The following is a 288,358-nucleotide window of genomic DNA, read 5'->3' as shown; positions in this document are numbered from 1 at the left end:
GGCTCCCATTTTGATCCCACTGCCTGATGCAATCAATGTGTAGCACATTGCAGGTATAATCAGGTATTGTTGTATGTACAATGGAAAAAATGAGTTACTATTAGATAAATCAACCTATTCATTGGCTATTGTTCTGGACATTTCTATGGTAAATAGTAAAGTCTACCCAGAAGAAACCACTAAGTTGAAGATACCAGGAGAGAATATTTGACCACATCTTGGAAGCAAAGATTTTTTTGTTAATCTCTGAAAACCAAAAGACAATTTTCACCCTGCCAAAAACTCACAAAAGTTTGTAGGTTGTTCAGACCTGTGTGGCTTATCAAGACCATTGTATGGGATTTGGGGAAGGTTCATCGGTGTGATTTGGATATATATGAAGGAGGGAAGGGGGAAATGTGAGAGGAGGCAGATTCCTGTCTTGAGATAACTTACATGTTGCTGCAAAAATAAGACATATATTTTGAACAATAAGAGTAAACTCTAAGTCTGGAGCCAATTTGAGCTCAAGAGTGGGGAGTGATACGAGTCGATGCTTCTCCTAGCTCCTCTCCTGTCTGACTCTGTCTCTCTCTCTATTTAAAAAGAAAGTCAAAATGGAAGGTCTGAGACTGGTTCAATGTGGGATAATGGAAAAGGAATGAAAATTTCCCTCCAGAGTCCCAGTTATGTGAACAAATGATCTGTATAATTTGGATTGAAGCCTCAGTTGTTTTTTCCCATCTGTACAGAGGGGTTAATAATGCATACTCTGCTTACTTGTTAGACTGCTTTGTAAATCAAGCAAGCTCATCTATGTGGATGCATTTTGTAGGTGGGAAAGTGCTGAGTAAGTGATAGTTAATATGGCTGGACCTTGAAGGATAGATTTTGTTGTTAAGATTGGCAAAAAGATAAAAGTAGAGTGTCCCACAGAAATGACTGGCATAATCTATGAAGTATAAAGGTAAAAAAGTTACGCGGAAGAGTGAAAATTCTGGCCTAATTGAAGCATTCAGTATAGTACATGTTATAGGGGATATATTGTGCTAAAACATTTTTGTCATTTATCTAAAATTCAAATGTAATTGTATGTCCTATATTTTTATTTTCTAAATCTGGCAAACCTACCAAGGTTTCCCCATTTCTGCTGTCAAAGTCCAGGTCATGTCTCAAAGGCCAATTGCTGTTTATTCTATTGTTTTTTTTGTTTCTCCTGGTTATGCAAGATGGGGGAAGAACTGCATCGTTTAGTGTTTAAAAGTATAGGCTCTGGAATCAAATGTCCAGGATTTCTAGTATATTTCTCTGGTTGACCATGTGTGAGATATGAGGTTTTTAAAAATCTGTCTGGGCCCCAGTTTTTTCTTGTATAACAAAACTACTTACTCTATGGGCTTTAATGATTCAATAAACTTTACACACAGTACTTGGCATCCTTTCCCTGAACAGTTTTCAGCCATAACATTTTGAGTACATACAATATGGAAGGCACCCAATATACAGAAATAAAAAGGCATGGGCCCTTCTCTCAAGAAGCTTACAATCCAACAATCCAGAAGTAGATAGAAGTCTACACAATTAAAACAAAACTAAGTTCATCCAGTCCCATGTCTTTCCAGGCATCTAACTGCTAATGATTAGAAATCTTGTATTTTCTTTCACCTACTCTTCTGTATTTTATACCTTACTGTCTCCTGGACCACCTGCATAGCCCACAGACACATCAACCTCAGTAAGTCCAAAGTGGAACCCCTTTTTGTCCTTCTGTACTCTCTGCCTTAGTGAACTACACCACCCAGTCCTACAAATCACTTAGTGTTTTCTTGCCTCCAAAATTGGAGAAACAGACAGGTGGATACAGAGAATCACAATTTACTAGAGTCAAGACCTCTATGTAGTCAGTGCCAGAGGAGGAACACCTAACTTGCCATTGATGAGTTGCTGCAGGCTCAATATGCACAAGTCTGAGAGATAAAACCTCTAGGGGGACCCAGTCATAGAAAGGCCCCCACCTTTTTGTCCATTTTTCTTCCAGGAGCTGAATTAGCTTCTCACATTGAATATTCAGAGAAAAATCTCCGTGTGTTTCCAGCCACGGGAGGGAAAAAGGAGCCATTCTGAAACACACCAGAGCATTCTGTTCTTCCTAACATTAGGATTTTCAGAGTCAGACCAGCCTGAAGGAAGGAAAATACCCAACTCCAGCCTGCTCTAGCCATCCTGTCTCACTTAAGGGGGGGACTGAGCAGCACGTGTAAATTCATAGTCTAGAGATACAGGCTCATTAAAAGACTGAAACCTAAATCATAAGACAATAGGATGTTTCCCCTCCCCCGCACTATACCATCACATTACTAAGGCCTGTTTACAATAGTTCCTTTTATCTAGTACATCATATCTGGTCATGGTTTACAAACATTAAAAGGCATACTAAGAACCAAAAATATATATAGTTTGTTAAGACAGAGCAAGCAGGCATCAAAACTAGACTTAGAAATGACAGAGATGTTGGAATTACCAGACTGGGAATTTAAAACACTTATGATTTACCGTATTTACCCATGTATAAGACACACCTTAATTTTGGCGCCCAAAATTTGAAAAAAAAATGTATTACATAAAGTTATTGAACTCAAGTTTTATTCATGATAAAATTTATACAACTGCTCACTGTCAAAACTTCCATCCATTAGCTTGTGTCTGATGACGAATCTCTGTCTTCAACAATGAGTGCAAAAACAAGCATGAAAAAGTGGAAAATGCAAATAAAAAACCCCTACAACCACTGTATAAGATGCACCCAAAATTTTCGAAAAACAGTGCATCTTATACATGGGGAAATATGGTACATAGTAAAGGCTCTACTGGGTAAAGTAGACAGCATGCCAGAACAGATATATAATGTAAACAGAGACACAGAAATTCTAAGAAAGAATCAAAAAGAGCATATACATGAGTATCACATGCATATATGACCATTTTTTCTTTTTACTTATCTGTATTATTTTCTTCAGAAAGTGTGTTTATGTAATAAATATATATACACTAGTAACTAAATAGTAGTAAGAAATATTTTTTTTACTTTAAAAATTTAGGTTGTTGTTAATTGAAGCTACAGTATCTTAGATAAAATATCTTAGTCAAATGTCAGGGATTTCATGTGATTCAATGTAAAAGGTAACCTTCCTTGGCTGCTGGAAGCAAAGCATGGACATTCAGCTTATTTGGTGAGCAGACAGCATCTTTATTCCTCAGTCTTCATTGCCTTTCTACTCCCTCACTTTATCTCCTACTTCCAAAGATAATTTAAAACAACCTCCAATTCACAGAACTCCTGTTTAAAAGTGTCGTATTGATTGCTTGTGTGCTTTATGTTCCCATCTCAATTGCCCTGCAGTTAAGATTTAGGCAGCATCATGCCTCATAAATCTAGAAGTAAAACAGGAGGCTAAATGCCTACGGTTCCAGGAATTCATTCACACACATACACACACACACCCACACCTGAAACTAAGTTACCACTCCAAGAATTATGACACAGAGAAGATTTCAATGCAGCAAGGAAAGTTTTAAGATTTTAGAAATATATAACTTTAAACATTTAATAGGTATGACCTCCAACCCCATGATTCTAGTGGAATGGATGTAATTCCATACAAGAGTCCTGCACATTCATCAGCTGAGAGAGCTCCCCATGAAATGAGGCAGTGCCCAGTAGTGCCAACAACAGATCAAAGCAGAAGAGGAAAGCAGGGGGTCATTCTTGGAACAGAGATTAGTGTATCTGTTAGGGATGCTATTAGTAATAGAATACCCAACTAACATTAGCTGAAACAAATATAGCTATTTATTTTTTCTGATAACAATAAATTTGAGATAGGTGATTGCTAGTATTGGCCCAGCATCAATGAATTCCTTTTCATTTTAGTCTGCTCTGCTCAGCTTGTTGGCATTTTGTTCTTACACTTGTCATGTCATGGGTATAGCATAGCCATGTAGCTTCTTATGCATACAAAATGTCTGGCACATAGTAGGTCCTCACAAATGTTAGTTAGAGACTTTCTCTGTCCAGTTTATAGTCTTTAGTGTAGGGCATTAAAAAGTAAGAAAAGGCCCTGGCCGGTTGGCTCAGCGGTAGAGCGTCGGCCTAGCATGCGGAGGACCCGGGTTCGATTCCAGCCAGGGCACACAGGAGAAGTGCCCATTTGCTTCTCCACCCCTCCGCCGCGCTTTCCTCTCTGTCTCTCTCTTCCCCTCCCGCAGCCAAGGCTCCATTGGAGCAAAGATGGCCCGGGCGCTGGGGATGGCTCTGTGGCCTCTGCCTCAGGCGCTAGAGTGGCTCTGGTCGCAACATGGCGACACCCAGGATGGGCAGAGCATCGCCCCCTGGTGGGCAGAGCGTCGCCCCATGGTGGGCGTGCCGGGTGGATCCCGGTCGGGCGCATGCGGGAGTCTGTCTGACTGTCTCTCCCTGTTTCCAGCTTCAGAAAAATGAAAAAAAAAAAAAAAGTAAGAAAAGATCCACTTTCTCTTTGTTCACTCAGCAAGTATACTTCCCCAAAATGAGAATTTGACTGGAGTGGACCGAGTGGGCAGATGTCCTACCAGGCCCCCTCAGATGCAGAAGACTTTTTGCTACATGGTCCAATCGACCATGGCTGAGATATCAGAGTTGGGCTCACTGCAAAGGCATTGCCTGGGATGCCAGAGTTTATACAGAGGACAGCTGAGCTTAGCAAGTAGCAATGTACACGTGACCCTGATATCTAAGTCTTTAGATGTTTCTCCTGCAATTATGCCAAGTGGAGTGAGGTGCATTAGTGGAAAGATCATTCACAAGAAAGACAGGAATAATAAGTTCCTAGCATTACTAAATCATATGTGAAGTTGTCTGTTTTTCCCTTCACTCAACAGATATTTTTTTTGAACACTCACCATGTGTCCAGCACTGTTCCAGGTGCTTGGGATATAACAGTGTTTTTAACAGACAAACGCTCATCTTCTGTATTCAAAATACACACACAAACAGCAATCCTTTCTCCTCCCTCCTCTGCCTGTTCTCTTCTTCAGGAGACTGCCGCTTGTGGACTTCATGCCAGGATTGCCTTGCTCTGTAGCTTCTGGTAGAGTTTGGACAATGGGAGATACAACAGAAGATTGGAAGCTGAGAGGTGAGAGAAATCGGGGTATTTCTTTCCCTCATTCCCAGGGCTTTGGCCCATGGATTCTGGTCATAGCTGCATCCCTCCAATGAACTCCTACTAGCTAACACTTCCTCCGTGGCCCCAGCTCTTATTGGAGCCTGAACACTTACCTCTCTTCTTGCTCCTAGAGTCCTAAGTGTGGTAACATCTTCCTATCACTGTTGGTCTATGGGTCCTTTGACAGTCTTTATTATTTAATTCTTCTCATTCTGTAAGCATTCTCCTAATTCAAGTCTCTGGAACTATCGGAATCGCAATCTGTTTCTGCTAGGATCTTGACTCAAGACTGGCTACATAACTTGTGAGGCCCAGTGCAAAGTGAAAGTAAGGAACTTATTTAAAAAGCAGGAAAATAGTGTTTTAAAAGGTACTAAAATATAAAACTTTTTTCTTTAAAAAATTTTATTGTTTATAAAATATATATAATAGGAGTAATAGTGATACATGAGTAATAAATAACATAAACTTACATATTGAAAAGCAATATTTCTGGTGTGAAAATTGTGTATATTATGATAAGTAATTTATTAATGTTATTGCTTGATTGATCATAAGATTTATTTCTGGGTCACTTTTCTGCATATTAATTTATGTCATCAAAATTTATACTTTTAACAATTTCATTTCAAGAAATAAAATTGAAAAAATATCAATCACTCTTGTCAAATGCAAGATTGCAAGTATGTTTGACAATTTTTAATTCTGAGAGTCTTCCTGCTGATGCAGCTATGACTGAGCTGCTAAAAATATTTTATAAGCTGTAACAACATTGGGATAAATTTCAGGCAAATTATATTGAAATATAAATTTTATTACATTTAGACCTGATGATTCTCACAAAACCACTTTTCTAAAATTATTTAACCCTTCTTAAAAATGAGTTCTGTGTAATTCTACATTTAATTTTAAATGTAAATTTACCCAATGGTACAGTATTTTGTTTCTCTTGACTTTATTTAACTTATGGAGTTTGTATAAGAAACTGAAAGTAACTTCATGATTTGTATATGATTCAAAATGCCTGTTCATGCATTTTTATTATTGTATCTTCATTAAGAGAAAAAATAATTTTAAAATCATTGTGTTTGTTAATAGTTGGTTCATTGGAAGCTTCATATAAAAATGGTATTCTTTCTGTTATATGCAACAATCTTTATATTTAATGTCTATTTCTAAGGTTGTAAATATTTACTTTGACATACTGCAGCAGTTTTCAAAACTCTGAAGAATTATAATAACCCCCTAATATGCTTTATTACAATTTCAATATATATGATATGTATTTATTTTGTAATTATTTGCTGACAAAGCTATTGTCAGAGCATCAGCAATTTCTGTCCTGGTGCTTAGGCTGGAAAGTCAGTATTTGTATAAAGCTTTAAGCCCAGGGATAGATGGGCAAGCCAGCCTCCTGCCAGGTGTTCTGAAATGGCTCCCCAACTCAGAATCACTCCTCTCTCCTACAATCATGGCCCCAGCTGCTTTGCTGCCAATGTTGTTGTCACCACCACCAATCTGAGTCTCACCCTGGGCTTATACACTGCCTCAGGGACAAAAGCTTCCTGGACTGCCCTATGGTGTGCTCTTGCACATCAAACGGCAAGGACAACTGTGCACGTGGGCACTGCTGTTGGACCACAATTGAACACGTGTGCTATTGTCCAGTGTATCTTTTCTGCTCATCCTCTGCTCTGTGCACCCTCCACTGTCACATTGGACTTTGCTTACAGCACACAAGTTCAAAGATATAAGTATTACGAATATCAAGGCAGCAACACCAGGGAATTAAATTAAACCCAGAGACCTTCTGTGTATGGGGCCCTGTTCTATACAGCTCAGGTCACACTTCCTCAAAGCTAGTCCTGATCTCACATGTACAGTTCATGAAATTTATATTCTAGGAGAAGACACCAAAGATGAACAGATAAACAAGAAAATGTATATGAAAGTGCCTGGTAGTGACAATGAAGTATTATAGAAAATAAAGCAGGACAAGGAAACAGTGTCAGGGGATGAGGTGGATCAACTAGCTAGAGTGTTCGAGTGAGGCCTCTCCACTGACAATTGAGGAAAGACAGGAAAAATTCTTGTCTGAGAGAGTGGATCTCAGTAACAACTGGGGGCAGAGCCTTCCCCGAGGAGAGCAGAGCAGATGCCCAGTCCCTGGGAAGGCAGCGGGCTCAGAGAGTTCAGGCAGAAGCAAGAGAACCAGTGTGTCAGGAGGACAGCAAGCAGGGATGAGAGTAGTAGGAAGTGAGGTTAGTAGAGGTCAATGGGGCCTGAGTGAACTTTGGATTTTATTGTACGTGTGTGGGAAGCCGATGGAGAGCTGATTGCTGGGACCAGGCAGGATCAGGAGGTGGGTGGAAAATAGGAATGCATTAAGTTCTTCCCTGCAACCTCACTGATGCCACTCTCTTCCTCTCTCATTACCTCATTTATTGTCTCCTTCATAACAGTATTCTCCTAGGTATTCAAAGCCTTCTTCCCATCCCACCCCCCTCCCAGGGCCCTCATTTATACTGTTGTTTTTCCCTGGATGCTCTCTGACTACTTGTGTCATGGTGGACTCCTTCTTACCCTTCTGGTCTCAGCTTAAACATCACCTCTTCTAGTGGCTGACACCCTATTCCATGTATCTCCCATGATTCTGTCTGAGCTCTTTTCAAGTTTCTTTCATGACATTGACTTATATCTGCATTATCTATTTACTTACTTGACTATAATTTGCAATTTCTATTTATTTGCTTACTTACTTCTGTTCTCTTTCCCCAACTAAAATGTGAAATCTATGAGGGCAGGGCCTATGTCTTCTTGCCCCCACTCTTAGGAAATAGCCTTCTCATAGTGCCTGGTAAACGTTAGCAATGAATGGCCATTTGCCAAATGGCCCGAAACTCTCTCCCGAATTTACTGCCATAGTTTTCATCCTGTGGCTGACAAATCTGCACTTCTCCCTGAAATTATAAAATTTCGTTTTCAAATTGTCATCTTATAAGTGTATATTCAGCTTTCAAGTCTTAGCTGTATTTTTACCTTCCCTGAAAGAAGGCGTGCATGTTATACATACCCACAAATACACCTACACACTTTACCTGTCTACCAGTTGTTTCTTTCTGTTTCCAACACACTTCCTGTTTCCAACATACTTTGTCCCTACGTGTCAAAGGACCCATCACGTTGTATCATACTGTGTTATCATTATCTTTTTATATCTTTGTCTCCCATTAATGCTATAAGCCCCATGCTGGCCAAGAGTAAATCCAGCTCACTTTGGCAAACCCTGCTTCTAGCATTGTCCTAGTACAGGGAGGTGACCCATATATGTTTGGGGAATGAACATAGATGCATCTTAAAACTTCTTTATGCCTGGGCTGCTTCTGTAATCAGAGCAAACATTACTTACACTATATTAGAATAGCGTTGCATAGTTTTATGATTTTTAAAAGAAAATTTAAATGCACTAACACACACTCTTGTACGTTTAGACTTAGTCTTCATTTTGATATCCCATCATGCCCATTCCCCAATTGTGAAAGAGCCTGGTATACATTTGCAAAGCCTCAGGCCCAAAGAGAGGAAGTGCTGATTCACAATGATAGCATGTTGACTCTAAGGTGTCATTATTAACTAGAATTTATTGCTAGACAAACCTGGAGTGGAATGAGAGAAGCCAGAAATGGAAGGAGGATCCACTTGATGTCAGTTCTGACACTAGACAGCCTAGTAATTTTTCTATTATAGGTGCACACAGTGAGGCAGGCCAATCTCTAATTGACTACGCAGTAATTATCCTTAGGCTAGCAGCCAAAACCTAATGCTGACTCTGCCCCAGCCTGGAAGATGCAGCCGGAGCCAGTGCATGACAAGGAGGGCTTATTAAATTCGTCAGAGCTTAAGGCTGTTGCTCAGAAACTGGGCAGTTCAGAGACAGATTTGCAGCTTGCTTTAACCCTTTACACTCTGATTCTCCTGCCATAAGCACAAGACTTGGTGATCCTCTAGACTAGCAAAATCCTCTTCCCAATTTCTCTCTGCCTCCCACTTAAAGTACACACAAAAACACACGCAGTATGTAAGTCACTTGAAATACAGCTTACTTTAACCTCAGGACAGCTCAGAGAGGTAGACATTGCAATCTCTATTTTACAAATCAGGACATTGGCCTTCACTAGGTTAAATAATTTGCATAACAAAGGGGACTTATCAAGGATTCAAGCTCCTGTTTGTCGATAAATGCGTGCTGGTATATGTACAAAATCATTCAAGAGTGGCTAAGAGCAAAAATTTGTCTGAAAGCAGATATTTTTGTATAAGTGTATCTTACCTGAAAAAAAAAAATCTCCTTGGTTTTGTAACTTAAATATTTTAAGTGTAAAATTAAAAACTTAGAGACATAAACACAAAAATACGGGTTTGAGGGATCTTAAAGATGATCTATATCATCACCCTCATAGGAAAGACGAGCATAAGACAGTCACAAACCCACTATGGTCCATCTAACGCTAACCCAACATTCCTAACTTCCCGTTTGTTAAGCTCTGGATGGAAATGCCTCAGATGGAAATTGCCCTGTTGGAAACCCCTTTTTCCAGGTCCCAGCTGTGATCATAGCCTGAGTCTGACCTGGGCATGGTTTTCTTGTTTGTTCCCTTTTCTTATTAAACACCTCAGCACCTAGCACAAGGACAACCTCCTCTCTCCCAGCCGCTCCACTCCCCCCGCCCCCGCCCAGATGCGCTTACATTCCGCCACACCAGATTATGAACCAGACCTCCAAGTTTGCAGGTTCCTTCCAAGTGAAACACTGACATACCACCAGAACTTGTGATGCGAGCATATTTCATGCCCCTGGGGGACAAAGGCCAGAGTTCTAGAAGTTCCATGAGAAGCTACCAGGTCTTTGTAAGCCCCCAAAAGTCAAGTCAGACCCTTATTATTGTTTTAAGACATATCAAAGGAGTTGGATGTACAACCAGTCAGGACAAATGTACGTTTCTTGCTCAAATAAAATATATTTTATGAGATCCCCAGGGTCACCTCTTTGGCCAGTGGCCTGGAAACTGAGCTTCAAATTCTGTATAGTGGGGTCTAATATGCAGACCTTGCTCCCAGAGGCCCAGTCAACCCCAAAGGGAATAAGCCTGTGTGTAACCCTGAGCCCAGCTCAGCCTCCTCTCACAGAGCATGGAAAGGAGGGATCCCGGGGGAAGGGTCACAGAAAACAGATGCCAGAACCCATTCCAAGAGTCTGTTTTCCATCAAGCAGAGAAGACGGAACATGTTTATCAGCTCACAAGCAAAATGATTGCTGACTCCTTCAGAATCAGCTCAAATTCTACCTCCTCTATGATTTGTTCGTTAAATCCGGAAGCAATATACATCTCTGCCTCTTCTGTTTGCTCCTCTAGGACTCTTTTTAAACAAATGAGTGTATATGGCTCTATGGCTCTCTCTTTATACATCTTTTATGACACAATGTAAGTTAATTACCAGCCACAAATTGTTATTCGCAATCACTCCTGAATGGTTTGGTATACATATATCAGCATGCATATATCAACAAATGAGAGTTAGAGTCCTGGCTAAGCCCCTTCCTTATGCAGGTTTTTAAGCATAGTGGAGGCCCAGTAAGTGAAGATTACAATACCTCCTTCCCTGAGCTGTACTGAGGTGTAAGTACAATGATGCCTATAAAGTGATTTGCATTATATTATATTTGATACACAGTGATGTGCTCAGTGAATGTTTTGCTCTCAAGCCAGTCTCTCTCTTTATACAGGTATGTCAGCCGTACATAGAAATTCTTGCAGCCAGAAGCATTTCAGAAGTCAGATTTTTCATATTCATAACACCTGCATTGAGTCTGAGGCAGCCCGTCATAAGTGTAACATATTAATATTCTTTCAGTGAGTTGCTGAATACATGGCATATGTTTAAATAATTGACAGAAAGTGTATAAACTGTTTCAAATCAGTTGGGTCAAGTTTGCTGTCAAACAAGAGTTGTAAGCTTTTGAAAAACCTTCTGTTTCAGAGTCCACTGGACTTTAACACTATGGCTAAGGGATTGTGAAACAACATTATGATTATTTATAAAGGCATTGAGTCCCCACTAGATATTAAAGACAGGTTCATGGCCCTGGCCAGTTAGCTCAGTTGGTTAAGATATCATCCTAAACAACCAAAAAGCCCTTCAATAGAAGACTGGATAAAGAAGTTGTGGCACATATACACTATGGAATACTACTCAGCCATAAGAAATGATGACATCAGATCATTTACAGCAAAATGGTGGGATCTTGATAACATTATAAGGAGTGAAATAAGTAAATCAGAAAAAAACAAGAACTACATGATTCCATACATTGGTGGAACATAAAAATGAGACTAAGAGACATGGACAAGAGTGTGGTGGTTACCAGGGGTGGGGGGAGGGAGGACAGGGGGAGAGTTAGGGGGAGGGGGAGGGGCACAGAGAACTAGATAGAGGGTGGCGAAGGACAATCTGACTTTGGGCGAGGGGTATGCAACATAATTTAATGACAAAATAACCTAGACATGTTTTCTTTGAATATATGTACCCTGATTTATTAATGTCATCCCATTACCATTAATAAAAATTTATTAAAAAAAAAAAAAAAAAAAAAGATATCATCCTAAAATAACAAGGTTGTGGATTTGATCCCCAGTCAAGGCATACACGGGAAGCAACCAAAAAATGCATCACTAAGTGGAACAACAAATGCTTTCCTTCCCCCTCCTCTCTCTCTCCCTTCATTTCTCTGTCTATTTCTCTTTTAAAAATTAAAAGTTAAGTTCTGGCTGCATAGCTCTCGAACATCTACTTAGAGTGCTGAGATTGCCGAATACCCAGTCAGGGCACATTCAAGAGCAGCTGGATGTTCCTGTCTCTCCCTGCCTCTCGCTCTCAAAAAAAAAAAAAGAAAAGGTTTAGCATTTGTTTTCCTCATTACCTACCTTGTAGCAGAAACTCAATAGCCCTTTTTGAGTGACTAAGTGAAGAAAAGGATGTTCTCCTTAAGAAAGGCGATAACATTATGCTGAAATAAGTAAATCAGAAACAACTAAGAACTATATGATTCTATACATAGGTGGGACATAAAAATGAGACTTAGAGACATGGACAAGAGTGTGGTGGTTACTGTGGGGGTGGAGGGGGAGGAGAGAGAGGAGAGGGAGTGGGTGTGGGGAGGGGAGGGGCACAGAGAAAACCAGATAGAAGGTGACCGAGGACAATTTGACTTTGGATGATGGGTATGCAACATAACCGAATGTCAAAATAACCTGGAGATGTTTTCTCTGAACATTATGTACCCTGATTTATCAATGTCACTCCATTAAAATTTTTTTTTTAAAAAAGCAAGATTGGTCTGGCATGTTGGTTCAGTTGGCCAGCGTGTGGAAGTCCCAGGTTTGATTCCTGGTCAGGGCACACAGGAGAAGTGACCATCTGCTTCTCCATCCCTCTCCTCCCTCTTTCTCTCCTCTCTCTTTCTCTTTTCTACTCACAGCAATGGCTCAAATGGTTTGAGAAACTTGGCTCTGGGCACTGAGGATGGCCCCATGGCCTCACCTCAGGGGCTAAAAATGGCTCAATTGCTGAGCAATGGAACAACAGCCCCAGATGGGCAGAGCATTGCCCGATAGGGGGTTGGTTTGCTGATTGGAACCTGGTTGAGGTACATGCGGAAGTCTGTTTCTGCTTCCCCACCTCTCACTTAATAATAAAAATAAATAAATAAAAAATAAGGCAAGAGTGGCTCTTTTTCTCTATCACTTACAGATAGAATTAGTCCTTGTTCTTCCTCTGTGTTTCACCTCCTACGTACAGACATTTGATTAGACACTGAAGAGGGGGTGGAGATACATCATCGAAGGAAGTCTAAACTCAAGAGCAAGTATACCTCTGGCCTTTTCTTCCTTATGGTTATACAAATTATTCTACCTTAGAAAGAAATATGATTGAATATTTTCTAAAAATATTTCACTCTAAGAATTATTCTGGCACTAGAAAAACATCAGTAACTTTTAATTGTAATATAAATGATCTTAAAGACATAGTTTAAAATTTTAAATTGTCTTGTATCCAAAAGAACTGACATGTTATGATTCCAGTTTACCAAAATGTATCAAAAATTATTTGCTTACATTTGATGTCAACTAAGCAAGAGCCACAAAAAGAATGGCAACATATGTGTGTGTAACACAGTATTGAGTACCTTTAAATGCTGGGAAGATGCAGGACAACTCAGAGAAGTTGAAAGTTTGGGAGAGTACTAGAATGATCTGTGAAAGAAGTTCTTGAGGAGACCAAGTCTTGAACACAAGATGCAGGATGGATTGACCGTAATTAGGATGAAGAAAGTATTTTCCATGAACTTGGAAATGAAAGAGGCTAGAATAAGTGGGAGTGTGAATCAATTTATAGGTGGTGGTGTCTGGAAGATAATGAAGTATCAATCTAGAGTTTGTATTTTCTTAGTGAAATAGAGCACAGGGTTATCTACTGAGCGTCCAGGGTAACAGACTGGGGTGGAGGCGGGGAGACTTGAGCAGAGTGAAGTTGGTGAGGTCAATGTGGGAGTGTGGCAGAAAGCTCACTCGAGATACACAGGGTGGCTTGCTATTGAGGGTTCTATGGACTACAGTGGCTTTAATTTTGTAATTATAGCAATTCCCAAAGCTCTGTGGGCTTCTCCAGCAGTGTCTAGCACCTCAGGTATAAAAGAAGAAAAGGTATATAGTTGGTTGACTTGAGTGGGTAGGGAGACATTGTTCTGTGACTATAATAGAAGTATCACAGGAAAAAGGAGTTGAGTACATCCGCAAGGGAAAGTTGAAGTTATCTACCATGTAGTTTCATCTTAGGTGTGATAATATGAACACATAAAAGAGATTTAACCTTTTCCCCTAGGTCTGCTCTTCCATAAAGTGATATCACGCAATGGTTAAGAGCACAGACTCTGAAAATTGACATTATGCATTCAAAACCCACTTACTTCTGGCTTGGTGATCTTGAGGAAGTTACCTTACTTTTCTCTAACTCTTCTTTCTCATTTATAAAAAGGCTAATAGCATGTACCTCACTGGGTAGCTATGAGGATTGAATGAGTTAATATACTTTACTGGAATTGACATAAAATAAGGTCTACTTAAGCATTACCTATTATTATTTCTCTAGAAGTCTCTATTCTAGTAACTTCACCTCCATCTACCCGGAAGTTCATCATAGCAACCTGGCATTCATTGTTGACAGCATCCTCACTTCCCATACACAATTCATCTCAAAGCACTATTCTATCTCCAAAATAGACTTTAAACTCCACATCTTCTCTATTTCTATGTTTGTTATTTTGGTCTAAAGCAGAGTCATCTCTACTGGAACCATGGCACTTCCTCCTGACTTATTCCCCATCTACTTTCCTGAAGCTCTACAATCCATTTTTCACATGACAGTTTGTCATGATTTTTTATCCTCAGCAGAAATGCATTGTTTCAGCCCCCAGCCCCCAGTCTATGATATTTTATTATGATAGCCCTAACCGGTTTATACATCTGGTCATAGTTGGGAGTCAGTGAAGTTAATTCTTATTACTTGTTTTATATTAATAAATTTAGGAAATAGTGCTCTTTAGTGGGACTGCATTTGGGAGAAAAGATGATATAAGAAACCCGAGTTCTACTTTTGGCTCTGAATCCCTGGCAGTGCCATCTTGGCAAGACATCATGTTATTTGTGCTTTCCAATTTTTTTATTGATGTTTTCTTTCCTCTAGTTAACAACGGTAGATTGCACACAGATGGCTTTCCCAATCCCTCAGCCCCCATAAAAAAGACAATAAAGTGTTTATCTTTGAAAGGTAGAAAGCCACAAGAACATAGAATGGGAAAGGAAAAGAAAGCAACAAAATGTTGCAAGCTAGAAAGCAAAAGGATGAAGGACAACTGACTCAGCGGGCTTTAAAACATTGAACACTGATTTGCCCATGGTGAGTCCAGAAGCAATCACAGAGCTGCAGAATGACTCTAGAATTGACAAAACCAGGGATCCATGGAAGTGTGTGTGTGTGAGAGAGAGAGTGAGAGAGAGAGAGAGAGAGAGAGAGAGAGAGAGAGAGAGGAGACCGGTTGAAAGTCTATTTACAATACAGTTAGACCCTTATACCCCTTCTCTTGTATCTCAGCTTCCCCTTCCCCAGAAGCAGAAGACAAAAACTGACTCTGGAGACAGTGTGACTCTAGATTAGGGGCCATCTAGATGAACGGCAGGAATAATTAACTGAAAAACAGTGGAATTTAATGAACATCCACATATCGAATTGTGAGACACCCCTCCACCCTACTCACCTCCTCCCTACAGTCTGGCCACTGAACTTAGAGTCTTCACAAGGGAAACTGGAAAAGCCTTCATTGACTAATCTGCCCACTCCAAGAGAAAAGACATGTAGCTACTGACTTTGCTAATTCTGACCTGCCTACCATGAAGCCCATCCACTAGCCTTGCTCATGCCCCTCTAAGCCATATGGCTTTTTTAGTATCTTGTTATTAAGTATGTGCTGACAGCCCAGGGTTGACTTGAAGATACTTGAAGAGAGTCTCTAACCTGAATGTCTAATGAAGACCAAAACAAATACCAAAAAGAGGGGAAGGGGCAAGGGAATTTGTAGAAAAAAGAAACAATGTGAGGAGAAATGTATAAAAGAGAAAAAGACCATGAATATATTTGTTGAGAAAGGAGACTATATTGTGGCCACAAAATAAGAACAGGTTTTACAAAAAGTATTCATAAAAAAAGCACTGTAAATCTAAAAATAAAATAACAAAGATGAAAAGGAAAGTTGGGAAAGATCAAACAAAAAAAATGTGTACAAGAAAAGTGCATATCTTATGGCTGAACTGGTCCTTTTTTTAAAACTCAGTGAGAGGAGGGGAAGCAGAGAGACAGATGTACCCCAACCTGGATCCATCCAGCAAGCCCACTAGGGGGCAATGCTCTGCCCATGTGGGCATTGCTTCATTGCTCAACAACCCAGCTCTTATTAGCACCTGAGGTGGAGGCTATGGAGCCATCCCCAGCACCTGGGGCCAACTTTAGTGGAACCATTTGGGCCATGGCTGCAGGAGGGGAAGAAAGAGAGAGAAAGAGAGAAGCAAGAGGATGAGGGATGGAGAAGCAGGTGGGTGCTTCTCCTATGTGCCCTAACTGGGAATAGAACCCAGAACATCCACACACTAGACCAATCCTCTACCATTAAGCCAATTGGCCAGGGCCAAATTGGTCATTTTGATGTCACCAGATACTATGTTATAAATATTTTAAGATGGAGAAAGCAGAGTTTATATTTTTCAGGACAGTAATAAAAGAACTGAATTCTCATTTGCCATAGCAGGAAGCCAAAACATAATCCCTAAACTAGAGGAGTAGTAACTAAGAACTTTGTTGAGAAATGTGGAGATAAATAACCAAAGAAACTGCTACAAGTGTTCAAAGCAGAAAGTAGTCTTTGGGTCATAGGAATGATTTGATGGAGTGGGCAAGGATGACAGGCTAACTTATTTACCTTTAATAAGCTTTGTAGAAATACTTCCGAAACCATGTACTTATAAGTTTTTAATTGAAATTAACTTTTTAAAAGACTAAAAAGATGTACAGTGTCTGGCACAGAACAGATTATTTATTTAACATTATCATTAGTTTTCTATTCTTACTTCATGATTCATCCTTATTATTCTAAGTCTCCGAATGTTGTTTATAACATTTCAGGAAGAATTCTTTTTTCTTTTTTTTTTTCAAAAATAACCCTTTTTCTGCCTACCAGCAAAGACACTTATCAGGAAGTTTTCAAGTTGTGATTTGCAGTGAGAATGAACTCGGTTTCCTGCCCTCTTTGTCACCAACCCACTTCCATCCCACTGCTGATGGAACCAAGTGCAGGTTATGTTCAACTCCATCAGCTTAGCAAAGGTCTGGATGAGCTAAGTCTGGTCAGGGAAGGTAGGAAAGTCACTGGTCTTACTCATATGAACCGAATGGACCATCTGGAACTTCAAAATTGATGAATAAGAAACAGAAGCGGGCACCCGAACAGCCCAGTTTCCAGTCAGGTGGAGAGTTAACAATTCTGATGCTTCACAGACATACAATTAATTTGCTTCTGTGGTCCTTCTAAGTGGCAACTCATCAACACCTCAAGGCTGATGGCTGGCATTTTACATTCTAATTGAATGTACATTAGTGTAATGAAATGTGTGCTATGGCTGCTTCTCTGGAAAAGCTGCCCTAGTTAGTGAGCCTCCCTGGGGAAAAGAGGGAAATTTCCTGGCAGAAGCAAGGAATAGCCACAAACTGCTATTAAACACCTTAGTTTTAACTTTTCCAAATGTTGGCCATTCGTACTATCTTGTAACATTATAAAATGTTGGAAGGACATATTTATTGTTCTCACTTAGCAAATGAAGAAAACTAAAGTACAGATATGATTTCCCCATATAGTCTCACAGATCAATAAGTATGAGTCAGGGAATCCATCTTGATTCCAGATCTTTTTAAAAAAAAATTTTATTGAATTTGTTGGCATACCACTGGTTAATAAAATTATAGTGCTTTCAAGTGTACAATTCTATAATACAGTATCTGTATGTTGTACTGTGTGTTTACCATGCAAAGTCAAGTCTCCCTCTGTCATGATTTATCCCCACTTTACACTCTTCTATCCCCTAACCCCTTCACTCTGAGAATCACCATATTGTTGTGTGTGTTTATGAGTTCTTGTGTTTGTGGGGGGCGGTGGCTTAATCCCTTCACCTTTTCGCTGAGCCCCCCAACCCATGCCCCTCTGACAGCTGTCAGTCTGCTCTGTGTCTATGAATCTGTTTATCTGTTTCTATTTTGTTTGTTAGTTTATTTTGTTCATTAGATCCCACATAAATCCTATGGTATTTGTCTTTCTCTGACTGGTTTATTTCACTTAGCATAATACTTTCCAGGTCTATCCATGCTGTTGCTAAAGGTAAGATTTTTTTCTTTTTTTACAGTTGAGTATTCCATTTTGTGAATGTACCACAGCTTTTTTATTCCTCATCTACTGATGGGCACTTGGGCTGCTTCCAAATTTTGGCTATTGTAAATAATACTGCATGAACATAGGGATGTTTCAAATCAGTGTTTTGGGTTTCTTTGGATATATTCCCAGAAGTGCAATCACTGGGTCATAAGGCAGTTTCATTTTTAATTTTTGAGGAAGCTCCATACTGTTTGTTTTCCACAGTGGCTGCAACAGTCTATATTACTATTAACAAGTGCATGAGGGTTCCCTTTTCTCCACGTCCTCACCTATACTTGTTTGTTGATTGATGGTAGCCATTCTGACAGGTTTGAGGTGATATCTCATTGTGGTTTAAATTTGTATTTCTTATATAATTAGTGATATTGATAATCTTTCCATATGTCTATTGACCATCTGTATATCCTCTTTATAGAAGTGTTTATTCAGTCCCATTATTTTATTTTATTGATTGATTTTAGAGAAAGAGGGAAGGGGAGAAGGAGAGAAAGAGAGAGAGAAACATTGATCTGGGCTGGGGCACCTAGCATGGGGTTGAGACTCCATACTCCTCAGGGAGAATTTTTGCAGCTGAGATATCCCTCCAGAATCTCAGCCACTGCCCATGGGAGCAAAGCCAGCCCTTTTCAAAGCTCCACCTTTTCGGCAAGTCTTGATGTGGCTCCTTCTATAAATCCTTGGTTATAAGACTTCTGTTCAGCTAGTCTCTAATAGGTTATTTAGGTTAATTGTTTATATTTTAGTTGTAATTTTAGTTTGGTCTTGAAAGGAGGTGAGTGTACCTTCCACCTACTTTGTAGCAATCTTGGATGTTGATTCCAAATCTTGAGTTGTTTTCTCTCCTATACCGGGTAATTCTATTACATATGATTATTTCCACATGGCTCTAACCCAGAGGTTTAAAGCAGCACAGAGGAATATAAAGATAGTATGACATACTAAGACCCCATAAAAGAGGGCATTAGTATACTGCTCACAAAAACTAGGGGATATTTCAAAATGAATATGAAGCGATAAAAAAAGAAGCATTTGATTTTTTTTATTAAACAAGAACATCAGAAAAGCAAACAACAAGTCAAAGAAAGTTGTTCGATTATGCAAATGAGATAAAAACCAACTTTTATTTTATTGGTGAAAATGCACTATACAAAAGGCTGAAAGTACTGCTTCCAAATTTTGGAAAGTACTGGAGTATCTGCACGGTCCCTGATCCCCTAATTTTTGTGCAGTGTAGTAGGGAATAAATATGGCCAATGGCCTAAAGCAATTTAAAAATATTTGGGAGGATTGGCTCCTGAGCAGGCTAATGGTAAGAGCCAAGAGAACATGTACTTCTCTAGTGAGACACCCTGGTACTAGGAATGGAAATGCAGAGATGGGCGTTGCAAGGGCCGTCACAGGCAGCAGAGTGTCTTTTATCACAGGGCACAAATCAAGGACAGTTGGGCAGAGGAAAGAAATTGGCTTCATCTCTCATGATAGCATTCATGAAATGGTAGTAACTGATAAGGATTCTGAGGCAGAGGCAAGGTTTAGTAAGAAAGAGTGCCATGATCAATTCCCAGAGTCTGCCAAGGGCTCAAGAGGGTTTTGAAAGCTGTAGCAAGTCTTCGTCATCCCGGACAAGAGTCTCTATCAGACATTCTCTCCAGGATGACAAGGTTGTCCTTTGAGCCATGTTGTTAGAAAAGGTACAAAGGTCCCATCAGTCAGATAGTCAAGAGGTTCCTAACAACTACCCTGGGCAGTCCATCTTGGATATCCTCTTGAATCAGTAATGATACTTTATAAAAATATACATGTTTGGGCTTCATCTCTATTAGTCTCATTCTGTGGATGTGCAGTGGGGCCCAGAATATTTTTTAAAAACTCCGAAGTATATTTTCATGTACATTCAGTATCAAGAAAAATGTGTAGCCTATTTTGCGTAGGGTACGATCATATCTCCTTTGTGTGTGTGTGTGAAGAGGGCAATGTTTTGCTACCTCTTCTTGACTCCATTGACAAGGGAGGGAATCATGCCCTCGGGCTCTGAGGGCATACAAACACACAAACGCGGACACTAGACAGAAGAGATCTGCAATAGTTCCCCTTTATCCATAGTTTTGTTTTTTGTCATTTTACCTATGGTCAACTGTGGTCCAAAATTATTAGGTGGAAAAGTTCGAAAATAAACAATTCATAAGTTTTAACTAGTGTTCTGTTATAAGTGGTGTGATGAAATTTCGAGCTCCTGCTCCCTCCCACACTGAATGTAAGTCATTCCGTTGTCCAGCGTTGCCATGCTGAGTGCTGCTCCCGCCCTTTCAGTCAGTCAGTCATTCCGTTGTCCAGCGTTGCCATGCTGAGTGCTGCTCCCGCCCTTTCAGTCAGTCAGTCATTCCGGTGCCCGGCGTTGCCATGCTGAGTGCTGCTCCCGCCCTTTCAGTCAGTCAGTCATTCCGGTGCCCGGCGTTGCCATGCTGAGTGATGCTCCCGCCCTTTCAGTCAGTCAGTAGCATCTTGGTTATCAGATCCACTGTCACGGTATCACAGTGCTTGTGTTCAAGGAAACCTTATGTTACTTAATGGCCCCAAAGTGTGGGAGGTGACACTTTTGGATATGACACTTAAGGTGTTTCCTTTAAGTGAAAAAATTACAACTTCATGCAGAAATTTAAAAAAAAAATTATGTGCTGAGGTAACTAATATCTAAGGTAAAGCCAAATCTTCTCTCTGTGAAATTGTAACAAAGGAAAAATAAATTTTTATTTAGTTTTACTGTCATACCTCAAACTGCTAACCTTATGACCACAGTGCATGATAAGTCCTTAGTGAAGATGGAAAAGGCATTAAATATCTGGGTGGAAGACATAACTGTCATGGCCTAGAGTCCTCCGGAAGCATCAACAGGTCAATAGCAGCCTAAGGCTACATCAGAATGCCTGTGCCATTCACTTCACTTCATCCCATCACATAGGTATTTTATCATTTCACATCATCACAGAAGAAGGCTGAGATAGTACAGTAAGGTATTTTGAGATAGAGAGACCACATTCGTATAACTTTTATTATAATATATTCTTATACTTTTCCTATTTTATTAGTAATTGTTGTTAATCTTTTACTGTGCCTAATATAAAAATCAACTTTATCACAGGTATGTATGTATGGGAGAAAACATAGTATATGTAGTGTTTGGTACTATCCTTAGTTTCAGGGATGACTGCTGTGGATAAGGGGACTACTGCATTAGACACATAAACACCCAGCCCACGGACGGCAGCACTGACACCAAGCAGGAGCACATTGAAGTTGCAAGCAGGAGAGCAGAGTGAATCAGCAGGATCTGTAGGAGGCAGGTTTTGTTGTAACAAGAGGGTGAGGTGACCTGTTTCCTGTGGGAGGATGTGAATGGACTATTTAAATAATTCCGTGGGCTGTCAGGAAACTGAAACTCATTATGTTGAGGACTTAACAGGGGACAGCTGATTCTTTTGACCAGAGAAACTTTCCTGCTGTGTGGGAGGCATAGCTGCCAAGAGTAGTGGTGCTCACAGTTAGGACTTTGGGACCGTGATACATTCAAAGGGTTCAAAGCAGCACATGAAATTCTCAACCTTCCAATACAGGCTGGGGTGCAGGCGCAGATGGTGGGAAGGGGTCAATGAAAGTGAGCAAGACAGAAATAGTCCCCACGATTCTAACAGAGAATAAGGAAGGGAAATGGTAGGACATAGGAGTCAGGTTCTGTGGAAGCACATAAGTAGGGCATCTATGCTAACAATTTGGTTTTAGTTTCTGAGGGAATAAGGCTAGAGGAAGTAACATTTAACCAGAAATGTAAGGTTAAGAGGAGCTGGTAACATGTAGGTCTTTCTGACTCCTTAGCCCAAACTTCTCTCTCCACTGTACCAGAATACCTGCTCCTTCATGGTGTATCATGTTTATTAGCACAATGCTTTGCATGTGGTACAGACTCAATAGATACATTTTTTGGCAAGAATTTATTTCTTAGAGCACACTTAAAAGTATGTGGTAAGGCCCAACAAAAGATAAGACAAGCAATATTCATATTTGTCAGATTGAGAAAATAAAGGTTTTCTTTTTTTTTTTAAACTGAGTACCTTCTGTGTATTTGCAGTTATTCTGCTAGGCACTGGGATACAAGGAACAGACATGGTCTCTGGCTCATCAAGTTTATATTGCACTGGGGACACAAACAAAAAAAAAGTGTCAAATGATGAGACTTGCTCATCTAAAGGAAATGAGCAAGCACAGATATAGTGCCACTGTGGCACTGTTGGGGAAGCAGACCTGTCTCCAGCAATTGGGATCCACGACCCCATTCCAGCCATTGCCACTGGATTGGAAGAAAGTGGGAGTAAGGAATCCAAAACGTTACCTACGTTTCTGGTTTGAGTATATAAATTGATAGTGATGCCAATCTTTGGAGATGCAAAAAACTGTGGAAGAGTGGGGTTTGGCAAGTAGCAATCAAGGTGTCTTAGTCCATCCAAAAATTGGCAACTTGCTGGAAGTCACAGAACTAGGCAGCGACAGAGCTTGAATTACAATCGATCTTGTGATGCCATTATATTTGTCAATAAATTATTATAAATCATCATGGTTTAATTTTGGCAGAGAGGAAAATAAATTTATTATGATTAACAGGCAATTACATTCAATTGCAATCAGGCCTTTGCTCTTTTGGAAATAAACCTAAGAAAAATAAGGAAAGAAAATAGGGAGAGGACGGACAGATCAGCCACTAAGTGCGCACTTGCTGACCAATGTTTTTATGCATGACACTGCTAGGTACTTAGGAGAGGCCAATATTTATAAGACATGGCTCCTGCCTTCAAAAAGCTTATACTATAATTCAGCAGTTTGCAAATAAATATGCACCAAGGGATATTCACGTGTATTACAGAAGAAGATGGTTCCATGGGGAATCAGTTAAACAAAGATGGGCAGAGTTCTACGTTGCAGGGTTTCTCAGAGACATTAGTCAACTAACATACCTGGTGAGACCTCAGAGGGGAGAAATATGGCTTACACTACTTTCTAAGTATATTTGACCAAATAATTTTTACTTGGCAGATCTTTGTCTTATAACATTATAACATACTTGTGTTTCATAAAACAGCCATTTGAAAAAAAAATTCTATAGTTGGGAATATACCACATTTTTTTTATCCAGTCATTCATCGATGGACATTTAGGTTGTTTCCATGTCTTGATTATTATAAATAAAGTGCAGCGAACATGAATGTGGAGATATCTAGATATCTTTTCAAGTTAGTGTTTTCTTTGTTTGTTTGTTTGCCTAAGTACCCAGAAGTGGAATTGCTGGATCATAAGGTAGTTCTATTTTTAATTTTTGGAGGAACCTCCATACTGTTTTCCATAGTGGCTGCACCAATTTACATGCCCACCAACAGTGCACAAAAGTTCCCTTTTCTCCACATCCTTGCTAGGCACTGAATTTCGAATTTCACTAGAGTATCTGGAACTCAACAGTCTAAAGAGACCACAGGTAAGGAATTCCCTCAAATAAGTTCAACCGTCGCAGGTTCTAATGGAAACTAAGTCACATCTGTTAGAAAGGCAGTGACATGGGGACAATGGCTTTCCTCCCATCAGGCCCTTATCCTTCTTGCTGTCCTCCATTCTGCCAGCTTCCAGGTTATAGATGAAAAAACTGAGGCATAGTAGCTTTTTAAAATGTGTCTAAAGTCACACAATTAGTAAAAAGTGGAGCCGGGCTGCAAATCCAGGTCTGTGGAATTCAGCTCACTCTCATTGTTCATTTTGCCAAGACTAAATGTGTACGAGGGCAAAGGCCAGCAAGGGGAGCAGAGAAAGTATGAGGCCTCCCTCCACCCCCGCCTCATCCTCACCTCCGTGAAGGTTTGTTGAGTCCTGGCCAGAACTGTGGGAGAAAGTGTATCTGACATCTCAGCAAGTGTACCTTGACCTGGGGAAAGCCCCGTCTCTCTCTGGTAGAGAGGTTTCAGGCAGCATTCCAGGGAACAGTCACCAAGACACAGAGGCCACCCTAAATGTCATGCTTAATTACAATAGCAAACGTGCACAGAATGCTTACTATGAGCTGGGCACTGACCTAAGTGCTTTCCATGTATTAACCTGTACAATCCTTTAACAATTCTGCAAGGGAGTAGTAGTACTATCATTATCCCCATGACTACAGATGGGAAAACTGAGGTACAGAAAGAATAGTGAACCGACTGCTCAGGCAGTAGATCATGGATCCAGGTTGCGAACTGTGATCATCTGTCCCCAAACCCCTGCTCTCCTCATGCTGCCTCTCCATGAGGAGCACACCCTCTGAACTTACACTGATAGGTTCATATTCTGGCTCTGCCTGAAACTTCAAGCATGTTACTTAAGTTCTCTGGACTTGTTTGCTCAACCACAATAAAGAAGTACTTCCAAAATTGGTTGGGGCAATAATGACATAAAGCATATGAGGCACCTGGCATGATGCCTGATACATGATAAGTATGCAATAAATGCTGGTGGATTTTGCCACTGGATAGATTTAAGCACTCAGTAAACCCCTTAACTGATGGCTTCACCCATGGTGTATAGATCCAGCCCACATGCCCATCCATGACGTGGAGAGTGGCTGCACGGGGAGGCAGGAGGCATCAGGGATGGGAAGGGGATACAATGGTGCAAGTGAGAGGGAAGCTTCCACTTGGGGTTCTGAAGCTTGAAGCTGAAAAGCTACCAGAGGATGAAAGAGGGCAGCAGACCCCACCTCGAAGCTTCTTCATAAACCAAGAGGGGGGTACTTGATTTATAAGGGAGGGAAGGAGAGAGAAACCAGGCTGAGTTTGCAGTGGGGCAAAGCTAGCTGCTTTCATAACACCCATTGCTGTTGGCTCTCTGGATAATCCTGGCTCTTCCCTCCCTGGCTGATTCCTTCCAGAGCTTGGAACTGCATATAATGAGGCCACTTTCTACACACACCCTCGCGGTTGGCAATGGTCAGGAACAGGCTGCTCTGAGCCGGTTCCCCCTGACCGTCAGGTCACTGACCTTGGAAATCTCTCCAGGCTCAACCTTTGCTCTCCCTAGATGTTTCTACCTCTAGAAGTCTCAGACACCTGTAATTATTGAAGGGAACCCACAGATGGCCTGGAGGGATGTGCAGGTCTGTGGTCTGTCCACATCTGCCCCCAGACAGGAACTTCACGAGAGAGAACATTTCCTGGAATGTCAGAGATTGGGAAACAGGTATCCAAACTCACAGAATTGGGGGTTGAGCCCAGTGAAAACCTATAACAGTGTTATAATAACAGCTAGTGTGCTAACAGTTAGCTGAGCACCAGATGCAGGGCTTTATCTGCACCGTTTCTCTTAAGCCTCATTAGCATCCCACAAAGCAGTTATGATTAGGACTTCCATTTTGAGGACAATGAGAGAAGGTAGGGAAGTGAATCTCTGACTCCCGGTTCACACAAAGAGAGTTGAGGGCAGACCTAGGATGCAAACATAGGTCCAATCAAGTCCTGAGCCCTTGTTCTCAGACCCTGACTGTGCACTAAATTCCCAGGGCCGGCCTCTGTACTCTGTTCCCACGTCTCAGTCCTGCTGTGGCCATTAACCGAGTACCAGAGCTTGCCACTTGAATCAACTATACACTCGCAGTAAAATTGTCGGTGCTTTTTAAAATCAGAAGCAAATACAAAAACAGAATACTTCCAAAGGTTAATTAATTCAACTCAACCTGACAAATACTTTTAGAGTATCAACTCAGTGACAGACACAGGTTTAAATGCTATGGGAAATGTGAGGAATGGGACGGGGTGGGGGGAGAGGCTAGAAAGAGGAAATAAAATGGGGAAACGCTCGGTCCCAGTGATCAGAACTGGACCTAAACAAGTTTTTTTTAAATGACCTAGCTAGAAAAAAATAAAAGTGAATAAAAATATTGTCCAACATGAGCACAAGCCAGGCTGATATTTCACTGGGCTCAAGTATCAGCGACACATACACACCCTAGTCTCCGGCTCTGCTCCACCTCACCATGGTAACCACCAGAGCCCTCATCTGTCAGATGGTTTTTTTATATCTTCTGTGTGTAGCCAGAAAAAAAGAATATGTGGCTTGGATGATGACTGAAGGACCTTCACTGTCTCAGCAGCCCAGAGACCCTAAATGTGTCTCTTAAAATGAGTCTGCTTATAAGCAGCACATATTGAGAAGCCCTACTGTGTATGAGAAGATAGATGTCTGAAACAGGTGCGACCAAACCCCAACCGTTCCGGCCTGCAGGGCAGCCCTGAGATGGTTTATTTGTTCGCTTGGGCTGCCATGAAAAGGTACCACTCACTGATAGCTTAAAGAGCTATTTATTTTGTCACAGTTCTGTAGGCTGGAAGTCTCCTCTTTCTCTCTCTTTGGCTTTCAGATGTCCACATTCTTGTTACATCCTCACACGGTCCTCCCTTTGGCATGCATCCCTGGTGCCTCTCTGTGTGTCCGGATTTCCTCTTCTTATGAGGACACACATCAGATTGAGGACAGCCTATTGGCCTCATTTTAACTTATTCACCCTTTCAAGACTGTTGGGCAGATAAAATGTATTATGCTAACTTTGTTAAAGAGGCCGTCGCCCAGGTGATATTAATGTGTGTTGAGAATCCTTGTAGCCTGGGGCTTGGTTTTGGGATTAAGCCTTTCCTACCCTTTTTGATGTGGGGTGGTACAATCCAATCATGCCTCAGAAAGTGACTTTGTATTAGAGACTTCCCTATTTTGTATATTGGATTAAGGGTTTGGATTTCTACACTATAAAATGGGGATGAAGCGGGAGCTTGCGCTCTTGGTTCCTGAGGTTAGCATGAGAGAGTAGAGAGAGTAGAGCCAGCAGCGGAAGGAGGCCACTTAGAGGAGGCCAGGAAAAGCAGCCAAGATGGCGGAGTGCTGGGTGAGATGCCAGTTTGTACAGTTTGTATCTGGAATAAGGAAGGAGATGGGGAACTGAGGAGAATAAGGCTGGTGAGCTAGAAACCTTTGATTCTAGGAAACTCGGATAAGTCAGTGGCTTTGTGAGCACTGAATGTGATTGGGTTTTGGAGCCCAGTGTATATTTTTTACTTGCCCGCCGGGTGCAAGCTAGGATTAAAGATGAAGGCCCATCAGTTCTTGGCTCCGTTGTTTCTTTACCGACTGTCCGAATCCAATGCGAACCTGCATGGGCCGGGCTGCTGTGATGGTGGCCCTGGCTGTGGCTCCTGGCTTTACAAAGACCCTGTCTCCAAATACAGTCACATTCTGAGATACAGGTGGTTGGGCTTCAGCATACAAATTTGGGGGAAGTGGACACAATTCAGCCATAACAAGGGACATTGCTCTAATGATTGATTTCTATTCCGTCAGTTATTCCTCATGAAGACCCGAGGGTTAAGTACTGTTATTATTATTCTGTGTTGAACAAACTGTTGTTCAGAGAGTTTAAGTCACTAACTCTAAGGTTCTATAGCTAGCAAGGGGTCGTGCTAATTTTCATGTAGTTCAGATGTTTAAAATGGGTCTTACTGGGTTCAAGTCAAGGTATCAACAGGCTGCATTCCTTTCTGGAGGTTCTAGGAAAGAATGTTGCCAGGAACTATATTTTTTATCTTTGTAATCTCAGTGCCTAGGGCAGTGCTTGCATATTGTAGGAGCTCAATAAATTAAGTAAATAAACAAATATTAAAAGATAAATGCATAAAGCAGGCAAAGAAAAAGAAACTTAGGTTCTTCCTAGTTCTACCACTATTCTATTATGGGAGCTCGAGGAATTTATCTCACTTCTCCCGAGTTCATCTTTTTCATCTGCATTGTGAAGGTATTTGTCTAATCTTTGATATCTATATCAATTTTAACAGAGTATGATTCTCAGCCCTGGTACCAGCTGCTCTTGCTTTGTTTTGATTTTTGTTTTCCTATTTCACAAAGGCTCCAGTTTCCTGCAACTCCAGGGAGCCTAATCCTTATCACTTGTCAGTCATGTCAATCACCACATTGCCTCATCCATTCCACACTTTCTCGTCTTTCCCAGATTTCTGCTTGGCTTGTACTCAAGCCATTACCTCTGCCTTCCTCCCCAAGCCTTTTTCATCATCAGAGCCTCAAAGCAATTTTCTTCCTTTGTGAACCTACTCCCAGACACTACAAGCCCTGGAGCTCTCTTCTGTCTTGGCATCCTTCACCAATCACTGATCACTGTAGGGTTCAGAGAAAAAAGCTTTAGTCTCATGGCCTCAGGAATAAAGGGACAAAGGGGTTATTCATTCTTTTAACAAATATTTGGTGAGCATCTCCTGTTTTCCTGTATTCTACCAGTTGCTGGGGTACAATAATGAGCAAAACACACATAATCCCTGCCCTGAAGGGAATCCATATGTCTATATTCTGGATAACAAAAACGCCAGAGAAGGGGCCATCTCAACATCACATAGTAAGAGGGTGGGGAAGATAGGAGAGAAGAGTATAAAGGAGCAATAAGAAACTTTTGGGTGGAGCCCTGGCCGGTTGGCTCAGCGGTAGAGCGTCAGCCTGGCGTGCGGAGGACCCGGGTTCAATTCCTGGCCAGGGCACACAGGAGAAGTGCCCATTTGCTTCTCCACCCCTCCCCCTCTCCTTCCTCTCTGTCTCTCTCTTCCCCTCCCGCAGCCAAGGCTCCATTGGAGCAAAGATGGCCCGGGTGCTGGGGATGGCTCCTTGGCCTCTGCCCCAGGCGCTAGAGTGGCTCTGGTCGCAACATGGCGATGCCCAGGATGGGCAGAGCATCGCCCCCTGGTGGGCGTGCCGGGTGGATCCCGGTTGGGCGCATGCGGGAGTCTGTCTGACTGTCTCTCCCTGTTTCCAGCTTCAGAAAAATGCAAAAAAAAAAAAAAAAAGAAAAAAGAAAAAAAATTAAAAAAAAAAAAAAGAAAGAAAGAAACTTTTGGGAGTGATGATACATCGGTATCCTGATCATGGTAAAGATTTTCTGAGTGCATACATATGTCAAAACTCATCAAACTATACACTTAAAGTACCTACAATTTATTGTATATCAAGTATACCTCAATAAAGCTGTTTAAGAAATTAAGTTGTTGGCCCTGGCCAATTGGCTTAGTGGTAGAGCCTCCGCCTGGCATGTGGATGTCCTGGGTTTGATTTCCGGTCAGGGCACATAGGAGAAGCAACCATCTGCTTCTCCATCCCTCCCTCTCCCCTTTTCTCTTCTCTCTTCATCTCCCACAGCCATGGCTCAAATGGTTCAAGCAAGTTGGCCCTGTGTGCTGAAGATGGCTACATAGCCTCCCCCAGATGCTAAAATAGCTTAGTTGCTGAGCAACAGAGCAGTAGAGCAGTGGCCCCAGATGGGCAGAACATCGCCAGGTAGGGGGTTTGCCAGGTGAATCCCAGTTGGGGCATATGCAGGAGTCTGTCTCTCTGCCTCCCTGCCTCTCACTTAATAATAATAATAATAATAATAATAATAATAATAAAAGAAATTAAGTTGTCTTGACAAAAATGAGAAATTTGGTGTGTGTGTGTGTGGTGTGTGTGTGTGTGGTGTGTGTGTGTGTGTGTGTGTGTGTGTGTGTGTGTGTGTGTGAAGATGAGGAGAATAAAAGTGGTAGGAGACTTTTTTAAAAAGAGGGAAGAAGTATAGACCTGTTAGATGTTTGTCGTCTTACATATCAGAGCTTAGAAACTGTTCAGGCCCACACTCTCAGTTTCCACTGGGGAGGCTGGAGCTCAGAGGGTTATGATGGTTTTTCTGAGGGCCCACAGCATTTTTCTGGTCATTAATATACGAATAGCAACTACCATCATTTAGACAACCACTGAGAACCATGCCCTGTAAGAGGTGCTTAAAGTCCATTATCTCTCCCATCTTCATAATTCCCCTCCTAAGTAGTCATCATTACCCCCATTTATGAGGAGGGAGAAAACAGGCTCTGTTAAATACCTTTCTGAAACCCTCATCACTAGAAAATTGAACAGCTGTAATTTCAATCCAGGTCAGTCTGAGTCCAAAGACAACGTATTTTTCATTTTGCTAACACCTACCATTAATAATTACCCACAAAGCATTTTGATTTCAAATATAAGGCAAAATTATTAGAGAGATTTTATATTAGAAAACACAGGGCCTTGAAAATAATTTGAAACTAGATAGTAGTGATGGCTATACAACACTCTGAATGTACTAAATGCCACCGAATTGTATATTTTAAAATGGTTGGCTTTATGTAATGTGAATTTCACCTCCATAAATAAATGAATAAATAAATAAATATTTAACTTTGGTTAAGATAAAACACAGAACTTTCTTCATCATTTAACTTAATAAAATGGAGTTATTTCTAGCCCAATATTTTAATGGAACTATTCATTTGAAAGCCCTCTGGAAAAAAATTTAAGCTGCAGAATAATGATATGTGATAAGTGAGAGCACATTAACGGTGCAGAAGATATGGCAGAAAACAGTCTCAATGTAGTCAGGGGCCTGTGTGGAGTAGAGTGGGCCGGAAGTGTACCCACCATATATCCTGGGTGAGCCTCTTTGCTTCTCGAAAGTTCAGTTTTCTGAAAATAAGGGTAGTACAACCTGCCCTGCTTACCTTATTATGAGACTGAAATAAGAGATTCAGCCAGAAGCTTTTTGTAGATCTAAAAAGCTAGACAAAATTGAGGCATTATTATTATCGTTCGGAACAGTGTAATTTAAGGAAGAGCGCCCCTCTGCTGTGCCGCCGCTGGTGAGGAGCGGACACGGTGTTCGCAAAGCATCTAATGAGGTAGTCGTGAGTCTGGGCAGGCTCTGTGACTCATGTGGCCATTAGATTATGGCATAAGTAATACCAGGCCTGTTCCTGGGTTTAACACTTAAAACCCCAGAAGCTTCTAATTCCTGTCTCTTCCTGTCATTCTTGGAGAAGCCAGTTACCATGGAAAAAGTCTGACTATCCTGACCTGGCTATGTGGAAGCCTGCACTAACTAGCCACACAGAGAGGCTTCTGGAGAGAGACAGGGATGCTGTTCCAGCCACCTAAATCCAAACACCAGATATGTGAGTACAGAAACTATCTTGGACATCAGTAGATGCAATGTGGAGAAAATCCAAGGAATCCAGTAGAAAGTCAGGACGAAGGCCCCAGATATACGGCCCCAGTTAGAGCTATCTGAGCTCTCTCCAGTTCTTGGGGTCACCCTCGCTGAGACCCCAGTCACTGAGATACAGAGATGAGCCAGTCCTACTGTGCCCTGCCTAAATCCTTACCCACAGAATTGTAAACATAATAAATTGGTGGTGGTTTTTATTCCGCTGCCTTTTAGGGTACTTGTTATTGCAGCAATAGATAACAGAAACACCAAGGGAGAGGAAAGATCGTGGGCCGTGGAATAAGGCTGAATTTGATTCCAAGTTCCCCTACTGGACGCCTTAATTGGCGTCTCTGAGCCTCAGCAGCCTCCTCTCTCCAGAGGAAACAATCCCACCTACATTGCGGGGGATCGGCAGGAATATACAAACTGTACGCAGACTTGCAGGCATGGATTAGCACTTTATAAACAGTGCCTGGAATAGTTGTTTTAATTCTTGTGAAGCTTTCAGTCCTCATACCTAAGAAAAACGAAAACATTTGGGGAAACATTTCAACAATTAAATTTTTGTTTAATTCAGCAGAATCCAAATAAGCTACCAGATTGCTTTTCTAATCAGAATCCCTTCCCTGGGAAAAGAAGATTCTTTTCCTTGGATATGTCACCTCCCATACTGCAAGCCCCCTTTCCAATTGTCCATGTTTTGTTTTCCTTTGAACCTGGAGCTCTGTCTGTGTTGGTTATCCAGAGGCTCAATGCCACAAAAGACTTCCAGAGTTAGGAACTGTAGGTCAAAATTGTGTGGGGCTTAGTCGTTCTGACCTTTCTAGCTGGTTAAACTACTGGCTGAGAGTCTGGCAGAAGTCACGAGTTTATGATTTGCAGCCAACTTTAGACGAGGCACCCTCAGGCAATCAATTCCTGCTCTGCCGCTATCAGTTCTGGCTGGGCTCTATCTGGATCTTTGGCGGCGATGTGAATCCCAAATATCCCCCTCATTCTCTGGCTCTCGTCTTTCATTTGCTTTCTCCTACCATAGCCACTGTCGGCAGGCGGACGGGGGAGGGAGGGGGGCTTGAGCTGACAGGTCCCCCTCCCCAAGGCTATTTAATTTCCTGTCCCTCCAAATCCAGGCAGCCTTTCTTAGAACCTGTTTAGAAAGACTGATTTATCAGTTGCAAAGACCAACAGCGGGACTGCAGGGGATCATGAGCAGCCGGGCTGGAAATTAGAAACATGGCTTCTTTATAAATGTTTCAATTAACTAGACAATTTTCCTCCCTTCCTTTTTCTCCTTCCCGTAACAAAGTACACATGGGGAAAAGATGATGGGCTGCGAGACTAGTGAGAGCGAGAGAGATAGTCCTCCTCCGGCCCCAGGCCCCGTGTGCCTCCGCCACGTGAGACCCCTGGATCGTCCGACCCGCCACCCCCTTCGATAAAAGGTGTCATAGTTGGCCCCTCTCCTGTGAGACAGCAGCCAGAGCGCTGCAGTCCTGACATTTATTTTCCCATCTTCCTGTAAACACAGTAACCCCTTAATTAGTGCCCAGCCATCTCTGACGTCAGACAGCAGCCCTCCTGTGGGCAGCAATCCACTTATCACCAGCTAAAACCGGTCTGGCTTCCAGGAGCAATTAATTGGTGCCCCCAGACGGTTTTCTCTGTCTGGAAAGAAAGAGCCAGAAGGGAGTCCTCGCAGTGAAAAGAGGGAAAGTGCTCACACCAACATATCCGAGCTAATTTTCTCAGGAGTTCACACAGCTCTGATAGTAGCCGAGAGACCCATGCAGAGTTGCTGTGGGCACCTCTTCCCTCGCTATCTTCTGAACGAGAACACACATTTACGGAACCAGGGGCTTTAGAAATCCTAATTATCTGCGCCTACTCTAATCCCTGTTTCCTAGAGAAAGAAACTAAAGCTCAGTGAAAGTTTTAATCACGTAGCTTGTGTTTACTTCAGTACAAAAACTACCATAAAACAATCCCCACAAACTGAGTGGTTGAAAACAACAGGTATTATTCTCTCACAGTTTCAGAAGCTAGAAGTTTGAAATCAAGCTGTCAGGAGTGCTGTGCTCTCCATGAAGGCTGTAGGGCAAAGTCAGTAAATAGATAGCAGGTGTTATTGGTGCCCCATCTAGGTCTGCGTGCCCCTACCACCTCAGTGCACTCCAACGAGACTTCCCACCGCCATCACCTGTTTCTTTCCTACTGCTGGAGCCTTCGTTGCTACCCAGGAGGCAGGCCAGGGAATGAACACTCCCGGGGGGTAACTGTGGGGTGTCAGTGTTTAAATATCCCTGCTCTCTTATCCCATGAGCGGAATGGCTTTGAGCTGCATGCTTTACATTGCTCCCAGAAGTTCCCAAGCCTCATAAAGCTCCTGTTGTCCACAGTGATGGGTGGCTTGATAAAGTGTCCTTTTGTGGCCATGCAACCTCTCTTACACTTCCTTCCCTTCCTCTTGCCTGCAATCCTTCTTTGCCTCCCTAAAACCTGGCACCCAAATTCCTGTCTCCGAGTTGGCTTCTGGGGAACTTCAAACTCATAAAAAAATAAAGCTGTTATTATTAAAATGATACACATCCTATTGGTAAGACTCCATAATTGTTAAAAAACAAAACAAAACACACAACCCCCCCCCCCCCAAAAAAAAGAGACTTAATTATATTGAGCTGAAATCTGCCTCTATGTGTGTTTCAACTACTGGTCTTGATCTTGCCACCTGAGCAATATGAATTGCTTTCCTTTCTGTTTCTGCTCCAGAGATCTCCCATCAGCCAACCATCTTGCCTTGACCTTGCCATTAAGTCTTTTATTCTCCCTTGTTAAATTTCCTATGTTGCACCCTCATTCTTTTACTATAAGTCTTCTGGACTATTGCCCCCTAGTTCTGTAAGAACCAGATCTATCACCTTTTGGGGCAACACTCTTCACCCTGTTCCCAGGGATTTTATTTGCTTTGTTTATGCTTCAATCATTATCCAGACCTACTTTTGTAATTTTACTATTTTAATTAAAAGAAAGACTGAGAGAGGAGGAAGGGAAGAGGGGAAGGAGGAAGCAATCAGAACAAGTGGCTCATCTTTTTAAGGCTGCTTCCTAGTTCTTAAGATTTACCCAGCTCTTCATCCGGCATTAGAGAGCAGAGAGCATGCCCCAGGGATCACACATATCTGAGTCCAGTCTCTCAATATATACTAAGTACTCAATGTGTGCTAGGTTCCGGGAGCTGAGAAAGGAAGCTGCAGTTCCTGACACTCGGGAGCTCCTTGCTAACGGAGCTTGCTTGGCATCTCTTTCCTCTGATGATACTGGCACCCTAATATTTCCTTGGAAGAATTTTCTCTTCCCTACCTTTACTCAATGTCCTTTGGAGGGAGTTAACTACTAGGATTCATCAATCAAAACACATCATTTTCTTTTGGCTACAGAATTAGGTCAGGGATGGACACAGGACCCAAGCTGTGTCAGAGAGCACTTGACCCGAGGTTCCTGCCAACCAAGTAATTTTGAACCTTTCTCTTTCCACTGGGGTTGTTGAGCTGGTAAGTATAAGCTACTTGTGGTTCTCCTTTAATCTTGATGGTGAAATCGATCTAATCATGAAGCTAATACAGAGGAAGGCAGAGCTGCAAGTTGAAGAGAGAAAGACAGAAGATACCCAGTGATTTCACAATCAATACTGTTTGAGCACCAAAATGCAGCCATGATTAAAATAAGCTGCCCTTGGTCTTTCCAGTTATAAAAACCAATAACCTCTTTTTTATTTTATTTTATTATTATTTTTTTTTTTGCTTAAGCAAATTTGAATTGTGTTTTTATCACTTGCAGCTAAGAGATTTGATGAACACACAGTTGAGCCAACACATTTATTATGTGATATTTGCTATTGATTCAATGAATATTCATTGAGCAGCTACTCTGAATGCACTTTAATTTTCCATATATCCCCTGACCTAAATATTACAGACAGTTAACTTGCCACATGGACTGAGAGACCAGGGAATAGTTCTGCAGGGAGGTGGCACTTGAGCTCAATCTGAAGGACAAGTAGGAGTTTGGATGCAGTGGGGAAACAAGTTCCAGGCAGATGAACCAGCATGCACTAAGGCGCAGATGTGAGAAAGAGCCAAGCACATTTGATGAAGTGTGATTAGTACAGATGATTGGAGAAGAACCGCATCACTTCTCGGAGTTTTAGTTTCCTCATCTGCTAAAGGGCTAACTTAGAGAAGTACTTTAAGAATTAAATGTTAAACATATATAAAGCACTTAATATAATCTGATATAGCCAATATTCCAAAAATGTTAGTTTCTTTTCTGTGTGCTTATATTTTATACATTTCATTATCTGTTCTAGAACTGTCCTGAAAATTTATGTTAGGATCATAGAACTAAGTAAATGACTTCAGAGAGAAAGTTGGAATCCACAAGAACAAATGAAGAGAACCAGAAGTGATCAATAAGGAAGCTAATATAACAAAAGATACAAATATATACTTCTTTTTCTTTCTTCTCTCACTTTCTTTAAAAGATGTAAATTTATATAAAGACATAATTATATAAATGTGTTGTTGGGTTTATAGCATTTGTAGGTATAATATGTAGAGACATAATAGCCACAAAAATGTAGAAAAAGAAATAGAACTACATAGAAGTAACATATCTCACTAGAATTAAGTTAGTATATAAAAGATTATTAAAGAAATGTAAATGTTTTACTACATTAAGCACTGTATGTCTGGTACATAGTAAGGGCTCAGTAAATAGTAACTGAATAAATGGGTAAACCTTACTGACTACCAGCAAATTTGCTAATAGCAAATCACACAAAAATTAGGCATGGAGGTACGAGGAGACAACATATCTTCTACTAGAATGAGCACTCAAAGGCCTAGTTTAAATATCCTGTCACTGATATGGGGGAGGAAAAATAATTTTCCCTCTACCTTTCTCTTTTTAACTTATTGATTTTCAGAGAAAGAGAAAGGGAAAGAGACAGAGAAAGAGAAAGAGAGAAATCAAAACATTGATTTGTTGTTCCAATTATTAATGCTGTCATTGGTTGATTCTTGTATGTGCCCTGGCCAAGGATCAAACCCACAACTTTCACATGTTGAGACATTGCACCAACCAACTGAGCTACTCAACCAGGGCCTCTCTTTACCTTGCTGAGTTCTTTGCTGAGATGCCTGTAATAAAAGATAGATTAACAAGAGAAGCCAAACATAAGTGCACTGACAAGTATATATCATGTATATCTCTCATGTACACATAGAAGATACCCAGGGGAAAATGAATAACTCTCTGAGGTGGCCTAGAACCCTGGTTTAAATGCCATCAAAAGAAATAAAGGTATAGGGGAAGCCAGCTATTGGGAGGTTATCAAGAAAAGCAGGATTTGTTGTGTCTGTACCTTCTCCATTGATAAAGGTCTACAGAGAAATTAAGCTTTGCCTTTCCTAGTATAGAGGGGTGAGGGACACCTTTGTGAATGTATGTCCCACTTTTAGGCAAACAGGTAAAAAGCAAAGAGTTTTTCTTGTATCTGCTTCTTCTCAATTGCCTTCAACTCAAAATGATCATCATACCAAAGTGGCATATTTCAGGCTGGCATCTTCTGTAACCTTTACCTGCTAACCATGTGTTGTTGTGCAAGTAACTTTATTTCTTTGAGTCTCAATTTCCTCAGTATAAAATATCTCTAAAGTTCTTCCCAGGGATCAAATGATACGAGGGAGTACTTGAATTTAGTTATTCGGTATAATGCCACTTGAAGTGAAACAGGCATAATTAGAGAAGGACAGAGAGCTAGACAGAAACTTTCCAAGACATTCTTAAGGAGACTTCTGAGCACTTTGAAGGACTTTGCAAGTGATGGCACCACTATTATCCTGTCTTCATTTCCTTGGAACACTTATGGTTCTTTTTCTTAACTATAAGTATGTCATTAGAGTATCGTTATCCCATCATTTGTAATTAGGGCCATTTTTGCACTCATGACAAGTCTGGAGAGAGAGAATTTCGTGATATAATTAGGTAAGAGACAGAAAAGGAGATGGTTAAAGGAGAGGTATGTGTTTGTGTGAGGAGGTGGCTGGTGGTGAAGCCAGCTGGAGTGTAAGCAGTGAACAGCAGGAAAAACAGAGAAGTCATGTTCTTCATGAAGGGGAAGAAAGGAATTGGTGGAGAAGAAATGGTGGATAGACCAGTTCTTCATGCTGTGCATTCAAAGGCAATATCCACCCAGAGCAATGTGAGGGAAAAGAGAATCATTTACCTTTCTGAGAGAGGAGAGATCTATTACACTTTTGCTGTTTAAAAATGAAAACAAAAACCTTTTCTTAACAGAATACATTTTCTATTTACTCAATGCCTCAATTCTTTTTTTTTTTTTTTTTTTTTTTTTTTTTTTTTTTTTTTTTTTTTTACAGAGGCAGAGATAGATAGGGACAGACAGACAGGAATGGAGAGAGATGAGAAGCATCAATCATCAGTTTCTCGTTGCACGTTGCGACTTCTTAGTTGTTCATTGATTGCTTTCTCACATGTGCCTTGACCGTGGGCCTTCAGCAGACCGAGTAACCCCCTGCTGGAGCCAGCAACCTTGAGTCCAAGCTGGTGAGCTCTTTGCTCAAGCCAGATGAGCCCACGCTCAAGCTGGTGATCTCGGGGTCTCGAACCTGGGTCCTTCCGCATCTCAGTCCGACGCTCTATCCACTGCACCACCACCTGGTCAGGCCAATGCCTCAATTCTTATGCAGTTTTGATGTTTTTATCATATACAACTTTCTTTATATCCTGACAATGAAGCTGGTAGCCAGCTCTGTGCTAGTTCCCTCTGGGGAGAAATCGGGCAGGACTAAAGGCAAAGCAAAACCATCCTGAAAACCTCTCCCTAGGATAGTCAGTTTGTCATGGAGAATCAAGAATAAAGAAGCTCATCCCTAGACCAGATAGAGACAGTCTAGCCTCAATGGAAGAAGACGATTGGAGCAGAGAAGTCTGCAGACCATAGAATGAAGGGAAACACAGACAGTGTGTCAGAGCCACAGGGAAGAAGGCACCTCTCTGTGCTTCCTGGGTCGCCACAAGAGGTGAGGACTTACAAAGTGATACATGCCTTCTGTACCCTAGACAGTCTCCACAAAACCCCTGTGTCCCAAGTATGTGATGGAAGATTGTCACTGAAATCTGAAGGGGTTGACAAAATTCCAGTGGCTCTTTGTAGGGACAAGACAGCATTCCATGCTCCCCAGCCTTCATTAAACATACATATCTTGGTGCTTGTTTATGGTTGAACTGTGCCCCCTAAAAAGATACACTGAAGTTTGAATCCTCATACCTATGCATTTGACCTTATTTGGAAATAGTTTTTGCAGATGCAATCAACTTAAAATGAGGTTATACTGAATAACAGTGGGCTTTAATCCAGTATGGCTGGTGTCCTCGTAAGGAAAAAAGAGACAGATGCAGAGGGAAGATGGCCATGTGAAGACAGAGGTGGAAACTGAGTCACACTGTCACAAGCTAAAGAACACCTGGGGCTACCCACCGCTGGGAGAAACAAAGAAGGAGCCTGCCCAGGAATTTCAGAGGGAGTATAGCCCTGCCAAGATCTTGATTTTGGACTTCTGGTCTCCAGACTGGGAGTGAATCAATTTCTATTGTTTTAAGCCACCCAGTTTGTGGCCTTTTGTTAAGGTGGCGCTAAAAAACTAATACAGCACCCTGAAAGATCTTGGAACTGTGATACAATCCAAGAGAAGAAACTCTGTAAGGATAAATAAAATATTTTTAGAATTAAATTTGAAATTCTCCCTCTAGACAACAGAGAAGAAGAACTTTCCCCTTTCTGTTCAATTTAACATTTTCTTTAGAAAACTTGATATTATAAATGCTTTCCCAGTCCTTTTGATAGGTATGCAACTTTTTTTTTAAGCTAAACAAACCAGTTGTCAGTTTTGTATCTCAAGAATGCCTTCCCTGGAGTCCTCAGAGTTCTCTCTTATACATGTGAACTTCAAGGAAGCGGCTATCTCTTTGGAAACTTCAGCCTACCACTTGGTTTCTTAATAAAAGTTCTTACTTTTCATAATGATAAAAGTTTTATATTTCCTTTGATAAAGACATGTATGCAATAGACTTTACAAATGATGGTACCATTATTATCATGTCTTCATTTTCCCAGAACACTTATGGCTGTCTCTTTCCTAGCTCTCAAGTATGTTGTTAGAGTATCGTTATGCCCATCACTTGTAATTAGGGCTATTTCTGCACTCATGACAAGTCTAAAGAGAGAGGAAATATAAAAATGTGAGATTTCTTTCTCTTTTGCCAATTTTCTTAGCTGATTGCCTGTGATCTGCATCAAAGTATGGTTTAATGCTTAGAATTCACCTGGTTGGCAGGAGATTTTATATTTATTTTCTTTGACAACTGCATGAAAGACTGGGGTTAAGTTTAACCAGTCAGGCTGAATTGGGTCATGTAGGCAGACATTAAGTTGAGTTATTAAGAAGTTATTCCATATGTCATCAATTCTAACAGGCATCATTTTTCACATTTTAATACATTTTAACACCTTTGAAATTAGGGTGCATATTATCGATGGCATATCAGAGTTTAGTTGACAACACTTCTTTTTACCCGTGCATAAATTAATTGTTTGTCATTGGAGACAATGAAAGATGGTATTCCTCACAGACCCAGGGTTATAAACTAAGTTTTGTTCTTGCTACATTTGGAAAGAACACTAGTGTGCCAAATGCTCTGGGTTTGAATTTCACTTATTAACTGCTTTATATTACTATAGCCATTAAGCTTTTCTTAGCATTTAGTGTTTGAATTACATATTTTTTCCACTCTTATACTCTTTAGAAAAACTAATCATATTATTTTCATGCTTAGAAATTCCAATGATTTCCCACTGTCAACTGACTGTCTAAATCCCTCAGTGTTGTATGAAAGACTTTGTTATCTGACTGTAGTCTTCCTAGAGTCCTCTTCCCTCAGTGCTTTGTCGTCGGAATCTTTGACATCCTTGTGTGATGAGGTAATGTCATACTGAGTGGAAAACTAAGAAAAAAAGAGGATCTAGGAAACGTTTTCTAGCTCCAGTGAGGCCATGAACTATTATTACACTTAGTTAAAAAAAAACACTTTATTTTTTTGCTCTCAACTTCATCACATAAAGAAGGTCGTAATAAACATATTACATTAATGTATACATCACACATCACTGGTACGCATCAACTGTAGTATTCTGTGATTCTAGCAGAATCAAGTTTAGTTTTTCAAGTCACTCACCAACATGATGTTCATTGGCTGCATGTTCAAAGATAAAAAAAAATTTAAAAAGTGTTCTTCCCTTTCTACTCCTCTGAAACTTGCAGAAACTTATTCCTATGAAAAGAAACCCATGAGATCATGACCAGTTGGTCCCTCTCAGGGTCTCTCCAATCTTTGAACTTCCCTCCATCCTCTGCCCCCTCCCTGTTTCTTTAATGTCTAAGCTAAAGTTAGCTGGAAGGTCGTCAAGACACTGGTCATAAGTTTTGCTCCATGGAACTAACTCTGAGTATCTTTCTTGACTGAATTCCTTCATCTGAAAATATAGGGCTAACTTTCAGATTGGCCTGAAGAAGTGCATTTGGCCAGTATGTTTCTCCTGTGAGTCTGATTCCTGCCTCAGTCCTACATCACAAATGATGGCTACGGTGTGATAAATCTTGTGATTGCTGGTTTTCAACTGAAGATTGCCTTTATGTAGTTTGGTCTCTTGGTTTCCCTGAAGAACAAATGTTGAATGAGCATGGTACCTGAAACTAGACTATTCATTTACCCATCAAGTACCTAGTGTGCACCAGACATTGTACTACATACTAGGGATGCAAAGATAAATAAATCAGGTTCCTACTGTCACAGTCTTCCCAAGTGCAGGAAATCTTCAGGTTGTCCATGTCATATAAACCCAGGGAACACATTCATATTGTGGATATGTGAATAATAATCACTCCCACTGTGCCTCTGTCAACCAAAAAACAAAACAAAAATGATGCAACACAGTGGCCCTACTTGACACATCTCTCTGCTCTCACAACATCCAACTCATTTTGAAAAGGAACTTCAGGTAAACCAAACATAAGATTATCTTTAATTTGAGAAAAGCTAAATAACAAGAAACTATTAAAAAGGTCTTATAAGATTTCCAGTCTCATAGATTTTGGCTTTAAATAAGTCAAAAGTCAAAGAAGGCTGCAAGGGTAGTTCCTCCTTGAACACATTCCTCTTTTGTTTAATTTAGAAGAGTGTCAACAATTCTAATGGTTTCGGATGCCCCACGGATTGACATTTCCCCAATAATGTTCCATGAAACACAGATAAAAGAGTTATTTGATGAAAGGATTTTGAAGTTAAAACTAAGTCTGGGAAACGTGAGGTCAAATAGGTTTCTTTATTGCAGAGTCTGGAGACACAAATGTGTTAGAGAAGGAACGAGGGTCTCAGAGAAGGAATAGCGTGTGGAAACAGATCAAGCCCAGTCTTCCGTTACAGACACTGTAGAAAATCTTCTTGCAGATGATTCTTTGATCTTGGCCTGTCCATACACATTATCTGTGGGGGTATAATATGTGGCAATAAGTAAAACTGGTTCCTCAGGGGAAACATATACTTAAATTTTATGATATTCTGTAGCACTGACTTTCTTTTTTTCTTGAATTTATTGGGGTGACACTGGTTAACATAATTGTACAGTGTGTCACTGACTTTCAAAGAATAAGAGTAAGCCCAGACATTGAGCTCTGGCAAGGATGGAGTGTGCCTCCTCAGTGTTCAGGGCAATACTGGCTCAACTTGGTATTCAGGAAGGGTTTGCTGAAATTAACATAATGTGCAGGTTTGCATATACATTGTTGGTTTCACATGGGTATATATATGGGTTTAAGTGTGTGAGCAACTGTATTCACTTAATTTATCATAAACATTTTGTTTCCCACTAGTAATTCTAACACTGTATGCATTAAAAACTTTTTATCATCAGCACAGAGAACATAGTACATTTTGGTTCTAATTTCCTCTGAAAGCCAATAACACTGTAATCAGGAGAAAATCAGCTCTGCTCCTGCAGCTGAGAGCCACTTACAGGTGACCTTTTCAGCATGGAAATTGTTACCCTCTTAGCTATTCCTGCCCAGAAACTTCCCAGCACCAGGAAATAGAGTGGCAACAAATGTTCTTCTTGTACCCTGGCTGATTGTGGAATAGCACAGAGCAGCCCCAGAAGCAAATACATATTACTTTTCTTTATGCTTTTGAAAGAAAAACTTAACAGCCATGACCTGCTGTGAGTCAAAATTTCCTCCAGATGATATTCTTTTCCTTCTGGATTTTAGATAATTCCCATATTCTAAGGAGAAAGAAAGGAAGGGCCTCCGACAGAGAGCTCTGCCAGTCTTCCTGATTCTCCCTTATTGTGTGCCAACAACACGTTCAGCATGATAAGTATTTTGAGGAGCTATTTTTCTTTTCTAAAGCTTCAATGCTATTGTAATCCGAAAGAAGAGCCATGCCCCCAAGGGAGTGCATTTGGAGAGAGGCTTAGTATAAGGATGCATGTATTGATTTTTACCTGCCATCCCCTGCGCCCTGCAAGGACCTTGAACTCTCAAAGAAACGGTGCCTTTGTTACCTCTATCTTTGTACTGAAAACTCTCTGTTGACAGGGCTGAGCTAGTTGGAGAAAGAGGAGCTGTTTTTTGTTTTTGTTTAAATTTTCTTACTTCTAAAAAAGAAATTTAATATACCCAGAGTAAGATAATTCAATAATTTCAACACTTTGTCAGGTTGTTTCTTGTTTCTCCACTTCCTTCTCTTATTGAAGTAGTTTAAAGCAAATCTCACACAGCATGTCATTTCATGCCTTTATACTTGAATGTATATCTCTAAAAAAATGATTATAACCACAATATTACTATCTCAGTCAAAACTCATAGTGGATTATTATATTTGTAATATCAGGATGTTTTCAATTCCCCAATAGTCGTTTTTATGGGGGTTTTTTCAAATAGGAATCTAAAAAAGGGTTACATATTTCATTTAGTTGTATATCTCTTAAGCTTCTTTTAGTCTAAAACATTACCCTCTTCCATATTTTTTCATGCCAGGAAAAGGGAAGCTTTAATATCCATGGAAGAGACCACTAATTACCAATATTATTTCTCTCCTTCAAAGGAATGAAATTTTAAGTTGTATCCATGACTACCCAATATAAAGAACAAATATCCCAGTCGCCCTCATAGTTAGTCATGGCCATGTGTGCAAAAGGAACCGTGAATTTTGCAAGTTCCAGGTTGTATCCTTCAAAGATAAAGGCATGTTCTCCCCTTACTCATTCTTCTTTCCACCCTGGATCATGCAAACAGGACAGCACCCCAGGATAGAGGGCCACAGGACAGAAGGTATCCGGGCCTCTGCTGATTTTGTGGAGCAGAATTGCTCTTCCAGCTCAGTCTGTTACATGAGAGATGCATATCTACTTCCTTCAAACCACTGTTACTTTGGGATTTTGTCACATGCAGCTACACATTCATGCTTACAAATTTAATATCTATATTTCACATGTCTTCAATCTAATTTTCTCTTCCTCTGCCTTTGGGAAGGCATTTCATTTCAGTAATTCTGGGTTTCTTCAATTATTAAAAGGAATAGTATCAATACCTATCTAGCATTGTGGTAAGAATTAATTCATGCATGTATTCAGCCAACCGAATATATATATATAGTACCATGTGTCAGTTAATGTACTCTGTGCTGACTTAGGGTATATAATGTTGAATAAGACAGTTTTCTTCACAAGCTACCAAGGGAGACAACTATTAAACAGATAATCACCTTGCAGTGCAATAATTTTTACAATAAGAAGTCAGTGTGCTGTGAAACATGTGTGAGGAGCATCCAGCCCTGCCCGAGTGGGGCAGCATGGAGGAGTTCCAGGTGGGAGAGGGGGCATCTGAGGCAGAATTAGATCAAAGGAGCTCTGATGTTCAATCAAGAACTCATACACTGTCAGGAGTTTATACGCCACTGGGAGCTATGTTGTCTTTCCTGCTTTCCTCACTTTGTAATGTATGTTGGTGTCCTGCTTTGTATGAGGCACTGTGCTAAAAGTCACACATACAGCAATGACTAAACTGTGGTTTGTGTTCTGTTTGGGGGTATACACAATCTGGTGAGGGGGACAGACATTAAGAGATAAATTATAAAACACAATGGAAAGTACTTCAATGGGACCCTGAATGCATCGGTAGAAAAACAGAGCAAAGATAATAATAATAATAGTAATTAACTCTTACTGAGCTCTCCCCATGAGCTCATCACTATGCTAAACACTTCATACACATATATGATTTTTAATGGTGATTACAAAACCACAGAGTTTAAGCCAGGCATTTCAAAATGCTCTGCTTACATTAATTATTGACCAATGTCTTATTTAGTTCGGGCTGCTATAACAAAATATCATAGAGTAGGTGGCTTAAACATCAATTTATTTCTCACAGTTCTGGAGACTGGGAAGTCCAAGGTCCAGGCACCTGCAGGCAGCTACAGTCTCACGTTATCCTCACATAACGAAGAAAAAGAGAGCTCATGCCTCTTCCTCTTTTTAAAAAGATATTTATCCAATCATGAAGGCCCCACACTCATGACCTAATCAAACCTTACTTTCCAATGGCCCCACCTCCTAATATTATCACTCTGGGGCCAGGGTCACAAACATTCAGTTTGCAGCACCCAAGCACACATAGCTATTTTCTGGTGGTGCTTGTATTTGAGCTCAAATCGGATTCCCAAGCCCATGTGACTTCTTTCTATCTTGCTTCTTTCTCTAAAATTCATACACTTTTCCCAAAGTATATTAGGGGAAGCATCTTACATCTAACACATGTCAAAAATATTTTTTTTTATCCCCAGGTTCTGTGCTTTGATAGGTAATAAAAAACAGAAGCGAGAAACCATCAATCATGAAGGAACACAATAAGGAAGTTTTGAAGGGGACCAGGATGGGGAGAGGAACTAAGTGACCTAAGGAGCTATGGATGAGAGATAACTCCGGGCTGCTGCCTTTCTGTTTGCCTGCAGGGTTAGTTTCCTATTGCTGTTACATCAAATGACCACAAGCTTAGTGGCTAAAAATATCACAAATGTCTGATAGTTTTGGAGATTTAAAGTCTGAAAAGAGTCTTACAGAACTAAAACCAAGATGTTGGCAGGGTTGTGTTCCTTCTGGAAACCCCAGGAGAGAATTCATTTCCTTGACTTTTTCATTTTCAGAAGGCTGTCTATATTCATTGGCAAATGGCCCCTTTCTTAATCTCCAAAATGCAACACTTCAACCTCTGTTTCTATATTACGTCTTCTTTTTCTCACTAGGATCCCCCTACCTCCCTCTTCTCAGGACTCTTGTGATTACATTGGACCTACCCAGATAATCCAGTATAATCCTCCCAAATCAAAACCCTTAATCATATCTGCAAAGTGTCTTTTTCCATGTAAACAACGTATTCATAGTTTCCCCATGGATTGAGGCATGGACATTTCTTGGAGTGGGGGGAGCATTATTCACCCTACCACATGTACTAATGGTTGTCCATTAGTGAATAGTTGAACTAGGAGGGAAAGTACCATGGATTATTAAAACAAGTTGCTATTCTAAGTATTTAAAAACTTTTATAAGAGGCCTGACTTGTAGTGACGCAGTGGATAAAGCGTTGACCTGGGAATGCTGAGGTTGCCGGTTCAAAACCCTGGGCTTGCCTGGTCAAGGCACATATGGGAGTTGAAGCTTCTGGCTCCTCCCCCCCTTCTCTCTCTCTCTCTCTCTCTCTCTCTCTCTCTCTCCCCTCTAAAATGAATAAATAAATAAAAATAATTTAAAAAAAACTTTTACAAGAAGAAATTGGGAGTGTAAAATTGATAAACTAGTTGAATAATGTTCTTTATTTAGTAAAGTATACAATATGTATGGAGTAGCCAGTTGGAGTTGACGATTATTGCTTTGAACAAGGAACATCTCCAGACATAAGATACCTGCCTCTTATTGTGTTAATGTTTGGAAATTTAAAAGCAGAGCATGGATTATGTTCATGATTTACTTTTCTGTGCAAGATGTGACAGAAGCCATAAAACATCACTACTGTCAAGCATAGGACTTGAATTCTCTCTCTACCCCTTATAGCAAAAGCCATGTTAAGCAAGCACAATATACTTTCTCATCTGGAGAAATGAAACAATAATAACTTCCTTGTAGGGTTGGTTAGAATTTAAACAGAGATGGAGGATGGTACATTAAAACACATTGTAATGTCTAATTAGGCTAACAATGGCTGTGCCACTATTCACAGGTACTGGTACATACTTCTTCCATATTCACAGGAGAATTTCCTTTCCCCACTCCCTTGAAGTTGGAAGGAGCCATATAACTTGCATTGGCCAATTGAATATGACTGAAGACTCTACAGCTATACTTCCATTGCAGTGGTGATTGTGGAAACAAGTCTTGGCATCAAGTAAGTGCCACAAACTCGAAATGCCTGAAATTCTGAATGTGTGTGTAAAGGACAATTGCACTGAAAAGCAGCCCAGACCCAAACGAGAATGGAAATGAACCAGAAATAGACACTTATTTAAAGACACTAGAATTCTGGGGATTTTGATTTTGTAGAATTAAACAAGCTTAATCTGACTAATATACTATTACTGAGATGAACCTTTAAAGGTGGGAGAGGCTGCCTCAAACAGATTTTGATGATAAACTGCTTCAGAGCTTTAAGACTTTCAGGCTAAATATACTGCTCACAAAAATTAGGGAATATTTTGTAGCTTCATATTCATTTTGAAATATACCCTAATTTTTTGTGAGCAGTATATATACTGTATCAATATTCATAGTGATAGTAATATTGGTGCTTATTGTACTCATGGCACCATATCAAGCACTTTAGATTATTTGCACATTTCCATATTGTTCATGTCCGTGTCTGTAGGGCCAAAGAACAGTGTAAAAACACAGAACAGGCACTTATTCAATAATAAATATTTGCTGAATTAGTACATTTTTGTTTTCTATTAAATGAAGGGATTTTAGCATTAGATTTAAAAAAAACCCTGAAATTGTAATAGATAGAAGTTAATGTCAAAGAATAAAGTAACTCGCTTTATATAGGACTTCAATCATTTTTCAAATTTATCCCTTTTATATTAATTGTTGTAATCAACCAATGGATTAAATGTTTGCTGTGACTATAACTGCTTCCATCTTTAATGGTTTTTCTAGGTTTTTAAAGACTGTTATAACGGGGGAAGATGAACAAGCAAAAGATGACAGGCGTCATTAGAGGGCTGAGTAGAATTCCTTTTTTATTTTTAATTGAGAAACATTTCCTAATTTCAAAAGAGCATGTATGGTTATCTGTCTAGTTTAAACAGTAATAAGGAAACACACATGCCATGTGCCCCCTCAGAGCTTCACAGAAACCCCAGCATCTCTGAAGTCATCCATGCGTCCCACCCCGATGGACTTCCCCTTCTCCAAGCAGAGGTGGCACCCTCCAGAACTTTGTATTAATTATTTCCTTTTTCTCTTAAATTTATACTTCTTAAATGTGTACTGTGTCCCTAAAAATATTTTTTGCATATTTTTAAACTTTATATCATACTTTATATCATACTGGATATATTCTTCTGAGTCGTTTTATGCTTTAAAATGTGTTTTGGAGCTTCATCCATATTTATATGTACGGCTGTCATTCAGTCTCTTTCATTACTGTAAAATATATTTTATGACTTTTCAGGAAAACTTTACCCATTCAGATTGTGATAAATGTGGGCATTTCCTTGTTTATATCTGTAGTGAACAATTGTGCTATGCATATTCTAGTACATGTGCAAGAGTTTCTCTAGTCTAGATACTGCTTCAGTTAGGCTTGGTTCCAGCCATGAGTGATAGAAACAAAAAGTAGTCTACGGCCATACCACCCTGAACGCGCCCGATCTCGTCTGATCTCGGAAGCTAAGCAGGGTTGGGCCTGGTTAGTACTTGGAAGGGAGAAACAAAAAGTACCAGTGGGTTAAACCAGATAAAAATGTATGTCTTACCGAAATGAGGTCTGGATGGATGTGGTTCACAGCTAACACAGTAGCTCTGCTATTCTAAGTCCCCAGAGACCCAGGTTCCTTCTGGCTCCCAGTTCTGCCATTGCTAGGGTGTGGCTCCCATCCTCACAGTCCAAGAGAATGGTATTCTATTCAGTCAGCATAATAAAGGAAGAATTAAAAAGTAAGTATAAAGCACACACATCACCTGTCTATTAAGAAACTTTCTCGGGAAATGCTGCACATTATTTCTACTTATATCCCATTGGCCAGAAATTATGTGGCCACCCCCAGCTGCAACAGAGGGTGAAAAATAAAGTCTTTATTCTTAGCAGTCATATGACCAGCTAGAAATTCTATTTCTATGAAGGACAAAGAGAAGGGATATTGGGAAAGAACTGGAAGGTTCCAATATAAGAACATACCTAGAAGTAAAATCATTGGTGACAGGGTGTGCATATATTCATTTGCGCAAGGCAATGTAAAATCATTCTCCAAAGTGTTTATATCAAAAGGTAGAATTTGAACATATTCATTCATTAAACAAGTATCTATTGAACATGTACTATGTGCCAGCAGTGTTCTAAGAGTAGGGCTATCACAGTAAAGACAACAAATATATAAATAAATAGATACCTGTAATAATTGGGAGAGTAAGGTGAGCAACAGTGAAATGGAGTAGCACATAGAGATTTGGCAGAACTAGGTCTTCATGGTCAAGGAAGACCACTCTCCAACACCCTGAAGGAATAAAGCTTAAAGTGCATGAGAGGACTAAATCCAGGACCTTTTGTGTCTTCCCTTGGCACATAAGAACAAACTTGTCTTTTCTAACAAGTGTCCTTCATCAAAAGAACTGCAGGTGATGTTACTGATAAGTATTCAAATAATGATTACTCTGATGAAGACCTCTAACCTGGAGTACAGTAGAGCTAGAAGTTCAGAGTCCAGGCCTTAATGTACCATCTATCCATCAAGAACATTACATGTGCAAAGCATTGTACTGACTAAATGGGGAATTAAAAATGCACAGAACAAGAGTGCAAAGGCTAACTCACAGTCTCATAAAGATAGCGCAGTTTCACGGCCATTAAGGGTGCTATAGGGAAACAGGTAACCTGCCGCCATGTGCAAGGGTGGGGTATGCATGCCAGGAAGCAAACCTCAGGTGCAGGTGCTTATATTTAATTTTCCCAAAATATGCTGAGAAGGCTTCCTCTGACAGAGCAAACCAAATGGAAGACTTTTTCTTTGCTACTGTAGTTTTAATCCTACTACCATGAATACAGCTCCCCTTGCCTAGAAAAATCATATATGAACAACACAACTTGAACATTATATAGACACATTCCCTCTCCCTCGTGCAATGGTGTATAATCTAAATGGTATTGTAAAAACACACGTTGTAGCATAGTAAATTCTATTTATACACCCTTATTTCCTAGACCTGACTAATCCTTGAATGGGAAGCCTCACTTAATATAATTCAACATCCCCATTACTCTGTCCCTATCACACTATTTGATCACTTATTGCCAATTAAACTTTTGCCTGAATGGTCAAGTAACAGTATGGTGCCAATCTACTCACACCTGGCTTCAACTTGAAGCCTTGTCCTAATTAGGCATCAGCTTCAGGCAGCTGAGTGAACAACCAACAGCAGCAGGGAAGCCAAAACAAAGAAAGCAGCTACTATACAATCAATGAACACCAAAGGTGAGTAAAAAAAGCATGCCCTGCTTGAAACAACAAAGTGGACTCTACAGGGTGCCTATTGTTGAAGAGCAAAAAGAGTTTAATGGGGTATCAACTCTACACAGAACTAACAATATAAAGTGTTGTGGTGTCAATGAACTATATGGAGACCAAATGAAATGTTCCAAGGGGCCAAGGGGAGGCAACAGCCCCAGATAGCAGATCCAAGAACTGAGGCCCTGTCCCCTGCCTTACTCAGATATTTATTAGCCAGTACAAATAAGTCAAGGAAGCAGACAGCAGAAGTTTTCAGGGGGTAAAGTAAATGACAGGGAACATGCTGACTTCTAATCTCTGTTCTGAGAGCCTAAACATTTCTATTATTGAATCTTATCCAGCTGTTTTGCTGTTTCCAGCAAGCACTGTTTCTAGTACAGGGTCAGAGAGGCCCCTTGACTCTTGTCTGCTCAGGGCTTTTGCCCTAGGGCACCTTGCTGTCTCTGACTGTTTTCCTAACTCTGCATGTCTTCATAGCATAATCCTACAATAAAGTAAAACATGAAACGAAGTAGGTTCTATGCTACCCAGTGACAAATGGCACTTGCTGCTTCTGGAACCCCCAAAAGATGCCCGTGCAAGCTCCACAGCTGGGAGCATCTATTACACTGAACCAGACTATCTGCTGCATTGCATCTCCCCCTCCCTCCCCCACTTCCCCATACACTCCATCTTAGAAGCAATCTTGGCACAAAGCAATCTTGGTTATATTACATACTTTTATTACCTTAAAATCTAAAGACATTGAGTCAGGAAACAGAGTAAAACGTTTGTCGAGCCCCCTTCCCCAGGTTGCCAAGTCTCTGGTCTTCCAAGTGCCCTTCACTTTACTTATGAGATATAGGCCTAGCCTACAGTTAAACTCCTAATTTTTAGTTTTTCTGGGTCCAGCAGACATTACATTGTCAGAAACACATCCTCAACCGAATGCTATTGTTGGAACCTAGGCATTCTGACTACCTGTGGACTTCAGTGAGAGGAAATTGAGACTTTCTTAACTATTGATCATTGTTTGTGTCCTGCGTTTGTCCCGCATCCATCTCTACTGAGAATATCCATCAGCACCCCACAAAAAGGGAGGATCACTTCCTATCTCTCCTGGACGACTTCACAATTCACCACTTCCAGGTCTTCATTTCCTGCCAACTCACAAAACCCCTGTATTGTAGGAGCCAACAGCTAATGCATTGGATAGAATTAGGCATTTAACAATTATGTGTTAAAATTATAGACGTGCATTGGGCTTGTTTGAAGTCCTACTGAGAATGATTTAATAATTCCATCTAAAGTGCGGGGGAAGGCCTCCAAGAGAAGGTGGCATTTAAGCCACATCCTGGAGAATGGAGTCAGTTCTGTTAGGCAGAAAAAGTGAGCCAAGGCATCAGGCTGAGAGGACAGCATGAGTAAAGGCATATTCAGGAACACGGAAATTTGGTGGCAGCACAGATGTTATGAGGTTGATGAGAGATAAGACTGAAGAGTGGGCTGGAGTTAGATCATGGAGAGTCTGGAATGCCAGGTTAGGAGTTTGGATTTGACTCAGTAAACAGTTGGAAGATACTAAAAAATTTTGTGGAAAACACTTTATCTGTTCTTTGGCAAAGCAGAGAGACACACCTGGAGGCTAGTAAAGGCTATTGCAGCACCCAAGTAGAAAAGAGTAATAGAAATAAGTGGAGGAAACCAGATTAGCAAGTCATGGAGAAGCTAGGACTGGGCTGCTGATTTAATCATTCTAAATTGAGGTGGTTTGTATAACTTAATGATAACGAGAAAAGTCATGGGTCTGCGCATGGTTTTATCCAGGGGCAGAAAGAGAACTAGGCTTAATGGATATATATATATATATATAGACATGGAAACACAATTAAAATTGATGTATAGTTAAATCCCATGAGTCATGCAGTTTGAACATGCTGGTTACCTCAGGATCTTTCTTATGTATTCACCAGGAAACACAGTGTTATTCCCTAAGAGCTGGTGAGTGTCCTTAGTACATAGGAAGAACTTCATTTATGTATTCATCAAATATTATTGATCACTTACTGTATGCTAAGTACTCTGTATGTAATAAACACAATGCAGTCCTTTCCCTCAAGTTATTTATAATTTGGGTGATACAGGGAGTCTCACAAAATAAGTAATCCCAATGGAGGGGGTAGCAGTTATGATGGGGCGAGCACAGGGTGCCGACAAAACATATAGGAGGCAGCTAACTAAATCCTGAAAGAATTAAGAAGCATTGGCCAGAAAAAGCTGGAGGACAGTGAAGGGAAAGATACTCAAGTCAAGAATAACAATCTGAATAAGAGCTTTAAAGTGTGTGTTTAAAGGAAACAAGTCACTTGTGTGGTGCAGGATGAGAAAGAGGCGAGGATGGTGGGCACAATGAACAATGCTGTGTCCAGACCATGCAGCCTCCCAAACCATCATGCGTGGTGAGGGCTTGGGACTAGGGCAGTGGGAGCCACTGAGACCTTTTAATCCAGGAAGTGACAATGATGTGTTTTAGAAAGTTCACTCTGGCTGCATGGAGAATGATGGATCAGAGAAGGGTGAGGCGAAGCTGCAGCCTGAGGATCTCCGTTCATTGTGCGACTATTCCTGTCCAGTGCGTCCTTCCTTCCACCTGTGGAAATCCGCCTTGTCCATCAAGATTCAGCTCCTGGGACATCTTCTCTGTGTCTGCCAGTCAATCACAGTTCATTTCTTCTTCTTTGGCATTTCTACCATCCAGTTGCTCATACCTCTATATGCAACTTTGCCTTAATAAGGCCAGTTCTATAACATCTCTTGGTATACTGAAATCAGGAGAACACTCTTTGTAAATTGTAAAGAGATGTACAAATGTTTGAGGTGTGATGACAGTAGCACTGAGGTTATTTGTCTTCCCAGCTGGACCAAAAGATCCCTGAAAACTCTGATGGTGAACTAACTCTCCCAAGGCCATACAGATCAGCTTGTGCAACAATTCATTTAAAGTGATCTTTCGTCCTGAAGAGGCACAGAGATACACTCTATGAGGTAAGACTTTGGAGCCAGACAGTCCGAGTTTTAATCTCAGCACTGACTAGCTGTGTATTCGGTGTAGAGCTCATTTTACCTCTCTAAGCTTTAGTTTCTGTATCTGTAAGTAGAAATAAAAATAACTTAATCCACAAGGTTGTTGTGAGAATCAGGAGTAACATAGAGAAAGTGCTTGGCATGGTACCTGATACAAAATAGGCCCTGGGTAGTGTACTCATGCTGGTGAAACCAAGCCCCAATTTAGGAAAAGAAACTCTGAAGAAACTAATGATGAACAAGAAAAGCTGCAATGAAAGATCATTTTGCCCAGATAAAATTCAATGAACAAGTTTTGGAAAGACAGACAAGTTCGTCCTGCTTATAGTGTATTCAAACAGAATTTTTATGATGATGGAAAAATCCTAAATGTGCACTCACCAATGTGTAGTGACTAGCTATGTGTGGCTCTTCAGTACTGTACTTGGGATGTGGCTAATAGGAATTTTTAACTTTATTTAATTTTAATTAATTGCAATTTAAATACTGACCCATATCTATAAGTCTGTTTCTGTTCTGCTTGTTCATTTATTTTGTTTTTTAGATTCAATTGTTGATAAATATGTACTTATTATCATTTTTCTTCTGAAGCTGGAAACGGGGAGACCGTCAGACAGACTCCCACATGCACCCAACCGGGATCCACCAGGCATGCCCACCAGGAGGCGATGCTCTGCCCATCCCGGGCGACGCTCTGTTGTGACCAGAGCCATTCTAGCGCCTGAGGCAGAGGCCATGGAGCCATCCCCAGCACCCGGGCCATCTTTGCTCCAATGGAGCCTCGGCTACGGGAGGGGAAGAGAGAAACAGAGAGGAAAGAGAGGGGGAGGGGTGGAGAAGCAGATGGGCGCTTCTCCTGTGTGCCCTGGCCGGGAATCGAACCTGGGACTTCCGCACGCCAGGCCGATGCTCTACCACTGAGCCAACTGGCCAGGGCCTGTACTTATTATCATTTTATTGTTCACATTTTTTATCCTTCTTCATCTTCTTTTCCTTCTTCTTCTTCTTCTTCTTCTTCTTCTTCTTCTTCTTCTTCTTCTTCTTCTTCTTCCTCTTCCTCTTCCTCCTCCTCTGCCTCCTCCTCCTCCTCCTCCTCTTCTTCTTCTTCTTCTTCTTCTTTTTCTTCTCCTTCTCCTTCTTCTTAAAGAATACCCTTTAAACCTGACCAGACCATAGTGTAATGGATAGAGCATCAGTCTGGGGATGCTGAAGACCCAGGTTAGAAACCCTGAGGTCACTGGCTTGAGTGTGGGCTAATTCGGCTTGAGCGTGGGATCATAGATGTGACCCCATGGTCTCTGGCTTGAGCCCAAATGTCACTGGCTTGAAGCCCAAGGTCACCAGCTTGAGCAAGGGGTTACTGGCTTGGCTAGAGTCCCCCACCCCCATTAAGGCACATATGAGAAAGCAATCATTCCACAACTGAGTTGAAGCTTCTCATCTCTCTCCTTTCCTGTTTGTCTCTCTCTCATGTGTGCATGTGCACGAGGAAAAAAAAAGAACTCCCTTTTAACGTTTCGTATAATACTGATCTGGTGGTAGTAACTAGAACGTTTTGATGGTTGCCAGATGGGAGAGAGGTCAAGGGGTTGGGTGAAAAAGGTGAAAGGATTAAGAAGCACAGATTGGTTGTTAAAATATAGTCACAGTGATGTCAAGTACAGCATAGGGAATATAGTCAATAATATTCTAATAAGTATGTATTATGTCAGATGGCTATAAGACTTATTAATATCACCATGTTGTACACCTGAAACTAACATAATATAGAATGTCAACTGTAATTGAAAATAAAAAAATTATAAATAATAACCCATAACTTGTGGCTACGATATCGGACAGTGTAGGTAGATGCTATGTGCTGGGCTAGCTCTCTAAGTGTATGGTGGGGGGAGGGAAGAGCTTAAGCAGAATGTGCAGGGAAGGAAGGATGGACAGGGAGATCTGTTTTCAAAGCTGTCAAGGATTTAGTTAGTCAGTGTCCAACAGTCATAAAAAGTTATAAGAAGGAAGGGCTAAGTGGCCAGGCAGCGAGGTAATAGAGGCTAAGGAAGCAGATGCCACACCCTAACATGTGGACAGAGATGATCATTATGATGTACAAGGAAGGGAGAGCCAGCCCCAGGATCCTGTGCCTCATGCAGGCCCGATCTAGACACACTTATGATGTCCTTGCAAATGAATCACATCAGTAGGTTGGACAGTTTGATGTGTCAGGGTCTTCTGATCTTGTTTCGTGACCTTTGGTTGAAACCTAGATTTTACTCCAAAGGCAATGCAGTTCTGGAGAGCAGTGAGCAACATCAGAGACTGCAGGGGAAGGATGAAGTGCTAGCGTAGCACTCTGAATTCCAGAAAAGGAGCCCCTGCTCTGAGTTAGTGCCGCTCACGATATCACACATGAATTTCACTGCGCAACAAGAGAGGAGAGGGGCACTGAATGGCTGATTTGGTCTCCTGTTCCTTCTCCTGCCTTCAGCTGGACAGCTATTATAGTGCAAGTCACCATGGAGACAGTCCCAGATAAGATTGCCTTCTTCATTCTTTGTAAAACCATCGAACAAGCCAGAGGAGGAAGGAGGCTGATCCCACACTGACTGAACATGTAGAGGAGGGAGAAGCCAGTCAGAGACCAAGAGGGAAGATGAGAAAGAGAGGGAGAGAACAGACCCCATGAGGTAGTAGTTTCAGTTTGGTGGTACCTGAAACATCTAAAAATTCAGGGGAATCAAGAGAACGGAAGTCTATGGAATCTATACCCACCTCCTCTTCTCATTTTTCTTCCTGGATGACATAACCAAAAAACTAAACTTGCACATAAAAGTTTAGCTCAATTCAACTAGTGTTTCTTGAATATCATTTATTAGCCAGGCCCTGAGGGGACATGTTTAATTAGGCAAAATCCCAGCCTTCTAGGAAGGAGTCAGGAGGAGTTGACCACTCTCAGAAAGGAGTAGACAAAACACAGCAGGAGTAAAGAGGGAGGGATGCCAATAGGTATTCAGAGAACCCTGCAAAGAAGACAGGGGCTGCAGCTGTGCCTGGAAGATAAGAAAAATACCCACAAATTTAAAGAAAATAAATCAGAAACATTCTTAGAAGAGAGATTAAGTGAATAAAGACCCAGAGGCATGGAGATGTAGTTAGTGACAAGGAATAAAATAATGCAGGGTGGCTGTGTTGTAGGTGAGGACAGTGTATGAGCAGAAAAGGGAATGGTGGGGAATGGAGCAGGAAACACTGATTATGGGAAGATGCAGAAGGCAAATTAGATACCATGCCCAGTTCCTCAGACATCCGGGGAAAGGTGGGCAGTGAGAGGGAGCAGTGAAGCTTTATGTGCAAAGGAGGAACATGTTCATTTACATTTTCTTTCAACAAACCCTACTAAGGACAAATATTCATAAAGATGAAAAGACCCAGATCCTTGTTCAATTCTCAGGGTATAAAAGATAAAAATCCAGGCTTTTTAGAGAACATTCGGGCAGCAACGCATGCAGAGGTCAGAGTGGGATATGGAAGGCCGACTTCAGCAAGGAGATGAGTGGGAGCAGCGGACAATGAAGACCTCGCCAGCAGAGCAGTGACAGCGACAGGAGGGAGACACCGCTCGGTCGCAGATACTGAGCTGGTCAAGTCCCCAGGACTCAGGATGGGGGTTCAGGGAAGGGAGTAAAAGGAGAGGCCACATAAGGAAAAAGGAGATGCACAAAGGGAAGTTCTCAATCTGAGGGAAATGGAAGGATCGGCTCCCTTTTCTCTCCTATTTACCCAGTGAAGTGAATTGATAAAAATACTAAATTGAATCCCAGGACAACCATCTGCATGTAGTCAATATTCATCACCACCCTAGGGAAGATCATCAGTCATTTTATCTACCTGTTCCCATAGCCCCGGATCTAGATGCATGAGTGTATGTGTGTACACACACTTGTGCAACAGGCACATGTGTGACACAGATATACCTAAACTGTTACTTGTGTTCTCTTGCTAACTATTCTTAAGTTGCTGTTAACTAGGGGCATCATTCTGCATCCCCTCCTAAATCAGTCCTCCTGAGGCAGCTCAGGATTACCGATCCTAGGTGCTATGTCACTGAAAATCAAGCTAAGCTCCGGTTTGGGTTTCCAAATTTACCCAGTGAAAGCTGAAGAAAGAGGGCACCAGCAAATCAGAAGAACACTAAAACAGTTAAAAACCAGTTGTTTGAACTTGGTATTCTATGGTTCCAATAAATAAATAAATGTCTGGATACTATCAAGAAAGTGAAAAGACAATCCACAGAATGGGAGAAAATATTGACAGAACATATTATCTAATAAAGATCTAGTATTGAGAATGTATAAAGAACTCTCGTAAGATAAATAATCTGATTTAAATATAAGCAAAGGATTCAATAGACATTTCTCCAAAAAAGATAGATAAATAATCACATAAGAAAACATAATCAATGTCACTAATGATTGGGGAGATGCAAATCCAAACTACACTGAAATACCTTTTGCACTTACTGTCATTGCTATAATGAAAAGACCATGGACAAAAACCAGTGTTGGTGAAGATGTGGAAAAATCAAAATCCTCATACATTGCTGATGGGAATGTAAAATGATGCAGCTACTTCTGGAAAGCAGTTTGGCAGTGCATTAAAAAATTAAACATAGAGTTACCATATGACCAAGAAATCTACTCCTGGGTATATACCAACATAATTAAAAATAGATGTTAACATAAAAACTTATACTTGAGTGTTCATAGAAATATGATTTAGAATATTTAAGAAGTGGAAACAATCCAAATGTTTGTTAACTGATGAAAGGATAAAAAAGGTGGTATATCCATTCAATGGAGTATTATTCACAAAAAGGAATACAGTATTGATACATTCTATACCACGAGATGAACCTTGAAAATACGCTAAAATAAGCCAAACACAAAAAGCCACATATTGCATGATTCTGTTTATACAAAATGTCAAAAATAAGTGAATCCATAGAGACAGAAATGAGACTGTTGGTGGCCAGGGTCTGGAGGCAGGGAGTGGAATGGAGAGTGACTGCTAATGGGTATGAGGTTTCTGTTTGGTGTGGTGAAAATCTTCTGAAACTAGGTAGGTAGTGGTTATAGTTCTACAAACTTGTGAAGATACTTAAACTCACTGAGTTGTACACTTTAAAAGAGTGATTTTATGTTATATGAATTATACTGTAATTTTAAAAATTCAGTTGACTTACTGGTCTTCTGGTCAAGGTGTTCTTTTGAGGATAATGTGTCTTTCTCTCAAGCTGATTTTAATTCAGACCATGATGTACCCAGGAGTCTGTGTCTTTTAACTTAAACTGTTTTGAATTCATTGGTTTTTTCAAATTTGAGAATTAGTTTTTCATACATTCTGGAGCCATTATTCAAAAATTGCCCCTCTTCCATTATCTCTCTTTTCTCTTTTGCAGCTCCAGTTAGAGTCATGATAGATCTTTTCACTCTCTTTTCCTTACCTTTTAACTTACTTTTATATTTTTAATTCCTTTATCTTTATTTCCTCAATACTGGTTGGTTTCCTTAGATCCAGGTATGTCTTGAGCTATACCTAATTATCTGTTCAATCATAAATTAAGTGTCTAATTTAATATATTATGACCACTCAGGTAATTGGGAACTCAATTTAAATGAGGCCATATTGCACTTATAAATGCTCGTGTAGGTATGTCCTCCCTCTAATAAGCATCTAAGCTAAAAATAGGCAGTTTTCCTCTCCATGCCACATCAGGAAACAGGTGAATATTTTTATGTTTGTTTATGAGCTAAAACTTCCTGGCAAAATACAGTATAAATGAATAGCAGATACCATTTAAAGATAGTGTATGACCCTGGAGAGAGTGGCAAGTTTATCTCCCCTAAAGTTATTTCTCTACATTTCAAAGTGTTGTAAAAACCTAGGGAGCTTCCCTCCTCTTTCCAGAGATGTGTTCATTCATATCAGCGAGCAGATCTTTCTGTCCATCTCTGCAGAGGGGAAGCCGGCTGCTGTGCAGCAGTTCTTATGTGAACTCTCAGATGCCTGGTGTCAGGGGTCCCCTCCTGCAGGACAGACTCCCTCTGTACATGCAAGGTGAACACCTGCCCTTTTCACATCACCAGAGGGAAAACAGAACCTGGGGAACCAGTCTGTTATTGCTTTGATCTTTGATCCAGAAACCTGGTATTGGCTATCAAGATAGCACAACTATAAATATTAGATATAAAAACTCATCATTCTCTGAGTGGGCAAGAGGTAAGAGGCTTATTTATTTTGTGGTCATCCTTATAATAGAAGTGTAGAAGTTTAAAGTCCCAGCTCTGTACATGGGCTCTCCTATTACACTCACCAGTTTGGGCTCTTTCTCTTTTCCCCTTGCCCTGTGAGGTTGTGAAAGAGAACGCAAGATCACCAGTTTGGTGTATGCCTTTATGGTAAAAACTATTTCACACCTAACGTTCAAGTTTGTGTTCCTGATATCACTTTGTTTTTTGTTATCATATTTATTTTTTATTTTAAAATTATATTTGTTAGGCTGAGATGGATTAATAAAATTATGTAAGTTTCAGATGTACAATTCTACACTGCATCATCTGTGTACAGTATTGTGTGTTCGCTACCCCAAGTCCAGGGTCCTTCCAACACTATGTATCTCCCCTCTACCCTCTTCTACCTCCCCCACTCTCCTTACCCTTTGGGAGCCACCATATACATGTCTGTATCTATGAATTTTGTTTTAATGTCTGCTTAATCCCTTCACCTTTTTCAACCAGTCCCTCCAACCCCCCTCCCCTCTGACAGTTTTCTGTATAAACAACTGTGAAACTACTTTGCCCATACCTGTTATAGTTGAAGTACTATAAACCATAGATAGTTTATTAATTTTAGCAGTATACACTCATGAAACCATCACTATACTCAACATAGTGAATATATTCACCAGCCCCAACGATTCTTCCTGCCCTTTGGACCACGCCCCTGCCTCTGCCCTGCAGGCAGCCACTTTCCATCACTAGCCCACCACTGTCCCTGCGGACCTATTTCCTATCGCTGTGGGTGCACATGCCTTTTCTAGAGTTGTATAGAAATTAAATCACGCAGTATGCACTCTCTTTCGCCTGGCTCCTTTCACTCAGCATAATGGTGTTGGAATTAATCCATTTTGGGTTTTTGTTACTTTTTTTTACTTTGGTTTTGGATGTAAGCCTTCTCCACTTCGTTTCCAGCTCATATTTGCACTTAATTTAAAAAATATTTTACCCAGATTTTTCCATTATTTTTCATAGGAAAGTCAATCAGAGATTCTAGTTTGCCATATTTCCAGAAACAAATATTTCATCTTAACGTCCTGCCAAAATGTGTCTGCTGAGACTTTTGACAGCCATTGTTGGGGAGTGAGTGGGTCACGCATGGCAGATCCACTCCAGGATCCCTAGATTCCTAAAAATGTCATTTCTTCTGCTACATTATACCAATATATTTCTGGCATTTCAGCTTCATCTAGGTAGCTGGAGGCTACCTAAAAAAGGACTTTATTCAGAGAGCTACAGGGTAGTCTGAGGCAGGTTTTAGCTTCCTCCCAAATCTCCATCTGCCCTTTACACTTTGATATGAACAACTGGGGTAAATGCAGTTTGCCATGTATCCTTTCCCTTCCAATTTGATTACACCTCACAATTTCCTCCTACATTGACACTCTAAATTACATTTGTATGTAGGGGAAAGTTATGAGGCCATTTAACAAAAAAATCAATGTGAATTTTGTCAGCAGACAGGATCCAGGACACTAAACAAGCTAAGGCCATTAGAGGAGGGTTCAGAAATGCCCAAAGGCAATGGCTACCTTCATGGCAATAGACTGGCTATATATAGGGCAATTCCTAAGGGATGACAGTCCTAAAATTTATCCCATGCATTATAACAGGGGTGCCCAAACTTTTTACACAGGGGGCCAGTTCACTGTCCCTCAGACTGTTGGAGGGCCAGACTATAAAAAAACTATGAACAAATCCCTATGCACACTGCATATATCTTATTTTAAAGTAAAAAACCAAAATGGGAACAAATACAATATTTAAAATAAAGAACAAGTAAATTTAAATCAACAAACTGACCAGTATTTCAATGGGAACTATGGGCCTGCTTTTGGCTAATGAGATGGTCAATGTCCAGTTCCATGTTTGTCACTGCTAGCCGTAACAAGTGATATGATATGCTTCTGGAGCCGTGACGCATCCGTCCCCGCGTCACTGGAAGAAGTACTGTACGTGAGCAAGCGCTTTGCAGCGCCACCACATACAGTACTCCAGGAGCACAGGATGTGGATGCATCCTGTGCTCCTCTCACTGACCACCAATGAAAGAGGTGCCCCTTCCGGAAGTATGGTGGGGGGCCGGATTAATGGCCTCAGGGGGCCGTAGTTTGAGGACCCCTGCATTATACCATTACTATCTCCCAACATGTTTAAGCAGATAAAATTAGATTAAAATGAAGCCTAGGACAACTTAAAGGTGGGAAAAGAAGTCAAAAGGCATCTTATGTCAAACTGTCTTCCACTATTTGTGTTTGCCACAGAACCCAGCCCAGGTCCTAGCATACAGTGAGCGCTTAATAAAAACATATTAATTTGGGTGAGCTATTAGGGATAAATGCTTCAAGAACTGAAAAGCCCCTCCTTCACAGCTGCAGTATAGACTCGGCAAATACATGCTTGCTAAGTATTTGCCAAGTTTAATCCATACTTAAAAAAAATAATTTCATTATTCAGCCTGGGCTAGACAAGGAGAAATTGTCAATGTGAGTATTTTGGAGAGAATGAACATGGTGTCAGAAAAAATATAAGGGTTTAAATATAAGCTCTGTCACTTATTTATTATATATATTTGTGTTTGTTTTGTTTTATTGAGTAAAAGAGGGGCCAGGACAGACAGACAGGAGGGAGAAAGATGAGAAGCATCAACTCATAGTTGTGGCACCTTAGTTGTTCATTGATTGCTTTCTCATGTATGCCTTGACTGGGGGGCTACAGCAGAGCGAGTGACCCCTTGCTCCAGCCAGCGACCTTGGGCTCAAACCAGCAATTATAGGGTCATGTCTATGATCTCACGCTCAAGCCAGCAACCCCATGCTCAAGTTGGTGAGCCCACACTCAAGCCAGAGACCTGGAGGTTTCAAATTTGGGTCCTCAGTGTGCCAGGCCAATGCTCTATTCACAGTGAATAGAGCATTGGTCAGGCAGACATGTCACTTTAGAAGGAGGAAAGATGTGTCTCTCTGTCTCTTCATCTTAAAATGGGGAAAAAAGCAAACCTGCCCTGCTTTTCTTATTACCTTATCAATTGTTACAATCCAACACTGAGAGCATAGAGACGGGCTTTCTTTGAAAGGTGAGTTAATACTGGTAACTCAGCCTAAAGAACAATTATTATTTTGTTGTTGATAATAATACCAGCAACTTAACCTACTCTTCCATTTGAATGGGTGCTGTAGCACAGGAAATCCAAGCAGGAAAATCGATTTATTGCTTTTTTAAGCAACTACAGGGCACATTTATGAGGTTTGTTTGGGTCATGGCCTTGCTTCCTTCTCTCCAACCTTAGGATAGACTGAAAAAGACCTCAAATTAAATGAGAAAAAAAAATAATTAAATGGGAACCATGTGGGTCAGGCACTTCAAAGGAGAGTTTGCATGAGTTAGACCATGAAAGGCATGGTTCCTTTGGTGCCAAGGGTTATTCTAACCCCCAGTAAGATGTAGGACCATGGGCTATTTAGGGTCAGGAAGCTCCAAACAGAGGCAACCACCTCATCCTGACTCATGAAGGTGATTTTCTACTCAACAGTCTTCTCCCATCCTCCTGGCTTACATTTTGTTCTGGTGTTTAATCTTCCCCTTGAATGACTCGGAAATAAAATCCTGATTAGTTCAAGTCAGGCTTGGTGGTTCCATTTTCCTCTCAACAGATATTTATTGAGCTCCTACTCTGTGTCAGACATGCTCTAGGTTCTGGGGAGTTGGCAGTAAACAAAACACACTCCCATCGCCCAGTCTAGAGGGTAGATCGATGACAAATAAATAAAATAGCATAATGTTTTGTCATGTGGAAAGAAGAGCTTTAAACAATAATAAAGCAGAATGAAGGTTCAGAAAGAGTCACAGAGGGTACTGGTGTAGATAGCATGGTCAGGGTCAAGAAGGACTTTCTGAGGTTACATTTTAGCAGAAACTTAAATACAGGTGAAAAATAATGATAAACACAGTACTGAAAACACCTTTGAATAGGTACACCTTCTATTTAAGCTTTTTAGTAATAGGAGTCTTTCAGTATTCTGAATGGTGTGGTGTAGGAGTAGGCAGGCTCCACAGGCTACCATTACAACCACAGGACCAGCAGTAGAACCACAGCCAGACATCAACAATTTCTGGTCTCCCATTGCTTCATGTGTCACTGGAGTGCTTTGTTTATGTTCATCTGCTCTCTTACTATACCCAAACCAGCTGTGCAGTGTTACACATCTTTAGAGAAATGACAGTATACATGAATAAAGAGTTTATTATTTCAAATGCCTTTTAAGTAAAGGAAAAACATCCTAAAGACAGCCTTCACAGACACTACTTCCAGATGCATAGGGAAAGCCAGTTCACAATCCTTATCATCTCCAAGATGGCGTTTTTGTAATTCATCTGACCAACCCCTGATGGGTTGGGTTCAGAGCAGTGACGTGACTTCGTCCTGTGCAGGGAGATGTGAGCAGAGGTTTGCTGGAAGTATCCTGGTCATGTTTTTCTTGGTCCTAAAAAGAGACACCTATCTGAAAAGGCCACATACTATATGATTCCAATCAGCACATTCTGGAAAAAACAAAACTATGCAGACAGTAAAAAGATAAGTAGTTGCCAGGGGTTAGAGGGAAGTCAGAGATTAGTACGTGGAACACAGAGAATTTTTAGGGCAGGGAAACTATTCTGGATTCTGTATGTATGGTGGATACATATCATTACATATTTGTCAAAACCCACAGAATGTACAATACCAAGAGGGAATTTTAGTGTAAACTATGGACTTTGGGTGATAACAATGTGACAATGTAGAGTCATCAGTTGTAACACATGTACCCATCTGGTTAGGATGTTCATAGTCAGGGAGGGGTGTGTGTTGAGGAAGGAGCTATATGGGAACTCTGCTTAATTTTGCTGTAAACCTAAAACTACTCTAAGAAAAAATGTAGTCCTTTGAGAGGAGAGGGAGGGAGAGGAAACCATCCCTGCTTCTCCATTAAGCCTTGCCATGGTAACAAGCTATCTTGTAAAACATAAGGGCAGCCAGATGAGGATAAATGAATAGGAAGTTATAAAAAACTTGAGGTTGTTGAATATCTTAATTAACCAACTCTAGTACCACCCCAAACTTCCCTATAGTTTATACCTGTTGACTTGGGACTTTCTATAATATACAACCAAAAGCATACTAATTAATGCAAAGTTATCTCGGTGATCAATTCACCCTGGTTTGCCCAGAACTCCCCTGGTGTTAGCACTGCAAATCCTTGGGACCCTCTCAGTCCCAGGCATCGGAGAACAGTTAGTCACCTAGTCACCACTTTATAGACGTTACTGAGCAAAGGTCATCATGTCTTCTCTGTTATTAAATTTAAAGGACACTTTTTAAACACTCTCTTATTCAAGGTTTCTGAATTTTGACACTGTTCCCCACTCCCTCCTAGCTCCTATGACTACTCTGATTCTCCTTCTGCATACTGGCTATTCCTTTTCAGAGGCTCCTCTTTTTCCTTCCTTCCTTTAAATGTTATTTGCCTAAAGTTGAGTCCTCAGTCGGCTTTACTTCTACTAACCCTCACAGTCTCCCAGGGTGATCTCATTCACTGTCTGACTTTACTTCCCATCTCTATGACAGCAATTCACCTATCTTTCTCTTAGAACAGGGGTCAAGAACCTTTTTGGCTGAGAGAGCCATGAACACCACATATTTTAAAATGTAATTCCATGAGAGCCATACAACGACCCGTGTATGTTACACATTATCCAATAAAAATTTGATGTTGTCCCGGAGGACAGCTGTGATTGGCTCCAGCCACCCGCAACCATGAACATGAGCGGTAGGAAATGAATGGATTGTAATGCATGAGAATGTTTTATATTTTTAACGTTATTATTTTTTTTTATTAAAGATTTGTCTGTGAGCCAGATGCAGCCATCAAAAGAGCCACATCTGGCTTGCAAGCCATAGGTTCCCAACCCCTATTTTAGAACCTCGCACAAGCCCCAAACCCCTGTAGTTAACTCTCTGGAAGCCTCAAATCAAGACTGGTATGTGGAAGCTATGTACTCTCTCCATTCCAGACTCTGTGCAGCATGCCAGACAACTAAGAAAATGAGAACTCTAACTGATTTGTACACAATGGGGAGCTCTCTGCTTTAATTTAAAAACAAACAAACAAACAAACAAGCAAATAAAATCGTCCCTTTCTTCCTTTCCACCCAACGAGTGGCATCAAAGTTTGTGGCCAAAGCATCCACATGGATGAGCCACCCCCCACTCTGGCCTCTCAGTTCCTATGACACTTTCTTCACACCACTCCAGGCACCTGTTCCATGGTATTTCCTGCTCCCTGTCATCACCAGAAAATTATACAAGTTACCAGAAAAGAAACCATATTTTTGAATTTCTTTTCTTGAAAGAGGACTCCAAAATTGTATAAGCTTCAGGCCCCACAAAACCAAGCCTACCTCTGCCAGGTGTTGTGTATTTTGAATACTACCTACCCCTGGCTGTCATCCAAGCTGCTGGGCATTGCTGTGTAATGTACATATCACACCGATCCATGGCTAGTATGATCTGGTCCCTGCCCATGTCCCCACCTGTATCTGTTCATCTGCCATGGTCCACTTCACTCTACCCTCAGTCACACTGGTCCTCTACGCCCCTGATCATGCTAAGTGTGTCCTCCTTCTGTCCTTTACACAATCATGCTCTCTGCTTGAAATGCTCCCCTCTCATTTACTTATCAGGCCTCCACTCCTGACCATCCTTACCAAAGTAAGTACCCTGCCTATCAATCTTCTTCTAGCTCTTCCTTCAGAACACTGCAAAATTAGATTATATCATGTTTTTCTTAATTTGCTTTTTGTCCATATCCTCCCTGCAACTATATTCTCCACAAGCACAAGGATGGGATCTATTTGATCACGGTTGGGTCCCCAGCATCTACCATGGAAGTATTTTTAATTAATCGTTATGAATGATACAGCCTGGAGCTGTTGGAGTCTACAGCTGAAGGAAAAAACTGTTGTGACCAGTAAAGTTACAGAGGGTCCTTTCTGTGAGAAGTCACCCATCAGACTTCTCTAAGTTCCTTCTGTGGCCAAGATTTGAGCCATTCTCCCAGGCACATGGCCTTTTGCAGGCTGGTTTCTGCAGAACCTGAAATGTTTCCAGAGCCTCTGCACACAAGCAGGACAGTTTCCTTATCTCAGCTCCTACAACTGTCCTCTGTATTAGGGGGGATAGATAGCTCAGGGAAAAGTATATTCCCTGCATGACCACCGCGGGGTATAAGTTGGAGACTATTGAGCATAGCGTGCAAAATTATATATACAAATATCATGCATATTCATGAGAGTGATAATTATATGAAATTTATGTTCTGATTTCCTGGAGCTGGAAATATGGTAACTTTAATCAATGATTTCCTGAGGGAGGTAATGCTGACAACTTGCCGGGGATGTGAGGGAGGCCAGGTGTGTTTGTGAAGAAGCTGCTCTTACAGGGCAGCTGCTCTTTATTCCCACTATCAGTTACTATTAACAAACATCTCTTGAATGCCTTTTGTGAGCAGGGCAGTGTGTTAGGCACTACTGCCTGCCTTTCCCGCCTACTTGCCTACCCACATCATTCCCATTGGTACAACATACATTTCAAAACACTTTGAAATGAATTGATGTGCATCAGCTCACGCAATCCACTAACTAACTGTAAGCGAGAGAGAAGAGATATTAATATGCCCCTTTCATAGATGAGGAAACTGAGGGCATTCAGAAGCAACAGGCACTGCAAGAAAGCATAGGACATTTTCCAAAGCCTATGCCTATATAGGATACGCTCCAGCTTCGACCCGACACACCTGACAATGTGTTGGCAGCACATGTGTTGGTGTAGAGGAAAGGCCAGGCCTAGGCTTCCAAACATCTGTGTCTGATCTCAGTTATGCCTCAAACTAGCTTGTGATGATTTACAAACCTTTAGATGTATGTTTTCCTGACTATTAAATGAAGCCATTGGACTAATCACTGGTTTTCCACCTAGGCAGTACATTAGGATCATCAAGGGAGGTTCTAAAAACCCCTGGGCCCAAATCCCATCCTGGATCAATTAAACCCAATCTCTGGAGCTGAGAGACTCAGATCCACCCACGTTTGTCTAATACTCCCCTGGCTATTCCAAAATGCAACCAAGATTGAGAATGTTAGCTTTGAATGAAATGATCCCTCCCATTTATCAACACACAGCTAACTTTCATCTAAAGACAACTTACAGCCTCTGATCAATAAAAATGTTCACTAATTGAGCTGTCCCCAAAGAAACCCATTTAAATTGTTTTGCCAACTCTCTCTCAATTGTACGTGACCACAAAAGGCTTTCTTCATGTGGTAATTACTAATACCCTATTACTGTCCCAGAGATATACATTCTGGAAAACACTGCCTTCAGGGTCCATCTTGAAAAACACAATTTTGAAGAGTTTCATCCTCTGAGTTCTTTGGGGCTGTAGATACGTGCCTTAAGAAACACTCCTTTGGGCCCTTGCCGGTTTGCTCAGTGGTAGAGCGTCGGCCTGGCGTGCAGAGGTCCCGGGTTCGATTCCCGGCCAGGGCACACAGGGGAAGTGCCCATCTGCTTCTCCACCCCTCCCCCCCCCCTCTGTCTTTCTCTTCCCCTCCCGCAGCCGAGGCTCCATTGGAGCAAAGATGGCCCGGGCGCTGGGGATGGCTCCTTGGCCTCTGCCCCAGGCGCTAGAGTGGCTCTGGTTGCGACACAGCAATGCCCCAGATGGGCAGAGCATTGCCCCCTGGTGGGCATGCCGGGTGGATCCCGGTCGGGCGCATGCAGGAGTCTGTCTGACTGTCTCTCCCCGTTTCTAGCTTCAGAAAAATACAAAAAAAAAAAAAAGAAACACTCCTTTGCACACTGCCAGCACCTCCCCAGATGAGCTGACGGCCACTTAACTTACCTCCCTTGTTTCTGGGCTTAGCTCTGTCATCACCATTCTCCTCAGCATGTTCTCTGTCTAGAGCAATAAGAGAATTTTCTGATTATATTTAATATATTTCCTACGTTTTAAAGAGCCAACTATGAAAGCAAAACCACACAAGTATAAAATAAAATACAGCAAAATACACTAAGAACAAAATGAAAAAGCAAGAAAGATAAATAAATGTGAGTATACCAGACTTTTAAGTGGCAAAAGACCTCACAAACTAAAAAGGAAAAACAGTATAGACCAGAAGGACATGTGAGCCACATACTTAACAAATCACAAACACGAAATATGTAAAGAAGTCTTACAAATCAACAAAACAAAGACAAATAGCCCCAAATGAAAAATAAATGAAGATATGCAGACGTAATCTGCAGAAGAAAGACAAATAGCCAAAGTGAAAAGATGCACGGCCTCGCTAGTAATCACGGGAAAACAAACTAAAATAAGAACAAGACCTCATTTTTCACACATGAGATTGGCACGAAATGTAAAAAGATTTATAGCAGCAGGTTTTCCTGAGGAATAGCAAAAGGTGTATTCTTGCAAACCGTTAGTGAGAAAATAAATCACAAAGGCCTTTTTGGAGTAGCTAATAATTTTTTTTTTAATTCTTATTCTCTCCCACTAGCAATTTCACTTGCAAGAATGACTTGCAAGTTCATAGGAAGATGGACGCAGCTATGGTTAATACCATGCTGTTTATAATGGAGAAAAAAAAACTGGGCAAAGTCTAAATAGCCACCAAATGTCTATATATACATATAAAGTGCAAAGAGAAACATCTGGAACTCTGAGAAAACTAGTACTGTATGTGGTGGTCAGAGTGCACTGCTTTATCTGCTTTATTCATTTCTCTTCCTTCTTTCCTTCCTTCCTTCCTTTCTTCCTTCCTTTCTTTTTCTGTTTCTTTCTCTCTCTCTCACTCTCTCTTCTTTCCTTCCTCTGGCATTGCTGTGGAAGGCTTACGTCACCTACCTTGGCTTTTGGGAAGCTGTGTCTTTAAAAGTCCCTTTCTCCCCCATTCATGCAGTGATCCACACAGTGTTCAATGAATTTAGTGTTCCTGCGTCAAGATGACAGAGTGCCTATTTTCTCAAGAATCTGCGGTGAAGCTTGCCACAGGCATCATGGAAATACATCCACATCGTGCTCAGTAATTGTGCTCCCTGACTACCCAGTCACTTCACCAAAAAAAACCCCTACTATCCCTTTCTTCAGGGAAGATCCCCTCCTCTGCTGGATGTGAGATGAGAGCCTGGAAGAGGAACTGAAACAAAGAAGGGGCATCACAAACCCTTAGACTTCGGAGACAAACTTTCTTAGCTTGTCTAAAATACCTGGACAGTTAGCCCTAGAAGAATTTAGCCAATAACCACAAAGAAAATGCATTTCAATAAATTAATTTTTTCTCACAGCACTAATGAAGCAACGGCAGAGGATGAGTAAGGGTGCATTTTAGAGCTTGTTAAGTTGGCAATGTCCCGAGAAGAAAATGAGCCTCCAGTGGTGATCCTTGCTGGGGAAACGTGCAGAAGCATCTCAAACTAGGAATCATGCAGTGCCTTACTGTGGACCTGTTCATTTCTTTCTTTCTTTTTCTCTCCAGTTGCTTCCATGAACATACTTTTTTTTTTTTACTTGAGCTTTACAAGTAAGAAGGCCAGATATTCCAAATTAACTCTAACTGCTCCCCTCCCCCCACTCATTCACTTAAAAACCTGCTTCTTTTTACCTCCTTAATCAGAGTAGAGCTCTGGCCCACCTGGGGCTGTTAGCCCTTTCACCTCTTTCTGAAATTGACTTGGTTGACTTCCCTTCCCCTTAGGGATGTTCTGTCCAGAGGTTTGGTCCTATTGCCTGCCCTTATTCTCTTCCTTGCCATTAGGGGATGTCTCCATGATCAAATTGTCATTTCTGTTCAGAGGCATATGTTCTGAGAGATAGATTCCTTGCAGACTCTACAATTCTAACACAAAGCTATTATTTACGCTTTCATTCTGCTCCACCTCCCTGAGCTCCCACCAAAGTTCCTGCTACCACCAGACCCTAAAGTGTTAGGGAACATCCTCCTTAAATTTCTCTTTGCCAATTTAAATTTTACCAAGTCTAACTGAAGTTTCACCTCTTCTAAGAAGCCTTTGAGGATCTCCCCAGCCAGAAGTGATTTCCCCTAGTTTGAATTCCTATCACACAATGTCTATCTCAGTTAAACACCCCATCATCTATGTAGTCCTTGGAGACCTGGGAAGAATACAGGAGGTTCCAACAGGTGAAGCTGTATGCACATATTCAGAGAAAAATATCTATTTTCTAGGTGCAGCCCTGGGCATAGGGGTTGCAGAGATGAACAAAGAAGAATCTCCCCCTGCATGAGCTGTTATAGTGTAGGAAGGAAAGCATATTCTCCCTGTATACAAACCCCCTGGTTGAGTTAGAGGGATGAAAGTATTACCATATTGTCCTTTGGGTGTCCATTGCACCTAATTCCTGAACTATTCAGTGTGACTCAGGACCTTTGATGGGGCAATATGTACATTATACCTTAATAAGAACAATTTTTGGATTAATTTCTTGAAACAATTAGTTTCATGGCATAATTTCTCAGTGATATATTTTTCTACTTTCTTTTTTTACCACTCTAGGAAATAGCAAATAAAGAGGGTGCAAGCCGCCTGACCAGGCGGTGGCGCAGTGGATAGATCATCAGACTGGGATGCAGAGGACCCAGGTTCAAAACCCCGAGGTTGCCAGCTTGAGTGCAGGCTCATCTAGTTTGAGCAAAAAAAGCTCACCAACTTGGACCCAGGGTCGCTGGCTCAAGCAAGGGGTTACTCGGTCTGCTGAAGGCTCGTGGTCAAGGCACATATGAGAAAGCAATCAACAAACAACTAAGGTCTCACATTGAAAAACTGATGATTGATGCTTATCTCTCTTCATTCTTGTCTGTCTGTTCCTATCTATCTCTCTCTCTGACTCTCTCTCTGTCCCTGTAAAAAATAAATAAAAAGAGGGCGTAAGCCATCATAAAATCATTCAAAATATATATGTGTGTGTGTATATACATATATGTGAGAAAATGCTATATAAAATATACATTTTACATTCAATGTGCAGATCATGTGTAAACCCTGAGAATCCTCAGGTGATCCCAATTTCTAGTACTCATTCCCTTTGCCTACTCATCTGCTACCCTAACTCTCCTAACAGACTCATTTCCAGAATCTTAGATTTTCAATTTTCTTAGCTGTCCTAAGTCTATTGTAATTGGTGATTTAGATTCTATCCAAACTTGCTCTTAGAAGAAACTGTATCTAATCTTATACTATCCTTGCCCATGGGATGCACCAAATATTCAGACTGAATAGCAAATACACCCTGAATTTAGAAACATTATTTCTCTGTACCATCTCAATGTTACTGGCCACTTGTCAGGCTCTTTTACTTTGGCTCAGAACTTTCAAAAAGGTATTTATCACTTAAAAAAAAAAAAAGGGAGTCATTTCACTGAAAGGAATACTTCTTTTTCCGTTCCCTGAAAAATATATATGTTCACTTTCTCTTTTTTTTTTTCTTTTTCTGTGTTTGCCTCCCTAAGTAATTCCAAGATCCCCTTGGACCACTTCCTCAGCCAATCAATTTTAAAGGTTTCTCTTTGCATATAGCATTTCTATACTGTGGCCTCCTTCCTTGTCAATCACTTCTTGTTAGCATCTTTTATTACTTAGTCTCCCAGTTCTGTTACCCCTCCTGCTTCAGAACCCCTGTAGAACATTCTGATTCTTCCATACATATCACTTTCTGTCTTAGTTAAGAATTACTCAACTCTACAGCTGGAATACCTACTGGATTATAAATTCCTTGAGAAGAGGAGCTATGGCTGACTCACACTTCCATTTGCCATAGCGCCTAGTACAATGCCTGACTCACGATAGGCACTCAAACATTTCTGTTGAATACATTAACAAAGCATGGTTGGATGAATGAATGCATGGACAGGTAGGAAACATAAGATGAAGTGGAAAAACTATGGTCTTAAATTCAGAAGAATGAGACTCAGATCCAATTCTTCTCTTCTGTGGGTCTCAAATTCTTCAAAAGAAAAATGAGCTGCCTTCCCTATGGTTGTTCTGCAGATCGAATGAGATATTTTCTATGAAAGTGTTCTCTGTATTACAAAGAACCTACAAAACAGAAGCAATCACATGATGATCTGAAGACTTTTCATGTAAATTGTATTTAAAGGCACCCAGATCATTTCTTTCTCTGGTACCACCACAAGAACACTAGCCTGTATAAATACAGCAAGATGGGCCAAAACCCTCAAATACAAAGACAATTAAGTACATTAACATCAACCACCCTTTCAAATTGTTCTCTCAGTAGTAAGTAGGAATGAATTTTGATAATTAGGTGAGTTTACAGCACTGTTATCTTATGTTACAAATAAATTACAGCATTTTATGTTACAAATTTGTGTTGAAAGCATAAAATGCCTCCCGTGTGTTTTATAACCACTGCATTGCTTTAATCCTTCCACCTTGGAGATAGTCACACACCATATTTTCCAGGCCTTGCCTGCCGAGAGGGAAGATCAGGGCCGGTAACCAAACACCGTAAGTATCTGGCTCTACCTGTGATTTCTGAGCTGAGGAGACTCCAGCAACCAACCTCACCTTCTCAGACACAATTTCTGAAAAGTAGAACTCGCAGATTGGAGGTCTTCTGGGCCAGGACGGGGTACTAGCTGATTCACTGGTATGAGAGCTAAAGGACTGTGTGGATTTTCTAGCTGGCTAAACAACTTGCATTTGCCTGAGACCAGGGCATTTTGTATCTGCACACATGCCCAGCATTTCCATCAGCATGTATGTTTAAGCTATATCTCCTAGGAAATGTGAGGGATGAATGATAAAAATGTGAATCGTTATCCAAGGTTATACATTAACCAATTATATTCCACTCAGCAAACATTTGTGGGGCAACTACATTTAGTTAGACACACAAAATGCAAACATCCAGATGGACTTAGTAGAGAGAAAGCATTGAATCTCAGATCAGTTTCAACCACATTGGTCTGAGAAATGAACAATGAAAAATGAAGTTGAAAATTTTGTGTCTCAGTCCAAGCTCTGACACTCTTTCACTCTGTTTATTAACCTTGCTGTCACACAACAAAAAAAGGGCTAGTCAGTCACAAATAAGGTAATGAATGTGAAAGCTGTTTTAATATAGCTGAGGAGGCCCTCTGTGTACAAAAATGTGCTTCCATTTTTGTAGAAACAGAAAGAGAAAGAATATACCCGGGGACTGTAAAATGCATAGAATATCTTTGAAGGTGTACATAAAAACTAGTAATATTGCTGACCTCGGGGAGGGCTACAGTGTGGATTGTCAAAATGACAGGCAGAATTCTTAAGGTAAGGAAATCAAAACATGTGGAGATTAAATAACTTGCCCAAGGACTCCTGGTTAATAATGTCTAAAGAAAAAAGCAAGGACTCAAACTTTGGTAATCTAATCATAGAACTCACTTTGTTCCCACCAAGTCCCACTGCCTCCTGATGTTTTGAAGAGAGGGTGTCGATGCTGGACAGTTTAATAACCTCTGTTCTGAAAGTATAGCTCATATATATTTAGCCATCAACTGGAGAATTCAGTCTATCGACCATTTCCTCCTAATTTCCAGGCTGATGTGCTACCCTGGCTAAGAACATTACATATTTCATTAAATTACTTTCTTTCTCTGGTACAAATCAATACAGAACCACAGTGATTTCTCTAAAAAACACACACAGATTCCCTTTCCCAGGTCTGTTCTTCAACATCATATCCCTGAGTGCTAAAGAAGAATCACTTATTTTAACAGTAATGAGCCTCCCCATGTAACTGTAATTGAAATGTTGTTTGTGTTCAAGGGATGTCTTAACAGAAAATGTCTAATTTAATTTGTTGGTGCTTTTCCAAAAGTCACTGTCCACCTCAGGTATCTTTGGCCAGATGTCCCCTGGCTCTTCATTGGAAGTATAGGCACTGTATTTTGACTGCGGTGGAATTGATGCATTCTTCCCACAATGCCTCCTGAGCTGCTCCATTTTAATCACTCAACGACTTATTTTGGACTTCTTTCCAGAAACTTTCAATGTGACCGGCCTGTTTTCAGACTGACATGAAAGCTATTATTCCTCTTGGTTTCAGTTATGTTAGCAGACTTCTAATTGATATCCTACTGGCTCACTTCAGTGAACAAAGTCATCCTCAACTCAAATAAGGCCCACATTTCTGGCTCTCCTTCATGCCAGTGAGTTCATTTCCACTCCACTGCCACCAGCTCCTCGATTCCAGGGCCACATCCAGGCCTTCGCAGTATCACTCCCTTGATTTCTACTGCAGAAATACTAGAGTTAGAAATTCCACTGCCTGATCACAACTTCCTGATCCCCTGCCCTTAAAACCATTCCAAAATCCTCTTCGCGAATCCAATACCCTCATCCTCAGTTCTTACCTGTCTTCACTTTCTTTCCTATTCAACTTGGTTCCCAAGGTCCTACCTCAAATCTAATAACACTACCACCCTCATTTCCTCACTTGACTATCATTCTGTTATATGTGCTAAAATGGCTCCCAGCTCTTGGAGAATTTTTCAAGTTTGTGCCTCTGCTTCCATTCTCAGGTTTCCAAAGTAAAGAAAAGCACATAACCTTGCAGATTGATCACTCCCTCCACTGAAGCCTCAACTCATGAGTCCCTTCACTAGGCCCTAGGAAGTTCCCTTTCCCTTCACCACTGAAACTGTACCAAGGTTTTAATACTCACCTGTTTCAGTTATTGGGTTCAATTCAGGATTGTAAAGCTAAAACACAAAATAAAAATGGCCTAAACTTGATAAAAGTTTATTTCTCAAGTAGGTAAAAGAAAACCAGCCACTGGTAAGCCAAGCATGCTATGGAGACACCACAAAGTCCTGTAGCCTAGGTATCTATCTTTCTGCTCTGTCGTGAACATGGCTCCTATCCTCAAGATTGCCTCACAACCCAAAATGGCTGCTAGAGCACCAAGCATCATGTTCATAGTCTAGAGAGCAAAAAGGTGAAAAAAACAGAAACAAAAGGCAAATAGATGCTCCCCAAAGCTGAGTTGTCTCCCTTTACAAAGCCTTCATAGACAACCCATAGAACACTCTATTGATATCTTGCTGGCCATAACTTAATCCCACTATCACACTTAGTTGCAAGAGAAACTAAAAAGTGCAGTCTTTTATTTTGTGTGTGTGTGTTTGTTTTTTAATGTTTTTAATTTTAATATAGTTGATATTCAATATTGTGTTAGTTTCCAGTGTACAGAATAGTGGTTAGACATTTGTAGAATTTACAAAGTGATCCTCCCAATAATTCTAGTACCTGTCTGGCACCATACATAGTTATTACAATATTATTGACTATACCTAATGTTTTCTTCATCATGAAATCTGAGTGAATTTTTAAGATTAATTGGCCTTAATGGAAATACTAGCAGAGACACTAACAGAATGTACTGATTTTCTGAGAGGAAGAAACTGAAAGCAGAAATCCAGCTAAGCCTAACAGGCTGTTTGACTTAACCACTCTGGGAGAGAATGGGTGATATGAACTTTACAATTCTTTCTAACTACTCTGTATTCCAAACTAGAAGCACTTGAGTTTTTGCAATTTCTAAAAAGCTTCTCAGTCAAATAGATCAACAAATACTCCCTTTTATCATGGTAATAACCACCTTCCTGAAGATGTCCCTGCCAATCCCCTTTATACTTGCCTGTGCTGAAGAACAGAAATACATCTTTCTGAAAGCAAAAAGGAAAAAAAAAAAAGAAAGCAAAAAAGAAAGTACACTTCAAATTTTTTTAATTCAAATCGATCCTTTGTGAAAATAAGCCAGAGAAAAGTCAGAGAAGTTAAAATTTATAGAAAATAAAATCCTATGTTGTTTGTATTGTTAAAAGTATTATTTATATTGTTGAACAAGCTGATCACGGATGACTCAAGTTTACAGCCACATCCTTAACTATCACTTTCATGATATTTAGAGCTTTATACTGATACTGTCCTTGAAAATGTATTCCAAGAATTATGCCATCTCTACCAGAGATGAAATTTCTTAGGGGCAAAAACTGACTCATTAACACCTACATCCTTCACAGTATAGGTGCCACATAGTGGACTCTAGGAAATGCAGGATGAATGGAGAGATGGCGGCATGGTTGGCTAAGCAGACGGTTGCACAGATGGATGGATAGATAAATACGATGAGCTATTTTTGTTATCTCAATCAATACACTCCTTTGGAAAGGCTTTAAGATGACTCTGCATAATGTTAAGTTCTACTGAAAGAGAGACAAGAGGAGACAGAGATTATAGTAAAACCTAGACAAAACACAGAAAGAAATCTTACTAGCATTAAAGGTTTTTAAAAATGTTACACTCTAAAGTCAATAACCCTGATTAAATATTTTCTTTTTATATTTTAAAACCCTATTTCTCACTTCTTATCTTTCAGAATCCTCAAAATATTAGCTCCAAGCAGGGTGTTAGAACACTGTTCTGATCTAGTCTCGATCCTAACTATTCTACGCATCAACCAGCAAACAGCAGCATTCCCATCTCCTAAAACTGTGTCAGAAGTGCAGAATTTCAGGCTCCTCCCTAGACCTGTTAAACCAGAATCAGCATTGTAATAAGTTCCCCAGGAAGTGATTCCTTTACACCAGTGGTTCTCAACTGGAGTACCACAAGAGATACACTGGTATGACACAAGAAGTTTTAAAACATGTAATAACTAACTATTCATCAGGAGCACTGACCTCTTTTCCTTTAGAATAGATTGTCAAAAAAAAAAAAAAAAAGACAACAGCCAACATAACTATCCCATGTGAATGAATCAAAATTATACCTATTTTTTTTTTTTTTTGTATGTCAGATCGGCAGAAATTATAATATACTTGTTGGTGTGCCACAGAATTTTAGTGATTAGTTTATGTGTGCCATGAGATGAAAAAGGTTGAAAATTGCTGCTATACACATTAAAGTTTTAGAAACACTGGTCCATATTCAAGATAATAATGACTAGGAAGTGAGACCAGCTCAGAAGCCATGGCCTCTGACACCAGAGACGTCATCAAAGCAAAGTGTAGCAAGTCCCAAGTACTGCCCTGCTGGTGGAGAAGTCTAAGGAGCTGAGGGATAGAGTTTGATATACAGGAGCGTAAAAAGGGAGTTTTGGATGTAGAGGATGGAGGCTGCGGGGAGAGGGCCAGTGTGCGTGTATATGGGTGAAGATGACGGTGGTAAAATCCATCTTCTGAGTAACAGGAATCTCAGGAAATGCAGGAGACTCCAGTCAGCTGATTAAAACACAATGCAAGGCCTCTCTTAGAGTCTATTGCACAGAAAAAGGATAGAAAATCCTGGGATACTGAAGTCGCCTCCCAAATCAACCTGACTTCCCTGACATCACTGCTGAGAGCTTCAGTCCCAGGCCAGGGCAGCCCAGTCCACGTCCTCCTCAGAGAGAACGATTGAGAGCGCCGTCCACACCAGGTTTTCTAACTTTAGCCAGAGGCCACGTAGCCTGCAGTGTGCCAGGTGACTTGCTCCTGGAGCTAAGTCAGCTCTAGAACAGGAGGCCAGAGCCCAACAGTGAGGAGGTGTGGCTAGTTTTAGTGTTCTGAGTTGACATATGGAAAACTGAGGCACATAGGTGAAGTGTTGTCTCACTCCCACTAGCTGGCTAGGTGTCTGTGTAAATCAATTCATTTCTTCATTTTTTCTTTTTTTTTCTTTTTTTGTGACAGAGACAGAGAGAGACAGTGAGAGGGACAGATAGAGACAGACAGACCGGAAGGGAGAGAGATGAGAAGCATCAATTTTTCCTTGCAGCACCTTAGTTGTTCACTGATTGCTTTCTCATATGTGCCTTGACCGGGGGACTACAGCTGAACCAGTGACCCCTTGCTCAAGCCAGCGACCTTGGGTCCAAGCTGGTGAGCTGTGCTCAAAACAGATGAGCCCGCACTCAAGCTGGTGACCTCGGGGTTTCAAACCTGGATCTTCCACATCCCATTCCAACTCTATCCACTGCGCCACCGCCTGGTCAGGCTCAATTCACTTCTTAACTATATTTTTTCAGTTATCTTCTTCATGGTAGCTCTTGGAATTATAAAAATATCTTACCACAATTTACTTCAGGTTAACACTGACTTAATTCTGGTAAAATATAGCAACTTTGCTCCATTTCCTTGTTAGTGCTATTATTGCAGATTAGATAGATAGATAGATGATAGATAGATAAGATAGAACATAAAAAGTTTCCAGCACTACAATAGTATAATATCATAACCATTGATTTGTACAATCAATCTTATATCTTTTAAACAAATTTAAAATACACATATATATTTATGCAGATAGCGCCTTGAATCCATAGGATAAAATGAACATTATATATGGTAAATATAAGAATATATATTGAAAATATATTTATATAATATATAAATATTTACATATATATTTATAATATATAAGTGCTATATTTATATTATATATTTATATAATAAAACATTGTATTTATATAATATATTTATATAATATATAAATATTTATAACATAAATAATATATAATATGTAAATATAATTTATATAATATATACATATATAAATATATTTTTATCTAAACTACAAATATATATAAATATATAATATATACAGTGTGTCCGTAAAGTCATGGTGCACTTTTGACCCATCACAGGAAAGCAACAAAAGACGATAGAAATGTGAAATCTGCACCAAATAAAAGGAAAACTCTCCCAGTTTCATATGTATTCAGTGCAGTTCAATGTGGGCTCACGCACAGATTTTTTAGGGCTCCTTAGGTAGCTATCCCGTATAGCCTCTACAGACACGTCACTGACTGATGGCCTACCAGAACGGGGGTTTCTTCACCAAACTGCCGTTTCCTTCAACTGCTTATCTCACCCAGTAATGTTATTCCTATGTGGTGGCGCTTCATTATAAACGCGCTGATATTCACGTTGCACTTTGGTCACTGATTCGAATTTAGCGAGCCACAGAACACACTGAACTTTCCTCTGTACAGTCCATATCTCGACTGGCATGGCCGTGGGCTGCTCCGCTGTATACTCGGTGTTACGTCATCATCTGCGCATGCGCACATGCTGCCACATCATCCTACAGAAACTGGGAGGGTTTTCCTTTTACTTGGTGCAGATTTTACATTTCTATCGTCTTTTGTTGCTTTCCTGTGACCGGTCAAAAGTGCACCATGACTTTACGGACACACTGTATATAAGAATATAGATAAAGATGTAGCTACATAGACACACACACACACACACAGGTAGTTTCAGATCTGCCCCAGTTTTCACTTTCCACTAGGCCCACCAGGACTTTCTGTGCATGAACATCCTCTCTGTCAGCCAGTGATGTGTGGAGAGCTTATCTATTTCTAAAGTCTCCCTGTTAAATTTCTGGCCACAACCTCAGGCTAGTAAAGCTATATTAGAAAGCTCTTCCCATTTGCTTTCTAATGAGTTTTCTAACTTCGCTGACAGTGCCCTCCACCCTAAATCAAGTCAGTCCCCACGGGCAGCTAAACTGCTGGTTTCCGGGCAGCCCCACCCCGTGAGCTGTGTGTTGTGCTGACAGATCTGGGGCAGGGATGGATACTCAGCAGCCCCAGGCAAGAAAGCCGTAAGACTCCCGTTATTCTTACCCAAAGTTCCACAGCCTTTCATGAATAAACATTTCTCAATTTGTTTGCCTTTGTCAGTTCCTAGAGTCCTAAAATGAGTTTTTAGGTCATTTTCTCCAGTTGTTTTTGAGGGAGAGGATTTGTCACCTTCATTGCATTGCCAGGAGTCCTGCCTCCTATTCACTTTAATGGGTTTTGAGTTTCTCATCTGTAAAATTAGGACTCTTCCTCCCTCGTCCTGTTCTAGTTTCACGGGACCTGGATTTCCGATGGTTTTGAGGAACTAGGAGTATTAGTAGATGCCATGGGATGTATCATCTGAGGTCTGGGTATGAGCAGCCTCACCCAACCCTGCCTGACTGGAGTATTTTAAAAGGATATGGGGAGCTCAGAGATAGGACTTCCACTGGTATAAATTTAATAGGATGGTCCTTCTCCAATAAAAAATTATGAAGTTAGTTTATTATTGCACAACTAAACAGCATACTCAGGCCACCTAGGGTAAGCAGAAATCAGGGAGGTAACTACCTCACTAGTAAGGAAAGGATAAGAGAAAGGGGAGGGGAAAGAGTAAAGGAATAAAATGCAGAATAGGAGAGGTGCTGACATAAGTAAAGGTCAAACCTGGAGATAATTTCTATGAGTTTATTTGAGCCAAACTGATGGCAATTGGCAGGAAGCAAAATCTCAATGGATTGAGAAGATGCTCTGGAAAATGGCAGTTTACAGCTTATTTTGTACATTAGAACAGCAATTTTCAATGGGGTTTTGTACATCAGAACAGCAATTTTCAACCAGTATGCAGCAAAAAAAAATTTAAAACATGCAATATCTGACTATTTAGTCAGGGGCACTGACCTCTTTTCCTTAGACTGTCAAATAAAAAAATGACAACAGCCAACAAACACAACCATAGCCATCTGGTGTGAATGAATCAAAATTATACCTATTTTTTTCTTTTGTCAGATCAGTAAAATATGTAATCTATTTTTTGGAGTGCTACAGAATTTTAGTAATTAGTTTATATGTGCCATAAGATGAGAATGGTTGAAAATCCCTGTATTGGAATAAAAGGAGGAGACATAAGGAGGGGTTACCTGAAATCCACTGGGGGTAGATTAGGGAGGCAGGAGAAAGCAGAGCAGGGAGATTGCTAGGACTGCATAAAAGGTAAAATGGAGAGACATATACTTCTCTCACCTTGGTGGGTACAGGATAGTTAATATTTAACATTTACAGCGCCTAGAGAGACAGTATGGGGTCAGAAGATAACATAACAGTGAGAGGTTCTATGGTCTTGTGCTCTGGTGCAGCAGTTGTGTGCTAAGGGGTCTGGAAAAGGAGATGACCCTGACATTTCAAAGGTATGTTATCTTAGATGCAAAAAGACAATAGATAGGTTTACTTAAGAATATGGTTGAGCTTTGTCAAGCAAGCTACCGGCCTAGAATGTGACTACCTGCCAGGAGTTTGTAAGGCTCACCACACAGGCCTCCCTTGAGCTTCTTCGATTTAGTATGTGGCCCCTTTTTTGTCCACAGAGGGATGGCTTTTATTCCATAAATCAAGTTTATTTTTTACAATTGGTGGCCCAAGTGTATGTGTCCCACTCAGAATGAAGTAAAACTAAAGCTTCTTGCTTCAACGCTGCTGTAGTTGGAATGTTTCTATCTCCATCAAAATGTGTATGTTGAAATCCTAATGCACAATATAATGGTATTAGGAAGTAGACCATTTGGGGTGATTAGGCCATGAGGGTGAAGCTCTCATGAAGGGGATTAGTGTTCTTATAAAAAAACATAAATCCCTTTACCTTCCACCATATGAAGGCACAGTGAAAAGTTAGCAACCTTTAAGGGGACCTTCTCCAGGACTTGACTATGGTGGCACCCTGATCTTGAACTTCCAGCCTCCAGGACTATGAGAAATAAATTGTTCTTGTTTATAAACTACTCAGTGTTCAAGAGAAAATCGCAGGCCCAAAATGGTGTCACTGCGCTAAAGCCCATGATACCAAACCCAGACCTACTATCTGATCTAATTGCAGTTTTGACCTTCACCAGAAATGTAATCTTAACCAATCAGTCTGAAATTTTCTGGTCAGCACTAGAAGGTGATTTATAGTTGGGACCTCCTCATTTCCCCACCATAAGAAGAAGAGGCAATCTGCATGATAGAACCATTGCTCATCCCTTACCCACCCCTCCAAAAAAAAAAGATAGCCTAGTCTAAAACTAATCCTCATTTTTCTTTAGCTAATAACTCCCTTGCCACACTTTTCTTCCTATAAAACCTTTTCATTTTGTACGATCCCTCGGGGCATCTCTGCTAGATGAGATGCTGCTCAATTCGTGAATCATTTAATAAGGCAATTACATCTTCAAATTTACTCAGTTGAACTTTGTTTTTTCAACATCAGACTGTGGTGTTTTGTTATAGCAGCTGGAATGAACTGATACAGAAACACCCCTAGATCTTTTAGGCTCTTCTAAAGGAAGTTTGCAAGGGCTCTGATAAGCAGAAGTTGTGGCTACATATTCACATGTACCCAACATTCCCAGCTGCTCAGCCAAATTTTGATACTGGAGCATACGCTGTACCTTTGGCAGTAGGCATACTCTATGCTCCCAACCGTATTCCCCAGCCAAGGCGACTAGATGGGTTTTTATCTCAGATGATATGATGGCATCTAAGTGAAATGGGAGAATGAAAGAAGCAACCTCAGCAAATACCTGGGGCTGCACAGAGACAGGACCAGGTTGTACATGTGCACGTGCAGGCATCACTGAGATCACGTGTCTGCGCTCTTATCCAGAGTGCAGGTGTGTTTCTGGATGCTTATACAAGTCCGCTTCCTCCAGAGCTCTCTGTTGCTTCAAGATGCAGCCAGAAGTTGCAAACTTTCCATGATCTGCCTCCATGCTCATAGGAGTTATATAGATCTACAACGTGAGTACACAACCTGAACAATCATACAGGGCAATCTTGTAATCAAGTGAAAGCTCAAACTGCTCACTGCACAGCAGCCAGTTAGTCAGATGACAAGGAGCTGGGGCAAGGAAAGCAACGCTATTCAGAAAGACAGCAAACTGAGAAGACGGCTGACTAGTATCTTAAGAACCATCTTGAGAAAGTACAGAATTCGGGCTTCTTTCATGTCAGCGGAAAGAGGGACAGGAGGGGTCTGAGGTCAGGAAGTGATTGATAACCACAGACATCTGGACGTTAGCAAGGGCCCAAGGGGGATGCTGAAACTTTTTTTTTAGTCAACAAATTCCAGTTACCGTGGTCTCTGTCACGAGGTTCCTATAAATCTTTTCTATAAACAATCATTACTTTTGTACATACCTTCCTTATCTCCTTGGGGAGGGAGTTTTGAGCAGGGAGGTCATTTTGGTAATCCCTAGGCTATAAGTTAGATTCCTTTAACGATTAGCATATCTCTGCAGGACTAAGCAAAAGTTGCTCACCAATAGGTTATGGGAACCAGGCAGCCTCAAGAAAGCGGGAGTCAGAAAGACTGATGATTTTATTCTTATTACAAGCTGGATAAACAAATGTAAAGCATAGGAAAAAGCAATTTGAAAGATCTAGAGAGCAAGGTATTACCACTGGGATAAATGAATTTAAACCATATAATCACTGCATTGCTCTACTCAAGATACAAATTCCAGAAAGAAAACATCTGATCAGCCTCTTGTGGGCTGTGTGTCCACACCTTTGCCAGAGCAGGGCAGGGCATCTTGATTAACAGCTCTCTAACTCTGTATCTAATCAAAGGGAATAGTTCCCCAGAGCAAAATTAAGGTGCTGTTCCCAGAAAGGAGAACCCACACTCAACAGGTAAAAACAACAGATGGTTAACAGAAAAATTAATTAGGGATTAGAGTTCTTTATTGTAGAACTTCTCAGAGATTTTAATTAGCAAAGTTTTTTATATATATTTATATAATCTTTAGTAGGACATAAAATATACACCATTTCTCAGTTATTTTACCAAGGCACCCCCTTTTTTGGACAGAATATTTCAAAAGACTAATAAATGTCCCCCCAAACACCTTTAGGGATAGTAGACCATGTTGCTTCTCTAAGCCTACATGTGTTTTAGCCCACGAGGGCAAGAAACTGCCTGTCTTATTTACCACTGAATCTCCAATGCTGAGAACAGGCCTGGCACAGAAAAGGCACTCAATAAATGAGAGAACTGAATCAATCTGTTTATATTTTCTGTGGATTTCACCCCTGAAAGTCTAAATTACAGGAGGCATTGAAGAGTCACGGTCATGAGAGAGAAACTCGGGTTAATTATATCGTGATCACTGTGGTCTGAGCAAATTGTCCAATGTCCATAGAAACCCAGAGTCCTATCACTAAAGGGACAATCCAACCACATCACTCCTATGCCCAAAACACTTTAATTCCCATTTCAGGTCTACAGAGCATAAACTCCAGAGCATGATATATGACAGCTTTCCAAGTCTGGCCCCTGTGTCCCTAACCGCATCTCCTGCCTCTCTCCAAATCCCACTTTATTCTCCAGACAAACAACTATGTGTCTCTACATTTGCAATGTTGTTTTAATCCTCTGTAACTTTGCAAACACTGTTTATCTGTTTAAAATGCCATGTGCCCCTCCCTTTAACCACTTAGAAAACTCATCTTTCAAAAATCCAGCTTAACTATTAACTCCACTGTGAAGCTTTCCCTCATCTCCTCCATCTGCTGGTCCAGACCTCCAAGTAATTACTCTTTCCTCGGAACTGTGCATATTCGTGAATTGCTATATTCAGCACATGCTGCTGCTTTATATGCTTGTCTTCCCTTTTAGCCAGAGAGCCCCTTGGGAATAGAAACATGTTGGTTAACCTGAGTACATATAGTACCTAGTACCTAGTACCTAGCTATATGTAACCAGGAAAAAAAAAAAAAAAACCTCCAAAAGTTTAAAACAAAGAGAATGTGACTCCAGGAACTAGATTCATGGGTGATAAAAGAGGCTGACAAACCAATCAAGGGCAGTGAGCATCTTAGTTTCCAAGAAGTAAGCTCTGGGACCAAGTTCAAATGCAAGACGTTTATTGGGAAATAATAAATACAAGGAATATGGATAAGTGAGGGGAAGTGCTACCGGAAGGGAAGGCAAGACAGCCACTACAGGGCTTCTTATCAAGCCAGACACCAAAGTGGGCAAACTGAGCTTTAATCCTGTTACTGGTCCAAAGTCTGTGGGCCTGACATCTCAAAAGGCCATAAAGAAAGGTTTATTGATTGAGAAAGCACTGAGTCAGGAGATGGGAGACCTAATCCTCAAATCCATCTGAAGTAAGTACCAAGTTCAGGAGCCTTTTGGGTCAAGGGAAGGAGAAATGGAAGGAGCTGTTTTTGTAAAACTCAAGCAGTAAGCAGAATTTCTCTAATGATTATGCAAGACTAAGCAAAAATTATTAGCCTGAAAGCCAAGGAACAAAGCAGCTTGACCAAGATAGAGTCAGAGAGATGGAGCATTTCACTCTGTTACAATCCCACATGGACTCTCTGGAAAATAGTATAAATACACACTGCAGAATCATCCTGGCCAAGTTGGGCGGCATCTGGGGTATTTATGCCAGTCAGCCATTGGTTTAAGGGCTACCCCCAATGGAATGTTAATTCTTAAGCACTGTCAGCCTGCTGTATATACAAACAAAGTGAGTTCCAAAAGCTGGGGGGTAGGGAGGTAGCCTTCCAACAAATACACAAGCAGGAGCTGACCTTTGGCAGTGAGGCTGGCTTGGAAAGAGATGGGACTAGGATTCCCAGAGATGTGGGCAGAGCACTGACAGCATCTGCTAGACTGAGGCCACTCTGAAGTTAACAAAATCAACAACTGCTCTACTCTTAGGCTTGACCTAAGGGGTGGAGTGGGCTTGTTCAGCAGAGCTAGAGCCATAGAGGGCATCTAGCCTTTCCCAGAGACTCTAAAGTAGGCTGAAATTATCCCTTCCACCTGCTGTCCAGTCTCCCGTTGGCCAAAACCATCGAAGCCACTGGACAGAACTGAGAATCCAGCCCGAGCTGCAGTGATGGGAAGCAGAGCAACAGCAAACAGTAAATCAGAGAAACAGCAAACCAGACCAGGCCGGGAACAGCACCATGCCATGGAGGGGTTACACGGTCCCCAAACCAGAACTACTGGGCCAGTTTGTTCAAAATGCAGATTCTTGGGCCCTGATAAATTCATGGCTGATTGATTCTGAACCTTACAAATAAGGATGGGGTCCTAGAAGTCTGTATTTTTAACAATTCCCGAAGGAGATTCTTACATATAATAAAATTTAAGAACCACTGTAGAAGTGACTTAACATAAATGTTTTAGAGATAAAAAAAATTAAATCAAGGAATATAAACAAGATGAAAATTCTATTTCTTGCCAGTCCAAGGACTCAATTAACAAAAAAAAGTGTTTCTTTTCAGTTAATCTAAGTTTAACAGCATAACAATAGGTCTTTGATGTTTATTTTACAGAAAAAATAATAAAAATCAAAGGATATTAGAAAATACATTCAATAAAAGCCTAAGGTAGCACCAGGGAGCAGGATTTGAAAGTTATAGATGTTTTTGTCGATACCTTGTCATATTATGTTGCTATAATTGTTTTATTTTTATTTGTTTTTTGTTTGCTTATTTATTCTTTGTCATGGCTGCCTCCCCCACTAGACTCAATTCCTTGAGGACAAGGGTGGTGTCTTCTTTCAGTCAACAAAACACAGCCAGTTGCACAGCAAGAGTCTGATAAATGTTTGCGAAGTTAAATTCAAAATCTAAAGCTGCCCTTTAGTTAGTAATGCCTCTAAGGGGGCTCTTTCAGACACAGGCCAACTCGGATTGTAGCCAAAGAATTTCGTTTTTTTAATTTCAAGTGTTTTTCATTAAATTGGCCTTTACAACTTTATCTCTTGGTTTTGAGCATTCATGTGGTAAAGTTGTTCAGTGATGCATTATACATGATATATTGTGTTTATTTCAGAATTGTTAAGCAATTGTTATCATAAAAATTGCATTGCTCAATTTTATTAAGAAAAAGCCCCTTTTTCTAAGACAGTAATGTATTCAAATTAAAAAATATTCCAAGGCAAGAATCAGACAAAACAAGCATTCAAAAGTGCAAACCCAAAATAAGAAAAAGATTAACTGTGTTCTAAAATAAGATGAACAAAACCAATGTATCAATTTTACTGTTTCAAGGGAATGGACAAGAGGATGAAAAATGCATAAAAATTTTCCATTACCATAAAAAATCATATAGGGACATTTATTTATTTACAGGGAAATAAATAGAAACATAATGCTGCATGTAAAATAGGAAGCGTGCTAGCCCCAAAGCTAGAGCCATTTGGGAAATAGTTCCCAGAAATTAATTAAGAGGATGCAATGAAATCCACCTGATGTGGATTAAAATTTAGGTAGCCACAGGATCTTGAGCAAATTACAAACTCTGTACCTTTATCTTATTTCAAAAATAGAAAAAAAAAATGACACCTGCTTTATAGGACTGGTTAACCAGTGCACTTCAATTATTAACCACTGCCTCACTATTTAAAAGTTTGGAGATAAATAAAAATACCAGTTGTGCCCCTAGAATAGTCTTCTGGCTGTCTAGTGTGCCCAATGAAACGGTCTAACTAGGAAAGGCAGAACTGTGGAGACACATGACAGTGAAGGAATAAGGATCCAAGAGACATCCATAATGGAGGAACATCAACTAAGATGCAGAAAGGAAATTATTTCCAGGCCAAGCAAGGCAGGGGCCTCAAGCTTGTGAATCAGTCTAGACTAGGCAGTTATGGATTATGATGAAGAGCAGGGACTTCTCAGTCACCCTGGGTTCTAATCCTCACTCCTTCATTCACTAATTAGCTGTGTCACTGAGGGAAAGTTCCCTATTCTCTTTGTGCTTCAGTTTCATCACTTAAAAAGTAGCATAATAAGCCCTGGGCGGTTGGCTCAGTGCTAATGTCGGCCCAGTGTGTGGAAGTCCCAGGTTTGATTCCTGGCCAGGGCACACAGGAGAAGCGACCATCTGCTTCTCCCCTCTTTCCCCTCTCCTTCCTCTCTGTCTCTCTCTTCCCCTCCTGCAGCCAAGGCTCCACTGCAGCAAAGTTGACCCAGGCACTGAGGATGGCTCATGGCCTTTACCTCAGATTTAGAATGGCTCCAGTTACAATGGAGCAACGCCCCAGATGGGCAGAGCATCACCCCCTAGTGGGCATACCTGGTGGATCCCGGTCAGGCGCATGTGGGAGTTTGTCTCTCTGGCCTGCCCTCGCTTCTCACTTCAGAAAAGTACAAAAAAAAAGCGTAATAATGCCTAACTCATTGGAGAGCTGTCAGAATTAAGTGTGATCATGTGTGCAGGTTTATCATAATGCTTGGCACATAATAAATGCCCAGAAAATGCCAGCTAAGTAGTACAGTAACAGTAGAGTCTTTTTTTTCAAGCTCTGGTTCAGAAATGAAATAACAGGATACAAATGCAGTAACTAAAACTAAGGCCAGTAATCTGATTTTAACTAGAAGCAAGCATGACACTATGGGGTTGGGAACTCTGGGAAAAGCAGATAGGCAACTCACAAAAATATCAAAACTGATGTGCAGTTAATTCCTTCTCTATCTAGAGAGCATTTATTTAGAAGTCCTTCTTACTCAGTAAGTAAACAAACAAATAAACAAAAAAAAAGATTTCTGAGCAATCTAAATCATTGTTATAAAGCCAATGAAACATAAAATATTTACTCACAGAAACTTTTTATCTTCTGATTCAAACCCTGTTTTCTCTGACTTTACACACAATATAACAAACATTTGTATTTGGTTTCCTAGCCCAGATTTGGAGAGAAAGGGTAAACTATTAGTGGTGGGAGTCCTGCTAAAAGGGAGGCATTATAAAATTATAAAACCTAAAAACAGATCTTATATAGCATAGCAGTCTTATACCATTTTATGCCCTGGGTGCCTCATAAACCAAGAAAACACAGTACATAGTACTCAGTGTTCACAATGGTGATTTTGAGTTTTCCCCCTATCATAATAAATAGTATCACTAGCCACACAGTGGATCAAGTTAAAAAAAAACCTAAATAAAACAAAACAAAAGACTCTTTTCCTCAGCCTACACAGCCAACCCATCAGTAAGTATTATCAGTTTTAAAATATGTTGCCTGACCAGTGGTGACAGATTGGATAAAACATCGACCTGGGACACTGAGGTCCAAGGTTCAAAACCCCGTGCTCTGGCTCGAGCATGGACTCAACCAGCTTCAGCACAGGCTCACCAGCTTGAGCTTGGAGTCATAGACATGCATGCCTCCATGGTCACTGGCATGAACCCAAAGGTTGCTAGCTTGAACAAGGGGTCACTGGCTCAGTTGGAGCCCCCCTCTGGTCAAGGCACGTATGAGAAGCAACCAATGAATAAGTAAAGTACCTCAACTACAAGTTGATGTTTTTCATCTCTCTTCCTTCTTGTCTGTCTTTTTCTCTCTCGTCTGTCTCTCGATATATATATTCTGAATTTGCTCTTTTCACCCTCATTTACACTATCCTAGTCCAAACTACCATAATCTTTTGCTGGATCATAGCAATGACTTCTAATTGGCCTCCACAATAAGCCATTCACCTAAGCGAGCTTTCAAAAACAAATGTTAGTATATCTGAATTCCCTGATTTAAACCTCTGTGAGTTTTCTGTCACCTCAACAGGAAAATCAAAGCTCATTATTCTGTTCTTGAGAAAGAAGATCTGACTACTGTTTTCCTCACCAGCTTACTCCACCCTCCAATCTCCTTCTCCTTCTCTCTGTTCCTTGAATACTCCAAGATTACACCCCTCTGAGACCCTTTTCTCTTCCTGGCGTTCTCTTCCCTCAGATGTTCACAGCCACCAGCTCAAATGCCACCTCCTCCTACAGGGCTTCTCTGATCACTCAGCCCAAAGTTGCTACACAGTCATTCTATTACTTCACCCTGTCTGAATATTTTACATATCATTTAACACCACCAGATATTACTGCTTATTTTCTAGAACATAATCTGTCTACATTGGTAAGTGGTTTTGATTCTCTCATTCACTCTTGTGTCCCTAATAAATGCATCACAAATATTTGTGAAATGAATATAAATGAATAAATCTGCCCAACAATTTTTTAAAAATCATCTGCAATCTTAGAACATCATTACTGAATACACACAAGTCACCTGCACCCCCCCTCACCACTAATCAAGTCCTACCAATGAATGAGAATCTTCACTATGCCCAATAACTAGAGGTGTATGTTCTTGCAGAAGGGCAGCATGACAGAGAAGTCCTTTTAGAGAAGTGAATATGAAGAGCATGTACAGAGTAAATCAGAAGGAAGAAGAGAAGACAAAAGCCAAAGTGATCAGTAAAATGTTTATTTTATCTGTCTAGGTATGCATGAATGATAGAGCCTAGGCTAGTAGCAGCAAAAGGAACAGATGCAAGGACCAGAGTATGAAAGAAATTACAGGGTTGGAGCTGATTAGATCTGTGGAGGGAGTCACAAAGGTGGACCTTTGGGAATTCAAAATCTTGGCAATAATCTCCCATTTATATCAAGTCTGTTCTATGTAGATGACAAGCTCCTTGATTTAATAAAGAAATATGGATTCATAAATTGATATAGCAGAATATTCCTTTTTAATTTGCTTTTCTTTTCTAATAATTGTGAAAATCATGCATTTTTTTAAAAGACTGAAAAGACTTTTTTTTTTCTTGTGGCAGAGACAGAGTCAGAGAGAGGGACCATCAGACAGGAAGGGAGGGAGACAGATGAGAAACATCAATTCTTCATTGTGGTTCCTTAGTTGTTCATTGATTGATTTCTGATATGTACCTTGACCAAGGGGCTACAGCAGACTGAGTGACCCCTTGCTCGAGACAGCAACCTTATGCTCAAGCTGGTGAGCCTTGCTCAAACCCGATGAGCCCGCGCTGGTGACCTCAGGGTCTCAAACCTGGGTCCTCCACGTCCCAGTCCAACGGTCTATCCACTGCACCACTGCCTGGTCAAGCAAAAAGACTTTTTGATATCAATAACACATCAGTAAAAATGTTAAAGTGATTATAGCTATGCATTATATGAACACAGTTATTTTTAATAAATTCAATGAAAAACAATGGTTAGGTCTTTTTAGTTGTGTTAACACTTTGATGACTGGGCTGAATTTTTCACTTTACCTATACTTATTGTGGTCTATTAGTTTTCTATTGCTGCCATAATGAATTACGACAAACTTAACAGTTTAAACACAGCCCTGTTGGGCAGAAGTCTAGCACAGGTCACACTGGGTTAAAATCAAAGTGTGGATAGGACTGCTGTCCTTTCTGGGGCTCTAAGGGAGAATACATTTCCTTGCCTTTTCCATCTTCTAGAGGCTGCCTACATTCCATGGCTTGTGCCCCTTCCTCAACATTCAAAGTCATTAATGTTGTATTTCTTCTTTCATCAATGAATTTCTTTCTCTGACCACAATTGGAAAAGGCTTTCTGTCTTAAGGACACTTGTAATTAGATTGGGTCCACCAAGCATCCATGCTAATTTCTGTCTATAGATTCTTCACCTAATCACATCTGCAAAAGCCCCTTTGTCATGTAAGGTAACATATTCATGGGTTCTGTGGTTGGAGCATGGGCATCTCGGGGAGACCAGATTGTGCTTACCACTTGGGATATCCTAGAGTATTGATTTTATTTATTAGCAGTCATTTTTTTCATGTTACCTATTCCCATGATTTGTCACTGGATTCTCCTTGTAGCTACTTACAGACATGGAAGGAAAAGGCAAATCAAAACTCTGACTTAATTAAATTTATTTCCAACTTTTTAGAAAGATATTTTATTTTATCAATGTATACCCCAACTTGTCTTCAAAGAAATTTATAGATATCCAAAAATCCTTAAGAATATGATAAGGGGAGAACAGCAAGATGGCGATGGAGTAGGCAGACGTACCAACTTCCACTTCCCAGAACCAAAGTGGATTACAACTTAATTTTAAGAACCATCATCTGGAAAAACCAACTTTGGACTAAACTGAGAGGACTCTTTAACCAAGTAACACCAAAGAAGCCACACTGAGACTGGTAGGAAAAGCAGAAATGCGGAGAGGGCTGCCCAGCTCCCTGGAGCAAACAGCAGCCCAGAGAAACTCACGTGGCAGGAAGTGAGTTTAGCGGAGAGGGGAGGGTCCTGAGCCCCAGGAACAAAGCCCAGCCTACAGCTCCAGAGCCTAGAAGAGGCATATGGACAGTATTTAGCTGTAAAACAAATCAGGATACTGTTTGGGAGAAAGAGACAGATTTCTCAGACCCAGGATTCTTTTTAAAGGGACTGCGCAGAAAACCTCTCTCACAATTACCCACCTGGGGCTCCAAGGGAAGGGAGAGAGGAGAGGACCAGAGCAGTGGGAAGAGAGTGTAATCTAGGAGGCACAGGGAGAAACACTTTGAGGGACAGCCAACCTAACCCCTGGTCTGAGTCACTCCCCAAATCTGAAGTGAATATTTCCCCTGGAAACAGCAATACCAGCAAAAGAGGAATACAGCTTTAAAGAATAAAATGGCAATAAACAACTACATATCAATAATAACCTTAAATGTAAATGGATTAAATGATCTGATCAAAAGACATAGGGTAGCTGCGTGGATAAGAAAACAGGACCCATACATATGCTGTCTACAAGAGACACACCTTAAAACAAAAGATGCATATAGACTGAAGGTAAAAGAATGAAAAAAATATTTCATGCAAATGGAAATGAAAAAAAAGCTGGAGTAGCAATACTTATATCAAACAAAATGGACTTTAAAACAAAGGCTATTGTAATAGATAAAGAAGGTCACTACATAATGATAAAGAGAGCAATCAAACAGGAAGATATAACCATTATAAATATCTACACACCTAATATAGGAGCACCTAAATATATAAAGCAGACTTTGATGGATATAAAGGGCGAGATCAACAGCAATACTATAATAGTAGGGGATTTCAATACCCCACTAACATCACTAGATAGATCCTCAAGAAAGAAAATTAACAAAGAAACAGCAGACCTAAAGGACACACTAGATCAACTCAATTTAATAGCTATCTTCAGAACATTTCACCCTAAAGCAGCAGAATATACATTCTTTTCAAGTGCTCATGGTACTTTCTCTAGGATAGACCACATGTTAGGGCACAAAAACAGTCTCAACAAATTTAAGAAGATTGAAATCATATTAAGCATCTTCTCTGATCACAATGGCATGAAACTAAAAATCAGCCACAACAGAAAAACTGAAAAATACTCAAACACTTGGAAACTAAAAAGCATGTTATATATTAAATAACAAATGAGTTAACAATGAGATCAAAGAAGAAATAAAAAATTCCTAGAAATGAATGATAATACATCAACTCAAAATTTATGGGACACAGCAAAAGCAGTCCAGAGAGGGAAGTTCATAGCACTACGGGCATACTTTAAGAAGCTAGAAAAAGCTCAAATAAACAACTTGACCCTGCATCTAAAAGAACTAGAAAAAAAACAGCAAGTAAAGCCCAGAGGTAGTAGAAGGAAGGAAATAATAAAGATCAGAGTGGAAATAAATGACATAGAGGCTAAAGAAACAATACAAAGGATCAATAAAACCAAGAGCTGGTTCTTTGAAAAGGTAAACAAGATCGATGAACCTTTAACCAGACTCACCAAGAAAAAAGAGAGAGGACTCAAGTAAATAAAATTAGAAATTAGAGTGGAAAAATAAACAACTGACACAACAGAAATACAAAATATTGTAAGAAAATACTATGAAGGGCTGTATGCCAAAAAACTAGACAACCTAGATAAAATGGACAAATTTTTTGAAACATAATCTTCTAAAAATTAATCTGGAAGAATTAGAAAACCTAAACAGACCGATTATAACAAATGAGATCAAAACAGTTATCAAGAAACTCCCAACAAAGAAAAGTCCTGGGCCTGATGGCTTCACAAGTGAATTTTACCAAATATTCAAAGAAGAACTAACTCCTATACTTCTCAAGCTATTTCCAAAAATTTAAGAGGAAGGAAGACTTCCAAGCTCCTTTTATGAGGCGAGCATAATTCTGATTCCAAAACCAGGCAAAGAGAACACAAAGAAAGAAAATTATAGGCCAGGGGTCCCCAAACTTTTTACACAGGGGGCCAGTTCACTGTCCCTCAGACCGTTGGAGGGCCGGACTATAAAAGAAACTATGAACAAATCCCTATGCACACTGCACATATCTTATTTTAAAGTAAAAAACAAAACGGGAACAAATACAATATTTAAAATAAAGAGCAAGTAAATTTAAATCAACAAACTGACCAGTATTTCAATGGGAACTATGCTCTTCTCACTGACCACCAATGAAAGAGGTGCCCCTTCCAGAAGTGCTGCGAGGGCCGGATAAATGGCCTCAGGGGGCCGCATGTGGCCCGCGGGCCATAGTTTGGGGACCCCTGTTATAGGCCAATATCCCTGGTAAATTTAGATGCTAAAATCCTCAACAAAATATTAGCCAACTGGATTCAGCAATATATGAAAAAAATCATACATCATGATCAAGTAGGATTTATTCTGGGGAGGCAAGGCTGGTACAACATTCGCAAATCAATCAATGTGATTCATCACATAAACAAAAGGAAGGAGAAAAACCACATGATAATTTCATTAGATGCAGAAAAAGCATTTAATAAAATCCAGAACCCATTCATGATCAAAACTTTCAGCAAAATGGGAATACAGAGAACATAACTCAACATGATAAAGGCCATCTATGACAAACCCACAGCCAACATCATACTCAATGGTCAAAAATTAAAAGCAATCCCCTTAAGATCAGGAACAAGGCAGGGGTGCCCCCTTTCACCACTCTTATTCAACATAGTTCTAGAAGTCCTAGCCACAGCAATCAAACAAAAAGAGAAATAAAAGACATCCAAATTGGAAAAGAAGAAGTAAAACTATCATTATTTTCAGATGATATGATATTGTATATAGAAAACCCTAAAGTCTTAGTCAAAAAAACTACTGGACCTGATAAACGAATTCAGCAAGGTGGCAGGATATAAAATTAATACTCAGAAATCAGAGGCATTTTTATATACCAACAATGAACTGTCAGAAAGAGAAATTAAGGAAACAATTTCTTCACTATTGCAACCAAAAAAATGAAGTACCTGGGAGTAAATTTAACCAAGGAGATTAAAGACTTGTACTCGGAAAATTATAAAACATTGATAAAAGAAATCAAGGAAGATACAAACAAGTGGAAGCATATACCGTGCTCATGGTTAGGAAGAATAAACATCACAAAAATGTCTATATTACCCAAAGCAATTTATAAATTCAATGCAATACCAATTAAAATATCAATGACATACTTCAAAGATATAGAACACATATTCCAAAAATTGATATGGAACCAAAAAAAAAATACGAATAGCCTAAGCAATCTTGAAAAGGAAGAAAAAAGTGGGAGGTATAACACTTACTGATATCAAGTTAGACTACAAGGCCATTGTACTCTAACTGGCATAAGAATAGGCATATAGATCTTGGAACAGAACAGAGAACCCAGAAATAAACCCACACTTTTATGGATAACTGATATTTGACAAAGGAGGTAAGAGCATACGGTGGAGTAAAGACAGCCTCTTTAATAAATGGTGTTGGGAACACTGGACATCTACCTGCAAAAAAATGAAACTAGACCACCAACTTACACCATTCACAAAAATAAACTCAAAATGGATAAAAGACTTAAATGTAAGCCGTGAAACCATAAGAATCTTAGAAGAAAACATAGGCAGTAAGCTCTCCGACATCTCTCGCAGCAATTTATCTGCCGATCTATCTCCACAAGCAAGTGAAATAAAAGACAGGATAAACAAATGGGACTTTATCAAACTAAAAAGCTTTTGCACAGCTAAAGACAATAAGAACAGAATAAAAAGACAAACTACACAATGGGAGAACATATTTGACAATACGTCTGATAAGGGGTTAATAACCAAAATTTATAAAAACTTGTAAAACTCAACACCAGGAAGACAAACAATCCAATCAAAAAATGGGCAAAGGAAATAAATAGACATTTCTCCAATAGGCATATGAAAAAATGTTCGACATCACTAATCATTAGAGAAATGCAAATTAAAACCACAATGAGATATCACCTCACACCAGTCAGAATGGCGCTCATCAACAAAACAACACAGAATAAGTGCTGGCGAGGATGTGGAGAAAAGGGAACCCTCCTGCACTGCTGGTGGGAATGCAGACTGGTGCAGCCACTGTGGAAAACAGTATGGAGATTCCTCAAAAAATTAAAAATCGAACTGCCTTTTGACCCAGCTATACCACTTTTAGGAATATACCCCAGAACACCATAGCACTGTTTCAAAAGGAGAAATGCACCCTCATGTTTATGGCAGCATTGTTCACAATAGCAAAGATCTGGAAACAGCCCAAGTGTCTGTCAGAGGACGAGTGGATTAAAAAGCTTTGGTACATATATACTATGGAATACTACTCAGCCATAAGAAATGATGACATCGGATCATTTACAACAACATGGATGGACCTTGATAACATTATACTGAGTGAAATAAATTAATCAGAAAAAACTAAGAACTATATGATTCCATACATAAGTGGGACATAAAAATGAGACTCAGAGACATGGACAAGAGTGTGGTGGTTACGGGGGGAGGGAGTTGGAGAGAGGGGAGGGGAGGGGCACAAAGAAAACCAGATAGAAGGTGACAGAAGACAATTTGACTTTGGGTGATAGGTATGCAACATAATCAAATGTCAAAATAACCTGGAGATGTTTTCTCTAAACATATGTACCCTGATTTATCAATGTCACCCCATTAAAATTAATAATAATTTTCAAAAATGGGGGGAAAAGAATATGATAAGGATGATGTGTCAGGTACAGGAACAGCAGTCCCCTCTCCTCTTTTCATATGAAACATTTTGCAACATTAGAGACTAATGTTTCAGAGCCCAGGCTCTAGGGCCAGACTTGTGTGAGACTGTCTATCCTTGGCTCTGTCACCTACTAGCTGTGTCTTTGTACATGTTTCTTAATTTCTCTGTGACTCAGCCTCCTCCAAATCTTATGGAGCATTTACAATGTGCCAGCATAGTTCTAGGCACTGGGAATTCATCTAGGATACACATGCACAGCATCATGAGTTCTTAAGAAACTCACTTATCCTCACCTACCCCAACTTCACGTCTGCCCCAACCTCTACCCCCAGACCCTGTGGACTTGCTGAAATCTAGCAACTAAAGGGTTGAAGCCTGGCAGAGCAGGGACCCTCCAGCAACCTGCCACAGTGCCCTTGCCTGCATCTGCGGGTACCTGTGCTATAATAATCATTAACTAGGTCTTCATATGGCCTCCAGATACAGCAATGAAAACTACACAGGCAAACATTCCCTTTGGATACTGACAAAGGTGACAGATAATAAACAATATATGTATGTATGTATTTTACAGAGTAATGAGGGCTATGGAGAGAAATTAAACAGGAAAGGAGTAGATAGAATATCAGGTTTAAATAAAGTGGTCAGAAAAGGCTCACGGAGAAGGAGACATTGGGGGAATGACCTGAAGAAGGGAAGGGAATGTCAGGGCATGTGGGAGGAGCAGCGGGACACAGACCTTCAGGGAAGAGCAGGTCTGGCCTGGCTTGGGAGCCGCAAGGAGCACAAGTGAGCCTGAAGTAGAGGAAGATGATAAGATATAATACTAGGACCTATTTAGGATAGTTGTAAAGATGAAATGAATTACATTTAATTAATTAACTGAATGACCCTAACCTTTAGGTAAGATCTAGCATATAATAAGTTAAAAAACCTACTATTTTAACCATTATCTCAGAAATATGCCCCATTGAACAAAGTTTAAATGTTTTCCCCCAGGGCTATGATTTCATCCCTCAAAACACCCTCTCAGAATATTTGGTACCTCATGAGTTTTTTCATCATAACCTGCAAAATCCAGCACTTGGGTTAAGAAGATTCCTTTCATATCTCAGGACCCCTGTGTGCTTCTCCTTCAAGGAAAGAGTCCATAATATTTAGAAGTTGAGAGTTTGTATATGAATCCTTAATAATCACTTTCCATATATTGTCTTAGAGATAAAGTAACATCTACTACCACTCTAATATTGTTGCCCTCATCTTTTCTTCCCTACATACCTTGCCCACTACCCTGCACTGGCCCAGGGTTTTTAAAGCTTCCCCTTGAGCTTTTTCTAGCCTGTGCTCTGCATAGCCTCCCAGTATCCTCTAGATCAGCAGTGACTTTCCCATGATAACAGGAGTGGCCCTCATCCCAATCTCTGAGCCATTCCAATTCTAGGGGAGAGTACTCAGCCTGTGATAGAGATAGACATGGGTGTCCAAAGAGTTATAAAATCCCAGCTGAACACACATGCACACACACACACACACACACACGCACACACTGGAATGGATATGTCCTATCCCACAGATTCAGAGTACAACTATATCCATATCCCCTTGCTTTTTTACTTGAACACTCAAAAGTTCTTAGGCCCTATTAGTAAGAAGTGGTATCTTAGGTTTCTTTCAACTCTAAGTAGTCCAACAATCTGCTAAGACCTTATACAATGCCACAATGTTCAGACTTGCCTCTCCACACAAGCTGAAAGAGAAGTAGATGGATGAGTTCAGGACTGCCATGTCTTCTACCTGGAGTCACTTTTGGGGCTTCTCTGCCCAGTCTTCCAGATGACACCCTCATTCTCAGGAACTCTTCCCTTCATTCTTTATCCTATGCCTGGAGAGCTGATCCAGAAGAGCAACTGATACAAATGATGCATCGTGTAGGAACCGGCCCAATATCACAAACTTTAAAGTCATGATCCAAGTCGTCAGCCTAGACATCCCCCATCTATAAGTTGATTTTATGTTAGGAACTTTACAGCCCCTCCCTGCCTTGGGTCTAATGGGAGCCCTCCGCTCCTCCTCCGCAGATTGACCTACCCAGACTTCAGGGAGCAGAGTTTGAAAACTTGGCCCCTGGTCTTCCAAAATGCCTTGGGCTTGTAGGCAAGTCATTTGTCATCTTCCTCCCAAGTCAGTTTCCCCAAGTATCAGCCTTGCTGGATGACAAAATTCAATATGCCCCAAGCCCAGAACAGCAGTTGCCTGTGAACCCTGCATTAAATTACTAAAGGGGCGCAGAAGAAGCAGCGCAGGAGAGAGAGGAACTTCTTTTGCTATTACACACGCCCAGACATTTCAGATGAAAGAGCAAGGCTGATAACCAAGAGCAGATAATACAGTGTGAGCTATTTGTACCTGACACGTTTTTATTTGATCTGTCTAAACATCACAATATGTTTCATTAATTTCCTCTTCTGTCTGACTTGAGCCCAGGAAGACTTGAGTAATTGCGAAGCGCAGACGTAGAGCAGAGAGTGTAACTCTTCTTTCAACACGTCGGTTACTGACAGAGCTTCTGAAAGATATTTTCATATAGAAACTCCATTCTCCCCTCGGTTAAAAATGTTTGTTAAAGGCAAACTGCTACCAGATGGAAGCCCTTGAGATTCCCCACAGCAAGAAGAAAGTACATAAGCAATTCACAAGGTCCACAGACAAGAACCTGTTTGTTCTCTTGTGCAGCAAGGAGGTGATAGTTGGCTGCATCATTTACTGTTAATTGTGAATTATAGCCTAGAGACATAGTGCTTTAAAATACATGATTTAAATAAGCTGAGAGAAACACATTCCGCTCACCAGAATTGTTAAATAGTTTATGGAACGACCCTTTGGGAGAGGCTGATCCCTGGCCAACAATATCCACAGCTGTCTTAATCTCCAGATCTGTCTCCCCACGCCTTTTCATCTGGAGCTTATTGGAAAACCTCAATTTCCTCTCAAAGGGAAACTGATTAGGAGTCAGCTTTCTGAGACTCTGAATCATGCACCCCTAAGCCAGGGATAACAAACAGATTTTCATCTAAAGGGCCAACTCTGATCAATAATGGATTCTGCATCAACATGCAGCTGACAGCCAAGACTGATGTCTGCATAGGCATGAAAAGGGAGTGCGGAGCTTGTCTTTCTCACCTCGGTGTTCTCAGGGCCTCGAACAGTGCCCAGCTCACAGACGGCACTCAATCAAAAAGTGTGCTGGAGGAATGAGTGAATGAACAAATCAATCCATCACCTCCGGCTTATATCTTTGAAAAAGTGCAGGGTTGTAGAAGTCACACTAAACTTGGAGATGTTAGTCCCAGGGCTGCCAACTACCTGATTAAATCTCTCTACTACTGAGTCTCAATTTCCATCTCTTTCAAATAAATACAGCAATATTCACCCTGATTGATCAGCAGTTGAAATAATGCATTCTACTGAAAATAACCCAGTTTCATATATATTTTTCTGTCCTGAGTCCATCAATTTGCTACTTTCCCATCAGCCCTTCAGAATAAGCACACTTTTTGCAGCCACTCTATCCTTAGGACTTTCTAGAGACATACATGATTCTTTTTCAGGTGCAACCTCCTTTTGGTAAGCTGTTTCAGAAGGACTGAGAAAGACCAACCATCAGAGTGTCAGAAAAGGCAGTTGCAATAAACGGACTTATCGGTAGTGAAATTGTTAACTCCTGAGTGAATTTTACAATAGCATAATAAGAGAAGAGCATGAAAAATCTAAGTGCTACACGGTGACATTTAGATATAAGAGAAGAGGTTTTCAGAGGTATCTCCTTGACAACCAAAGCAGAATAGAGGGAGCATAACCTTCTGCAGCCTGTTACTGTCAAAACAAAACTATCACTTCATTACATCTGCTCTAGATGTAGGCTCTCTGTGTTCCACAAAAAAAGAAGAAAAAATTGTATTTACTTATTAGAGTAGATTTCCTACTTGGTCTAAATGAATTCAAAAATGAAAAATCTCAGGAACATTAGAGAATCACATTCAAAATTTTAGACCACTATTCCAGTTCCTCAGTGATCCTTGCCCATTCATCTCTTTATTCTATCTCCTTGGCTCGGATCTCCCCAAAAACTTTTCATCCCCCTGGAATAAAACCCAAAACCCTTATGATGCTGACAAGGTCTGCAGGATCTGGTCCAATGTTAGCTCTCCCAGGCATCTGCTACCACATGGCTCCTCACCCACCCTGCTGTTAGCATGTCATTCCTTAAACAGTGATCCCCCCTCCGACCTTTGTGAGCACTGTGCCCTCATCCTGAAACGCTTTTCACCTAGATGCACACAAGAATCTTTCCTTCCCTTCTTTCAGGTCTCTGTTGACATATTACCTTATCAAAGAGGACTTCTCTGGCCATTCAACTTGAATTAGCACCTCTCACCCCATCATTCTGAGTTTTCTAACCCTTTTAAAAAATGGTTTTCTTCATTGCTCTTATACCATCAGATATTTTATATGTGTGTGCATGTATGGATTTATATATTTGTTTATTTACTTTCAGTTTAATCTTCCTTTATCAGAATACAAGCTCCTGAAGGCAGGCACTTTGCTTTGATTCACTGCAATATCCCAGTGCCTAGAGCAGTACCTGGTGTACACTGAATAAAAACATGTTGACCTGACCAGGTGGTGGTGCAGTGGATAGAGTGTCAGACTGGGAATCAGAGGACCCAGGTTTGAAACTCCAAGGTTGCCAGCTTGAGTGCGGGCTCATCCAGCTTGAGCTCAGGCTCATCAACTTGAGCACGGGGTCGCTGGCTTGAGCGTGGGATCATAGACATGACCCCATGGGCACTGGCTTGACCCCAAAGGTCGCTGGCTTGAAGCCCAAGGTCATTGGCTTGAGCCCAAAGTCACTGGCTTGAACAAGGGGTCACTCACTCTGCTGGAACCCCAAGACATGTATGAGAAAGCAATCAATGACCAACTAGGGAGCTGCAATGAAGAATTGATGCTTCTCATCTCTCTCCCTTCCTGTCTGTCTGCCCCTATCTGTCCCTCTGTTTGTCTCTCTGTCTCTGTCATAAATAAATAAATAAATAAATAAATAAATAAATACATAAAAATATGTTGAATAAATGGATGAACCCCTCTCCCCAGCCTACTCTCCCATCATGTTCATCTGCTCTCCCTCCCCACACCTATGGCACATCACATCTCTAAACCTCAGCATATTGTTGTCCCTCTGACAACATCTTTTCCCTTGTTCATGATCCACAAACAGAGTCAGTCTACCATATACAAGAGTGTAACTGACTGGGAGGAGAGGACAGACGGTGGGACGGAGGAGCTTGCCAGAAAAAGGTTGCAGCAGAAAATAATTGTGAGAGGAACACAGGAGGAATTGGAGGAATGAATTACTTGAAGGAAAGAGAAGAGAAGGAGTTGAGGGGATAGCCTAAGTGACAACCCTCACTAACCTCAGCCTGTGCCTCAGACATTCATTCAATTGTCTACTTTGTTGTTAGCATCTAGGATGCAGTCCTCACTTCTCCTCTCTTCCTACCTTTCCATCCATCACAATATTTCTTATCCTTCCAGAATCAATTAGATGCTCACCCAGAGACACACACCCCCATCCAAACCTTCTGAGTTCATGTACCCCTGCAACCTTGATTAGGTCTTCTGTCCAAGAGAGGTGTTTTTTGTCTTTGTTTGTTTTCTGGTTTTGTTTGTTTGCTTAGAGGAAGGCAGGGAGAGAGAAACAGAGAGACAGGAACATTGAGCTACCTGTGTGTGCCCTGACTAGCATTCGAACCAGGAACCTCTGCACTCCCGGTAAACGCTCCAACCAACCGAGCTGTCCGGCCAGGGCTGAGAAGTATTTATTTTTCCACTTTTTTTTTCCAGCTAGATATAAACTCCTTTGGAAACAAAGGTATATTGACTTTTGAGATATATTTAAATCCTCACTCCAATATTTAGTATTTTATTTCATTGAATATAAGTTGATGAAAGATTTGGCATTATTTTATACTCTGCTAAAACCAGAAAAATACTGCCAATTAACTGTAAGACATTGTCAGTTGTATAATGCATCCTGATTGCAGAGGTCTGAGAATGTAAAAAGAATACAACAAAGAATTGATGAAATATGGAAGATATGTGGACTTAGACAAGTAGCTAAAGCTCTTTGAACTTCAGACTTTCCACTGGTGAAATGAAAATCATACTTTTTAATTCATTGAACAAATATTTATTGAATGCTAAAGTGCTGGGATATTTTTTCATTGAAGGAAATACGAACTGGCTCTGGTTGACTTAAGCAGAAGGATATTTACCAGAAGGATGTTGGGAGCTCAGAGAACTAAAAAGAGACTGGAGAAGCAGGCACCAGAGGAGCACCGAGGCCTAGGAAACAGAAACCATGGCAACAGTATCCCACCAGGAGGGATCCGGTCAGGACAGAGATGCTGGTACTCAATGCTTCCTCTTGTTCTTGGGTAAACTCGGAAGCCTCTGATGGATGGAGCCTGCCCCCTGGTGAAGGGGTCTGGGTCAGCATCTGCCCCCTTCGGGTTCCAAATTAGGAGGTAAGCACTTGAATTTGCTTTCTATGCATAACAGGAGAGAGATCATTCCCCAAAGTGATTTGAAATACTATTAGGAAGGTAAAGAAGGGAGCGAATGCTATGAGACAAACAAAAAGCCAAAGAAAGATAAACTTCACAGTTTCTAATAGGTGCCAGAGAATGCTCCAAAACAATCATGGTCCCTGCTTTCTTAGGGATTACTATTCAGTGAAAAAGGTAGGTATTAGATAATGATGATGATGATGATGATGATGATGATGATGATGATGATAACAATAACAACAACAGTGGGATAATTTTAGTGAAGAAAACAAACTGTTATGGGAAAGAAGAACTGGGGAGACCTACTGCTTGATGAAGTTCAATGACCCATTACCAGTCTCCTTTTACATTAACTATCACTTGCTCTTGTCACAGTGGACCACTTTCTCTCTGTGAAACACTCTCACTTGCTTGGAGGAGATCATGTCCTTACTGTTTTCTTTCTTCTCCACCAGCTGTTCCTTCTCCTTTGCTGTATCCTTCATCTTCCCAACCCTTACATGCTGGCAGACCTCAAAGCTCAGTCTTCTGCTCCTTATGCTGTCTACACTCACTCCCTTGGGGAATCCATACAATTTCAGGGTTTTCAATAATACCTATACACTGAAGACTAACAAATTTATTTCTTCAGGCAGAACCTCTACACTGAAGCCCAGACTCTCATATCCAACTGATGTCTCAATATCTCTATTGAGATGTCTAATCAAAGGTGCAAATATATCATATCTAAATCTGATTCCTAATCTTGCTTCTACCACATCTGCCCCATAGTCTTCTTTTCAGGCAATGATAACTCCATCCTTCCAAACTTGATGCCACTTTGAGTCCTGGCTTTTCCTCACACAGCTAATCCATTGGCAAACCCTGATGGCTCCAGGTTTGATCACTTCTCATACCTCCCCCACCACCACCTTGGTCCAAGCCAACCTCATATAACCTGACTTATTGTAACAGCCCACAAGTTGCTCCATCTGTCTCTGTTCTTGCCCCTACATTTGAATTTCAGCACAATGCCTTAAGTAATACTTTAAAAATTGAAATTAAATCATGTGCCTTTTCTCTAAACCTTGTGATGGCCCACAAGTCTTCACACAATCCTTCTTTTAACCTCTCCAAAGTTTATTCCCTGGCTCTCTCTTATTCATTCACTCTTATTTAGCATGGTTTCTCCTTCCAAGTTTTTGCAATTGTTTTTAACTCTTCTTAGAATGTTGTTTCGCCAGGTTTCTCCATGTTTTCTCCCTCACCTTTTCAGGCCTTTACGAAAATGTCATTTTCTCAATTTAGCCCTCTCTCACTACCATATTGAAAATTGGACCACCATCACCTGAAAAAATACACCCACACACAATATCCTTCCTGATATCTCATTTTATTTTCTCTACTCCATTCATCACTATCTAAAATATTATATTTTTATCGTGTGTGTGTTTCCCACTGTAAATTACACGAGGGCAGTGCTTTTGTTTACTGCTTACAACAACAGCTGGTACACTGAATGTTCTCAATAAATATCTGTTGAATGAACCAGGTTGCCTAATCTTTCTTTTTCTTTCTTAATTATTTGTGTGTGTGTGTGTGTGTGTGTGTGTGTATGTGTATGTGTGTGATAAGGACAGAGAGAGGGGCAGACAAGAAGGGAGAGAGATGAGAAGCATCAATTCTTTGTTGCAGCTCCTTAGTTGTTCATTGATTTCTCATATGTGCCTTGACTGAGGGGCTATAGAGAGCTAGTGACCCCTTGCTCAAGCCAGAGACCTTGGGCTCAAGCCAGTGACCTTAGGCTTCAAGTCAGTGATCTTTGGGCTCAAGCCAGCAACCATGGGGTTGCGCTCATGTCTGAGACCTCAGGCTTAGAACCTGAGTCCTCTGCGTCCCAGTCCAACACTCTATCCACTATACCACCACCTGATCAGGATGCCTAATCTTTCTAAATATCAATAAAGAATATGTGAGAAATAACCCATGCCTACAATATAAGATCCACATAAGAAGCTAACTAAGTACTGTGACTTATAATCTGAGTTGTACTGTTTACATGTGAGAAAGTATAAGAAGCTACACTCCACATGGCCATATTTTGACATTCTGCCCATCTGGCAGAACACATGAAATTTGTTTTGCTACCTGCAATACAAAGTTAAAGACCAAAAGATCTTTCTTTCCCTCTATCAAAGGTACATTTCCTGTCCTCTTCTCATTCTCTATCTCCCGCCCCCAGAAATCCTACGTGAAATAAAAAGCTGAAAACACCTATAGAGCAATGTTATGGAATTATAGGGTAATAATCAGTAGCGTTTTTGAAAACATGTTTTTAAAACACCCAAACAGTTTAAGAAAATGAAGTATCTGGTGGGCTGAGTGAGTAGGAAGGAGGAAGATAAGTACAATGTAAGGAGCTGGCTGACCCCTGCTGTAGAAATATTCCCTGTGGCTGAACCACAGGCGCTAGTATTAAGTCAACTTTCCAAGACAAATCCAAGCTGCATTCACATTATTTCAGTCTCTAAACAAAATGAGCTTGGACCTTTCCCACCCGGCAGGCTGGGAATATATAATTATAAACCCGCAGATAGCAATTGTGTATCTTTCAGTGGTTTAGGAAAGGCAACAAAACAAAAAAGTAATTGAATTCAATGCCCTGTGTTGTGCAGGGGCTGATTTTCTAGCATTTGTGTCTCGTCCAGGCACTTCTTCTTTCTCCATCCTCATGGTTTGCCTGTCAGATTAAACAAGTCTGTGGAAGAAGGGCTCCATCTTTCTGCAAATGCAGCTGGAAGATTATCAAGGAGGAGGATCTGCCACGAACCAAGCAAGGTGTAAGAGGACCCGGAAGGGAGTCTGCCATTTTGCTGTGACTCATGGGCTTTGATTGGGAGGTCCCACCTGGCAGACTGCCCACAAGCAAGGCTGCCATAGGGGGAAGACTTAAGGGCACGGTACTGGGGATAAGGGTCATTGTGGGAATAGTATAATAATGTATGAGTGCTTACCTTGTACCAGGACTGTGCTAGGCATCTTATGAGCATGCGTTATCTACTTTTATACTCACAGAAACCCCATGAGGTTGTAGTACTATGCACATCATTTTACGGGTGAGAAAGTGGCTCAGTGAGGTTATGTGAGGCTTCCAATTTTGCTCACACTAACAGCACTTAGGGTAAAGGGGCTTTTCATGAAATGAAGCACCCAGATCCAACCCACCCCCCTACCCACTCACACCCCCCCCCCCACACACACACACACTTTTGTCTCCTTGTAGGAGCAGCATTAGTATCTTGCCCACAAAGCTGCTGCTGCCTGTGCTCATTACTGGAAGAAGTCGGCAGGCTGGGCTGCACTTTTCATGATTTTAACTAGACTTTGGCTGTGTGCCCCGCAAGAATCCATCATGCTGTAGCTGAGAACCTATAGTTTCTAAATCAGGGCTTTTTATAAAGAAATATTGCCATCTGGTGGACACCTGCCCACACTACTTAAAATCTCTATAAAAAATCCTAAAAGCAATGGGAAGGGAGATGTACTTTGGGCTTGAATTGTTTTCTTTCAGCCTCAACTCTTTCAGCCTCAGCTCGAGGTCCCTTATATGTTCTACACCATTAAATAGACATTTTTTGTAGACACCCATCAGTAGTCAGAATTTACATACATCTAAAAATAACATGACCACTGCCTGCCCACCCCCTCCCCCCATACAAATCAAGTCCTCCTCTTGTTTTCACCATGTTGGTAAAGTCACCTCCATCAACCCAGTTGTTCAATCAAGCACCTTGGAAGTTCTTTTTTATTACCTCCTTCCTCCTCACCTGCCCTCCCTGCCTCCAACATACAGTCCTTCACCATGTCTTGTCTATCCCTACTCTGAAATATAACTCAGAGCCATCCCTTTCTCTCTCCCTTCCCTTGGTTACAATGCTAGTTCAGACTAGCTAGACTTGCACAGTAGCTTCTGAGCTGATTACCTTGCTTCCCATCTGGGTCCTGCCTAGATTGCTACACTCATCTCATATAACTCTTCCACTCTGCATTCCTGCTCCACTAGCCTGCTTTCGGTTTTACACAACATTCCAAGCTCTTTTCCTGCCTCAGGACCGTCCACACACGCTGTTCTCAATGGCTGAGCTGCTCCTAGCCCTATAAGACTTGCATAGCACCTACTAATTTTTCAGGTAAGAATTGAAAATACTTGACTCTCAATGTAACTTGCCTCCAGTATTGTTCTTCATGACATTTTGTTTTGTCTTGTTTTCCTTGAAGACACATACATTTTATAATCATACAAATGTGTATTTGTTCTAAAAAGTGTTTTCCAAATCCCTGCTTACCTCATGATTAGAAGTTCTATGAAGAGAAGAGTCATATCTGTTGAGTTAACCTTTATATCCCTGGTTCCTAGCACAAGGTTTTACGCATAAGAAGTTAAAAAAAAAAAAAACAGAAAGATTAAAAGCTTACTATTATGACACATATTATTACCCTTGTTGATAAAAATATTCTTTCTATTCACACATGATTTATTAAAAATGTGTGTTTTTTCACCAAAGAGGATATACCAAACATAGTGTTATGGACTATATGTTTCTGTTGCCCCCCATTCATATGTTAAATCCTAAGGCCCAATGTGTTGGTATTAGGGTCAGCCCTTTACCAGGTAATGAAGTCATTAAGGTGGAGCCCCAATGACACGATTAGTGTCCTTATAAGAAAAGAAAGAGAAATAACCCTTTCTCTCTCTCTCTCTCTGTCACATGAGGATATGAGAAGACAGTCATCTCTATACCAGGAAGTGGGCTTTCACCAAGAACCCAATCAGGTAGGCCTCCTGGTATCAGATTTCCAGCCTCCAGAACTGTAAGAAACAAATGTTTATTTTTTAAGCCACCCAGTCCATGTTATTCTGGCCTAGCTAACCACATTGACTAAGACTAATGGCAAATAAGCACATGAAAAAGGTGTTTGACATTATCAGGTATTAATAATCTCACTATCATATCTATTATATTATTTTAATTTTATTATCCTCTGAGGTTATACCAAATTGCTTGTCTTTGTCAGCCACTCCTGTCCAATCTAGTCCCTAATTTTGCTTCCTGTATAAACAAACAGTACACCGAAGTGTTTTACAAACAAGAACAGTTCTTTCCTCCAAAATTGTGTCAACAAACCTCTTAGAACAATATTTTCAATTTGAGGGTCTGTACCCATTAGTGAGTTAAGAAACCCACTGCATGGGTTGCAACTACTATTGATTTAAATGATAAAATAAAAGACACTAGCTACAAACAATGCATAAAATATTGACATTTTTCTTTCCACCAAATTGAAATGTTAAGAAGGGAACCTGTTTTATTTTTCTCCCCATGTTTCCACCTCAACTTATAGAGAAAAGAACATGCCTTCCCAGCATCCAGGAGGGAGAATATTCTTCCCACACTTTCAGCCCTTCTCCGGGACCCTTCACAGTTGCCCCCAAAAGGGAGTCAGCAAGCGCTAATCCAAGAGGTAAGAGCCTAATAGATAGTGAGGCAGACTCCTGCATGTGCTCCAACCAGGATCTACCAGCAACTCAATCTGGGGCTCGATGTTCCAGTACTGAGCTATTTTCAGCACCTGAAGCTGATGCGCTCCAACGGAGCTATCCTTGGGACCCGGGGCCACACTTGGACTGATCACACTTTCTCTGGCTAAAGGAGAGAAAGAGGAAGAGAAGGGGGAGAGAAAAGTGGGGAGAGAAGTAGACGGTCACCTCTCATGTGTGCCCTGACCAGGAATTGAACATGGGACTTCCATATACCAGGCGACTAAGCCACTTCCTAATGGCTGCCAGGTTTGTTATCTGCGTCCTCTTCTACTCCAAAGTTCTGTCTCCCTTTCCTTTCCCTCCATGTAAATCACACACTGGGTGTAGCTGTCTGTTGGAGGTAGACTTAGCAATACTTGTGCTCTCTGTCCAGCTTTTGGTCTGCAAGGTGAGAGTGAGGCAGCCAGCCTTCCTCTCCTGCGTGGCGGGTTAGGTGAGTGGATTAGAACCTGCTGCACAGGCCTCGCCCTTCAAGATTCAGCTCATCTCCACTTGAGGGAGAGGGAGAGTAAAACCCCATGTTGGCTTCCAGACCCAACCTAACCAGCACAGCTAACCAGACCTCCCTGCCATTATATCAGATAAATCTGGTTCTTTGTTTTCTAACTGGCTATTGTTTTTTAGTTATGTAGCTCCCTCAGCAAAGAGCCTTGAAGGTTTGGGGCACCAGAACCCTGTTTTACATGTCTAACAAGGAATACAAATGACTTTTGATAATATAAAGTCAGATTTGTTTCATGAATATTTTAAAACTTCACTCATTTGCTGTAAGACATTAGGCAAGTTTTTTTTTAATCCCTTCTATTCTTGCATTCACAAAATAAGGTGAAAAGACCTGGTATCTCACCCCAAACGTGGATTAATAATAATACCTACCCCATAGGAAGATAGAAAAATTTCATAAGATTAAGAATATAAAACTTAAGACAATGTCTTACACACAGTAAGTGCTTAATATATATTAGCTATTAGTCATCCTATTATTTTTTCAACTTAAAAAAGAAACAACAATTTACTGTATCTCAATATATGTATGTGATGACTAAGAATTTAGTCCAGAATACTCTCTCATCACAAAATACTCATCATCAAAGCAAGAAAAACATGAAGGTCAATAACAGACATAAAAGAAAAGGAAAATATGATTCAAGGAAGAAGAAAGTGAAATAAAATATGTTCTAAGGTCCAAGAAAAAGAGTAAGAAAATGAACCAAGATAACAGAAGCCTAAAAACATTAAGCTTATGTACCATTTATGTAATCACATTTAAATCAAGCAATACAGCTTCACAGAGATGTGACTATCAGAAAACCAGAGCCTGATGCCACCACGAACCAGGCCGGCACCATTTTTACCTGTACAGCAAGCCACTTTGTGCTCATATAGAGAGTCACAAAAACAAGGACACTGGGAGAGAAGACTGAAGCAGACCAGTAGAAAGAAGATGAACAAATGGCAAGGCAGCTCACTTAGCAGAACAGAGGAAGCTGAAATGCAAGTATCTGTGAAGGGCAGTACACAGAGCAAGCTGGTTCCTTCCGCCCTAACCCAGAAAGGCTGTGGAATGGAGGCACTTTTGCAGATAGGATAGGAGGTGGGGCTGAAAATAGAAGGATTGGTTGAGACTTTACAAAAAGCACTGAGACCTCCAAACCCCTGCCGTTTCCGTTTGCAGTCAGCCATCTCACCAGTCCCACAACCCTCCCCAACACCCTGACACACATCACACACATACTTTGGCGGAAGACTGGTGATATATTCTTCTAAGAATGTAAGCTCTGTGTGGGCAGGATTTCCATCTGTTTGAATTGCTGGCAAATCCCTAAGCACCAAGAATTCTGCCTGGCATAAAGTGCTAAGGGGATACTGAATAAATATTTGTTTGATAAAAATTTGAATAAATAGATGATTCAGACAATATGGTCACAAGCCACAGTTTGAGTGTGGGGTAATCAAAAAACAAGATTAAGTGAGAATCTAGATTTAAAAAACAAAACAAAAAACCACAATAGGGCTTCCTGGCTGCTAGAATGCAGGCGGCCAGACTCAAACCTTCCGCACTCCGAAGTGGGGTATCTGACCTTCCTGGTTTATCTGACTAGCCCGAGAGAGGAGACCTGTGCAAACCAATAGAAGTCTGCGGGCAGACAAAGCCGAATCTCTGCCACATCGCCCACTCCCTTCACTCAGTAAGTCTGGCACACACACAGAGGCTCCCGTCAGATCAGCCCAGGATCAGTAGGCATTGCAGGAAAGCTACTAACATGAAAAGCATGGATTAAAACACGAAAATGGAATTTTTTAAAGTAGAAAGAACAGAAACTCAAAGTAAACAACAGGGACAATGGAAAGAACAGAAGAATACCTCCAAAAAATATGTAATTAATACTCTCAAAGAGATGAGAAGATATTGCATCCACATAGCCAGAATATTTATTATTTAAAAATAAACTGTGCATGCAGGGGAGAGAGGTGAGAAAAGAAGCATTCAGAGAATAAAAGAGGTGTTTTTTTAATGCCAAGAAGACAAAAATAATCATAACAATAGATAACATTAGAATGCGTATCTCTTAGAGGCAAAATTTATAACAGTGATGTACTTATGGAGGAAAATATGGACCACCATAATATTAATTTGAAAAAAATTTTTTTAATTCCTAAGTATTGGTTCATACATAAAAAGAGTATACAATGCCATTAATATAATAGTCAAATACATGTACACACATGTATTTTACATATAAAATACACCTAAAATATATATATATACATTTCATAAGGACACAAACAAGTAAAAAGATACATATCAGAATTATAATACAGTATTTGTCTATGAATAGAAAGGGAGTGGGAGTGGAAATAGGGTAAAAAGTATAAATAAAAATCCCATCAGTGAAACAAGAAAAGGTTCTTGCACAGATGAGCAAGGAGGCTAAGATGAGAACTGAGAAATGATTAGCTGAACTTCTGCATCCAAATTAAAAGAGTGTCACTGTATTATTCACAATTCTTTTGGTTCTTCATTCACATGCCTGGTACTGTGGGTGTCCTTTGTCCTCCCTCCTACACACACACACACACACACACACACACACACACACACACACACACAGTGTTGTAGCTTAATTTTTACTCAATTGCTATTTTTATAAACTACCTTAACAGTAAATAACTTAGCATGTGTGAAGTTCCTTATTTTGAACCTCTTCAGTAATTCAGTCTGTTTAGTACATGTACTGATGGAACCTAGGCAAATAAGTATTCCCGGCCTTGCAGTTATTGTCCTGGGTCCATAGTTAAGTCTCTAAGTGGGACAAACAGGCTTCACAGAGTAGAATTTAATACACATAAAGCTGGGGTGAGAGCAGCCCCCTGTTCTGAAATCAGAGGTCCTGCAGGCAGAGTTCAGTGCATTGCAAAATGTATGACATATGAATGTGGGGCTTCAGTTGTGGACTGAATACTGTGTCTGCAGAGAAAAACTCCCTTCAACTTCAGCTTACTGAACAAGTTGTTTTATACTGAAACCTTAGAAGATTTGGGGTTTGGGGGTTTTTTTTGTTTCGTTTTGGCAAAGAAAAGGGGCACCAGTTGAGGTGCCTTCTAAGAAGAGCCATCTGGCCCCACTTAGAAGGGATTGAGAGAGAGACTAGATAGACCTGTGGTCTCGAAATATTTTTTACTGTTCATTTCACCAGGAAAGACTTCGAGCATGCACCCCCGATATATGTGTTTTTCTTTATACGTTATGTCCCTGAACTACTGTACTGACAAAGGAAAATACAAAATAAGTGTAGTTATGATTTCCAATTTTATTTCCTAGTATAATCTAGTATTATAGGACTGTCGTGGAGACTAGGCTCAGACCAGTGGAGAGGATTTTGCAATTATCTAATGGGGTTTTTTGGGGGTTTTTTTTGTTTTTTGTTTTTGTATTTTTCTGAAGCTGGAAACGGGGAGAGACAGTCAGACAGACTCCGGCATGCGCCTGACCGGGATCCACCCGGCACGCCCACCAGGGGCGATGCTCTGCCCACCAGGGGACGATGCTCTGCCCCTCCTGGGCGTTGCTCTGTTGCGACCAGAGCCATCCCCAGGGCCTGGGCCATCTTTGCTCCAATGGAGCTGTGGCTGCGGGAGGGGAAGAGAGAGACAGAGAGGAAGGAGGGGGGGTGGAGAAGCAGATGGGCGCTTCTCCTGTGAGCCCTGGCCGGGAATCGAACCCGGGACTTCTGCACGCCAGGCCGACGCTCTACCACTGAGCCAACTGGCCAGGGTCTCTAATGTGGTTTTAAAGAAAATTACTCAATTGTCAAGTTAATCAATAAAACACTAACTAATTAATTTAAGGATGTTGGTAAAGATAGTACACTAAACTTTTTCTTTTAGAAAGGAGGAATAAGCTTGCTATTGTGGGACAGGAGTGTTGAACACTGGTCCCAGTGTTACCAGGCTAGGAAAAGAGGTCAGGGTGGCAACCCCATTGTGAGACATAATTAATATTTGTAAAGGGCTTAGAGCCAATCAGATTAAGAGGCAGGGTCAAAGGCAAGATTCATTAATCCTGCCAAGTTTCTGAATTCCAAGCAGATTCCAAAAATGTGACCTAATCCACCAAGAGCTTTGGCAGATTTACAGACGGAATAGCTTAAGTGAAGTTTTCAGCATTGCACCCCACAATGTCCTCAAATTGCAAATGAATAGAATTTGACCTTCTAGTGTCAGATAGGAGCCTCTGCTCTCAGCAAAATTTGTTTAATTCCCTTGCTTGAAATAAATATTTTTCTTGCTTGGTATTCAATGCCACCCATAATCTGGCCCTTGTCTAGCTTTCATTCATTCATTCATTCATTTAATATTTAATGAACACTACTATGTGTCAAGCAGTGTTATAAGAACTGGGAATACAGACATAGGTACCCTCATGGGGCTTACAGCCTGCTAAGGGAGAGACAGACGATTTTCTAAAATGTACAAAATAATATTAAGCAATAATAAGTAGAAAAGAATAATAGATGTTTAGTGTGATAGAGGAGAATGCTGCTGACAGTCAAGAGGTTTTATTCTCCTATCTGAAACAGCCTAAAAACAGACAAGATATATGAAACAACAGTTTGCAAAACACTGCACATTAGATGACGAAAGGCCAGTGATCCCTGATTGACAAGGGGAGTCCTACAAGTTCCCCTGTTTACTGCCCTGATGGGGTTTTCAGGTCACAGCAGTGAGTGAGAGGGGAAGTTTATGAAGAGCTGGTGGGTTCCTTGTGTTGAGGAGGTGGAGGTGAGAGTCTGGGAGATCAAGAAAGAAAAGCACTAAACAGAAAGAGGACCCAGAGACCTGCTTCTGCTAGTCCCCCGTCTGGTCCTCCTTGAGCATGATGATGCCTTGGATAGTATGAAGAGTGATGATGAACTTATGCATTTGAAACAGCTACCCAAGGCCAGGGAAAGAAGCGTCTGTCAGGATTAGAGGTAACAGTGCCTGATGCTCACACAGAGACCAGAATGATGGCTCTTTCCACCAGACTGGAAAACCTCAAGATTTATGGAGCACTGAGTAGACATACAGGTCTTGCTTCAGTAGGGGGGGAAATGAGCCCTAGAGTAATAACTGCTCCAATTCTGCTGAATACATCTTAGAAGCATGATCTAAAAGAATAAATCTATCTCCAAGTAACTTAACTATATTCCAGAACAAAGCTCTGGTCTATTTATAGGAACACAAAACTATTCAGCACAATCCATTAGAGACTGCTGGAAGCAGATCCATGCCCAGTGTGGTCCTGGGACCACACATGACTAATAAATATACAAAAAGATGCTCAACCTTCCCAGTGACCCTAGAAATAGGAAAGAAGACAACAGGACACCTGGGGAGTATTTAAACAGGAGAGGAATGTGGTCAGAATACTCTTTAAAATAAGACACCTAGTTTACATCTAAAATTTTAATGTGGTATGTAATCTCTGGGTAGTCTCAAGACCAAAATTGTTTGTTTTTATTTTTAAAAATACTAAGATAATAGAGTAAGACCAACAACAATGGCAGGACTTTAAAACCTGGCATCGTTGCTGGTCTTACTCTATTATTTCAGTATTTCTAGGGTAATGCTGGACTACTAAAACAAAACAAAACACATTTTAATCACATTTTCTGAAATTCCCTTGTACTCTGGAAAAACATTTTAGATATTTTGAGATCCATGCAGTGTAAATTGAAGTCACAGAGGTTGCAGACTTGGTATTTTCCATTCTCACCAGAATATAGAGCTAAATGAAATTAATAGGTCTGATATCAGAGTGCCAGAGAAAACACTTTCAATTCCCATCACAGCTTAGCTCACGGGTTCACACAGTTGACTATGTCTGAGTCAAAACCCAGTTGCATAGACTATAGATGGCCCAATAAACTAATCATTGTCTACCAGGCTGCTTTGCTTCCCTTTCTGACCCTGCAGGAGCCTTATGTTTTCTTTAGGGAAGATCTGGGGTAAGTGATTGACAAAGCAAATGTTTCTGTTGAACCATTTAATTACTTAGCCTCTGAGTGCATTCCACATCAGGGCCAACATCCATCTCTTCTGGCCAAGTTCTGGAAATGAGCAACGGCCTGGCATCGCTGGAACTGGCATTAGTTATCCTTGCTTGAGTGGTTTCTGTGAGAGCATTGTACTACTGACAGCGAAGGAGAAAAATCCCAATGTCTGTGCATCTAGAGGCCAGGTGGATTGTGTGGAAGGAGCAGCTTGAAGCAAAGCTGGAGGAGAATGTGATGGAGGAATGAGAGAGGGATTTGTTCCTTCCAGTTCTCAGCCTTTCCCCCTAGAACCTGACACCTTCCTTTCCTCCACAGCTCCCCTGGCTTTGGGACCTCATCCCTCCTGCCTCAGGATGATTTATTTTGTCCAGGACTTCTTCAATCATTCTTTCTTGGAAACACCCAAGCCAGAAGGAGAGAAAAACCTCAGTTTTCGACCTGACCCTCTCTCAAGAGGAACACTATCTGAGAGCAAAACAGAGAATGTACTGGTGACCTTATCTCATTGGAAAAATGAGAACGAAGAGGTCAAGCACAAGGAGGAGGAAGAACAGAGGCAGAGAAGAGAGGGCATAGAAGGAAAAGATAAGGAAAGCAAAGAATGGGAAGATGAAGGAAAATACATTAACTCCCCAAATACTGGTATTGTCACTTTTCTCTATTATTATAATTACCACTCAGAATTAAGAGGTGCTTCCAAACAGATCATATTTTTAATAGAAAATTCTGACACATTGAAATCTGAAAAATTAATAATATCTGGCTTGCAATTTGCTATACTGAAAATGTTTTCTTGTCTAATTGTCTACACCAGGAGCTGTCATACTTTCTCTTTAAAGAAGCAGAATCATATTTTAGTCTTGCAGACCATGAGATCTCTGTCAAAACTATTCCCCTCAACCATTGTAAAACAAAAGCAGCCAAACACAATAAATAAATGAATAGCTGTAGTTGTGTTCCAATAAAACTTTATTTACAAAAACTGGTAGCCAGTGGCACCAATCCCTTGTCTACACAGTACTTTTTTCCTTCTTTATATAGTATGAAAAAAGAGACATAATGTGAATTACACATTATGTCTAGTATTATTCATACTAGAATTATACATTCACTGTTTAAAAATGAATGCAGTATAAAAAAAATATTGGTTATACCAAATCCCACCATCCTGAGAAAATCTGTTAACAATTGCCAAAAGACAAATGTGTGTGTTTCTATATGAGCTGTAAAAGTCTTTTTTCTTTTTCTTTTTCTTTCTTTTTCTTTCTTTCTTTCTTTCTTTCTTTCTTTCTTTCTTTCTTTCTTTCTTTCTTATTTTTTATTTTTGAGAGAGAAAGGCATCAATTCATCGCTTCACTTAGTTGTTCATCGATTGCTTCTCATATGTGCCTTGACCAGGGATCGAACTAGTGACCCCATGCTCAAGCCAATATCCTTTGGGTCAAGCCAGCAACCCGGGGTTCAAGCCAATGATTTCAGGTTTCAAACTGGCAACCTTGGTGTTCTGGGTCAACACTCTATCCACTGCACCACCACCAGTCAGGCATGACTACAAAATTCTTTACATGCTCTTTTATAAAGTGAAATGCTCAGAAATATACTCAGAGCATCTTTTCACATGAATATATTTAGATCTACATCTTTTCATAGGATTTTTTACATGGAGGTACCATGTTTCCTCTAGAGCATTGGTCGGCAAACTCATTAGTCAACAGAGCCAAGTATCAACAGTACAATGATTGAAATTTCTTTTGAAAGCCAAATTTTTTAAACTTAAACTATATAGGTAGGTACATTGTTATTAACTTAATTAGGGTACTCCTAAGCTGGCCTTTGAGCCACACTCAAGGGGCCAAAGAGCCACATGTGGCTCACGGGCCACGGTTTGCCGACCACTGCTCTAGTGGACATTGGGTGGCTTTCCCTAATATCCTCTACATCTCCACTTACTAATTGACCATTGGTTGAACCCCTCCAATAGCGGGAAATTTTCTAACTCTGGAGCTCATATATTTGACTTCTAGACAACAGTGTTTGGAACTGCTCTCTAAACTAGAGGGCCTGGCATATTGAGTTAGTACTTCAATTTTGGGCCACTCCTACCCAGGCTTCTGAAGGCTCCCACTTGAGGCTGGAACTATGTTAAATCGTCTACTGGTCTGTAAGCCATGGTTTTGGCCATAGCTCCTGCCTATGTGGGTACATGTTTCAACAAGTTACTTGGGAATTTCCAGGATGTGGGTACTTCTCACTGACCTAACTTCTACATGGGAATATGGCAGCCTCTGACTGAGCAGAAAAACCAGTTTGTGAAACACTTACCCAGGTAATCTATTCAAAAGGAGGTAGCTCTCCACAACTTCTAGGGCAGGTCCAGACAAAGAGTGTGGCCATGTGCAATAAGATGAATAAAATCCTTAAGAAGCAAAGCTGATTCCTAGAATATTGCTCTGAAGCCTGTGAAGACCTGGTCACTCACGGACTGCCTGATTTGCCTTGTTTTTCATCTTTCTTCGTGCATGTCTTTCTGACTGATGCTTTAGTTAGAGTGTTGTTATTGAATATTGAATAGAAGTTCACAGAAATAGAGCTTGACATATGAATTGCAGCTAATTTTAAAAGTCAGTTGTCCTGAGTTATACAACCATTTCTCTTGCTTGCCTTCTGAGGGATTATGCAGCAAAGAAAACCATCTCTTTTAAAAATGTAATTTTCACAATAGAATTAAGACTTTAGAGACTATTCTCTTACAATCTCTTTATTTTAAAGACAAGAAAAGGTCTGGTTAAGTGATTGACCAGCTTAAGTAATTATCCCAAATTCAATTTGTTAGTGGCAAAGTCAGGACTTATTGCCAAGGGCTTCATCTCATAATGCATAATATTTTACTTTATTTATTACACTGCCACCCTTTCATAGGCAACTACTTTATTTGTTAGTATGTTTGTCTTGAGTGCCATTGGAGTGTGGAAAATAGGTGAGCCAGACATAAAAAGGGAAGGAAAAAAGTTTAAAAGAATTCTGGAGAAAGAAAATAGTAGGAAATTAAATAAGCTCAGTATGAGAAAGGTAAAGTACAACCAAGAATCGCCCAGGTGCTACTTGGAAGACCAAGTGGTCAGGCTGTGGGCTGGGTTTGAGTATTTCTATTTTGACTGACTATAAACCCCAGAGAGATCTCAGAGATAACCAATCTAGAGTGTGTGCTGTGGAGGTACTCCCAGTTCCCCTGTTCAAGGCTTATCCCTTGGCTGCTGGGAATATTGGTTCCTAACCACTTACATCTGTGTCAGTGTGTTGGCACTGCCCTCAGTGAACTGCTCTGCCCATGAGGCGAGGCCATGGAGCCATCCTCAGCACCCGTGGCCAACTTGCTCGAACCATTTGAGCAGTGGCTGTGGGAGGGGAAGAGAGAGAAAGAGAGGAGGAGGGGGAGGGGTAGAGAAGCAGATGGGAGCTTCTCCTGTGTGCCCTGACCGAGAATCGAACCAGGGACTTTGACACACCGGGCCAATGCTCTATCGCTGAGCCAACTGGCCAGGGCCTATATGTTGTTTTAACGTTATATCAAGCAAAGTTCCATAGGTGAAGGGAGAGAATTTGGCCCAAGTTCATAAGGAGCTTTGTAGATAGTGGATATCCACCCTAGAGTTGTCCCAACTGGGGGCCAAGGAACTAGAGTATTTATACCTCCATATTCTTTTAGTCATTAGAAAAAGGCTGGGCAAGGGGCAAGGACACATTACTTCCTAGGCACTTTCAGCTGTCCTATACTCAGGCAAAGCAAATCCTGCAAGCTGAAGGTGGTGCTCTGACAAGGTGATGCAGGTCCAGTGGTGAGAATAAAAACACACCTGAAACCAGTGTGTTCAAAATTTGAAAAGTATAGGAGGGGATAGGGCAGAGCATTGACAGTAATTACTGGAGTTAGGCATGTACTTAAATGTGATCTAGGGTAAGAGACTAATGCTTGCCTATCAAACTCAAGATTTCAGGGGTGAAATTACTAAATAGCAAGGGTAATATATGTAAGGAATAACAAAAGCAAGTCAATCAAAAATATCTATTAAAAATCATATAGAAGGTACAATGACATGAAGATGAAATACGAATGGCTAAAGTTTGGACATATCGGCAGAATAGAAAGAACACTGGATTCACGGCTGTGGGTAAAAGCACAAAATCTGGAGCCAGGTGCCTTGAGTTTGAATTCTGCCTCTGCCATTTTGAGACTGCATGGCTTAACTTCCCTGTGTCTACTTGCTAGGGTTGTTAGGAGGATTCGAAGAGTTAATGTATGTATTTAAAGCAACTTCTGCCATGTGTTAGCTTTTATTATTCTTGTCTAGCTACTAATCTGTTGCAGGCTGATGCTTTTATACAAACTGATAGATACAAAATGAATAATGAGAAAATGAAATAAAAGACATACAAAACACAAAGCCATATTTTTAGTTATTAAATTCAACAGGCAGAAAATTAGTCAAATTGCTATAAAAGATTCTACACTCTCATCTTCAATTTCTATGCTTATCCCATTACAGATGAGTAGCAGATCCCAGATTGCCACCGTTCTACAGACCACACTTTGAATAGCACTGAATTAGAAAATCTTTAATAACCCTCTGAAGTTTTTGATGTCTCAGTTTTTAGGTTTTTGCAAGAGATGAATGAGATTTCGTACATGAAAGTATTTACTCAACTATAACGTGCTCCAGAAATGGAAATTACTGGTAGGACTGTAGGACTTGATTCTATAGTTCCCAAAAGATAGAAATTCCAGTGTATGACAGTCTCAGTCCCTGTTGGCATCACGCTGTTCTGTATAGGGTATATCCTTGGAACTGTCAGTGTCTGTAAATTCGTCAAGCATTTTCTACCACTGTACAAAGCAGGAAATAAAGGGCTTTCCTGGAAGGCCGTGGCTTGAACCCCAACAACTACCACCCTCCACAGATTGCTGCAGCCACACTCCTGGGGCAAGGCATCCAAGTACATGCTTCCTCTACCTGCAGCATCCCTTTTGCAGCCTGGTCAAATGATTCTACCCAGAAGGATGTTTGAGTAGTGGTCAGAAAGAAAGTAAGAGTGAAGACATGTCCTTACTGCAGTCCTTGGCTCCTAGGCTCCCCGGGCCTCACTTCTCTTCAGTTGGTGCAACTCAACTGACAGACATCCCTCACCAATTCTCGCAGACTCCATTTCAAATATGGACTCTGCCCACACTGGTTCTAAGTGACCTACTTTGGCCTCACCTTCTCTTTTATCTCCACCCTGTCAAACAAGAAAGCAGATATTTAGGGCTATGTGGGAAGGTGGCTAAGTGATAAGATTTCTGAACATCCATCATTTTCACTCTTTCTGGACGTTTTCTGGACTTTTTGAGGGTGCATTGCCTGTCTGATTCATCTTGGTTTCTCCCCCATCAGTTTTAACGCAATATGCAGGACATAGCTGGTGCTCAATGAATGTTCATCGAATGGCTGTGTGTACAAAAAGTTTGAAGTCTTTGCAGATAGAAGTGACTCTACAAACTACCTAACCCTGAATCCACCCAGAAAAAACAAAAACAGCCAAATCCAACAAATTCATTACACAGAACTCTGTCAGGTACTGGGCATTAAGGAACACAAAATTCATGGAAGGAGGGATGTAGTTGAATCTCATAATGGATGGATGTACTTCAAATACAACAAGCTGTAGTTACATCTCCGCATTTTGGGAAACAAAATGTCTCCGTGGTCCCAGGGCCCTTTAAATTTTACTGGGACTGTTTTCTTAAGAAATTCCTGGAGCGGAGCCTAACTTTGGTGTAAGGGGTTGACAGCGCGCATATTCGCGGCCCAAGGGACTTGGCATTAGGGTTGGCCAGGAGTTCGCACGCGAAAGAAACTTCCGAAGAGTCAGGGCAGCCCCCTGGAAGATCGTGAAGTGGGGGGTCCCCCGTGAGTCTTTGAACTCCAGGGCCTCCGTGAATTCCGGGAAGGAAAAATGGGAATGGTCAAGGTGGCCAGACGTTTGCGGAGCTTCGCAGTTCCCGACCTCCCCTCTTGGCTCGCCCGGACAAGACACGGGATCGGCGGCAGAACCCGGGAACAGCCAGGGCGTCTGGGACGGAGGGAGGGCCAGGGCCGCAGAAAAAAGTCTGGGCCGCCACCGCCCCGCCCGTCGGGCTGTCCGCCCCGCCTACCTCCAACGAGGCGGAGCCGGCGCGGAAGCTGCAAGAGGAGGAGGAGGTGGTGGTGGTGGAGAAGGAGGAGGAGGAGGAGAAGGAGGAGGAGAGGTCGGAGCCGTCTCCAGGAGCTCTTAGAGACCCAGTCCCCGGCGGCAGCGGCGGGGCAGCGCACTGGCAGCCCAGTGAGCACCGAACAGCGGACGCAGGTGGTGAGTCGGTCCCGGCGGGGACGGAGGCGCGGAGCGGGGCGTCGGCAGCCCAGGTCGGGAGCCGCCTCCGAGTTCCCGGGGCTGGGAAGCGAGATGGAGGGAGGGAACGGAGGAAGGAAGGCAGGAGGGAAGAGTGTCCCAGAGGGCGGGGATTGGTCGGGGCCCTGGGCGCCCGAGCAGGGGATGGGGGAGGGAGGGCAAGGGACGCCGAGACAGGACAGACGGCGCGTTCGCCTCGACGGGCGGCAGCGGGAGGGCGCGGGAAGCCGGGGACCCTTCGGGGCCAGGGCTGGGGAAGCCGCCCCTGGGACGGGGGCGGGAGCCGGGGAGAGGTCTCCCAGCTCGTTCGCTTCCTCGCCCGCCCGGAGCCTCGAGCCCCGCGCCCGGTTGGGGCTGGGAGGCTCCCATGTTCCCAGCCTTAGATTTGCGGTGGTGCCAGGTTTGGAGGAAGGGCGACCCGGTGCCACGCCCCTCTTCCCTACTTTCTTCGGCTTTCTCGGGACTAGCCCGCGGGTGCGCAGCCCTGGAACCTGCTCCGCGCTAAGGGTCAAGCGGGGAGATAGCGGGTCACGGAGCGGAGGACTCAGAGCACACACCTCGCGAGGGACTCCCGAGCAGGGAGTGACGCCGAGACTGTATTTGCAGGCGATAGGTATATAGAGAAGTCAAGACTCAGACGTGAATCTTGCGTGGTTTTTCAAGTATTGCCTGGACATTTAATTGCGTGGATCAGGGTGACTTCCTTTTTTAATTTATTTTTAAATTTAACTGGAACGTATCAATTAAAGCTAATTTTCAAACGCCGTAGCTAAAGTCTCCCAACACTCACTCGTCCCTCGCCTTACGTTTCAGTCTTGTAAACTTAAACCATTCATAACTTTCGAAAAGGAACTCGTGATTCTCGTTGAATCACTGCCGTTGAGTAAAACTTTGCACAACTGCAACCTAAGAGAAGGAATTGAAGAGGCCTGTCATCTTGTGGTCACCCCTGTCCGGGAGTGGTTGTATGTATACAAACAAGTGCATAGAGAAGGAAATGGACAAAAACCAGAGAGAAGGGAGGGCCCCTGTTCCCACGTGTCAAGGCACGTTTAATGGCTGCTCCGAGTGGAAACAAACCGGGAATTTATTAGATCTTGTGGAGTTGGAGAAACTTCGCATGATCAGCTTCCTTCCCATCAGTTATTATTTCCCCCGCACCCCCTACCCCGCGCCTTCTTGGCAGACGCTGTATATTTCTTGGGGCTGTTGTAGCTTCGTCTGAATAGATTGTCTGTAATGAATCTTTTGGATGTTGTCAGAGGCAGGGTCTGTATTTGTGTGTTTAAGCAGAGTTTGCCGTGGTTTTTAAAAGTACTAGTCACTATACTGCACCACTGCTGGTGTTTCTCAGATCCCCGTGTAAATTATGGCAGGATGGTGAACCTCACCTAGGAGAACCTCCTAGGCAGACAGCGCTAGAGTGACCGGTTGGGTTTTACTAGAGCCGAAACTGTCGCATTCAGGTAAGGAGCTTTTTTTTTTTTTTTAATTTCAAGCCAATTGTATGTATTAGCAAGTCTCCTTTCCAATAAGTAAACATGATTCACATAATTTTTTAAAGTAATAAAATGTTTTATAGAGACTTCAGTAATAAAAGGACTTTCAGATCCGATGTTCAGACCCTTTGAGTTCCCTAAACAGTTAACTAGCACCATAAAACTTTGGGTTAGCTCCAAAAAAAAATGCTGAACAGCCTAAGAACTGCAACTAAACCTTGTAAAAAATGCAGTCATATTTTTACTGTATTTACCCCAGGTAATTCACTAGGTACTGAACCCCGACAGCCTTTCGATTTGTGAATCTGTGTTTCACAAGAGACTGAAAAGATTAATATTATAAAAATGTTCTGTGTAGCGAGCTCCAGGCTCATTTGGAAAGGCTGGCTGTCTTACAATGAGATTTGAGGTGTTGGGCCTGTTTGTCACTTGTTGAAGGACATGGGTGGTTTGTTAAGTTGTGACAGCTAAGAGCTTCATAGTGAAAAACACTTGAGGAAATGGTTAGCTAATACAATATATATTTTTTTATGTTGAAAACCTCTCTCTGGGAGAAAAAGAAAATTCACATTTAGAATTGTATCATTTATTGTGTTGGATTTGTAATTGGCTGGTTTTTGTTTCTGTTAACTTTTATATGTCAGCTTAAACTTAATCTAGGGAGGTGAATTGTGGAACTCAAATAAAAATTTTCTGAGGCCTGATTTGTAAAGGAAGTAGTTTAACAGTGGTTTGTGATGTGAGTTGGTGTCGGAGAGACCTGGTTGTAGAATATTAATTATTGAACCTTTTTTAGTCTGATATGTAAAATGGGGATGATAACGTTCTCTATTTCTAGGGTTCTTATGAAAGTATATGAAATAGTCTTTGAAAAACACTTTGCATCTAGCACACAGTTAATGTTCAAAACTATTAGATATTTTACTTATCTATCTGACTGGCAGCAAACTATTGGATCAGTTACAAGATGGCAGCTTCAACCTTTGGGAAATACTAGATAGTGCAACTTTAAAATCAGGTACCTGATTTTACAGATAGACACACAGATAAACCAACAGACAGACAGACAGACAGACAGATAGATGCAAAATATTTGTGGAATGTTTATCATGTTTCTACCACAGTGATATAAATAATTATGAATAATGAATTAACAGTTTTAATATGCTTTTAGTGTTGAAGTTATAGATGCATAATATATTTTTAGAACTCGGCAATCATAAACATTTCGTTAATCATATTTAAATTTAAAAAGAATTTATATTTCAAATAGTCCTGTTTATTAGTGCTGGGTAGGAAATCAAACCAGGAAAAAGAATTATTTGTCTTTTACCAAATATGACTTTTATTTATTATTATTAAGTGAGAGGTGGGGAGGCAGAGGCAGACTCCTTCATGTGCTCCAACTGGGATGACCTGGATCTACCCAACCAGCCCCCTATCAGGCGATGCTCTATTCCTCTAGGCTGCTGCTCTGTTGCTCAGCAACTAAGCTATTTTAGAGCCTGAGGTGAGGTCATGGAGCCATCATCAGCACCCAGGGCCAACTTTGCTGAACCCATTCAAACCATGGCTGTGGGAGGGGGAAAGAGAGAGAGAGAGAGAGAGAGAGGAGGGGAGAAACAGAAGGTTGCTTCTTCTGTGTGCCCTGACTGGGAATTGAACCCAGGCCTTACACACACCAGGCCAATGCTCTGCTGCTGAGCCAACTGGCCAAGGCCAAATGTGACTTTTAATTAAAGTATAAAGAAATATGACCCAAGGGTATCTAGTTATTTACTTTTTCATGTATTGATGTTCATTGCCAGTAGATAAGCCATAAGTAGTGTTTAGGGCTGATTGGGAGTGTTTCATAAATGTTTTGTAAAAGCATTATGACTGATTATAAACTTTTGTGGGAATGCATGTTCAGTTAATTCAGGAATTCTACTCATTGTATCTTTGAGTCATTTGCAAAAATTTTTAAATGCTTCCATCTTTAAAAACAAACCCTTTTAAGTGCCTGTTTTTTCTTAATACACATCTGGTGCATGCGATTGAACTGATTGGAATAGTTCATGCCACTCATGACGTCTCGTTTTACTAATTGTTCCACAGGGACACAGAGATGGTGTTTTATAATATTTTAAAATAACTGTAAAGGGTATAGTGTTGTTATGAATCGTTTCTTGACTATCATATTATACTCTGAAGCAGGGGAGGACTTGATTGAATAAATTATTGATTCATTTTACTCCTAGAGTATCATAGCATAGTGATGGATTCTTGGCTTATGTTTCTAGGTGTGTAGAGTGTAGGCTACTTACTTGATATTTCTGTGTTTCAGTGAGGTGTTGTGAGCAATACATGAGTTAATCTAAAGAATTTAGAACAGTGCCTGACAAAGTCTGTGTTCAGTAAATGTTAAGTTATTGCTTACTGAAATTTTCTCTTTTTAAATGTTATATATTGAGCATGTATTGTTTTTGTAACAAGAAAACAACTATACAAAATTTCAAGGTTTCCCAAAATCTAAAGAGGCCCAGTACAGTAATTAAAGTCTTGCCAAGCAGGGTTTTTTTGTTGTTGTTTTTTGCAAGAGAGACAGATAGGGACAGACAGATAGGAAGGGAGAGAGATAAGAAATATCAATTTTTTGTTGCAGCTCCTTAATTATTCATTGATTGCTTTCTCATATGTGCCTTGACTGGTGGGGGGGGGCTACAGCAGGGCTAGTGACCCCTTGCTCAAGCCAGAGATCATGGGGTCATGTCTATGATCCCACACTGACCAGCGACCCCATGCTGGAGCTAGCAACCCTGCACTCAAGCCACCTTGGAGTTTCAAACCTGGGTCCTCTGCATCCCAGGCAATGCTCTATTGCACCACCACCTGGTCAGGCCTGCCAAGCAATTTTTATGAAGAGAATATAATTAGGCAATTGTCATTGTGTCTTTTCAGTGTGAAATGGATTATAATATTAATTTTTCTCAACAAGTTAATTCTCCTAGATCTCAATCTTATTTTTCCTTCTTCTTAGAAACTTTTGAAAAAAATCAGTAATCCATGAAGTCCATGTTATGCTAGCTTAAGCAGGGGAAGGGCAGCGTGCACAGTTATAGTGCATTATTACAATTACAACCAGGTTAATTAAAAAGTGTGTGCATAGAAAAAGTCCAGAAGAAATTTCTAGAAGAAAATACAGACAAATGGATGGTGGGACTAGGGTGCGTTTCCCCTCTTCTCCCCCAATCAGCATGTATGTACAATAAAAATAATCCATTTGTATAAGTTACTCAATAGAAGTTCTGGTTTATTAGCTCCAAATAGCAGAATTTTGTTGTTTTAGAGAAAAACACTAGCCCACAGAGCAGTTAAATGTCAAAACTTTGCTAGTAAGAATTGTTTAGTAGTAAGTGAGGCTTTTTTCAAAATTTGCATGTTTATCTTTGTATGAGATATTTGAAATTAGGGTCTGCATACAGACCAAGTCCACCAACCTTGTTATGAACGTGGGCACTTTGCAGATCCAGACCTGGCACTGACAAGTTGCATGCACACAATACCTTCAGTGCATCAGGTGCCTGTGAGATAGTCATGAGGAAGACATAAGTGCACTTAATTTAACAGGAAAGTTCGATAGATAAAAAATACTTCCAGCAGAATTGTGTGACTCCATTTATTGAGCTGTTCTACACCCTGGGCCCAGGTCTAAGCCCTCTACGTACATGTCATGCTTGGTCTTCTCAGCAGACCACGTGAGAAGCTGCGGCTCCCTCAAGGGTCCGACCAGAAGTTGACCCAGAGTTGTTCTGACTCCCTGTCCCATTCGCTAAGCACTCTACCAAGAGCTGAAGTGGAGTTGTGACCAGCTCCTTTTAGGAGTGAGATGACCCACTTGAGAATTATCATTGCCTTTCGTTGGTCTCATCCTTCTTCAGCCACAGAAGTTGAAACTTCTAGAATTGCCCCAGAGACCCAGGAGACCTGAAGTGATCGGTGAAATCAGTCTCTTCCACCCCTGGACTCTCAAAGAGGACTGGAGCGCTCCGAACAAGGAACTGGCCCTGGTCTGTTAAATCCTATTCTAGGAACAGCTGGTACCACCAGGTCCTATCCTCACTGCTTTTCCTCTTCAAGGAAAGAAAAGAGAATAGCGAGCAGATAGATGGCTTGGATCCAGGGCAGAAAGCGGAGGTGATTTGACTGAAAGTTCCTTGTAGCCGAGCTATTCCACTTACTGCTGTGTCTCTTGAAAATCATTTCTAGTGTCACTTAAATGTTTGACCTATCATGTCAGGCTTTATTGGATATCGTAAAAGTGTTTAGCTGTGAGTGTCTGGTTGCCATCCTCTGACAAGGAGAGGTTTTGTCTTCTTTTAATGGGTCTGCATTTCAGAGGATTAGGGTATAATAAAAACCAGGGTGTTGCAGACTTTAAATCTTTTGATACTTTCAACTCTGCTGGAGAATTAATAGCTAAAAGAAGAATTTCTTTGAGGTTTGCCTTAAATTAGGTTTGCCTTAGTGAATCAATTGCTAAGAATCGTTTGCAGTTTTTCATATTCATTGATTGTAAGCAGGTGACTTTGGGTTGTCGTCATCACAGATGCGCACTGGAGCGGGTTGTGAATCAGTTGTCCTCTATGCACTTGCATTCTGTGTCTAGTTTCCTTTATTCCAAATGGCTGGGTCCAAACAAAAATTAAGATTCTTTGGGAGTAGAATCTTAATTTTACCGATATAAAATAATCAGGCTTTTATTTAGCTCCAGATTACCAGCCAAGATGTCCCTGAGTACTGGACATAAAACCCCCAGTCCCCACTGGGACCTTTTGACTAAGACCACAAGCTTGTGGTATCCTCAAATTTTGTCTGCTTTTCAGGGAGAAATTATTGGAGAGGAACAACGGGGTTTAGCTCTCACCATGAGCTAAATAAACCTGAAGATGGAAGATGAATCAAAATCCAGAAGCTGCCTGGGCTTTATTGAGACACAGTGAGGACTTTGTTGGTATAAAACCATCACACCAGTTTCGTCAACCAGAATCTTAGGCAAATTAGATTGTTTTAACCAGGAGACTTGGTGCCTCTCCTATACTTAGACCATGGAAACCTTTTGATTTATTAGACCATGGCTGGCACATGAGACCAAGGGGCTTCACATGGGTGTATAGGGTTATGATTAGCTTCTCAGACAAGTTTACAGGAGAGGATTGGATGTCTGGCCAAGAAGCAGAGGACTTGGATTATGACTTCTTGACAGGGCTGTCTTGAACTACAAGTTGTTCACTGCACAACCGTGCTGGCCAGGGAAACAAGTTGGGAGCTCAAATCTGCTCAAAAAATCATCTGTCCTCAGCTCAGACCGCCTCTGCCAGAAGAAGGGGGCACTTCCTTCTGATGACATCAAGCCTGCAAAGCGAGGTCCACCAGAAGGAGTTGCCCCTTTCTCACTCATAGCAAGCCATGATGTGGCCAGCAGTAGCTCTGCCTGTCAGGCCCTCTCCAACCCTCTCAGTGCCATCAGCCAGCAGGTTAGAGCACATTGTAGGTGCTTAATAAATGCCAGTGGAAGGAAGGAATCAAACCATGTTCTTTGCAGTGTGTGCCAGCCAAGTGCATGAGCCAATGTTCTTTTTAAATCATAAAGGTAAACTTGATTGTATTGGCTGGGGAATGCAAGTTCAGTGATGCATGTTCCCTGTGACAGGCTTCTTCCTCTTCAGATCATCATTTCCTAAGGAGCAGGGGAAGACCAGCACTTGGGGTGTTGATGTTGCCTACTGTTAGATACCAACAACATACTTAGTATTGCTCGATACATACCAGGGTCCCTGCACCCCTCCCATAATCCACCGGAGGAAGGGGATCGGTGCTGACTCCTGGAAATGTGCGCAGGGGTTTATGTTATTTATTGACCAGCTGTGACCCCTCCCCTTGGAGACAGGATGCAAAGGACAGTGGCCTCAGGAGCCTTTGAAACTTATCTATGAATGCTGCTTCTTGTAAAAAAGACTTTTCTAGTTTAGGGGGTTTAGAAGTAGGAAGCTTATTGCTAAAGCTACCAAAAATTAAGAAAGGGAGTTTGTGTGTGGCCTTTCTCCTCACCCCCAACCCAGCCCCCTATGCCAGCTGGCGCTCCCTGCACACTTTCTCTTTTAAGTTGATCCTTTAGAAAGCCTACTCTCAGAATCAACTTCCCTCTCCTGGCTTCTCGCTTGGGAGGCAATCTCACTTGGGAGGCAGAGCGAGTAGGATCAGCCACGTTTACTGGATCAAACTACTGAGGCAATGGTTCTGAGGCTAGAGGGTGTGTATTTAGGACCTTGGTCTTCTGCTGTTTTATGGAGAGGCTGCACTTTATGGGAAAAGCTCACAGGCACAGAAAGGTGAATGCCTCTCACCCTTAAGTTGGTTGAATGCAGCTTTCTTAGGGTAACTCTGATTCCCAAAACAGAAAGAGCAGGAAATAACAATTCCTAGTGAGGATTCCCTACAGAATATTTTGGATTACAAACTTAATCTTTTACGTTTACAGTATGATTTGATTTTACAAAATTCCAGGGGACCCAACTTTTCAGGAATACTTCTCTGTCGTATCAAACAGAATGTTCTGGCACATGCTTTGCCCTCTTTCTTAATATAAATATTTGACGAGCGGCATGCTGCTGCCATTAGTGTCCAAATCCGGAAAGCAAATAAATGCTCCTGACAGGTTTCCTGGGAGGTACCCCCAGTGCCTCCCATTCACCTATAGTTCCCTGACTTCCTTCTGGCTATAATAAATATTGGGGGCTAAGGGACACTCACACCCACCAGTGGATATACAGCAGGGCAGAGATCAACTCTCCACGTTCACTCTGCTCACCTCCTGAACTCTGGACCGAGATTCCTCTGATTTACTGCCTCAACCCTGGGTTCCCAGACCCCTGAGCTAAACTCCTTAGCCTTGTATCTTCCAAGCTGGTCTTCTTGTCTTTTCTTGTTTTATTCTTCACATTCATACAAAAAAAATGGCTTATACAACCTCTTTATTTTTAAAAACAGGCAATATATTTATATGGTCCCAAAAAACTTTACAACCCTATAAAAAAGGTACATACTGAAAAAATCTTATTCCCATCCCACCTAAGCCTTTCTCAAATCTCTACAGGTCGTAACATATAAATACAATCAAATAAGACTGTATATTTTTATTCTTCCCCCTTTCACAAAAGATAGCATATTTTATATACTCTTTCTCTGTCTCTCTGTTTGTCTCTCTCAGCATGATAGTTTTCCATTGTGTGAATGTACCATAGTTTACTTGGCCAACCCCTATTGCTGGACCTCTGGAGTATTTCCATTATTTTGCTATTATAAACCGTGTGGCAACCAATAAAGGTGCAATAACTCATTTTGCTTCTATGTAGGTGTGTCTGGAGGATGGATTCCCAGAAGTGGAGCTGCTGACTCACAGGGCCCACTAATCCCCCTCTGGAAGGGTTGACTCATTTTGCCCTCACACACAATGTATTAGATCAGTGGTCCCCAACCTTTTTTGGGCCATGGACTGGTTTAATGTCAGAAAATATATATTTTCATGGACCGGCCTTTAGGGTTGGACGGATAAATGTATCGTGACCGAGACAAGCGTCAAGAGTGAGTCTTGGATGTAACAGAGGGAATCTGGTCATTTTTTAAAAATAAAACATCGTTCAGACTTAAATATAAATAAAATGGAAATAATGTAAGTTATTTAATCTGGTTAGGAAGAAATGGTAACTTCGAGTCATTTAAATTTTTCAATTGATGAGTGAGGTGGAGGTTGGGGTGCCATTTGTATATGTTTCCTGTGTGCTCTCTACATCTACAGGTCCTCCTGTGGGCATTTGTTGACCTTTCTTCCTGAAGCAAGCCTCTTGCTTACACTCTTAAATCCAGACGTAAGAATGTGATGGTTCTTTTGGGCCTGAAGATGGAGGTTGGCTGCCAAATGTCAGTGCAAAATCGAGAGAAGTGGAAAGAAGGGTTTTATGCCAATTGCTAATGTCTGATTTATAAATAGTTTTCAGCTAATGGTATTATTAAACTGGGGCTTTTCCAAAACCATTATGAGAATGATCTTCTAGTCTAGAATTTCTCCCTCTCAAATGAAAACAAGCGAGTTTGAGAATACATACATTCCATTGGCATTTTCTGCAAAATCTTTGAAGAAATCTCGTTTTCTGTTTACATGCGTCTCCTGAAAGGTTATAGATGCCGCATTATTTATCTGCTGAACTAGGCTCCTGTTCTTTCTTTGCTCTCACTGTCAGAGGGCTGTTGACTCCATTTCCAAGGTGAGGGAGAAGAGAGAGTAGAAGTACAATGTAAGGAGAGCGGCCAGAGTCCAGGATTCGACAGCGGCTGTGGGTTGGAGTTGCCCAGAATCGTTTTCTTTTTGAGGTGCTCTTTCAGTCAGTTCCAGGGATGCTAGTGTAATGTAAATTGATTTTCCTTTTTTTAAAAATGAGGCCCATCGAGAGAGAAACTATGGGTTAGGACATAGACTGTGAATCTTTTGGTTTGCATTTACAAATTCATACAAGCCAGTTCTATATAAAGCCAGCTTATCTCCTTCAAGAATAAAGGAAAGCAAACAAACAAACAAGAAAACCTCACAACAACGATAACAGAAGCTCTCCTCAGAGTTCCTTCATGGAGCAGCAGCTCACGGGAAGCTCCAGGAAGGAGTGTCTGATCTGTCAGGTTCAGTACGCTCTTGTCAGCTCCTGAGTGTGTGGATTATTATTCTTGTGGAGGTTGCTTTTCAGCTCTCTGGATGCTTATTTTTTGCTTCAAGTGCTTCTCTTTTTCTGTCACTGCAGTGTTGATCTGCCCCACTGAAGTGTCAAGCTCCATAAGGACAGGCTCAGGGTCTGTCCTGTCTCCAGTGTCTAGAACCTTCCCTAGTACCTGTGGTGCTCCACTGCTAGTGTGGACGGAGGAAGGCTACTGCAGGGAACCTTCCACACTGTTATTTTTGTTTGGTTGTTTGTTTGTTTAACTGCTAAATTGGGCTCTTAGCTAGATATTTGTGGTCGACATGGTAGAGATCCCATGTCAGACACGGGCCTGGGTGGGGCGGTGGTGGGGTTGTGTTAGCCATTCCTTGGCCTGTAAGCAGGATTCTCTAGCTCAGTGTGTTTCAACAGCCCATCTGCTAGAGATTTCCTGCCAGTCCGCGGAAGAGTTAGTCATATGGTTAAAACACTGCTCGATCTCTTATGTGCTCCCTGACAGTGTGCAGGAGGGTTTAGAGCTCCAGCTTGAAGCCTGAGTCACCTGGGTTAGTCACCTGACCTCTCTAATGACTTGCTCATTTTCAAAATGGAGATAATAACACCATCTTTCAACAGACCTAAGATGTCCTCAATTATGAGACATGCCGTTATTCTATGTACCATGAAGGAAAAAAAATGCCCCATTCTACTATAACCCACATCAACGCTAAGACAGTATTATTTTTCTATGGCTGCCATAATGGATTACCACAAATTTGACAAAGTAAAAGAACACACGTGTATTATTGCACAGTTCTGTGGGTCAAAAGTCTGCATTGGCCTGGCTGGTTTCTCTGCTCTGAGTTGTTTTTTTTAGTGAGAGGAGGGGAGGCAGAGAAACAATCTCCTGCGTGAGCCCGGACCAAGATCCACCTGGCAAGCCTACTAGGGAGCTATGCTCTTCCCATCTGGGGCATAGCTCTGTTGCTTAGCAACCGACCTCATCTTAGCACCTGAGGTGGAGCCCATGGAGCCATCCTCAGCCTCTGAAGCGAACTTGCTGGAGCCAGTCGAGCCATGGCTGCAGGAAGGGAAGAGAGAGAGAGAGAGAGAGAGAGAGAGAGAGAGCACACAAGAGAGAGAGAAGGGGAGGGGAAGGGGTAGAGAAGCAGGCGGTAGTTTCTCCTGTGTGCCCTGACCGTAACCGAGCCCAGGACATTCACATGCTGGGCTGATGCTCTACCACTGAGCCAGCTGACCAGGGCCTGCTCTGAACATTACACATTTGAAATCTCATTGGGAAGCTTTGAAAAGAATCCATTTTCAGGGTCATTTAGGTTGTTGGTAGAATGTAGTTCCTTGCATTGTGGGACTGAGGTCTGCTTCCTTGCTGGCTGTCAGCTGGAGGACACCCTCAGCTCTTAGAAACCCTCTCTGGTGCTTGCGCTTGAACTCTACATCTCAGAGCCAGCAATAGCAGACAAGTCCTTCTCATGCCTGGAATTTCTTTGAGGTCCCCTTCTGCTCCATTTCTCTGCCTCCAGCCAGAGAAAGCTCTCTGTTGTAAAAGGCTCGTTTGATTTAATTGGGTCCACCTAGATAATCGAAGCTACTCTCCCTGTATTAAGATCTGTAACTTCAGTTACACCTGTGAAGTCTCTTTAGCTATGTAACAGAACATAGTCACCATTCCAGAGATTAGAACATAACACATCTTTGGGGGACCATTCTGCCTATCACAAAGAATTGTCCCAATATCAGGGATGTTAAAATGTGAATAGAATGTGCTTCTTAGAATTGATAAAATATTCTTTAGCTTTGGTTTAGGAATAAAGGAGCTACTAATGTATATAACACATTCAGCGTGTTAATACTAAGCACTCAAGTGTTGACTACTGTTACTGTAATTAATATTATCATAGTGCTTGCAGAATACACATAACCTTTAAGTTCAATTGAAGTTATTCTCACGGTTAAATGCATTTGGCAAACACTGAGAGAAAATAGTGTGCCAGCAGTTCATTTGATGGCAGTGATGATGATAGTTACTCGTTGTGCTGGGGGCTTTACGTACACTTTCTCTCATCTCGTGATAGCCCTCTGAGATGGGTGATATTGGCAACACTTACAGGTGAGGAAGCAGGTTCAGAGAGGTTGTGTACTGCTTCACAGCACGGTAATAAAGGTGGTGGGATCTTGCTTTCAATCCAGGTCTGTTTGACTCTGCAGCCAGTGGTCTCTGGTGCCATGTCACCTGTCCCACAGTCTCTGATGTTACGGTATGAAAAGTGCAAGAGGAAGACATGTCCACCAGGTGTGCGGGCTGGAGGGGGTGGCCACCTGGAAGGGGAAGGAACCCAGAGAAGAGGCAGTGCCCTGTGAGGTGTCTCCCTTGTACTCAGATATCTTTTTGCTGATAATTGTTTAGCTTATTGAATGCTAAGGGCCTGTCTCATCATCCTTTTTTTCTGTTTTTAATAAGCACAAAAGTGATTTTTTTTTTATTGAAATAGTACTCATCAGCTACCTACTCTAGGGACAAAGCTATGAACAATATTTTGATATCTTGATTTAGGATGAGAAATATATGTTATCTTCCTCCTTATCCTGGTACAGAGCTCCTAAAAACCTTGGAATATCTTAAGTGATGAGATAAAATTATCTTTTTTATGTTAATGAAGTGACTTTTGGACCACACCAAAGGATGGGGCTGTTTACCAGAAAAACTAACCAAGTGGTTGAAGGTTGGACTTTCACTCCCACTCCTCAGACTTCCTGGGAGGTGAGGGGGGCTGAAGTTTGAGTCAGTCACCAATGGCTAATGATTCAATCTGTCATGGCTGTGTAATGAAGCCTCCATAAAAACCCAAAGGACAAGGTTCAGAAAGCTCTGGGTTGATAAACAGATGGCCCGGGTAGGGTGCGGAAGCTCAGTGCTCCGTCCCCATACCTTGCCCTGTGCATCTCGTCCAGCTAGGTCATTATATTCTTTAATATCCTTTGTAACAAATCAGTAATTTTTTTTTAGTTCCCATTCCTCACACGGGGCACCACTTGTCATGGAGACAGTGACGACTCGGAGACCACGTGGCATACACCGAGGGACTGAGGAGAGACCGCCTTACAATCCCCTTACGGGATTCATGTGACGGCCAGACCCCTAGTCCTTACAGGTGTTTATTGATACACACAAATAGAAGCAGGGACAAGAATGAGAGAGTCAGGAAGCAGAGAAGAGAATGAAAATGTCAGGAAGGGGAGCTTCATCAGAGCAGATAAAAGGGCACGGGATTAGCTCAAATGTCCCTACCTATTGATTAATCAGAATTGCTAATTCTATCTCTAGTGTGTGCTGTGTTCAGCACAGTACTGTGGTCATTACTTATGTCAGTGATGCCACTGTGGTTTTGCCTCAGGGCACAGAACTCTGTCCCTGTTCTGTGTTCCTATGCAGGGTCTCTACATCTCCCCCTTTGTTGTTTGAGCTGTCTAATAATGGTTCAAACCTTCCATAGGTTCGGGAGGACATCTTTCTACAGGTGGCAGTGGTTGCAGTGGAGGTGAAGGGCAAGCACAGAGAAACAGGTTTTCAGGGGTCACAGGAATGCCTGTATTTTGCAAAAAATTATTTAGCACACCTGGTTAGATACTTCAAGGCACCCCATGTGATGTCAGGCACTCCCTGAGTGCTTGGGAGTGAGTTAGGTCTCCTCCTCTTTTTCGGGTTCATTCCCAGAGGTGGATTCACTATCAGCTTCAGGATCTCTGGAGCCTGGTTGCTTCCTAGGGGCTAATGTCAACTCATGATGAGACTTCACATCCCTCGCTGGTATCCAGAAAGGACCTGCTGATGACAAAACTACAACATACTCTCGCCCCCGGGTTAGCAATTCACCTGGACCCTGCCACTCAGGACCAGCTAATACATCCCGTTATAACACGAAGCTTAGGCCATTGCTTGGCTGGTATAAAGTGCCTCTCGGCTGCAGTAAGTCCAGATGAGGAAATGTTCAAAAAATTAAGTAAAAAGAGACTTATGCACTTGTTCTTGTGGGGTGAGTCTCTCCTCCTGCCCCCCCTTTTTTTGTTTGTGTAGTTGTGGCTTAAGAAGGCCATTGGCTCTATCTGCAGTACCTGTATGTTTGGGTGAATTTCTCAAACTCCTGAGGCCCCCAAGAATGTCCCAAGGTTCCTTTTTGTTTTCATTTCAGGACAATCTTTTTTCTAAAGTCCTTTCTCTCCTTTCTTACCTTTGTTCACTTTCTCAGTTCCTTCTCTTTTCGTTTCTTCCCTCTGCACAAACCTTCTACAACCTGCACAAACCTGCGACTTACACAAACCTTCTTCATTCAGAAATAACCAGCTTTCAGAACAACTTATTTTTTTTTTCCTTTCAAAAGTATCTCCATACCTTATACCTTTTATCATTAAAACCATACAACTTCATTCCAAATAATCAGAATTCTCAATTTCCAAAGCCTCAACTTTCAGGAAAGACTAAGTTAGTGTTAAGCAATTTTATATTGATACTTTTATGAACATATTTTATGACCTTAGAAACAGGTTCTTTCATTGGCAAACAAACATATTTCTTTCTTTTTTTCTTTTTTTTTTTTTACAGAGTCAGAGGGATAGATAAGGACAGACAGACAGGAATGGAGAGAGATGAGAAGCATCAATCATCAGTTTTTCATTGTGACAGCTTAGTTGTTCATTGCTCTCTCATATGTGCCTTGACCACGGGCCTTCAGCAGACCAAGTAACCCCTTGCTCAAGCCTGAGACCTTGGGTCCAAGCTGGTGAGCTTTGCTCACACCAGATGAGCCCACACTCAAGCTGGCGACCTTGGGGTCTCGAACCTGGGTCCTCCACATCCCAACCCGATGCTCTATTCACTGCACCACCACCTGGTCAGGCAAACATATTTTCAAAAGATGTAATAGAGACAACTGGAACCTTTTGTCTAAAACATTCAAGAAAATCAGAAAAATTCAGGATCCAGTCTAGTTTCTGATATTTATAACTGTGTTAATGGATTTTACTGAAATATAACTTTTCTCCCTAAAATTACCCTTAGCTTTTTTTTAAAAAGCTAAATTAAGATTATCTTAGTTATAGTATTAAGTCCAGTTTTAACTTGGCCTGCTAATTTGCATAAACACAACAAGAATAGCAATTGATCATATTGGCTTTTTACAATCTGGTTTGCTGGAACTTTATAAGGAATTTTCAGATTGGGCTTTAATTAACCTTTCAGGGCATACAGAAGCCAAGCTACACAGTTGCCATTAGGCTCTGTTGGGCAAATGAGTTTGTAAAATTTGTGGGTTTTTTAGTGTGCTCACTTTTATTGTTCAAAATGGTGCTACACACCTGAATGGCCCAGGTGAAACTGCTAATTACCTTCCTGCTTGGAAAGGGATTTTGTTATGCTACTGTTGCTGGAGGAGGGGTCTTTGTGGGTCCAGGTAGTTTTTTAGAAGGAGAAGAGTGAAGAAGGTGAAGAAGAAGCCAAGGTAGAAGGGAAGGAGGGAGAAGCCAGTTTTGCAGAGTAAGAAGCCATGTTGGCTGATGATAGATACGTAAATTCCAAACTGCCCTCTTGATGTTCCGCTTATCTGTCAGACCTCACCCTTACTGGACTATCCTCCCTGAGACAGAGGAATTCCAAAAGCTGAGAAGCCGCTCAAGGAGAGGCTCCGGACACACCAGGACTTTTGGTTCAACACCCACATGCTCAAAGCCCCCCAAGGAGGAGCATTCTGGACATACCAGGACTTTTGCCTCAGTATCCTCTCAGGCTCTCCCAAACACTATATAATTCGCCCCTAGTCTGTAACCGGTGCTCTTCTCCCCCAGGAGAAGTGCCGTCAGGGTTCCTTTCTTCCTTTCAATAAAGCCTGTGACTCTGGCCTTTCAGACTCCCATGGATTCCAACAGCTGATGGGGAACCAGAGGTGACTGAGCTGGTGGAGGCCTTTGATTCTAAGAAAAACCAGAGGGGTCAGTAGCTTGTGAGCTCTGAATGAGGGGCTTTTGGAGCCCTGTGTGTTTTTACTCACCTGCTAGGTGCGAGACTAGAATAAAGGAATGGTCCACTAGTTTTGGGCTCCACGGTTTCTTTATGTCTGCCGGAATCTAATGTGAACCTGCACGTGCCTGGTGGCTGTGATGGCCACGACTACTGGCCGTACAGGCTCTGACTGCAGTCTTTCTGAAAACGTCCTTTTTTGCCACCGGTATGACAAGTTTGTGGCCACAATGTTGCAGCAAGTACCTGGGCTCAATATAACCTGGCACCTAGATTTTGACAGGCTCTAATCATTTCTGCTATATTAGGGTGCTGCCCCTTAAGAGGAGCCAAGACCTTTTTGGAGTCAGCATTTGCATTCTCATAAGCCATTGTAGGGTCAGCACCTTTGGTGCTTGTTCATTACCTACCTGTCGTGAGATGGCAGTTTGCAGGTGATTAATGAAGTCAATATACAGTTTGTTAGGTCTCTGATGGATGCTTGCAAAAGAGCCCATAGGGGCCTTGATATCAGGAATCCAAACCCATGCTTTAAAAGCCACCATAAAAACTTGAGAAAGGCAGCGCGGTTCATGTGGGCCTGAAGTGTCATAAGCCCTGGCTCCTGTGAGCATATCAACACCAGCTGGACTCCCGCATTCAGATTCTCTACAGCTTGTGTCTGAGCTGCATCCTGGTATTCTTGTAGCCAGACACTGCACTGAGCAGTGGTGGTTACTGATCTCACTAACCCCTTCCAGTCCCACGGGGTCATTTCAGATCCTGCCCCTGTAGCCTCTACAATTCCCTTGGTGAATGTACTCTGTAATCCATTTTCGGAGCCAGTGCCCCATTTACTCCCAGTCGTCAATGTATAGGCTCCCTTTTTTCCATATCAAGGACACTGTTGATGCACTACAATAAACAGCTTTGTGAGCTGCCTATCAGTGACCTGACATCCTGCTTTGTAGAAGAGGCCATGGAGTTGGAGCTTATGGTTGCACTGGCTCAGGGGAGGGAATTTCAAATGCTAGAGTGCAAAGGAAGGAGAAGGGGGGAAAGGGAGGGGAATTCCTGGTCTGAAGCCTATTTGACCTCACCACAGATGTTCAGAGGCTATTCCTCCTCATCTGTGTTCCAGTTACCGGGATATGTTGGTCGGCCTTTCCTTTTCCGGGCTTTGGGAGGTCATTTAGTTCCTGTTCTCACTTGGGCACAACTTGTCACAGAGACAGTGACTATCCAAGACCACATGGCATGCACTAAGGGACCTGGGGAGACCACCTCACAGTCCCCTCTACAGGTTTCATCAGACAGCCTGACCCCAGTCCTTATGGGTATTTACTGATACACACAAAAATGAGGAAGGCAGGAAGCAAGAGAAGAGAATGAGGAGAAGAGAATGAGAAAGTCAGGAAAGGGAACTTCTTCAGAGCAGATAAAAGAGTAGGGGACTAGCTCAAATGTCTCCTACCTGTTGATTAATCAGAATTGCTAATTCTATCCCTATTGTGCTACATTTAGCACAGTACTGTGTTCACTACTTTTGTCAGTAAAGCCACTGTGGCTTTTGCCTCAGGGCACTGAACTCTGTCCCTGTTCTATGCTCCTATTCAGGGCCTCTATAAGTAGTCTAGTGAATAAACAGGTTTTATGACTCTGAACCACTTTTGCAAATTAATCTGAAACACAAGGATTGGGTACTGGGAACCTCTGATCTAGAGCAGGTGGGTGAGAAGCACAGGTGACAACCTGGGTTTATGACTGGTGTCTGAAGTTGCAGGTTGGGGAGACAACTTGTAGGACAGAGACCTTAACCTGTGGAAATGATGATACCTTCAGGTGGATAATGTCAGAATTGAATTCAATTTTAGGACACCTAGCTGGTATCAAGAATTGCTTGGCAGTGTGAAAACACTCCCCTTTCAGTCCCATGGGGTCATTTCTTAGTGAGAATTGGGATTGGTGACCAGAACCCTTTTATGTATTCTGTGCGCTTTTCAAAGGGAAGACAGTTTAGCATTAGGGAATTCCTTCTTTTGAAACCATTTTAAGCCTGACCAGGCAGTGGCGCAGTGGATGGAGTGTCGGCCTGGGATGCTGAGGACCCAGGTTCAAAACCCGAGGTTGCTGGCTTGAGCACAGGCTCATCCAGCTTGAGCGCAAGGTCACCAGCTTGAGTATGGGATCAGAGACATGACTCCATGGTCTCTGGTTTGAGCCCAAAGGTCACTGGCTGGAGCCCAATGTCACTGGCTTGAGCAAGGGCTCACTGGCTTGGCTGGAGCCTCCCAGTCAAGGCACATATGAGAAAGCAATCTTTGAACAACTAAGGTGCCTGTTGGGCAGATAAAATGTATTATGCTCACTTTGTTAAAGATAACACGAGGAGTCCGTCGCCCAAGTGATATTAATGTGTGTTGGGGTGGGCTAAAGGCAGGCAGGATCCTTGTAGCCTGGGGCTTGGTTTTGGGATTAAGCCTTTCCTACCCTTTTTGATGTGGGGTGGTACAATCCAATCATGCCTCAGAGAAGTGACTTTGTGTTGGAGACTTCCCTACTTTGTATATTGGATTAGAGGTTGTGAAGCTACAGTATAAAGTGGGGGCAGAACGGGAGTTTGTTCTCTTGGTTCCTGAGATTTTCAGCAGAGGAGGGAGTAGAGCCAGCAGCGGGAGGAGGGCACGTGGAGGAGGCCAGGAAAAGCAGCCAAGATGGCGCAGTGCTGAGTGAGATGCCAGTTTGTGTAGAGTTTGTATTTGGGATAAGGAAGGAGATGGGGAACAGAGGTGAATAAGTCTGGTGAGCTAGAAACCTTTGATTCTAGGAAACTCGGATAAGTCAGTGGCTTTGTGAGCACTGAATGTGACTGGGTTTTGGAGCCCAGTGTATGTTTTTTACTTGCCCGCCGGGTGCAAGCTAGAATTAAAGACTATGGCCCACCAGTTTGTGGCTCCGTTGTTTCTTTACCGACTGTCCGAATCCAATGCGAACCTGCATGGGCTGGGCTGCTCTGATGGTGGCCCTGGCCCTGCTTGCTGGCTTTACATTTGGCGTAGTCTGTGGCAGGATTCAATACAGATCGGCAAGGAGCCTTTGAGTGGTGGAGTAGAGGACTGGCTAGTGTTAGGGTTCCTCATGGCTGTCCTTTTGGGGATCGTAGGCTGGCTGACTTTTACAGCCATGTGTGAGGAAACCGAGAGCTCTGTGGAACAGGCTGCCCGGGACCTGCAAACCGAGCAGCAGAAGGAGCTGGAGCAAATGCAGGAGAAACCGATGCTGACCCTGGAGCTGGAGGAAATGCTGGAGGAGGAGGCCGACCAGGTGTTCGAGATTCACCTGGAAATGGAGCAAACGCTGGAGGAGGATTCAGAGGTTCGTGAGTTGCAGCTTGCCCTGGATGTTGCGGAGAGCCAGCAGCGGCAGGAGGCCGGGGCTGAGGCTGAAGCTGAGGCCGGGTCCGGAGCTGCAAGGTCTGCAGAGCAGAAGGCGGCGGCAGCCCGGGGCTTGAGCCTAGCAGCGGGAGCTGGTGTTTTCAGTTCCTCTTTGGAAGATGAGGAGAATCGAGCCGGAGTTGCAATCCGCAGTCTCCAGAAGATGAAAGTCCAGCTGGAAGGAGCACCTACTACAGCCCTGGTAGGTTTGCGATTTTGGGGACATAGGATGGACGCCATCATGCTCTCCAGAGCCAAGATGGAAATGCTGACTGCCATTGCCACGTGCTCCTCTTTGGGACAGTGTAAGACCTGCCAGGACGGCTGGAATGAGGGGGGTGGCTGATGACCCACGTGCGTGGACTGATTTCCTGGACTACGACCGGAGTGGGCATTGGCTCCTTTGTTGGATAGACTTACGGATTATGGATTTTGGACAATGTAAAATACCCTGATGGGGGTGGGGGGTGGCTTTGCTGGAAGCACTCCCCTACCCCGGGAAGCTTTTCCCGTGGCTAGAAAGAAGACCGAGGACATTTTGCGCTTTGGGCAAAGTGCTCAGAGACTGGTGAAGTGTACCTTTGTAATTGTTGAAACTGTATGATTTTTGCTGTTGTAATTTGTGTAATGTTCTAATTTCCTTGCACAGGGATGCCGGTGGTATAGATTGTGGGTAGCAAAGTGAGCATAGGGGTGGATTGTTGGGCAGATAAAATGTATTATGCTCACTTTGTTAAAGATAACACGAGGAGTCCGTCGCCCAAGTGATATTAATGTGTGTTGGGGTGGGCTAAAGGCAGGCAGGATCCTTGTAGCCTGGAGCTTGGTTTTGGGACTAAGCCTTTCCTACCCTTTTTTGATGTGGGGTGGTACAATCCAATCATGCCTCAGAGAAGTGACTTTGTGTTGGAGACTTCCCTACTTTGTATATTGGATTAGAGGTTGTGAAGCTACAGTATAAAGTGGGGGCAGAACGGGAGTTTGTTCTCTTGGTTCCTGAGATTTTCAGCAGAGGAGGGAGTAGAGCCAGCAGCAGGAGGAGGGCACGTGGAGGAGGCCAGGAAAAGCAGCCAAGATGGCGCAGTGCTGAGTGAGATGCCAGTTTGTGTAGAGTTTGTATTTGGGATAAGGAAGGAGATGGGGAACAGAGGTGAATAAGTCTGGTGAGCTAGAAACCTTTGATTCTAGGAAACTCGGATAAGTCAGTGGCTTTGTGAGCACTGAATGTGACTGGGTTTTGGAGCCCAGGGTGCAAGCTAGAATTAAAGACTATGGCCCATCAGTTTTTGGCTCCGCTGTTTCTTTACCGACTGTCCGAATCCAATGCGAACCTGCATGAGCCAGAAGGCTGCTGTGATAGTGGCCCTGGCCTTGGCTTCTGGCTCTACAGTGCCGCAACTATGAGTTGATGTTTCTTACCTCTCTCCCTTCCTGTCTGTCTCTCTCAAAAAAAAACAAAAAAAACCCCAAAAAACAAACAAACAAATAAAAAAACATTTTAAATGTAACTAGAGCAAAAATAGTTACCAGTATTCAATAAACTAAGTTCACAGTTTCTAGTTTTCCAAAGACACAGCTGCAGATTGTCTATTTTAGGCTCTTCAAAATCAGGTAGACATTGTTGGAAACCGTCTCCTCTTCCCATCAGAATGCTCTTTTTGTTAAGCCTAATCCGGAGGGACCCAAACATTGAAGACATGAACAAAGTCTGTCGATTACATATCAAAGCTTTATTGTCTAGCTTGGCCAAGCAGCGGCAACTCCGACAGAAATCTGAGGGAGAGCGCGCCGGCCCTTTGTTCTACTTAGTTTTTATAGTTTTGTAAGTGGGAAGTATAGAAGCAAAAATTGTAATTAGGAGCCCCTTACCACTATTGGTTATAGTCATATGTCCTTTAACATGATAGGACCATGTTCAATTTGCAAGCCATACATCATTTTGGAGAAAACAAAATTTACAAGTTAACACAAAGGTAGAAAGATGTCTTTTTACAATACATATTAAAAGGCATTCCTATATTATCTAGTGTTCATCTGCCATCTCTCTGTCCAGAGTCACACGTGTTAACCACACGCATTTACATAGGAGAGGTAGTTTCTGTGGGGACAAATGCCCGCAAATGGCTCATTGCTATGAGAAAAGGTTTATTTTGGCTTTTCTCTCCCTGTACCTGGCTAGCCATTCACCCTTTTCCCCACAGGCATGGTGGAATGTCTGGGAATCCATGTTTTCCTCCCCTTTACATTTACAATACAATGCCAAGTGCCATCCTGGTCATGCCAGTCACACAGTACAGGGACTATTCTCACAATTTCTCTGCACACCTTAACCCAAATTAATAAAATGTTCTTCAAGCCTCCCAAAATATTAATATTAATTCTGTAGCTTTTGGTACTTTACAACACCTGCGGGTGAGGTGGCGCAGTGGCTCCTCACTTTTCTTTCTGCCTTCTCTGCAAACCTTCGTGCAAACATCTTCATCCACCCAGGAAGCCGGGCTCTGAACCCCTGAGTCATCTGGAACCCCCCCCACCTCCCCCAGCTCAGACACTGCTCACTCCCCACCAACGCCTGCAAGGCTGCTTCCTAACTAGCTCATAGGCCCGCTTTTTACACTTGCTGCCTCTCACTCGGATTATTGCTGTCACCTTATCTCTGCCCTCTAAACTACCACCAGGGTGATTTTTCTACAACAAATCTGAATACCTCGCTCTCTGTCTCATAGCTCCCTAAAGGCATCACAATTAGTAAAGGGTTTCACACTGTCCAGATTCAAGGCCTACCAATGCTTCTTATGAACTGTGGGATCTTGAAAAACTGTAGTTGCTCTGTGTTTCAGTTTCTCCATCTGTAAAATGGGAGTGATAATAGCACCTACTTCACTGATAGGTTTTGGAATTTAAAATAATCTGTATGGAGCACACAGAAAGTCCTCAGTAAACATTATTATCCATAGTCCTTTACAGCACAACTGGAGCTCATCTTCCCCACGCTGTCCACCTCCTCCCTTCCCCCTCCCAGCGCCACAAAAGGCGTGGTCTGCAGACAGAACGGTTTGTTAATGATCTACAATTAGGTGAGTGCACACACGGAGAGTATGTGTTTAGATATTTTCATAGCAATTTAACAGTCATTTTACATCTCTTGAATCTAATCAAAAACTGGACTTGCATTTTACATTGCATTTTCCTAACAGTTTGCTTTTATTACACTTTATAAAAGTATTGGTCCGTGATGAATTGGAAATAAAATCAAAAAGCGGATCTTTTATCACGGATAATTTGAGAAGCACTTCTGTGTTCCCCATACTCACTGCGTGGCTTTAAATCTCCGAATTTCGTCACACTGTTTCCTTTGCCTGGCGTTTATTACACGTTTATTAAGCACCTGTAATAAGTGCCAGACTCTAAGGACATAGGGTGACTAAGGTCCTGCCTCTACTTTTAAGACAGTTTCGCTCAAACTACCCTATGAATTCCTGCCTGTCTTTTGAAACCTAGCATAATTTCATTCTCTCTTTTATCCATTAAATAAACATTTATTAGATGCCAGCTGTTTACTAGGCATTTGCTGCATTCTGTGTCTGCCCTGAAGGACCACCAAGCTAATGGGGGGGGGGGGGTGTGGACAGCGAAGGGAAGATGAGCTCCAGTGTGCTGTAAAGGACTATGGATAATAATGTTTACTGAGGACACTAATGACAAGCACATAATGACACTAGGATAGAAGTGTAAAACAGCAATGTGAGTAGGAACGTGTGGAAGTCCAGAGGAGGGTGTGCCTGGCTTTTGCCTCAGCTGGGGCAAGGGCGTGAGGAGGTCACAATGGTTTCATAGTTAAAGGAGATGCAGTGTCATCAAAAGATGAAGATCTGCATTTTGAGGTCAAGCCCAAGGCCAAAGCCCAGCTCTGCCACTCGCTAGCCCTGTGACTTTGAGTAAGTGACTGCCTCTCTGTTTTATTCCATTCAGGCTGCTGTAACAGAACACCATAGACAAGGTAGCTTACAAATGACAGAAATTCATTTCTCACAGTCCCAAGGCTGGGAAGTCCAAGATCCTGAAACCGCAGGTTCAGCATCTGTTGAGAGCCCACTTTCTGGTTCATAAACAGCTGTCTTCTCTTCTCACTGAGTTCTTACATGGAGAAGAGTGGGGGCTCTGTGGGGTCTTTTGTATGAAGGCACTAATTTCATTCATGAAGTCTCCACTCTTATGACCTAATCACCTCCCAAAGACCCCACCTCCTAATACCATCACATTCGAGTTTAGGGTTTCAACATGAGTTTTGAGCAGACACACACATTAAGACCATACTACTTTCTGAATTTCAGAATCCTCATCTGTAAAATGTCGATAAGAGTGCCTGTGTACCTCATAAGGCCATTGTGAGGCTCACCTGTACACGGTGGGCCTAGAACAGTGCCTGACACCCACAGCTCCATAAATGTTAAGTGATATTGCTGTTGCTGGCATCCCTTTGATCTCTTCTTTACCCGTCACTGGATATGTTTAAATTTTCCCTTGTCTGGGTTTCCAGTAGTGTGCTGTTCAATCAATTATTACACTGAATTGTAAAGTTTTACCTGCCATATGTCTGTCTCCCTCCAGAATGTATGGTGCCCCTTGAAGTCAGTAACATGATGTTGTCTTTGTATTGCCAGTGTAAGGCAGTGTCCAGTATAGAGAAGACTCAATAAATGTTGATAGAATTTATAGTATATTAAAATAGTGCCACTTTGAGCACTTCTTTTCAGAAAGCTTTGTGAGGAGTCTGGTTGTTATGGACTGAATGTTTAGGGCCCCCCCCCCAAATTCATGAGTTGAAACCTCCAGTATAAGGGTATTAGGAAGGCCTTTGAGTAGTGAGTAGGTCATGAGTGAGGCTCTCATGAATAGGATTAGTGACCTTATAGAGGGGACCCTAGAAAGCTGTCTTGCCCCTTCCACCATGTGATGACACAGTGAGAAGACAGTCATCTACGAACCGGGAAGCAGGCTTTCACGGAATCTGCCCCTGCCCTGAACTTGGACCTCCAGCCTCCGTGACTGTGGGAAATAAATGTTTGTTTAAGTCCCCTAGTCAATGGTGTTTTTGTTTTAGCAGCCCAAATGGACTAAAACACTGGTCAAGTGTTCATTTCCACTTCACAGATGGAGAAACTGAGGCTCTTTTGAGTCTGTTTCTATTACTTCTCGATGGGCATGGAGCTAGCGAATGGCAGAGGTGAGATGAAAACCCCGTGTCTCTTGCTTTCCTGTGTGGTGTGGCCGTGTTATCTACCCTGTGAGCTGGAGGTCTATCTGGGTGCCGGCCAAGCTCAGAATCTCTTATTTCCCAGCCCCCTCCTATACCAGAAAGGCTGAGTGAGCAGGAACCAGACCTGGAGGGACCTGTGACACACCCTCTCCCCACCCATCTCACTCTCTGCTGCCCCACCGGTATTCACAGGTCACACCCTCGGAGGTGAAGGCCCAGCTGCAATCCTGGGGTGGAGGTGGGGGATGGAGGCAGCCTGGCCTGGAGGCTTCAGGAGAATGGAGGGAGGAGGGAGGACCTTGATTAAGAGTGAATAATAATAATTTGTAGTTAAGACTAGACTATAGTCTTAGTGAGCCAAGGAGGAGGAGCTCGGTGAAGGTTGGAGACTTGGGAAAGGTCTTGTAAAGCTACCCAAAGGCCAGTGAAGCTGTTCCTTAGGCTTCTTTCTTCCCCGTTAATGCTTGATGCATTTGCCTTCCCGTCCTCTTGGAAAGGGGGTAGGTACCCTTTATGCTCAGGAATCTATTCTGTGTTCTCATCACTTACTAGGGAGGCAAGTCAAAGGGGTGAATTCTTCATACCAAGGTCTCTGACCTCAGACTTTCTCACTGAGAAAAGTTTAAAATTTAGGACTCTATACATGAGTTATCTCCCCCCAACTCCCATTAGAAAGAAAGAAAAATTCTTAAAGGGAATAGAATGTAGTGGCTCAGGCAGAAGATACCAAGGTGGTGGTTTGGAAACTCATCCGTTCATTAGAATCAGCTAGGGAGTGATTTTGAAAACCATGAAGCCCTGGCTGCACCCCGGACCTGTGAGGTCAGCCCCTCCGGCGTGGGGCGCAGAGGGCCGCGCCTCTCAGAGCTCCCTGGCCATTCAAGCTCTGGGTCCAGGGTGGGGAGCGCCAGGAGGATGGCCTTCTTGATGCCTGAGTTAACTCCGAGTCTCTGCAGCACGGATCTTCCACTCGAGGGGACGTTGTGATTCGGCCACTAGTGAGTCTTAACGGATTCTGGCTCATTTTCCTCATGTAATTATGAGGTCTGGGAGCAGCCTTTGAGCATGAATCCTGAGTGCGTGTCAGCCCACAGAGCCCCTTCCTCAGAACAGGCTGAGCTCTACCTGTAAGCTGCAACCCATCTCTTCTACCTATGAACCATTATTGTTCTCTCCTGTGGGATGAGAACAGAAAGGAGTGTCCTTGAAAGAAGTGCCACTGTTTGTTCCCATTCTGACAGTCACCCATTGTGTGACAGCACACAGTTCTGGGATGAGCTACCTGTGTGCAAAAAAGGGCCTTGGCCAAGCCCTCCTCCCTGTGGCAAGTCACACCATCTCCTGGACAGTTTTCTGGAGAAAAGTGAAACTTGGGATTCTGTGACATAAGTGTCACATATGTCCAGGTTGATCCTATGGAGCCGAAGAGCATACCATTGTCTGAGGGGTGTATGTCGGCTCTTGAATTTTGGCTCAAAATGGCTCTAGAGGTCAACATTCATTTTGGTTTAGGCCCAATAGCATATTTTACTTTTATCCAACATGTAATAAAGGAAAAATTGTGAGGGAAGGTGACCTGTACAATTCACATTCATGGAAATGATTTGTGGATTTGTTTTGCTGGGTACAGATAATTTCTTTTTTTTTTTTTGCAAGGTTTTGTTTGGATTGTATGTCAGCTTCACATAGATTTTTCCCTTGAGAGCTAGAAGCTTTCTGCATAGTAACACTTTCCAGAAGCATCTGAAAGTGAGTCTTTTGGGAACTCTTAGGGTCATAAACTGAATAAAAATGAAAAATGAAATCTCAGGAGGGCAACTTGGTTTTTAAATTAATTTCACTGCTTCACTTTTTACAACTTTGATGATGAGGGCGGGCGAGAAAGAAGTAACTTTTTTTGTGCGCCTGCTCTTGACCAAGCCTCACAACCCCATAAAGTATGATTAGTTCACTTTACCAAAGAGGAAACTACAACTCAGAGGTTCAGTATCTTGCCCAGGGCTGCGCAGCTCCTGAGTCACAGAGCCAGAAGTCAGACCTCTGTCCTCTTGACTAGCCCTCTGGTTCTAAAATGCACGTGCACACACACACACACACACACACACACACACACACACACACACACACACCTCTGTCCTCTTGACTAGCCCTCTGGTTCTAAAATGCACGTGCACACACACACAACTCAATAGCTTAATTCTCTAGTCCCTTTAAGAGACTGTTTTCTTTATTGTCCTCAGAAAGTTACACAGAAAACATAAGCACATAAAACATAAGAGCACAATAAAACCCGCAGCTTCACTGAGTCAGCTTCTGTGTTGAGGACAGAAAGTCCAGAGAAGACAAAGGGGAACTGCTTCCAGGCAGGTACCATGTTTCTCTAGAGCCCAGCAATCACTCATGCAAATTTGTTGTTAAACTGACTCTTAACAGCTTCCAACGGGGAATTATCAGTTCCCAGGGCAATTGTCTTTTTATTATCTGTGACATGCCCTTGTTAAGTACCGAGTTGTCATAGGTGGGAACAGTTTAGTGAAGTGTTAATGTGGCTTTAGTTGATTGTTGCACTGAATACAGCAATTTTGTTTATTTTACCAGAAAACAATGTTGAGGAAGTTTGGAGTGAATGTTGGAAAAGTGACAGAATTAAAGGATTGGTGTTCTCCAGAATTTCTAAACAGGAAGGGCCCAGGGCTGGCAGCCTAGAAGGGGTGTTTGTTTAGCAAATACATTTTTTTTTTACTTTGCTTGCCTGTGTTTGTAATGTTTTCTAAAGATATTTTAATTAAAATTTATACTTTATGAGGTGACACAATGCTCTGTGATGTCAGAGAGCAGGAGCCTGACTGACAGAGACTGATCCCAGCTCTGCCACTTGCTGCTATGTGACCTTGAACAAGTTACTTAACCTTTTGATGCCTCAGTTTCATCTGCTGGGAAATGGAAATGATAATGTGCCTTCTTCCTGGAGTTACTGTGAGGCATAAATTAACATACATAAAGTACTAGAACTGTGCCTGACACTGAGTAAACTAAGACACTCAATATTTATTGCCATTGCTATTTCAATTAATTGGAATTTAATTAATTTCATTGGAGAGGCTGAGGGGGGGTAATGGTGGGGAAGAGGATGCCAAAGTTCTCCTTAGCAGGCCTTTTGCGAATTCTGCCAGGATATGTAAATCCATTCAGCTCACTGACTCTTGAGGTTCATGGTTTTTATTCTCACTGTACTTCAAATTTATATTTCTTCAGTGTGGTATAGCGGGAAGGTCATTGAACTATTTTAATTTTTAAACATGTTATTATTCTAGCTATACTTTGAAGAAGTGTTAGATGTGGCCTTGCTGAAAATCTACTGTATTTCCCCATGTATAAGGTGCTCCCTTTTTCGAAAAATTTGGGGTCTAAAAACTGGGTGCATCAGATACAGTGGTTGTCAAGTCATTTAAGAAGTGTGGCATTTCAAATGCCATAGATGGAACTGAGGACGAAGCAATATATAAAGACAGTAATTCGTCATCAGACACAGATGAGGACAAGCTAATGGATGGGAGTTTTGACAGTGATGAGGAGTGGTATGAATTTTATGATAAATATAACTTGAGTTCAGTAACTTTATGTAATACATTTTTTTTTCAAATTTTGGGCCCCAAAATTAAGGTGCATCTTTTTACATGGGAGCATCTTATACATGAGGAAGGAAGTATGGTATCTTCAGCAGGGCCGGCGAGGTAGAGCCACACCCACTGAAGCCGCCAGGAGCTCTGTAAAGGAGGCCTCCGAGTTCCAGGTCATGTTGAGATGTGCTTAGGCACTGACAGAGGCTAACCATCTGATCCTCTGAGGATCCAAAACCCCTTCCCCACTCCAAAATCACAGTGAACAATGGGGTTTCATTCTGTGGTGAAAGGAAATGTATCAGCTTTCTGGAGAAATACACTTATCTTTCTGGCTCTAAACTCCAACAGATTGGTCATATAGGTCCTTATGTGAAGGACACTGGGGACAGACAGGCTCCTTAGTATCTTCAGAAGTTGTTCCTGGGGAATATTTGGAGAGATTGTTCTTGCGCCTATTTCTTCTGTTAACCCTTGAAATAATTAAGAGATGCTTAATTCTTTTTTTTTTTTTTTTTTTTTTTTTTTTTTTTTTATTTTTCTGAAGCTGGAAACAGGGAGAGACAGTCAGACAGACTCCCGCATGCGCCCGACCGGGATCCACCCGGCACGCCCACCATGGGGCGGCGCTCTGCCCACCAGGGGGCGATGCTCTGCCCATCCTGGGCGTCGCCATGTTGCGACCAGAGCCACTCTAGCGCCTGAGGCAGAGGCCACAGAGCCATCCCCAGCGCCCGGGCCATCTTTGCTCCAATGGAGCCTTGGCTGCGGGAGGGGAAGAGAGAGACAGAGAGGAAAGCACGGCAGAGGGGTGGAGAAGCAAATGGGCGCTTCTCCTGTGTGCCCTGGCCGGGAATCGAACCCGGGTCCTCCGCACGCTAGGCCGACACCCTACCGCTGAGCCAACCGGCCAGGGCCAAGATGCTTAATTCTTATTCAGTGATTGCATCTCTACAGGAAATCCTGGAGAGTTCAGTGTATTCAGTTGATCTAATTTGACAAGGGGCCAAAGTGGGTGGAGTCAGGAGTCTTAGGTACAGAATTAGTAATGTTAGAGCTGAAAGAGGCCATTGTGATCATGGAGCCCAACTTCTGCTTTTTACAGAGACAAGAAGTAAGGCTCAGAGATTCGCCTCAGTTCATAGAACTATTGCTGGCATCCCTGAGACTCCTGATTCCAGGTTCAGCTGCCTGTTCCACCCAACTACATCCTTGTCATCACGTCTGTACTGCAGAGCAGCTCTGTGCCGTAGAGCTTTCTGTCGCGATGGAAATGTTCAGTCTGGCCAGTGTGGTAGCCACCAGCCCGTGTGGCTCTTGAGCACTTGAAATATGACTGGTTAACTGAGAAGTTGTGGGGGGGTTTTTTGCTTTATTTAATTTTAATTAAAATTTTATTTATATAGGCACATGTGCTAATGGTTATCATGTTAGTTAGTCCAGCTTTAAAGACATTGAGAAGGGGAAAAGACCTGCCTTTACCTCCTACCCTCTTCTCACCAGGTGAGAGGCTCTCTCTTCCAGTAGCTCAGGTACAGCTGGCCTGTGCCAAACTAGGAGCCTCACCTTGGGCCAGTAACCACCACGTTCTAGATGAAAGTGGCTCCTCTATAAAGTGAGGGTATTGGACCAGGCCTCTCTCCAAGACCTCATTATTACTATGGATCTGATTCTTCTCCACTGATCAGTGGTATGACCCTTAACAGGGCACTTAGCCTACCCGTGCTTCAGTTTCCTTATCTGTCACCTGAAATTAACACCTGTATTATTCCCCCTCTGTCTCCCCCCACACCCCCACCAGCGATATTGGACAAGGCTCAAATCAGAAAATCAGTGAGATGAAATCCCTATGGCAACTTTTTTAAAAATAGTCTTTTGTGTCTCAAAATATTTTTGGTGTCGATACAAGTCATGGGGTGGGTGTTCTTTTCTCTTAGATGCTGCAGTTGGTGAACTTATTACTGTGTCAAGGTTATCCTCATTGTCAGAGTAGAGACAGTAGTAACACAGTCCGTATGAAACATGAGCTAGAAGTCATGGTACTGATGACAGATGACTGATTTGATCAGTGGAAGCTAGTCTTTCATAATAATCTTGCTTAACTAGGCATTCCTTACCTATCACTCCACAGTCTGCTGTTCCGTTTGAGAAACTAAAGCAGATCCCTTCCCCCTGCCCTCCACTCCCAGCCCCCAGAACTGTGGCTCTCCTACTGGCTTTTCTCATTTTATCACATCAGCCTGCATTAAGTCCCAGGTGGAATACTTGGTATTGTATGTTCTTCAATAAACAAATAACACCCCCTCAGGATGGTCTCCTTGGTTATAGCCTCTGCCTCGGTGGTTCGCAAACCTTATTTCCAGGTGGCAGGTCTCCACTGGCATGCCCACAGCTCACTGGTGGGTGGTCTCTTCAGAAGTATGCCACCAAGTTTTGATTAAGGCATAAAATGTATTTTTGCTACCACAGATTAAATGAGTCTTCTGATCCGATATGAGTGGAGTACAACTTGCTCTGGGCAGCAGGCAGTGTGACATCAAGCTGGGCCAAAGAAGATAGATGTGTTGGCATTTGTCAGAAGTTTGCCCCCAAGCATAGAAGATAGTGGAGTTGGGCCAGAAGTTTGGTGCTAAAACCCAGAGAAGCATCATTTTACTGCAGCCGAGTTTGCCCTGTAATTATGGTTGCATGGTGCCACCAAAAACTGTAGTATCTGTTACTATGCCAAAGAGTACTGTTTCCTGCCCCTGAGGCCCCTCGGCTGTGGGGAAGGAGGCAGGACCTGAGGGGGCGTGCTGGTGCTCTCCCTACGCGGTCCCTTCAGAGCTGTTTCAAATGGATGTGCTTCCCAAGTCAGCCTTCTGAGTAAGCTCCCTTCTGAAGAAAGGATTCCTCTGCCTACAAGATTAAAAAAAAAAAGCTGAAACCACTACTCTTGAGCAGTAATTCTCAGGTTGTAGTGAGCACCAGCATCACCTGGAGGGCTTGCTGAAACCAAGATAGCTAGCCCCCCCCCCCCCCCCGAGGTATGGGTGTGGTGAGCTGAGGCTTGAAAATTCGTGTTTCTAACCAGTTCCCAGATGGTACTCATGTTGCTGGTCCAGACCACACTCTGAGAACTAAACCATTGATTTTAGAGAGCAGAAATAATGTTATTAATGACCTGTTGTGGGTACTGTGTTAGATATGATAAATTCAGTTTCATTTGAAGCTAAAATCCTGTGTTACTATTCATATTTTACAAAGAGAAAACTGAGGCATACTGAATTTCAGTAACTCACTTGTCATTAAAGTGTGGTCATCAGAGAAGTGGAATTTGAACTGAGGTCTGGTAATAATGCCAGACCCCTTTAATCTAGGACGTCACTTGCCTTTCTTGTATACCAGTTGTTCCCAACCTATGGTCCAGAGAGGGTATAGGGAGGATTTATTGCAAGAGGCTTGCAAAGCCAGGTGTAAAGCATGGACCTCAGACTATTTCACCTATTGGATGTTCGCTGTTCAAATGTGTTTTTGTGATAAAAAAAAAAAACACTATGAAGTCATAGTAAGTGTCTCAGCTGGATGACATGAATGTGCATTGGAGCTGTCTTCTCTCACAGTGGATACTAAAATGATGGCTACTGTTACTGAGTGCCTGGGAAGTTGTTTTTTTGTGTTTGATCGCCAGAACTTGTCTTCCTACTAGAAAAGGTTGGGAATTAGTTAATTAAGCATGGTGTCTGGCTGCCTTTTCTAAATCTAAGCTTTAGGGAAGGAGGAAGACATAATATTCATCAACTGATTCTCATTCAAGAAGGTTACTGGAGAAACTAATGCTGTCCTTTTGATTGATTCTATCAGGAGTCCATGCAGTCTGCCTGCAGCTGCTGCCCTGCCCGCACCGCCAGCCCGCAGCCCCGAACTGCTTTCTCAGCTTCCTTCCTGTCTCTCCTGCTCTGTTGCTTGCCAAGGCCAGCCCTTCCTCCCGGAATCTATCTTGTCCTGTTGCCCGGATTCCTGCTCCATCAATTGTTTTCTCTCCCAGTTGCATTTTCAATTTTCTACTGTTTCATTCCAATAACTTTTTTTTTTTTGGTACACTCACCATGTACTAGAAATTTCCCCCCTTCCAACAGTTTGTCTCAGGCCTGCCAGCTCTGTTCATAGTTATAATTGTCAACATAAGAAATAGCCTAACCTGTTAGAATTTTGTTATGAGTTTATTTGATCCAAACTGTTGACAATTGCCAGGAAACAAAATCTCAACAGATTGAGAAAATGCTCCAGAGAATGACAGTTTTGCATCTTATTTTATACATTACAGTCAAAGGAGGGGTTAGATCAGGGGTTCTCAACCTGTGGGTCACGACCCCAGCGGGGGTCGAACAACCAAAACACAGGGGTCACCTAAAGCCATCGGAAAATACATATTTCCGATGGCTTTACCCTCTGAGAAGCCACGCTACCGTCTGCAACAGCGCTATTCAGCTTGAACGCATGCCATTATGGACGTGCATTCCAAACTGAATGCCTGCAGTCATGCACAGACGTGATTGCATCATCCGGCCGGGGCCTAAGGGATGGGGGAAGCAGGAGGGGGGGGGGGAACGCTCCACAGTCCATAGCAGCACGGCTGCTTGTCCATAGCAGTGCATTACGTGTGTCCGGCGCTTGCTGACATCATCAGTGGGCGGGTGCAGCAAGCGCAGGAGGACAGAAGCCTAGGAGGTGGAGAGGCAAGAGGCGGAGAGCCAAGAGAGCCTGCGAGACAGCCTGCTGGTGTAAAAAAGGTTAATAATGTAAAAACAGTACACACACCATACACACAATACTGTGTAAGTGTAAGGTGCTTTGTGTGTAATCATTACACAGTACACAGAGCAGCTTACACTTACACAAAGCACCATACATTTACACAGTGTGAACTACATCGGTCTTATACTGTAAGAGACCACTATACGATGTAGTTCACACTGTTCCCCAATGTATAATTATCTCCCATATCTCCTACTATTTTCCCATATTCTGAATGAGGAAACTGCTGAAATCAGCGGGTTTCCGGCATTGAATCCGCCTCCTATCGATTTCATTGGGAGTGCTGCCGATTTTGGGGAAGAGAGCTCCCGAGAATCTCGGGTTACCACACAATCCGCCGCAGCCTCCTTTTGATTTCAATAAGAGGCGGAGAAATGGCAGTTTCCGACACATTTCTTCCTCTCCTATTCAAGTCAATGGGAGGCCGCAGCAGATTCCACTCAAATATAGAGCATGTTGCTTAATTTTTTCCACGCTAGAATCCTCCACCCCCAATAGACTGAAAGAGGCCTCACACTGAGGAATCTGCTGTGCGGATTCTGCAGTGTAAAAGATCTGCCTCCTATAGAAGTCTATTGGAGGTGGCGGATTCCACCTTTGGAATTTTTCTGCTCTAGGAAAAGTTCTAGCGTGGAAAAAATTAAGCAACATGCTCTATATTTGAGCGGAATCTGCTGCGGTCTCCCATTGACTTGAATAGGAGAGGAAGAAATGTGTCGGAACTGCATTTCTGCCGTACAGGGGATCTCTCTTCTGCGGAATCCACGGGTCTCCCATTGAAGTAAATGAGATGTGGATTCCACCGCAGAAACCGCTGCTTTATAGTGTGAAAGAGCCCTGAAAGATGCCATGCTGTGCAGAAACTGCAGTGTATCCTATGACGTAGTTCACACTGTTCTATATAGAAAACTTGCCACTAATCTGGAAAAAACAGATTCATTAGTGAAGCAGCTATTTACGGATAGTTAACAGTTAAAAATCAGCTTGCTAACAGTGAGGGCATTTGTGGTCTCTGGCACTGTGGTTGTACTTTGAGGGGGCCTGAAAAAAAGAACTAACTTTGAGATTCCAAAGATATTATCAGGTATGTCATCTTAGCTGCGAAAACAACTCAAAACAAAAACAAGCTTAGTTAAGGTAAAGATTGACCTTTGTTAGGGAAAATACCAGCCTAGAAAATGACTACCCTTCATGAACTCCTTTTAGTTAGAAAGTTGTTGTTTTTGTTTGTTTGTTTGTATTTTTCTGAAGCGAGAAGTGGGGAAGCAGAGAGACAGACTCCCGCATGTGCTCGACTGGAATCCACCAGGCATGCCTACCAGGGGGCGATGAGCCAGAGCCATTCTAGCGCCTGAGGCGGGGGCCATTTCGTTCACATGGAGCCATCCTCAGAGCCTGGACCCACTTTGCTCCAATGGAGCCTTGACTGTGGGAGGGGAAGAGAGAGACAGAGAGGAAGGAGAGGGGGAGGGGTGGAGAAGCAGATGGGCGCTTCTCCTGTGTGTCCTGGCTTGGAAATTGAACCTGGGACTTCCACACGCTGGGCCGATGCTCTACCACTGAGCCAGCTGGCCAGGGTGAAAGTTTTTTTTTTTTATTGTTGTTGTTTTTTAATTCATTGATTGATTTTAGTGAGAGAGGAAGGAAGAGAGAGAGAGAGAGACAGGAACATTGATCTGTTTCTGTACGTGACCTGACTGGAGATCGAACAGTCCACCTCTGCTTCAGGAGGATGCTCTAACCAGCTGAGCCATCCGCCCAGGGCATGCCTTTAGTTAGAAAGCAATTAAGCAGACCGTTACTTTAGGTCTTCGAGTTTGTAAGGTCACCATGCAGGCCTCCCCTGAGCTTGTCAGGTTTAGCATGTAGTCCCTTTTTTGTCCACATAATGATTATACTCCTACAATGTGTCTGACTTGGGCTAAGTACTAAATTTGCATCATTTGCCATTGATGACTAATGGGTTCTGGGATGAGCTACCTACATTCTCTAAGCATCTGTGAAAGGGGAGCATAACTTCAGAAGGTTGTGAGGATAAAGTAAAATAACATGTATAAGGCACCGAATGCAGGGCCTGACATGTAGCCAGTACTCAGTGTAATGTGGCCCGGGGAGCCACCCACGAAGGGAAGGGGAAGAGCCGTCACTGCTGTTCCCTCCGTCACCTGCACTTGGCCCCTACAGGCTGCCCTTCTCTCAACTTTTTATTTTTCATCGTCACCTCATAAGAAGAAAAGATAAAATAAGTTTAAATTAATTAATTAGCTTGAATTTAAATTAACTTAAATTCTCCCTAATGAGAGAAATTAAATATTAAGGCATAAGATTTATATTGGATGGGGTTGAACTTCAGAAGGCCATAAACTTTGTAATATCTAAGATTTTTTTTTTACTCCCCTTCCCCACCAAACCAGTTTTTCACCCACGGGGAGGCAGCCCTCCTGCCAATGAGAATGCGTGCATTAGCTCCCGTAACAGTCTTCTATTTGTGAAGCCCACTAGCTTCCTCTCTACCTGGCGTCCTCAGTCTCTCCTCACTCCGCTGGCCAGTGGTGTCCCATCCTCTGTTTACCGTCCCTCTTACGGCTCTTTCTCTGTCAGTTTTCCTGGTCCACTCAGCCACACTGGGACTGGGCATCTGAAACGTTCAGGACAAGGTTACATCTCCGGAGAGAGGCACACACCTCAATCTCCGACAGTGACACACAGACCAAAAAGCAGTGCGCAGCAGGAGGCCAGTGGGAGCTCAGGAAAGGAACCAGGGAGAGAGGAGTGTGGTGGGGCGAGGAGGACACACAGGTGGGGCATGGCGAGGTAGCAGACAGGACTGCCCTGGGGCAATAAGGGAACCAGTATCAAATGTTCCACTTTGAACGCTATTCTCCCTAATGACCGCTTTGTTTTATTTTGCCTTAATCTTAATAAATGAGCTTAAAAATAAGAAGTGCCACAAGTGCCTCTATGCTTCCAGGAAGCAGTGAGTGCTCTGCAGGCAGTGAGAACAGAGTATGTATATATAAATCTGGTGTCACGAAAGCATCAAATGTCAGTCAGTTTTGGGCCTGACCTGTGGTGGTGCAGTGGGATAAAGCGTCGACCTGGAACACTGAGGTTGCCGGTTCGAAACCTTGGACTTGCCTGGTCAAGGCACATATGGGAGTTAATGCTTCCTGCTCCTCCCCCTTCTCTCACTCTCTCTCTCTCTCCCCCCCCCCCCTCTAAAAATCAATAAATAAAATATATTTTTTTAAAATGTCAGTTTTGGCGGAGTATCAGGGGTGTCTGGCTAGAGACTGCAGAGATGGGGCCTAAATGTGCCTTGCAGACAAGGTTTGGAGCCAGTAAGTGGTTTTAAACAGGTGCTTCCTTTTGTGTCTCTGATCTTGTTTTCTTCTGATTTCCATTTGCCCTCATTTACAATGCCACGTGTCCCCCAGACATTACTTGACACTTTGTGCCCTTCCATGACTGTCCATTCTCTCTCCACAAAGGACCTCCAGATCTTTGTTGGAAGTCTGACTCTGGCATCCACAATACCAGCCTCTGGGCACCTCCATTTGTATGACCTGAGGGCACCTGCATATCAGCTCGTTCTTCTGGTCACCCAGGCTTGAAGCCTTAGAATGGTTTGATGTTTTTTCCTTATTTTCTAGTTAAGAAATCACAGGAACGGCTTACAGATTAGCTCTCTGGCACTGCCGAGGCTCACGCAAGCATTCAACAAATATGTCCCTCAACTACCCCCCTTTTTCTCTCCCTTCTTCCCATCGCCTTATTTTCCTCCCCCTTTTTCTTCCTCCCTTTCATCTTTCCTCTTCTTTTTTTTTTGTAGCCAAAGTGTGGTTGCTTTGTATGCATTTTTTTTCATTTGACACAATAACTCTGTGAAATTATATGTCACTTATTCTGCAGAGGGGAAACTTAAGGATCAAACTGAACAGGTAATTTGTCCAAATGCACACAGTTAAATGTCAGAATTGGGGGAAATCTGTGAGGTGTGTCTGATACCCAACCCACATGGGTTCATGCTTTTCACCTAGACCACTAAGTGAGTCCAATTGGTCTCTCTCCCTCTTCCTCTCTGCTCCGAGCCTTCCCAGGTACTGTGGGGTTTAATTCTCTACAGCATGAATGTAATTCTCACAGAACTCCTTTATACAAATTCCTAAGTTTATAACTCACTTGCACTGACATCCAAGCCCCTCGTTGCATGGCCCTGGTTTCTGTCACTTTGAAGACATCAGAGTATGGTAGGAATAACATGGGATTTGGTGCCAAAAGACCTGGGTTCAACCCGGGGGCTGCTACTGCCTAGCTGTTTGATCTCGAACAGTTAATTAACTTCTCTGAATCTTATTTGTTTATTTAATAAGTAGTTTATTGTGTGTCTTTAATGTGCTGGTCACTGTGTGAGGGTTTTTAATATTCATTAGTGAAGAAAACAGAAAGGATTTATGCTTTCAAAGAGCTTCTAGACTGATCCTCAGTTTCCTTATCCGTACAAGAGGGGTGATGATCATTTTCATGTCACTGGGCTATCGTAGGGAATTAATGGTTGATGGCCATGGCTGTGCTTTGCTCTGTGTAAGGTGCTGGTCACCTGAAGCTGTATCTCTCATACTTCTACTCCAGGGAAGTTCTTGTGGCATTTCTAACTCTTTAGCTTGGCTTGTGCTTCTCACAGCCTTATCTACCTAGAACAGCCTGTGTGGTCTCAATGGCCCCACTGAAAATGTATCCTATCCAGAACCTCCCGGCTTGCTACGAAGTTTTATTCATTCATTGTGGGATTCAAGACTATTTCTTAAACACTTTTTAGAACAGTGTTTTTCATGGTGTGGTTCAAGACCCTGAGGATCTCAAGATCCTTTCAGGAAGTCCACAAGATCAAGTTTATTTTTATAATATTAAGATGTTACTTGACTGTTTTATTGCTGCATTGACCTTTGGAAAGATGCTGTAAGAGCAGTAGTAGCTAGAATTCCTGGTGCCTCATTATTGATCAAGGCAGTGCTGCACCCACCAACATACAGTAGAAAAACAAAATGAAGTGCCATTTTCACTTAAGAATGTCTTTGAAGCTGTAAGAATTACTATTTTTGTTGTCTCAACCTTTGAATACACAACTTTTTAATACTCTGTATGACTGAGTAGGAAGAATGAAGGTCTGCTACTAATAATTTAGTGTGATGACTGTCTCAAGGAGAAATAGTCATGTAATTATTTCAGTTGCAAGCTGAACTAGCCACTTTTTCACCTAACACCATTTTTATTTGACAGACTATCTCACAGACAAACTATGATTTTTTCAGATTTGGATATTTGGTGGACGTTTTCTCAAAAAAAGAACAAAGCCAGATTAGCACCTCAAGACCAAAACCTGTCAGTATTTGTTGCCAGTGGTAAACTTTGAGCTTTCAGGCAAAAATTAGAATTTTGAAAAACCTGCCACCATAAGCTTGACAACTTTCTAATACTTTTCAAAATGTTATTTATTGATTTTTAGAAGGACAAGAAGAGAGACAGAGAAAGGGAAACGCTGATTTGTTGTTCCACTTATTCATGCCATCACTGGTTGGTTCTTGTATGTACCCTGACTAGGGATCAAGTCCACAACCTCAGAATGGGGCGATGATGCTATAACCAATTGAGCTACCCAGCCAGGGTGAACATTCTAATACCTAAAAACTTTCCTGCTAAGATCAGTGGTGATGTTAACAGGCGTGCTTTTTTAATATTGAGTGATGAACTATGTCAACATTTGGAAAACCTGTGTAACTCAGTGAACCAGTATTTCTCAATGACCAATGTGTGATGTTCCAAACCCTGCATGGGTAAAAAGTTCTATTCAAATGCAAGATATTCTAATACTTTATAATACCCTACAGAGTATGGAAAGCTCATGAAAGAGTTTCAACTAACCTTTAAAAAAACTTTCCCTTAAGTTTTGATATAGTATTGTGGAAGAATGCATATAGTTATCTTAAACAGCTTTTCATCTATATCTGCGTGAGGCCAACTTCCTCCATAACTATAACCAGAACACCATATCACAACAGATAGGGCTTAGAAGGAGAAATGAGAGTCCAGCTGTCTTTTGTTAAAGAGAGTTCCAGAGACTTGACATTAAAGAGGTTTACAAAAATGTAAAGCAGTTCTCACTAAATTTTTTTTTGTTTTTGAAAACATTGTTTTTCATAAAATGTTTTTGTTACGATCTAATGGGTTTATTATTGTTATATTTTTATTACATTCATAAATATTGTTTACATTTCTGTTTTAATTTCTAACTATACATATAAATACATTTTAAGCCTAATAAACAAAAAACCTTTGTAATCCTCAATTTTGAAGACTGTCAAGGGGCCCCAAAACCAAAAAGTTTGAGAACTGCTATCTTAGCACTGTGTGTAAACAGTCTAGTTGCTGGTGTACATCAGTGAAATCTTAAATTCCTCCTCTCATAAAGTTTATCCTGAATATCATAATGGTTCTGAGTTCTCTGGCATGACCTAGTTAGATACAAAGTTAGAACCAATAGTCATGAACTGATTATAGAATAATATACAGTGTTCTGTCATCCATGGCTAACCCTGGGGATGTGTTTTATTCTAAGTCCATTAGAGATGAGAGAAGAACAACTAGTTTACTGGAGAGACCAATAAACATGGCCTCCATGCCTAAAGCGCCTTCTAAAAAGGTCCATTTTCTGCTGCGGGAAGCAAGCCTAACTATTCGTTAAAAATGGGTGGCCACATTCCTGAGTGTGACTTCTCCCCCTGCCCTTCTCCTGTAGCCTCAGTTGATTGGGTAAAGGAGAGCCCTTGACCCTAATGTAGCTATAGTCTGACAAGTCTGCTGTGAGAGCCTGAGCCCAGTTGAAAGGCACCATGTGCCCAAATTGGATTCTTTATAATAATAATATGTGAATGAAAGCTACCCAGGACTGGGGAAGTTGACGAGTAACACTCTAATCGGTGGCTGGGGAGACAATTACAGAGAGCCCAGGAGGCAAGCTCTGAGTCAGCAGAAGCTATGAGGAAGTAGACACAGAGAGGAAGACCCAAGAGGTATGGCAGGAGGAACAGGAGCAGAGAAGAAGACTGAGTTGTCATCAAGTGTGGGGGATCCCACACCCCTGCTGCTGCTGGGAAACCAGAGAATCTACTCTCTAAAGCTGCCTTGGCTTTTCTCAGTTCTTTTTTTTTTTTCTTTTTTTTTTTGTATTTTTCTGAAGTTGGAAACGGGGAGGTAGTCAGACAGACTCCCTCATGCGCCCAACCGGGATCCACCCGGCACGCCCACCAGGGGGCGATGCTCTGCCCATCTGGAGTGTCGCTTTGTTGCAACCAGAGCCATTATAGCGCCTGAGGCAGAGGCCACAGAGCCATCCCCAGTGCCCGGGCCAACTTTGCTCCAGTGGAGCCTAGGCTGCGGGAGGGGAAGAGAGAGACAGAGAGGAAGGAGAGGGAGAGGGATGGAGAAACAGATGGGCGCTTCTCCTGTGTGCCCTGGCCGGGAATCAAACCCGGGACTCCTGCACGCCAAGCCGATGCTCTACCACTGAGCCAACCGGCCAGGGCCTCTTCTCAGTTCTTGAATTGCTTTTTCATGATCTCAGTGAGGCCTGCCCCTATGGCCCTTACTGTCTTGTGTGTCCTTACAATAAGCCTCTAATGTTTGAGGTCACCTGAAGGTCTGTCTTTCCACAAAAAGAGCTTTATATACAGGACGGTGACTGAAAGTCATTTGTGAAGGTGGGGATGGCGGTCATGGAGTCACCTTTGTGTAGATGCTGTCAGCAGGACCTGACAGGCCTTGGTGGACAGAGAGCATTCCAGGCTGTGACCACAGTTTGGCTGAGAGGCATGTGTGAAGACAGGAAGAAGATGAGAGGGGAGGTCACCAGAGTAGAGCAAGGAGGAGACTGGTTAGCTCAAGCGCCTCCTGTTGTGCAGGGCGTGGAAAGCACACAGAGGAGCTCAGACTGAAGTAGAGGCAAAAGGAACCCCCTGGAGGCTGTTGTATTTTATTTGTATAGGTTCTTTTTTTTTTTTTTCTTTCTTTTTTTTTTTTTTTTTTGTGACATAGAGAGACAGAGAGGGATAGTCAGGGACAGACAGACAGGAAGGGAGAGAGATGAGAAACATCAATTCTTCATTGCAGCTCCTTAGTTGTTCATTGATTGCTTTCTCATATGTGCTTTGACGGGGGGAGGGAGGCTGGGGGGCTACAGCAGACCTAGTGATCCCTTGCTCAAGCCAGCAACCTTGAGTTCAAGCCTTGCTCAAACCAGATGAGCTCGCGCTCAAGCTGGCAACCTCAGGATCGAACCTGGGTCCTCCACATTCCAGTTTGACGCTCTATCCACTGCACCACCACCTGGTCAGGCTATATAGGTTCTTGAACAGAAGACTGGAAATGGAATTTGGGGAACAATACACTGGCTTGGTTGAATATGAAGGATCTGAGGAGAGAGCATTTGAGTCAGACAAGCTGGTTGCGAGACCATTGGGGTGATCCTGTAGTGTCAGTGGAGGTGCTGGTGCCTCAGGCCTGCTTACTATTGAATTGAAGAGCCTGGCCTATGAGGTCGCCTAAGAAACGTCTTGGCTCTGAAGAAATGGTTTTCTTATTAAATGCCTGTGCTCATCTTAGGGACATCTCAGAGGCATTACCTATGTTGACCTGAATTGAATTGATCCCTCATTTTCCCATCTCCAACCCATTTTCTCAGTCAGATTGGAAAAGTTTAACTGAGAATTATTTGAATAAAATCAATGAGAGATTTTCCAAAAGTCAGAAGTACCACAGCAAGGGCCCCTTTCCTGAAGCCTCATCACCATAGTTGGTCTTGAGGTTTCAGGGGTAGAGTGCTAAGTTTTATTTTTCTTAAGTGTTATCCATACTTGAGTTGTTTGTTTTCACAGTTGATTTAATTGATGGTTTCTCACTGCCTGACCACTGTGCTTGTGGATCCGAGTGGTTAGCGGGAGGCAGGACTGCCTTTCTCTACGGGCTTCTTTTCCTTTACAAGGTTTAGGAGTGGAATTCCGATGAAGGGGAAAGGGGCCTTCTTGGTAGTGGCAGGATAAGTAAGGTATGAATAGAAAAGTGATTTCAAGTATTATCCTGGTGAGTGTGCCTTTTTGTGTTTTTAACTGATAAAGGTGTGATAGTCCTAGTTAGAACAAGCCTGGTATTGAAGGGAATGGTGAGCTGAGGTGGGGAGCTAACTAATCTATTTCTATTGGCCTTAGCAAAATGTTTGCTATTAAACAGTTGACTTTACTCTCTATACCCCATCTATAAAATGTTAATAATTGTGATACCTCTTTCTAAGTGTGGACATGTGATTAAATGAGCTAAAGAGTAACCTGACCAATAAACATGGACTATTGAGCATCTGCTATATTTCATAGACTCTGTGTTTGGGGTTATAGAAAATGGGATTGAAATTGGGCACACAGGCAGGGCTTACACCTGTGTTTAGTATGTAGTAAGATATTCAATCAATGATACCATTGTTATTCTTTTCATTTGAGGGAGATGCACCCAAGTTCAGGAATTCTTGAACAAGCAAGAGTTAGCCAGGGGAAGGGTGTAGAAATGCAGGTCTCAAGCCAAAAAGCATCCTGAATGTGCCAGTCTTAGCAAGGAATGCTTGTCCCTGCAGAGCAAAGACTGGGTTCTCTGAATTTATGGTTTGGAAAGAGTCATGTATTGTGCTTTTCACACACATGCACACGCACAGAGCAGTCATTATCTTGTGGCCTTCAGGCACTGAAAACAATGTATATGTTTAGCCTGGCAAATAAATGGGTAACTTTTTTCTTTAGGGCATTCATTCTTATCATAGGCACTCAGAAGGCATATTTTTCAAAATTGGTCGCAAGTTAAATTACGAGCATGCATTTTGTAAGAATTCTGTAATATTAATTATAAGAAGGGCCATGGAGATAAAAGACTAGAAATAAGAGCCTGTTGTGAGTGCTTTTGTTAAATTCTGAATTTTTATTGGGCCCTTAAGATAAAAGCTATTCTTTTGAATCCAGACTCACATTCTGATGCCAGGCAGTTCCTACATGCATATTTTTGTGTAGTTGGGGTCAGTATGTATCCTTTTTGTTGTCCACTTTTGCATCTGACCTCAGCTCCTGTTTTCTTATAACCTCACATTCCTTGTGATAGCAATAGAATGACCCCCCTGCACTGATAAGTAGCCACTGGTTTAACTTTTCATTCAATACTAGATGTTTGGGTTGTTTCCACAGTTTTGCAGTAAGGAACATACTTGCTATAAATATTGTGCACAGACTGCTTAGTCAGCAACTTATTCATCATTTAGAATGGCACTCTCTGCCAAAGTCTTGGAAGTGATATCAACTCATTAAACTAAGAGTCTTAAGGATTGGCAATCAGGGCTTCCTGAGACAGCGTCTTATTCTTTGGCTTCTTTTTCTTCATTTAATTAGATGATATGTAGGGAGAACCTATCATGTGCCAGAGAGTACCAGGCACTGGTGAGTGAAGTAGAAAAGGTTCCCGACTGCTGGTGCATACAGCAGCCAATAGATGCAAGATGAGGAGCTGAAGTCATCATGGTGACAGTGGCATCCTATAAACACAGTGTCAGACTTCCAGTTGGAAAGTGGACATTGGTCTCAGTGATGTAAATGTCTTGATACAGTACAATATAACTACTTTAACTGTAGATGGTGGGGTGGGGGCAGTTAAAATTGTAGAATATTAAAAAGCAATATGGTTTTTGGCCCTGGCCAGTTGGCTTAGCGGTATTGCGTCGGCCTGGCGTGCAGGAGTCCCGGGTTCGATTCCCGGCCAGGGCACACAGAAGAGGCGCCCATCTGCTTCTCCACCCCTCCCCCTCTCCTTCCTCTCTGTCTCTCTCTTCCCCTCCTGAAGCCGAGGCTCCATTGGAGCAAAGATGGCCCGGGCGCTGGGGATGGCTCTGTAGCCTCTGCCTCAGGCGCTAGAATGGCTCTGGATGCAACAGAGCGACGCCCCAGAGGGGCAGAACGTCGTCCCCTGGTGGGCGTGCCGGGTGGATCCCGGTCGGGTGAATGCGGGAGTCTGTCTGACTGCCTCCCCGTTTCCAGCTTCGGAAAAATGGGGAAAAAAAATTATTAAAAAAAAAAATTATAAAAAGCAATATGGTTTTTGTTATTTCTAAATTAGGCTGACAAAGTGATGGCTAGGTTTGACACTGGTATAGTGAACAGCACAAGGCCTGTGAATTCAGAGTCTTAGATTTGACTCTTAGCCTCTTATAGACTTGTGGTTTTGGGACAAACATTTAAATCTTCTGGACTTCAACGTCATTATCTTAAAAGGAGTATAGTATTAGTGTCTCTCCTTTGAGTTGTTTATATCCTCAGTACCTAGTGCAATGCCCAGCACTGGGTAGGGGCTTAGCAATTGGTTTTTGGCAGAAAAAAAAGAAAAGATGGATACAGGGATGGATAGATCACTCTGGACTGAGAAGACAGGGGCCTCTGTACTAAGTAATATACATAAAAATATATTACATATATAGTATATATACATATATAATACAAATGATTTATGCAATTTATATTTGCCCTATTGCCTTGATATTTGCTAAGCAAATTCTCTCACTTCTAAGTTTGTAGAAACCAAATTTAAGAATCCATATACCTCTCTTTGTCATCTCCTATATATCAAGGCTATAAGTAACAACAGAAAAATGACTAATTGTGGCCCTAAACAGTGGGGGCTTAGTTTCCACATCTTCAGAATGTCTGAAGGAGGCAGCTACTTCTGCCATTTGCAACTGACCTTTGCTCTTTCATTCCTTTGATCCACCCTCTCTGCTCTGTTGAGTTTTTAAAATTTTGACTTACTTTCTCATGGTCACCAAATGGCTGTCCCAGTTCTGTGCCTCGTGTTCAGTTCCAACATTAAGAACTAAGCCTGCCACACAGCTCATGGCTTTCCACAAGGAAGCAAAATCCTTTTCCAGAATCCCCACAAAATTTCTCCTCAGGTCTCCGGCTCCCTGGGTTGACAGAGCATGCGGCCACCCGTAGAGATGAGCTCACACCTTTCCCGAGCTCACAGCTTCTCTACCTTACAAACTGAGGTTCTGTTAGCAGGGAAATGTGGAGGGGGAACCGCCATAGTGCCAGCCACATTTTCACCCAAGAAAACTATTTAAAAAAAAAAAACAAAACCAAAAAGGCAGAAGTTCAAGTTTAGTGGATATGGCTTACCCGTAAAACTTGATCTGTGGTTGGAGATTCAGGATTTGCAAGCCTCCACGTTGGGACATTAAGATCGTCTTGGTTTTAAGCTGGGTAGAAATATTTTTGTGACTGCGTGTCTCTGTTGTGTGTATGAGGGACTTTTTCTTCTTCTTCCTGTCTGAGTGGCAGAAGAAAAGAGGAGTAAAGAGTTAAAAGAGTCAAATATTTTCTGGAGTTAGTGGTAGGCCTGTGAAATGCTGCAACCTTGGCAGCCCCATGCTGGAACTGGCCGAAGGACTGTTAACAAAATACTTCCCCCAGCAAGCTATGCAAGTGAAGAGAAGAAAATGTGAAACAGCATTTGAGGGATGCTGAGCTGGAGTGAGGGGGGGGGGGGGGCTGAAACGAAGGTTGGCAGTGACTCTTTGCAGAAGAGTGTAGGAATGTGAGGGTCAGTCACAGTGTCACTTAGGGTGTAGTTTGTGTTGGCTCTGCCCATCTTCACTGTCCAGAGGACAGAGAAAGACAGGAAGCCCCTTGCACAGCCTGAGCAGGATGCAGAGGCAGCAGTGGAATCAAGTCCAGGGCGGCTAGATGTCACACACACACACATTCTAGGAATCCCAATTTGTGGTTTTAAAAAAAAAATCAGTGTTGTTGTGGAAGATTTTGACTTGGATGGCAAAATGCTTAATAATCAGTATCCGCCATTTTTCCTCTTTTGGAGAGGCCACCGAACAACTCCCATTCCCAGTCATTTAAATAAATAAGATTCCGTGTAATAAACATCGAAACTTTGAAGCTTGAAAGAAATACTTACACATATAAATAAAAGTTCACCAAGACTTGCCTATGCTTTACAGCATCTTTTTCTTTGTTGACGAGGCAGAGGGGCAGAGCTGATCTTGGTCAATGTTTTCTCTTCATATAATTTCTAATGTTAGCATTTGATCATATCCTCAAGTGACTGGCGATGAATACTATCTTGTTTTTTAATAAGAATTTCAAAGTCTCCCATATAAAAGCTCCATAAAAGGTAAGAGTTTAAGAAAAGGAGAAAAGACACAGGAGACAAAAATGCCAGTTGACTGAGCTCTCGAAGGCCGAGGTTTGCTTGGAGGCCAAGTAAAGAGGAGAAAGGTGGACTTCACAGCAGGAGATCCAGTCTCCGACTCCATCCTGCGGGGGTCTCGGTGCCCCCTAGCATAGCATTCACTGCCGCCCTGGGGAAGTGCCAGAGCTTGGGAGGATGGGGCTAACGCTGGCCATTGAGTGCGCCCGGATAAATGGGGCTCATTCATGGAGGACAACACTGCAATTCTGAAAAGCACCCGTAGTGAAGAAGCAACCAGAAAACCAAAATGTATTGGAGATGCCTGGCAGGAGGTGTCTGTGTTTCCTTCTTCCTTCTGTCTCTTCTAGGGGGTTTTCTTAATATTCCACAATATTTTTCTGTGGCCGCTGGGCCCCAGCTGCCTGGAAGCAGGCAACAAAAGTAGTATAGCATGCCCGTTGGCATTGAAGCCAGAGCAGCTGTATTCAGAACTAACTGAAAGAAACAGGGACTCTGCTGTCAGAGAGGCAGACAGTCTCTGCATTGAATTCTCTGAGCTGTCTTTTGAAAGCATTAAGCTTTAAGGTTTTCCTAGGAGGCAAAAGATTACAAAACAGATCAGGTGCTTAGTAAAAACTCAGGATGTAGCCATGACTTTGTATACATTGAACTCAATGACCACATTATTGATCCCCAAGGGGACTGGACACCCTAGTGGGGCGTTTCAGGGAGGACAGACACATCGGCATCTGGGGGTAGGGCCTGTGGTCACCTGAAAATCATGTATTATCCTATGATTCACTTGGAAAGAGGGGAACTATTTATTTCATAATACAAACATCCGAAAATGAAGTTCAACAAAATGTTGCTGGCTGGTTGAGAATATGCATTCATTCAGTAGCAAGAAGGATATTTTTTTTGAATGCCTAGGCTGTGTCAGGAGGCGCCTCGGGCCCGGGGGGTAGAGCAGTGAACACACAGCATCCTTTTCTTGTGCAGTTTACATTCCAGTGGAAGAGAGGGCTCATAATTCAGTAGCATAGAAAATAGAACGTTAAGGACTAGGGAGAAAACAAAGCAGGGTAAGGGAAGAGCGAGCAGGGCCTCTGAGAGGAGTCAAGTCACAGAGACCTGAAGGATGTGAGGTTGCAGAGCGTTCGGGTCTAGGGCAGGGGTCCCCAGACTTTTTACACAGGGGGCCAGTTCACTGTCCCTCAGACCGTTGGAGGGCTGGACTATAAAAAAAACTATGAACAAATCCCTATGCACACTGCACATATCTTATTTTAAAGTAAAAAAATAAAATGGGAACAAATACAATATTTAAAATAAAGAACAAGTAAATTTAAATCAACAAACTGACCAGTATTTCAATGGAAACTATGCTTCTCTCACTGACCACCAATGGAGGAGGTGCCCCTTCCGGAAGTGCAGCGGGGGGCGGATAAATGGCCTCTGGGGGCCGCATGTGGCCCGTGGGCCGTAGTTTGGGGACCCCTGGTCTAGGGTATCTGCGAGAAGTTCAAATAAGAGGAAGAATCACTACCATGGCCCTGAGGCAGGGGATTGCTTGGGGTATTTGAGAATCAGGGGTGGTGAGTTGGCTGGATGGAAGGAGCCAGAGCCAGTAGGCCAAAGGGTGGGCTTTAGTGAGAGCTAAGCATGCTGGGAAGCCATTGGAGAGTTTTGAAGAGGAGAGTCAAGTCCTACTTCTGGGAGGTGACTGGACTAGAGCTAGGGGGAGTAAGTGTAAAGTTGAAAGATCAGTGTGGAGGCTACTGAAGTCATTCAGGTGAGACATGCTGCCAGTTTGGACCATGGGGTGGGGGATGTTGGGGAGCAGGTGGAGGAAATGAGATGTGATTGGTTTCAGATGTATTTTGAAGGCAGGGCTTGCAGGATTTGCTGATGGGCTGACTGAATGTTGACTAGTTGAGAATGGAGACAATGATGAATAGGGATTTGAGCTTGAAAAAGGGCATGAATGACGGTTTCCAACTTTTAGCTCTGGTAGTCCCAGGGGAGCAACAGTGTGGGCAGATTATTAATTTGGTGGTGGCCATGGTTAAGTTTGAGGTACCTAACAAGACATCTTAGGGCGGATGTTAAGAAGTCAGTTGGATAAATAACTCGAGTTCAGAGAAAAGGCTGGGAATGGAGAGGTAGATTTGAAAGTTATTAGATTAGGAAAGAGGAGAGAGTTTAATAGAGGCAGTTTCCTTAAGGAAGGGCACGTCAGAATCTAGTTGGGGAAAGGAAGGTTTTTATGGTTATCAAAGATGAGGGTGAGTGTTAAAAGGTTCAGAAAGACTGTCATCATCAGTACCCACAACTGTTCATAGAGTTCAGGCAGATATGTTCACAGGAACAAAAGCTAGTTTTGGTAATAGAAGATAAATAGGAACCTAATGTATGAATTAGTTGTTCCATTACTTTTCCACTTGGCCATTGTGAACATCTCAGGTAGAGATAATTAGAAATAGACATGTGCATCCGGAGTTTGTTTGGTTCTTTTTATTTATTGGAAACCTAAGTTGTATTTGGTAAAGAGTTCATTCTTGTGGACAGAAAAACAAACACATAGGAGTATGAAGTATAGGGTATGCAGTCAGAGGATCTTATAATCAAGTTGTCCCTGCAGTTACATAAGCAAATGAGAAACGGAGGGCCCAAGGAAAGGGGTTGAGTGTGGAAATGGCTCGCTCCGCTCCACGGTTAGAACGTTGTCGAATGCCCTGGGCTGCCTTTAACCCCCCACAGTGGTGTGATAGACGACAGACTTTTTTCTTGGCTCTGGGTGGTGGATTTTGTGTTTTTCTGGTTTGGTGAGTATATGCTTGTGTACTTCCCCAAAGGGTGAGCAGATTGCCTGTGTAGTTCAGAATACATGTGAAATGGGAATGTCCCTAAGAATGGAAAACTACTGTTACAATTGAGGCAGTGAAGGTGCCCAGGAAGCAAATGGGAGATGTAAGAACAGGCACATTGTATCAGATGTCTTCTTCCCTGTTGAATTATGTGGCTTTGAGTGGATTATGTTGAACACAGTTGAATTTGTTTGTTCGTTTTTATAAGCTGTTGATCTCTTGATAATACAGGAAAAACAAGTCCTTAGAATCCCTATATCCTGTTGACTCTTTTGCTTAGTTTTTGATGACAAGAATATTCTCAGTGGCCAGCCATGTGTTGGATGCTACAGTTTAAGACTGCACCATTCACTGGAGTCAAAGCCCGCAAACCAGGAGGAATGTTTTATGTCACATCCGTTCCACAAGTCTGTAAAGTTGGAGGCTGGGACTTGGCGAGAGCCACTCCCAGCCTCACCTGAGGAGCTCCTCTCATTTCCTTCTGCTGAGTCCTAAGCTCAGAGAAGTATGCTTACCCATGACAAAAGTCTGACTGCGCAAAACAAAACTCTTTACATCTTATATTTCTGACCCAGGCTCAGGGCAGTGCTATTTGCTTCCTGATCCTGGGCAGTGAACATAACCTGAACACAGGGGGTCCTCGGGGTTCGACAGTGACATAACCTGAATTTTGGAGTAAGTTGAAACACACCCTATTCTAAGTCACTTAACTATCCTAACACAGTTGTAAAATCATAATCTAGAACATAATAACACAACTAAGCCACAGAAAAGGGAAAGGACGTAAATATACTGTACTGTACACTGTACTGTAATAAAAAATGACTATGTCTCAATTTTTTAAAGTTTTTATGGGAGTGAACGTCATAAACTTGAAACATCATATGTTGAGACTGTTGTTAACTAGAGGACCCCCTGTATTTCTGTGATGACTCAGTATCTAATAGAAAGTGTGTCATCAAAAAGAATGATGCAATCAGAGAAGTAAGCCCTGTGGACAAAATGATTATTTTCAACATACAGCAGAATCTCAGTACCCATAGTGCTTCCCTAAAACTGAAATCTTTATAGAGAAACATTGTTCTAATATACATTACGCATGATAAATGCTGCTAAATTTTACTGGGTTTTTTTTTTTTTTTTAAGTTTCCTGAGGCTAATAAAAATTTAATCCTACTGAATGGTTTTTTTCTTGAATAGAAATGTATTGAAGATCATTGTTTGTTGTCAGAAAGAGTGTAAGGCTCATTCTTCAACCATTACTGTGTCAGTAGTTCTCACAAAGAATATTGAACCCGCTACCGTTAGCTGAGCTTGCTGGGGCCAGGGGCAGGGTTGGGCAGGTTGCCTGTGAAGCAGGATTTAATGGTGGGCCCTTGGCTTTTACCATGTTGAAGTCCTTCTACATCTTCCTCAGTGGCTATTGTATGCATTACCTTGATGCAAGGAAAGGAGTGCTCTTTTTTATTAATTTTGTTATTTAGACAAATTTAGCAGGGTGATACTGGTCAATCAGAGTACATAGATTTAGAGAAAACATCTCCACATCTTTTGGACAGTTGATTATGCTGTATACCCATCACCCAAAGTCAGATCATCTTCTGCCACCCTGTACTTTGTTTTTCTTTAAGCCCCTCCCCTTCCTCCATCCCCCTCCCTCTGCATCCTTCCCTTCCCCCTGGTAATTACTGCACCCCTGTCTATGTCCATGAGTCTCAATTTTGTGTCCCACTTATGTATGGAATCATACAGTTCTTAGCTTTTTCTGATTTACTTATTTCACTCAGTATAATATAATCAAGGTCCATCCATGTTGTCATAAATGATACTATGTCATCATTTCTTATGGCTGAGTAGTATTCCATTGTATATATGTGCCACATCTTCTTTATCCAATCCTCTGTTGAAGGGCATTTTGGCTATTTCCATGTCTTGGCCACCGTGAACAATGCTGCGATGAACATGGGGGTCCATGTGTCTTTACGTACCCATGTTTTCAAGTTTTGGGGGTATATACCCAGTAGAGGGATTGCTGGGTCATATGGTAGTTCTATTCTTAATTTTTTGAGGAACCACCAAACTTTCTTCCATAATGGTTGTACTAATTTACATTCCCACCAACAGTGGATGAGGGTTCCTTTTTCTCCACAGCCTCTCCAACATTTGCTATTACCTGTCTTGTAATTAATAGCTAATCGAACAGGTGTGAGGTGGTATCTCATTGTAGTTTTGATTTGCATTTCTCGAATAGCTAGTGATGATGAGCATTTTTTTATGTATCTGTTGGCCATTTTTATTTCTTCTTGGGAGAAGTGTCTGTTCATGAAGGACTGCTCTTGAAAAGCTTATGCCCCTTTTTATCGGACAAACTATGTGCAGCAGCTGCCTGAGTCGACAGCGCTGTGGCAAAAGCTCAAGCATTGCCACCATCTCTTCTGCAACCCCTGGTGATTTTCTTTTCTATAGTTCTACACGGCTCAATTTTTCACTTTCATTCGGTGAAAATTTATCAGCCACTCTCTACCTGTCAAAATATAGCCATAAAGCAATATTCTATTGTGTCTGTATTCATTAGAAACTGTGTTGTGTTGTTTTTCTTTGTCTTCTAAGCATTCTTAACTGTCTGAACAGTAAGAAAGTAAGCCATTGCAGTGGGGGAGGCTCATTAACAAAACTATGTTTAGTAGTCTGTGTGGGTAGGTAGACTAATTTTTTAAAGAAGATTTTCAATATTAAAAGTTAAAAATTATCTGGTTAACAATAAGAAAAATTAAATTCTGTCTTTTGGCTAATTACTGTTTTTCATAAGCATTAAGTGATTCCCTTCAGCGTGACAGTTACAGCTAGTGACCACTAAACCCCAATAAGCCAGTCTTTCTGCTTTGCAAATATGATTCCACATTAATCATTGCAAAATGTTATAGGATCCCCAGACAAATCCTCAAGAATTCCCAGAGGGTCCCTTAGATCAAAGGGTCCAGCTTCTGTCGGGTTAGATCACATTTAACTTTGTACTATTTCCGGTATAAAAACCTGGGCATAAAACCTGTTGTCTGCTTCATGCACCTCACAAACTCTGGGTAGGTGACCAACCGTCTCGGTTTGTGCAGCACTGAGAGGACTCCCGAGACATGGAACTTTCAGTGCTAAAACTGGAAAGTCTCAGCCCCACCAACATGAGTTGATTTCCCTAGTCAGACAGAAGTAGGATCGGTGCCCAGACATTAATACCAATAGATATTTCTTCTAAAACCAGCAACTCAAATGTAAAATGGAGATAATTATGTCTTCCTCTTGGGGTTGTGATGAGGCCTGCTCAGTCATCCTGTCTGTGGGGTGGGTAGCTGGCTATTGGTTTTTCTTTGGAATTGGGACCAGCATCATCTCTGATGGGACAGTCTTTCTCCTTGCCCTCCAGAGGCCTGTCGGCCTGTCACCTAAAAAGGCCTTGGCTGTTCCCAGGAGACTGCTAGAGTTCCTGGGTTGTTTTCATTGGCCTCAAAGGTCTCACTGTAATTACCCACCTTGGGTCTGCCTGCTCCTGCCCCTCAGGTAGTGAGGCCTCCCTCTGGTTAGAAACTCCTATACTACAGTGCACTAAGCTGTTTGCAGCCCCCAGCAAGCACAGGCATGTACTTCCTTTTGGGCTTTTGCACTGGCTGTTTCCTCTTTCTTGCTCACACCTCCCTCCTTTCATCTTCTGGCTAACCCTGGTCATTCTTCACACTTTAACTTCAATACCACTTCCTCCTGGAAGCCTTCCATGACCATCTCAGACTGATACAGGCACCTCTCCTATATGCTCTCAAAGCTCCGTTTCCTTGCTGCAATTAAATTATGTGTCATGGGAACTATACTTGCCTGATCAGCTGTCTGCATGACTTATTATAAGCTCCTAGAAGAGAGAGCCTATATTTTACTCTCAGTTGTGTCTCCAGCACCTTCCACATTGCTAGGGATGTGGTAGGTAGAGAGAGGCTCAGAAGGAGCAGGATGGTGGTACAGCCACCGAAGAACAAGCTACCTCCTTCTACAATTTTCTTTCGCCTTGCAGTGGCCGTGACAGCCACTGTCCTTCCTATTCTCCGTAGGAGACTAAGCCACTCTAGAACTTTCTCAAAAGAACCACATCCTCTCCATCCAGGGGCCACCATCCAGTTTAGTTAGGTCTTAATTTGCCGTAGAAGGCACTGAGTATGTAGGAAAAGGCACACGCTGTAACCAACCCAAACTGCCAGGGGTTGCACACTCACCAGTAGGACCTGAGAATATTGTGTAGGGTGGGGGCACGCAATTTTATGTTTATTTGTAGATACACAGGATAAAAGTATTTCTACTATGACAGGTTTTAATAAAATATGAAATCTTCCCCGCAGTTCTAAAGATCTGATGACTCGTAGGCTGTCCTGTATTGTGAAAATTAGGTGCTTTGTTTCATAATTGAATTCAGATTATTTTTCTTTCTCTTTGGTAAACATTAATGGTTTCCTGTAAATTTTCTTGATATTAGGAAACAGATGTTCCATAATTTTAACTGAATTTTTTTCCCAAATACTGAACTAGAACTTTAGAACTTTTGTGCTTAAGTGGTGTGTGTGTGTGTGTGTGTGTGTGTGTGTGTATGTGTGTGTGTGTACACAGTAAATTTTTGAGGAACAATTTGTGTTGGAATTTGCAAAGAAAGGCATAACAGATATATCTACAGAATTATACAGATTTGTCCAAGGCTAGAAATATCGTTTGTTATACAGTTTAGCATTGTTTAACTAATGTAGACTTCTGCGCTAAGATGCATTAGCCCTGCCTCATGATAGTATGTGTACCAAAATAAGGTGTGGTGTAGCAAAAAGCACAGTTCATGCAATCTATAGTTTAATGCTCTGATTTTTAACCAAACTGTATTTTTTTTATTTTACTGTTGTCTTTTAACTGTATAAAATTTTTTCCCTGGCTTTGCATAAAACACTGAGTGCCACCTCTGTGCAGAGCGGGGTGCTGGGCTCCTTGGGAGAGACAAGCACAAATAAGATGTGGACCCTTGGTCCCTAATCATCCAGTAGAAGAGGTGAAACATATTCTGAAATACCTCTAATAAAAAGTAGATAATGGTAAAGGTTGTAGAAATAAGAAATTTCCTTGAGCTTATGAGTGAGGGAATGCCGAGGGGAAAAGTGGTATTTTTACTAGGTTAAAAAAAAAAGCCACACTTAATTTAGGTCTATGTTAATGAAATTATTTTAACCGCTTTTTATAAAAACTACTCAAGGATTGTCCATTCTATAAGCCATTGTTTTGATGGTTTTGCTAAAATAATACTAACACTTCTTGAGCAGCTCCTATGCAGCAGGCACCATTCTCTGTTGCTTTGTCTGAAGGCTTTTTAATAGAAAATGATGTGGAAATGGTGCTTTGGACAATAATGGATTTTGCACAAAATATATCACTTTATTTTACTTTGCCAGCTTCCTTTCACAAGGAATCTTTGGTTCAAAGAAAGAAGGACTGACTGAGTCCAGAGCTCACCAGTTTAAGGACTCAGTGACTGTCTGAGCCCCCTGGCCCATCTGGGTCTCCGTTTCTACCACTGTATAGTGTGAATTGTCAGACTCGCCGTACTCCCAAGGCTCTGTGAGTCGAAGTAGGTATAAATGGACATCAAAAAGCAATCAAGGCCCTGGCCGGTTGGCTCAGTGGTAGAGCGTCGGCCTGGCGTGCAGAAACCCGGGTTCGATTCCTGGCCAGGGCACACAGGAGAGGCGCCCATCTGCTTCTCCACCCCTCCCCCTCTCCTTCCTCTCTGTCTCTCTCTTCCCCTCCCACAGCCAAGGCTCCATTGGAGCAAAGATGGCCCGGGCGCTGGGGATGGCTCCTTGGCCTCTGCCCCAGGCGCTGGAGTGGCTCTGGTTGCAACAGAGCGACCCCCCGGAGGGGCAGAGCATCGCCCCCTGGTAGGCAGAGCGTTGCCCCTGGTGGGCGTGCCGGGTGGATCCCGGTCGGGCGCATGCGGGAGTCTGTCTGACTGTCTCTCCCCGTTTCCAGCTTCAGAAAAATACAAAAAAAAAAAAAAAAAAAGGCAATCAAGAGCCAAAAATTTGCCAAGAAGCAATTTCCTTGTTGGTGAGGTTTATACAAAACAGGCTGCTGTTTATTGTTTATTAAAATACTGTGTAAATGAAAAGATTATTATCTTAAAATTTTAAAATATCTGAAATATTTTTGTAGCAAATGCATCTATAACTCTTGATTATCATGCACTATAAGAAAATAATTTAAATTTGTAAGAAAATTATCAAGATCCTAGTACATAAGCAAAGAATATAATCTTATTTCTCAAGGTAACAAATTATTAATAAGCAAACAGGAAAAAAGGTCTCTCCTCACTAATTATCTTAGAGGTGCAAATTAATACAGCATTAGAAATACTATTTTGTGGATAAAATGTTAAAGGTTCAGAAATTCTCCATTCTATTATTAGTGGTATTATTGTTTATTATAAAAGACCCTGTGAGAGCAAAAAACCCACCCCTAATTCTGTTGTAGAAATTTAGGGAAGCTAGGGAAGTAAGGGAATGAAAAAAGCTAAAGCATAAGAATATCTGATATAATCTGATAATAATAAAAATTGCTGTAACTTAAATATTCAGCATGGGGGGCGATTTAATATATTAAGATTTTATGAAGGACAATTATTATGTTTTTTAGACAATCATTATGATTATGTGTAGAAACAAAAAATATATGTTTAAAATTTAAAGTAAAATGGAGGAGAAAGTAACAGCCATTGTTTGTGGAGTTTTTCCTAATGGCACTATGCCAGTGTTCTCCCTTGTGTGAAAGGTATTTTACACTTTAGAAACTGAGGCTTAGAGGTCAGTTGTCCAAAAACTTGCAGCTCATTAATTGAGGAACCAACATTCAAACCCAGATTTGGCCAACTCCAAGGTTTTCACTGGGTTTACTACCAATAGCATATAAATTATGGCCACAGTCATATAAAAACATACATCTGTGGAAAGTAACCAGCAAAAATGGTTAATACTCATATGGTGGGAATATAGGTCAATTTCAGAGAAGCTTGCTATCCATGTAAAACCGTCATTGAAAACCAAACAAACAGGCCTGACCAGGCGGTGGCTCAGTGGATAGAGCGTCGGACTGGGATGCGGAGGACCCAGGTTTGAGACCACGAGGTTGCCAGCTTGAGTGCGGACTCATCTGGTTTGAGCAAAGCTCACCAGCTTGGACCCAAGGTCGCTGGCTCGAGCAAGGGGTTACTCAGTCTGCTGAAGGCCCGCGATCAAGGCACATATGAGAAAGCAATCAATGAACAACTAAGGTGTCACAACGAAAAACTAATGATTTATGTTTCTCATCTCTCTCCGTTCCTGTCTGTCTGTCCCTGTCTATCCCTCTCTTTGCCTCTCTCTCTGTCTCTGTAACAAACAAACAAACAAAAAAAAAACACCAAACAAACAAAAACAACTGCTGTTGCTCTCTCAGTAGAAAAATAGGAAAAGATATGTTGTGTGTAATATTTTAATTTACTGTTTACTCTTTTTATGCATTCTCTTAAATGTTGGAAAAATAGGAATACTGTGTATTTTTTAAATTTCTCACTTGCTTTGGCATAATCAGTATTACTCCCACCCCACCCCCCAAACTTATCTGCAAATTAGTTGAAGACATACACCACCAGTTCCTCAATTAAAGACAGAATTTGAAGTTTCTGGAAGCTCTCTGTAGACTGAGGACAGTGACCAGGAAAAGCTCCTCCCTATGAACAGGCCAGACCAGCTCCTCTGGACAGAAGCTGGTCTCAAGGCAGAGATAATGGGGTGGCACCATTTGGTTAAACTAGGCCACTTCACCCACTCAGGGTGTGCCCTTCCCTGGGACGGAAGCCCTCGCACAGTGGAGGAAAATGTCACCATCAGGATTCCTCTTGTCTTTTAGCTTTGTGGCTCAAGACTTGATTTGTGAATCTTAGTTTATAGCGTTATTTTATAAGGTCAGTATCCCTACCAACATCTAATAACAGACAAATGTCCGTGATGGAACTTAAGGCACAGGGTATATTTCTTTCAATTTAGCCTCACCTTTGTGGAACATGTACCCTTTATGTCTACAATAGGGTCTTTTATATGTCTCAAAGGGCCTTTTATATCTCCTTTGCCATTTGAGATAACATCATGTCAGGATTTGCAAGTGAAAACATAATAGACCTGACTAGAGAGCAGTGAAGATGTCTCCAGAGCTGGGCGCACTCTCCAACATACTGCTCAATCCAGTTCACTCAGGGTCGCTCCCTGTTTTGTAGGTGGGGAAATTGAAGCCCATCTTAGTTAGGTGATTTACTGGAAGTCACTGGTAGTAAAGACGACTGGAAGCCGGGCCTATAAATCGAGTGTTCACTCCACTTTCCTCCAGTGCCTGTGTTACTTTCTAGAGGATTAAAATGAGACTAGAAACAAGTAGGTTCAGACCGATCAGGATCCCTTCAAAGCTCAACGTCTCCCAGGGCTGTACACTCATCCCCTTATCCAGTTTCACTGTCTGCAGTGTGTTACCTGCCGTCCACTTCAGTCTGAAAATATTAAGTGGAGAATTCCAGAAATGTGTTAGTTTTAAATTGTGCTCTGTTGTGAGTAGCATGGTGAAATCTTAGACTGCCCCAGTTCGTCCCACTTGGGACATGAATCATCCCTTTGTCCAGCCTATCCGTGTTGGACACTCCCATCCATCCGTCAGTCACTCAGTAGCCATCTCCGTTATCACATTAACTGTCTCAGTATTGCAGTGCTTCATAATGTGTCATTCACTGCACTTCATCTCATTACGTAGATATTTTATCATCTCATAAGAAGGCTGAGGCCTGACCTGTGGTGGCGCAGTGAATAAAGCGTCGACCTGGAATGCTGAGGTCGCCGGTTCAAAACCCTGGACTTGCCTGGTCAAGGCACATATGGGAGTTGATGCTTTCTGCTCCTCCCCCCTTCTCTCTCTCTCTCCCCTCTCTATAATGAATAAATAAAATAAAATAAAAAATAAAAAGAAGGCTGAGTATAGTACAATAAGCTATTTGAGAGAGAAGCAACATTCATATAACTTTTATTATAATATATTATAATTGTTCTTTTATTATTATTGTTGTAAATCTCTTACTGTGCCAAATTTCTAAATCAAACTTTGTCATATGTATGTATGTGTATATATAAGGGGAAAAAAGCATGTATAGGGTCCCAAACAATTTTCAGGCATTCACTGGAAGTCTTGGAATGTATCCCCTGCAGATGAGGGGCAGTACTGTAATTTTGTATTACAGTAGTTTGTAATTGCAATAAACTTTATAGTAATGAATGGAGTCTACCAAGTTATCATGTATGTGCTAGACCCGTGATGGTGAACCTTGTTATAAAAACCATCTACTTTGCAGTGCTGGTCAACCTGGTCCCTCCTGCCCCTCCCTAGTGGGCATTCCAGCTTTCACAGTGGGGGTAGTGGAGCAACCAAACGGTGCCGCAATTGGCCCACCATGAAAGCTGGAATGCCCACTAGTGGGCGGAGGGACCAGGTTGACCAGCACTGCAAAAGTGGGCGGTTTTTATAAAAAGGTTCCCCATCACGGTGCTAGACAATTCCTGCCCAATAGACTTTTTTACAGTGATGGAAATATACAATACCCTTGCTAGTCAATACAGTAGTCACTTCTGTGTCGACTTGATCACTTGAAATGTAGCTCATACAAAGGGATGAGTTTTTAATTGTATGGAATTTAAATTCTCATATGGGCTAGAGGCTACTGTTTTGGACAGGACAATTTAAAATTTTTTAAGGCTTTCTTGACATCTCTACTTGGATGTCTCAAAGTTAACAAGGTCAAATCAAAATTTTTAATTTTCTTTCCTCTTTCAATGTGTTCTCCACACACACACACACACACACACACACACACACACACACACACCTCAACAAAGCCATCATTGACCCAGTTGCTTGAGCCAAAACCTGGTTGTCATCTCAACCTCCTCTTTGCCTGTATCTCCCACATCTACTTTATCAGCAGGTCCTGATTGTTTTACCTCCAGAACCCACACTGCATCCACCCACTTCTCTCTGTCTCTACTGGTGAACCAGCATATCTTCATATCTCCCATGAACAGTTGAATGGCCTAATTGGTCACCGATGATCTATTCATCTTCTGCTCCCTCTAAAGACTCTTCCATACAGCTACCAAAGAGACACTGTTAAACACTTCAGTAGGTCACATCACTGCGTGCTTGTATGGAAACAATTGTTAGCACTTATCACTGTTTGAAGTTATCTTCTTTGTATACTTATTTTCTATTTCCCATTACAATGGGAGGTTCCCTATATCAGGAGGTCTCTCTAGCACCTGCAGCTCTGCCCAGCACACAATTTGCACTCAGTAAACCTCTCAATAACAATTAAATTAACATTTATTGTGGAAGGAGAGGAGATAGCAAGAGTCAAAATATGATTCATAACTTGGTTGCTCATAGCTGAGATGATCATATCCATATACATGGGAAGTTGATGGTTTCTCTTACATTCTCGATGTGATAGGAAGGGTGGGGCATCATGGCTAATTGCATTTATCTGTGAGTGGGAGGGCTGGTCCACAGTCTTGATGTAATCTCTTATTTGAGCTTTCGAGCTCGTTTTCTCGCTACAAGTCTGTGTGTTCCAGATCTTGAAACTTTTTTCTTTCCCACTGTTAGAGAAAGAGGAGAATGCCCTCCTACAAGGTCACTTTTTATATTCATCCAAGGGAAGTTTTTAGATATGAATGGAAAGAAACATATTATGGAACTCCAGTGTAGTGAATGGTAAAGTCATGTCTAGACAACAAGAGATTTTCAACATGAAACTGTTGTTTTAAAAACATATTTATAATATACACATATTAAGTTATCTGAAACTATATTGCTCACAAAAATTAGGGGATATTCAAAATGAATACGAAGTGATGAAATATCTCCTAATTTTTGTGAGCAGTATAAGAAAACCTTAGGAAATAGGCTTTTGTATTCTTTTATTTTTTTTCTTGACTATTGTATCTTTTAAGGGAAAGTATCTTATTCTAGCACTCTTTTGTAATAGCCAGCCAAGGCTTTCAGAAGGCATGTTATTACTTAGACCCATTGATCCATATGCAGAGTTAAATGAAGCTGATGAACTAGTTGGAGATAAGATCAAGTTGTCTAAGCTTTGAATAGGCCTGGGAAATGACCGTGCCCAGGCACTGGCTGGATTTAGAAAATGAAATGAAGGCTTGCTCTGTTAAAGCACATAGTTAGAGAATCTTTATCCCAGTGGGGTTTTATTAGGCACGTGTTTATACCCCTGTCCCCAACCTTCCAATGCTGTTCTGGTGTTTTCCTGCAGGTGCCTTTATTGAGCATCTACTGTATACCAACACTTTGCTAGGTCCTGAAAGACAAAGATGAGTTAGACATATTCTCAGCTTTCAGAGATTCTGCAAACAAATGGGCAGAGACCAGTAAACAAAAAACCAAAACACAAAAACAACTTTGCAGTAACAGAGGGAAATACAATGGCACTGAAAGTAGAAAGCAGTAGGAGGCAGGTACAGTTCCACTGTTAACAGTGCGGGCTCTGGGCCCTGGCCTGATGGCTCAGTGGTAGAGCGTGTCGGCCCAGTGTGTGGAAGTCCTGGGTTTGATTCCCGGCCAGGGCACACAAGAGAAGTGCCCATCTGCTTCTCCACCCTTCCCCCTCTCCTTTCTCTCTCTCTTTCTTCCCCTCCCACAGCTAAGGCTCCATTGGAGCAAAGTTGGCCCGGGCGCTGAGGACGGCTCCAATGGCCTCTGCCTCAGGCGCTAGAATGGCTCCTGTTGCAATGGATCAATGGCCCAGATGGGCAGAGCATTGCCCCTTAGTGGGCATGCCGGGTGGACTCCAGTTGGGGGCATGTGGAAGTCTGTCTCTGCCTTCCCACTTCTCACATCAGAAAAATACAAAAAAACGGGGGGGGAGTGCGGGTTCTGGAACCAGATTATCTGGGTTAGCGATGTGGCTCTCTGCTACTTATAAGCCGTGTGACCTTAGGCTATTGACTTACCCCTGTTCCTCAGTTTGTTCACCTGTTAAATAGAGTAATAAAAGAACCTATCCATACACTTATTAAGTGGATTAAAGAAGAACACAGAGCACTTGGAACAGTGCCTGGCACATAGCTCCATAACAATCAACCTTTGTTATTATCAGTAGTAGAAATACATAATTATTGATTGAACTGAATAAATACTACCATTACTGCCGAGAAGTTGTCCCTAAACCAGCCAAGGGAGTTCACAAAGGCTTCCCAGAGAAGGTGACTTTTGAACTGCGATTTGAAGATTGGCTGTAATTGTAGGGGAAGGATATGTTTGACAGCAAGAACAGAATCTGTAGAGGCACTGAGGAGTGAGAGTGTGGGTGTTGAAGGGTCTGTAAATATTGAATAGGTCTGTGTGGATAAAAGACGAGGTGCCTAGGGGAGTGAGCCCAGGAAAGAGGGCAGGCATGAGATCACTGGGGCTTTGGAGCCTGGGCTAAGGAACTTTGATCCTGAAACCTAGAGGAGGCACTGAAGGTTCAGGGCTCAGCATGCAAGACGGGGCGCAGCGTCCTTCAGCAGCCTCGGCCTGCAGCTGGTTGATTCTAAGTGTCCCTGACCAGCCTCCTTCCCTGTGATTTGGACAGGGAGTTCACATGTGTGGGTTGGATTTTTCTCACTAGGTGTGATTTCTTTGGGGACCACAGACTAATAAAAGTGATAGCTCTTTCTCTCAGAAAAATCGTGAAGACAAGATTTTCCAGAGACCCCACATTTCCCTCCCTCGGCACCCTCCTTGATCAAACAGGAGCCCAGACTCAGTGCCATCTTTTGACCCCAGACCTGCTGATGGTTTCTGTGCTCTTACCCCAGATTGTTTTAGGTTAACTTGCTAGCCATTCTTCCATCTACCATCACTGCTCTTATCTGACCGTGTATCCCAGGAGCAGCCTCGGATCACTTGGAGATATAATTTAAACTGAAAGCAATGATCTCATATTGAGCCGTTCACATTTAATTGAGTGTAGTGACCAAGGACGTGGTCTCAGGGGCAGGCTATGTGGATTAGAATCCCAGCTCTGTCACTGTCTTGTAACCTACTTAAGCTACTTAACCTCTCTGTGCCTCAATTTCCTCATTACAAAATGGGAATGATATAATATGCTTACCTCATAAAGTTATGTGAGGATTAATTGAGGTAACAGAGGATCATGCCGAGAACAGTTCCTGGCTCATAGTAAGTGCTATATAAGTACTTGCTATTATTATATTATTATTTATACTAAAATGACATCATGAATGGGGTAATGGTGAGTTACTAGGAGCAGGAAAATAGATGAATAAAATCTCCGTGTGCATTTGACTCACTTTGGAGCCTTGCCAGTACCTAACGGCCAAGAACAGACTCTCCAGGCCTGTCCTGTCTGGTGTGGTAGTCTCTGGCCACTGTAACTGTTGACTGCTTGACATGTGAGTAGCCTGAGTTGAGATGTACTGAGTCTTGAAGATTTAGTATGAAAAGAAGGGAAGATGTCTCATTAATGTTTATATTGGTTATGATGAAATAATATTTTGAATAAATTAGGTTAAATTAAATGTATATATGTGGCTTGTGTTATATTTCTAATGAACAGTACTGCCTTCGGCTCACTGTTATTAATAAAATAAAAACTTGTGGTTGTGATAAGGTGGCCACTATTGGAAAGCCTTGTGCATGCCTCCCATTGACATCCAAGTTATACTGGAGTGGCCGTTGTTTAGTTGGTTCCATAGAAGGAGCCATGGCTTGGCCCTGGCGAGGGAGTTGAGGGACCAAGGCAAGAGCAACAACGAAGAAGGCTTCCGCTGACTTGGAGGGGTTTGGATGAAAACACTACCATTTATAGTTATCCTGGGCTCAGCCTTTCAGCACTGCCTGAAGGAGATGAGAGAATGCTCTCTATTCAGGAAGTTGAAATATGTAGGCGAAAAACTCTCTCTGTTCCATCAGGAGCCAGAAAAAGCTTCGCTAATCTTTTAACTAAAAGAATAACACTCAACATTAGGTCAGTCACTTGGGATCGAAAGCACACCCTTTCCAAATGTGATTTACTTATGGAATGTTTTGTTTAATTCTATTTCAGATTCATCCCCCAACTTGAAACTTGAAAACCGTGGGCCACACACAATCTTACTGGTAAGTTCTCTTTCGTTTTTAAAACAAAGTGACTGTTTGACATTATTTTTGAAATGATATTCACACTTCTAAGTTAGATGCATCTCTACCAGTACTATGATTAGACGTGTATTTGTTCACTCTTTTTTCTCTGAAATGATTTAAGATGTTTCCATGCCTTACAGAAAATATCAATCCATGTTCTTTTGCTAAGAACATGGTCAGGAACAGATCTGTGATTATATGCCAAATACTATTAAAATAAAAAGTTTTTGTTTGTGTAGTTTGTTTTTTTGTTTTGTTTTGTTTTTGTGTGTGTGTGTGGTTTTTTTTGGTAGTGAAACTGTTTCCAGGCCCCTGTTGATGGTCTGCTTGTTCAAGTTGTATCCACAGCAACAAAGTGTCACTTCAGCCAAGGAATGCAGATAGTCCCTCACAGTGTGTTGTAATGAAAATTGGCTCACAGCTATAACATATTAGCTTTCTTATTGCTCTATTTTTTCTCTCTTCTCTCTTAGAAACTTGAATGTGATTGTTGTGAGATAACAGTTTTGCAGGGGTAGAAAACTACCTTTAGAGCTAGGAAAGAAATGTACTTTTTAAATGAAAAAAACTTCCAGGACTTTCATGTGACATCATTCTCTGATATTGTAGCAATACTGTTATTTGCCATGTGTAGCAGATAGCTTTTGCTGCATAACAAACCATTTCCAAATTTATGGCCAGAGATTTTGAGCTAACATTTACTGACTCAAAATAATGTTCATTTCTCTACCTCACAATTCATTTCTTATGATGTGGGCTGGGCTCAGCTGTGTGATTCTTCTGGTTTCAGGTGGGACCATTAATGTGTCTGCAGCCATCTCTGGGACCAGGTCAGCTAGGCTTTGTTTCTGGAGGTCACCTGGCCTAAGACAGGTGTCTCACCATCCTATAGGCTACCCTGAGCTTGTTCACATGGGGAGTGGGTAGGGTAATGAGAGAGAACAGAAGCATCGTGAGGTCAAGGCTCAGAACTGTCAGAACATTGGTACTATCATGTTTTTTTGGCTAAAGCAAACTATATGGCTAGCCTAGATTCAAGAGGTTACAGGTATAGATTCTGCCTCTTGTGACAGGAGCTGCAGAATTGCATTGCAAGAAGCACAGATGCAGAGAGGGAAAGAATTGTGGCCACTTCTATAGTCTACAATGCATTGTTTAAGAGTCATAAGAAAGAGCTGTGATTGACTGAAAGTACATGGAGAGTGAGAGGACTCAAACCACCCTCTCCCCGATAGCCCGTCCTTTCACCCCATTTTGTTTGACAGGCCCCAGAATCCTGGGCTTACTCTTTAACATCTGCCATTCCAATCAGTTCCGCAGGTTCTTATGTAGCCTTTCCAGTGCCAGGTTTTCCACTCTCCGACCCTCCCTTCATTCTGTACAACACCGCCACACTAGTCATCCTTCAGTTTATCTCTCAGGATGTTCCTTATTTGTTCAAAAACTGTTGGTGCCTCCACATCACCCAGAATGCCAACCTAGACTTCTCTCTCTGGCTTCCCCACTTCCATTATCTGGCCCCATCTGATCTTGCTTACTTCCCACTATTCCTTTTATTCTAGTAAGACCAAACTATTTAGCATTTCTGTTGAGGACACCTCATGGTACTCACCACTTGTATAATTGGAAATCCTTCCCATTCTACAGGGCCCAGTAGAATCTTCCCTTCTCTGTAGCGTGGCCTTCCCTGACTGTTCCCTACAGTCTGTGATCATCCCTGCTCTGAACCACTTTAAAGCTAAACCCTGTCTTTAGTGGTTCCCTCTTCTTCATCTTGGCTAGTCTTACTTCCTCCATTGCTTTGTCAGCACTTTGAGAGAAGAAGGCTATCTGTTCCTTCCTTGCAGTGGTCAGCACAGGGCTGAGAGTACTGCAGGTACTTAGCCAACCAGGAAGCAGCATGGATACTGCACTTGATTAACACCCCCCCCCCCCCCGCAGCTCGCCAAGGTCACATGAGGCACCCATTGAAACATACGCTCCAGTCCCTTCCATTGGGCCATCCACATTCATAAGGTCTAGGTGGACCATGGGAATTTTAAAGCACTCCGACGTTTATGATGTGATTGTGATCCGGCTGGCAGGCATTCGTTAGGGAAAGAACAAGAAGTTTATGAGACCTGGATTTGAGTGCTGGCTCTGTTACTTTCAGGCTCTGGGACCATATAAACTCAACCTTTCTGAGGTTCACTTTCCTCATCTGTAAAATGGGAATAATATTTAAATTGAGGATTTCCAAGAAGATAAAAAGGATGTGTAAGTGCTTTATAGACTATCAACTATAATTAAAGTGCATTAATTGTGGATCTGCATTAGTAGCCAGTGTTAAGAAGGGAGCAATTACTTCCATGGCAGTGGTCATGGTAATGACAGGGAAACGTCAGTGAATATAGGCATGGTGGTAGGGGATGGAGCGGATAAATAATAACAGCACCAGTAGTCAGAAAGGGTGCATACTGTTTGCTGACTGTGTGCTAGTTGCTTTACATAGAATTATTTGGGATTTACAAGAAGATTCCCCCTGTTCAATTGCATCTGTATGATAATTATAGCCTATTCCACCGTTAATGAGTTATTCCTTTGTTTGTTTTGCTCTTTGAAATACCTGGTTAAAATGTATTCATCCCCTGAGAAAGGAAATATTGTACTTGGTTAAGCTGCTAGGAACCATGGACAATTTAGCAATATAGAATACAAGTGTGAGCTGCTTTGATTTGGTGGGAGAAGTGGGGGCAGGAGAGTAATCATTAGTCCTAAAAAGAAAATAGGCGTGCACTGCCCAGGAATAAACCAGAGGCTCCCATTGGCCCAAGGAAGGATGGAGTGGGGGGAGGTGCTTCAGAGGGCAGGAAGGGGAGGGGAGGACTGTGACCTGTGCTGACTCCGCCTTCTCTGCTTGCTCACTTGGAGCTTCCTCCTAACAATAGGCAGAGCTTGTGAAATTGTTCTCCATTCACCATCAGATTTTACATTTTCTTGATTGCTGTTGATCAGATAATATGGTGAATGTCTTCTTTCAAAGATGTTTGAGGTGGCTTTTTAATACATACATAATGAGATTCAGAAAAATAAGGAAGGGAGGAAAGGAAAGGGAAGAGGTAAGGTTTGGGCCTCCGCTGCTTGCGTGAGAGCCTAATTGCTAGTGGGTCCCGCCCACACTCTTGTCTCTGAGCTTCTGAGTAGTAAGGGCCAGATGGAAAAAATGCCTTAAGGTGGCTGGAACATAAAAGCACACTAGTTAAGCAGAAGCAAGGTGAATAATCATGATATAAGATGTATATAATTTCTTCCAAGTTCTTAAAAACAATACCACATAAGGTAGTAAACAACATCCCTATAATAACTAGAATAATGAGGATTACCCTTAGCAAGTAGGGATGTAATACTGACTGCAGTCCATGAAAAGCCCTTCCAGTTCAGCTTTGCATTTCTTCTTTTGGCCTTGTTTAATCCAAGGATAAATGTAATGCTTTCAGCTGAAATAACACATACATATATTCATCCTCTGTCCTCAAGAATGGACTCCCCAGATTGTCTTGGCTCTTGATGCTGAGCCTGTACATTTAGCTATGGACTAGATTTGGCAAGTGAGTTGAAATCTACTTACCATCCCTGTTCTAAAAGAATAATAAACTTCCTGAAAGTACTCTGTGACTATTATTTCCCCCCACTCCCAAATCATTCTATGCCCTGACTCAGCCTGTGGAGTGCCTTTGGTATACACAAAATTTACACTGATCTTACCCACTGAGACCTGGGAGGCCCTTTTCCCTCGTTCCAAATGTCTCTCGCCTTCCCTTTGTAGCCCCATGATTCTAGGACATCTATGATACTGGAGTGTTCAGTCCCGTAACCTGGGCTACTACAATATTATACTCTTCTGGGACTTTTCTTCTTTGAGTTTGTAACTTTAATATTTATGACAAGAGGTAGTGTCTTGTTGGTGGCAGCACTGGAAAGATGAACTGTCAGGGGCCGAAGGTGGTATAACAGTAATGTTAAGCCTAGATTTTTTACAAAAATCTTATAGAATGAAAAAAAGTTAATTCAGTAAGGATCATTGTCAGAGAGGAGCCTAGAATTCTACAAGGACTACCCATGAATGGAAATTTCCTTTTGAGCTTTATTTTTGTTTGGATCAGGCTTATTGGTTAGAATTATTTTATTTGCAAGTAACAGAACTCCAACTTAAACTACACTGCTTACAAAAATTAGAGGATATTTTATCACTTCATATTAATTTTGAAATATCCCCTAATTTTTGTGAGCAGTATAGTTACTTATGTGACTAAGCTGTTAGGACCTTCAGGGGTAACTGAATCCAGCGGTTCAAAAGATATTATCAGGTCATCATCTTCCACTCTTTCCATCTTTTGGGTCTGTTTAACTCTCTGTCAGCTTTATTCATGGGCCGGTTTCTCGCACCATGGTGCCAGAGGTAGCCATCTGCATTATATGTCTGTCGTCATCACAGCAGTGGATCTCAATGAAAAGAGCAGTTCTCTTTATTGTTTAGTTCTAACAATAATACCAAGGAGGATTCTTAATCAGTTCAGTGCATATTTCTTGCCTGAATCAACTCAACCAGAAGTAGATAGGAGATAATAAGTAGTGCCTGTTTAGCCAGGCCTTGTTCATGTGTCCCTTGAGGGAAGGTGGATAACACCAGAATCACATAGAATGGGATCCCCTATTTTTTTAGAAAAAGAACTTTGTTACCAGAGGAAGGAATGAAGGAATGGAGACAAGGAGGGAGGGAGACAGGGAGGGAGATAGGGAGGAAGGGAGGGAGGGAGAGGAGGAGGGAAGGAAGGAAGGAGGGAAGGAGGGAGGGAGGGAGGGAGGGAGGGAGGGAGGGAGGGAGGAAGGAAGGAAGGAAGGAAGGAAGGAAGGAAGGAAGGAAGGAAGGAAGGAAGGAAGGAAGGAAGGAAGGAAGGAAGGAAGGAAGGAAGGAAGGAAGGAAGGAAGGAAGGAAGGAAGGAAGGAAGGAAGGAAGGAAGGAAGGAAGGAAGGAAGGAAGGAAGGAAGGAAGGAAGGAAGGAAGGAAGGAAGGAAGGAAGGAAGGAAGGAAGGAAGGAAGGAAGGAAGGAAGGAAGGAAAGGAAATTTCTAAGTACCAGAATGATTTAGAAATTATGAAGGAAGGAAGGAAGGATGGAAAGAAGGGAGGGAGGGAGGGAGGGAGGGAGGGAGGGAGGGAGGGAGGGAGGAAGGAAGGAAGGAAGGAAGGAAGGAAGGAAGGAAGGAAGGAAGGAAGGAAGGAAGGAAGGAAGGAAAGGAAATTTCTAAGTACCAGAATGATTTAGAAATTATGAAGGAAGGAAGGAAGGATGGAAAGAAGGGAGGGAGGGAGGGAGGGAGGGTAAAATTTCTAAGTACCAGAATCTACTGATTTAGAAATTCTTAATTTGGGTTCACTAAACTTCAAAGGTTTAAAATTAGATTCAGCATCAATTACATTGACTACCCTTTCCAAGTTTGGTATCATGGTGGAGACTAGCAAGCATGAGCATTCAGAGAGGATGGGGATAGGTGACTCCACTGTGGGTGGGTAGCGTTTGACCTGGGGGCCTCCTGTTACTCCCTCAGGATCCCCGGAAGTGGTTATTAATCTGGAGACAATGAACAGTGTTCAATGCATCTGTAATCCATGTAAGGAATCAGTGAATGGGCTTCTATATATAATTATTTGCAAAATTGTGTGTCCACTTTTTTTTTTTTTTAATTAATTTTTTTTTTTTTTACTGGAGAAAGGAATCATACCTCTCCATCATTTTCAAATAGAATTCCATGGTCCCCTACTGCTCAAGAGCCATTACTTCAATTTATTTGAATTGGTTTAGATTTGGCTAGCTTAGTCTTATGTGTTCATTTCTTGTCTTGGCTCAACTAGTAAAGTTTAGCGTCCATGATAAACATAACTCCTTATGGAGCACAGACAGTGATGTCAGTGGCTGAGTATGTTGCATTAAATTACATGTTGAGGTTTGTAGGCATATATGTCATCTTTTCACGGTTGTAGTTGCTTTACCTAATGCTCAGTTTGGTACCAAGCTCGGTGCTCAGTGCTTTACACGAATGATTGAAGCATATATTTATACACAAGACTATAATTTTGTGAACTTCGGGTCTGTTATAGTACCACTTGCTGCAACCAGCTTCTTCTGCCTGTCTTTCTGGGAACACAGGATATATACTTTTAAGTTTCTCTTCTTCATGTCTGCTGTAGTGAGTCTACCACTCCCCACCTTCCCACTTGCAGATGATAGAATCCTAGAATCCTAGCATTGGAAGTGACCACTAAGGTCATGCAGTGCAGTGGTTTTTAAACCCAGCTCTTTGGTTTTCTAGCTTAAGGACTCCGGAGAGGGAAGGATGAGCAGAACCCAAGTACCTGTCCTGTTTTGGTCACAACTATCTGCTGAAACCTACTCATCAGGGTTTGATGTTAGACATGACATTGAGTCCAGGCTGCTACTTATCTACCTGTGCAACTCTGGGAAAGTTGCCTAACCTCTCTAAGCCACAGTTTCCTTATTTGTTAAAGGAGAGAATAATACCTGCCTCATGGAGTTGTTAGGGGGACTGACTGATGTAGCATGTGTAAAGTCCTTGTCCTAATGCCTGGCACATAGTCAGTGCTTAGCAAAGGTTAGCTGTCTCTGGTACATTGCACAGCATGACTTGTGGAACATAACTAAGACCAGCTTTATTTTTGTCTCCCACTGTTTCTTTAAAGTTTGTTCAATGGGGTGTGTTTTCCCCCCATATCCTGATAAAAACTTGATCAGGTCTATGACCTTTCTGGTTACCCTTAGGTAATAAGTCCTAAGGCCACTTGAAGTTACACACACACACCACACATTTTGGAAATTGGGAATGCTCACTCTGTGAACAGTCACTATTGGTTCCAAGAGAAGGTTTTCCTCCGTCTTGTCTTGCCACCTCCTCCTCCGTTACCCGCCGAGAGAGGAAGTCTTAGCTGACTGCTGCTGTAACATCCTGCACGAGTTAAATGCGCCTGGCTAATTGGTGAAGGGGCTCTTTTCTCTCTTGGTTGCTTCTGTGCTTTTCATTCAGTTCCGTCTGGGATCTCCCAGGCCCCGGGCAGCGCCTCTCCTGTGGGCTGCTGCTGTCTGCCAGCGGCTTCTGGCTTCCATTCAGATTTGTTCTCCAGGGTCCTCTCACCCTCGGGCTGAAGCCCTCTTGGGTAGAACCTGTTTCGAAGAGACCCAGTGTGGCATTGCCAATGTGCAGAGTTCACAATCCTTTGATCCCTACCCTCTGAAGGGAGGGGCAAACCATCCTGTAGCCCTGTAGGTTTCTCCTCTCATTTGATTTCTCAGGCAGCTGTCACACCAATCCCTGAACGCTAGAAGACACAAGCCAAGTCCTCCTAATGTTGCCTTAGAAACCCTCACTCCAGACTTGAGGTGAAAGGCTGACCCCCTCCACCCACCCACCTCGGGAAGGTCAGAATCAGAACATTTCTGAGGAATCTGCCTCATGAAATCCTCTGCCACGTTCCTCTGTCCTGAACCTATTTATATCCTCCTTACGTATCTTTGAACCAGCTAGACTAACTTCGTAGACATTTACACACATGATCTGGCTACTTGCTTTGGAATTTCCCATCTGTTGAATCTTGATGCTGCAGTGGAAACTTCCACCTTAGGATCTTGTTATATTAACTGTTAATCCCCAGTTCAGTATGGGGAGCTCCTCTTCAGCATCCCTAAAAGCTGCCTTTCACCCTGTGCCTGAAACCTGTCCAGGCCCGGTAGGGTGGGGGGCTCCCTCCCTTCAAGCATCCCATTCAGATATCCAGATAACTAGGGCTTGTTGGAAGGATGCTGCTGTGAAGCCAGGCCTGGCTCCTGGTAACGTTCCCATGAATGGAGTCACAAGTGTGCGGGTAAGCCTCAGCTGAGAGCATCGTCCTGGGTGGGAGAGACCTGAGTGGGGCCAAGCATTCGCTGGCACCCTGTTATGTAAGACCGCAGGGAAGCCTTTGACTTCGTGTCTGGGTAGATCTTCTCTACCGTCGCACCAAAGTGCACCTGATAAAACCCTAAGAGGAAGCTAGGATTTGGAAGCACTGTGCCCCGTCACAGTTTTTCATGCTCATGACTTTCACATAGTTTCTCTTGATCTGAGAGAGCTGATTGCTGTGCTTCATGCGGGCGTTGTGATCAGGGCTCCCTCCAGAGTGTATGGACTCTGCAAAACAAGCCTTGCAGAATGTGCCCCACTGACCTCCAAAGACACCCCTCAAGAACGGGCACTGCCCCTGTGAGTGTGGGAGAGGGAGGCCCAGAGAGGCACTGCTGTCCGGGGTCCACCCTGACCACTAGACACCCTCCACGAAATGAAAGGGCTCCCCCACTTCTGCAGGAAGGCAGGGCAGGCGCTCTCAGACCTCCAGCGGCTTTGTGTACTTGGAGGGAGCCAGCCCTGCCCGGGTGAGGCTGTATCAGTTGGCCAGGTTAGACCCAGTGGAAAATTCTTAAAAAAAAAAAGGAAAGAAAGAAAAGAAAAAGAATATCCTTGAAACTATATCAGTTTTGGAAAAACCATGACCTTGACTTCAAGTTTTAGGAGGGTGGACCAGCTACCCTACAGCATTATGCTGATAAAGTATTCTGCTCACTCGCAGCCCTTAATCATAGCCCTTCCCCCTTATTCCAGAGAAAAGCTGGAGTGCTTTTATTAATCACCCAGAATTAAGTGTATTGAGAAAGAGCAGGAGGAGGGAAAGGCCTTTTTTTTTTATGTGAATATCTTTCTAGTGCTATGTGAAAATCCAAGTTTGAAAGTAATTTCCTTTTTCAGTGAAATGCTGGTCAACTTCGCCCCCTGGAGGGGAAATAAAGAATTGTTTAAAATCAGCCATTGTAGAGCATCCTTGTTCTGATCATCTGGAAAGAAATTGTCGGCCTTGGATGAGTCAGGACAGTGAAAGGGGCCCAGTCTATCAGGTCTTTGATGTTTTGGTGGGTTTTTTATTTTTGGTTTGTTTGTTTGTTTTATCTTGATACAATTATTCTAAATTTAAAGTTAAATGATTTTTTTAAAATGCCTATACACAACCAAATGGTGAAAACGCTACGAGGCTTAAAGCTCATACCTATTAAAGTACAATAGACTTTTTTGCAAAGCCTCTGCAAATCCTCACCAGTCTTGAGGCTTCTTTCACTCCATGAGGTTATGGGAGAGACAGAAAACCAACCAGAAAATAGGAATTCTCAACCCCCCACTAGTTATCTCTTAGTGATCTTAACTTGTAAACTCTAGCTCACTCTTGCCCACTCTGAATTCTTTTAATTAGTCCTGCTAATTTAAATTATTTGCTTCAGCTCATGTGCACTTACTATTAAAAATTGCCAGCAAGTAGCTTTCAGTCACAGTTAGGTTAACTAGGTGATATTTTAGTACTACTTCCTAAGCTTTTTATAATTTTTTCCTTAAGTAAGAAGCAGGAAGGCAGAGAGACAGACTCCTGCCTGCGCCCGGCCAGAATCTACCCGGCAAGCCCCCTATGGGGCGATGCTCTGCCCATTTGGGTCTATTGCTCTGTCACTTGCCAACCAAGCTCTTTTAGCACCTAAGGAGAGGCCATGAAGCCATCCTTAGTACCTGGGTGCCAACTTGCTCCAACCAAGCCATGACTGCAGAAGGAGGAGAGAGAGAAAGAAAGAGAGAGAGAAGGGAGAGGGGAAGGGTGGAGAAGCAGATGGATGCTTCTCCTGTGTGCCCTGGCCGGGAATTGAACCTGGGACTTCTACATGCCAGGCCGATGCTTTACTGCTGAGCCAACCGGCCAGGGCACTTTCTGTAAATTTTCAAAAGCAAAATACAAAACAGATTTAGAAGGATAATGGTGGGAATATAAAAACCTTTCCATATATTTCATCTTTTGTTAAAGCATGAATTTATCCCAACACCTTCATTAATCCTATGTAGATTACTCAACTGCTTTTAATTACCAGATCTGACCTGATTATTTAGCATCCATTGTATTTTCTATAATAAGTGCTTTCATATTAAAAATCTCATCTATCTTTTGTTCACCAAGTGGTCATGTCCCTGGATGAGTGTTTGTCATCCCCATTGTTCTAGGTCTCCATCCCCCAGGTGGAGGGTACCCTCATAGCATTTATATTAGTAACACATAATAGTTCTGTGTTTTGTTTTTCCCGTTCTCTGCTCTCAGGAACCCTGAGCTGCACTTCAGTGTTTGAGAGCGTGGTATTGTTAAAGAGGTCGTTACTCATACATTTGGGGCTGTTTTTCCTCAAAAGAGGGATGTGAAAAGAAAAGAGTATATATACACCTTGTGAGTTATTGTGATTTCCCCCCCAATATTTGGCAGGGATTTCTAGTGGTTATTGGACTTTTTAAAATATATTTTGTCTAATTTTTTACTTCATGTAATTTTTATTTAAGAAAAATAATTTTTTACAGTATTATCTGTTTGTTTCCTCCATCCCCTAACCCCCAGTGTATGGAAATCAATTGTCCTAAGCACTAAGTAGACATTATTTAGGGGAGAAGAGTGTGCATATATTTCCCCCGGGACTAGTTCCTGTCAAAAGTGGCCATTAATCTAATGGGAGACAGCCTGATTCATTAATGATTCCTTGATGTTCAGGTAATTGCAAGGCTGAGCAACATCAGAATGGTTTGTGAGTTCCCTCTAATTTCAGAGCATTTTCAAGCTTTCATTATTCACACGCACCTTTCTCTCTTCTTAGGTCTCTGTCCCCTTTCCTACAACACGCTGAGGGTCAGACTCCGCTGCCTGACAGACATGAAGGAGAAGGGCAGGCTTCAGAACTGGGTATTTGAGATCGGCAGAGTAGGGGGTTGCGGGTTTTGTAAAGGGCAATGTCTTACAGACATTCTGATGGGATTTTGTGGTAAGTACTGTAAGAGGAAACTGGAGAGGTTCCAGAGGCCTCCCCTTTCTCCCCTGTCCCCAGCCGCAGCCACACCAGGCTCTGTCCTCCTTCTCAAGTACCAGGCTCTCATCTGTCTCCACCTGGAGCACCCCCTCCACTGATTCGTTCCTGGAATAGTCGTAGCCCTTAGCACCATCTCTATTACCTGTGTATTTCTTTACATGAGAGTTCAGGACCTGGAAAGATACTGGCACAGAGCAGATACTCAGTGAGTATTTGCTGAGTGAATGGAGGTGTGAACAAACGAACACACGCTTGGTGTCATGGGAGGAACAGTGCCCTTCGTAACCACGCTATAAGATGCAGTTGACTGACACAGCAGTACGATATTATTTTTTTGTCTTTCCAAGTCCAAGTATATCTTACAACATGCCAGTGCACAAGGTCAGTCAGCCTGAGGTGGAGTAGATATGTCAATATGGTAATGCAAATGAACAGGAGCTTTTATATAGAAGGTATTAATCTAGCCACAGCCTTAAAGTAGTTATTCTTTTTTTTTAAATAGCATCTAATTTAAATGTATTCACTTTTCTTTTTTTTTAAATAATTTAATTTTATTTTATTTATTCATTTTTAGAGAGGAGAGAGAGAGGGAGAGAGAGAGAGACAGAGAGAGAGAGAAGGGGGGAGAGGAGCAGGAAGCATCAACTCCCATATGTGCCTTGACCAGGCAAGCCCAGGGTTTCGAACCAGTGACCTCAGCATTTCCAGGTCAACGCTTTATCCACTGCACCACCACAGGTCAGGCAAAGTAGTTATTCTTTTAATGCCACAAACAAATCATTATTATAGAAATTAATGAAGAAAAGCCAACAGACAGTTGTTAAGAAGGAAGGGAAAGAGCTTCATTTTGAAATTATATCAAAAGATAAAAATAGCCCAAGATTCTACATTAAAGTCATGTTTATGTAAAATAATCTTACTACAATACAATCATAAAAATCATGCATAGTCACTTCTGTGGGCCAAAAGTCAATAATCTGAATCTGACCAGGAAGAAACAGCTGACAAACCCAAATTGAGGAGCAGTCCACAAAATAATTGGCCTTCACTCTTTAAAAAAAATCAATATCATCAAATACCAAAAAAGACTCAGGAACCATCCCAATTAAAGAACACTAAAGAGATGTGATAATTGAAAGCAGTGTAGAATTTTGGGTTTTCTTTTGCTATAAAGATTGCTGTAATTGGAACAGTTGCTGAAATTTGAATAAGGTTGTAGATTAGATAATAGTATATTAATTGCAGTATGGTTATGTAAGAAAACTCCTTATTTATAGAGAATACACTGAAGTATTTAGGGAGTAAAACAGTGCCATGTCTGTCTCTTTCCTCGTTCTCTCTCTCTCCCGTTCTCTCTCTCCTTCTCTCTCCCTCTCTCTCCCTCTCTTTCCTTCTCCCCGTTTCTGCTGCATGGGGGGTACAGGAATGAAAGTAAATAGAGTAAAATGTTGGCACTGGAGGAATCTAAATCTGGGTGCAGGGTGTCAGAGTTATTTGTATTATTCCTGTAACCTTTCTCTAAGTCTGAAATTATGTCAAAATAAGCATTTTAAAATATGCTTATGAAGCATTTATAATCACAAACATAAATGCCTTTGCTGAAAAGGAGCACAATATAAAATTGTCTATGATTTCAGCTACTTGGAAAAACACATGGAGAAGAGATTAGAAGGAAATATAATAACATGGTAACTTTTATCTAAGTTAATATATTTTACACATTTTTCTCTAGCATATATTTCTTGAACAATTAGGAGGAAAAAAAATCTAAACAAAGGTTCGGCTTTCTCTCAAAGAAAGAAGGTCTGAGTGATCCGTGCTCTCGATGTCTTTACCATCGTGCTCCCTATTCTAGTAGGATATATGCATCCACACACACACACGGACATATACATACTTTTTAAACGTTTGGTTTCTTTAATGATGTTTTGAGGGAAATCCTATATTGGGCAGGAGCTTAAAGGAGACAGCCTTGCAAGCTGGAATTCCATGCTGTACTTCCCAGTTCTTTGGAAGTCAGCGTCTTTGCATTCCTGACATGGTGCTAGGACTGAATACAGAAGGAGTAATGAGCCACCCGCTCCATTTTCTAAAGATATTTCTTGTCCACAGGTAAATCCATGGTTACCATCCTGTACTAGGTACCAGGGTAGTATAGATGCTTCTACGAAAGACAGACTTGGCTTGGTGGCCAGGGCAGTGGTCAGGCAAGGTGAACTGATCTCTTGACCTAGAAAGTCAGGTAAGGTCTTGCCATTCAGAGCGGGCTAATGAAGCATCCTAGGCTGAACATTCCAGGGTGTCTAGCATGTCTTCTCACTGTGACCCACTGCAGTATCATTCTGGAGGCCTGGCTGGAAGGCGAGAGTCCAGATGAGACCTGGGGAGCTCCAGGTCCTGCCGGGTCTGCTTTCCCTGGTGTAAGAGCATGTGTTCTTGCTGCCAGCAGCAGAGGTGCTTCTGTGGCCCTGGAGCAAGGCTTCCCACCCTGACCTCAATGCCTCCATTTGCAAAATCACTTTGGGATTTTGCCTAGGGGCCCCCACCTTGGAAAGGGGATGCTGCGTGGAGACCCCCAGGGCGGACAGAAGAATGATTGCAGTGCCGTGTGGGGGACTGCTGATCTTTGATGTACTCAATGGAACTGCTGGAATATGCTTTATTCATATGGAATCATAAAAAAATAAAAAACAACAACAAGGGGTTGGGTCTGGCATTTAGCCTTGCAGGCTCTGGAGCTGTGTCTGGAGTCCCAGAGTCATCCCAATGCTGCTGTGCTGTTAAGAAATGTGCTCTCTATTTCCCTAGACAGTAACTTTCCTGTGAACCGTCATTTTGGACCATTATCTATTCCAGTTATGAGAGCCTGAAGGCACCAATATACGTTTTTTTTGGGGGGGGGTTTGTATTTTTCTGAAGCTGGAAACGGGGAGAGACAGTCAGACAGACTCCCGCATGCGCCCGACCGGGATCCACCCGGCACGCCCTCCAGGAGCAACGCTCTGCCCACCAGGGGGCGATGCTCTGCCCCTCAGGGGCGTCGCTCTGCCGCGACCAGAGCCACTCTAGCGCTTGGGGCATAGGCCAAGGAGCCATCCCCAGCGCCCGGGCCATCTTTGCTCCAATGGAGCCTTGGCTGCGGGAGGGGAAGAGAGAGACAGAGAGGAAGGAGGGGGGGGTGGAGAAGCAAATGGGCGCTTCTCCTATGTGCCCTGGCTGGGAATCGAACCCGGGTCCCCTGCACGCCAGGCCGACGCTCTACCGCTGAGCCAACCGGCCAGGGCCTATATAAGTGTTTTTAACCTAGCACATAACTAAATCGAGCAGACATAAAACAGTGGTGAAGAATCCTACAATTGGGTTGAAGTTGAAAGCTTCTCTATTTTCTTTTTTTGTCTTAACCATTTTAGAACATGAAATTTTACACAGGTATTATTTTCATTTTAACCAAGATATCTCCTGGGTTGTTGGGAGGATTGCAAGAGATGATATAAATATGGGACATGGCACATAGTGAGAGCATTCACTAACTTCCAGTTATAACTAAAGAGCACACTGTATTGTCGCAGAGACAATGGCGACTTGGAGACCACATGGCATGCACCGAGGAGAGACCGCCTCACAATCCCTTATGTAGGTTTCACGAGATGCCTTGACCCCCAGCCCTTACAGGTGTTTACTGATACACACAAATAGAAGCAGGGAAGAGAATGAGGAAGTCAGGAAGGGGAAATTCTTTAGAACAGATAAAAGGGTAAGGGAAGTAGCTCACTTTTGAGATATCTATCCTGTCTATTAATTAACCAGAATTGCTAATTCTATCCCTATTGTGTGCTCTGTTCAGCACAGTACTGTGGTCATTACTTTTGTCAGTAAAGCCACTGTGGCCTTTGCCTCAGGGCATTGAGCTCTGTCCCTGTTCTGCATTAGTGTTCAGGGTCTCCAGGGTATGTGAAGGGCAAGCATGGGATTCTTGGTCAGGAGACCTGGTTTCTCATTCTAGCTCTACCTCCAAAGCCCTTGACGTACAGAGAACCTGAGCTGGAAAGACGCCTTAGAAATTAGAGTTCTAGCCTAACAATCTCATTTTCAGAATCTTAGAGAGGTTCAAGAGCCCTAAGTCTATTACTCATAGCTTAAATGTTTTCTCACTTTTCCAAGCTGGAGTAATAATCACACACCTGTGATATGTTTGGTGTGAGGATTACAAGTTAGTGTCTTTCAAGCCTTTATCTGGCAGCAGGGTAAGTCTTTAATTCCTATGAGCAGGTGTTGTTATTGTGATTCCCTGTAATTACGTTCATCTCCCGTTGACTGTGAAGATAGAGACCTGTCCTCCTGGCTTCTCGTTATTTCCCCACCACCTGGCACAGTGACTGGCACACAGTAGGTGCTCAATCAGTGTTTATTGAATGGTTGAAGGATGTATCTTGCTGAGGGTAGAATTTACACAAAGTCTGAAATGCAAGTCTTAACTCTGAGGTCCAGGTTTTTCTCACTGTTCCACATTGGCTTCCTTCTCTCTTTGACTTTAGGCAACTTACTTCATTTTCTGGGCCTCAGTTGCCTTACTTTGGACGTGATCCTTCAAGTGCCCTCTGTCCTGAGCACTGTGTGTTCCAGCAGGCCCACCAGCCTTTGAGAAGACCCCTGTGTGTGCCTGACTGGCCACTAGGTGGCATGGTTGGCCAAATATCAGAGAAAGAAAAAATTAAAAAAACACCAAAACAGGATAGCATTGCACTGCTTGCCTTACCAAGAGTATAGTGGGAGGGGTCTGATAATTGGAAACTAGTTGAACTTGGATGGTGAGGGGGCTCTCCTTCGGAGGCGGCGGTTGTCCCAGGATGTGTGTGCATGTTCATGCTCTTTGGAGCCAAGTGTGGGTTGGAACCAGCAGTGGGAGTCAAATATGTAATTAAACAATGGGTTCTATGCCCTAATGACTGTTTTAAGTATAAAAAACAATATACTGAAAGGTAGTTTATTATTTCATGCATTTAATACTTAAATAAGAATAACAGAGGTACACAAAATGTTATTTAAGGTATTTCCATAGTACTTATTGATTGATGTCCTCACTTGCAATTTTCTTTGCTTTTATTCAAGCATCATCAGCTGTGTGATTTATCCTTAACCATCTTTTCACTATAGTAGTAGGATCTCATTCCTTTAGAATGTAAGTCTGTGCCTGACCAAGCGATGGCACAGTGGATAGAGCGTCGGACAGGGATGCAGAGGTCGCCAGTTTGACTGCGGGCTCATCTGGTTTGAGCAAGGCTCACCAGCTTGGACCCAAGGTTGCTGGCTCTAGCAAGGGGTTACTTGGTGTGCTGTAGCCCCACAGTCAAAGCACATATGAGAAAGCAATCAATGAACAACTAAGATGTTGCAACAAAAAACTGATGATTGATGCTTCTCATCTCTCTCTGTCCCTGTCTATCCCTCTCTCTGACTCTGTCTCTGTAAAAAAAAAAAAAAAGAATGTAAATCTGTGATTTCCACATTGGGTGGCTGCCCAGGCACCCACCTTAGAAAGAACCCTGATTATAACTGCCATTTTAACAACCGATTCACCAAACTCAAAAAATTAGGTATCGGTTCTGCTGAACCAGTGCAAACCAGCTTAATCCCACCACTGGTTGGATCCCATAACTCTACTCACGTGAAAGTAGGACCTTGGGCACCTTGGAGCTTCCCAGGGGCCTTGTTTTAGTGATGTCATGCATGTAACATGCTCAGCACTTGGCCAGGATGGAGGAAGAGCTCTATAAGGTTAGCAGCTATGAGGGTGCCTTCATCAGGATTTTAGTACTGCCAAAGCGAGCACAACAAAGCCAAAATTTTTTTCTTCTTTTTAAATTAAGTGAGAGGCAGGGAGGCAGAGACAGACTCCTGCATGTGCCCCGACCCAGGATCTACCTGGCAAGCTGTTGCTCCGCAACTGAGCTAATTTAGTGAGGCCATGGAGCCATCCTCAGTGCCTGGGGCCAACTTTGCTTAAACCATTTGAGCCATGGCTGCGGGAGGAGGAGAGAGAAAGATAGAGAAAGGTAGGAAGAGGGGTGGAGAAGCAGATAGTCTACTCTCCTGTGTGCCCTGACCTCAGGAATCAAACCCAGGACTTCCACACGCCGGGCCAACGCTCTACCACTGAACCAACTGGTCAGACCCGGGCAAAGCCAGAATTTTACATAACCTCTTAAATGGCAGAGTGAATGGCATGTCAGTATCAGGTTAAAGGGAAGCATAGAATATTTGTAGGGACATCAGAACTCTTGGGAGAGTCACTGTGGAGTTTAATGAGCCCAAAGCAGAGTGTTTTGTACAAGATTGGGACTCAGGGTGGCAGGGGGTGATGAGGGCCTAGTCACAAGTGACCTGTTCTGAAATCATTCAAAGCATTTTTTTGTTGCATGAACCATCATTCAGATCTGAATGTCTTCTTTTTAAAATAAATTGGGAAGAATCTAGAAATAACAATAGTTAGCATTTATTGCCCACTTACTTTGTATAACTTATGCTAAATACCATACATGCATTATTCTATTTAATCCTACAACAATCCTGTGAGGTAGATTTGGTTATTGTGCCCATTTTATAGATGAGGAAATTGACGTGCAGAAAGATTATAATAATTATAATAGCCAAGAAGTACTTTGTGCTTTCTAAAAGTCAGGCATTATTAATTCTAATATGTTTAAGGCTCATTCTCACAGTAACCCTATAAGGTAGATACTTTTATTACCTTTATTTTACAGATGAGGAAACTGAGGTACAGAGCACTTATGTAGCTTTGTCAAGGTCACACAGGGAGTGAGTGAATAGTCAGAACACAAACCTTGGCCCACCTGATTCCCAAGTTCATTTTTAACCATTGTCCTATGCTGCCTCCCACAGTACTTTGTATGTATACAGTAGGTATTTGATAAGAGTTCATTGAGTTAAATAGTTCTCAGACTATGTGTAATGAAGAATGATATAGATCTTCATACTCCTACCCCAAACCACACTTCCACTGACCTTCATTAATATTATGGGATACATATGCTGCTCCATCTGCAAACTTTTTGTTGGTAATAAGATGTTCTTGCCTGACCAGGCAGTGGCGCAGTGGATAGAGCGTCAGACTGGGATGCAGAGGACCCAGATTCGAAACCATGAGGTCGCCAGCTTGAGCACGGGCTCATCTGGTTTGAGCAAGGCTCACCAACTTGAGTCCAAGGTCGCTGGCATGAAAAGCTCAAGGTTGCCTGACCAGGTGGTGGTGCAATGGATAGAGCATTGGACTGGGATGCGGAGGACCCAGGTTCAAAACCCCGAGGTCACCAGCCTTGAGCCCAAGGTCGCTGGCTTGAGCAAGGGGTCACTTGATCTGCTGTAGCCCCTCCCCCACATCAAGGCACACATGAGAAAGCAGTCAATGAACAACTAAGGTGCCACAATGAAGAATTGATGCTTCTCATCTCTCTCCCTTCTTGTCTGTCTGTCCCTATCTGTCCCTCTCTCTGTTTCTGTCTCTGAGACACACACACACACACACACACACACACACACACACACGCACACACGCACACAAGTTCTTCCATTGGAACAGCCAGAAAAAGGCTATCATGGTGGCAGATATTTTCAAGAAACACTCTCACAGGAAGCATCACAGCTAGTTTTATTTGTTTCTCATTTTTCTAGCAGACATTTCTTGGGTTTGTTTGTTCTGGGAGAGTGTCCTACCCTGTTTCTTATCCTCTAAAAGCCGGTGCTGGAGGGTTGCCAGGATGCCGAGCCAGCCCTTGCTGTTGCACCATCAGCGTGTGCTCCGACAGCACAGGGCATCCAGCAAGCCTCAGGTGGGCACATATCCGAGTCCTGGCACCAGGCCGATGCCAGGGGACATGAGAGTGGAGGGCACCTGCTGCCCTGTTAGCGAGCTGGTGGTTGCTACCAGGAAGTAATTTTTGGTTGTCACAGTGCAATTGAGGCCTGAGGAAGGAAAGACGGGCCCAGGCCACATGAATAATTCTCCAGGTATAGTAGTTCAGTCCCGGGGATTTGGTTGTTTGTATTTTCATGTGTTTCTGCAATAGGAAGCCCAAAGTCAGACAGCGTTTTCCTCAGTCCAGAGACTCTGCGCCCTGAGACTTGTTTCCATATCCCTCTGTCCACTGCTGCCTTTTTTCTTCAAGTGGACTGGGCTATCTTGATCTTCCTCACAGCTTCAGCATCTGTGGGGGCCTATGTGACGTAGGGCTCTGCCTCCAACCTTCTCAAGGAGAGCACAGCTTTCCCTTCTGAGTATTTCTCCCTCCAAATAAATATTTTGTCCACTGTGACTGAAATTCTACATATCAAAGAAGAAAACCAGAGAGTTTGGAGCCATTGGAGGGACAGGTGGTGGTCAATAGAGCAAGGTCCCCAAGTAGCCAGAAAGGCATGAAGTTAAGAGCACAGGTAGAAAGACTCCCACTTGTCATTGTGCCTTTAGTCCTACTACCTGTCACCTTCTGGCTATGTTGGTCCTGTGCTCACTTTCCTAAGATTCAGATGGAAGTGGGTTGGTATTTGCTTTGCCATTAACAGAGCTAGCGGACACGTGAGAGACATGGGAGAGGTGGACATGGTAGGCCAGAGGAGGCTCTGGGCCATGTAGGTTTTCCTTTCTCCTGTCTGGACAGTGCTTCCTACTCACTTCCTCCTAATGGTGCACTGGGGACACTCAGACAGAGTGTGCAGGACAGTGCCCACGGCCTGAGGCGTTAGACAGCCAGTTCCTGCCTGGCCACCTGGGGCTGAGGCACCCCTAAACTTCTACCAGGGGAACTGTTTGGGAAGCCCTGACCTTCAAAGAATTGTGAACTTCAAAGTGCAGATTCCCCTGCAGTCAGTGATCGAAGACCCTTACTTCACCAACCCCTTGTGTTGACCAAAGTCGGAAATTCAAAGTAAGTGTTGATTTTAAAGATTTTAAGATTCAAATTGTTCATGGGACTTGTGAAAAAACTGAGGGTGAGGGAGGCTTGAGCGGGGTCACAAAGGAATCAGTGGCAGTATAGGGACCGGCACTGTCCTTGTGCTCACGTAACTATGGGATCGGAGTGAATAAGGAGGTCAGACTTCATATTACCCATGTGCGTGCACGCACCTGTGTGCACACATGCAGATACACACCCCAGGTTCAACAGAGCTACTCTGCTTCTTTTAAAGTATCAGATTTCTAGCCTGACCAGGTGGTGGTGCAGTGGATAGAGCATTGGACTGGGATGCGGAGGACCCAGGTTTGAGACCCCGTGGTCGCCAGCTTGAGCGTGGGCTCATCTGGTTTGAGCAAAGCTCACCAGCTTGGACCCAAGGTTGCTGGCTCGATCAAGGGGTTACTTGGTCTGCTGAAGGCCCACGGTCAAGGCACATATGAGAAAGCAATCAATGAACAACAAAGGTGTCGCAACAAAAAACTGATGATTGATGCTTCTCATCTCTCTCTGTTCATCTCTCTCTGTTCCTATCTGTCCCTGTCTATCCCTCTCTCTGACTCTCTCTCTGTCTCTGTTAAAAAAAAAAAAAAAAAAAGGTATCAGATTTCTATACTTTATTCGGACAAAGTGTTTTACAACCAAATAGAAGTTTTAACCACTGCCCTGTACCCTGTTGCCTCCAACATCCCAAACCCAGAAGGTAGGAGGCATATCCAAAGCTGTCATCCTCGGAGCAACAACCACGGCACCATAAGCTCTTGGGGACCCATGTTCGTCATTTGTCATCAACCTGTTTCTGTCCTGAGAAGTATCTGTTACTCTGTAGTGAATGATAGCGGCAGCCTCCCGGCTGGTATCCCCAATTCCACCCTCGCATCTGCCACCTTAGAATGGAGCCAGATTGGGCTTGTTGTAGACTATAAGCCTGATCATACTACTTCTTTTGTTTTTCAATTTGTCCCCCTCCAACTTACTTCCTCTCTGCATTTAGATCCAGCATAGATGTTCCTTTGGAAGTTCTTCCCAACTCACCAAGTGCAGCGTGGGCTTACTTCTTATAACTACTGCACCCTTTACCTTACTTCTTAAAACACTGACCACACTGGTTTTGAAATTGTCTGTTTTTCTCCCGCCGCTCCCAGGCGCTAAGCCCCTTGAGGACAGTGGGTCTGACACAAGCACAATGGACATTCAGTGCACATCACCAGGTACCTGTGCTGCTTGAACTTGGGTTTTCACCTCTTTCTACAATGCCTAGCTCTGCTCGTTGTTCTGTTTGAAAGCCTTCACGGCGAGGTGGTATCAAGGCTCTCATATAAACAAACAGAACTTAACCACTAGCGAAATCCCAGGACCAGGATATATTTAGCACAATTTGTTGATAATTACTGTTCATCGTTATGACCCTAGGACACTGTAAAAGTCTTAAGTGCCCTTGACTCATCAGAGGCAAATTAAATTATTCACTTGGCAAACACTTTGAGTATCCACTTTGCACAAAGCCTGTTACGGGTACTGTAAGGTACATAGGATGGATAAGATAGGTTTTGCCTTTCAGAGTTCACCACAGAGGCAAAGTTTTTGTTCCTGTTTCTTCCTATGTTGAACATTCAAAAAGCACAAACAAGAACAAACAAACAAAAATTAAGGCCCTACTGGAGGTGAGACTCTTTTTAAGGGTAGTAGGACTTCACCCTGAGCCCAGGGGACAGTGTTGGTTCTTCATTCCAGCACAGAAGTGAGATGAGCCACTCTGACTTTGGGAGACACGGGGGTCATTATGTGCCTTGAGCAATCTGGATTTACCCTAGTCACACAAGGAAAGGGTACACTTGTTCTACCAGGAGGGAGGGAGGTGGCTATTGAGTGGTAGGCTAGAAGGCCTGTTTCAAAGGAATCATAGGGAAAAAAAACACCTCATATTGCCCGGGAGAACAGCGTAGGCCCCAGTGGAGCTTGCTTCTAATGGAGAAGACCCGCAGGCACGCTCAGTGTTCTTATGGGAGGAATACAGGTGCTACAGGAACACATCAGGAAGCTCCCTGGAGGAAGTGACATTTAAATTGTGGAAGAAGTCTAAAGGGACATGTCAGATTTTCTTTTCAGAAAGATCCCTCCAGCTGTGAAGAAGGGATTGGTGGGGGTTGTGATGGAAGACCAGCTAGAAAGTGGTCTCAATGTTGCAGTAATAACAGTAGGGAGCTGCTTGTAGTCCCAACTAGAGTGGTAGCAAGCACGGTAGGGTTAAAAATATATTCTAATTTGAGAAATGTCGAGGAGGAAGAGCGAGCAGGACTAAGAGATAGAAAAGAAGATGCAGTGGGCCTGGCCTATGGTAGCGCAGTGGATAAAGCATTGACCTGGAACGCTGAGGTCGCCAGTTCAAAACTCAGGGCTTGCCTGGTCAAAGCACATACAACAATCAGTGATATAATGAGGCAACTATGAGTTGATACTTCTCATACCCCTTACCTCTCTCCTCTTTCTGTAAAATCAATTTTTAAAAAATCTTAAAAAAAAAAATAATGAAGGAAAAAAAGAAAGAAAAGGAGGTGCAGCAGGAGCGAGAGGAGGAGCCAGAGTGACTCCAGAGTGTCTGGCTGGGGCAGCTGCCCAGACGGGGACGCCACTCCCGGAGCGGGAGACCACAGCCGTGGGCGGGGCTTGGCAGCGGGGACAGGAATGGTGAGTTCAGGTATGATTGGAGCTTAGTGTGTGGGAGGTGGGTGGGGTCAGAACAAGCTGGGGAGGTAATCAGGAGTCAACACACAGGAGCCTGTGGGCAATGCTGGCAGGTTAGTTACACTTGATCCTCCTAAGGATGTCTGCAGAGATGATGGTGAGTCGGAATGGAGGCGAAAAAAAAAATGCCATGAGCAACATTTCAAAAGGTCACGAGTCTGCAGGTCTGAGCACAGACCAGGGACAGTCGGGTTCTTGTATTTGACAGTAAAATGAGCTGCACAGAGTGGGCTAGAGGAGCGTGGGAGGTGGCCATAAAGGCAAGGGGATATGCAAGAGTGACAACACCACCCCTTTACACAGCAACGTCACAAAAAGAAGTGATAACCTGCTTTTAACTTGGCAGAGTGCTGAAATACACCGTCACACTTAGTACACACCACCTGTCCTGCTGGGGCAGGCCTTCTCCCACTGACAAGCCTGGATGAAACTACCCAAGAGGTACAGGGCGTGCTGGAACCAGGTCCCTGCTCTCCCATTGCAGGCCGGTGCTCCTCTTACTACCGATCCCTTCCAAGAATCTATTCACCACTGCCCTGCCGCTTGACCAGTGTGAGGGCAGGGAACTGAGTAGAACACAGTGCAGCATGGTCGGTGGGGAAAGGCCAAAAAGAAGAAAAAAATAGCAGTGAAGCAGGGAGGCAGGAACAGCATGGGTGGCCGTAGTGCTGTCAGTGGTCAGGCCCTGCCGCCTCGGCTCCTGTGTGTCTGAGCCAGCACACCGTGCTTGCTGATGTATTGTACGTGGTCTCCCTCCTGCAGTAGCAGTTGTTTCTGCTCATCTGTTCATTGTGGAGCTCTGAGTTGAAGCCTTGAGAGTGTTTAATTAAAAACAGGAGTGTTTTGTTTTGTTTGAAATGAACACACATTATGTACTCAGCAGAGCTCCAGGTGCTGGGCTGTCTCAGGTGAGTGATACATAGGTCCTGTGCTATAGAGGTGGGTAGGGAAGACAGTTGCATAGACTGGCCACTGGAGTACAGTGAGGTCAGTGCATGGTGGCACTGTAGGAGGCCAACATAAGGCCACTAATTTAGCCTGGGAGCCACCAGGGAAAGGGTGGAAGCTGTCACACAGATCAAATTTGAGCTACCCTTCCCCTCTTTGGGATTTCTGTCGAGACACGGGGGCATAAGTTGTCATTTGATGTCTAACAGTGTCTGGCACATAGTAAACATGCGATAGCTGACAGCTCATATTATTTGTAGCTTAGACTAGTGGAGGGATTAGCTGAGAACAGAAAGAATGCTGCTAAAATAATGATATCTTAGCCAACTGTCATTGCATAAAAGTAAGAATTTAAAGTGTACAAAATCAATTAGAATAGGAATAGCTAATCGTTTTCAACATTATGTACCGCCTACAGTGGATTGGAGCCAAGTGTTGGAAAGAGGTATTAATTAACTCGTGTCTGGGTCCAAGAGGAAAGAGGATTGTGATCCATTAGTGATGTCTGCCGGGTGCAGACATGCCACACATCTGCCTTCCTAAAATTAGCATAGTTCAAATAACTGGGATCTGACCACATAAACCTATTATTCCCACCCCTGCCTGAATGAACACTTGGCATTTCTCAGAGACAAACAACAATGCTCTGTTTAGGTGTGAAACTTTGTAAAGTAAGTGATCGTACTTTTAAAGATGTCCGTTGGCATCCAAGCGCATTGAGACCAGTCTCCCACACTTGCTCCAGCTAGATGGCTGCCCTCTTGTCACTGATCAGAGCTGGAAGCAGAGCAACATCCTGAAACACCAAGAAAAGATGAACGTGGGGTAATGAGGCACCATGTTGGTTAAATTACATTTCTCCCAATGGTAAGAGTAAAGTGGGGGAGGGACAAATAGTGTGGAAAACTATTTGACTTTGGGTGCCGGGCACATAGTACAGTCAGCAGCTTAAAGGCTATAGAAATGTCCACAGAAACTCTATGTACTCTTGTTGATCCATGTCATCCCATTAAATTTCATTTCAAAAAAATTTAAATAAAGAGTAAAGGAATATATGTTAGATTTTCTCTAAGAGCTGATGTAAGAAAAGGGCAACTAACGAGAACACCTATAATTTAGGTTCTTTCCATGAAAGGGTCAACTTAATCAGTCAAGGATGAGCCATGTTGAGTTCCTACCAGGGCAGTGGGGTGGAGAAGAGATTGCAGTTTCTTGTGTCTTGGTAACCATTCTCGTTGAAAGACAGATGTGATACAAATGCTCTGGTACTTGTCACACTTCATGGTCATTAACCTGACAGCTCTGTTATGTGACATTCAAAGCTGATTTGGGTTAGAAAGGCAGCTGTGAACTCCAAAAGATGGGGAGAGGCACATTTAGTACATGAGTTTAGCATGCTAAGTTTGGGAGAGCTTCCCATTTGCTTACTTGGATTTGGCACTTCTAGAATATCCGCAGGATAATCTTTTCTGCCAGTCTAAGAAATACACGAGACCTCTTGGTTTTCTTCCTGGAAAATCATTTGGATTTATCTTTTCAGGATGCTATTGCATGGGAACAAGGGCTAAAGTATGACTTTTTAGATTACTAAGTATACAGAGAGCTATTATAGGGAACAATACAAAGACAGGCATTTGGGTGCATGTATTTTGTGCTAATGGTCCCTGACCTTCTGGAAGGCCCCATCCTGGACAATGGACAGTGTTCTCACAGAGCTGCCACACTGCGGGCTCTGCAGGAGACTGGGCACCGAGGCCCCAGGCTGTCCTCGCCATGAGCTGGGCATGGATGGTGTCTGTCCTCTCTGAGCCATGGGAAGCTTTTTTCTACATTTACAGTGTTACTCTCAGAGGCAGACCAATATTCTCTCTCTGTGTCTTGCTAATGCTGCTTTTTTTGTGAACTATAGTTTTTCCTTTAAAAGCTAAGGTCATTCATTTATTTAGTGGCTAAAAAAATATTTCAATGGCTCAAAATAAAGAAATATTTACAATATATTAATATATATTTATTACATATATATGAACAAAAATGCAAATGGCTAGTCCTGGAGGTTGATTTTTTTCTACATATAATTTTTGGAAATAGGTAGAATATAAATGGATATATAGGAGAAGAGGGAGGGAGGGAGTAAGTGGTTGGGAAAGTCCAGGGTAACCCAAATAAGTGTAGTTTAAAACCATTGGGAAAAAAAGAGGTGGGCAAACATAGGTTTACAGTTGTGAGCATGCAAAACACAGAATTTATTCTTCCTACTTTTGCCCACCCCTGTGTTTTAATGCAAAAATAAAAACAAAAGTACATGCATCTTTTTTAACAATGAGCAGAAATAATTTCTTCTTAATGTTATTTTTGAAGTATCTAATCATTACCAACATAAAGTATCATAAAATATGAAAATACATCCAATAAGGGAATCAGTGCAAGTCACTGATATTGTAACTAAGTGGAACCATTAAATGGAGAGCACGTATTCCACACGTTCACCGCCAGTCTGGTTGTGAGTCTGAGACAAATGAAATGGCTCAGTGAGAGGGTGTATAAATACGAATTGGATATTCTGAGAAACGAGCAGACTTGGAAACCTAACCCCCAGTTATAACACTGTTTCTATGGGAAAATATGCTTCGTAAGTACCTTCTTTGAAACCAACTTTTGAAACCCTGCCTATTTATAAGTTGGGGGTTGATGGTATACAGTGATCACCTACTGCTCTGTAAAATTCTCAGCACTGCTCCATCGTCAAACATTTATTAACTGCTGGGTGGATTACGCTATGATAAGCATAGCAGGGTGAAACGAAATAAAAGAACATTTTCTGGCCTTGACAAGCTTGTACCTAGTTGGAGAGAGAAAGCATGCATGCAGAGCAGCCCGAGAGCTTTCACAGTGCCTGGGCCTACAAAGCGTAGTCCTGCGGGCAGCGTGCAAAGGAGGGACAGGAGGCCAGTGTGGTTAATCAGGAAAATGTGGGGTCCCACCGGCAAAGCATGTTCTCCATTCATTTGTAATCCCCACAGGCACACCAAAGACTCTCTCATTCTTCCTGGAGAGCCTTGCACAAGCATAAAGGGATGGCTGCCCTGAATGTCATACGATCCTGGAGTGCTGAGCAATTTGAAACCACAAATGGCATGTGGCATTACCTTATTAGGAAAGGTTCGCTTTTTTTCTTTCTCTTTTCTTTTTTTTTTTAAAGAAAGATAGGCTTTTGGCAGACTGGCAGTGGTGTGCCTCCCAACCCCGAAGTTCCAGCTCTGAAGTACGCCCTGGTGAATCAGAGCCTCACTGAGCTTTGGAGCCTGCCTGTCTTTGTGTGTTTTGTGTTATTTTCTGGGAGCGTCTACAAATGGGACAGGCCTTGATACCAGCAGCAGGATCCTTGCTTTATTTGTGAGAAGGAGCTGTTTGTCATTTCTCTCAAGCCTTGAGGTCACAAGAAGGGAGAAGGGACATGGTGAGGGGGGCAAGTTGGCTGTAAATTCCTGAGTCCAGGGCTGTGTTGCATCTCCCCGGGAAGGCTGACAGCCTGTGGATGGGGGGGGGGGGGGGGGGGGTGGCTGCTGCTGGTCTGCTAGGTAAGGCATTCAGATCAACCACTGTGTCCTCATTGGAAACGCCTAAAATTAGGCCCTTTGCTCTGTTCTGCTTATCACCGCTGAAAAGGGCTTCCCAGGGGCTGCAATTGGCAAATAGCTGCACCTGAGCCTTTCTTACAATGCTGCTCTTTAGCTTTTAGAAGCTCTGAGTTCTTGGTACTCTTTGTGCATTGAGGGAGGTAGGGTAACATTTCTATCCAAAGGGTTTACATTAAAATAATAATAATAGTAACGATAATAAAGCAAACATTTGTCTAGTGTTTACTATGTTTCAAGAACTAGAAGCACTTCACCTTCTGTGTCTCATTTAATTCTCCTTTCAACCCTGGAAGGGTTTTTACATTATTATCTCCATTTTGCAGGTGAGAAAAATTGAGGTTTAGGAAGACTAAGTAACCAATCCAGAGTGTCGCTGCTAGTCAGCGGCAAAGCCAGGATGCAAACCCAGAGCTGTCTCCCTCCACATTTTTAATTACCAGACTAGTCTTCCTCTCAGACACCTTTTTTAAAATGTATGGTTTCTTACAGAGCTTACCTCTACTTTATTCTACTGTATTATTTAAGAAGGAAGGAGCTCCTCCCCCTCTCCATCCCCCACTTCCCAGGGGAATGACAAGATGGAGAGGTCTTGGAAAAACAAGTCAGAATTTATATTGAAAAACGTGGGTTTGTGAGGGGAGGGTTGAGTCAGTAGGCAGAAAGGGAGAGGTTCTTCTGGACTTCGCATGTGTTTCAGAAGAATGCATGGAAATGAGTGGGAGAAACAGAAAGTAAACCAGGACAGGGCAGGAGCCAATGGAAGGAAATGCGATCGTCAGCAGAGAAAGGGGCCATCCTGCCTTCGGAAGAGCATGTTAATGATTAGTGCACTCACAAACGTTTCAGGTCTCACATGCTCTCAGCGGTATGCAGAACTCCCTTGTTTTGGGGGAGTTTTTCTTTCTAGAAAACAAAACCATGACATTTAATTCTGAGTTTCTGCAAGGACTGGATGAAATCATGACTGGAAAAACAAGAATGGCAGCTCATGTTAATTATTTCGGGAACTGTAAGAGGGTGCAAATAAACCACCCGCCATCCCTGGGAGAGACACTGCAGTCCTTCCCTTCCTGCTTTCTCCAAACCCCTGTTCTGCTTCCTGTCCCCTTTTTGCCACCTTGATTGAAGACCCCCACATTCCCTGTGAAGGAAGAAAAATGCATAAAGCAGATTTTTGTAAAGCAAATTGCATTTTCCTAGAAGTCTATAGTACCCTTCCTGGGCTTCTCTGACCTCCTTATGGAATTGATCTTTGATTGGCAGCCTACGTTAGTGTCTTTGCCACTAGCATCTGAAAAGCCAGAAGTTCTTTATTGATTTTAACCTGACTCTGAAATACGCAGAACCTCCCTTCTTCTAGAGAACCCTTTTGCAAGCAGAAGTGTCCTTTTAGAAGTGTATTGTTGGCCCCTTTGCAGGTTCTCTCCCTCTTTTTTCTCCCTAAAAGGAGAGCTTTTTATTCCTGCCCTCCCTTTCTCTTCATTCCTCCTCCCCGCATGCAGACTAACAGTCTCTGGTTTTAATATAGCCCGTTCTGTAATGGTTTGTCCTTTGCAGATTAGGAGAATGACACATGGCAAACAATCTCTGAGAGTTCCCACTTTGCCCCAGTAAGTAGAACTGCATGCTCTACCATCCTTGTCCTCGTGGCCAGCAGCCTCAAGTCCCACAGTATCTCTGCCTTGGCACAGGGAGCCAACATTGTTTGCATAACATACATTCCTGGACAGCTAAACTATCCAATTTAACCTTCAGAGCATTCCCATTGGTTTGTGGGTGTTTGTTCCGGGGAGAGGGGGAGAGATGGTGGCCCTCATGGTTCACACATGATGCTACACTCACACAAACACAATTCCAAATCTTTATACTCTAGAGATTAGCTGAAAATGGTGTTCCTAAAATTCACAAGTGCAATAAAATATTTAAGGGACTTCAAACTTTTTGACCAGAAGCAAGCAGCTTCTTATAACACTTGCCACGCACCCCACTCTCATTTTACAATAGCCCAATTTCCAATGAATCTTCATTCATTAAGATGCTGTAATAGCACTTTTTTTTTCTTTCTTTCTTTCATTTTTCTGAAGCTGGAAACAGGGAGAGACAGTCAGATAGACTCCCGCATGCGCCCGACCGGGATCCACCCGGCACGCCCACCAGGGGCGACGCTCTGCCCACCAGGGGGCGATGCTCTGCCCATCCTGGGCGTCGCCATGTTGCGACCAGAGCCACTCTAGCGCCTGAGGCAGAGGCCACAGAGCCATCCCCAGCGCCCGGGCCATCTCCGCTCCAATGGAGCCTTGGCTGCGGGAGGGGAAGAGAGAGACAGAGAGGAAAGCGCGGCGGAGGGGTAGAGAAGCAAATAGGCGCTTCTCCTGTGTGCCCTGGCCGGGAATCGAACCCGGGTCCTCCGCACGCTAGGCCGACACTCTACCGCTGAGCCAACCGGAATAGCACATCTTTTTTGAAATACATTCTGATTATGATTGTTACTTTATGGAGACTTTAAAATTCTTATCCCAGAGACCATGTTTGGATCACCCAACACTCAAAGATTCTTTTTACTTTTAAAGCTGACTGCTAGGAATTATTTGCAGTTTTGTGTGCATGAAGGTCAGTTCCAGAAATGACATCAGGAAAGATATGAGTAAGTTGAAACTTACCAGTTTTTCTTTCATTCTGAGTGAATTATACCCCCCATACACACACACACACACACACACACACACACACACACACACACACACCCTTAAAACATGTTACTTGTTTTAGGGATGTGTAGCTAGCTTTTGCTTTCAAACTGGAAGTTAAGCCTTCTGCTCCATTATCACCCACCGCCCTTTTACCTCCTTTCACATTTTCCCATATTCTGAGAGAACAAATGGTCTAGGACGTTGAAATCAAAATAAAATTGCAAACTCCCTGAATTACTTACTGGTACACAATTTAAAAATCAAAACACCAACTCGTGGATTTAAGCCAAACTCCCTATTTTTAGAATAGTATTTTTAAAAATTGCAGATTGTATTTTAGGCCACCCAGCGAACAGTAATGGGGGAGGTTCCTGGGCATTTATTTCTCCTTTCCCCAGTCAAGAGCTGGTGTGCACACCTCCTGGCACGGTAGCTGCCTCCCTCTGGGTGCTCTTCCCAGCCCGTCTACTTCTGAGCCTCTGACGGATTGGTCACTGGGAATAAAGGATGTTGCAGGCTTAATTTTAAAAAGAAAGGGGAAACAGAACAAAAAACGGTGGTTCCTTTTAGTTCTAGTGAATTTGAGTGCTTATTGAGCTTGGAGGCAAAGTGGGGACTTCTTTTTAATTAAGAATGGAAGAGAAAAGTTTCCTTCTGTTTCTCACTGGAGTCAACTTAATTATGCCTTTGTCAGCAGGTAGTTTATAGGGGAGTCAATTTAAAAAAATGAAGAAGGCTCTGGCCTTTAATTATCTCAGTTGGTATTCAGCTCTAGAAAGTTGGTGAACCTGCTGAGTATGTTAATTTAACCACTTTATAGTATCTTAACTTTGCCTTTCCGCACTCAAACCACCTCCCCAGAGAAAAGAATTTAGAGGGTGATACAGACCTTTATACCTGCATATCTTTCCTTGTTGTTTCTCAGTACTTTGGGCATTAATTAAAATCTTTACATAGGGTTTTTTTGTTTGTTTGTTTGGTTGGTTGGTTGGTTGGTTGATTTTTGTTTGTTTTTGCTCATCGTGCTACTTCTAAGTCATTTATTCATTGATTCACATATTCCTACTTCCACAAATTCAACCAATAAACATTTCTTTTAAGTACTAACTTGTTATCAAGTATAGGAATATTGGCAGAGATGTACTGCCTTTGGAGACCTTAGATTCTAGGGGGACAGACAAGTAATAGGGGGGTTATTCCAGGCTGTTCTAAATCACAGAATCATTTCTACAAATATTTATTAAGTGCACACCTGTTACCCAAAAGCAGGAGATGCTCTTGTTGAATCATCTTTGCCAACAGGCTCTCAAATGTGCTTACTTATTTGCCCCGAACCCTGTGAGGTAAGGGGGACAGGAGCTTAGAGAAGAGGAAATTGAAATTCAAAAAAATGAAATCATTTGTTGAAAGTTATAAAATTCTGGTGGACCAGAACCCAGGGCACTTGGATCCCATGTCTGTCTGACCTCTTTTCCTTCCTTGTTGCCACTGGTCACACTGGGGCTCAGCAGCTTTTTAAAAATTTTTTTTATTTATTCATTTTAGAAAGGGGGGGGGAGAGAGGAAAGAGAGAAAGGGGGGAGCAGCTGGAAGCATCAACTCCTATATGTGCCTTGACCAGGCAAGCCCAGGGTTTCGAACCGGCGATTTCAGCATTTCCAGGTCGACGCTTTATCCACTGCGCCACCACAGGTCAGGCCAGCTCAGCAGCTTTTAACGTGGGAAGAGCTGAAGCCCAGAAGAATGAAATGCCCTCTCCAAGTCACACAGCTAATTCATGTTGGATCTGAGACGAAAGCCTAGGACTCCGTTCCCCATGTATTCTCCCGTCCAGCAGTTCAGATGAAAGCCTCCCGAGTCCCACGGGCAGTGTTTGTGGGTTTGCTGCGATGACCACTGCGAGAGCTGATGAGATACATTTCCATTGATAATATATCCATTAGTGCTTTGTTTGCCGGCTGCATATAGATGCCTACAGAAGACAGAAGTTTGGATTTTTTTATTTCACAAACATGTAAGTAAACACTTGACAAATATTAGCTCACTCATTCCTCAGTACAACCTGAGAGGAAAGGTATGGTTATTATTCCCATCTTACAAATGAGGAAATAAGCACAGACAAGGTAAGTCTTTTGACAGCTAGTAAATGGCTGAGCTGGTTATGCCCAGACAGCATCGATGCAGTCTGTGAATTTAGACACCACTCCTGGCTGTTGTTTCAAATGGGATGACATACTCCCTTAAGTGATATGCCAGAAGGGAGGGTTTGAAACTAGAGAGGCCTAGGTTCAAATCCTGGACCTACCCCTTATTAGGTGCGTGATTTGGCACAAGTGATTGAAGCTCTCTGGGCCTCACTCTTCGCCTCTGTAACATGGGGTTAATGCATACTTTGTAGGGTTACAGGCAGGATGAAATGGATAGCATTTTCATAGCCCCTCACAAAAACACCTGAGTCCTAGCAGTTCAATGTGTCATGGTTACACTTCTTGATTCTGGACCTGTTGCTGTCTCTATCCATTTTCATAATGATATGTGTGTGGGCTCTCCGGAGACTACACACTGGCACCTCTTCTCATGAACATTCTTTATATATCTGAAAATCAGAGATTTAGAGAGCTATGTGATGGCGTGGGGCACAGGGAGGAAGGAACACCACCACCAGTAGCCTCTGCCTTTCCTCGGACACCCTGAGAATTGCAGCTTGGGCTCTAAGTTCACTTAAGCAAGCAGTTGGGAATTCTACCCTGCTGCTTAGACTGGAATCACCTTGCTTAGGAGGCAACTGAGGGACCGGTGTTTCAAAGCAAAGGCTTGGAGTCGTCTACTGATCTCAGTGCTGATATGCTAGCTCCAATTTACTTAATTTCTTCAGGCCTTGGTTTGAAGTGGGGATGATAGGGTTAGTATGAAGATTAAATGAGGTGGTCCTTGCATAGCACTTAGCACGGTGCCTGGTATACAGTAAGACCCAGTAGGTACTGCTAAAACTATTGTCAGTATTATCATCATTCAAGCAATGCCCTTTGAGAATTCTCTCTCTCTCTCTCTGCCCTTCTCCCTCCCTCTCCTCATCTTCCTTCCCACCTCCCTTTCTCATCTTTCCTTCTGTCTCTCCCACCCCTCTCTCACATATCCAGAGTAGCTTATTGTTATATTTGTTTGTATTATTACAGTACTGACCATTTTTTGTATTCTATCGATACCATTTTCTACATCTTGATATATTTCCAGAAAATTATTTAGCACCTGACTGATGTTCCCAAATCTTAGGGACCAATTCCTTTGAAAAAAATCTGGATAGAAAAAAAGAGGGGGGGTTCTGCTTGAACTGGGGTGGCACAGTGGATAGAGCATAGACCTGGAGTGCTGATGTCCCCAGTTCAAAACCCCAGGCTTGCCTGGTCAAGAAGCAACTACTAGTTGGTGCTTCCCACTCCTCCCCACCTCCTTTCTCTCTCTCTCTCTCTCTCTCTCTCTCTCTCTCTCAAATCAATAAAAAAAAAAGTTTTTTTAAGGAGGGGTTTCTATGGAAAGTAACCTCACAGAGTAATATGATCATAAATTCCTAACTGGGCACGTTCTGGTGGGTAATCATGCCCCAGGCCTGTAACTTTTCGGTAAAAAGTTTATCTTTGCCGCCTGACCTGTGGTGGCGCAGTGGATAAAGCGTCAACCTGGAATGCTGAGGTCGCTGGTTCGAAACCTGCACTTGTCTGGTCATGGCACATATGGGAGTTGATGCTTCCTGCTCCTCCCTTCTCTCTCTCTCTCTCCTCTCTAAAATGAATCAATAAATAAATAAATAAATAAATAAAAATAAAAGTTTATCTTTGCCTTAAGCAAGCCCTGTCCATTGTTTCTGTGCATCTCGGTTAACACACCTTTGAAAGAAACCATAATCCCTCCCCAAGAAAACACACCATCCTGACTCGCCTGCACCCTGCCCCAGACAATTCCTCCCTCCGCAGCAGTCATCCTTGCAGTTCCCTCTGAAGCCTCAGATGCACAGAGGAAACTGCAGTGGCAAGCTGCTGTTCGCCGAAGCGCTCGTCTCAGTCTGTTGAGATCTTACTTCCAAGTGCAACCTGTGTTTGGCTCAAAACAAATTTTTGTGTTAAGTTCTCAACAGGTTTGGACGTTTCTTACCTAGACATGCCCTGCCACATCACTTAGCTCCTGTTTCCACAGACAAAAAAAATTCAGTTTACTTATGAATAGAAATATAGAAATATCTTAAGCATTATGGCAGCCTTTCTTAATTGCTCTTTGAGTTTTCTGAAGTTTTAAAAATACATGTCAAATTTAAATAGGGCGTGTGTGTGTGTGTGTGTGTGTGTGTGTGTGAGAGAGAGAGAGAGAGAGAGAGAGAGAGACAGACAGACAGACAGACAGACAGAGACAGAGAGAAGGTTAGGAAGCAAATTCAAACAAAGGCAGATGTGAGTAAACCTAAACTGTCTCCTTTCCCTGGGGCCTCACCTTGCGAGGGATCCTCATCTCCAAAGACTTCCAGGCCTGTCTTTCTCCTTATCTAATCCAGCCCTATCTCAGTTTCACTCTTGTTCTGTGCTTTAGGCTGTGTCGGCAGCAGATATAAGCCTCATTTATGCCTTAGATTTAGATGCAATTTTTATTACTTATTAACAAAAATAGATTGCATTTTGTTTTAGTTAATCATGTTTTGACATTGTTTGGCCTACGCAGGGCTGACAACAGCAAGAAGAACCTTGCTTCTACTTCACGTACTAGCTGTAATACATACTCACTTCTGATGCTGAAAATTCAAGATTCACATTCCCAAAATACTGGACAGCATTTCTTTTTCACCCAGCTTCCCACTCCTCCCTTACTTCATATTCTGGGAAGGTGACTTGGGGATAACACTCCACCTAGAGATGCTATTGTTAGTGAACCCAGTGTTAACTGAGAATTCTGCATTAAGCAATCAGAGATCTTTGTTACTCCTGATTAATTAATAGACAGCTTGGATCCTGACTCTGCTAGTGAGTAAAACACCAGTGTTTTATATACCATCATCAGAATATTTATACCATTATACCATCTAATATGTGTGTATTGTTTTTTCTTTAAACCTATTATAAATTAACTCACTTGTTAATTTAACCTTTTCTCAAACAATATCATGCTTAAACCATTGGTCTTGTGTGTGGTTATCTTTTTCTAATAAACATTAAAATAAATATTAGCAATGAATATTAAAATAAAGAATATATAACTGTGTACCACCAAAAATCATTGTATGTTCCAAAGAATGGAAATAGCACTCTGATGTAGAGGCCAATCAAATGGTATAATTTCCTAGCAATCTAACATTGGTAATAGTGACTTTATCTCTTTTTTAAGGTTAATATGTGTCACTTTGTACATGCTGTTCTTCACTATTTTTCTTCAGTTTCTTTGGACTCTACCAACGACTTAAGGCTTTAAAATATATTCCTCTTGTGAGATAATGATCATACTGATCTCATAGAGTAATTGTGAAGATGAAAGCTCTGAGCAACAGAGGTAGAGCTGTTAGTTCCTCTTTGGTCTGTGTGAAAGTTTTCTCTCCAGCTGAACTTGTCAAATCCTTGGGATCAGAGAATTCCTGAATTCTTTTGTGCATACATAGTATAGTGGCTTGTTCTCAGAAGATGCCCAGTACATATCTATTAAATGATTAAATATTAGGTGGTTGTAGAAGTCAGGTGAAAGAAACAGGAACTGGGGTCATGAGGATCGAACAGTTCTTGGTCCAGTGTATTAATGCACATTGTTGTGGGTGAGTCCTTTGCATGACTATCCTAATACAAGTCATTACAGAAAGGCTGTTGGAGAATCTCTTTCTGGCCAGTTTCCCCTCCTTCAAACTGCCTCTAAGTGGGAAGGAGAAGGAACTGAAGTTTAGTCCAGGACTGAGGTTGTTGACTTTTAAACTTGTAATTTGTCCCACCACCTGCTTAAAACGTTGGAACAACTCTCTAAAGGGTCGTTTACCCCGTGGTCACAAACTCAGATGCTGAAGGACCCAGGCCAGGACAGAGAGTGGGGAGTGAGCCTGGGCCCTACCTGGGGTCTGCAGCCATGTGGGGATGTATGTGCTCTCTGTAAAGCAGCCAGCAATCTGGATTTGCATGTGAAAACTCCCTATTTCTAAATGTTGGCTTTGTTGTTGTTGTTGTTTAAATAATTCTTCATGGGCCAGATAAAACCAGTTTGTAGGGCAACTCCAGCCCTCCAGCTGCCAGTTTGTGACTTTTGAGTTAGATTTTGCTTCCTTGATTGATTTTAGAATTTGTTCTTAGATGTCAAACAGCTGTCTAATTGTTATAAATTCAAAGGATACTAGAATCAAAGAGCGATTTGTAACTTTGGTGGTCAGCTTCTGTTGGGGGTGAGCCCAGCTCCTCCAAAATCTGGGAATGAGCTGTTTGGCTCTAAAGCATAGGCTTGTCTTTCCCCAATTTGTAAAAAAAGGAAACATGCCTGGTAATTAATAAATAGTACAGGTAACTTGGTAGGGACTTCGGTTGAGAATATGGGGAACTTTCTTCCATTCCTAGTCAATGCATTTTTGTAAGCAATAAGGAACAGCTTGGAGGAAAAGTCCCTGTTGGCTGCACGTGTCAATGACCTTCCACAAGAAGGTAGGAGCCTCGAAGGCCAGGTGTGCAACCAGTTGGAATAATCAGAAACTCTTTTGTTTATTTTTCCCAAAGGCCAGAGAAGCTTTTTTTTTTTTTTTTTTTTTTTTGAAGCTGGAAACGGGGAGAGACAGTCAGACAGACTCCCGCATGCGCCCGACCAGGATCCACCCGGCACGCCCACCAGGGGCGACACTCTGCCCACCAGGGGGCGATGCTCTGCCCCTCCCGGGCGTCGCTTTGCCACGACCAGAGCCACTCTAGCGCTTGGGGCAGAGGCCAAGGAGCCATCCCCAGCGCCCAGGCCATCTTTGCTCCAATGGAGCCTTGGCTGCGGGAGGGGAAGAGAGAGACAGAGAGGAAGGGGGGGGGTAGAGAAGCAAATGGGCGCTTCTCCTATGTGCCCTGGCCGGGAATCGAACCCGGATCCCCCGCATGCCAGGCTGACGCTCTACCGCTGAGCCAACCGGCCAGGGCCAAGGCCAAGGCCAGAGAAGCTTTAAAAAGCAAACAAAAAAATGTAAATGGTAAGAAATGCTTTTTAGTTCTCAGAATTAATCTTTAAATTAAGAAGCATTTCTCTGTCTCTTTTCCCCACTGGAGTCCAAATTAGATAAGTTATATGATTAATGCATGACTTTCATATCCCAGTTGAAGTGGAAAGAAACAATGTGGAGATGTATTTGGGGGAATAGTACGTTTTGTTTTGTTTTTTAAGAACCAGTGGATGCAAGTATAAAACAGATTATTTCTTCTATTCATCCATATTCAGGAAGTACTGTTAGGTTATATATGCGATTAACTTCTGAGTGAAGCCACGAGCTCTTTTTACTCTAGATCAGAGGTTGGCACACTTTTCTCTATGAAGGGCCAAATGGCAACAATTATAGGCTTTTTGGACCATACAGACTCTGTCACAACTACTCAGTTCTGCCAGCACAGTGTAAAAGCAGCCATGGATAATACATAAGCAAGTGGGCATTCCTATGTTCCAATAAAACTTTATTTGCAAAAACTGACCGCAGACAGGATTTGGCCCATGGGCTATAATTGGCAGACCCCTACTTTAGATAAATGAGAAAGAAATATGGGGGACTTAATTATATTTGTTTATGTGTTATAGTCTTATTTTTATTGCTCAAACAATAGAAAAACAACATTTATAATCCCATTTAGCAAATTAACTTCATCTTTCTGTATTCAGACCATTCTGCCCCTTTGTATATATAGTTTTTATACAGCTTGGAGTAGCATGGGTCAATCTTTTTACTTAGTGTAATATATTAAATATTTTTATATAGCAATATAGTCTCTAGAAAGTATACCTTCAGTGGTTTAGAAACTCCACCTAGCTGACACGTCGTAATGTATCCATTTCTGTATTTTGTGACTTTTTTCCCCTTCATTTTTAATACTTTAATCAGTAACACCACAGTGAATATCTCTGTGCAGTGCCTTGTACTTTGGATTGTTTCCTAAGGATAAATACCCTGAGTTAGGATTATTGGTTCAAAAGATAGGAACATGTTTATGCTTTTTGAAAAGTGGCTTTAAAAGAGTTGTAATTACTTACTAACCCACAGCAATTCCAGTTTCAAAGGGGCCCTCATGGCCACGTTAGATTTAGATTAAGCCGGTCATTTGGTCTCTGAATAGCTGAACTCACTGTGCCTGCTTCATTCCTAGCCTGCAGGAGTGGAAACATTCTTCCCTCCCTTACCACTGATGCTCATCTGCCAGCTCTCTCAGTAATGGGAGGGGCATTAGGAGTACATCTCTAACCTTTCAAGTAGACAGCTCTGATGTTGGCCTTGAACACCACTTCCCTGGTGCCCTGGCCCAGTTAGAGCCCCTTCGCTCTGAAATTTTCCAGCATGAAGCACGCGTCCCCATACAAAACCCATAACACTTTTTATGGCCTTCATAAGGTTGGTCTTCCCTCACTACCGCATCCCTGGAACCTCAGGTGGGGCCTGGCACGCAGTAGGTGTCCAGTAAACTTAGGTTGTGTTAAGATCATGCTAGTCCAGCTGTTGCGTGTTGGTGGTCAGTGGACAGAAAGAAGGCTATAGGGACTCGTTCTGTTCTCCAGCAGAGCCTGGAATTAAGGTGGTCTTCTGAGACTTCAGCTCGTAAAAATCCAAACCCAGTGGGGGAGATGGACTATCTGTAGATGTCACCTAGACAGGGAGGATCTCAGACCAGGAAGAGCTATGCCCAGAATTTTAATCTTGACCTGACTGGGTGTAGCAAACACCGTGGGTCCTTGGAGTTCCGATCTGTTGACAGAATGTGTCAACAGAAGACAGGTGAGGTTGGGGTCTGGGAGATGGACAAATAAGTTGATGTTTACTCAGCATTGCCCAGGGCAGGGAGACCTGCTGGATCCGAGGAGACCTGCAGGAGGGACCTCACCATGGCCCAGCTGAGCAGGCGCTCAGTGTCGTTCACTTCCCTTTGTTTCTCCTGTGTGTCACGGGGTCTCCCAGTATATTGTTTGCCATGTTCCATGAGGCACCTGACCCCAGGGAGGGCTGCTTCCCACAGTAAGCACAAGCCTGGTTTCTCTGTCTTTGAACTTGACTTGCAAGGATCCTTCTCTGAGAGGATCCCCTCTGGGTGAACTGATGGAGTTTCAGAAGCGTCTAGCTGAGGCTTAGGCCTGATCATAATGTTAGCTGAGGCCTAGGCCTGATCATAATGTTAGCTGAGGCCTAGGCCTGATCATAATGTCTGGCTGGGGTGCTGCCTAACCCAAGCAGGTCATAGCTGAGGGCGACAAGCCACCTTTTTTGTGGCACCTTTCTATAAGTCCTCCTGGCTGCCTCAGAACTAAAGAGAGCTGACCATGTGGTCAGAGAATGGGCTTTGAAGAGTGGCAAACTTGGAGGCTCTTCTTTTTAATAGGGGGGAAAGAGGCCAGTGTGAGCGGGACCCTGTGGGAAGACAGACCTTGAGAGAGAGCCCAGGGATGGTTAGGACTCGTCGAGCCATGGGCAAAGCAGCTAGTGAGTGGTTCAGAATTCCCAACTCCACCCTCACCACCATGTCCCTTTCAGTTTTTACTGCTGCTTTAGTGGCTGCTAGAATTATTTCGGTGAACTCCTTCTCACAGAAGTGTTGGGAATCCCTCCAGCCGTAGACCCACCGAGCAGTCACTGAGCTACCCAGAAACTGCCCTGTCCTCAGCTTTCTCGTTTCACACATGCAGCCTAAACCCGGGACAGCGCTGCCTCTTCCATGCTGCCAGAGGGCAGTTTCAGCCTGTGTCCTCCTTTGTGAAAAAATTATAATATTCACTTTGTCAGGTTGGTGTAAGGATTAGAGATAATATGAAAATTGAAGCTGACATGTAAGACTCATTCAAGAAAGTGGTACCTGTGGTATTATGTCCCTCAGTCATTTAGTCAACACTTACATATCAGGCCCTGTCCAGGAGCTGGGCAGAGAGCATTGAAAAAGACAGGCCTTGACCTTGTGGTATTTAGATTCAAGGGGCAGGAGCAGAGGCAGACAAAAACACGCAGACTATATCAAGGAGTGATCAGGGTCAGAAGAAAATTGACACAAAGTAAGAGGAAAGAAAGTGAGAGGTAAGGTAGGGTGATGGCTATTTCATGCAGGGCAATCTGAAAATGCCTTGCTGAGAAGGTGATATGAGCAGAAAGCTGAAAAAACAAAGAGTAACCCATGTACATATCTAAGGGAAGAGCATTCCAGGCAGGGGGAACAGCATGTGCTAAGGCCCTGTGGTGGAAACAGGCCTTGTACTTTTATTGAAAAGCAAGTAGAACACAAGAATTAGAAGATTGAGAGACAAAACTGGAGGAATGGCCAAGGGCCAGATCTAAGGTCTCATAAACCATGTAAAGAACTTAGAATTATTCTAGGAATGATAGGAAGCCACTGAAGGGTTTGAGAAAAAAGAACAATGTGACCAGACTGAATTTAGAAAGCTTCCCTCCAGCTACTGATTGTGAAATAAACTGTAGAGCAGCAAGAGAGAAATGGGAAAGGCCAACTAAAAGGCCGTCTCCACAGTGTAGGAGAGAGATGAGGGTGGTCTGAACCATGCTGGGAACATGGAATTACTAGAAGCCTCAGTTCAGGATGTGTTTTTGCAAGTGGTGCCAGTAGAGCTATCGCTTGGATTAACTGCTGGGTGTGAGTGGAAGAAAGGAGTCAAAATGACTCCAAGTATTGGGGGCCCGAACATTTGAGTAAATGATGTTGCCATTTCGGAGATGGGGAATGCCAAGGTGGGAGGGGATCGGAGGTTGTTTACACACGTTAAGTTGGAGGTAAGTTTTAGATACAGCTAAATGGAGATGTTAAGCAGACAGGTGGGTATTAGAAGCCAGAGCTCCAGGGGGAGATGGAAGCTGGAGATAAACAGGGAGGGCTCAGGATCTTGGGAAAGACTTGGCGTTGACCAAAGCTCTGTGAGGACAGTGACCAAGTCTGTTATTCACCTCTGTATGCTCCGCACAGCCGTTCAGGCTGCATCTGATAAGTTAATTAATCTGTGGCTGTTCAGTTGTTGCATGATGAATGTGGTTTAGTGCAAAACAGAAATCACTAACTGAAAAGTTGCTTTATTATTCCAAACAAAAAATAGAAACCTGATGTGTAGTTTCTTAAGAAATAAATTGGTGTGTGATAAAAATCGGAGCTTGATAGGGAATGGATCCCTCGAGGTCATTTCATGCAAAAGTTCAAGATTTGCGGACAGAGGATGGTAAAGGGTGAGAGAATGTTTCTAGGGGCCACACATTGACAGTAATCTGAATAAATAAGGTCTTGAACATCATTGCTCTTGTCCAAGTTCATAAAGATGTTGTAATTAATAACATAAAAGAGAACACTATTTTTGTTAATATTTTGTCATTTTATATTTTTGTAACAATAGGTTCCAAAGGAACCACTGTCTTCAGAGGGGATGGAGTTTAGTGAGTGTTTATACGTTCAAAAGAGTGTTCATTAGGGAATGGATGAGAAACAGGGATCTAATCCAAGGCCTTTGTTTTACTAGTACAGAAAGAGAAGAATGATTTGCATAATTATACGTCTAGCTAATGCCGGTGCCTGGACAGACCCTGTCTCCTTAACCTGGGCCCAGAGCTCTTTTCACCACCCATATGCCTCTTCTGTCTTTCAGCACCAACTCTCTTTAGACTAGTGAACAAGGGATCGCTTTAGAACAGAAATCATGTGTATTTGGCCATGGAATTATTTCAGTGATTAATTTTGCTAATGATTTAATGTGAACATTATAATTAGATTTTGCTTTAGCTAATTTCAAAATCCACACACAGTTCCCTAAGCACATTCTATTTGGCAATGCAAAAGAACGAGTAGTCCAAGAAGGACCCATGAAAGTCAGATTTTTAATTTTCAGTAGATAATTTACCAAGTAATTGTTATGTCAGAAATTAACAGTCCCCAGCCAGATGCATCAGTCGGTTAGAGCATCATTCCGAAGCAGAGGTTGCCTGTTGATCCTGGTCAGGGCACATACAGGAACTGATCGACGTTCCTGTCTCTCTCCTTTTCTTTCTCTCTTCTAAAATCAATAAAATAAACATTTTTTACAAAAAAGAAATTAACAATTAATTTTAGTTGCAAACATCATTTTAAAGAAGCTTAGAAGCCCATGTAGAATTTCAGGAGGGAACACATCTGAATACTTACAGCTGTCAGTTCAAATTCTGACTCCACAACTCTAGGACAGACCTTGGCCATGATAACTTGCTCCTCCAAGCCTCAGTTTCTACATCTGCAAAATGTGGAGGGAAACATTTACTTTCCAAAATTGTTACTGACATTTGTAAGCACACACGCATTTGATGCCTACACAGACAAGGCCTTGGGAAAAGAGAGGAGACCCTTTCATCTTACATATGAGGACACTGAGGCTGATTAGAAGCGACCCAAAGAAACTAGTGAGTTTTATCTGGAGTCCAATCCCCTAGATTTTAATTACCCACCAACTCAGTCCCCATCTCCTGATGGTCCTGGCTGCTGTCTTCCCCAGGCTGTGCTTACCAGGAAACGGGTGGTCTGTTACCACATGAATGTTTTCCTTGGCCTAGAAGGTGGCCGATGAGGGGCCCCTGTCCCTGGGGCAGGATCACGAGTCTGAGCCCGTGGGCTGCCTACGGGAGTTTCACTGTGAGGCTGCCCCAGTGGCTACATTACTCACACATCCCTGCCACACAGTACAGCTGGCCCTGGCCCAAGCACTAGTTCATTTACATAGTTGCACAACAGGAAGCTGGCCCGGTGTTAAGAGCCATTCTGGCCCGCTGAAAGCAAATTGTTCCGGGTGCCCTGGGTCCTGGAGCCCTGGCCTTTGCCCTTGGCTTCCACTTTTGCATCAAAGAGCAGCAGCCTTCTCCTGCAGCTAGCAGTGGGAGTGGGGGTATCAAAGAGCAGTAGCCTTCTCCTGCAGCTAGCAGTGGGAGTGGGGGTTTCAGTGGGGTAATTTTTGGAGGGTGGGGTGTTGTTTTTTGTCACGTGTTTGGTTTGCTGCATCAGGCAGGAAGTGGGGGCGCTTTTTGTGGAGTCAGAGTTCCTGCACATTTCTCCCATAGTGGCTGCAAGTGAAATGGCAGATGCGTGAGTCACTCCTTAAGATGGGAACAGGAAGAGGTGCTATTAATGCCAAGCCACTTTCAGTTCAGTTGTGAGAATTTATCCCATAAAAAGTCAGCCAGCATCTCCATCCTTCCCCTGAGCGCAGTGGGTCCAGCCACCTGGACTCTCCCTTGGGAAGGAAGTCTCAGCTTGGTTCAGTGCTCAGGAAACTGGCTCTGGTGTCCTTGGTCCGCTTCTGTATCAGCAAACCCTCTTTGCCAAAGAAACTTTGTCTGAGCTATTTTTTTTTATTTCCCCTTGTTTCTCTGTGCCTCAAAATGATAATGCACTCCATGGTGTTAGAATTTTCTTTTGTGTAAACATTTTTCATGTTATTCAGACAGGAACTGTCATTAGCAAAGATCACTCTAGAGTGTTAATATTTGCAGGGATTTTCTGCTTTTAATGAATTCTCATAATTCCTTTGTTCTTAAATTATTCAATATTCTTGCTAATTATTATAATATCTCCCATTTAATGAATGCTTAGAGCCAGGCACCACTTTGAGAACTTTACATGTATATTGAATCCTTACAACAGCACCATAAGGTATAGGAATAGGAACTACTGTTACTCCCATTTTGCAGATGAGGAGACAGAGGCTCAGGTTAAGCAATTTCCAGTCACAAAGTGAGTTCAACAGCAAGAGCCAAAGCTTAAGCCCTGTTCTTAACAATTCGCTTTGCCCTCATTTATTCAAAGTGTGGCCAGCAGAACACTATTCTCACAAACTTTTCTAGGAAAACATATCTATGCTCAAATAATTGGGGGAAATGCTACAACCACATGCTTTTTACAGATCACAAATGCATCTTAATATAGAAAAACCTTGAGAAGTCTGGCATGAAAGAAGCCTGCTTATCTTTCTTTGAACTAGGGTTTTTCAAAATATTTGTGCCGTGGACCCTTTTTTCCATATATACCTATTCAATTGTAATGCATTTTGAGAAACACGAGTATTAGAAGGCATGTAGCCTGGTGGTTAAGTAGATGGGCTTTGGAGCCAAAGTACCTGGATTTAAATCCTCTATCTGCTGCTACCCAGGTAAATTATCTAGCTTCCTCTGCCTCACTTTTCCCACCTGTATAATGGGGAATTATAAACTCTCTCAGAGAATGATTGTGAGGACTAAACTGCTCAGGGTGTCTAAAGGACTAGAAGCACGTTGTGCACGTAGAGAAGTACTGGGAATCCAAACATTTTGCTACCTCTCGAGTCTGGCCACAACCAAAGTGCCGTTTCACAGTGTTCGGAAAACATTGCAGAGGAAGCTTGCCCTCCCTCTGACTCAAGGGCAGAGCCCTGCTCTTTCCCTTGGTGCTCTAACTACTCTGGATTCTCTCTGCCTCTCACCATCTGGTTGGTCTAGATAGCAGCTCAGACCTGGGCTCGGGTCTCTGCCCTGGAGTGAGGATTAGCATGCACGCCTCCTGGGACAGGGGATAGCTATCAGGGTTAGCCACATGCTTGTGGGTGGCCCAGGCAGAATCTGCAGAGAAAATGTGCTGGTGAGAAAGGAACTCAAGTTCCCCATGTTTAAACAAAGCAGCTGCCCTTGCAAACCGTTGGCCCCTGGATTTCCAGAAGGGGGAACAATTGCAAAGCATTGCACTTTCACTGAACTTGTCACTCCCCCTTGTCACCTGCCACTAACCAGAACAGCACCTCCAAAGGCGAGTGGGCACTAAGTGAGGAGCCTTGCAATTCTGCAGGCTCAGCTTCCAGATGCTGTGTGTCTGCACCCAGCCAGCCTGAGCCGCCTCTTGGGAAGTCCTGCTACAGGCAGATATCACTGTGTGGTCTTGCTCCTCCCCTCCCTGCATGGTCTGAGGTTGGTCGGGCAATGACTCCCAGGGTGATTGGAGAGAAGGAGAGCAATTGCAGGAATTTACTAATTTTTTAAATGAATCCTATATATTTATATTGTCTTTTGTGTTTTCCTGTAAAATTTAAATGTCTCAAGATGAAAAATTAAAATTATAAAAATGTACCAACCCCTGTGTGAGCAAGGCTGGTTACTCGTGATACATTTATTGAGTAAAAAAAAAACACAACGAATTTGCAGAACTACATGTAAATATGTTACTATTTATTTTAAAAACCACGTACATGTGTATGGTGTGTGTATTTGTGAAGGCCAAAAGGAGGAGAAGAAAGGAAAGAGACGGGACAGTAGTTACCCCGTTGGAAAGAGTTTTTATTCTATTCCCGTGCATATAATTTGAATTTTTAACATATTTCTATTGTTATTTTAAAAAGAAGAAAATAATAAAAGGCTGACACCCCAAGCTAGCTCTAAAAATAGGGCTAGACTAAATAGTAGTGGCCAATAATGGGTGTTGCCTGACCAGGCTGGAGGCTTTGCAGTAAGAAGGAAGGAAACTCAGACCAGAAAATGGACTCGTTCTTGTCACAGTCAGCACAGTGCACGCTCAGCTCGACCAGACCATGCCATGTGTGGCTTTGGAGCCCATGAAGTTGCAAATGGTGCTAAGTTTTGCTTTTGCTTTCCCAGGACTTCCCTTAGGGAAGCCACCCAAGCTGCTCGGCTCCTCAGGGGTTCAGCTCTGCCTGTATTGCCCTTGGCTATGATACAGCACTTTAACCACCCAGGCCCTGACAGAGCGGAGGGGCCCACCCCAAGCTCAAATACAAGTGGCAACAACTGTTGGGAGGGCAGTTGTTACCACTGGGTTACCTCTGCAGAATCCTGGCTCCTGTGAAAGTTACTCCCCCCCCCCAATCGCCGAACACTGGAGCCTCGCCAGGATGAGAAAGATCCGAGTGTGAGGCAGAATGGGAAGGTCTTGTCCGAAAGCCAGGAACTGGGGCTCTTTCCCAGTGCTGAGGGGCCACGTGCAAGTCGTCACGTTTCCTCTTGCCTCCTTTTTCTCATACACTGGATGTGCAAAGTAATTTAATTTACAGGGTGATTCTGAGGAGTGATAATAAAAGTGGTAGAGCTCCAAAAGGTCGAAGGTGGTAATGTGCAAAGAAAAACCATCCATAGACTTTATTATTCATGCTGCCGAGCTAAGGGCCTGCCACTCAGTGCCGGAGCTGATTTTTTCTCCCAGTGCAGTGTTTTGCTCTTTCTGTTTTGATTTGGAGGCAGAGCCCCTTTCTTTGCAGCATAGAAAGTACTTGCCATCCTAGATATCCCCCCTTTGTGGATAAGGCTAAACAGTCTCTTTCCCCCACCTTCCCAGATCCCACCAGCCATCAGGGAACAGGGCCCCCGCAGGGCCAAACTCCCAGATTCCATGTGGAGGGGCTAATAAGCATGTAACTGGACTTTCCTGATAGAATAGTCCCTTTATCCTGAAGGCACCCCTGGAACTGAGCATTCACTGAGAACATGGGCTGGGACACTACTTCATACATACTTCCAGTAACAGGACCTTAAGTAACTTTAAGTGCAGTTCTCCTTTGTGACTATAGTTTTTTCCTCTGGATGTCATTCAGTATAGCCACCATTTAGGCAGACATGTCGAATTTGAAGGTTGCACGGAGCATCTGAATTTGTCCAGCTCATTTATGTTACACCTTTTTTTTTTTTTTCACCTTCCCACTCTCTTTCCCTGTTTTTTTAAAACCCATTTTAAGAAGCTATTGCACATTCATTGAAGTAAATATTTATTGAGTGCCACCATGCGTAAGACAGTATGCTAGCACAAAATCCATTATGTCTTTCATTAGCTTAAGTCCAGTGGCAGTGAGGAGCTCAGAAAGATAAGCACACAGATAATCACGTTGCAAAGCAAGAGACAGTTAAGTGCCACGGAGGCAGAACAGTGTGTTTTAGACCCACAAAGGAAGAACAGATCATCTCCATCTAACCAACATTCCAAGAAGGCACATTTCTGATCATATCATTCCCTGCCTAAAATTTTTCAGTGACTCTCAGTTGCATGCAGCCTAAAAATTTAGACTTCTGAGTCTGGTGGCCAACATTTTGATGCCAACCCACAACCCTTCTAGCTCATCATGGTCTCTGCGGTGGGTGAACCTAATGTCCTGCCTCTCCCTGCACAGCACCAGGGTTTTCTCAGCACCAGCATTTGTCCCTCCTATTAGAATGCCCATCCCGCCTAGCTACAAATCCTGTGGTGCCGTGCCACCTCCTCCAAGAAGCCTGCCCAGATTTCTCCCAGTCAGGACAAATTACTCTGTCCTCTGAACTCCTGCTTGGACTGACCCCTCTCTGATGCTCCTTTTCTGCTTAGAATTATTTGTGGATGCATCTATTTTCCCTCTACTGGACTGAAAGTGCTTTTCAGGTTTATCTGTACATGAACAGTGCCTACCAAAGAATCAGAGTCAACCCCTGATCGTTATGAAGAAGGTAGGGAGTAGTTTTTGGTTGGAGGATCAGCAGGGACTTGGTGGAATCAGCAACCAAACTTGACCTGGAAATGAGGGTGGAAACTCACCTGGGGGAGTTGGGAGGGTTCTGGGCTTTCTGGAGGAAGATAGTAAGAGCATGTCAAGATTGCAGCTCCAGGAGCCATTTGAGTTACTGCACGTAGGATGATGATTTTCTTGACCCCTTTTGGATCACAGGGTCTCTTTGATTAATGCTCTGGGCCCTCTCCCCAGAAAATGTGCTTACTCACTACATTTCACAGTGTCTCACAGAAGGCACTTGAACCCTTTAGGGATAAAGAAACCCCCAAAACAAACAAAAAAATAGTTGAGAGAAGACTAAAAAGGTAAGTTACAGCCACATTGTGAAGGGCTCTGGGCCACAGTGAAAGTTGCATTTAATTGGGAACAATTGATAGTTTTGTTTTGTTTTTATAACTTTTTATTAAAGTATAATATCATGCAGCAACTCACCCAAATCATAAGTATAATGATTTCTTTTTACAAGCTGAACACACGTGCACACATGTAGCCAGCCCTGGAAAAGCCCCCTTGTGCCCATTGGCTACACCCCCTTCCACAGCAACCCTAGCTGATGGCTCACAGCACAAATCAGATTCACCTTTCTGAGTGCTTAATAGAGTCCTATAGCATATACTCCTTTTTGAACCTTTTTGACCAGCTTCTTCCACGCAACTTTATATCTGTGAGGTTCACCCACAATATTGCATTTGTTTGAAGTTTGTTCGTTGTCACTGCCATATAGAGCACTTCATTGAGTGAGTTATTATCCTCCTGTTTGAGTCATTTGGGGCTTTTATGAATTGTGCTGCTCTGAACATTCTAATACATGTGTTTTGGTAAATGTGTACACATTTCTGTTGGGTACACACCTAGTAGTAGAATGGCAATCGGTCTAAGCGAACCCAGCCATCATTTACACTCCCACCAACTAATTGCTTTTTGAGGGGCAGCATATGATTAGAGATGAATTTTAGAAGATATATCTGGCTGTGGCATCGATGATGGCTCAGGCAGTGGTTTCGGATTGTTTCCAGCAGCCCTGGGAATCTGCAGCATCCTCTTAGGGGCTGCCACCAGGGAGAGAGAGGGAAAGCTGTGCAGTGATAGACCACGTTCCTCCTTCCCAACCAACCTCCAACGGAGCAGGCATGCTCGTATCTGTTTAATGAGCTTCTGCCGTTGTCTAGGATTACTGGTCCCCGGCCAGCAGTGTGACGGGTTGACAGCCGCTGGGGGAGAGCACAGGGACACCCAGAAGGCGTTGCCGTCATCTCTCAGTACAGATCAAGGGAGGGCCTGACCAGAATGTTGACGGCAAAGACGACATTGACGGGAAGAAGGTTCTGATAGAACAATAGAACCTATAGAACTGGTTACAAACTGTGTTTGGATGTTAGGGAGCAAAGAGGTGGTCTCAGAAACAGAACTAAAGTTTTAAGTCTAGATAACGATAATAACAGTTGTTTTATTACCAGAGATATTGAGAAGCCAAGTCCAGAGAAGGGCCTCCTGTGTCAAGAAGAGGAATCCCAACTGTCACCGAGTTTGAAGGGCAGGCAAGCTCTCTGATGGAGGGTCCCACTACACAGATCCAGGGCCAGATATAAATGTCAATGTCCTTGGCAAGCCCTTGAGAGTGAATGAAAGGGAAGACAGAGAAAGGTAAAACAGGTAGTTGGGCAAAATCTTCAAGGAGAACTGAGCCTAGACAACTTGGAGAGAGAAAGATGTTAGCCCAGGAGACAGAGCAAGATGGTCAGAGACATAAGATGCGCCCAGGGGAGGTCAGGGCCCAGAGAGCAAGGACAGAGCTGGAAGGGTGGGGTAGCCTAGCAGTACAATGCCAAACAAAAATGGACTTGTATCTGGAATTACGAAATTTCCAGAAGTGCCTTTTCAGCCATCAGTTAGTTATATTCAGGGTTATGGGTGTATTGTGCTGTTATCTTTGAAAACTGGCAACAGTGTGCCCTTGTACATGGTAACTCAACTAGAAATTTCAGTTTGCTCTAATACCCTTTCCAAGAACATTCTGGCTAAGAGAGAGCTTATTGTATTTGTGGGCACGTCATTATTTTTAAACAACTATAAACACTATTTTCTTTCTTTTTTTAAAAAAAGTAAGATTTTATTTATTGATTTTAGAGAGAAGAGAAAAGGAGAGAGAGGCGGGGGAAGGAGCAGGAAGCATCAACTTGTAGTAGTTGTTTCTCATACATGCCTTGACTGGGCAAGCTCAGGTTTTGAACCAGCAACCTCAGCATTCCAGGTCGATGCTTTATCCACTGTGCTACCACAGGTCAGGTCATAAACACTATTTTCTGTCCTGTATACTTGATTGCTTTAGAACCCACTTGCTAAGGACAGCTGCCCTGCCCCTGTTTGAGCTGGTCCCCAGTTGTAAAGTCTGGGGCTTCAGAAGCAGTTCATATTCTCTCAGGGCACTAAATATTTGTGTCACCTGCAAGTTTGCTTTAGTGACACAATTTCTGCCTTGATCATTATGACAATACACAAATATTAAGAGCTTAAACCAGTGGTCTGAATAGCTCTGAAGAGCAGGAAGGAGAGGACCATTCAGAGAGAAGCAAAGAAGAGGCACAGAGCACCTATTTTATTTTCCTTTGTTAAGGATGAGTAAACTGCAGTTCAGAAAAGTGGAAGTGACTTGCCCAAGATCACCAGCCTGCTCCAGGCAGAGCTGTCATGGAGACCTAGGTACTGTTTCTAAACAGTCCTGATATGTTCAAGTCTTGTGGCTCTTTCTCCAGAGTGTATGTTCAAGTCACCTGGAGCTCTTTCACAATGCACTTTTCCCAGGACTGGCCCCTGATATTCTGATTCTGGAGGTTTGAGGGTGAGGTTTGGACCTGGGTGCATACAGTAGCTGCCCAGGTGATTCTGAAAGGCAGCCCTGTTAGGAATCCAACTTCTAGTCCCTTTGCAGTTTCTGCCTTTCACTTCACATATCTCTTAAGTGAAGGACTAATCTACTTCTAAGAAAATGTCATTAAGTGGTCTGTATTTGAGAGGAGAAACCAATACTCTCCTCCATTAAAGAACCACCGGCCCTGGCCGGTTGGTTCAGTGGTAGAGCATCAGCTGGCATGTAGAAGTCCCAGGTTCGATTCCCAGTCAGGACACACAGGCGAAGCGACCATCTGCTTTTCCATCCCTCCTCCTCCCCTTTTCTCTCTCTCATTGTCTCCTCTCTTCCTTTCCCACAGCCATAGCTCAATTGGTTCAAGCAAGTTGGCCCTGGGTGCTGAGGATGGCTCCCTGGCTTCTCCTCGGGCACTGATATAACTGGGCTGCTGAGTAATGGAGCAGCGGCCCCAGGGGGTTAGAGCATTGCCTGGTAGGGGGCTTGCTGGGTGGATCCTGGTCAGGGTGCATGCAGAGTTTGTCTCTCTGTCTCCCTGCCTCTCGCTTAATTTAAAAAGGAAAAAGAAGAAGGGAAACATCATAGGCTACTAAGAAATAGAAGTCTCATGAGGCAAAAGGATTCTGATGCTTTTCCAATTCTCTGCAAAAATACCTTACTTGTTGATCATATTAATTTGCATGCTGAATTTAAGATATTCACGCATAAGTAGAAATTAAAATTAATTCATGACCCTATCGAATATAGATGGTGTATGGGAAAGCACTTTATAAATTAAAGTGTTTTGATGGCATTATTATCACATCAGACTTAGCACTTTAGAAATAGAATGCCAGGTTTCTACATTGGGGAAAAGCAGAGGTGACGTACAAATACACATATGACACTGAGGTATGTGTCTCCAGAACTTAGCTGCAGATTGTTTTCATTTACAAATGAAAGCACCAGCATCCAGCAATATGTGGTCACCAGGACTGCTCATTTATACATGTTGACACTGATGGATAATGGCTGTTTATAAGATGTGTGCATTTATTTACTCAGTCTACTGAAGTCAGTCTCATAATTTTGACATGTAATATAAGCATGTGTCATTTATCTTTACTTATATTGTGCATACAAGTGTTCCAAAGAATCTCATGCACTTCTCAAAATATCCCAAGGACAAACTTTTAGTAGGGTCGACTTCAACATTCTGAAACTCATATTTGGTCACAGACAGCTAAATGCTGATCTTTAGTGATCTCTCTCAGGGGTTGAATCTTTGGTCTCATTAAATGTTAGAAGTGTTTAATTACCTTTACAGTTTAAATACATGAATAAAGGAAAGGCAGTAATAGTGTTGTATGAGCTATTAGAATTTGCTGGGAAGTATATATTATGCCCAGTGCCATTCATAAGATGATTATCCCTGGGAAGTATCCCTTCCCCTCCATTCTAAGTGCCTGGCCTGCACAGGCAGACTTAAGCAATGGAGGCATCTGGAGGTACGTATTGCTGAGCTTGGAGCATCCTTAACACAAGAAGAAAAGTGACACCAAAGCTAGAGGTCAGATAAAGAGCTGCTTTTGAAACCAAGGATAGCAGGTAGCCTAAAACCAAAGTTGATATTACCCTTTCTTTCATCGGCACAGGAATGAGGAAAATACACACACTGGTATTGTACTTTATAAATGTCAGTAAGCCTGACCTGTGGTGGCGCAGTGGATAAAGCGTCGACCTGGAAATGCTGAGGTCGCCGGTTCAAAACCCTGGGCTTGCCTGGTCAAGGCACATATGGGAGTTGATGCTTCCAGCTCCTCCCCCCCTTCTCTCTCTCTGTCTCTCCCTCTCCTCTCTAAAATGAATAAATTGGCCCTGGCCGGTTGGCTCAGCGGTAGAGCGTCGGCCTGGCGTCCGGGGGACCAGGGTTCGATTCCCGGCCAGGGCACATAGGAGAAGCGCCCATTTGCTTCTCCATCCCCCCCCCCTTCCTCTCTGTCTCTCTCTTCCCCTCCCGCAGCCAAGGCTCCATTGGAGCAAAGATGGCCCGGGCGCTGGGGATGGCTCCTTGGCCTCTGCCCCAGGCGCTAGAGTGGCTCTTGTCACTGCAGAGCGACTCCCCGGAGGGACAGAGCATCTCCCCTTGGTGGGCAGAGCGTCGCCCCTGGTGGGCGTGCCGGGTGGATCCCGGTCGGGCACATGCGGGAGTCTGACTGTCTCTCCCTGTTTCCAGCTTCAGAAAATAAATAAATAAATAAATAAATAAATAAATAAATAAATAAATAAATAAATAAAATAAAATGAATAAATAATAATAAAAAAAATTTAAAAAAAAAAGTACTGGTATAAATGTCAGTAGACCTGTGCTGAAGACACAAGAAGGAGTTGTGCAAATGTTATAGTTTAGATATCTTTATTATATAGTAGTTCCAACTTGGTATTTAATCAGAATCAGAGCTAAACAATGCATTTCTCTGACTTAACCTCTTTGTTCAATAGACAGTGCATTAGGAAAGTATTATCTGATGGAACCCCTTGTCATGTGACATGATTGCTCCCCATTTGTCTCATAAATTCTGATCTTTAGACATTGGGTGCGGGACCTTATCATTACTTACCTAAAACACTACAACTGATCCTTCTGCCATCATTTCATCGGATGTTTACTGAGCTCCTACTCTGTGTCCAGCCCCAGAAATATATTGTCCCCTCTCTTTCCTGAATTATGGAGGGGAAAAAATTGCAGAGCTGTTGCTTCCTGCCAATGCTATCCATGTGACTCACAACAATTCAAATCAGTATATCCTTATTCTTTGTGTACTGTATATAAAAGGGGTAGAACTATGTGATAATGGGGTGCTTGGCCTCAAGGGACCCATCATCAGAGACTTAAAGAAGGGCTCTGATGGGTAAAGGAGATGTCAGTATTTGTGAGAGAATTATGATGACCATAGTTTTAAAGCCAACTCTTGGGACTCATAGTCTGGTAATTGACTAGTACATCAAGAGAAGTAAAAAAAAAAAAAATAGTACTAACCCAGAAAATATGGGGCTGAGAGTAGCCATAGAAATTCCTTTTCAGGGTTTACAGGCAGAACTCTTTCCCACTGCATTCCCTTCGATGATCTTGTTTTTTTGAAATTCTTCAGTAAGGGAACAAAACTTAACAAGCAAATCGGTGGTAGTAATGAGCGTGCTGCGTATCGAAACTGGCATCATCTTTCCCGTTTTAAGTGATGTTCTGTTACTTTCTCAAAAGCTCTCCATCTCATGTAAAGAAAAAAAACAGTAATGAATCTGAGTTAATTCATCTTTCTGGGGAATTTTATATCACTCCTTAAGATGAACTGGAGACATTGGGAAATTCTACAAAACTCAGTGAGCTGAAGCGGAAGTATGCCTTTTGGGTGCCAAATTGTTTAAATGGCATGGACACTGCTGATGAAGTTTGGACCTGAGGTGACTTGGCGTCCTAGGCCATGTTTTCCCTCAAGTCACTTTAATTTTGAAAAGGAGTTTGTCAGCAAGTTTGCTTTTTAGAGAGAGAATTCTAATCAATTCACAAAGAGAAGGAGTTACAACTACAAGAAGCTAACTTGGGGATTCCTTGTATCTTCTGTACTTTTCCTTTGAAAATATGTATATTTTTAGGTACTTTGAGGCTCAAAGCAACAGGTACTTGGACCTGGAGGGCCCGCATATTATGTTCCCCTTGCTGGTCAGGCCAGGACTTCGACAGACTGCTTTTACTCCAAGCAGTCACCAAGTCCAGACGTGTTTGAGGGGAGGAGGGACATGTTTCTTGCTATAGTTTCTTGCTATAGTTTCTTGGGAGAAGGTGAGATAAAAGAAGAAAGAAAAATCAAGTATCCTATTTTGTAACTTTTTGACATGCCCGAGGTATGGGTATCTGGACCACAGTGTTGGCCCTTTGGATTGTTTGTTTGTATTTTGTGGGTGAAGGCAAGAAGCCATGCTTCCTGGAAAGTTAAACTTTGGCATCAGTGACCCCGGGCCTGAGCACTATGTAAAATGGGCAGAGGGCCCAGATCCTGGCTGTTCTAATCCCATCTGTGCCTCCTCAAAAAGCAATTATTTTCTCTGCACTGTGGACATTGGACATCCTTGCCAGATCATGATCCGGAGGCGGAAATGCTAGATAATAATTAACGTACCTTCCATTCTTTAATGACAGAGTTCATCTTATAGTGTTAATAATTATTGTGTTATAGGTTCTGAAGGGTTTAGGATCATAGAATTTTCCTTTTAACTTTTTATTCTTGAAATTTTCAAACGTACAAAAGTAGAAGGCATCTCAAGTACCTTGTCACCTGATTTCAACAATTAGCAACTACCTCGTAGCCAGTCTTGCCTCATCTGTCTCCTTACCCACTCTCTCCACTCTCCCAGTTTCTGTCGCCATAGATTAGTTTAGTCTGGAACTTTATATAAATGAAACCAGACAGTGTGTGCTCTGGAGACTGGCTTCCTTTTGCTCAGTGTGATGTCAGAGAACTGTCGCCTGCGCTGCTAGTTGGTTTCCCTGCTTCCTCACCTTTAGAGGACGTCCAGGCCGAGCCTCTTGGCGCCCGCTCCCCTGCTCTGTCGCCTCTGGGTCTTTCGGGTCTCCTTTCTCCGCCCCTGCTGATCCTCGTGTGGGTGCTCAGCGCGTCGTGCCCATGCTGTCTGGCTGTCTCGGCGAACCTGTCCCTCTCTAGCGTCTTCACTCTCTCCCGGGTTGCTCAACGTGCCTCCTCTGCATTTGAAAATGCTCAGATGACAACCATCTCTCAGAACAATCCTCCTAAAAATTTTCATTCAATTCCTTGCCTTCACCACACTGCCCCGTTTCTCTAAATACTCCCTCCCCTACACTCAACACCTAATTCCCTGAAGTAATAGTTCTCTTCTCTTCATCCCCTTACTGCCATCCATGACCTTCACACAGTGGACACCACTCGCTCCGAGGTCTCCAAGAACCCGAATCACCAAGTTCCAGGAGCTGTGCTTGCTCTCTCTCCTTCCTTTGCCCCTGTAAAATAACAGATAACTGTTCCTCCACCTAGTTTTATGAATAACCATTACTGGGTTTTTGGTTTTTTTTTCCAGTCATAAAAGTATCACCTGTGGTTAAGAGCCCAGACTCTGGAGCCAGGCGCCGGGATCGAGGGCTAGCTCCTCCGTTTCCCCTCACTCTGACCTTGGCCGTGTCCTGAGTGTCTGCCGCCCTCACTTCCTTTAGTCCGAAACTGGGGGAAACAACAGTAACAACCTCGTAGCATCATTTTGAGGATTAAATAAAGTAATACGTCTGTAAACCCTTAGGACAATCCTTAGCCATTGTAAGTACTATATAAGTATTAGCTGTTAAGATCAAAGAAAAAATAAAAATTTAAAAATTGTTCAAATGCATAAAAACATTATAAATTCCCCCAAATTCTCACTGGCTTAGCAATAGCTACATTTTGGGGGTATATTCTTGTACTATGTTTTCAAGGTAAAATATATTTTTAATTAAACAATCTATATAGCGTTTTGCCCTTCCTCCGCAAACCCCCTCTCTCACCCTAGCGTTTGTGGCAGAGGCGCTTTGTCACTTCACAAATGTTTAGCACCTTGGGATGCCATGGAAACTGTGTCTTGGCTGTGATCTTACGTTCTTTTGAAATCATTCTCTCACTTCATAGAGCATCATTGGCTTCCAAACGCAACAATGTTGTCTTCTCTGATCATTCTCACTTCCTCCCTTCAGCCCCAGCAAGCTCCTAATATGGCACCTCCAGGTGGATGCAGAGTGCAGCAATGGCCGGGAGCACCGGGGCTGGTGTCAGCCGGCGCTCACTCATGACTCACTGGGTATCTGTGAGATAATAAGGCTTCAGTTGCCTTATTTGGAAAATGAGTTAGTAATACCACCTTCACTGTGATTTCCAGAATATAATGTTAATTAAAATTTAAAAACAAAAACCAGGATACAGAGCAATGCATGTAACATACCTTCATTTGTATTTGTCAAGACAGATATATGAATAATCATGTTTGTGTATGAATGGAATGTCTTGAGAAAGGAGTATGGGAAACTGATAACAGTGATTCCCATTGGGAAGTCTAGAGTAGGACGATTAGTTTTTGTTTATACCCTTTTTATTATATGCATATATTCTTTTAAAATTTTAAATCTAGTTAATGAAATAATAGTGAATTTTCTTCAGGGATGTTATAAAAAGTAAATAAAATCACTGTATATAAACCCTTAACACAGGGCCTGACACAGAAAAAGCACCCTGTGTTAGCTTTTGTTTTCAATAGTAAATAGTTGTTACATTCATCAATTCACTTATACTCATGAATTAACAATAAGTCATCTGGCTATCCTAAGTTAGCTGTGCAGATATGAGCAGATCCCTTCTCTGCAGGCTTGCTACTCCAGATGGAGAGGAAAACTTGTTTGTAAAGGTCATTCTCAGTGTTGACTGTGAACACATGCCTCTGCATGTCTGAATCCTGGCTCAGAATGCCATAAAGGGGCTGGCTCCCACACCTCTGCAGGTCACCATCTCAGAGCTGCTTCCTCAGGCCCACCTTCACCTGGCAGAAAAGCTGTTTGGGGCAAGTATAGGGGTGCAAAGCAGTATTGCAATCTGGATGTCACACACGTGGCCAGCCTGTGCTGGAGGTGAAAGGTCGTAGCACCAGCAACTGGCCTTAATCAAGTGCATGGGAGTCCCAGGGACTCCACCCAGCTTCTCAGAGCTGCATAGGGAACCAAGCAGGTGGATAACCTTTGACTTGGAACACTCAGTATTTGCAGGATACCTGTAGGAAGGTGAGCAGGGTGTATCCTGTTTCTAAGAAAATAAACACTATGTACATAAACACCCCAGGGTGAGAGATTTGAGCTGGTTGATGTGTTGATTGCTACATCGAGTGTCCTAATCTAACTCGAGTATTTATGGAGGCCCCATTCTCTGTATTAGTCAATATGCTGGAGAGAAGGTGGCATAGAATAACTCACTGGCCTAGTTAAGGGCATGAGCAGGAAAGGTTTGGGTTTAAATCCAGTTTCTACCCCTGACTAGCTGTCTGATCTTGTGACAATTATTTAACCTTCCTGAGTTTTAGTGGATATGAAAAATCCAACCTCTGTGGTTATAGATAATATAAAAGGAACTAATGTCTGTAGAGAGTACTTACTATAGTAGCTGGCCCATAGTAAGTAATGAAAAAATGCAATTACTGTGTACTAGTATTATTGATCTAAACTTCCCACAGTTTAGTGTGAAGACAGTACTCACGCACAGTCAGTTACATAACAGTAAGGATTAAATAACATACAATTAAGCACCCAAATAAATGGTGTTATGGACCCTTTTGAGAGCTTGATGATAACTATAAATTATCATTTTGGAAGGAATAAAAGAGGCACCCGCACTGAATTTTGCATACAATTTTAGGAAATCCATACACAACACCCCCTCACTCCCTGCCTGCCCTTCTCATACATGGCCTAGCCCCATCGAGGTCCTGAAACCCCCGAGCTTTAAGCATATAGCAGAAATTCACAAAGGGACTTAATCACTGTAAGCAAAAGTACAATAGCTAGGGAGACCTTCTTGGAAGAGGTTAAAATGTGAACCAAGGCCTAAAAGAAGAGAGAATTTGAAATGGTAGTCAAGAGAAGCGGACACAGAATCTGGGCAGAGACATTCAGGTGGGATTTGTAAATGCAGCCCACAAAGCCAGGGCATGGGGTGGCAGCTCCCAACACTAGAGCAATATATATCACTATGGCAGTATATAGAACAGTAGAGGTTTGCGGCGGGGCCTCTGTCATCAGACTACCTCAGCTCAAACCTCAAACAGGCAGCTTGCTGTTTGATATGAGGCCCGTGTGCAACATCTCTGTGCCTCAGTTTGTTCATTTATAGTGGAGACGGAAATAGCATCCACCTCACAGGGTCAGTGTGCGGATCCAGTAGGATAATGTCTTCACAGTGATTGGCACATAATCTGTTGTCTGGCATAGAGTAAGCTCTATGTAGTATTACGTTGCTTTTATGAGTAGGATTTTTATTAAGGTGGCAGAAATATTAGAATTTTGACTGCAATGCCAAGCTCTTGGGACTTTTGCTGGGGGTGCTGGGGGAATCTGTTTTTTTGTTTTTGTTTTTTTGGACTTTTCCTGGGGGTTCTGGGAGAATCCATTGTTTTGAAACAGAGGGAAATGAGCTAAAATTGGTGCCATGTCTAAGCGCAGTGTTCAGGAGAGATTGGATTGGAGAAAGATAAGGGGCGTGAATTCTGTTTCAAGGCTGACACACTGGCTTAACTTGAGATGCTGGGAGCCAGTGCTGAGGTAAAACAGAAGCCAGGAGAACCGGGAAAAATAAAAATGGGGGTTGTCAAAGTAAGAATCAAGAGAATTTGAAAAGTGTCAGGGTATAATTTTGCGTTGTCTAATTAGGCAGTCACTAGAAGTGACTATTTAGCACTGGAAATGTGGCTTATCCAAATCCAAATCCATTTTACTTTTTTTTTAATGTGGCCACAACAAAATTTAAAATTCCACATTTCTATTGGACACACTTGGTCTAAGGAATTAGAAGGGGGCTGAGGCTAAAGGATGCCTCAATGACCATGACAGTGATAGTGTCACTCACTGAGAAAGGGATACCAGAAAGGTTGGGTTTATGCGTGCTGTGTTTGAACAACTGTGCACCATTCGAATGTAAGTTGAAACAGGCTTTCATTTTGACATTGGGATTAAGGTAAAGGGTCAGCACTATATGCAGAGCACATTGGTCATAGCTAAACCCATAAGGGTAGAACATCATCCACTCTGAGGACCAGTGCTGGTCAGGCAGGTGCTGAGTAATTTACATATGTTCTCTCATTTCCTCCTGGTAACAACCCTGTGAGGCAGGCACTATTATTATCTCTTTCTGTTTTATAGATGTGAGGGAACTGAAAATCAGAGAACCGAAGCACCTTGAGGTAGGAAATGAGGAGCCAGGATTTAATCTGAATGTAAAAGCCCTTGTTCACTCTGCCACACCAGGCCTCCACGACTGAGCCCCTAAGAAAACCAAGTCAGAAGAAGAAATCGTGTCTGTGGCAAGGACTGTCATGCACAGGCAAGGATAGGAGAGTCTAGCATTACTGAAGCCACGGGGGAGACATTTTACAGAAGGACTTCTCTGCCTGACCTGTGGTGGTGCAGAGGATAAAGGGTCGACTTGGAATACTGAGGTCACCAGTTCGAAACCCTGGGCTTTCCCAGTCAAGGCACCTATGGAAGTTGATGCTTCCTGCTACTCCCCCGCCCTGCCTTCTTTCTCTCTCTCTCTCTCTCTCCCCCTCCCTCCCTCCCTCCCTCCTTTCTAAAATGAATAAATTACAAAAAAAAGCACATCACTGTTAAGAAAACAAAGTTAGACTTTTGTAGCAAAGAATTATGTTAAATGTTAAGAGACATTTCAGACTGAAGGAATCTTAATTCCTGTAGGTTAAGATCATTAAAAAGAAAAAATTAGAATTTTCCGGGGCTTGTTCAAAGCTTTGAAGGGATAAGCATAGATAGGAAGGGGCGTTCTTTTAGACTGGTATGTTCGAATACCCAGGCGTAAATAAGTTAGAACTAAGAGGCAGAGGCTCTGATAGTCAGTATTAGTGTGTGTCATGAGGATCTATATCAAAATCCCCCAGGAAGCTTTGAAATACAGATTCCTGGGCCTTGCCACAGACCTTCTGAATCAGGATTTTTAAACAAGTGTTCTAGATGCACAGTGCCGCTCGGAACCCGCTGCTCAGGCTCTGCAGCTCTCTCCTCTGGATTTATTACCCGGGATTGGCTCCTTCTCCTAGTTCCCTGCCAGGTTTGCTAAGGCATGGGAAGAGGAGGGGCTTGGCTTGTTCTTTAGCAATAGTCTTACCCAGAAGCTGAGTCAGGTCTCCTTTCAAATAAGAGCAATCAGGTCTTCTTGCTTCGGTCTTCTCCCAAGGCCGCGTAGCTGCGCACACTGTATTGTCATTGCAATGGAGACCACCTATCCGAGTGAGCAGCGGGCCCCCAGCGGAACCAGTGTTCTCTGTCCAGTGCTCCTGGCTCGCACTTGCCCCTGCTTTCTCCCAGTTCCTTCCTTGTACCCTTGACATTCAGGGGGCAAGCCGTAGAGAGTGCTGATTAAAAGGATGACCTTGAGAGTCGGGTGGCCCTGGAATCCCAGCTCTGCTACACAAATTAGTGTAACCTTTGGCAATATTTTTTTTTTGACTGCTCTGTGCTTCATCTGCAAAATAGACATGATAAAAGAATTCATCTGTAAGAGGATTAAATGCAATGAGTCATGGAATTTGCTTAGCTGACACACTAAGTATTCAATCAATGGTGGTAGTTGCAAAGAGCTCTGGCCACCATCTCTTTCCCATCCCAAACCACATTTTTCACCGCTCCTTGCAGCCGCCCTTTCTTCATCTCTCTCATTTTCCTCCCCCACTGGCGTTCTGTTCTTTTTGCTCTCTGCTGTCAGAACCGGACGGGAGCAGGGTAGGACAGGCAGCTGGTCACAGGTTAATCACCCTTGGCCTCGGGGCCTGTGGGCTTTGGCTGGTAAGAAGTAGAAGAGTTTTGTCTTATCGCTCCCTCTTTTCATGTTAGAAGTTTAGTGTGTTCCACAATCATGTCATAGTATTAACAGAAACCATAGCTGATCTTTGAAAATCATTTACAGATTACAAAAGGTCATGTTAACAATTGTGTATGTCAGGATTCAGCTACAGCAAACAGAATATATGCAATATTGGCAATATTATCAGAATGGGCTTTAAAACATGATGGGGGTGCTTGCATAATCAGTGGAAGGCTTGGGGGAGCGAGGCCTGGGGAAGCAGGGTCCTCATGGAGCTGTCAGGCCAACTGCCAGACTGCCCGCAGAACTGGCCCCCAGGCAGGAAGTGAGAGTGGGGAGGCTGCTCAGCCACATAGCTTCTTAGCACCATATTGCGAGTGATGGGACACTGGATGCTACCACCTCCACCAAGAGCGGCAGGCCCACTCCCTGGCTTGCCAGCAGAAATGAGCCAACAGCAAGAAACTGGATTTCTCCCTTCCATCATCCTAAGTCCCAGCTGCTATAACACCTGGGTGCCTTAGTTGGCTCAGGCTCCCATAACAAAGTACCACAGACTGGGCGGCTTAAACAATAGAAGTTAATTTCCTCAGTGTTTTGGGGGGTAGAAGTCTGTGAACAAGGTGTGGGCAGGTGGGTTTCTTCTGAAGCCTTGTAGATGTCTTTCTTTGTAATCCCTCTGTCCTCACACGGTCATTCCTCTCTGCCCATCTGTGTCTGCATTCCCTCTTCCTATGAGGACACTGGTCATATTGGATTAGGGCCCACTCTAATGGTCTCACTTTAGCTTAATAACCTCCTTAAAGACCCCATCTCAAAATGCAGTCCACCCTGAGCTACTGGGGGGTTAGAACTTTGACATATGAATGGAGGTGGCACAGTTCAGCTGAGACCACCAGAAGATGGAGTGTTCTCCTCTCCACCCCAGCAGTCCAGCAAGGTGCCCAGGAGGGCAGGCCGCTGACTGCGCCAGCCGTCAGTGACTGCAGAGTGCAAGAGCACGGTGCAGGGGGTGTGATCAGGGGGTGCACATTCTTAACCTCCGCCAAAGTACTCTTTACATTTATTACACTCACATGCTTGTTTTATCTGATGTTCTTAACAGCCCTTTGAGATACAAAAGTATTATTATCCCCCATTTTTCCCATGAGAAAATTGAGGCTTAGAGAGGCGACCAGTTCTGCCCAGGGCCCCCAAACTAGGAAGTGGCAGGGGTGGGGGTGAACTCAAGTCCCCTCGCCTAATCCTTGAGTGTGCCTGGAACTAAATATCCAAGGCACAGCAGAGAGGAAGGCCCTGTCACAAGTTCAAATTGAGGGCCCAGCAGGTATGCCAGCAAATGTTAAAGGGACAGCCACTGCTTAGATCCCAGTTTGTCAGATTTCTCTGATTTTTCCAGAAATCCTTTATTCTTTTAAAGTAAAATAACACCATTTTTTTTTCAAATGTTGACAATCACTTTAAAGTTAAAACACATAGATACTATTGCATTAACCCTCTGTGGGGCCCAACCAAACACAACTGCAGGGTGGATTCAGACGTAGGCTCTGACAGAAAATAATGTGTTCATGAAAACAGAAAAACTGTTCTTAAGGGCCTGACTGCACTTTCCACACTTCTTGCCATATTAGAAAGATGTTGCTACCTGGTAATGGGACTCTGAAATTCCTTTTTAGCTGTCTGAATTTTCTCTTTTCTTGTGTGTCAACAAAGACATGGTTTTTGTCTTGTTAACAAGCCTAGGGGCCCAGCCTTTATTAAGCATTTGTATGTACAGGGTGCATTACTGATAGGCACTCCTGTCTGTCCTCCAAACACCCCTAGGAGATAGGGATTGTGCCCCCCTTTAACAAATGAGGGGACAGACAAGGAGCGGGAGTAATGTCCTGATAGTTGAGGGCAAGATCAGAGGATAAGTTGAAGACTGTTGCCTTTTTTTTTTTTTTTTTTTTTTTTTTTTTTGGCCCGCTCTTTTATCACACCCACAGGGGTGTGTTTGCTCATGAACGTGGGTTTAATTCCAGTGATTCACTTGCTGGCCAGGACATGACTGTGCTGAGGACCCTAGGGCCTCCTGGTGTCTTCCTTCCAGAGTGTGTTCTGTGACACTCTTTCCACCTCCACCCTTCTCTCCCTGCATCAGGTCTCTCTAGACAAAGATGAAAACACCCATATTTCCCTAACGGGAACAAGAAATTCCTTGTTCCTAGGAATTTCTAGGACCTTGAAAATTCAGATGAACAACAGCAGTAAAACCAATGCAAATTATTTGAATAGCTCAGTGCTACATATGTTTATTCAAATCTGTTAGCCACATGTAAAAATGAAAACAAGGCTACAGATGCAATAGCCAGAGTTTTATCAAACTACGGGTGTGCACAGGCATGCACAGACCTTGACCCTTCAGGGTGGGATGGAGCCCTGGTAGCTCAAGATCTCCAAATGCTGACCTCAGTCCTTGTCTAGTGGCAGCAGCAGGAGCATTCTTGCTTAGCTTGCAGATAGAAGAGGGGAGGCCTGTCCTCAGGGTATTAGACAGACAGATACCTTCTGCACCAGAAGAGGTATTGCACAAACACGAGGCGGTCAGCAAGCTCGACTCCAGGTCATGGAGCGTCCAGGTCACCTTTGATTAAGAATCAAGGACTGTTCAGTGGTGACCTGAGTGTTTGTGAATGAATTGGAATTGCATCCTTTCCTGGGTACAGTGAGATATGTGTCCGCTAGGGTGAAAAGGCTGACAAGCTTGGTTATCTTGGAGCAAGTTTTTCTAACCTCAGTTGCCTCATTATGTAAAGCAAGGATGAAACAGTAATATACCTTTTGGAATCATAGCGAGGCTTCATGGACTAATGTGTGTGAAAGCACCGTGTGCAGTCTGAGGTTCCATACAAATAGCAGGTATTGTTTGCTTTGGAAGCTATTTTTGGAGTAAGATTAAACACGCTTTTCATCCACCTACAGCCAGACAGCCTTGCCATTAAGGTTAACACCAAAGAAAAACCTCTGAAGGTGCAGAGATGTTCAGAGATGTCTGTTGCCCAGCCTCGCACTCTGATTCTGCCCCAGCCCAGCTGTTGAATGCTAAGCAGCAGCTGCAAGTGGGGAGGTAATCCTCAGCTAGACCCCGGCCCCTGTGCACATCTCCCACTCCTCAGAAACCAAACAGTAGTGGCCCTCCTTGCATAGACATGAGGCAACTCAACTTAAGTTTGAAACAAGACAATTTTGCTCTGATTTCTCCACAGGAAGGATGTTATAAGGTTATAGTCTTTGAAAAGATAAATTATGTTTGAATTGGGAGCCCAAGAGAGGTGGGCAGGGCAGAGGGGATGGCATGCTACCTGAGGCCAAGGAGAATGGTTTTGGTGGCCAGGAAGGCAGTGAGGGGGCAGAACGCAGCTATCGGAAGAGGGGAAAGCTGCAAGAAGTGGGAGCATGCACTGGGGCTCGCTAGCTGTTTTCATTTATGACTATAATACAGACAGGAGCCTGGCCTGGGGTGGTGCAGTGGATAAAGTGTTGACCTGGAACTTTTAGGTCGCCGGTTCAAAACCCTGGACTTGCCTGGTCAAGGCACATATAGGAGTTGATGCTTCCTGTTCCTCCCCCCCGCCCTCTCCTTCTCTCTCTCCTCTCTATAATACAGACAGGAAGTAAGGAAGTCCTCCATGCAATAGATGCAAAATTTCTGGTCAGTTTTTGAAGGACCTACCCAAGCATTTTATAGTGAGATCCACAGACTGTTTGCTTATAGCCATGCAGGTGGGAGCAGTGACTGATCCAGTCCTGATAGGTGTGCACTGTTCTGCAGTTACAGGAAAACTTGCCCAGGCCTCAGAAACTTAATGTTCTGGAGGTTAAGAAGAGGAAAACGTGTGGCATTATTCTCATGTAAAGGGAGTGTTTAGAAAGTCCTTAGGGTGCAGCCTGGAAACCACAGGCCACTGAGAAAGGGGGTCATATTCGCTTTCTGGAGGCTGGGGGGCCAGTCCTCAGAACCAGGGCCAGCTGGCAGGGGAGCCCAGCCTAATGTGCTACAGGGAACAAAATGTGGAACCAGCGTGCTGTGAATCAGGGCACTTCATACTGTTCACCGTGAGGTTGCCTACTGCCTGCGTCCCATTTCAAAGGCTCTGTTAATAAGCTCTGGCCTGGGAGCATAGGAACGGGCTGGGCCAGGCCACTGGGCGTGAGCGAAGCAGGGAGGAGAGCCTGGGCCTCTGCTCGGGCGGGGCAGGATGACAGGAATCTGAGGAAAAGGCAGCTGGACAGGGAGTGTATTGAAACGAGGTCACCTTAGGTCTGGGCCACCCTGCCCTGCCCCAGGATTCCTCCCAGTTTACCACACTGCGAGCACTTCCTTTTTTTTAGGGGAATCCTCTGTTGATTGTCATGAGCCATTCCATTCCACTCTGACTCTAGAGTGTAGCAGAATTGCCTAGGGTTGCTCAAAAACATGCTGATGCCCATAGCCCACCCAGACCCCCCTCGGTCCAAACCTTGGAGGCTCTTTGACCAGGGAAGTCAGACAGGTACACAGGGAATTTCGATTTGCTATGCTGGGTGTGATCCCCGAGGATAAATATAATAGCAGCTGCTATTTATAGAGTTCCTTGGTCCTGTGCTAAACACTATGTGTGCATCAGCAAATTAAATCCTCAAAAACAACAGTATCCTTATATTACAAACGAGAAAACTTGGGCTCCTGGAGGTTAAGTGACTGTGTCGGTAACTAGTTTTGTACAGCTAAGTATGTGGCAGAGGCAGGGTCCAAGCCCAGGAATGGGAAGCTTGCTGATTAGGCTGGATTTTCAAAGTTCTGCACACAGTTAAAAACATAGTTTTATTTGTGCATTTGACCCAAAGCTGCCTCTAGCCTCAGAGGCTACAAGCCCTACTCGAGTCCTTGAATTCAGCCATTTGGAGCATTCTAAGTGTAGGAACTTGGGTGAACACTGTGGAGCCTGTGCTTTGCCTGTGTTTGTGCAGCTTTGTCTGGTCTAAGCTTTTGTGGCAGATATGCTTTGTGCTGCTGCGGCCCCTCCACAAAGTTGAGACAGCCTGGGTTTGGTGCCATAGTGCCCTAACACTGTGCTGAGTCCTTGCATAGTGCCAAGGAGGTACACCTACAGTCTACCTGCTCCTATGAGTCATAAAACTGCCACACTGCTGCCAGGCCCAGCAACTCTGCATTTTCCTCCACTGGCCACGATGCTGAGAGAGATCTTAGCCATATATGGCAGTGCGGCTGCAGACGGCACTCCTTCGCAGCCTGCCTTCCCCTTAGAACGTGCTGTTGGACAGCCAGACGGGGCGAAGCTCAAGGTCCAGGTTTCCTTTGATTTTCACTAGGTGGCTGGGGAAGGAGAGGAAGAGGGCAGCCTAGAATTCAGGGGCTCCCACCAGAGAGGAGAGGCAACCCAGGAACATGTAGTAGGTACAGAATTAGCAAGTGCCCTGGCTACCAAGATGAGGCCAGAGAGTTTGAAGAAGAGAATGATTAAGTTTCATTAAATATGGCAGGCTTCAAGGCTGTTCAGTATATCCCATTTGACATTGGCTGTGGCTCTGTCATTGACAATCTTCCAGTTGATAGGTTCTCACTTTTTCTTGAATAATAACTTCGTTATCTGCCTAACATTTTCCCAACTATTGCAAATCCTGATAGCACCTAAAAGTGCACCCTTTGTGCAGAGTTCTCTAGAGGCACTGTCTTTTGCCATTTTCTGTTGCCAGAACTTGCATCAGTGTCATAGTTGAGTCAGAGAGCCAAAATGAAATAAAACTACACCTTCTGTTGAAATATACGCAGTAGTCAATATTAAACTGCACACGTAACGTGGCCTCTCATGCTCCTGTTTGCTGGAGGCCCCCTAACTACTACAAACGCTTTTGATACTTGTTGCCCTTTAGAAGATCCTAGAACAGGCTACTTTATGCTGTATGTGAGGTGCACAGATTAAACTACTAACTAGTACCGGGTTTCTGCAGACCAAGGATTTCTGAAAGTGCTCAAATGGGTTACAAGCTTAGATGCTTCAGCCACCACTGATTGCCAAGGGCTAGTTTAGAACTACCTCACAGAAGTTGTTGAACTGGAAAATGCATCCTTTCTCCCTAAAGTAACGCAAAGCATTATAAATGTTTATAATATGATTATAAGGATGACTGTTGTTAACCTTTTGAAAAAAATTCTCTTCAGATTTCAGGTAAAATTGACTGAAGATGTCAAGCAAAACAGCAAGCACCAATAACATTACCCAGGCAAGGAGGACTGTGCAGCAGTTAAGACTAGAAGCCTCCATTGAAAGAATAAAGGTAAGATGCTCTCATCGGACTAGATCAGCGGTTCTCAACCGATGGCTTTAGGCGACCCCTGTGTTTTGGTCCTTCGACCCCCGCCGGGGTCACGACCCACAGGTTGAGAACCGCTGGACTAGATGTGTTTGCTGATCAGTTCCCCTCACCCTCCAAAGGCAAGGCCACAATTCAGACACAGCCACAGCTATTTCATGCAGCTTGGTGCCAGGATTATCCTAGCGTAAACTGGGAGTCTTTAAATATTCATTCTCATTTCTACCTAGCACAGGCCTCATTTCAAAAGCACAGGGAGCCAATGTGTCTGAGTTAGCCTCTCTGTTTGGACCAGACACCTAAAACTGGTGACAAGATTTTCTGAGAATCTGCTTCCCTGAATGAACACGGCCAAGTCCCGTGATCACTGTGTTTTACATTGGGACAGGGACTCCTTGTCATCCCTCTGGAATTTATTAAGTGTTCTGGATTTATCAGTGCAGCTGAGGTTGCATGCCATACCAAGTCAACAGTCAGGGGTCTCCTTGTTAGGAGACAGCAGCTTTCTGAATGTGTTTGGACTTTAGTGACCACATTCTGTACCCAGGCTGAATAATACCTTAGTTGAGATCTGGAAGAAACCAGGAGGTATTTGTTAGTTACCTGACTTTGGAGTCTTTTCCCCCAAAATCCCAAGAAAGGACTAAGCAGCGAGTGCCCTGGAATGTTATGAGTAATGCTGTTTCCTAGAAACTGAAGCAATCACCTGATAAATTCCTCTGAGTCTGGAGATAGTCACCTGTCTTCAAAACATGAGGCAGGCTGTGCTGTACTTGACAGGGGTCAGCTGAGGACACTGACCCGAGCACTCCAAGGGATCTCCCACCCAGACTTCTGCACAGGGCATGGCATTTTCCATTTTTAACTCACGCCAGAGGAAGGCACTGCATCTGCTAGTTTTGTCTCTTTATTTCCCCAAGCCAAATCAGTAAATCTGGAAACTAATAAAATTTGTCACTAGTCTTTCAGAATTTTGGCTTCAAGTCTATAATCCAGTTCTTTAACTCTGCACTGCATCCTAATTGATGTTTTTTTTTTATAAGAGCTAAGATACAACGGTTCCTTGATTCACATATTCTTTTCCTTACCTCCCTCCAGTTTATCTCGAGATTTGAAATTTCTCAAAATAAAGTTACAACAGCAAGCAGACATAAACTCTTTACCAAGATTCACCAAGGATTGTTAGCATTTTGCCCCATCTCTCTCTTTTTCTGTCTCTGCACACACATACTCACAACATTCATATAATTGTTTGCTTTGAACCACTTAAAAGATATTGGCAGACCTCGTGACTTTTTAACCCCTAAATACTTCACCATCTATCTCTACATAACCACAGTCCAAATATACCACTCAGGATCAGCTAAGAATATTATCTAACACACAGTTCATTCATGAAGAATCCAGGCCACTCTTTGCAGAATGACCCTCACTTGAGGTGGAATTACTTGCTGACGATTAGATTCCAGTTAAATGTTTTGGCGGGAACACTAGCCAGCTGGTGGTGTGTCCTCAGAGTTCACAGTAGGAAATATGATTGGCAGTTTAATCCCTTGAATAAGGGAGGACTTACTTGCCAAAGTTCGCCATGTAATTTTCCCTTTTTAACGAGTAATCTGGGACTGATACTGTGAGACCCTGGTTACCCTGTTCCCCAGCAATCTTCCACCCAACAGGTGAGTATTCAAACAAAAAAAAAGTTGTAATGTTTGTGAATGAAGTATCCTCTTTTGTATTTGTCTCTTTTGGTTTATTTACATGTCAGGTTTCAAAGGCGTCAGCAGATCTCATGTCCTACTGTGAGGAGCATGCCAGGAGTGACCCTTTGCTGGTAGGAATACCAACCTCGGAAAACCCTTTCAAGGATAAAAAAACTTGCATCATCTTATAAAAGAAGAGTGAAACAGTTCCTCACCTCTTCTCAACAAATCAAACAATGAGCAGCTCCTTGAAGAGAATTATTACCTTCAGCTTATTTGGTAACCACTGCTAATAACTAAAATGCTCTTAACATGGAATAATAGACTCTGAAGTCTTTATTTTCCAAGTTGTCATTTTTCTGAAATACCCTTTTCTGATTTAATACAAAATAACAATCTTGTTTTCCATTTGGTAACTATGGTGTAATACTGGGTTACTGTTAATGAAAGTCAGTCTGGACCTTTTAAAAAACACAATTATATACTTTCAAACTTATGAATGATCCAGTTATGCCAAGACCTAAATTACCTAAACCCTTGTCTAGATTAAAATGCCAACAGTAACTTAAGTCCTTAAATCTTTATATCATAATGTGTTCCTAATAGGGTTGTGCCAACCTGTACAGTGTACATGGGTGAGGAGTGTTTTGTGTGTGTGTATATATATATATATATATGTCTTTGTATATACACATATTGAAGCTTATTTGCTTATTAAAATTTGTCTTTCCACACCATCAGTTCCTCAGCTCCAGAAGTTATACCTTTATCTTAGCTACGTGTAGGTAGAATAAGAAATTATTTTCATGTAGTTATTGTACAAAAAGTAAAGAACATCCTAAAGGTTGTATTCATTGTGATCGAGTAATAAAGTCATCTCTTGCTGACCCTCTTCGGCTACAATAAACTGTGCCAATTAAATATTTTAAAATTGAACTAAAAACCCTTATATAATGTGAGGTATTCATTCAAAAGAGGCCTTTTCAGACTTCAGAGATCCTGAGTCTAGAAAAGGGGAGGAGGCCCTTGGGGAGCACCACAGGCAGCTGTACCCCCCAGGGCTCACGTTCTCTGGGCCTCTGGACGAGGGGGAGACACCTCGGAAACTTGCACCCCGCAATGGGAGTGAGGCAGAGTATGCAGGGCTCACGTTCTCTGGGCCTCTGGACGAGGGGAAGACACCTCGGAAACTTGCACCCCACAATGGGAGTGAGGCAGAGCGTGCAGGAGCCTGGCAGGAGAGGAGCGGGACGGGGGAAGCAGCTACTACTGCTCATGACCAGACTTTAGAATCTAGCTCCTCTTTTTCTCTCTGCCTCCCTTCATCTTTCCTCTCCTACTAGAACATCTATTTGTCGAGGTGATATCTACCTCCCCAGCCCAAGTGTGTGGAACACGGTGGGAACAAAATGTACAAAAAACATTAAAGTATCAAGACTCAAGCTCTTTTCAAACATCTGCAGTGTCAGGGTCATTCCTACCTTGTCCACAAACCATCCGAGAGAGGCGTGGATTCAGTAGCACACAGCTTGGGCCCAGGGGTTCTAGTACCTAGGCATTGGGCTCCTTGGTTTTCCTCTGAGAATAATGTAGCCCTCAAATCCTTGGAATTTCCCGTGGGGATCCCGAAAGAAGGAATCTCCTATGACCAGAGAGCATGTTAACTTTATCAAAGGGGGAGAGAGGTGTTTTTTTGTTGTTGAAATACTCACTTAAGGTCCCCAACCATACACTTGGCCTTTGATATTTTAGCTCACCTCCAGTTCATTAAAAATAACTAATGAAAGATTAAAAGCATAGTCTCAAAAAGGATTTAACCCCATGAAGGCATTATTTACAACGGGTTTTCCCTAATTCTGGACAATCCTGTCCTATAGTGCAAGCCCCTTTTAAAGTCTAATGTCTGGGCTTTGAGTGTTATGTTAATTGTGGATGAACAAATACAGGATGATTTTTAAAATGTGCAAATATATTCAGTATTTCTCCACATCACCTATCTATTCAGCACTGTGAACTGCCCTCACTTTGCCAAGACCCTGTGAATCACGCCACTGCCCTAAACTTCTTGTCATCTATTGCTTGGTTCTCAATGTGCCCAATTCTCAAGTAAAGTATAGGCACCTGGTTAGGAGGGAGAGAGGTTTTACCTTTCAAAAGGTGAAATTTGGAATGTAAAAACTAAAAAAATTTACATTTAATGCTTCGCTTAAGAGGACATCCTTGTTTTTAGTAAGTATATAGTTTCAGAACACTAATCTTATTATTATCATTCTGATTTTTTAATGTTTCTTTAAATATTTATAATACATCTTGAAGTATTTTCATGAAATTATGTTTCTTATACAGTTATGTGCACATTTTTGGTAGCAGGCATAGTTTATTCCTCAGTACTAAAACATGTTCTTTTACCTATCAGAAAACAAATACGTTTTGCTATATATTTGTTATGTTTATAGTGATAAGTAATAGACTTGAGGTCCCAGGAGATTTCATTTTATTTTTGCTGGCCAGATATCATAAAGGCCATGATTATAAACATCATGTCACTTCCTAACCAAGTATAGGGCCTGTTCCAAGAAAAGTGAAATCAAATCCTTTGCTGCTGGACTGAAGGGGGGAACTTGTAGCTAAATGTTGATTTATTGATAGCTAGATGTCTATGTGAGAAAATATAATATATATAAACATATATATGATATGCAGAAGTCACTTTTATTTATCAGGCCTTGTTCTACTTATGAAGCCACAGTGCACTGTTCTGCAGCAGCTGGTTTACGATAGTGATGAACAGATGCCCAGGGTGTGTCATTTTTTCCATCTACCACAATAGTGACACCGTCACATACACACATGCAACTTCTTGGCTTCATATTTATGAAACCATTTCAGTATCTTCACTAGACTTAGTCTTTGATGCTGCTTCTGTTAACAGTGATGTCTTTTTTATTTTTCATTCTTATATCTTTATTAGTTCATCATAAATAACTCTGTCCAGTTGAGGCCTCAGGATCATGGCAAGGTATGCTAGACAAAATTTCATGACTCCAAAGAATTTTACAGAAACACATTTTTTTTCTAGAGAGAAAATGCTTTATATACCAGGTGGTTCCCAAGTTACAGGTTGTAACTATTTCTAAAAGGAATCAGGTTCTTACATTTTCTTACCTTATTAGAATAAAAAGTGCCATACTTACCTATTAAAGGAAAGACCTGATTTGCTTTATCTTTTGGGGGGGGGATATTTTTGTACTTTACTAATTTTAAAAGTATCAGGAAAATATTATACCAATGATTTAGTAATCGTGAGGCATAGGTTAGTTTTGGTAATGGAGGACGTGCCAGACTTTCTCTGCAGATGCCTTCTTCTCAACCAATGTACCGCTCAAGTGCTATCGTCTGAATGATTACACCAAATTTTGATGTAAAATCTAAATAGGCCCAAGAAGTGAATTATACTACATGTCAATCCTTTCTCAATAAAATAAATATAATACAGAGTGTGTTATGAATTGTATTGATTTCTTTTATGGTATATTTGTTAATAGGAAAAAGTATATTGAATCAAGTAGAATTTTATGTGTATTAAAATAGAGCGCTTACCTGAAGTTGGGGAGCATTAATCATTTTCTAGCCAGTCGTGTGTCCCTCTGCCGCGTCACTTTGGACAAGGCTCTTTGTCTCCCTGCATTGTGCCATCTGTAAAACAAGGGGCTTGAAGTAGATGGTGGCTGAGATCCCTTCCTCCCCTCAGATGTCTTGGTCCAGTGACCTTCCCTTCCCCTCTACGTGTCTGCCAACGTGTTGGTGCTATAAGCTGCTTTAAATATAAAATTAGTTTGTCTATGGTGTATGCTCGTGTAATAGCTTATGAAAGGCCTTTTTGTCATACAGCTTTTTTTTTCTAGTTTTATGGACTTGATTACTGTAATAAAGTCTTGTTTTTAGCCATGTAACTATAAACATATATTCTCTTGATGTCTCAGTAAACTTGATATATAGTTGACGGGATTTTGTTATTTTGTAACATTCTTTGGCTACTCATCTGTCCAGCATCTTATTAACCTAAACACTGTGATCATTGTTTGGAAATCTGTCTTATGGAAAGAATAAAAGCATTTATTTCACAGCTAACATGTTCACAGATTTGAAAGAAATTTCATTAAAGCACCATTGCTCTCTTTACTGGGTCAGTGCTTCATTATGTTATGCTACCCGTGTTTGGCTCAACAAATTAAAAGAAAGCCAGTTCTCTTCCCTTTTTCCATCATTTACTCAGTTAACATTTTCTGAGCACTTGCTGAGAGCCAGGTGTTGAACTCAGGCTCTGATGACACTCAAATGAGTAAGACACACACCAGCTCATGAGATGCTTACAGTCTAGAGTGAGAAGAGGAGGAATAATGGATATATAAACCATTAATGGTGGCACCATGTGAGAAGTGCCATAATTCAGGTGAGTGTGCAGAGCTGTAAGAGCCCAGAGGAAAGAGGGCCCCACGGCAGTGTCTGAGAGAAGGCTTCCCAAAGAGGTGATGTTTGAGCTGGGTTTTCAGAAAAGAAGCCCTTTAAGCACTGGAATGATGTCTTAGGAGAAAATGACAAGAGGAGGAGAAAAGCACGCTCAAAGCTAGTGTCCAGAGCATCTCTGATATTGTTTATCCCACAAGAAACAAGAAGTCAGTGGAGGTTGTTAAGGAGTGACATAAAGATTCCCAATGTGTGGAGGTCTGTTTCCCATCCTGAGACCCAGCAGTGACCATGGAAACAGGTAACAGATGGAAAGGTCATTAGACTCCCAATGACTCATATTTACCAAGTATTTGCTGAAGATACCCTGCTTCCTCCTCTACCCCCTCCCCCAGGGCTGGGATTCCCACAGAGATGAAGAAAAGACAACTTCATCCAAAAAGGGAAAAACATCCACTGAGCACCTGGTTACAGACGGGGCGCCACAAAGGTGGCCTCTGCTTCTGAGAACCAGTACTCATACACTACAAAGGGCAAATGATAGTCTCTTAATTCTTTCTAGGAAAATAAGTACTGAAGAATTTAGAGACTTTTGTGATGAAAAATAAACAGCTGTCAATGGAAGACAATTGTATTCGGGATGGTGGGTTGGGTAGCATTGAGTTTAAAATAACGTGAGGGGAGGGAGGGTATGTAAGTAATCATGGCAGATGAAATGTTACACTTAATGTTATGAACAAGGAACTCAAACCAGCAGGTAATGGTGGGAGCATATGATCTGCCTTTCAATTCTCCTGGCTATGAGGAGCAACCAGCTTCTCATTGGTAAGAGGGTTAATCACACATATACACATAGATACTTATTATAAGCTGCCTTATTTGAGGCTAGGTAGACAGTTGAGTATTTCTCCCTTCTTCCTTCCCTATTCCCAGGCTTAGAGCTCTGCTAGCCATCTTTGTACAACCTGGTGTGACTATCTCCTTCAGCTGATTTTCAAAGTATGGGCCTCTACTTTTTTTTTTTTTTTTTAACCACTGTCAGCACCAAATAACCTTTGTCTTTAGATGAGCCTTTTTGTTTCTCCAATTACTATCTCCTTATGAGTCACTCAGGTCTATTAAAGGCCAGCCCTGGGCAAACATGTATAGTTGATTTCAGGAATCCTCACCTCAACTATCAATTTTTTAAGAAATTAGTACTTTCTCCACCCTGGAGGAAAATGCAGTCCAAATAAGTTAGTTCATGCTAAAATGCTAATAACATAGTCCTAAGTCTATAGAAAACTACTGGCCCTACAAAATATAGAACTATGGAGAGAGCATTGCTTAGCACAAAGGAGTAGAAGTTAATAAAATTTTAGGTATCACTGAGAACTTGACATATGAAATCTTGCTATACTGCTAAATAATCGACTAAATTATGAAAGCAAGTAACTTAAATGGTTGAGTGAAATAATGATAAGTTCTTAAGTTTTGGAGTTAAGAAATTTGCAGCTGAGATTATTTTCAGAGTATGGGCCTACTTCATCCAAACTATATGCAAACTGCTAATTCTGGCCTCTAGATCCAACCCTCCCCCCCCCACCACCACCACCTAACACACATGCTGCTTAGTGATAGAAGTGAGAGCTCCCTCCACTAAAAGACCTTAAATCTGCCCTGACATAGGATGTTCACCATGTTATATCACAGGGACCCTGGATGCATGGGTTGGTATGTTGGGACAGGTCTAAGGCAGTCACTCACTGAACAGACGTGGCAGTGGAGCCTGCTCTGTGCCAGCACTGACATACCTTGTCATTAATGTCCCCTAAGATCAGGGTATGGATAACCTTAAACGTTGCCATGTAAGATTTGGATAGTACACAAATTTTTGAAATTTACTATTTCACTAGTATATTTTTAATGTATTGTTGACCTTGAACAATATGGGTCCACTTATATGCAGATTTCTTTTATTTCAGTAACTACCTGTACTTCCTTCCATCTGCAGTTGGGAGTCACAGATAAAGAGAGCTGACCATATGCATTGATCTACTCCATTTTATACAGGGAACTTGAGCATCCACAGCTCTGTAGGAGGTCCTGGAACCAAGCCCCGTGTATACCAAGGTACAACTAATATTCCGGGGTATCAAAAGTTAGACACAGGTTTTCCTCTGCTGGGGTGTCAGTGCCCTTAACCCCCATGTTGTTCAAAGGTCAACTGTATTAGGAAAACGAGAACTAGCACAGGTTGTGAAATAAAGTTTTCTCCAAAATAGATGTGAATTAAAAGCCAATTTATATTTTCAAAAATGTATAACTATAATAGTACAGCTTGTATTTGGATGTGTTAAAAATTATAAAGGAGCCTCACAGTAGTCAGAAAACATCCCTTTGGAGAACTGCACTCCAAGTATCATCAATGTGCAACAGATCATAGCTAATTTTTTTTTATTTTTTTTTTGGTATTTTTCTGAAGTGAGAAGTGGGGAGGCAACAAGACAGACTCCCGCATGTGCCCGACCCGGATCCACCTGGCATGCCCATTAGGGGGCGATGCTCTGCCCATCTGGGGCATTGCTCCCTGGCAGCCGCAGCCATTCTAGCACCTGAGGTGGAGGCCATGGGGCCATCCTCAGCACCTGGGCCAACTTTGCTCCCATGGAACCTTGGCTGCGGGAGGGAAAGAGAGAGACAGGGGGAGGGGGGGAAGGGGGGGATAGCAGATGAGCGCTTCTCCTGTGTTCCCTGGCTGAGAATTGAATCCAGGGCTCCCACACACCGGGCTGACTCTCTGTCACTGAGCCAGCCAGCCAGGGCCATTGCTGCTTTTAACCTTTAAAAGGCCAAGGTATTTTTCTCATTGGCCAAAGCATTAGATGAGTTGGTTCTAAATAGGCCCTTTTAGATCTGACATCAATGAGGTACATTTCAATATGAGCCCTATAACATCTGTCAAAATTTATAGACATTTGGGTGAGGCACTGGGAAAAGGAAGAACCAACATTGATTCTAGGCTGGCACTTTGCATCTGTCCTTCCATTTTAATCCTCACAACAACTCTTAAAGGAAAGTAGATGTTATTTTACTCTATCCTCCAGTTGTGGAACTGAGGCTCAAAGAAGTTTAAAAAGCTGTGCAGAATTATAAAATTAAAAGCACAGCCCTGGCCAGGTAGCTCAGTTGGTTAGAACATTATTCTGACATCCCAAGTTTGCAGGTTTGATTCCCAGTCAGGGCACATACAACCATCCAATGAATGCATAAATAAGTGGAACAAAAAATGATAGTTCTCTTTCTCTCTCCTCCTTTCCATAATTGATAAGTAATTTTTTAAATAAATAAAAAGTACAGATGCTAATTTCATACACCTAAGTCGTTCATAATCTATTAGCAAATGAAGTGTCTTCGTATATGTAGCATGGTTTGACTGGAGGAAGAATAGCTTTGGGAAATTTAAAATTTGTTAAGTAAAATAAGGTTAGCAAATAAGTTCTTCAGTAACCAAGAGTGTAATGGCCTAGGCCTTAACTAAGAATAAAACAATAATAAATTCTAGTCATTTACTATGGCCAGGTATTTTTCTCAGCATTTTGTATCTATTGATTTATTTAATTCTCACAACAACCCCATGAGGTTGCTACTATTATTTGCTCTACTTTACACATAAGGAAACAGAAGTTTGGAGATACTCTTTTAAAATGTTTTGTTTTTGTTTTGGGTTGTTGTTGTTTTTATGAATAGGATGAAGTAAGAGAAAGAAAACACACATGTTGGACTCAGGAAATGTAGGTTCCAGTCTGGCTGCCATTAATTTGCTCTATAACCTTAGGACCTTTATGACTTCTAGTCCTGTTTCCAGAAGAAAAAAAAAAACTTTTTTATAAAAGGATTTAGACTAGGTAATTCACATTTCTTCTAGCTTTAAATTTTATACAAATTTGAGAAAGGAGAGCAGTTCACTTTTGGTTGCTTTTTGTCATCTCCATCCCAAGTCATTCTACATTTTCCTTCTTGAATTGAAAATCAGGAGGCAAAGAACGAAAGTCTAGAGTATGGGGTCAGAGAAGGGTATGTGGGTTTGCTGTGTATAATTATAGGTATTTAAAAGATATTTAAAGATTCACTTCCTGATACTTCAGCTACTGACTCATCAGCAGGACTGGAAAGAATTTTTGAGAAAAAGTGAATTGTAGAAGGGTATTTTGTATATAGGCAATTAATATAATTAAGTGAGCAAAGTTCTTCAACAAGCATCAACAATGCCTTAAAAGACAATCTCATAAAACATAACTACAAAAAAGTAAAAATAGTCCACTCAAACATTAAATATAAATAACAGAGCATTTGCTTTTTAGAAGCAGGACAAAGAGGAATTTATGCATTTGTTGAGTTTCTACTAGGAGTGTAGTAGCTCCTGCCAGCACTATGCTAAGTATGTCCTTGGATGAACCCCGAAAAGGCAAGGATCTTCCGGGATAGTGGGGGTAGAGGTAGGTGTGGGGGTGGGGGTGTGCAGTAAGAAGTAAACAAATAAATCACTATAGAATGTGGTAAATGCTGTTATAAGAAGCTGCTCTGCCTTAATGAGTCAGAAAAGATTTCACAGATGAGCCAATAAATCAGTTGGGCCTTGAAGAATGAGTAGAAGTTTGTTAGCAAGGATAGAGAAAAGATATTCTCAGCAGCAAAAACAGTGGATCCAAATGCTAAGTTCTAAAGATGTCTGCGGTGTCACAGATCTTTGTGGCAGGAGTATAGGAAGGAGAATGTTGATGAGGCTAGAAAGGAAGTTTGGGTCCAGTCAAAGTATAAGAGTTTGTACTGATTATAGATATAAACTAAGGGAAGAAGTGGGTAGAAAATTTAAAGCAAGGTCTTGACATGATAACCTTTGTTTTCATAAAGATAATTAGATTGAACAAGGAGAATAAATTAGCGGAGACATACTGCAGTAGCATTTCTAATCTTTATTGAGGCCCAATGGTATTTCACAGTCCTTTTATTAGTCCTTGTTCAACTCCTCCGTTCCAAACTATCACCCTCCTCAAACCCCCTGTTCATCTCCATCCCACCCAGTGGTGGGATCAAAAAATTTAACAACCGGTTCTCTGCCATAACAATTGTTTTAGATATTAAAAAATGAAAGGTAGTTTATTATTTCATGCATTTAATACTTAAATAAGAACAATAAAGGGGTCACAAAACTAGATTATGTTATGAGTTTTAAAATAGTAATAAAGATATTAAATAATACCTGACAAAAATAATAAAACTGTTATTTAAGATATTTCCATATTGCTTCTTCATATCACATTGTTTTTATTTTTTATTTTATTTTTTTGTATTTTTCTGAAGTTGGAAACGGGGACACAGTCAAACAGACTCCCGCATGCCGCCTACCGGGATCCACCCAGTATGCCCACCAGGGGGCGATGCTCTGCCCATCTGGGGCACCGCTTTGTTGCAACCAGAACCATTCTAGCGCCTGAGGCAGAGGCCATAGAGCCATCCTCAGCGCCCGGGCCAACTTTGCTCCAATGGAGCCTTGGCTGCAGGAGAGGAAGAGAGAGACAGAGAGGAAGGGGGGGGAGGGTGTGGAGAAGCAGATGGGCGCTTCTCCTGTGTGCCCTGGCCAGGAATTGAACCCGGGACTCCCGCATGCCAGGCCGACGCTCTACCACTGAGCCAACCAGCCAGGGCCACCATATTGCTTCTTGATTGGTGTCCTCACTTGCAATTTTTTTCACCTATGGATGGAATAAACATTATTACAGGTGCTTAGAATACGCTGTTGCACAGATGAACGTCAAAAAAATAAAATAAAAAGAGTAAGGAATGGAAATCTGTGATTTCCACATTGGGCGGCTGCCCAGGCGCCCACCTTAGAGAGAACCCTGATTACAAAGTGCCATTTTAACAACTGATTTGCTGAACTCAAAAAATTAGGTATTGAACTGTTGAGAACCGTTTGAATCTCACCACTGATTCCACCATCCAAATAATCCTGCCTTCTCCATCAAAACAATGTTGGGGCCATTTTTTTAGCCTGAATTCTTAAAAGTTCCTACCTTCCCACATCCAAATGTCTTTATCCCACCCATCTAAATATCTTCCATCGGATGTACAGTTGAGAAGCAACTATGGTTCATAGACAAGTCTGCCAGCTATTTCCTCAATCCCTAATCCTCTTCTCTTTTTCTTACCAAAATGTTAAAAAGAGGGGTTTGCCTTCCCTGTCTTCTCTTCCTCACCTCCCATCTTCTCAGTTGAGTGCAATCTGGCTTTTCCTTCCACCTATGAAATGAAACTGATTTTTCCCAATAAAAGAGCCAGTAAAGCCTGACCAGGTGGTGGCGCAGTGGATAGAGCCTCGGACTGGGATGCGGAAGGACCCAGGTTCGAGACCCCGAGGTCGCCAGCTTGAGTGCGGGGGTCATCTGGCTTGAGCAAAAAAAGCTTACCAGCTTGGACCCAAGGTCGCTGGCTCCAGCAAGGGGTTACTCGGTCTGCTGAAGGCCCGCGGTCAAGGCACATATGAGAAAGCAATCAATGAACAACTAAGAAGTTACAACGAAAAACTAATGATTGATGCTTCTCATCTCTCTCCGTTCCTGTCTGTCTGTCCCTGTCTATCTCTGCCTCTGTAAAAAAAAAAAAAAAAAAAAAAAAAAAGAGCCAGTAAACACCTAATTTCCAAATTCAATGGAACCTTTCAGTCTCTCCCTCTGGGTCCCCTCTGACATGTGAGTCATTCTCTTCTGTAGACTCACCATTCTGTACTACCACCTTTTGTGACATCACTCTCATTTTTCTCCTCCTCTGTCTCTTCCTCTTACGTCTGCCTCCTACAATCACAACCTCAGTCTCAAGTTTCTATCCTTAGCCCACTGCTGCTCTTCTCACTCTACCCATTCTTAAAGATCTCACTCATTCTCATAGTTGTTATATGCTCAGAACAAAACAAAATCAAATCAAAACATTCAGCATGTATTTTGTCCAAGCATCAGACTTACCTATCCTACTAGACATTTTAACAGATCGTCACCAAAGCACCTGAAATATAATATCTAAGATTAAACTCACCTTCTCTCCATAGAATGTTACGGGTAGAACTATCATGGTAGCACTATTATTGGGAACACAGATCTGGTGATAAACCTCCATGACAGCAAAGGATTTCCTCATCCACGATGGCTACTATTGGCAAACGAGCAGTCAGTGAATATTTTCTATTGTTTAATGTTGTATCTTTTACATTCATCATAAGATTCATAAATTCTATTGATGCTGCCCAGAGGTTTATTACCAGATCTTCAATTTATGGAACAGATTTGGGGAATTATATGGCCAACTGATGTACCAGATTAAGGTCTTTTTTTGGTGATATTTTGTGGTTTGACTCCAAGAAAGATGTCTTAGGCTGGGGTGAAAAAGACAGAGGAGTGTCTTTCACATTTGCTGCAGAAGTGGTTGCAAAATTTCTCCATAAGCATGATTTGGATTTTATATGTAGAACCTATCCAGGCAGTTGAAGAGGCATATGATTTTTTTTGCAAAGAGGCAGTTATTCACTCTGTCTTCTGCGCTCAATTGTTGTGGAGAGTTTGGCAATGCAGGTGCCATGATAGAGAGGACAAAACACTAATGTGCTCTTTTCAGGTTTTAAAATCTGCAGAGAAGAAGAGACCCATAACACCTCCAAGGGGTACAATCACAAAGCAAGCAAAGAAATTGATGGCATTTTGACACTGCCTAGTTGGGACTTGTTTCATATAGTATGTAAACTTCATTTTTAAAACTGTAATGTGTATTGGTCAACTTGCTCAAATAGTGTGTTTGTGGGGCCCTTCCTTCCATTTTTGAGTTAATGAATGGCATTTGCTGTTTATAACAGCAAATGAAAAACTTCACTCCCCCAAAAAAGTTTTGTTTTTTAATTCTACCTTTTGCAAACAACATTAATGATGGTGTTAAGAATGTGCACCCTGTCTAAGGGGTAAGTATACAATTGACCTTTTTGTTTTAATTCAGTACAACCCATAAATGATGTAATTGCTCTTTTCTTCAGGATATAAAGAGAGACCTATTGTGCTCAATTTGTACATGTTATTGCCACAGAATGCATACTGTTGATACAAACCACTGTGCACATTTTATTTTAATATTAAGACTTTGTTTCAAAGGGATCGCTTATTTCTCTAACTGTCTTGTCATGTACAAACTGATGTTTACTGCTCTCAACATTAGGAGTAACTTTCAACCTTGCCAGCATCACTGGTATAATGCATATCTAATGAAAGCACACTTTCCTCTACCATATACTTAAAATGATGATTAAAGCCATTATTTTAAATGTTTGTGACCCCTAAATCCAAAGTTTCTGTTGAAATATGTATTGAAACACCACCCCCAAGTACAAGGTGGTATGGTTGTGTACCCATGCCACCTTCGCGAGCATTCAAAATCAGGTTTTTGAGTTTAAATAGCAATTAGTAACAGTGCAATTTAAGCAATTATTGATTAAAGTTAATAACATTTTATACAATTTTCATAGTCTATTCATTAAGTAATTTTTTTACAGTTGCATCAGGCCTGACGCCGTCTATTCAAAAAGCTCCAAATTATATCAACAATACTGTTCTATATGGGTGACCAATTATGCATTCTTTGGCCTATGTTCTTTATTCTGCAGTGAAGTTGAGGCTTATAAATTAAAACAAAGAAATGAACTTAGTATCTACCAGTTCGTACAGAACTTACTTATCTATAACTCTTTAAAACTAAGGTCTGTTAAAAAGAAATCTGTTTTTGACAGATGACCATGTACAATACCAAGTGATGAAAGTAAATTCAGACCTATTAAATGACAAACGTGTTAAGTCCTCTCGGAGTCACAATACACACAGGCACACTGAGTAGATTTTAATGAATCAATTCCTGTGGGAACAACAACGAAACTAGCTTAAGCACATGACTGAAGACCCACAGGCCTCGCTTCAGGTACAGCTGGGTGCAGAAGCTCTGCTTCCCGGTTTCACCCGCCCCCTTTGCTCTGGAATAGACTTAGACTTACTCTCTGTGCAGGCAAGCCAGCTGCCAGCAATCACAGACACCCAGCGGCTTGGCAACACCACACGGGGAGTCTCTACTTCGGCAGAAAAGACTGAAGAAGATCTGATTGGTCCAGCGGAAGTCACAGATCAATCCCCAACCAATTATGGCAAGAAGGGTTTGCCAGACCTATATTATAAATTTATCCTTGAGGCTGGGGTGAGGGTTGCTAACAAGAAAGAAGGTTTGCAGAAGGAAGAGGGAAGTGAGCAGGACAGACAAGAACACTGAACAGCTATCCCTATACATACATGTCCCTGAAATTCCACTTAGCACATTGTGGCTGGGCAATTGGATCCATCTGCAAAGAATAAGCCATAAAATACTTCAGTTTGACCATTTTCGTTCTCTACGTAAAATTTTCATAGTTCTCACGTTGCTTGCAGGACAAGTAAGTTCATTATCCTTACGAGGGCAAAAAAGGTTCCTGTGATCTGCTTTCTGTCTTTCAGCCTACCTCTCCCCACTCCCTTCTTTAACATTGAATCTCCTAGTAAACACCACAGACAAAGAAAATCCCTTATTCATCACACTGTTCCACCAGGACCATGCTTCAAAATTGGGCTCAAGCATCTCCCTTTCCTGGAAGGCTTTCTTACCACCACCGCCTTATGCATACACACACCGCACATGCCCAAACTAGCCACGACGCACCACAGCACACTGACTTGAATATTCTGTTTGTCAGTTTCCTGTTCTAGACTGCAGGTAGAAACTGCACCGTAATCATCTTTATATAGCAAGTTTTAGCACAGTACTTGCCACACAGTACACACTCAACCTTTGATTTTGAAGAAAAACTGTTCTGACAATCCAAGTAAGTGATAAAGAACCAAATTAACAGAAACAACGTGGAGAAACTAGGTTAGTGGAAACTAACAAACTTAATTGGATGGTGTCTTTCCATATTCAGTTCTATTGGGCTATGTAGTTCACTGGTGTTTTTTTGGTTTTATTTCTTTTGTTTGTTTTACTTATTGATATATTGCCCTCTAATTTACAACACAGCATAATTATGTGGAATATATACATAACATGCATACATAGAAAACTACCCCCTCATCGGAGATGTAATTATTAAGGTACATATATTGCGTACTTCCAGGAAATGAGCTAAGTGCTTTCTATGCACAACAAACCTATGACAGGAACCTTTGCTTATTTTCCTATTTTATAGGGAAAATAACGGCGGCTTAGAGAAGTTACACTAACTTTCTCAACTTCTAGCTAGGATCCAGCATCCAAGCCCAGGTTTTCTGGCTGTAAAAGCCCATTGTCTTAACTGCTATACTCTTGCTCTTTTGCTAGCTCTGTCCTCAACAGTTACACAAAGAAGCAAAATGAAATCAATTCATTTCAGAAGCAAAATGGCTCTTCTCCAATGAGCCATTTCTTTCTTGTTAAGCAATTATTTTGATGATGGTAATATGATTAAAAATATGGGGATATAATCAAGTGTTAAGTAATGATACTAGGAAAGTTTGCAGCTTCTCTGCATAAGTTTTTTCTCAGGCATTTCATTGCAAAAAACTATGCTAGCATAAGAGCACCCAGGGACACAAAATTACTTTTGCCAGGAACTTTCTGAGATGAAAGGGAACAATTCTTCGAATTCGTTCCTGGTTTTTGTCTCCTTTAGTTTTCCTGAGGCTCTGTCCAACCTACTGGATAAGTAAAAGATTAGATCCAATTAGTTTCATCCTCCCTGAGGCTAACCTCTGCTGTCTGGTTGGCCTCTTTGAGAGACAACTAGGTTTACAGACGACTGAGCTCACAGTGCCATTCTGATTTTTCCCCTTCCTTGCCATGTGACTTCGGAGGTGTCTCTTGACTTCACTGAGCCTCAGTTGCTTTAGCAGGAACTGAATTAATCAATGTGACAAGGTGTAAACCAGAAAGTACTAATGGATATAAGAAAAAAAAAGAGATCTCTCACTTCCTGAGCCCCTACCTTGTGCCTGACATTGAGCAGTGAGCTGTACAAAAGCAGGTTTTTATCATGCTGATCAGCTGCTTCTTTGTCTTGTCCAAAGTGTTAAAGCTGTGTCTGGTGCATAACAGGTCAGTTTACTCATCAGTTCAAGGCAGTGCTAAGAGCCATTCCGTTTGTTTGTGGATTGTCCCGCTCTTGGTGGTTCTTGTGCTGTAATCACCTTAGTAAACTAGTGAATTCTGTATCCCAGGGTAGCAAATTGTTCTAGTTAAAACTCTTCCCTGGAAATCTCTTCAACCTTTGCAGAGAAATGTGAATTCCTTATCTCCTGGTGGGCTGACAGCAGGGAGAAGAAGCTGATCAAGTAAAAGAAAGCCCCCCCTCCTCCACTTCCCTGGGATTTGTAAAGAGTGGTTCCTACTGAATTTCAGCTGGGAGAACTCCAAGGGAGCATGCAACATTCCTCAAAGTTCCCTGACAATAAAAATTACCTGAAGTTCTTGGTAAAAAAACCAAATTCTCAGTTTATCCCAGCCCCATTTAATCTGAACCTCCTGGGAAGAGATCCTCAAGCCCTATTTTAAATAAACACCTCCAGGCCTTTTATTATCATCAGAACAATTTGAGAAATTCTGATAATGCAAACGCCTCATTGTTTTACACAGGAAGATTCTGAGCCCCATACTGAGAGGTATTAGCTGGTGGGGATGAAGGGTAGACATCACATCCCTAAGAGAATTAAGAAGAGAAGCCTAAATCAGACAATAGCACTGAGTTTACGATTCAGAAGGGTGAGGTTTGCGGCAAAAAAAAAAAAAAAAAAAAAAAAAAAAAAGGCGCCTTTTCTGTAAAAGGTTCTCTCAGCAATTGCTGCCGTGCAGAATGTGGACCCGTTGTTGCCACATATAGCAAATTTTCAAGAGATAATATAGAAAGCAGAGTTTTTCTAAGAAAATTTTCCATATTTAAATACTGACAACTAACAAAAAAAAAGTTTTTTGAACATAGTATAAGCCAAATTTCTCTTGGCTACCGGTTTCCAACCTCACATTAAGACTTTGTGAGCTATAGTTTCATCTTTCCTTGCCTCTCTCATGTTTAAAGTTATTTTTAAATGGCTTTCCATTGGCTAATGAGAAAAGCCTGGCTCATAGGGCCCTTTGGCCTGGTTCATACCACCTTTCCCACATCACCTGTCATTACAGAGCATGGATTCTAGAGCCAGACTGCGTCTGTTTGCATCCTGGATGGATTTCCCATTTACTGATGATATGGTTCTAGGCAAATTCACCTTCAAAATGGTGATAATATTATCACCTACATCTATAGGGCTATTGTGAGGCTAATAAGTTACTATAAGTAAAGTGCTTAGAACAGTGCTCGGGATGTAGCGCTATATAAATTCTGTGCTTGCCCCCAAAGCTAGCCCCAAACTTGATGAATTCATACCCTCCTGAGCTAGAGTTCCCTATTCCTGGAACACATGCTCTTTACATTCCCCTGCCCGGTCTCTTCATCCCACAGGTCTCGGTGATCTGGCAACGTTTCCCTGCCCCCAGGAACAATCAAACCTTGCATCTACCTATTGGAAAAACAGCTGCATTAGTCTTGCTAGCTTGTCCTTTGCCTGATTAGTGCATGAGCAAGTGGCAGCACCATGTGTGTACTGTCTATGTAAGGCTACAGGTCCTTAACCTCAAGGTGGGTGGTGGATTATGGATTGCCTGCCACCACTGTGAGGGGTCATTTTGCTGTTCATTTGCCTGAGAATCAGTTTTCCCCTGCCTGTTTGCTCATCAGCAGTTGTGAGACACTATTAAACAGGAATGGCCCAGCGCTTTCCAGCTCTGCAGTTTCTCTACCATCAGCCCGAATCCCATCTGGACCTGCCTGGCCTGGGCCACTGGCATCACACTACCCATCATCACTTCTCACCCAGCATCGCAGGTGCCAGGCATCTCCACTAAATTGTGCACATTCTTGAAGCAGATCTTTTTCACTGCTACAGTCCCAGGACCTAACACAGTGAGTGCCAGGTACATGATGGGCTTTCAATAAATAGTGTTCAAGGACTGAAGGTACTGATCTTGGTTTTTTTTATTTAATTACAAACTCCTTAAAGACAAGTGTTCCTATAGCATATATCTGTGTCTTCTCTGCAGGACCTAGCAGAATTATAAATTAAGTACAGGTAGTTCCTAACTTAATGATGATTCGACTTATATTTTTCAACTTCACGATGGTGTAAAAGCAATATTCATTCAGTAGAAACAGTACTTCAAGTTTTGAATTTTGATAAAAACTAGCAATATGCAATACTGTTCTGTGAGGCTGGGCAGTGGCAGCCAGCTGCAGCTCCAGGTCAACCATGGGATCATGAGGGTAAACAACCGAAACTCCACATTGTTGTATTAAAACCATTTTCAACCTTCAATAGGTTTATTCTGACATAATGCAATCATAACTTGAGAAGCATCTATAATTTGTACTGTTTGCAAAATACAATGCTAGCTAGCTTCCAATCATAGAGCTTACAGCTTTTACCCCATTCCATCCTCATATGCCATCCAGAGATTTCTACCCTTTGAACTCCCATAGCAATTCTCTGGGCCCTTCTTATGTTACTGACTGAACACTATTTTTTTTTTCTTTGCTTTTGATTATATTTATTGATGTATATGTCTCACTGTTTCACTAAACTATAAATCCTTGAGGCCAGACATAATGCTGGTGGTTGAGGCCAGACAGGTTCGCATTGAATTTGGGCAGATGGTAGAAGAACTGTGGAGCCAGAAAGTGTCGGGCCATACCTGTTTATTGGAGGCTCACAGAGACAGGCAAGCGAAGAAACAAAGGAAAAGCTGCTCTTCGCAGTGGAGGGCAAGGGATTGAGAAAACCACCTGTGGGGGGAAACAGCTGTGTTAGGCTTGCTCACTGTTTTACCTGCTGCAAGCACCTGGCCTGGTTTGTGTGTGAGCACGTGGCATCACCATGTGTGTATAGTCTATGTAAGGCTATGGATGTTTGCCCTCTGGGGCAATTCTCCCAGATCACTCTCCTGCCACTGCAAGGTGCAGTTTTCCTGCTCACTTGCCCTTCACTACAAAAAGCAGGTTTTCCTTTATTTATTAGCCTTTTTTTTTTTTTTAATTCACTGGCCTGTCTTTGCGAGTCTCCAATAAAGGGGTATGGCCCTATGCTTTCTGGATCCGCAGTTTCTCTACCATCTGCCCGAATTCAATGCTAACCTGCCTGGACTCAACCATCAGCATTACATTTGGCTCATCAAGCAGGGTTCAGATCAGATTGGTATGGATCTGACGATACCTTTGAATGGTGGGCTAGAGGAGTGGCCATTGTTCTCCAGCATATGGTCCTCGTGGCTGTGAGCTGGGTGTTTCTTATAGCCAATGAGAAGAAATCGAGGGCTCTGTGCAAGAGGCTGCCTGAGGTCAAAAGCTCCAGGATGAGCTACAGACTGAGTTCCCACAGTGGCATGAGCTGGAAAAGTCACTGGAGAAAGAGTTGCAGATTCGAGAACTGTAGGTCAGACTGTAGGCTTAGAACCAGAGATGGTGTGAACTTGAATGAGTGCTGGAGAAGGAGGCCAACTGCTTTTGAGAGCTGCGGTGTGAGGTGCAGGCTGAGCATCAACAGCGTGTAGAACTGGAATGGTCTCTGGAGAAAAATTATGAGTTCGCGAGTTGCAATTTACCCTGGAAGCTGAACATTGGCAGCAACAGTTGTTAGAGAAACAACTGCAGGTTCAAGAGCTCAAGTCTCAGCTTTAGGCAGAGAGCCGGCAGCCACAGGAGCCAAAGTGGTGCCAAAGAAGGAGCAGCACTTGTGCTGGCAGAGTGGCTCAGAGTTGGCGGGAAGAGGCATTTCCAACTCCTCCTTTTCAGAGGAGGAGGTTTAGGCTGAAACTGCCAACTGCAGACTCAGAGCCCAGCTGGTGATTGCCCAGAAAGTAAAAACCCAGTAGTCAAGAGTCCCCCAGGAGTGGGCACAACCCCCTTCACAGGTAGTGGAGCCCTCTGTGGGCCAGCCCTACACCCAGGCAGAGCTGATGGAGTTGGGGGTACAATTCAGACAGAAATCCACAGAGCCCCTGGCAGCCTGGTTACTGCAGTTGTGAGACACAGGGGTAGATGACATCATGCTCTTAAGAACAGAGATGGAGAAATTGGCTGCCATTACCACACATTCCTCCTTGAAGCAGCATCTTCAGAACTGCCATGACAACCCACAAAACCATACCCTATTAGGATGAGTGATGGCAGCCATTCATACAGTCTGGCAGAATGCTGGAGACTTGCCAGGGGCAGTGAGTTGGTGGCAGTCCTACAGTGAGCTGCCCAGGCCCTTTGGGGACTAGGTATGAAGAATGCTGCTTTCAATCCAAGGTCCTGTCGACTGGATGAGAAAGTGTTCATGGCAGAGATGAGGGACCTTATTCTCTGTAGCACGCCTGCATCCCTTTTTGGGTCACTAGTGGCTATCTTGCGCACCCATGTGGGAGCAGCCCATCAATGTGGTAACACAAATGGTAGCAGATTTGGGGGATCTGGAGGCAGCATGGAATCATAAAGCTGTGAGGGTTGCTTCCCATGCTGCCCCCTCCCCTAACTAACAAGAGAAATGGGCCTGCAAAAGTTACACAAACACAGATGTGGGTAGATTTGATTGCAGCTGGGCAGATAGGGAGAAATTAGATGGCAAGCCTAATAAAGTTCTTTTAGAGCTTTGGCAGCAGCTTAAATCAAACCAGAGATTACTGGTAGCTGCTGGGACCATTCATCTCAGTGGCTGAAACCTCTGTTCTGGTTTAAGCTGCTGGGTTTTTACTTTTTGGGCCACCACTGGCTGGATTCTGAGTCTGCAGATGGCAGTGTCAGCCTGAACCTCCTCCTCAGAAGAGGAGTTGGAAATGCCTGTTCCTGCCAACTCAGAGCCATTCCACCATCACAGATGCTGCTCCTTCTTTGGCGCCCATTTTGGCTCATATGGCTGCTGGCTCTTGGCCTAAAGCTGAGACTCTAGCTCTTGAACTCACGGTTGCTTCTCTAATGACTGTTGCTGCCGACATTAAGCTTCTAGGGCAAATTGCAGCTTGCGAATCCATAATTTCTTCTCCAACAACCATTCCAGTTCCAGGCACTATTGGTGCTCAGCCTGCCTCTCACACTGCAGTTCTCAAGAGTGGTCAGCCTCCTTCTCCAGTGTTCATTCCAGTTCTGGGTCTCAGCCTGTAGCCTGACCTGCTGTTCTCAAATCTACAACTCCTCCAGTGACTGTTCCAACTCATGCCATTGTTGGTACTCAGTCTGCAGCTCATCTTGGAGCTTTCTGACCTCATTCAGAGCTCTCAGTTTCTTTTCACAGGACTGTAAAAAACACCCAAACCACGGCCCCTAAAAGGACAGCCACAGGGAACCATACGCTAGAGAACAAGGACCACTCCTCAACCCCACCCTTCAAGGGTGTCAGCAGCTCCATACTGATCTGATATGACTCCTGTCCACTATACCAAATAAAATGCTGGTGGTTGAGGCCAGGCAAGTTTGCACTGAATTTGGGAAAATGGTGGCGGAATTGTAGAGCTGGAAAGCCTTGGGCCATACCAGTTTGTTGAAGGCTTGCAAAGACAGGCAAGAGAATAAACAAAGGAAAACCTGCTTTTCGCTGTAGAGCAGGGGTCCCCAAACTACAGCCTGCGGGCCACATGCGACCCCCTGAGGCCATTTATCCGGCCCCCCGCCACACTTCCGGAAAGGGCACCTCTTTCATTGGTGGTCAGTGAGAGGAGCATAGTTCCCATTGAAATACTGGTCAGTTTGTTGATTTAAATTTACTTGTTCTTTATTTTAAATATTGTATTTTTTCCCATTTTGTTTTTTTACTTTAAAATAAGATATGTGCAGTGTGCATAGTGATTTGTTCATAGTTTTTTTTTTAGTCCGGCCCTCCAATGGTCTGAGGGACAGTGAACTGGCCCCCTGTGTAAAAATTTGGAGACCCCTGTTGTAGAGGAAAAGGGATCAGGAAAACAGTTCCTCACGGTGGTGGCTGAGTGAATTAGGGAACCACACCTTGCAGTAGCAGAAGAACAATCTGGGAGAATCACCTCCAAGGAAAAGCACCCACACCTTTCCATAGAGACACACATGGCTCTCTGCCACGTGCTCATTCACTAATTGTGCAAAGTGCTTACAACCGGTAAACCGGTGAGCAAGCCTAACCCAACTGTTTTCCCCACACCAGAGTATGTGTCTGACTTTGTGTAGGCTTCAAAATCACTACCATAGTCCCTTGCTCATAGTAACCATTTATTAAGTATTTCATGGTGGTCTTCATAAATACAATCTTTTCAGAGTTTCTTATATTTATATAAGGATTTTTATATAAGGATTGTTAGAAAAAATAAAGATTCAACTCAATCTGAGGGATGCCGCTTGGCATTTGTAATGTTGGTGGCCAAGACCAGGCAGGTTCACATTGGATTTGGGCAGACAGTAGAGGAACTGCATTGGGCCAGCATTGGGCCAGTACCCCGTTTAATAGAACCTCGCAAGAGCGGATGAGCAAATGGGCGGAGAAAAATTGCTTCTCAGGCATGGCAGCAGGCAAACGAACAGCTAAAATGGCCCCTCACAGTGGTGGCCAGGCAGTCTGCACTCTGCCCTGAAGGCAAGCACCTGTAATCTTACATAGACTATACACACATGGCACTGCTCCGTGCTCACCCCAGTCAGGCACAGTACAAGCGAGCAAGCCTAACACAGATGTTTTCCCAACAGTGTTAAATCATATCATTTGGAGTTTTATTCATTTGAAGGAAACAGTCATCATTGCTTGAAGCCTTTTACTACGTATCAAAGAATAAAATTTAACCCATATAGTTGAAAATTGAGGAAATAATGATACATTAAGTCTCTCAAAACATATGCTGGAAATGCTTCCAACTGGCAATATAAAAACAGCTCTTTCCTAGAAATGATCTTATTTTCTTTAGCTGGAAAGTAATATATTATTTTAGGGGACTAGTGACCTTCATGAGTCCTTTTATTACAGAGGTTTAACTTACAGAGAGCCTTAATTAATTGTATAGAGGAAGAGGCAATGCTACTTATGACACAGAGGTGAAATTGCCAGTGGAAAAGATAGGCATTTTCCATCTTAGATAGATGAGGGGACTTTTGCTCCTGTTGTAACGTTTCCACCAACTTTTAATAAGTAGGTTTAATGGTATTTAAAGCAACAAATGAAGAATATTAGCATCAATTTGAGGTAGAAGCTGTCCAGGTAATTGAACATGTTTATAATTAGCTTATGTTTCATGATTGGATTTTTCAATACCCTGTTAATTTTATATTATGTTCAATCAGGAAAGAATAACAGATAAAATTTAAAATCCAAAATAGTAGGTTTGCATTGTTTTTACTGAAACAAAGCAACCTAAAGTATGTATACTTCATCTCTTTAAGCACAATGAGTTAGAATAGAGATTATAAACTCCTTTCTTAAAATTCAAGTTAGAAGCAGCAGACATTTCTCTGATGCCATAATGTTTTCCTTTGCTGTTTCCTGGGTTCTAGTGATAGACACACTATACCGAGCACCTATCAAATGCAGGGTAGTTTGCACTGATTAGTATTTCTAAATTATTTAGTCAACAAATATTATTTCAATACTTCATTGGTTGCTGAGAAATGTGCTTAGTACTGAGCTGTAATTATTGAGACGTTAGTTCTGACCTTCAGAGAAGTTACAGTCTTGTAGGAGAGACAATAACTCTGCAAGATGGGTCATTTTCTCAATTTCACAGATGAGGAAAACAGGATGGGGAGGGTCTACTACTGGCCAGTCCCCAGGCTCTTTCTACCAACCAACTCTGCTTCTGGACCTTCCGTTTCCCTCGTTTAATTCACTCACCTCTGCAGCAGAGTTTTTAGGTAATTGTGGAAAAGAATTGAAAATCCTTACTTTAGTGGGAAGGTTAAAAAAATCTGTTTAAAATTCACTGCCCCCAATCCTTTGGTAATATAAGAAACAAATATTAAATACCAGCCATGTTTTGGATTGAGAACTGGCTTACATAAAATACAAGGCCTAAAAACCCACATTTCTTACAGATGTGAAAAAACAAACTTAATTGCAAGGTGAAGGGCTCATGGGCCTATGTTATTCATAAACTAAGCAGAAACTTGGAGTTTTTTATTATTAGTTGTTTTTTCTTCCTCCTGTGATTTTAATATTTGCTGATTGCACATAGTTACTGACAAGGATGGGAGACAGATGTCAGGGGAGCCATGGAGGGTAGTTTAAGAAGGCGAAACTTCTGTGGACAAAAGCTATGTTAGGTTTTGCCTCAGTACGCAGTTTGGCTTTCTTTGGCTATCTCTACAAGAGGCTGTTGCAGTTAATTATCAAGTGATTGTTCCAACTAAAGGATGACTGTTTTGCTGGTCTTTTGCTTTTTTTCCCCATCTCTCCCATCCGACATAATTTAACTAGACCCCTCAGACCACAGCAGAAATGTCAGCTGGAAGGCACACAGCTCTCAAAAAGAGAATAAGGGCACCAGAACTCTGCCAGGCCACTTCCCTGTTTGTTCTGGAAGTATGGTTCTGCAAAATGCACAGCCCAGACTGCTAGTCACTTCCTAATTGACCTGCTTACCTACAGCCTCTTGTCCCAATAACCCGTCTTTCACAGTCCCCAGTGTTATCTTCCCAGAACACCGACCACGTCACTCCCTGCGTGAAGGCCTGTGCACACTGCCCCAAGTTTACAGAAGGAAGCCCAAACCTAAGGGTGACACAGAACGCCCTTCAGTCTGAGCTGCATCCCCACCTACATTTTCAACTGTATCTCTCACTATCTTTCCACACCAGAGGCACACACCAAATCACCCTTTGTTCCCAACAGGTTTTGGTCTTGCAGGCCTCCACACATTTGCACAAACTAGTGTTATTGTCAGCTATATCCTTTTACTCTCTTCAGCTGGGGAGATAGAACTCATGTTTTAAGACCGACATAAAATGACCTTTCCCCATAAAAACATCACTTGTCTTGCAGGTAACTTTAGCCACTCTCTCCTCTTTGCTTCCTTAGCATTTTGCATATAATTTCATTGTAGCACTTAAATCTTTGAACGGTATTCTCTTCAGACTTGCAAGAATGATCTCTAATATTTCTTTTCCCTAACTGCAACTCCAACTCATCTTAAATCACCTTTATTTTCTGACTTTGTACATAGTATAGAGTGGGCCATCAGTAAAATATGTTAAATAAAGAATAAAAAATAAAATTATAGCCCAAATGTTTAAAAGTAGAAAAAAAACCCCATATAAATACATATACATAGATATATATATCTATATACAGACATACATATCTATGTATGATTTCTGAAATGTTCATATTAAAAAAACAAAAATAAATAAAATCTAAGTTAAAAACAACAAAAGCACACATTAAGAAATGCAATAATTCCATACCAGTTTATTGTAGGTATTGTTTCAAAAATTTTATAGCATAAATAACCTTTCATGTCATAAAATAACTTAGTGCAATTTATAATAAAACTTTGAGAATTTAACATCTCATCAAAATACAATAAAATATGGTTTTAAAATATGATTAACCCTTTCTGCTTTTCTTTTGCTTGAGGGCATATAAACCAAAAGTACCCAAACTACTGCCGCACATTTAAACTTTAACTAAGCATATTTGGTTTAATTAAATATTAACACAACCATCCTAAATTAATACATAGCTTGTGTTCCTTCCTTCCTGGTTCTTTGTAATTTTTGTTCGCCTTGTATTTCTGTTTCAACACAGTTTCCTTCTTCATTTTCACCTCTTTCATTCTGCAAAGTCATCTAACTCCGGGCCCCCAGAGCGTGTAGTTGAACTCAGCCCCTTGACATCAGTTTCTGTAATCCTTGCATCAGTGTAGGGAGTAACTGCTTGAGTAACTACAAAGGTATTTCAAAACTTCAGTGCAATTTGGTTCAGTTATTTTCATTTGGATGCCATCACCGTTCAGGGAGATTAATCACTGGAACCCACTGATCCATGTAGCGACTTTCCCGGCAAAAACAAATAAGTTGACTTAAGGCAGGATCCTTCCATTGTGATGAATGTGGATTCTAGAAACAAATTAAAAAAAAATTAATTTACCATTTAAAAACCAGCATTTGCTAATAGTTATGCTACTTTTGAGAGAAAGACACTTGAACATTCTATACTTTGGCTGTGTGACATGGAGACCAGTTACAACCATAAAAAATAAAATTTCTTCCAGGTAGTTTGGTTTCCTGCAATATCATTAAAGGTCATTCTGTACTAAACTCTGCACTGCAAAGTTGAAACTAATGCAATCTGCTGAGCTATATACATGTTTGCATGACAATATTCATTCAGTTTTGCACAAGAGTATGGATGGGTCTGTCTTACCAGACTTATAATGTGGTAGAAACCTGAATGAAACAACTGAGAAATATTTCCATGCTGTGCTCACAATGTGAGAGCTGCATATAACAGTTCACTAGAATTGCCACCTGTTATTGTCCCAAAAGACAGAGTAGTATTTTGTATTTTTCAGGAGTAGCAAAAAAGTTGCAAAATTAGGCTGCCACTTAACTAGACCAGCCAAAAAGTAGTGAAATGTAAAAGACAAAGCTATCACATGTGCCTCTACAACCACAAGTTATCTACCAACCAAACGTTTTTATCAGGAAGAAGAAGAAAAAAAAAAAGCTCCACTTAAAAAAATTCCAAGATTGCAAAGAAAAAATTTCCACTCTATCTTCTTAATGTATTTCTAGGGAATTAATGAGGTCTGTCTCCTACACCATTTCTATTTTTAGCTTTGACTGGCAGAGAATGAAGCTGACTCCTTAATGAGAGTGAGCCAGGAATTTATTTGGCTTTATCTAATCGGCCCTGCTAAAGGAATTAGTCACGGGGAGGTAGTGCAGATGTAGGTAGGGAGTAGCTGGGCCGACAGTGCTGACTCATAAGGATCTCTTCCGCTGCTGGCAGCCTTCAACATGCTTAGACACGTTCTGTACCAGAGAAAATCCTGATGATGAAACCGGCACATCTCAGCTGAAAGTCCAGCCACTCTTTAAGGGGACAAAGGTAGCCACGCTCTTGGCCGCCACCCGTTCCACTCTGCAGTCAGGCGACTCTCCGCCCCGGCTCACTTTCTTGCAGGACTCTAACCCCGACCAGCACGCAGACCCCTGGTCCCTCACCGTCACCAGCACGCAGTGGAGGTCCGGGGGCTGCTCTGCGCCCTCGCTCGTCCCGGGACTCGCGTCGGTCTCCAGGAGCAGGAGCTTGGCCAGGCGGCCCGGGTTGCTGACGCGCAGGATGTTGATGTCGTTCTCGCAGCAGAACGCCTGAATCAGGGTAAAGTGGATCTGCAGAGCCACATCCCTGTCGTCGTCCTCGTCCGCGGCTAGCAGGCACAGCACCACGTTATCTGGGTCACTGCGGGCGGCGGGTGGGGCAGGTGAGCGCGCAGGCACCACCAGCCCCCGTGGACGCCCGCAACACCCGCCCGGGGCCCCGGGGTCGCGCCCCGACCCGCTCGCTCCCCCTGGGGTAGGCACCCGCCGGCAGATGGACAGCGGCAGGAAGCTGCGCCGCGGGCCCACTTCCCGGGGTTGGGGTGGGAGGGGGTGCCACGAGGGACGCGCGAGGGTTCCACTTACACATTGAGCAGCTTGGCCGCCTCGTACACCCCGACAGTGATGGTGCGCTGACTCAGGGCTTTGCTCAGCACTTCCTCGAGGGCATCCCCCACCTTATCCATCCTACACGCCGGCCAGAGCAAAGGGTTGCGTCAGTCACGGTCCCCTCCTGGCCGTCGCAGCCCACTCCCCCTGCACCGCGACCCTCCCTCACGAGTGCATGAGCCACTGCGCACCCCGCTTTCTGCAAACCCCGGATCCCTCAATCCCCTTCACCCCTCGCACGCCCGGAGGCCGGGAGTCGCGTGAGAAGCCCCAAGAGTGCCACCCGCCACTCTCCCGCGAGGGTGCTGCCCCAGGCTGCCAGCTGCAGACGCCGCACGGGCCAGGAGGGTCGTTTCACTCTTTGCAAGGGCTCGGAGGGGCTCGGCCGAGTTGGGGTGGTGGGGAGGTCTTTCCGTCTGAGGGCAGCCCTGGGAGGTCCCCGAGGGAGAAAGGCGGGAGGTGCCCTCTGCAAACTTTTACCGGCTTACTCCCTCGCACACCTTCTACAGCCCGGCTGCTCCCGGGTGCGCGCAGCGAGAGAGAGTTTAGGGAGAGGCTCTGGCCGACTTACCTTTCGGTCTTTTGATCTCCAGCCGAGAATTCCTCCAAAGTCATATTGCAACTGCAGGTCCCCCACAGAGAAAGAGCGGCGTGGGGACTGCTCCTGCCCCAGAGGGCGCGCGGGCGCCTGCTCTGCACTCCCTCACAGGCTCCCCCGGCGCCCTCCGCCACCGCGCGGCCCGCCCCTCCCGCCGGGATCGCTCGCCAGTAAGCTCTCGGTCCTTCGCCTAGCCTCGAGAGCAGCCGTCACCTTCCCGGTAGCTGCCCCAGAGCCACTGAAGGACAAAGGCTTCGCTTACTCAAGTTATCCTGCCAACCTCCAGCCAACCACTTCCCACCTCATTTGCATACGCGCGGCCATTGGGCTATGTAAATCAGCATTGGAGACAATTTGACCTCAGCTCCTGGAACAAGGGGAGGAGCTGCATGGAAGCAAGCCTAGGGGGCGGGGGCGGGGCCGGGGTAGGGGAGGGCGGGGCCGGGGTAGGGGAGGGCGGGGCCGGGGTAGGGGAGGGCGGGGCCGGGGTAGGGGAGGGCGGGGCCGGGGCCCCTAGCTGACGCTCTTATCCTGTCGGCCGGGTGGGCAGGACAGAAGGGCTTTGCAGTGGAGGGGTGCGGGGAGGCCGCGGGTTGTCTTCACCTTGGGCTGGAGCAGGTTGCCAAGTGTATTTCTAGTTGGTGCACATTTTTAAATTGTCGTTTCATGTCTTTTGTCTTTAGGAGTTGCTATTAAAATCTATTTTCGGGGTTAAGGCACCCAAGTCTAGTAATTATTAGTAAGCAGGTTACATAAAAAGAATGTGTCCAGACCTCTGGGGCAAAGTTGACCTCAGAAGTGTTGTTTATGAAAGTCTAGGCAAAGCTGCTTATTAGTAGTAATATTATTTCGGTGCCCCGATGGCTGGTTTGATTTATTTTGGGAAGGTTGCAGGGGTTGGAAGCTCAAAAAAGAAAAATCAACACATTCGTGTTTGGTGATGGCAGGGAACCAAGTTGGAATCTTTTCCACAGAAAGCAGAAAGGCTTCCCACCTGCCCAGGGTAACTGAAAAACTGTGTTCAGGAGGAGCTGGTTACCACATGTGTGTATCCTAGCCTTACAACCCAATACATTTTGCCCAGAGAGCCTTTCCCAAAGTAGAACCTTCTGCACCCCCACTAGCTCAGAGACAAATGTCCCACACTCACATGAGCCATATAAGTCTAAATTCAAAATGCTCTCAGTATGCCCTATACTCCCTTTTATAAGGCAAGTATGTCACTATCTTCCACAGAGAACCTGTGATCTCACTATGAATTATTGATGTTAGGTGCTGAATCATGAAGCTGCAACTGTAGGACCTTTTAGTCATATGCTAAAATTTCACCTTTGAGATAATGGCAACATGTGGGTGGAAAGTAAGCAGTAGTGACATATTTTTGAAAAGCAAACTTTAAAGTATAGACTTTCACTGAATAGGATGAAAGTTCTTTCCTTTGTTTTATGAGTTTATGCAATAACTGCAAAAATATGTCTTTTGGTGACTGAAGTCACCGCAAGTTGTGAAAATGCCCTCCTATGCTTGCATTCAAAACAGTGCTTGCATTATTAAGGTTACTATAGAGTCAAAGGTCACAGATTGCAAAAAGACATGGGACTTTTTGCACTCATATATTTGTATCACTTGACACAATATTCTCCAGGTCTCTTTGTCTTAATTTAGTGAAAAAGAAAAGTGATAGATTGGTTTTTTGGCTCATTTATTTGAATTGCTATTTTGCACTTAATTGCTAACTGCATTGTCAGCAAGGGACAATGTTTGAGTAAAGGAATGGTGGTGGCTAATGCATAACTTTATCCAAGGGTGCTTGTATATTTCATAGCTATACCTTAAATCCTAATGTAATATTTTTGTTAAAATAGTCCTTAAACATGAAATTTAGGTAAGTGCTGAAGTACTTTCAGTTTTGCAGACAAAACCTGCATTAAGCACTCTGTCTTGAGTCATCATTTGGAGATTGCTAAACTGTGTTTTGTGGAACTCCAAGTTCTATACATGAGGCATTTCTTAGGGGTTCTTTGGAAAAAAGTGTGAACACGGCAGCCTGACGAAGAATGAGGGAATCTGAATTTCTTGACAGCAGGAAATGTGACTTCATCAACTGGGTATTCTCAGCATCTAGCCCAATTTCTGCATTTGGTAGAAGCACAGTCAGTATATATTGAGTTGAACAGAATCTGAGAGTTAAACAAGATCTCAAAATTCTGCCCTCCTATGCATTGCACGAATTCTAATATATCCCACATTTAACTTTAGTCTGAAAACCTTTGCTCTCCTCCTATAGACAAGAACTGTGCAATCTCTGGTCCTTTGCTATTAAAGAGCTTACCATTTTATTGGTATATCCGTGCTTGAACTGGATTTTGGGACAAAATAGTAACACTGTCATCAGCTAGCTATGCTGAAAGTCCCATGACTTTAGTCATCTGAGCAGAAACTGCAGGAGAGTAGAACCCCATGTATTGTTTATAGCAATTCAAATGAACCACAGCTCGAATAATGCCTCACCCAAATCAACTGATATGCAGTAAAAATATGGCATAAAATGATTACTTTTAATATGGGCCTAGTTCCTTACTCAAAAACTATAATACATGCTGTGTTTGACCTCATGTGAAAATGATTTGTTCAAGTGCTATGAGGTTGTTCTCTGTGAGATAAGTCCAGTCTTCCAAGATTCAAAAATATTTATTTGTCATGCTTTCTGACTCAGATAGGTTACATCATTTTGCCTCATTGCTGAGTCTACCTAGAATGTTTCAAGTGGTAATCTGAAAAATTGGTCCTCAAGGCTGGAAGTAGAAGCTACATTACCTACAGTTATATTGTAGTTAGTGATCAGAGATGATATATTTCATAAATGCCTATTAGTCATGGGGGAAGTTGGTATTCAATAATAAATCAGAGGAGCTTCTCTAGGTCACTATTTTATACATACATATATATAATAACTCCAATTTGTGAAATCATATTTAAGACTACCCTAGGTAACTTCTAGTGTTTCAACTGCACAGAACCACAATGGCCCTGTAAGGATGCCAAATGGTATGTTTGGAAATCAGATGGAAATATGATTGTTAAATTGTTTTAGCACTGCTACCTACTTTGCATATTTTCTTCACTTTTAGCATATATATATATATATATATATATATATTTATACTATTGGTTCTATCATATTAAATAGCAATTTTTCTCTCTTTTAAAAATTAGTCCCTTAACCTCTGAAGAAATTTGATACTTATTATTTCAGTATTAGGTCATTGTTCACATTAAAAGAGATTAGGCTATGACAGATTCTTCTACTACCTATCTGAAACTGTATTATATTGTATTTTATTGTTAAAAACTATAAGGTTCCTGATTTTGTTTGTTTGTTTGTTTGTATAAGCCTGATGAAGTTAGTTTCTAAAGGCAGGCTCTAAATTTTCCTCATTTTTCCCCCCAGAGGAAATTATTCAGACAAGATTTACTGTCACCTAAAAATGTAAATATATGTCATTTCTTGGGATCAATACTTCTATTTGAATTTAACATAAATGTTTAGTTTCTTGGACCATTAATAGGGTAGGCAGATTCTAAGATGTCTTCAATAATCTGTAACACCTGATTTCTTTTCTTTATTTATTATTATTTTTTTTTGTATTTTTCTGAAGCTAGAAACGGGGAGAGACAGTCAGACAGACTCCTGCATGCGCCTTACCGGGATCCACCCGGCACGCCCACCAGGGGGCTACGCTCTGCCCACCAGGGGGTGATGCTCTGCCCCTCCGGGGCGTCACTCTGTTGTGACCAGAGCCACTCTAGCGCCTGGGGCAGAGGCCAAGGAGCCATCCCCAGCGCCAGGGCCATCTCTGCTCCAGTGGAGCCTCGGCTGCGGGAGGGGAAGAGAGAGACAGAGAGGAAGGAGAGGGGGAGGGGTGGAGAAGCAGATGGGCGCTTCTCCTGTGTGCCCTGGCCGGGAATCAAACCCAGGACCTCTACACACCAGGCCGATGCTCTACCACTGAGCCAACCAGCCAGGGCCAACACCTGATTTCTTTTTCTTTTTTTTTCTTTTTTTCTTTTTTTGAGTGAGAAAGAGAGGAGAGAGGGATAGACAAGGACACAGAGAAGAAGGGAGTGAGATGAGAAGCATCAATTCTTTGTTGTAGCACCTTAGTTGTTCATTGATTGCTTTCTCATATGTGCCTTGACCAGGGGGCTACAGCAGAGTGAGTGACCCCTTACTCAAGCCAGTGACCTTTGGGCTCAAGCCAGCAACCATGGGGTCATGTCTATGATCCCATGCTCAAGCCAGCGACCCCATGCTTAAGCTGGTGATCCCACACTCAAGCCAGCGACCTTGGGGTTTCGAACCTATGTCTTTAGCATCCCAGGCCAGTGCTCTATCCACTGTGCCATCATCTGGTTAGGCTATAATACCTGAAATTAAGTTGTTTAATCCTCTTCTCTTGAGTGTGGGCAGAACTCATGCCTACTTCTAATCATGAGGATATAGCAATTGCTGGGAAAATAGCTGTGTTAGCTTGCTTGCTGGTTTACCGGCTGCAAGCACTTCGCTTGATAGTGCATGAGCAAGTGGCAGTGCCATGTGTGTAGAGTCTATGTAAGGCTATGGGTGCTTGCCCTCAGGGTGGGTTGCAGATTGTGGATTGCCTGCCTGCCACCATGAGGAGCCATTTTGCTGTTAATTTGCCTGAGAAGTAATTTTCCTCTGCCTATTTGCTTGTCCACTGTTTGAGACTCTATTAAAGGGAGTGGCCCAATGCTTTCTGACTTCACAGTTTCTCTACTGTCTGCTTGAATCCAGTGTGGACCTGCCTGGCCTTGGCCACAGGTATTACAGCAATGATGTTAGGCTATTACACCCACAGATATTACATTATATGGCAATGGTTAAAGAATTTTGCAGCTGTAATTAAGATCCCTAATCAGTTGACCTTGAGTTAATCAAAAGGAAGATTATGCTAGGTGGGCCTGACCTAATCAGGTGAACCC

The 288,358-nt window shown here is 42.4% G+C and overlaps 2 protein-coding genes and 1 long non-coding RNA gene across 5 annotated transcripts; 1 reads left to right on the top strand and 2 right to left on the bottom strand.

Moving 5' to 3' along the window:
- The first annotated feature begins 122,378 nt into the window (after positions 1 to 122,378).
- GNG12 (G protein subunit gamma 12) lies at positions 122,379 to 259,685 on the top strand. 3 transcript variants are annotated; one of them, XM_066376545.1, is made up of 4 exons: positions 122,379 to 122,516; positions 186,253 to 186,305; positions 253,652 to 253,767; positions 255,569 to 259,685. In XM_066376545.1, exons 3-4 carry the CDS (start codon positions 253,675 to 253,677, stop codon positions 255,692 to 255,694), a joined length of 219 nt encoding a protein of 72 aa, XP_066232642.1. In that variant the 5' UTR covers positions 122,379 to 122,516; positions 186,253 to 186,305; positions 253,652 to 253,674; the 3' UTR covers positions 255,695 to 259,685. The 3 variants fall into 3 exon arrangements, with proteins under 3 accessions (XP_066232642.1, XP_066232641.1, XP_066232643.1); XM_066376544.1 differs by having other exon boundaries at positions 122,433 to 122,519; XM_066376546.1 differs by having other exon boundaries at positions 122,433 to 122,572.
- LOC136397702 (uncharacterized) lies at positions 228,311 to 229,100 on the bottom strand. Its single transcript, XR_010749904.1, has 3 exons — positions 228,972 to 229,100; positions 228,618 to 228,702; positions 228,311 to 228,489 (listed from the first exon to the last, which is right to left on the bottom strand). It is a non-coding gene; the product is annotated as an uncharacterized lncRNA (long non-coding RNA).
- A 20,803-nt stretch (positions 259,686 to 280,488) lies between the features above and the next one.
- GADD45A (growth arrest and DNA damage inducible alpha) lies at positions 280,489 to 283,605 on the bottom strand. Its single transcript, XM_066376543.1, has 4 exons — positions 283,328 to 283,605; positions 282,733 to 282,834; positions 282,271 to 282,508; positions 280,489 to 281,160 (listed from the first exon to the last, which is right to left on the bottom strand). Exons 1-4 carry the CDS (start codon positions 283,369 to 283,371, stop codon positions 281,047 to 281,049), a joined length of 498 nt encoding a protein of 165 aa, XP_066232640.1. The 5' UTR covers positions 283,372 to 283,605; the 3' UTR covers positions 280,489 to 281,046.
- Between the last annotated feature and the right edge of the window lie 4,753 nt (positions 283,606 to 288,358).

The sequence above is a fragment of the Saccopteryx leptura genome, chromosome 3 (genome assembly GCF_036850995.1).
Source record: "Saccopteryx leptura isolate mSacLep1 chromosome 3, mSacLep1_pri_phased_curated, whole genome shotgun sequence".
In the NCBI taxonomy this organism is placed as follows: domain Eukaryota; kingdom Metazoa; phylum Chordata; class Mammalia; order Chiroptera; family Emballonuridae; genus Saccopteryx; species Saccopteryx leptura.
Note: the sequence above shows the minus strand (reverse complement) of the source record. Positions and strands in the feature narration are given on the sequence as shown.

Coding starts and splice junctions, on each gene's coding strand:
- GNG12 (XM_066376545.1), top strand. CDS start 253,675: ATGTCAAGCAAAACAGCAAGCACCAATAACATTACCCAGGCAAGGAGG. Junction 253,768..255,568: donor CCTCCATTGAAAGAATAAAG/GTAAGATGCTCT, acceptor TTTACATGTCAG/GTTTCAAAGGCGTCAGCAGA.
- GADD45A (XM_066376543.1), bottom strand. CDS start 283,371: ATGACTTTGGAGGAATTCTCGGCTGGAGATCAAAAGACCGAAAG. Junction 282,835..283,327: donor GGAGATCAAAAGACCGAAAG/GTAAGTCGGCCA, acceptor GCCGGCGTGTAG/GATGGATAAGGTGGGGGATG. Junction 281,161..282,270: donor TCCACTGCGTGCTGGTGACG/GTGAGGGACCAG, acceptor ATTTGTTTCTAG/AATCCACATTCATCACAATG.